The 288,358-nt window shown below is 43.6% G+C and overlaps 7 protein-coding genes, 1 long non-coding RNA gene and 2 pseudogenes across 17 annotated transcripts in view; 6 read left to right on the plus strand and 4 right to left on the minus strand.

Annotated features, from left to right (window-relative positions):
* Positions 1 to 1,755: 1,755 nt before the first annotated feature.
* Positions 1,756 to 7,173, plus strand: LOC311139068 (uncharacterized protein). Of its 3 annotated transcripts, none has more exons than XM_084173928.1 (7): positions 1,756 to 1,961; positions 2,721 to 2,796; positions 3,017 to 3,097; positions 3,602 to 3,724; positions 4,107 to 4,158; positions 5,495 to 5,583; positions 5,834 to 7,173. In XM_084173928.1, the coding sequence occupies exons 1-7, from the start codon at positions 1,905 to 1,907 to the stop codon at positions 5,863 to 5,865; spliced, it is 510 nt and encodes a 169-aa protein (XP_084030054.1). In that variant the 5' UTR covers positions 1,756 to 1,904; the 3' UTR covers positions 5,866 to 7,173. The 3 variants fall into 3 exon arrangements, with proteins under 3 accessions (XP_084030054.1, XP_084030055.1, XP_084030053.1); XM_084173929.1 differs by having other exon boundaries at positions 1,819 to 1,961; positions 3,033 to 3,097; positions 3,602 to 3,739; XM_084173927.1 differs by having other exon boundaries at positions 1,824 to 1,961; positions 3,602 to 3,739.
* A 2,860-nt stretch (positions 7,174 to 10,033) lies between these two features.
* LOC311138984 (LIM domain and actin-binding protein 1-like) lies at positions 10,034 to 40,113 on the plus strand. Of its 6 annotated transcripts, none has more exons than XM_084173798.1 (11): positions 10,034 to 10,295; positions 18,625 to 18,783; positions 19,896 to 19,941; positions 29,032 to 29,490; positions 35,115 to 35,169; positions 35,654 to 35,751; positions 36,499 to 36,564; positions 37,003 to 37,054; positions 37,377 to 37,459; positions 37,609 to 37,742; positions 38,077 to 40,113. In XM_084173798.1, exons 2-11 carry the CDS (start codon positions 18,659 to 18,661, stop codon positions 39,161 to 39,163), a joined length of 2,205 nt encoding a protein of 734 aa, XP_084029924.1. In that variant the 5' UTR covers positions 10,034 to 10,295; positions 18,625 to 18,658; the 3' UTR covers positions 39,164 to 40,113. The 6 variants fall into 6 exon arrangements, with proteins under 6 accessions (XP_084029924.1, XP_084029926.1, XP_084029928.1 ...); XM_084173800.1 differs by having other exon boundaries at positions 10,196 to 10,277; XM_084173799.1 differs by lacking the exon at positions 10,034 to 10,295 and adding an exon at positions 12,659 to 12,814.
* A 474-nt stretch (positions 40,114 to 40,587) lies between these two features.
* On the minus strand, positions 40,588 to 98,465 carry LOC311138986 (SPRY domain-containing protein 3-like). Its single transcript, XM_084173805.1, has 11 exons — positions 98,171 to 98,465; positions 97,532 to 97,666; positions 90,733 to 90,808; positions 88,530 to 88,654; positions 85,600 to 85,735; positions 85,107 to 85,295; positions 54,341 to 54,490; positions 44,264 to 44,321; positions 42,248 to 42,358; positions 41,939 to 42,060; positions 40,588 to 41,680 (listed from the first exon to the last, which is right to left on the minus strand). Exons 2-11 carry the CDS (start codon positions 97,657 to 97,659, stop codon positions 41,546 to 41,548), a joined length of 1,230 nt encoding a protein of 409 aa, XP_084029931.1. The 5' UTR covers positions 97,660 to 97,666; positions 98,171 to 98,465; the 3' UTR covers positions 40,588 to 41,545.
* Positions 98,466 to 103,266: 4,801 nt separating this feature from the next.
* LOC311138216 (insulin-like growth factor-binding protein 6) lies at positions 103,267 to 106,180 on the plus strand. Its single transcript, XM_084172890.1, has 4 exons — positions 103,267 to 103,821; positions 104,541 to 104,575; positions 104,751 to 104,873; positions 105,113 to 106,180. Exons 1-4 carry the CDS (start codon positions 103,479 to 103,481, stop codon positions 105,224 to 105,226), a joined length of 615 nt encoding a protein of 204 aa, XP_084029016.1. The 5' UTR covers positions 103,267 to 103,478; the 3' UTR covers positions 105,227 to 106,180.
* Positions 106,181 to 111,125: 4,945 nt separating this feature from the next.
* On the plus strand, positions 111,126 to 126,768 carry LOC311138815 (phosphatidylinositol 5-phosphate 4-kinase type-2 gamma-like; the record flags this gene model as incomplete). The annotated part of the gene is made up of 10 exons (XM_084173627.1): positions 111,126 to 111,275; positions 111,355 to 111,452; positions 113,747 to 113,843; positions 114,387 to 114,536; positions 115,053 to 115,199; positions 122,100 to 122,138; positions 122,289 to 122,402; positions 122,626 to 122,902; positions 126,373 to 126,476; positions 126,688 to 126,768. The coding sequence occupies 10 exons, from the start codon at positions 111,126 to 111,128 to the stop codon at positions 126,766 to 126,768; spliced, it is 1,257 nt and encodes a 418-aa protein (XP_084029753.1).
* A 14,138-nt stretch (positions 126,769 to 140,906) lies between these two features.
* Positions 140,907 to 142,004, plus strand: LOC311138816 (G-protein coupled receptor 182-like; the record flags this gene model as incomplete). The annotated part of the gene is made up of 1 exon (XM_084173628.1): positions 140,907 to 142,004. The coding sequence occupies one exon, from the start codon at positions 140,907 to 140,909 to the stop codon at positions 142,002 to 142,004; it is 1,098 nt and encodes a 365-aa protein (XP_084029754.1).
* A 5,148-nt stretch (positions 142,005 to 147,152) lies between these two features.
* On the minus strand, positions 147,153 to 149,279 carry LOC311138818 (uncharacterized protein; the record flags this gene model as incomplete). The annotated part of the gene is made up of 5 exons (XM_084173630.1): positions 149,203 to 149,279; positions 149,013 to 149,106; positions 148,797 to 148,896; positions 147,815 to 148,037; positions 147,153 to 147,165 (listed from the first exon to the last, which is right to left on the minus strand). The coding sequence occupies exons 1-5, from the start codon at positions 149,241 to 149,243 to the stop codon at positions 147,153 to 147,155; spliced, it is 471 nt and encodes a 156-aa protein (XP_084029756.1). The 5' UTR covers positions 149,244 to 149,279.
* A 9-nt stretch (positions 149,280 to 149,288) lies between these two features.
* Positions 149,289 to 151,128, minus strand: LOC311138106. Its single transcript, XR_014614014.1, has 4 exons — positions 150,515 to 151,128; positions 150,029 to 150,169; positions 149,758 to 149,891; positions 149,289 to 149,339 (listed from the first exon to the last, which is right to left on the minus strand). It is a non-coding gene; the product is annotated as an uncharacterized lncRNA (long non-coding RNA).
* Positions 151,129 to 155,963: 4,835 nt separating this feature from the next.
* Positions 155,964 to 224,685, minus strand: LOC311138384 (arf-GAP with GTPase, ANK repeat and PH domain-containing protein 1-like; annotated as a pseudogene). The gene is made up of 19 exons: positions 223,506 to 224,685; positions 190,549 to 190,607; positions 190,035 to 190,122; positions 186,641 to 186,726; positions 186,290 to 186,431; positions 180,752 to 180,886; positions 180,431 to 180,552; positions 180,014 to 180,178; positions 179,652 to 179,738; positions 179,305 to 179,409; positions 177,873 to 178,038; positions 166,754 to 166,873; positions 166,412 to 166,549; positions 165,960 to 166,019; positions 164,244 to 164,395; positions 163,982 to 164,072; positions 159,133 to 159,355; positions 158,481 to 158,832; positions 155,964 to 156,198 (listed from the first exon to the last, which is right to left on the minus strand). The product of its transcript is annotated as an arf-GAP with GTPase, ANK repeat and PH domain-containing protein 1-like (transcript).
* Positions 224,686 to 284,592: 59,907 nt separating this feature from the next.
* LOC311138819 (tetraspanin-31-A-like) overlaps positions 284,593 to 288,358 on the plus strand; it is a 5,939-nt pseudogene continuing 2,173 nt past the window's right edge. Inside the window, exons 1-5 of the transcript in view lie at positions 284,593 to 284,603; positions 284,844 to 284,988; positions 285,258 to 285,338; positions 287,419 to 287,585; positions 288,095 to 288,181. The product of the transcript in view is annotated as a tetraspanin-31-A-like (transcript). The remainder of the gene's footprint in view (positions 284,604 to 284,843; positions 284,989 to 285,257; positions 285,339 to 287,418; positions 287,586 to 288,094; positions 288,182 to 288,358) is intronic.

The following is a 288,358-nucleotide window of genomic DNA, read 5'->3' on the forward strand; positions in this document are numbered from 1 at the left end:
GCTTTATTAAGGGGTTTTGGATCTATACATAATCTGATATTTTCTGTCTTGGCAACTACGACCATGTATAGCTTACCCAGGGCATCGGCTCAGTCACTGGGGTGATATGTCCATCACCTTAATATTTCTCCAGTTGTGCTTTCACTCATGCCTTCAAGGCTACAGGCACATTCCGTGGTGCACATTGTGCAGGGGTGCAACTGTGTCCAGTACGAAGTGGACATCTCCAGGCACAGACTCCACTGGATCGTTGAAAATGTCATAATATGCGCTCAGCAGCTGTTCTTTGGTTAAAGGTCCTTTGAGGCACTGCTCCACCTTGTTTAGCTCCGCTGGTATTGTGACCAGTCATGAGTCCTAAGCGCTCACATGTAGAAACAGAGAGTAGTGGATTTTGGTCCGTCTCAACAACTTCAAAGACTAGTTTGTGCTTAACCCCCTTAATGACACAGTCTGTGTGATATCGCCCAATTGATCTCATTAACTCTCCCGAGTACAGCTTCAGTAGTGTGTTGCTCGCCTCCTCATGCATTTCTCAGTAACCTACTAGAACTCCCCTAAAATAACCCCTGTGTAGCCTACAATATGTATTCAATTTTATTCACACTTAATAGACAACCAACAAATTTGAACGTGTTTGGTGACAACAATATTACAGACAAGACAAATTGTAGGCTATAACATGGGACACAACATTACAGTAACATAGATAAATACATTAGCTATATTGTCTCAAGTAGTATATTTCTTTTATTTATGTTAAATATTGGGTTCACATGTAGGCAGGCCTATGTGATTACATCGTAAGGATGAAGATGTATTTAATAAGCTCCAAATAGTCATCCACCTAAAACAGTAAACATGCAATGATAATAACCAAAGATAGGTGGCAACATCAACCATTTAAAAAAAAACAGAAGAAAGGTTTTCTCCCACAATGCTTTGGTTCCGACTTCAAGTTGCATTTGATGAGGAGCAACTGCAGACATTTCCAGTCGTCTGCAGTTGAAAGTTCATGATCTTCGAAGACATGGTTGTTGTAAAAGTCATGCAGTCAACATGTAGTCAAGCATGTCAGACAATTTTTATACCCATAATGCAACACACTTTGAAAGAACGTGTCCAATGTCTTACTTGATACATTCCAGTAGTAGGCGTAGGCGTAGGCGTAGGCGTATGGTTCTGGGTGTAACCATAGGGTGTAACCAGGTGGTCATAGGTCACCCTGATTATAAGGGCTGTGGTTGCCATGGACACAACAATTTTCCCCCGATGTTGTGTAGATCTGCAGTTCAATACAGTTTGTTTACATGGCTCTCTCCAAACTGTGAAACAAAACTATTTTATTGTTTCAAACTGTGAGATATTTTTTATTGGGCAGAATTAGTAGTATTGCAATAGTTGAAGTTCAAAAAATGAATTCCAAACATTCCAAACTGTCCTAAAACAGGTAGAGCCTAATGTGTCAACAAGTATAAGTTGTGAAAAAGTATTCATAAGAAATAAAAGATGGTTAGAATTTTATGTTTATGTATTCAGCCTTGCAGAAGTCTCGACTAAGAACAATTAGGTTACTTTCTACAAGCATAATTGAATCGCACTTTATTTATTGTTGCACTGTGTAGTAATAATAAGCAATAGTGTAACAATAAGCATAGTGCAATGCAATTATAAATACACGCACATGTTATGTTCGTGAACAAAACCATTTGTTTAGTTTCTCCCTCAAATTGTCCAATGAGGTACAAGCTGGGTGGGTGGAGCTATTTCAGCAAGTCTGAGCTCCTATAACTTCTGTGCTTCAAGACTGAGCATATCGGACTTCTTAGCTTTGGCTACAGACAGAGATAAAGTTATTTGGACATTACAGGTTGTCTGCAACATTGCACCCCTGACCATTTCAGATGCAAATAGTTTGGATCGCCTTTAATGAAAACGGAATAATGCCAGACTTCAGAAATGTAAGTGCATCGAAAACCTACATAATTGATTATCGAATTGATTATAGCCTATATGCTGCTCAGAACAAACCAAACCATATTATAGCCTGCATTCTGCTGCTCATAACAAACCAAAATAAAGCCACAGTCCTGCTGTTTAATGGTCATACATAGATTCTTGCTCATTTTTGCCTTATTGGCTTAGTATACAGTTAAGTGTCTTATCCTATCATAACCCAAGATCTAGTGCTGTATTTGGTCATATTGTTTATGTTTTTGTTGTCAAGACTGTGTAACAATGTAGGCTATAGTTAAAAAAATATGTCAACCTTACATCTATAGCTCTGTCTATGAAATGAAGTTCAGTTACATTTCCCCAGCCCTATCCTTCAGTTTATTTTAATAATTGTTGTATTGAATTTGTTCCTCCCATGTTTTGTTACATTAAATTCATTGACAAATCAAAAAGCATGTAATTACAGGTCTATAAACTATAGTGTAGGAATGAGTAGAACAGTAGGCTGGATTAGTATTACCAGTTTTATACTATAAGGTTAATAGTGCACATGCAGTAGTTGCAGTAGGTTATCAGCCGATTGTGAGCCCTATGCCTAGGTCTTAGTCCCAAAGATGTTAATTGCGTAGAGATGCCCCTCTATATTTTAGAATGCTGCATGTTGCTGGTAGTGAACAGTAAAATAGCTACCTGTAGCCAGGCACACACCTCATCTGCTGCCTGTTAATGAAGCCACTGTGTTAACCCTGTCTTCCCCCTTCTAGATTATCTTGCTCTCTCTGCTGGCCATCGCATATGTACAGCTATGCATTGGACAGCACTGTCCATCCTGTCCTCTAGGTACATTTAATCTAACTTTTCATAGTTAAACAAATTGAGTTATTGTGCTAATTAAATGATTAAATTGCATATTTCTTTGCAAAAAATAATCAGTGCTAAGTGCTAAGCTTTATTTTCCTACAAATTATGGTTTTATGTTTCAATCATCATCTCAATCTATTTTGTTCTTCACAGTCCCTCTCCGTGTTTATGGTTATTCATGATATGTCCTCTCATTTAGGACGATTTGCCGTCAGAAACTGCAGCCAGCTGGATGTGGTGTGGAAAGGACGTAGCTGTAGTCCTTGCAGTGACTGTTTAGGTAAAAAAAAAAAAAAATCTGTGAAATATTGTAATAAGATTATTATTTTGCCAAATTTATAAATTGATGGAGAAAATTCACTGGTATTCTTACTGGCATGCCCAACAGATGTGACTTGAAAAAAAATCTAAAATGTACTTATATATCTGACACAGTAATGAAGAGCTGGGTAATACAGATTACTTGACTATTCTTTATTCCATTCACTTTTTGGTCCTCTGTAGCTCAATTGGTAGAGCATAGCGCTTGTAACGCCAGGGTAGTGGGTTCGATCCCCGGGACCACCCATACGTAAAAATGTATGCACACATGACTGTAAGTCCCTTTGGATAAAAGCGTCTGCTAAATGGCATATTATTATTATTATTATTATTATTATTATTACTTTTTGTTTGCTACAACCCAGACTTAGGAGCTGATTCATGCTTGTAGCTCACTTTCTTATGTGCTTGCAGATTGGTCAATCTGTTAAGTGTATCTATATGTCGGTTTGACCCATGGCAGGTGAAGGCAAGATTATTTTTAGTTCCTGCTCAACCTTCTCAGACACAGTGTGTCGCTGCAAGGATGGATACGACATGGCCTCAACGGGTGATTGCCAGAAACATGTGCCAGTTGAATCATTGGGTAATTATGCATTGGGTAATTATGCTGTTGTAAATGTCTTTCCTGTCTACAGCCACAAGGACATGGACATGTAATTTACAGTTTAATATTGTACCAGACTGTGCAGTTCTATTGTTTGTTTTCACTTGCCTAAAATTGCCATGGTTACTGAGTAAACAAGACCGGTTGTCAACATGTGTAATCTGAGATTGTACAGTACATATTCCATTCTTGTCCCGAGTCCTGACTCCTTCTGTATTATGCAACATTTGGTTTGGGTTCCCACAAATTGCATTCATTGCCCACATGTACTACTGAGAGACTTCACGTGATATCTGAAAGCTGCCCCATTGTATGTTTATTGGTCATGTTTTCATCCACACTATGTCTTTTTTTTCTTCAGGTTCAACTCAGCCTTCATTGGAGTCTGTTGAGTGCATGAGATCTATAGTAATGTAAGACTGCATGCCTCTTATCAATTAGTTGCTAATTGTTTACATTAAATTGTGATTTGAAATGTGGCTGTATTGCATATATGTGGGGAGGTGTGCCCCTTTCTTTCCAATGAGGTCATTTCTGGAGAAAACTAATTGCAAGTAAAAATGTGGTCACACTTTAGAATAGGGAACACATTTTAAGGTACTACGCCCTTATGAGTCCCACACTGAGACAGCTTACTAAGAGTATGTTTCTTATGTAACTTGCTCTTTATTAACTATTAATACATTTTTATTATGGCTAACAATACGGTTATTAAGGATGGTCCAGTAATACATAACTTAGTTATAATGTTTGAATAACAAATCACTGGATTAAGTCCTAATATATGGCTAATAAGACATTATAAAGGCCTTATTAGCTACTTATATACACACTTATAAACTAAAAATTTGTGATTATATACAGTACCAGTCAAAGGTTTGGACACACCTACTCATTCCAGGGTTGTTCTTTATTTTTTTTTAAACTATTTTCTACATTGTAGAATAATAGTGAAGACATCAAAACTATGAAATAACACATATGGAATCCTGTAGTAACCAAAAAAGTGTTAAACAATTAAAAATATATTTTATATTTGAGATTCTTCAAAGGAGCATTTCAATTAACAGGTGTGCCTTGTTAAAAGTGAACTTATGGAATTTATTTCCTTCTTAATGCATTTGAGCCAATCAGTTGTGTTGTGACAAGTTAGGGGAGGTATACAGAAGATAGCCCTATTTGGTAAAAGACCAAGTCCATATTATGGCAAGAACAGCTCAAATAAGCAAAGAGAAATGACAGTCCATCATTACTTTAAGACATGAAGGTCAGTCAATATGGAACATTTCAAGAACTTTGAAAGTTTCTTCAAGTGCAGTCACAAAAACCATCAAGCGCTATGATGAAACTGGCTCTCATGAGGACCGCCACACTTCAGCATATGTGGGAACTCCTTCAAGACTGTTGGAAAAGCATTCCAGGTGAAGCTGGTTGAGAGAATGCCAAGAGTGTGCAATGCTGTCATTAAGGCAAAGGGTGGCTATTTGAAGAATCTCAAATATAAAATATATTTTGATTTGTTTAACACTTTCTTGGTTACTACATGATTCCATATGTGTTATTTCATAGTTTTGATGTCTTCACTATTATTCTACAATGTATAAAATAGTTTTAAAAAATAAAGAAAACCCCTGGAATGAGTAGGTGTGTCCAAACTTAAGACTGGTGCTGTGTATTTGCCTTAAAATAAAGCGATTCCAAAAATACTTAGCTAACTCGCTGTCTTTCTGTCTGCCTGTCTTTCTGTAGTGTCATCTTGCCCCTTGTGGTCCTTGTTTTCATTATCTCAATCCTGTCCATGGCCTTGATTTGCTTGCGCCAAAAGATTTACAAAAAAGGTAAAGAGCTCATTCAACCACATTTAAAGTATAATGTATTTAGTTGGACTATTTTATCTTATCAGGCAAGTACTGCAGCATTCATAGGTGTTCAGGTGAGGCACCCCCCTGTCCGGACCTCAACAGGCAACAATCTATACATTGAAGTTGAATCAGTGCACAGAATGCCACAATTGTGTTGTTTTAGTTGGCACATTATCTCACTCAAAATAAATTCCTTAAATGCAATACTGCATGTTTCCTCTCTCAGGAGCACATCAAAAGCTGCCACAGAGTGTGTGATGTCACATGAATGAGGCTGGAAGTTGGAGCCAGGATTCCGAGCAAACACCCTTGGGATAACAAAGATAATCCGAATGAGAAATACAGAGGATACTTTTGTAACCTGAGGTCTCTCTCTTCCAGCCTGTACTTTGGTGCTTCACACCTTTAGGTCTTTTTTTATTTTACAAAAGCAAAATGATAGAACTCCTCATAAAACACCCTCATACAAGAAGCACGGTAAACACACCACCAGCATATCACCTTTTATTTTAGATTTTATACCTGGCAGTGTAGAGATGTCCACATGATTTACTTCCTATTCTATTATCTTAAGACATCAAGGGCCAATTGCATGTTTTTTTGCATGTTTTTTTTTTACATTAGTTTTACATACATGTTTTTCTCCAATCTGTGTTTATCAAGCGTGTATGGGTGTGTGAAAGTATTTTAGTCCTGCTTCCTAAGACAAGCGGGAGTATGACCTTTTTTATGTAATTGATATAAACTGTTTTTTTTTGTTATGCCTTGCAATGGCATATGCCTTCCGAACAAGTGCTTGACCACTTTTAAGATATTTGGTATGGAAAAGGGGGTATTGATGCATTCCCCTTCCATTCTTCAGTTATTCTGTCTAGTACAATTAAGGAATGGTGTGGAAAATAGTGTTGAGTGCAATTCACAAGTAGCCTCTCAGAGAATCTGTAACTCAACTTTACTGTAGTGAGCTGAAGCACTCAGAAATGTGAATTAAGTTGTAAAGTATTAGAATGAAAATACTTAACAGTATTAAATGTTTTAAATTAAAACTAGGTAGGCGAGAGGTAGGTTACATATTTTTTTGAAAAAATATATTGCTACATATTCTTGTAGCTTAAGCATCAGATGTTTTACTGAATGTGGGTATTTATCTATGTCTATGACATATTGTATTGCAGCTGTTATATTGTTCAAAGTATAGGCCTATTTTAAAAGTAGTCATTGTTATACTACATTGGCCTAATAGGGATAGCCTACTCCCACAGTAGCTTAAGCATTAGTTTTTACTAAAACCGTGTATTTGTCTATATGACACTTTGTTTTTGCAAGGGTTAGAGTTGAAATTATAGGCCTATATGAATTGTAGTCATTGTTTCACTATAGCCTACTGACATAGCCTACTGCATCATCAAAGATGGGATACAGATTTGGTTTGTCTTTCAATTTTTTTATTTTTTTATTCTAATCTTATAATGTATTGTTCATTTTACTCTTTGGAAGCATGTTTGTTTAATTCTTTGTTTGTCTGAAAACTGCAGAAATAAATATATCTGTCAAGCTTTATAACTGCCAAGCCTTATTGTCTTTATTAAAGGGATAGTTCACCCAAATGACAAATGACATATTGGTTTCCTTACATGTAAGCAGTCTATGGGCAAGGTATGACAGCAATTCATGCTTTGGTTTAGTTCCCCTGGTACTGTTTCCAAATGCTAAAGTTTTAGCAAATGTGGCACAAATCCCATTCAAGTCATGGGAATGATATTATCATTTTTCACGCATCATGTTCAAATCATCTATAAGTGACCTTGTTGAGCTTTACAATACATTTGAGATACTTTTGGATGTTTTGGACATGACACGCAAAAAATGCTAATATCAGTCCCATGACTTGAATGGGATTTGTGCCACAAATGCTAAAACGTTAGCATGTGGAAACAGTGCCAGGGAAACTGAACCAAAGCATGAATTGCTGCCATACCTTGTCCATAGACTGCTTAAAGGGTAAGGAAATCAATGTGTCATTTTGTCATTTGGGGTGAACTATCCCTTTGGGTTCTAACCACTAGGTGGTACTAAGAACCTTTCCATTATCCTTTTCACCTGATAGCTTGTGATTGAGGGGGTTCGATTAATCTCGCCCGGGCGCCTGTGTAGGTGTGTTTTGCACTGGCTGAAAGTTGATTGCATTCGATTTGGAAGCAGGCTGCCTCCGAGGCGTGAGCCAGATTACCCTCTCAGTCCGACGGTGAAATCGCCTCAAAACAAAAGTGACGTAATTAAGCATGTGTAGTAATTAGTAGGATTCTGTGTTTTCCCATGAAAAAGTGATTGCTTTTGCTAAAAAATGCTTTATCTGCCTTCCCAACGAAAACTAGTTTGAAAATTCAAACATTTAGTTTATGGAAAAGAGATGTATGTTTCTGGACGATGCACCATTCTGGCTTGTTGACAACATAACAGAGTGGCTCAGATTTCCATCTATATATTTTTTTACATCAAGAGAGTTTTCATCTATATTTTTCATAGCTGTCTATTTACCACCACAAACCGATGCTGGCACTAAGACCACACTCAAAGAGCTGTATAGGGCTAGTGATTTTAATGCAGGGAAACTGAAATCCGTTTTACCTAATTTCTACCTGCATGTCACCTGTGTCCACACACAGAAACGCATACAACGATCTCCCTTGGCCTCCATTTGGCAAATCTGACCATAACTCTATCCTCCTGATTCCTGCTTACAAGCAAAAACTCAAACAGGAAGTGCCAGTGACGCGCCCAATATGGAAGTGGTCCGATGGAACACCTATGTGAGAATGCTGTTAATTGAGATACAGCTCAGCGTTCAACACCACAGTGCCCTCCAAGCTCATCACTAAGCTAAAGACCCTGGGACTGAACACCTCCCTCTGCAACTGGATCCTGGACTTCCTGGTGGGCTGCCCCCAGGTGGTGAAGGTAGGCAACAACACATCCACCACGCTGACCCTCAACACGGGGGCTCCTCAGGGGTGCGTGCTTAGTCCCCTCCTGTACTCCCTGTTCACCCACGACTGTGTGGCCGCTCACGACTCCAACACCATCATAAAGTTTGCTGATGACACGACAGTGGTAGGCCTGATCACCGACGACGATGAGACAGCCTATAGAGAGGAGGTCATAGACCTGGCAGTGTTGTGCCAGGACAACAACTTCTCCCTCAACGTCAGCAAGACAAAGGAGCTGATCGTGGACTACAGGAAACGGAGGTCTGAGCACGCCCCCATTCACATCGACAAGGCTGTAGTGGAGCGGGTGTCCACATCACTAAGGATCTATCATGGTCCACACACACCAACACAGTTGTGAAGCTGGAAAGATTCATCATGGGCCCTCAGATCCTCAAAATATTCTACAGCTGCACCATTGAGAACATCTTGACTGGCTGCATCACCGCTTGGTATGGCAACTGCTTGGCATCCGACCGCAAGGCACTATAGAGGGTAGTGTGGACAGCCCAGTATATCGCTGGGGCCGAGCTCCCCGCCATCCAGGACCTATACCAGGAGGTGTCAGAGGAAGGCCCTATAAATTGTCAAAGACTCCAGCCACCCAAGTCATAGACTTCTCTGCTAACGCACGGAAAGCGGTATCGATGCACCAAGTCTGCAACCAACAGGACCCTGAACAGCTTCTACTCCTAAGCCATAAGACTGCTAAATAGTTAAGTAGTTAACCAAATAGCTACCCGGACTATCTGCATTGACCCTTTTTCACTAACCTTTTTTGACTCATCACATATGCTGCTGCTACTGTTTATTATCTATCCTGTTGCCTAGTCACTTTATTGCTAGTTATATGTACATATCGACCTCAATTACCTCGTACCCCTGCACATCGACTTGGTACTGGTTCCCCGTGTACATAGCCAAGTTATCGTTACTCATTGTGCATTTATTATTACTTTTATATTATTTATGAATTTTCTTTCTCTCTGCATTGTTGGGAAGGGCCTGTCGCTGTTTGTCTACACCTGTTGTTTACGAAGCATGTGACAAATGAAATTTGATTTGATTTGAGATTACTGTTCGATTTGAGAAGGGCGTTCTTGCCTCCCGGCTTTCGCTCGATGACATGACGGCCATTGCCCGGTTCAACAAGGGCCAGCGTAAAATAACACCCTCATTGCAAGGCCTGTGGGATGCAGATGGAAAAATATTTTCTACATCTGTAGTGTAGACATATACTGAGTGTACAAAACTCTAATAGGAAGGGAAGGTCACGAAGGTGTCTTTAATGTTTTGTACACTCAGTGTTTGTCTGTGATGTTGAGCGAAAACATTTTTTGGAAGAAGAATAACATTATTTAATGGTTATTCCCTGCGAACTGCAACTTTAAGAGATGGAAAAGAACTCTTGACTTGGTGACAGATTTGTCCCGCCCCGTGGGATACACATACTTTGAGGAGCGCACGAAGACCAAAAACTAATTGCTGTGAGGGTGATTAACCAAAGCCATTTACATTAGCTATATAAAACGTATCTGGTTTAGCAGCAAGAGATTAAAACAAGTCAAGTTAAATATGTTCGTTTAACAATGTAATTAAAATCTCAGACACTAGCAGACGAATCGAATCAAAACAACGTCTCTCTTTCTATTGTGCACCTGTGGGACTGTCGGGGGAACTTCGGTAGGCAACATCAGAAACGTAAGGCCAAAGCAAAGTTACAGGAGTTCTGTTATAAACTTGTGTTGATATATCCAGTTATTATAATGCTATGTTAATTTCTAGCCTTAATGTGTGCGTTTTGGTATGCTAGTTTAGGCTGAGGTGTGCGTGTGCACATGGTGAATTTGCTGTAGCCAAGGCTAAGTCAAATACTTGCTGATTAATGTTGCCAATTTGACAACCCATTTCAGAGTACAGAGGACTGGAGGGAGACACAATGCATTAACTTTGATAATACAGTAGGCTTATAGGCTACTTGTTTATTGTGATAATAATCCTTCTACTAAGGAAGACTTCTTCCTGCTCATGACACTTTTTGTAAGTAAGCCTATATGACCAGATGTTACAAAATGATTCCAAAGTTTGTAAAGTTTTCAAAACTCAAAAGGGGTGCATTGTCAAAATAAGTGTACTACCCACACCCCATCTGTTGTGTAGATCCAGCTATCACAAACCCAAATGAAGGGGAAAGATAGACACCATCTAATTTAATCATTTTAGATGGCGCTTAGGCTTTCTTTCCTATGGGGTTGAGGAATATAGTTAGATCTGCACAACAGATGGCATGCGAGACATGGACTCCTCTTGACATTAGACCACTTTTGAGTTTTGAAAACATATGAACAAATGTGGATTTTGGAGTGAACTATTACTTTAAAACTCAGCTGATACCTTCACAGCCATTTTGGTGACTCAGGCTTCTCGAAGTAGGTTACCCGTTGTTGGCCTGATAGCCAGGCTATATTCTATTCAAACCCCTGCTGAGTATTACGAGCAGGGTATTCAGTGGCTGTCCCTGGATAAATGAGTAGTCTACTTTGGTATTCACCTCAGTGCCAGCAGTCAGCACACAATGCCGACTGTCCATCTTTGTACCTTAACCGCACCGTGTGGCCATTTCAACAGGCCATTTGAATGCAGCTCTATGCTTATTTAACGGCGCTATTTATGCAGTTCTCTGTCTTCTTGGAAGTGGCACAGCTGAGACTTAGAAAACTCTGCCAACCATGTCGCCTTTTCATTCTCCTCTCTCTGCGAATAGAAAAGGGTAGCCTACAGAGGAGGCAGGTGGTGATGTCCCAGTGAAGATGACTCCGTGTAATGCATTGATGATGCTACCCATCATATCAGATAATTTGGGTCAAGTCAGCCATTTTCACAATGTTGACAGATCACCATTGACCAACTAGGGGACTATTTTTTTTAAATAGAAAATATGCTACACAGATCTCACTGGTTCAGATGCTGGGTGCAAAGAAAACGTATGACAGAAATGAGTAATGTTCTCAATTCTGACATGCTCCTAATGTTGATTTATTAATGAGACACAGACAGAAATTGACAACGTTTTGATTCAGTTGTCAATTTCTGTGCCACACCAATGAATTGCTACAGTAATTGATATAGGTAAACTGCTCTAGTGAAACGTGTACTATTTTAGGGTTTTTGAAGTCTTGGTGCAGACAAAGCTGTGTGTGCGTGACTGCCTGTGCGTGCACGCCTCCAGGTGTGAGGCAAGGATCGGTACTGGTTAGACAGGGCCCGTTAGGCTGCAATGTGTGGAGTGTATTGAGAGCCAGGGTTTTCTCACCCTGCCGCAGCACCACGCAGGCCCCTGGGGACATCTGTGTCACCAGGTCCCCTTTCAAACAGGGCAGAGAAACCTGAGCTTCTCGCTCTGTTAGTTTCTTGTCTCCTCTCCCCTCTGTCCCTCCTCTTCTCCTCTCTCTTCCAGCTATCCTTCTGTCCTTTGTCATGAAGGGGATCAAGTTGTGCCATAGAATCACACAATTTAGATACGTTTTGAGTTTTTCACCAGGTTGTTAAACAGTTAACTGTAGAGCAGGGAGTTGTAAAGGCTATTTCCTAGAAATTCTGCTGTAGACACACACACACACACACACGTTTACATTTACGTCATTTAGCAGACGCTCTTATCCAGAGCGACTTACAGTTAGTGAGTGCATACATTATTATTATTATTTTAATTTATTTTTTCATACTGGCCCCCAGTGGGAATCGAACCCACAACCCTGGCGTTGCAAACGCCATGCTCTACCAACTGAGCTACATCCCTGCCGGCCATTCCCTCCCCTACCCTGGACGACGCTGGGCCAATTGTGCACCGCCCCATGGGTCTCCTGGTCGCGGCCGGCTATGACAGAGCCTGGATTCGAACCAGGATCTCTAGTGGCACAGCTAGCACTACGATGGTGTGTACCTGGCAGGTGGAATGCAATCCCTAAGGTCATTGGTGCAGGAAATCATATGTCTACTCTCATGACACCTTTCTCCTCACTCCGCCCCTTACACTCTTACACACTAGAGTCATGCACATACGCACAGTGTAAGATTTCGCAAGGTTTCACCAGTGGAGTGTGACACACCGGAATTGCCTAAAGTAAAAGCTGGACCGAAACTGGAGTGCTATAAAATAATATAGATAAGACAATAACTTTAAATCGAGAAGAAACCAGAAAAATAATATATTCAAAAAGGTACGTTTAATGTCCGCAGGTGTGTCACAGTTAACTTGAACTCTTTGGGGAGAAATTAAGTTAGCACTCCCCTTGTGCCATTGTTTTTGTAACTGTGTGTGTGTCGGTGTGTATAGCATTTCAAAAATCATTATCTCTGTTCTCACTGAGAGTATTGACCATAACTCCCAGTGTTACTGTAGTAAGGCTAGTCCAACAGTATCCATGTCATGGATGTGACTTTTCCCTACCTATTGTCTGAACACACTGGGTTAAACCAAGGACGGTGGTTTGTGACACCTGATCAGTCCCTTGAGCTGAGGGGTGCCAAGTCCGCTATGAAGGAGAGACCTGTGTTTCAGTTTCTGACTCAATCTGCTAGTCTAGCTTGAATGATTTTGTGTTTAATGATTCTTTGTTCAGAGCCAGGCAGAATGTCTATTGATTTTTATTTTATTTTTTCAAAGTCTGTTTTAGTGGCAGACATTAACTAGCTTTTACACCGCATGGTACTCGTTTAGCCTTGCTTCAGTTTAATTACATAGTGTCATTATCTGCAAATCCGTTTGCACTAGAGTAACAAGCAAAACAAGTTTATTGTCACAAGTGTTACCAGTCTCATATGGTTGGTAATGGTATGACGTAAAGAGCACAGTTTAGATTAGGCTACAGTGCCGATAGAAAGTCAACACCCCCTGAACTTTTTTCCCATTTTGCTGCCTTCAAATTACATCTAAAAAGGGATTCAATTAGATTTTTGACAAGTAAACCCATAACATGATGCTGTCAACACAATACTTGAAAATAGAGAGGGTTTTACTCTGTGTTGTGTTGGATTTGACCCAACCCTGTAGTTTTTAATTTAGTCCAAAATGTGTATTTATTTGCCGTGTTGTCTTGCAGTATTACTTAACAGCCTTGTTGCAAACAGAATGTATGATTTGGAGTGGAATTATTTACACTGGGTTCTTTGTTTTCACTTTGTCATACAGGCCAGTACTATGGGAGTGAATGTAATGTTGTTGATCCCTTTTGTATTTTCAAGTATTGTGGTGGCAGCATCATGTTATGGGTATGCTTGTCACCGGCAGGGACTGAGGAGTTTAAGATCAAAATAAATATGAAAGGAGCAAAGCCCAGGTAAAAAGTTAGAGGAAAACCCACCCCAGTCTTCTGAAAACCTAACCCTGGGATAGGGTTTTATTTTTATGTGGGACAATTACACACATTGTTTTGCAAAAGACACACCAGAAGGGCTTTCCAAGAGCTGTTGAGTGTTCCTGAGTGGCCTAGTCTCAGTCCTGACTTAAATCTGTTTAAAGAAATCAGAAAAAAGGTTTAAATCTCGCTGTCCATCAATGATTCCCAACCACATGTACTGAGCCTGAGCAATTTGAACAAAAACGATGGATATATGTTGCCCTAGGAGTTGTGTAAAGTTGGTGAAAATGATTCATAGCTGTAATGGCTGCCAAAGGCTCTTCAACCTTTATTAACTCAGGGGTGGAGACTTATCGAATTATGATTATATAAATATTTTTAAAAATCTTAATTTGGTAAATGTTCTATAACTTTCTTTCACTTTGAAAATGTGGAGTAGGTTGTGTAGATCTGTAGGAAAAAAATCTAATTTAATCCCTTTTTAGATTAAAAAGGGATTATATCCTCCTACCCTAGATCTGTCATTTGGTGCGGTCAATGTGATCCTGACATTGTGTTATTTCAATATGTCTGTTATTGACGTCCCTGGCATTTACTTAGCTGCAAAGGTATTTTCAGTTGTGTATTTATTTATCTGCATGTCTTTTTTGGGGGGAGGTGGGGGATAGCAAATTATAAATCCCTTCCTACATTGAGCTGTTCAGGACTGATTGTACCTCCATGTCACTCAAGGCACTGATGATGATAACATGTCTATATTGCGCAATACAGACTGATCCTTTGTTGTTTTCCATATCTGTGTTTGTTGTGGATACGCCGTTGCAATGAGATGAAAGTGAAGGTTCAAAGGCCATTCCGCTTTGTGCTTTAGTGAACTTGACACAGAGGCCTCGTTGACTGAAACACGATAATGATTGCCTCAGGAAAGGCACGTCCACAGGATCTGTCAATGTCACTTATGGGTTCAAAAGTTCTTCCGAACATCCTGTCCCCCATACCATGTCCAGTTTACAGTCACAATCAAGTATGTTGAAGTAAAGATTTCATATCAATAAAGTTGCTCACCATACAGGTAGGGCTGGGAATTGCCAGGGAACTCACAATATGATATTATCACGATACTTATGTATTGCGATTCCATGTTCCAAACATATTGCTCACCATATGTCTGCTGCAGAGGGACAAGAGAGCCATGAGAAAACAAGATTTGATCAGTCATGGAAATAAGCGCTGAAAACAAATTGGCTCCCTATTAAAAAAGAAGATGCTATGAAGGAAAAATACTGGAGATTTGGTGCAGGCACAGCGAACTAGCACCAAAAATAAAATTGCGATATTGTCAATACAATACATAATCAAAAAGAATATCCCCCATCACAACATACAAGTGCTATTCAGATATGGTGAGAGGGTAGATTAGACTGCTGTTTGGGCCAGATCAACTAAACTTGTTCTGTTGCAGTTTGCTTCCATGAAGTCGAATGCCAAATGAAAAGGAAGCCTTGTCTCTGTTTGGTTAGGCTACCTGTTCCTCTACATATCACAACCACTTACTACTGCTGCTGCTACAGCTATGCTGCTACCTCTACTGCTGCTGCTACAGCTATGCTGCTACCTCTACGGCTGCTGCTACAGCTATGCTGCTACCTCTACTGCTGCTGCTACAGCTATGCTGCTACCTCTACTGCCGCTGCTAAAGTTAGCTTAGAAGAAGATTATTACTTTATTGTCCAATGTGCACAAATGTCCAATGGCAATTTGTCTTCTGTTTTATCCCAAACCCTCAAAAGGACATACAAACATGCACTGGTTGGGGCAGAGGGCAGCCACAGTGCAGCGCCCCTGGAGAAGTTATAGGGGTTAAGCAACTTGCTCAAAGGTGCAACTGCAGGAGATGGCTTAGCTGTAGAGCCACTCTTAGAGTACAATGGACGTTGAATAGAAAAGCACCCCATATAAAGAAAGTGTTTTATATTCAACTTCCATTCTCCTCTAAGAGTGGCTGATTTATTTCCTGCTCATCCAGTTTGTTCTTCAATCCCTGCATCTTGGTTTCTACTGTGAGGTAGTTTTTCCTCTGCTTAGCTTGGAGAGGCAGCTTGGAGGAAAGGCTGAGGACGATTTCTGAGGAATTACACTGGAATGTCCCCTGCCTGTCTTTGTCTTCCTGAGCTGGCCTGCTGTGCTGATGCACATGAATATGATGCGTTGCCTCTGATACACACATAGACACACACACACAGACACGCATTACACTTGATCCCTTTTTGTCTGAACACATACCTCAGGGTTGCACAGGCTTTCAACCAATATACACTTCGTAAGCTAAGGTTTAAGCTTTGCCCTATTTTCTCAAGGTTTTCTCATGAAATATGACAGAGATGTGGTCCTCTGTAGCTCAGCTGGTAGAGCACGGCGCTTGTAACGCCAAGGTAGTGGGTTCGATCCCCGGGACCACCCATACACAAAAAATGTATGCACGCATGACTGTAAGTCGCTTTGGATAAAAGCGTCTGCTAAATGGCATATTATTATTAAATGCAAGGCCAAGTTTGAAACCATCCCTGTGGCCATGCTAAATACTGTCTTTATAAGAAGTTAATGTGATGTCTCCTTTTCAGTGGATTAGATTATTATTTTCCTGGATCCCATGGTTTGTGAACAGGAAATGTTGGAGATTCTTTTGGAATTGGTCATTTGTTATGGTCGTCGTCATGGTCACTCTGTCTCATGGTGCTGGTTTGCTTGTGTAGCCTATGGGCAATTCCACAGTAATAGAATTACGCTGACACTCAGATTTATCACTTTAAAATGTATGCCAAACAAAATCATTGATTTCAAATTTTAACAAACCATACAATTATATTCACAATGGCTACTTTGAACAATTTAAACAGTAAAACAAAAAATTACTGGAAAAACTGTGCAGATGCTAAGTTTGGTAATAGAATTACGGTAAAATCTCCCTCAATTTCATTCTGTTACCGAACTTTGTATCTGCACAGTTCTTCCTGTAAATGTATTTTTGTAAAATTGTCAGTGGAAATTGTTAAAAGTAGTACGTGTGCATAGAGTTCTGATGTTTTTTGTTTGGTATACATTTTAAAGTGAAAAATCTGAGTCTCAATGTAATTCCATTATCATGGAATTGCCCCTATACTATGTTTATGCGTGTGCTTGGTCATGTCTGAGTCAACACAAAACCAGCTGCTCTGATAATGATATATTCAATTCACAGTCTCTTTGTCGGGTAATGATGTAGTACCTGCAAAGCACACCTTAATGAAAATGGCCAGATGAAAGGGCATGGTCCATACACCCTTCCGGCTGCCCAAGACAGCCTATTGATATTAATTTATCTGCAAATGACTACAAATACACATCATGCAGTGTACCAAAGGTGGGCCCATGTATAACCTGATAAATACTTTTGTTGATTCTCATAAGTCCCTCCCTTCAAGACAAATGACTATTTTACTGGCTTATCAGCTGTGTTATGAGAGAGTTTTTTTGTTAGTGTACGTGTCTGTCGGAAGGCACAGTAACTATAGTAACTAACTGCCTGTGTGCGTTTAGGCATGTGGGTGTACGTTATACTCTGGCCTTCTATAATTATTGCTTATGAAGTTCAGGCTGAGATGAGTGGCAATCGGAGTGCTGATCTCCTCCGAACAGAACAGGCCTCCTGACTGTCTCAGACAGATGATGATGATGATAATATGCTCTGATTCACACAATGACAGCATTGCTGGTGATGTCAGTTGTGTACCCGTCCCATAGTCAAGTGGCACAGGCGGAGTGTCTGAACCAGCTCGGTCATGATGGCAGAATTTGTGTCTGCTTGCTCCTGTAACCATGCAACGTTTGAGTGTGTGAGCTCATACCAGCAGGGGGAAGGGTATGTGCTGTAGGTGATATCTCGGGGATGGACTGACTCCTAGACAGAGAGCAGAGCAGGTGATTGACACACAGATAAATGACCTCACCATTGGGGGAGCTGAGTGACAGACAGGACCTCTTTGTACAGAGACTGTGATGGCATTGATCCCTCCTGTCTGTCAACACTCTGCTATTATTCTGGGTGATCTGGGTGAAATAGATTAAAGAGAACACTTTACTGGCATAAAACGTTAGTATATATAGGGCAATAAAAGCATACAAAACGCCTACATTGGTAATAAACTCGGCCCTGGGCTGTAGGCTACCGGGTTGGGCAATATTTTCATGAAAAACTCCTGTGCCGTTACACCCTAAACAAAAATACAAATGTGTTTGTTTCAATTTACATGAGTTGTCATTGTTATTAACATGTTTTTCATTACCCTTCAATTAAGGTTTCACCCTGTATTGTCTGTGATGGGGTTTCACTGATTCATGATGAATGAGCAGTTAGGTAGTGCACTGTGCACACCATGGACAAACAGCTGGATGATGTCACAGTAGAATATTTGCTCTGGCCAATGTTGTCATTCAACAGCGTCAGTGTTGGTTGTTGAACCCAGGCTCTCCAAGCTGTGTATATTATACACTGTATTAGGTTGTTTCTATAAGATGGGTGTTGGAGAATTTTGGAACTTATATTTAATGTAAAACGGGTAATGTAGTTTTGTAAAAAAATACAAAAATAAAAAGTTCATATTTTGATTCTATCATTAACTTGTGTGTTGCAGCATTTGGCCCTGAGCGTGCAGCTAGGAGGCAAAGATGGAAGGCGAAAGTTCGTTCAGCAGAAAGTCATGGGCGTCACAGTCTTTACGGGTCACCGCCAGGGAGCTCTCATTGGTCAGCACGCGAGGCAAGACCAACGCCATCGCAGAGCGCTTCTCCAAGTGAGTGACGCACACAGCTCTCTACTAGACACTTCTAGTATGACTGTACTACCATAGACACTTCTCTTCCAAATTCATCTTACCAAACACGCATCTATCTGTAGGGAATCCTCCATATCTCTCAGCTCTACGTACCTACTGTATCAATCACACTTATCTCTTTTGGTGCTCAGCTCCAGAATGTACAGTCAGTCAACCCAAACACTTCAGGCTTAAAGGCTTTATACAAGTGCTCCCATCCCAAATGCACATACTTAAGGGAGGGAGAGAGGTTGAGAGGGACGTAACAAAGATGTTAGCTGTGTATTAATCTTGTTCTGCAGGTCATTGGGTTTCCCTCGTGTCTGCCAACAGAGTTTGCAGCAGAAATGGAAAGAGATCATTCTGACTGTTAATAGTTACCACTCTTTAAGAGGCTCTGTGGGCGGAAAATTCCGGTTCAAAAGTCACCTCTTCATCACATTGTCGTAACTGTAATCGTAGGCAATATCAACCACTTACACTTGACTATCAACCGTGACCTATTTCCTCATATACCTTGCATGTACAGGTCAATTTCTTCTGTTGCTATGTAAAGTAGCTGTTACCTTACCACAATCTTGATATCCAGTTCCAGTCATCATTTATCATATTGGCAAAATACAGAAAATACAATTGTATGGGTTGAGAAGAGGAGAGAAACTTCATGAAGGGTCATAGGGTGATAAGCATAGCTAGGTCCGGAAACAACCCCTAGTGGCGCATTTCCATACAGGATTTACCCCAGTGTTTTACCCCAGTGTTTTACCCAAAATGCTCAGACTTTTCTGTTTCCTTCTACATGAACCATGGCTCCGGCGGACCTGCCATGCCACTCATACATTTCAGCTGACATTTTAATAGCTATGGCTAACTGTGAACTTAAACACCTCTCACAAAGCAACTATTTTGATTATGCAGAGGTTGTTGATTCTGCTCTTCACAAGTCCTCAGTGTTGACCCTAGCTATGGAATCACAATTTCCCTAGCATAACATAAGGGTGTATAAACTAGTGTATGTTACAGTCTACTTTACTGCGTGCACCTCTCTTCTTGATCAGCAGAGGTCAGTGTTGCTCCTCTCTGTCCCATAGGTACCAGAGAGCTGCTGAGGAGTCCAATGCCGAGAAGAAGAAAGCAGTGAGTATCTCTGTTCAGCTCCCCAACAGGAGACCCACTCATGGAATTACAGGATGTGACATCATCACCTCAGACACACAGTCACTAGCTCAATGATATGCCTTCTTGGTCAAGACCCTGACTCTTTGACTCTGTCACCAGTGAACTATATACTGAAGTGTGTATGCCTAAGTGGTTTTGTGCTCTCTTCTCTGCTCAGGCTACTTATGTTTGACAGTTAGTAAATGGGATAAAGCACTTTGTCATTCACATTGTAAAATGTCAGCCTTTCTTTTAGACAGCCTTTCGAAAACTTCCACCTCCCACACACTCACTATAATCCTCATCTCGTCTGAGGAACACACCCAACGATTCCATGCCTAGTTCTGCCTGGCCACTTATTGTGATGGCAGGCGGTCAGCCCCATAATCCTGACTCAGCCGACTAATCCCAAAGTAATTCCCTCTGGGATAGTTGTCTTTGTCTGTTGGGGTAGTTGTCTTTGTCTGTTGGGGTAGTTGTCTTTGTCTGTTTGGAAGTGCTGGAGAAGTGGACAAGGGAATAGGGAATAAGTGATCGGCCTATGTCATGCAGGAGTACAAGGTAACTACCTATAATTTCCAATGGCTCATCAATGGGGAATGTATTCTGATCATTGGGTACCTAGCTGCCAGTGAATCTGGACCTAGATTGTAGCACAGGAGTTGCCCTGCGTGACGTGACATTGTGGAATTCTGGAGAGGCTCAAGTAGTTGTAGACGAACATTGTTTACACACAAGGTCCTTTCTTAAGGTCATTCAGAGCGAGGACAAGACACACACACACACTGGTCTTATTGTGTGTGGTGCATGCTGTTCCTCCAGTCTTCCTGTTTGTGCTGAATTAAACAGGCAGGCAGCACTGGGTCATAGAAGGAGGAAGCGAGGTCTCAGCTTTCTGAGATGCAGTCCTCTGTGTTGCGGTATGTGCATCGGGGTCAGGAGTTTTAACTAGAGTTTTTTTCAGATATAGCTCGGTCCCTGAGTTTTTCCTGGTCAGGTTAACCAGCAGCAGGGTCATAATGAAGGATTACATGGGAGTAACTCAGTGATTACATGGTGGTCCACAAATAAGGTGTAAGGAGTCTCCTGCAGTCTTCTTTCTGTGTGTGTTTTTTTTTAGGGGGTAGATCAGCTTTACTATTGCAGATAGATTGTAACTTCCATCAATGTAATTGTCTGCATCACTTCCAATCCCCCATATGTTATTTTTTCTCGCAAATAAATAAATATATATATATATATATATATACATATCCTTTTAAAAAATATATTTCCCTTTATTACTTTCCAACCCCACCACCCCTTCCCTTATTGGAGTAAACTAGTGAACAACAATACTTAGGCCTCTACTTCCAGCTTATACATACTATATACATTTTATGGACACAGTACATTTTAAAATAATTCTATTTTGTTTGTTTTTACTCCTGATCTTACTCTACCCTCAACCTCTCCATGTCCATCCGGTTTGCTTCTATATGCCATATCTTTCTAACTGTGCTCTTTCACAAAAGCTCTCAACCTATAACCTATATACTTATTATGGACACAGTATGCTTTACATTAGTTATCTTGTTGTTATTAGTTGTTAGTTGTTATTAGTCCCATCCTTCAACTCCATTCAACACCACCCATCTATCTCTTAACACCATCCATATTGGATTTCTATTTGCCATATATTTTTCAACTGTACTGTGATGTTTTACAAAAGTTCTGAACCCTTCTATTCTCATTGTTTCTACAGATTGTAAATTGAAAATAAACATTTTTGCTAAAAGTATTATTATACAGTGCCTTGCAAAATTATTCATCCCCCTTGGCGTTTTTCCTATTTTGTTGCATTACAACCTGTAATTTAAATTGATTTTTATTTGGATATCATGTAATGGACATACACAAAATAGTCCAAATTGATGAAGTGGAATGAAAAAAATAACTTGTTTCAAAGAATTCTAAAAAATAAATAATGGAAAAGTGGTGCGTGCATATGTTTTCACCCCCTTTGCTATGAAGCCCCTAAATAAGATCTGGTGCAACCAATTACCTTCAGATGTCACATAATTAGTGAGATTGCACACAGGTGGACTTTATTTAAGTGTCACATGATCTGTCACATGATCTCAGTGTATATATACACCTGTTCTGAAAGGCCCCAGAGTCTGCAACACCACTAAGCAAGGGGCACCACCAAGCAAGCGGCACCATGAAGACCAAGGAGCTCTCCAAACAGGTCAGGGACAAAGTTATGGAGAAGCACAGATCAGATCAAACTTTGAACATCCCACAGAGCACCATTAAATCCATTATTTAAAAAATTGAAAGAATATGGCACCACAACAAACCTGCCAAGAGAGGGCCGCCCACCAAAACTCACAGACCAGGCAAGGAGGGCATTAATCAGAGAGGCAACAAAGACACCAAAGATAACCCTGAAGGAGCTGCAAAGCTCCACAGCAGAGATTGGAGTATCTGTCCATAGGACCACTTTAAGCTATACACTCCACAGAGCTGGGCTTTACGGAAGAGTGGCCAGAAAAAAGCCATTGCTTAAAGAAAAAAAAAAGAAAACACGTTTGGTGTTCGCCAAAATGCATGTGGGAGACTCCCCAAACATATGGAAGAAGGTACTCTGGTCAGATGAGACTAAAATTGAGCTTTTTGGCCATCAAGGAAAACACTATGTCTGGCGCAAACCCAACACCTCTCATCACCCTGAGAACACCATCCCCACAGTGAAGCATGGTGGTGGCAGCATCATGCTGTGGGGATGTTTTTCATCGGCAGGGACTGGGAAACTGGTCAGAATTGAAGGAATGATGGATGGTGCTAAATACAGGGAAATTCTTGAGGGAAACCTGTTCAGTCTTCCAGTGATTTGAGACTGGGACGGAGGTTCACCTTCCAGCAGGACAATGACCCTAAGCATACTGCTAAAGCAACACTCGAGTGGTTTAAGGGGAAACGTTTAAATGTCTTGGAATGGCCTAGTCAAAGCCCAGACCTCAATCCAATTGAGAATCTGTGGTATGACTTAAAGATTGCTGTACACCAGCGGAACCCATCCAACTTGAAGGAGCTGGAGCAGTTTTGCCTTGAAGAATGTGCAAAAATCCCAGTGGCTAGATGTGCCAAGCTTATAGAGACATACATACCCCAAGAGCCTTGCAGCTGTAATTGCTGCAAAAGGTGGCACTACAAAGTATTGACTTTGGGGGGGGGGGGGGGGGGGGGAATAGTTATGCACGCTGAAGTTTTCTGTTTTATTGTCTTATTTGTTGTTTGTTTGAAAAAAATAATATTTGCATCTTCAAAGTGGTGGGCATGTTGTGTAAATCAAATGATACAAACCCCCCAAAAAAATCCATTTTAATTCCAGGTTGTAAGGCAACAAAATAGGAAAAATGCCAAGGGGGGTGAATATTTTCGCAAGCTGCTGTATTATTGATCGATTTGACTATGACTGTTCAGATCACCCAGTAGTGCTATCTGCAGGGTTAGCTCCAGGTAAATATTGCAATCCTTTAGCCATTCCTGGACCTGTGTCCAAAAACGGCTACAAATGGACAGTACCAAAACAAATGATCTAATGATTCTGTGTCTTTGCAGCTAAATCTGCAGAGCTGGGAAGATTGTATCCCCCAAATAAATAACATTATATTAGTAGCAAGAATTTTGTATAATAATTTAAATTGAAAAATTATACGTTTTGAATCCGGTGTCGTTTTGCGTATCAGTTCATAAACACTATGCCATGGAATCGGTACGTCAAAAATCTCTTTCCAACTATTTTGCAATCTATATGGGACGGCTGTCAATCCTTTGGTTCTTAAATGAAACTGGTATACTTTTTTATTTATCACAATTTTCTTTAACCAATTATGTTCTTTAATGCAGGGCCGACAGACAAGTTCCTTACTTTTTCCCCCTTCTACTTTCCTCTTACATTTTTGCGGTAATGCTGCAATTATTTGGTTGTAATTTTGGGTAGAGCAGACATTTCCATATGTTTTTGTTAGCTGCATGTGCAACATAACTCCACCAGTCCTACCTAGGTATAATCTTCGTAAATTATATCATTTAAAAAAAATTGTCCAACAATAATGGTTTTTTATCAATTAGTATATTTGAGTTTAACCATAATATTTGTTGCATAATTTGTTCTGTCATTTCTGGAGGATTAAATTGAAATTGCAACCAACTTTCTATGGCTTGTTTTAGAAATAGTGATATTTGGGAGATGATTTCCTTTTCAAATAACTGAAAGTGAGAGGTTGTAATCTGAATAAAGGGAAAAAGGCCATTCTTGAACAATGGGTGAGACAATCTTAGTAATTTGCTAGAGAACCAGTTCGGATTTAAGTATAACTTTTGTATGACTGAAGCTTTTAGTGATAGGTCTAATGCTTTAATATTTAATCATTTCTGTCCTCCGAATTCATATTCATTATATAAATAGGCCCATTTGATTTTGTCTGGCTTGCCGTTCCAAATAAAATTGAATATTTTTTTCTCATATAATTTAAAAACTGTTCGCTAGGCGTAGGCAAGACCATAAGCAAATAGGTAAACTGGGATAATACCTTTTCCATGGTAGCAAGATCTTATCTATTTTTGCTAACTTTCTATTAAAATGTATTGGAGTGAGATCATTTATTTCATTTGGGATATGTATTCAGAGTATATCCACATCACCATCAGACCATTTTATTGGTAAACTACATGGTAATGCAGAAGTTATATTTTTTAGTGATCCAATACGTAATATAGTACATTTATCAAAATTCGGTTGTAATCCAGAGAGGTTAGAAAATGTATCTAGATCCTCTATGAGGCTGTGGAGGGATTCAAGTTGTGGATTAAAAAGAAACATGAATCATCAGCGTACAATGACACCTTTGTTTTTAAGCCCTGGATTTCTAATCCCTTGATATTATTGTTGGATTTTAATAGCTAACATTTCGATGGCCATAATAAATAGATATGCCGATAGTGGACAACCTTGTTTCACTCCTCTTGACAGTTTAACATTTTCAGAGAAATAGCCATTATTTACTATTTTACACCTAGGGTTACTATACATGATGTTAACCCATTTTATAAGAGATTCTCCAAAATTGAAATGCTCCAGGCATTTATATATAAACCCCAGTCGTACTTTATCAAATTACTTTTCAGTCTGCTATAAATAGCAGGCCTGGTTTCCCAGATTTTTCATAGTGTTCTATTGTTTCCAGTACTTGCCTTATATTATCGTCCATGTAAAAAACCTGTCTGATCAGAATGAATAATGTCCGACCTTTTTAATTCTATGCGCTGCAGTCTTCTTAATATTATATTGATTGTGTGGAATCTACTCTGAACAAAAATATAAACGCAACATGTAAAGTGTTGGTCCCATGTTTCATGAGCTGAAATAAAAGATCCCAGAAATGTTCCATATGCACAAAAAGCTTATTTTTCTCAAATGTTGTGCACAAATTTGTTTACATCCCTGTTAGTGAGCATTTCTTCTTTGCCAAGATAATCCATCCACCTGACAGGTGTGGCATATCAAGAAGCTGATTAAACAGTATGATCATTACACAGGTGCACCTTGTACTGGGGACAATAAAAGGCCACTCTAAAATGTGCAGTTTTGTCACACAACACAATGCCACAGATGTCTCAAGTTTTGAGGGAGCGTGCAATTGGCATGCTGACTGCAGGAATGACCATCAGAGCTGTTGCCAGAGAATGTAATTTTCATTTATATATCATCTGCCTCCAACGTCATTTTAGAGAATTTGGCAGTACTTCCAACCGGCCTCACAACTGCAGACCACGTGTATGGCGTTGTGTAGGCAAGCGGTTTTGCTGATGTCAACGTTGTGAACAGAGTGACCCATAGTGACGGTGGGGTTATGGTATGGGTGGCATAAGCTACGGACAACTAACAGAATTGCATTTTATAGACGGCAATTTGAATGCACAGAGATACCGTGACGAGATCCTGAGGCTCATTGTCGTGCCATTCATTCACCACCATCACCTCATGTTTCAGCATGATAATACACAGCCCCATGTCGCAAGGATCTGTACACAATTCCTGGAAGCTGAAAATGTCCCTGTTCTTCCATGGCCTGCATACTCACCAGACATGTCACCCATTGAGCATGTTTGGGATGCTCTGGATCGATTTGTAAGGCAGCGTGTTCCAGTTCCTGCCAATATCCAGGAGATATGTCGCGCTGTATGAGGCAAATTGTGGTCACACCAGATACTGACCGGTGTTCTGATCCACGGCCCTACATTTTTTTTTTTTTTTTTATGTATCTGTGACAAACAGATGCATAGCTGTATTCCCAGTCATGTGAAATCCATAGATTAGGGCCTAATTAATTCATTTCAATTGACTGATTTCCTTATATGAACTGTATCTCAGTAGAATCTTTGAAATTGGTGCATGTTGAATTCATATTTTTGTTCAGTATAATTCCCCCTTCAACTGTGACCATTATCAGTCATGGTTCTGTATGTAATTACAGGTATCATTATTCCTAATTAATCACATCTATTATGTTCTCTAACCGCAAAAGACACGCAGAAGTTAATTATCGTTTTATAGGGGAATGAATGTGCCACTCCTTAACTCTCAACATGTGGTCCTCCCTTCTACTGCTGCTGAGTCAGGCAGATTGAGTCACAGTTAGGGTTCTGACCAGGAAGTAAGTGTGTGTGTGTGTGTGTGTGTGTGTGTGTGTGTGTGTTCTCGTTCAATAGTGGTGATGGCTGAGATGTCTCAATAGGTTAAACGGGACATCATGTGTTGTAGGTTACGCAGTGTCTTGAGGACAAAGGGTAAAATGTGAGGAGCAGTGACATTGATGATTTGACTTCTTACTTCTAATGATCCAGTTTTCAAGGAAAATATATAACCTAAAAGGAGAAGAGTTTGGTTTTGTACAACAACACTGTCTGGAATTTGAATGTCATGATGTGATTGGAGATCACAGATCTCAACACTGACAGCATGAGGTTCTGTAACATGACACATGTTAAATGTTAGGGGATGACATGACTTCAGTGCATGGGTATGGGTCTGACATTGGCTCACACAACAACAGAATACCTGAAACTTCAGCCATATGTCTATGCTGGATTCACACACACAAATAAACACATATTTACAATATTTATTTGGGGATAAACTTTGAGAAGTGAAAAGTAAAGAACCCCAGACTCAGTCAGCGAAGAGTTAAACATTTCCCAAATGTATCATTTCCTGCTTTCTGGTTTCCTGGGATATTTTTTCCCCCTCTGCCTCCATCTCTCTCTCTCTTTTTCCTGGTCTTGATGGGGGGTGGGCTGGTTCTTACTTGCAGAGTTTTTCTAACTGCTAACATCTGGGAGAGCTTGATCACCCTTACTCAGCACAGAGACCAGAGGGAAGGACGGCAGACTGATTCCAGCTACAGGACTCTGTCCCTGCCTGCAACCTAGCCTCCCCGTTACGCCTCGACTCGTTCTCACAGGTTTCACCACTTCTTTAAAAAAAAACTGGGAACAAACTTTTCATTGTCTGTTACTCCTTTTTCCTTGTACTTCTTGTACTCCAGCTGCTCTCACACAGAGAGCGATTGTGTGTCCTACTGTCTTTGTGTGTGTTTGTCAGATTTGGGTTTCTCTCCCTTCTTTCTCTTTATTCATATCTCCCATATTTTGCTCTCCTCCTTTTCCATGTGTGTTTCCATCTCGTTTCTGTCACATGTTTTGTTGGTGAAACATGGCTTGATGTGCAGGCTAGGTTTGTCTGAGTTGCTGCTTGGTTGTGGTGTGATCAATGTGATGACAGTAGGAATTCTTGTCAGCTTTTTATAGCTCTGTCAAGTTTGCATGGATGTCCACTACTATATGGTTGACCACCTCATTATCACGTTGAAGGGAAAAGTCAGGTTTGTTCTTTGTTAGGGCATTGTGAATGTTGATGGTTACCTACTGCTTGGAGCTTGTCTTATGGATGTCATTTTTACCATTTAGATCACATATTGTTACTCTTCTTCATGGGTGTGATTAGATAGTTTGTACTGAGTTGAGCTCTGATTAGCATAGCCCAGTGCGGTTCCTTGAAAGGAACATTGAGTTCCCCATGTAAACTAAGTTTATTAGTTGACTCTGTTCTGCTTTCAAAGGGCCATATTGTTTCATATACCTTTCAGAACTTCCCCATATTAAATAAACCGTTTACAAGCGGGCGTTCATTTCCATATCTTCTAATGAAGATCAGTCATTGACATCATATAATGGAGTATTGTTGTCCCATGGTAGTTCAGCTTGCTGCTCGGCGTAAGTTAGGAGTTAGGAGCTTAATGGATGGTTGAGCCTAGCCTAGCAGGGCAGAGAACACTTCCTGTACTTTCAGGTAAAGGTGAGGTACGTTGCCACATAATGGAATACGGTTGAGAAAGAGGTCTCCATGTTCAGTCCTGCTCTGTCTCCATCTCTAGCCAAGACTGTCTGCCTTTGTGGAGTGGAGTGTGCAGCAGCTGATAGTTGCCTGCTCTGACTTCAGCTACCAGCCAGCTACTCTGACAACAGCTCCTCTCTCGTGGCTGGTCGAACAGCTGCTCATTTAATCTCTCTTTCCTTCCAACTACCGCTGGCCGCAGTCTTTTCCCACTGTGGCCTCGTGAAGAATGAGGTTATGAGCTTGAGTTTTTTTGCTGTTTAATTTGGTTGCAGTCTGGTTGCTTGAAGTTGGATTATATAATACTGGACATGATTGACTGGTAGATGTAGAATGTTGGAAGCAACTGGTGATTACTATTTTGTTGGTAATGGTTTCGTTCCACAGTTCAAAAATGAGACGGTGACTATTTGTATTATTGCTAACTGTTAGAAATTGGTACTGTATTTTGGTATTTTTACAGTTTCTCATACAATACTACTCTTACACACAATTACCTCGGTACAGTTTACATGGTGGTTCACTTTTCGGTCGATATTACCTTTTTCAGGACATTGCTTCAGTCAGTAACTTCAAGACATTCTTCCAGTTGACCATTCTCTAATCTTCTCTTGTCTTCCTGTCAGTCGGTGGAGAGCCTGCCTCCCACTCTGCGTTCAGGGAACCTGAGTGTTCTGAAGAAGCGCTGGGAGCAGCCGGGACCTCGCCAAGACAAACCCGCCCCGCTACCCGCCGGCCCACCCCGCGCCCGCCTTATCCCCCCAGCCGTAACCAAACCAGTGCCCCCGACCGAGCACCGCCCCCCAGCCAAATCCCTGCGATCTCTGGGCACTCAGGGTGGTCAAGACACAGCCTACAGCCACTTCCAGTATCCCCCAGCAGCAGCAGCTATAGCCGAGGAAGGACCGGAGAGAGGGATGGAGAGAAAAGAGCAGCGGCCAAGCGAGGGAGAGGAGGAGGAAGGGCTGATGCAGGTGGAAGACAAGGTGGTACCACCCAGCCCCTGCAGCCCCATCGAGAAACCCAGCGTGCCTCTCAACAGCCTGAAGATGATGTTTGAGAAGGGAGAGGGCACCAATAGAAGGGTAAGACTCATACAGACTCACACACACATTTTACTCTAAAACTTTCTCATTCAGGCAGACACACACAAACACACTGTGGGTATGTATCCCTCTACAAAAGTGGTTCCCAAACTGTGGGGCGTGTCCCCTAGGGGGGGTGCGGAGTAATAGTAGAATGCACAAGGTGCAACTTCGAAATTGGGTAGTGATTCGGAAGTGTTCCTCAATGATGGAATGGAGGGCCCGAGTGAAATAGTTTGGGAACCACTGCTCTACACAGTATCTCCCCCTCTCTGCTCTAAGGATACTTCTCTCTCACTCCATCTCTTGGCATCTTCCTCAACATGTAGCTGCTCATTATGGTTGTGGGGTCAGGTCAGCCATCTGAATGTGTGTGATTGGTTAGCCCCCCATATCCAGCTGGGATGCAGCTGAACTCCTGGTCTGTTGCACAGCCAGACAGTTTCATGGTGCCTTCCTTTTGGAGTGTAGTCATGCTAGCAGTCACATGCCTTGGTACCTGAGGCATTCGTGCCTTTCAAAAAGCCCTGTCTGACTTCATAAGGCACCCCAAGGACCACTGTATGTCTCAGTGCACATCACTAAGTACAGACAGAACACCCATTCACTCAGACACACACACACACACACACACACACACACACGTAGAGGAAACTTGCTAAAACTATCTTACCTACTCATACTAGAGGTCTAGAAACTCAAACATGCATACATACACTGACTTGACGAAGACACCCCCAGTTGAGAAGTGAAATACTTTGCGCCAGACACTCAGAGGGAGGGTCTCCTATGGCTCCTCAGATATTAGCAGAGAGAAGTCAGTCATTAGTGGCCATATTAATGACCCGGCCCTCTGTCCCATTACTGCCTAACTAACTCAACCCTTCAGTCACACTCTTTCTGTCCCCTCGAAAAGTTTATATAACTCAATTCTCCACACTGCCCATCTGTCCTATCCCTTATCCGCTCTTAAACAACCCCCTCTTTAGTGTACACACACACACACACGCCATAATAGCCCAGGGTCAAGAATGTACCCGCATTCCTCCTAGTCTCTGGTCCATGTGTCTTTCTCTTCAAAGACCCACGATAGGAATTTTCCCTCCCTCTCTGTGTCCTGTCATTCTCCTTCAGTTAGGTATTCACCCGTCATGGCCCCCACCCCACCTCTTCTCTCAGCATCACACAAGATTGCACTCCTCTGTGCACTTTTGCTTCTCCTCTTTTTCATTTTCCTCAGGTTTCTCGTCTAATAAAAGTTGAGTAAAACTTTGTGACTCTGAGACCATAGTACTTTGTATATTCCTGGTGGTCTGGTGTAGGCTACCCTAGCTTAGCCAGCCCAGTGTTGATGCATGGTCCAGGTGGGAGAGCAAGGCTGTGGAGTCCGACTCAGACTGGAGTGAGTTTGCCACCACGCCTTGGTGTTCATCTCTTTTGTTAAGTGTGTTCATGATGACCACTAGCAATACTTAGTTCTACCTGTTGGAAATTCCCCCAGTGTCTCCTCAGGGAGACTGGTCTGAGAACAGTGGTAGTGTTGTAGTCTTTGTCCTCTCAGCCAGTCAGTCAGACGAAGCTTCCACAATGACAATGCTTCTGGACTTCTGCTGAATTTACTGCCAGGGGTTTTAAGAGGGGAGTGACAGTAGGAGGTCAACCTCGATTCGTCTTGGTCTGAGTGCTGTGCTCACTACTCGGTGTGTTTCCTCTACACATACGCACAAAAGCTACGCCAGTGCATCGCTATGCCAGTGCATGGGGGGAGGAGATGCGTCTCCAGGTGTACACACACAAACTCATGCTATATCTGTCTCTCTCACACACACACACACATGAGTGCCCCCCCCACCCTGCCCTGCCCCAGCTTTAGCTCAGTGCCTGCTCTGTGCTGATACTGTCTTACAGCAGTGATGATGTCATGGGAGTGGTATGCACACGCTCCTTACCCCCCCCCCCCCCCACACACAAACCCTGCTCCTACAGAACACAAACTCCTTTCTCTCTCTCTCTCCAATCAAAAACTTGCAGTATGTTCTCTCGCTCTCTCCTTCCCTCTCTCCTTAGTTCTACGCCTCTTTGTGTCTTTCTCTTTATAACCTCTCCCTCACCTCTCACACACTCCTTGTTCCTAGTTCTCTTTTACTCTCTGTGTTCCACCCTTTCTCTTTGTCTCTAATGTTTTTGATCAGCCCTCGGTTGTAACTGTATGAGCTGTAATGGGTCCTGAGCATAAAAGGTTAAGATGGCGCAGATAAGGCTCTGTTTCACTACCTGGCTGTCACCCAGATAAACGACACCCTGTACTGCCTGCCACTGGCATTAGCCTTATCTCTACTACCCCAATATTCAAAACATAGCGTGGTGTTTTTTTGCATAGTTTATGTATGATTCTAGTTACCATAGTTACCTAGTTAGACCCAGACCATTTGGATATGCAAAGAACAGTTTGAGACTACGTCACGTTGTATAGACTACATATTCAATTCACGCTTGCTTGAAAAGGGTACGAGCTTTAGCCTGTTTGATAAATTGTGTAGATTACATGCTTGTCCTCTCTTTAAAATGAGTCATGCCTCTTTGCTTGGTTGTTGTTTTGGTCTATTTTGGCCAACATTTAGCTCTTGGCACATAGTTTGATTTGCAGTGGAATCAGTTGGTCCTGTCTCAACCTGTCCTCCTCAGTGAACTATAGGACTTATCACTCTTCTCTTCTCTGCTCTAACATAACATCACACTCCACTCTGTGCTCTTGTAAAACATTTGTATGAGCAATTCTTTGAGTGAACTAGGAAATTACTTTTCAATACATAACATTATGGACACCTTGTAGCTGCAATCCACAAGTACAATGTAAAAAGTTATTGACTTGGCTATGGCTGACTCCCGAAGGCCCAGTCTGTTTTAATTGGCCAGATACCTCCTCCACTCATTTGTATCCAGGATTACTGCTTAAGCCTGACCATCTGGTTTACACATCAGTGTGCTGTAATAAACACCTACACACACACACATGCTCGTGTTTGTTAATTCTGTAGAGTCTAAGATGTTGGGGGGGGTTCTAAGCTGACATATGGAATTGCTTTAAGATGGTCATACTATGGATCTTTTAGATATTTGATTTTGAATTGTAGGACCCCTTTAGGTATAAAATATATATATATATATATATATATATATATATATATATATATATATATATAAATAATAGTAATACTAAAGCCCATAGAAACGCATTGAATAACACATTCATAAATGGCAAAAAGGACAGTCAAAAAATAAATCATAAGAAAAAAGGTTTTGAAGTTTCTGTCCTAAATCTAAGAGATAATTTTAAAAAACGCAATAAATATGTTTTTTTTTTTTTACACTTTTAACCCCTTTTTGGGGTAGGCGTGAGAATTCTCCTTTCTACAGTGGGTCCCATTAGTTTGTAACCCAAACGATTCGGACGCTGCCAAACAGACGTTGGCACATCGACGTACCGACTTCAGACGAGTCACCATAGTGTTCACGAGAGTCTCCCCTCTCCATATAGTAGTAGTTTGTATGTTACACCATTCGGACGCTACAGACATTTTCGATAGAAGACCGATTTCGGGATGTGTCATGGTCTGACAAACACTGCTCTATCTCTGCCACCTTTCACCGCAGATGCGGAAGTGCGACATAGGCGGATGCGGTGGATTGACACGCAGCCAATGCAAAAAAGATGTCTCTAGTTTAAACAGATTTTTTTGTTATCAATTGACTCTAAGGGGTTGAAGGGATACTTCGGGATTTTGGCAATGAGGCCCTTTATTTACTTGCCCAGAGTGGGATGAACTCGTGGATACCATTTTTATGTATCTTTGTCCAGTATGAATGAAGTTAGAGGTAGTTTCGCAAGCCAATGCTAACTAGTGTTAGCACAATGACTAGAAGTCTATGAGTATCTGCTAATAGAAATTGTATCCACAAGTTCATCTGATTCTGGGGAAGTAGATAAAGGGCGTCATTGCCAAAATCCCAAACTATCCCTTTAACCTTGATACCCTCACTGGGCCAGCTGTCTGTGTTTGAACAGTGTCCCTTCTCCCTAGCCCCCCTGTTGTGACTTGCCCTCTCTCCTAGCCTGTACATTGTTATGGCATTGTAACAGGGCATCTTCAGTGTTTTGTAGGTTAAGGTGAGAGGTGGGTGTATAGCCTACTTGTTATGTGCTTTCAGTTGTAGTCTACGTGTGTGTGTGTGTGTGCGTGTGCGTGCGTGCGTATTGGTGAGTAAAGTGGCTGTGTCATGGTGGAGTTGGTGGGGGGACAGATGGTCCTGTCTGACAATGGCTCTGCCTCTTGAGCTTATTAGGGGATTAACACTGTGTAGATGTGTCCGCACGCTTATGTGTACATACTGTAGTGTAGGGTTCCCCAACTGGCAGGCAGCGGTCTGAATTTGGCCCGCAGGTGATTTTATTTGGCCCTCCCAAGTTTTCTGAGTAACTGTTTATTTTATTTTTGTTGATGGATGTAAGACTATAAAAACACCAGCATACCAGCTTCAAGTGATTTTAATTTTGGAAATCTGTTCCAAAGTATTCCCACGCATAATAGAGAGATGTGATCCTATACAAATGTAAGCAAGGTTTGAAATTATTATGTTTTAGTCAAATATATCTGTTTGGGCTTCTTGCAGTCAATTTGCAGTCTACAAATTAATTGTAATTATGTTCCGGCCCCCTGACCATCCACTAAAGAGAGAATTGGCCCGCGGCTGAATCTAGTTGATGATCCCTGCTGTAGTGTATGTGTGGTTAGTGGTGGTGTAGAGGTGCCTGTCTCCCATTCCCATCTGGTAAGTCATTATGTGGTTCATTACATGGTTAACAGATCCGTTGTGTGGTGCTAGAAGTAATTTAGCTGGAATATGTCTGATGTTGTTTGTCTTGTCATATTTGTTTATTTTCCATGATAAGAAAGCATTAAGCATAATATGTAGTTTAAAACAGACTGGCTAGAATTTAGCTGTACAATTTCATTGCATCTGCTGTCCAAAATTAGCAGAATGCCGTAAATTCACCATCTTGTTCAAGTTAGAAACATTTCAGCAACTTGAGACAATTGAGCTTCTTCTGAAACCTGAACACCATAGGTATTTGGTGATTGTTTTGGTGTTTAACTGTAAAGTGTTCCTTACTGCTATCAGTCTCTCCGGGCAAATTACATTAATCACTGATGAGAAGGCTTGTTATTTGATTAGGTCTAGAGCAAGGTGTGGGGGGAAATGGCACATGCCCCAATGGGTGTGTGTGTTTGTGCCAGTGTGAATAGGGGTTTGTTTAAGCAACCATCAATGGCTAATTTTAATGTAAAGGAAATGCAGGATCTGGTTTTGATGTCGATGGGCCAAACCATTGTGAGATAGGGGGAAGTTGTGATGAGTTGTGGGGCTGGTCAAAAGTGACCAATGATGGGGTTGTCTGAGAGTGTCCCAGCAGAGGCTGACTAACTACTAAGGCATAGAGAGCGATGTAGAGAAAGCAGAAGGAGACTGTGGTTGTTGGGGTGACGGTGAGGACATCGGACAGTCCTGTCGGAGGTTGTGTAATAAACTGAACCCTGAACCTTGACCCCTGTGTTATCATCCAGGTGAGGATGGGACTACACAGCAGCTCCTCTGAGGACATGGACCAGAGACTAGGAGGTAATGCATGGGCATGGACACACACATTTGCACTAGACCCATACAGTACAATCGTACAGTATCTGATATCACTACTAGGCACCAACTGACAAAAGGATCCCATGAATAGAGGTGCCCACTGCAGTTATAATAGCCATGAACGTTACAGATGGGAACACAATGTGTGCATTCACGGGTGCATGATAACGGCTGTGCTTGAACTGAGACAGAAGTGTGTAAATTCATAGTTAATACACTGCTTCATCTAAAAAGACCAGCTTTATTTACTCAAGTCATAAACTTTTGGCAGCTTTTATATACAGTTTCCCCTGTTTGTTTTTTTCATAGTAGATAATGTAGGCCAGTGTTTTTCATATTTTTTTTAGGCATGGCATAAAGTCCTCAAAAGTCACATCCAGGACTTCTGACAACATTGCAGCAGAGCTAGGTGGGGGATCAGGAGCAAGAAACCTTATAGATGCTAACCTGTGATTTTTTTTCACAGTGTTATCCCCTGACAGAGTTCTGGAGACCACCTCCCTGAAGGAAAGAATGGCCAAGTACCAATCAGCCGTTACTAAAAAGGGCCCACTAGCACGCACTGTGAGTTTGCGTGTGTTTGTGTTAATTATACCAATTTCGTACAGAAGATGTGGTATATTACCTGTAAAAAATATAAGGCAATGACCCCCTTTCAAACAGCCTTATTTACCACATTTCCCTTTTAAACATATCAGTGGGTAACTGGCAAATTGGAAGGGGTGGGGGCTGTTTGGATTTCAAATTAGGGAGGTGTTAAACAATGGAAGTGTTAATGAATTTACCTGCAGAAAAGCAGAGAACCATTCACACAGACCCAATACCTGTACTTGGGTTACAGGGTCTGTGAAAATGCAGGAATCACGACTAGGTCTTTAGGTGGGTTTTAATTGACCATGTTTTTTTACCCCCTACCCCTTTCAGATATATATGAGAAAGCTGGTATAAAAAAGCAGGCATGGTAAAATAGTGGGATTTTGGTCTGTTGTTTTTAAACACTCCCCTCTCCTCACATTGTTTAGTCTCCTTTGTTTAGGAGAAGCTAGAGACACTGTGGACTCAGTCACCAGACCTAAACATCTTTATTTTTATTTTTTTTGAAAGAAGTGATCCTCTACTCTTGTTTAATAGTCCAGAAGCTTTGGTCTCACCACATCCAAGGCTAATGGAAGGATAGGATAAATGGAAAAGTTGCATGTCAAAGAAAGACAGATCTTACTTCACATATTTAGTAAAAACAGCCTTAGTTTGACATTTCATGTCTCTCTTGTCGCTGTTCTTTTACTGATCAACCACTCTGTTCATATGCAGGCCAGTCAGTCAGAGGGAGAGGACGGCAGCCTCAAGGAGACTGTGCCCCCTAGTGGTGTGGCTGTGGTCAGTACCTACGGGTGTGTCCGTGTGTGTGGCCATGTGTGTGTCCGTGTGTGTGTCCATGCGTGTCCGTCTGTGTGCGTGCATGTGGTGCGTCTGAGAAATGTGGTTTTGAGGTGTGAGCGAGAGCTTGACTGAGGAAACATACAGTGTGAGTCTGTGAGATAAATGATACACTGTGTGTGAAGATTAGTGAATTGGATAGGGGAGCAGCATTTAAACGGATACAAACTGTAAACCAATGAAAGCTGATGTGCTGTAAGTAAATCAACTCCTACAAGACTGAAGTCTCCTAAAAAACCTGCTTTAAAACATGAATACACATACATAGTGACAGTAAACTCTTTCATGGATTTTTATGTACAATTGTATATGAGTGAACAAGCTATATACTGTAGATTTGATTGCTAACAAGGTTTTCTCTCTCCTTTTCTCTCTCAGAGCCAGGCTTTAGAGTCCTACAGCAGAAAAGTTGCTGTAGCAGAGACCAATGGTGAGTCAGCTTTCATTTCCCTATCTCCCATGATGTCATCCCCACAGCTCTCGGCTGGGGGTGCTGGGGACAGAACCGCACCCAGCTGCTCTCGCCTCTGATTGGTCTTCTGTATTCTAGGTTAAAGGGCAGAGAGGGGTGGCGCGCCGACTGGTTCGTTACCCTGAGTTACTGCTCTGTGTTTAGGGGTCTCACTCATCTCAAGAATTTCTAGTGAAAAGCCTGGCTCCCTTTTTTATTGTTATACTGCTCTGACTTCCTCTGGAGCCAAGATGGAGTCCCTGTAGTCTCACTGGTATGTTGTGTGTTTGGTCTGTTTCAGGTGATGGCATGGACACACCTACCTCTAAGGATAGTACCTCTTCTCCATCCTCAGCCCACAGTGACCCGCCCAAGGCAGCCAGGGTGAGTCCCCTCCATAACCTCCATCACAATGACATGTACATCATGTATTAAATCGATAGGACCGCTATCAAATCTCTGACGATAAGACTTGTTACTGACAACCACAATGTAGTGTATGAAAGGTCAATTCTTAAAGTGTCTGTGTGTAGAAGTTCTGCCTGCCCGTGAGGGAGACGTGCATTGCATGCCTGAAGACGGTATACCCGTTGGAGAGGCTGGTGGCCAACACCCAGATCTTCCACACCTCCTGCTTCCGCTGTCTCCACTGCAACACCAAGCTCAGGTACTAGGGACACTCACTCGCCACGGGACACTTCAAATAACATTATATAATAACATTATACAAATTTCACATTCCAAAACATTTAGAAACCATAGGAGAAAGAACAAAGAACATGCAAAAACAGTATTGTGTATCGTGCATCATAATACAGTACCTTTACAAAATGCCTTTTGAATTTATCACAAGCCGAATCAATTGGAGGAACATTAGCTTTTGAATGTACATTTGTATGATATATCACGTAAATCCAGGACCACTTTTAGTAACCGGTGTCTTGTGTCTGCATCTATCTAAAATATGTTTTTGTGGTTCTTTGCTGCCCCCTGCTGTTCAGTCTGGGAAACTACGCCTCTCTGCACGGCAATGTCTACTGCAAGCCCCACTTCAGCCAGCTGTTCAAGGCCAAAGGCAACTACGACGAAGGCTTCGGCCACCGGCCCCACAAGGAGCTGTGGACGCCCCGCGCCGAGGGAGAGGAGGAGGAAGAGGGAGTAGACCGGGAGGTGGAGAAGAGGCCAAAGGAGCAGACAGAAAGAGAGGCGGCGGTGTCCCGTCCAGCCTCCTCAGCCAAGCAGCCCAGCCCCACGGTGGAGGAGTCTCCCCTGGCCAAGGTGACGGACCTGACTGCCTCTCTGGAGACACGCAGCCACACCACCTCCACCGAGAAACTCTCCAGCGCCGAGAAAATACCAGAGGCCCGCAAGCTGAGGGTTGCCTGGCCCCCTCCTGCTGACAGCGATGCTGGGACCTCTCCAATTTTGGAGGCTGGTGGTGGTGTGGGCCGGCCCTGGAGGGCCAAGTGGCCCCCGGAGGGCGAGGTGTCATCGTCCACCCTGAGCCACGACAGGTCCGAGCTGAAGAGCCTGAGGAGGAGCTCGTCTCTGAAGGAGCGAAGTCGGCCCTTCTCGGTGGCACCCAGCCTCACCACCACCAATGCCCTCGGGCCACGGGAGCCCCGCCGGCCCCTCAAATCCCTGCTGGAGAGGAGGGGGTCACTGGAGGACAGCCGCTCCATGCCTAGGGAACCAGAACTCCAACCCCAGAGGGGGAGAGAGGAGGAAGAAAAGGAGCGCAAGCCGGCCCCACCCAGCAGCAGTGTGGTGAATAGAGAGACCAGCTCCGAGGAGGAGGTGGAGAGTCTGCCGGCGGCGCAGGAGGAGAAGAGAGAAGAGCCGATGGAGAGAGGAAAAGAAGTAAAAGAGGAAGAGGCTTCTCTGAAATGCCAAAGCGCCTCTCTGGATATCCCAGCGTCTCCCTCTCCGCCCCCGCAGCCCAAACACAACCGCAGCTCCCAGGACGTGGGCTTCTGGGAGGGCGAGGAGGAGGGGGGCGATGGGGAGGGGGAGCAGCTCACCGTAGAGGAGATGATCAAGAGGAACCGCTACTATGAGGAAGAGGAGGAGGAGGAAGATAATGTCTGAACAGACACTCCACTCTGAATCAGGCTGGATTTAGTCTCGATACACACGCCAACACATTCTGTCCCTAGTACTCCCGTCCATTATATATAACCCAGGGAGTTTTTAAAAGTGCAGGGATAAAAGCATGGGGACCCACTTTCTAAAATAAATTCTGCTTGGGTGCAATCTGTGATCATTTTGATTGTTTGTTTCATTCACACTAGAAAAGTTAGCAATAAATCAGTCTTACTACACTACATAAAACCAAATAGCCTGATTCTTTTGTTTTCTGAGGGTGCCTGAAAGAAGGGAGTGGTAGATTGTAGCCGATTAGATTGAAAGCATTTAGTACTGTTTTCCATGTTTTTTTTACGCTGGAAAGACTGGTCTGTGTCTTTTTAAAACTGGAAGTGAATACAGTTACGATATTTATGATACAGCTTTTATATAATATAGTAAAGATTACATTGTATTACATCAGCTATATCATTCTCTAAACTGGAAATTATCTTTGGTCAACATTTAGTTTTTTGTTGATGAAGAAAGACTAAGTGGGCTAGTCCATACAACTGCCAGATGGATAATAGGAGAAGAGCCGTTTTAAAATTATCACAAGCAGTCGCTTCATCTCTTTGAGAATACTTGAGAATCAAAAAAGGCTTGTGATAGAATGTGGTAAATTGATCCTGGCCGACTAAACCTACAGTGTATTTTCTGTGATTAGTTTTTGGGTCCTTTACCTTACTGGATTTATGTTTTTAGTTGTCGTTTGACACAGTGCCTGTTTTGAATTGTTTTAAAAGCATCCTATTTTATAATGAATTTTGAAAAGTGGATAAATGCACAGATTATTAAACTTACCCTCATGTTTTATACTTTACTTTAAGGAGGACCAAACATTTTTCATATCTTGGAATTTTAAGTCTCAAAGTATGTTTGAAATAAATAATAAATGGTCTATATCATTGATACATCTGTTGTCTTGTTTCAGTACATGAACTATGGCTGGGATTCAATCAGATCGCCCTTGTAGACACTGCAGCTTTTAAAGGCCCAGTGCAGTCAAAAACTAGATTTTCCTGTGCTTTATATATATTTCCACACTGAGTTTGGAATAATATTGTGAAAATTATAATGCTCTTTCAGTGTAAGACCACTTGAAATTTCAGCCTGTTTTGGTGGGATGGAGTTTTGGCATGTCACCAGGCAGTAAATTAGTTAATAGACCAATAAGGGAGTTCCAAACCTATCTACCAATAACAGCTAGTTTTCAATTTTCCCCTCCCCACTAATACAGTCCTAGCGAAATTCTTGCTTGAGAAATTGCTCTTTGCTAAGAAGCTACATATGTTTATTTTTGACAATTTTAATTGAAAACAAACACAGTCCGGATTGAATCCCAGGAGTGTCATGGAGAGAAAATAAAAACGACACAAAGCGGGCCGTTGTATAGAAATAGATTCTCATCTTTATTTAGGTATTTAAACATTGCATACAATTGCACATTTTATAGGTGACGCATTCATATCTATGATCTGTAAGATTAAATTAACCTAATTGGTGATTTATATGAAATAAAATGGTACTCTGTAAGGAACAGTTGTGAGTACAGTGCATGGTCTTCCCTTTTGAAATCATAAAATGCAATCAATTAGCACATTGCTTGCTTGAGTACAGTTCTGTTATTACAGAAGATTAATCGAAAAACAAATACAAATGTTGTTGATCAAGTATTTCATTTAACCTGTCATTAACCAATAAAATAACCCAAAAGAGAAAACAGAGAAATGCTGAACAAAAAGCCTGTAGTAGTGCATCATAATCCAGTATATCTAGAATAAAGTGCTTGTGATAAAAGGATATGGCATCATGATAGTCTTAGAAAAAAGAAACATAACACAGCATCATAGTTGTTACAGTCATTTTGATTTTGGCATACCTGAGAGTTGCATTTCTTTGCTGCAGGTTTCATGTAACAGCATTTTGAATTATTCCTCTAATAATCTCAAAATAGAGTTAAACTAATAAAACTTGACTGATTGCTGCTTAAGGACCTGGGATTGGTCCAGTGATCTCCCTTTAAACCGTTTCTAGCATTTTCTATTGACATGATAACAGTAAGCACTTTCTTGAGGCACACATGCAGTATAATATTGATATATCAGCTTTGAATAATATTCATCTTCCTACCATATAGTTGCATGACTTTAATCTTATGTTAGGAGTCAACCAGAGTAAACTAAACCGAGTTGGAACTTCCCAGGCAACATGCTGGATCCAGGAGTGACGTGAAATGGAGGGATCCTGCACTGGAGTGAGAACTCCAAACAAACTCCCCTACAGCAGACTTGGGATTGGTCTAACATCATCATCATGTCGCTACCCTCTCCTCCTCTCCCTCTATCAGCCACTGAGTGGGTGCAGGTCCACCCTGATTTTCTCCCCGGTGCTCATCATGCCGATGGTAGGGTAGAACCCCCCTGCTGGCACTGCCACCTCCCTACGGCCCACCACCTTCCCATTCCGCGTGAAGAACACCTGGCACAACACAAGGGGGCGACAGTGAGTTAATATTCACACCAGGGTTGGGCTACATTTCAATCAATTGAGGATAGCAACACAAATTGCCAATTTCCACTTCAGTGCCTACTGTTTGACAACTCCCATATCAAACCAAGTATCACATTAAAACCCCATAACTAATTTGTCATACCTCCTCTCCCCTGCTTCCCACTGAGCTAATGCTCTGGCCCCGTTTGAAGGTTTGCTGATGTAGACAAAAGATAAGTCTCTCACCATGACTTTACTCCCCTCCTGTTCTTCCCCATCCTCCTCCTCGTCTTCATCATTCATGTAGAGGTCGTTCTGGACACGCTGCTGCTTGGGCCGGACCTCCAAGTCCCCGTCGTCACTGTCATCTGAGGGAGCCACACCGATATGGTCAGACAGACACAGACAGATTGATAGACAGGGAGATGAGGAGACATAACGTATTAGACAGACAACCATGAAACAAACAATGTTATTGGAGAATAAAAGAAAGCAGGAAATGTGAGTGGGGATTTTGTATGGTATAAGATGGCAGCAGCCTATTGTTCAACTCACCTCCCGTGTAGTCCCGTGGGAACATGATGCCACAGCCCATGACGTCCCCCTCAAAACAGCGAGGGCCAAAGGCGTCCCCCACCCCACTACCCTGGAATAGCTTCCCATCATCTGAGAGAGAGGAAGGAATGAGAGATCTATGAGCGAAGAGTGAGCGTGTGTATGTGAATGAGAGAGCATGTGTGTGAGTTTGAGCTGTCATTCTGCCTTTCCATGCAAATTCAGTCAGTTCAGGGCAAACAGAAAGTTCCTATTTCTATTAATCTCCTGCATTGCCAATTGACAAGGAAATGAGTCCAACCCAGAACTTCAGAATGAGTGAGACTCCGACTCCTGAGTGCTTAAGGCCGGGTACCACAGGCTGAAATTACATTTATAAATTGAGATTTTGTGATATTTTTGTCCATAAATATGAGCACTTTAAAAAAGTACAGATAAAAATGTCACCAACTTCATGTAAATGTATATTTTCTTTAATTTATCATACTACTGTAATCAATATTTCACATTAGGAACACCTTTTGCCCTCAGAACATTAGAGAATGTTACAAACTGGACTATATTTAGTAACTTACTTTGAAAAGATGGTGATTGGGTCAAAATAGGCCTTTGATGATTGGTAGGCTAAATTCAGTGTACTTGTCTTTAATTGCCATTTCCCGAAAGTCAGACTCTTCCCACATGCCAACTACATTTTCTCAGCTTCAGAAGCATCTACACATTGACCAAAGTGTGTGTGTTATCCTTCGATATATTCTCCATAATTATTCAAAGGAAATTGTTGATATGTTGTCCTAAAAAAATTATAGAACAATTGTTCGCGGAAAATTTGCCCAAAAAGCATTTTACGTATATATGTCTTTAGTATTTTACAGATAGAAATATTTTAAAAGTATTTATCCATAATCTGGTCTGAGTAAGTCCAGTCCTGGAGTTTCTTAACAAAATGAAACCCAAATATTTAGTGTCGAGAAAAATGTATTTGCGGTATATGCAAATACAGTATGTGCATAATTAATGAAATATCATCTTATTTGCATATGTTATGCAATATTTCAGAACAATTGTTATTTAAAAAAGTATTATATTTGTCTGTACATTCAACTGGTAAAAGTTGATTGTGATATGATTAAGAGAAAAATCTTATTAGGGTGGGGTGCCTGGCCTCAAAACATGTACTTAAACTCCACTTGTTCTCATCGCAACCTCCCTGGCCAGTGGAATGGATGACTATCAACCAGAGGTCAGGGGGAATGTGTCTAATCCTTAGGGTGTATTATTGGAAGAGAGAAAGGGCGTATCCCCATGGAAACAATGACATGGAACACATGAAACATGAAGAGATCACTAGGTGGGGTTTCACCTAATCACGACTTTGACAGATAAGCAGTGATAAACACACAGGCTTATCATAAGAGAAACACACTGATCAGGGTATCCCACCATACATGCTGACTTGAACAACTCCTCTCAGCTGGCTAAGCCCCAAATGGCACCTTATTCCCTTCATAGGGCTCTGGTCAAAAGTAGTGCACTATGTACTTGAGTTGGACCACTTTTCTTTCCGTCTCCCTCTATAGGTTAGCCAAGGGCTACACCACACAGGCCTTTCATACAGTCAGGGAAGGATGCATTCTGTTCTATACAGTATGAGGTTGACTGCTTCCTCCCTATGAACTGAAGGCTTTCATACTACTATGACACTGTGGGCCGAATTCTAACTTAAGATAAACCAGGATAAGATAGCTTTACAGAAACCATATATTGACATCAATGGGAGATTTGTGTAACAGTTTGGGTTATGGGATATTTGTGTGACAGTTTGACTTATGTGCACATGTCTCAAGGCAGGAGTCTGTCTGACCAATAATTAGAATCATGCTAAACTACAGTAGTCACATGTTTAGTGTATGGCAAGCAGGTACAGAGACAGACACATTCAAACAACCAACCAAACCATCATGCAGGAACACTTGCAGAAGGACAGACAGACGTTACATGACTCAGGATACTCACCTGCATGATAGGCTATGGAACCCCTGCTCCAGCCAGGGTGTCTGTTTTTGGGGTAATCCTGTGTCAATACAAAGTCAAGGAGGTCTCATTTTACTCATGAATGGTCATTTCAGCAAGCCATGACACCCATCTGTTTCTAACTACAGAAACAATTTCAGAATAATCTGAGATGGTAAGACTGGCATATCTGAAACATTATTTTGTTTAAATTTCATTTAATCTCTGGGAAATTAAGCTCATTGATTGCACCCAAATTGGGCATTTTAATTGATAGGATTCAGATAACATTAAATAAATATTGTACCCAAAATCCGATTTGGACCAAACTCTTTCCTACCAATGACTAAAACAAGATTAACCCCCCGAAAAATGGTTAAAATCCACCCATGTACCCCCCACACACCATGCCAAGCCCACTCCAACAACCAGTATACCAGTGGAGGCTCCTCAGAGAAGGAAGAGGAGGATCATCCCCCTCAGTGAATTTCATAAAAATAGTGAAACATTAAAAAAGCTATAATTTTGGGATACAACTATACTAAATATATTCACGTCACCAAATAATTGATTAAAACACACTGTTTTGCAATGAAGGTCTACAGTAGCCTCAACAGCACTCTGTATGGTAACACCATGGTGTAGCCGGAGGACAGCTTGTTTCCGTCCTCCTTTGGGTACATTGACCTCAATACAAAACCTAGGAGGCTCATGGTTCTTACCCTCTTCCATAGACTTACAAAGTAACTATGACAACTTCCGGAGGACGTCCTCCAACCTTTCAGAGCTCATGCAGCATGAACTGACATTTTGTCCACCCAATCAAAGGATCAGAGAATTAATATAGTACTGAAAGCATAAGCTACAGCTAGCTAGCACTGTAGTGCATACAATGTGGTGAGTAGTTGACTCAAAGAGATAAAGACAATAGTTGAACAGTTTTGAACAAATACATTTCTTTAAAAATGAAGGAGAATCGAGAGAGAGAGAGAGAGAGAGAGAGAGAGAGAGAGAGAGAGAGAGAGAGAGAGAGAGAGAGAGAGAGAGAGAGAGAGAGAGAGAGAGAGAGAGAGAGAGAGAGAGAGAGAGAGAGAGAGAGAGAGAGAGAGAGAGAGAGAGAGAGAGAGAGAGAGAGAGAGAGAGAGAGAGAGAGAGAGAGAGAGAGAGAGAGAGAGAGAGATAGCTATATTTTGTAGTATTTTTTCCACTTTCACTTAATTAGCTAGCTAGCTAGTTTAGCCTACTCAAACACCCGGCTCAAACAGAAAGGGCTGCTATGTTAGCTAGCTGACTATCCAACACTGGAACTCTTCAAAGTCAAGGTAAGCTTTTGCTTTTATTAATTTATTGCCACCGGGTCCTGCAGGTATAACTGCTAAAGTGCTTGCTGACTGTACTGATAATATGGTGAAAACGATGTAGGCTGTGTGTAGCGGTTAGCGGTTATGATATGAAGGTTTGGCTTGGAAAGGTTTTTTCGCCTGGTCACAGACTGTTGATGTGTTCTGCACTGAAGTCCATAAGTGAAGGGAAAAGGTGAGAGAGGAGGAGAGTGCGTAGATACGAGTAGGAATTCCAACAAGCAAAGTGATGATGCTGTTTGTATGTGCCTGCTATGAAAGTGAACTGTGTTTGCATGTGATCAGGGGTGTATTCTGTTGAAAAACATTTCTTAAACAGAAGCAAATGGAACGAAACAGGGATAAACATACCTGAATTTGTCCAATAGAAACTCTCGTTTGCAACTGTTGGACTAATGATTACACCCTAGATCAGCTAGAGGCAGGCAAGAGTGTGCAAGGTGGTATTGAATGTGTCACTGTGTCACCTTGATTATAAAAAATGATCTCGGCCTGTGCACCTACGTTGTAAACTTTCCTTCATAGGCTAGGTTGTAGCAACCTCATGATGGGTATAGGGAAATTCAGATGATCATGTAGTAGCCTAAATATATTGATGTTACATTGAGCTGGGTGAATGGGATATTAATGAGAGTCATCTAATATGCTGTAATAGAAATAAGGCCATGCTCATATTTTTTTTTATTGTCCTCCCTTATCTTAAACGGCACCGACCGCCACTGCACTATACAGTATCAGTTCTCTATGTTTGACAAGTAGTATGAAGCTGCGGCTTGGAGTATTGCTCCTCCATACTATGTTATGTATTCCCTGTGAATCTGGTGATGTTTTTTTCCCCTGTTCAGAGAAATTAGTAATTGAAGTCGCTTGCATTATTTACCATAAAGTAGTGTGAATGTACCAGGTTTTGATCACTAGATGCCGCTGTTCCTGCTATAACGCCACATTTATCCATTTTGCTGATCTCTTGTGTTTATTAAATAGATCACAACATTTTCTTTGCAACTTTGGGTAGAAAACCAATAGATTTGTCTCATGATGAAAATGCATTTGTGGTCATCCTCACAATTCATGCTAGTCCTCCATTCAAGCAAATCAGTTTGTCCTTCTTTTACGCTTAATCTGTGTCCAGGAAATGGCCCCTTGGGTGTGTGTAGTTTATTCCCTTAAAAAAAGGTCTGGATTACTTATTGTTAGACCATTCCTGGTGAACAAAGCAAACCATTAGGCTACAGCAGCTCTAATGGTTTCAATGTTATGGTCTCTAATGGTCTTCAATGGTAAAAGTCCCAAATTGTATAGTGTTTTGCAATTGTGATGGTATTGGGTTGCGTTGGGTTTAATGGTAAATGTCACTAAACACAATACATATAGAGCTGTTTCCTCATAATTGTATTAAAAGACAGACTGCCAGGCAATTAATTATTTTATTAGGGTTGTCACAACATTTTAGTCCCTAGCCCATTTCTCCATTCAAGTTTTGGGCTTGTACAGTCGTGGTCAAAAGTTTTGAGAATTACACAAATATTAATTTTCACAAAGTCTACTGCCTCAGTTTTTATGATGGCAATTTGCATATACTCCAGAATGTTATGAAGAGTGATCAGATGAATTGCAATTAATTGCAAAGTTTGCCATGAAAATGAACTTAATCCCAAAAAAACATTTCCCCTGCATTTCAGCCCTGCCACAAAAGGACCAGCTGACATCATGTCAGTGATTCTCTTGTTAACACAGGTGAGAGTGTTGACGAGGACAAGGCTGGAGATCACTCTGTCATGCTGATTGAGTTAGAATAACAGACTGGAAGCTTTAAAAGGAGGGTGGTGCTTGAAATCATTGTTCTTCCTCTGTTAACCATGGTTACCTGCAAGGAAACATGTGCCATCATCATTGCTTTGCACAAAAAGGGCTTCACAGGCAAGGATATTGCTGCTAGTAAGATTGCACCTAAATCAACCATTTATCGGAGAGAGAGGTTCAATTGTTGTGAAGAAGGCTTCAGGACGCCCAAGAAAGTCCAGCAAGCGCCAGGACCGTCTCATAAAGTTGATTCAGCTGCAGGATCGGGGAACCACCAGTGCAGAGCTTGCTCAGGAATGGCAGCAGGCAGGTGTGAGTGCATCTGCACGCACAGTGAGGCGAATACTTTTGGAGGATGGCCTGGTGTCAAGAAGGGCAGCGAGGAAGCCACTTCTCTCCAGGAAAAACATCAGGGACAGACTGATATTCTGCAAAAGGTACAGGGATTGGACTGCTGAGGACTGGGGTAAAGTCATTTTCTCTGATGAATCCCCTTTCCAATTGTTTGGGGCATCCGGGAAAAAGCTTGTCCGGAGAAGACAAGGTGAGCGCTACCATCAGTCCTGTGTCATGCCAACAGTAAAGCATCCTGAGACCATTCATGTGTGGGGTTGCTTCTCAGCCAAGGGAGTGGGCTCACTCACAATTTTGCCAAAGAACACAGCCATGAATAAAGAACGGTACCAACACATCCTCCGAGAGCAACTTCTCCCAACCATCCAAGAACAGTTTGGTGACGAACAATGCCTTTTCCAGCATGATGGAGCACCTTGCCTTGAGGCAAAAGTGATAACTAAGTGGCTCGGGGAACAAAATATCGACATTTTGGGTCCATGGCCAGGAAACTCCCCAGACCTTAATCCCATTGAGAACTTGTGGTCAATCCTCAAGAGGCGGGTGGACAAACAAAATCCCACAAATTCTGACAAACTCCAAGCATTGATTATGCAAGAATGGGCTGCCATCAGTTAGGATGTGGCCCAGAAGTTAATTGACAGCATGCCAGGGCGGATTTCAGAGGTCTTGAAAAAGAAGGGTCAACACTGCAAATATTCACTCTTTGCATAAACTTAATGTAATTGTCAATAAAAGACTTTGACACTTATGGAATGCTTGTAATTATACTTCAGTATACCATAGTAACATCTGACAAAAATATCTAAAAACACAGAAGAAGCAAACTTTGTGAAGACAAATACTTGTGTCATTCTCAAAACCTTTGACCACAACTGTAGGAAAAGTCTTCAAATGAGAATTGCATGGCGATAGCTGTATCAGAGAGCGGCCACTTGTTGGACTATTCAAGGAGAGTTGGGTTGAAGCATTAGGTTGCTATTAGGAGAAACTGAATTGCTTTCATTGGGGACTGGCTTGAATTGTGAGGATGACCACAATTATTTTCCATAATTAGACAAATCTATTGGTTTTATACCCAAGTTGCAAATAAAATGTTGTGAGTGTGGCGGTATAGTAAGATCAGTGGCATCTAGTGGTCAAAACCTGGTACTTTCACACTACTTTATGGTAAATAATGCAAGTGACTTCAATTACTAATGTCTCTGAACTGGGGGGAAAAAAACATCACCAGATTCATAGGGGATACATGACATAGTATGGAGAAGCAATACTCCAAGCCACAGCTTAATTGTACTTGTCAAACATAGAGAACTGATACTATATACTGGTTGTTGGGGCGTCCCATGTAGCTCAGTTGGTAGAGCATGGCGCTTGCAATGCCAGGGTCGTGGTTTCGTTTCCCACGGGGGGCCAGTATGAAAATGTATGCACTCACTAAGTCGCTCTGGATAAGAGTGTCTGCTAAATGACTAAAATCTAAATGTAAAATGTGGGGGTTCTGTGGGTGGTTTTTGAATTTTGGGGGGGGGGGATTCCTTATGTCTTACTCATTGGTAGGAAGAACATTATCTGAATCCAATAAATTAAAATGACAAATTTGGGTGCCATCGATTAGCTTAATTTCTCAGAAATAAAATAAAATGTCAACAAAAGAATGTTTCAGGAATGCTAATCATATCTGTTACTAACTACATAAACGATTTCTGAACAATCTGAGATGGTGGGTGTCGAAATCCTCTTTCTTGTGCTTTTTGAGGTGGAACGACCCTCATACGAGGTGTGTGTTCTGTATGTCTAATGACACTTTCCTGTTACTGATTAGTGTGTGTGTGTGTGTGTGTGTGTGCGCATGCTTGCGTGTGTGTGATTCATTGATTCAGTTTCCAGCAAATGCACCATTGAGCCCCCAGGTGATTTAACAGAAACCCCAACAGAGGCCAAGTGTTGTTGCTGATTAGATCTGAGGATGAGTCACACTTAATAGGGAACAGTCTTCCCCAGTCCCAGCGTGCACCTTGTCCGTAAGCCCATACAAAGGACGTCCTCATGCAGGACCGATAAGAGCATTTAGATTAGGTTGAAACACATCACTCTTTAAAGTTCTTCCCCCATCCCACTCTACTCCACCTCTATCTCTGCAATATATTTTCACACAGATAAGTCATTAAAAGGGTCTGGATTTGCAGCCATAAAACCCTTTGATGAGTCACTGCTACTCTGAAGACACTATTTGTTATAGGCTTTAACCACAGAAACCACTATCCATTGATAAAACAGCTTTCTCAAAACACTCAGATGCTAATCTTTAACACACAGTGGGTAACATCACCTGGGGATGGCAACACCGGAGCTAACAGCCCTCGCCTCTATGCTGGTATTGTTCACTGTAACACACACTAACAAAGACATGTACTGTGGAGCCACTAGGTAATGACTAATGCTAACTCTTATTGAGAAGAATGAGAAGAGAGCTGCTTTTGTGCCAAGGGCTTTATTGGTAGAGATGGAGAGATAGAGACACAGAGGGGAGAGGACAGTTGATAAAGAGAGGGTAAGATAGTGGAGAGGTATGGAGATGGACAGGTGAGGCAATGGAGGGTTGAGGGAGGGGGAGAAAGATAGATAAATGGAGAGATGGAAGGGTGAGAAGATCGAGTGAGATTATGATCAAGGGATTAAAAAGTGATTTTTTTGTATTTTTTTGTTATTTAGCTAGCAGACGGACCTTATCAACAGACCTTTCACCGAGAATCAGAGAAGAAAAAGAAGGAGAGGTAAGGGACAGAGAGATAGAGTGACATGTAAGTGGTTTCTGAACGGGGATGACGTCCGCCTCTGTTGTTTTTTCCTGCGAAAGATAATGGTTCACATCAACACAGTGATGAGAGGATGGCTCATTGGGCCTGATAGGATGTGGAGGGGTAGAAGTCTGAAACCTCAGGAATGGCAGACTGATACATTTAAGATGCCCCACCAGAACCGCAGACTGCTCCAGAAAACAATTCCTGGAAAACGAATCAGTGAAATCACAGAGCTCTATTCTTTCGTCCTCATCCAGATGAACAATGCTCTGTCACTTCTCAGGGTGTGGACTTGATCAAAGGTAGATGAGATGGCCAAACGTAACATCAGGATGGTTTCGCCGCAACACCCAATGGATGATTTACAGTCATTGTCACTGTCTGGGTACAACACATCCTTACAACACACATGGAACAAACTTCCAAAAGACAAATTCATGATAAACAGGAGTTGGAGCACTCAAAAAACAGGCTGGGATTTACTTCTTACGCTCAGGCTATGTTCCATATTCCGATAAAACACAGATATCCTGACGTTTCTCCTCTGAGTAAGTCATTTTGTGTTTTTTCCTGGGTAAGCCCTAGGGAATTCCTGCCATTTGTTGTTGAGCAGCCAAACTCTCCTTCGTTTGCTGAAACGGGGAGGCCTACTTGAACTGTGACCTACTTGAAACTCTTCGTGATGTTGCAAGAGTGGGAGCTCCAGATGCAGTCAAAAAAGTTCCATAAGGATCCAACAGTTCCTAGGGGCTCTTATTTCCAGGTTCTCTTATCTGATCAAATAACTGACATATCTGAAGTAGGAGGTCTTTCATTTACATTAAACAGGATGTGCAGATTCCATGTTGATTAAATCTCTGATGTCATAACAAGTTCAGGTGTCTCTGTGTTGAGCAGACAGTCATTAGAAAAGCCCTCTTTTGACGAATGATATTTGCACAATATGGAGATAAACGCTGTCATAAATTATAAAGAGAGACACCGTTGGAAAGGGGCCAAATTAATTAATTTAGGATATCAGCTTTATAATTTTCTATGATATTATCAACTTGATCTTTCTAACCCAGAGGACGCAAACACTTGCTGCATACTTTGCTTTTTATGGTGCTACTCAGTGGTAAGCACCTCAATAGACAAAAATGCCCAGCTACCTAGCGGCCTAATAGCCATGCTTAGAAAACCGTCACACCGTGAAAGTTGTCATTCAGTTGGAAATAGTGAAATAAACAATGCTTGCCGTGAGTAACAGAAGAAGAAAAAACAGAGATATATGGATAATTAGAGAGAAGAGAGAAAAAGAGAAAGAAAAAGAAAAAAGAAAAAGAGAGAGAAGGGTAGATAAGTGTCTGTAATCTTGTGAGGTGGAGACCTGGTCCGATACAGCACATTTCCCACACTCCACTTCAATCAGTGTTGCTATCATGTTAGCACGGCGGGTTAGCATGTAAATGGTACAGCCTGTGTTTTCTACAGAAAACCAAATGAGGGGTTCAAATGAGACAATATTTATTCTGTTGTTCACTTTTCCCCTTTCCATCATCCATCACTCGGAATGGGGTGGAAGTAGGTAGAGAAACAGTCAAAAGAGGATAGGATCGTCATGGCTGGGCTAACGAGATAAGCAACATGACAGCAACATTTGACCAAAGACACTGACTGGTTAAACAACTAGTCTACCTCAGTTTCCCCTTCCTTTGACCTCCTTTTCACCCCAATATTAAGGTTTGATTGGCATCTAGCCTAATTCCACCTTTTCAGATGGTACCCATTCCTTTGGAATTGAGGCCTGCAAATGTCTTCAAATGCACATCAGGAATTTGTACAACAGATGGGAGGGTGCCTCACACAGTGCCTTAAGAAAGTATTCACACCCCTTGACTTTCTCCACATTTCGTTGTGTTACAGCCTGAGTTTTGTGTCATTGGCCTAAACACAATACCCCATAATGTCAAAGTGGAATAATGTTTTAGACATTTTTACAAATTAATTAATAATGAAAGCTGAAATGTATTGAGTCAATAAGTACTCAACCCCTTTGTTATGCAAGCCTAAATAAGTTCATTTACATTTTAGTCATTTAGCAGACGCTCTTATCCAGAGCGACTTACAGTTAGTGAGTGCATACATTATTTTTCTTTTTTCATATTGGCCCCCCGTGGGAAACGAACCCACAACCCTGGCATTGCAAACGCCATGCTCTACCAACTGAGCTACATCCCTGCCGGCCATTCCCTCCCCTACCCTGGACGACGCTGGGCCAATTGTGCGCCGCCCCATGGGTCTCCCGGTCACGGTCAGCTACAACAGAGCCTGGATACGAACCAGGATCTCTAGTGGCACAGCTAGCACGGCGATGCAGTGCCTTAGACCACTGCGCCACTCGGGAGGAGGAGTTCAGGAGTAAAAATGTGCTTAACAAGTCACATAATAAATTGCATGGACTGTGTGCAATTATAGTGTTTAACATGATGTTTTGAATGACTATCTCATCTCTGTACCCCACACATACAAAAAATATTCAAAAGCATCCTGTCTGCAACAAGGCACTAAAGTAATACTGCAAAAAATGTGGCAAAGCAATTCAAATTTTTTCCTGTATACAAAGTGTTATGTTTGGGCCAAATCCAATACAACACATTACTGAGTACCACTCTCCATATTTTCAAGCATAGTGGTGGCTGCATAATTTTATGGTTATGCTTGTAATCATTAAGAACTGGGGAGTTTTTCAGGAGAAACATTTTACTGAATGGAACTAAGCACAGGCAAAATCCTAGAGGAAAACCTGGTTCAGTCTACTTTCCACCAGACACAGAGATTAATTTACCTTTCAGCAGGACAATAACCTCAAACACAAGACCAAATATACACTGGAATTGCTTACTAAGAAAACATTTAATGTTCCTGAGTGGCCTAGATACAGTTTTTACTTAAATCGACTTGAAAATCTATGGCAAGACTTGAAAATGACTGATCAACAACTAACTTGACAGAGCTTGAAAATGTTAAAAAATAATAATCTGCAAATATTGTACAATCCTGGTGTGCAAAGCTCTTAGACTTACCCAGAAAGCTGTAATCGCTGCCAAATGTGATTCTAACATGTATTGACTCAGGGGTGTGAATACTTATGTCAATTAGATATTTCTGTATTTCATGTTCAATAAATTAGCAAATTATGGGGAATTGTGTGTAGGTGGGTGAAGGCTTTAACACAACTAAATGTGGAATAAGTCAAGGGGAATTAATACTTTCTGAAGGCTCCTAATTTTTTGGGGGGGCTTAAAGTGCTCCTATGGACAGATACTCCAATCTCAGCTGTGGAGCTTTGCAGCTCCTTCAGGGTTGGACTTTATTTAACTTAATTATGTGACTTCTGAAGGTAATTGGTTGCACCAGATCTTATTTAGGGGCATCATAGCAAAGGGGGTGAATATATATGCACGCACCACTTTTCCGTTATTTATTTTTTCTAATTTTTTGAAACAAGTTTCTTTTCTTCATTTCACTTCACCAATTTGGACTATTTTGTGTATGTCCATTACATGAAATACAAATAAAAACCAATTTAAATTACAGGTTGTAATGCAAGGCACTGTACGCCAGTGCTCTGGAATGGTTTTGAATCTGGCCGATGTACGCTGTTCTAGCACACCATTTCACTTCCTTACTTCCCTTTTGCTCTTTACTGCCTCTCTCCCCCACCCCAAAAATCCTTCAACAAAATACATAAATAAAACAATGATAACGATACGTACCCTGCGTGCCAGTCCCAGGGCGATGTAGCACTTCTCTCCTGAGTCGGTGATCTCCAGCTCGTAGTAGTGGCAGCGTGTGTTGAGGGGTAGACGGGATTGAGCCAAACCCACATCCACAATGCTCTTCCCTTTACCCACGTACTCCAGCAACTGATGGGGAGAAGGATAGCATCACACATCACAATAAAGCAAATACTGTATCTACAAATAAATAAACTCATTGAAAAAAACATTGCACAAACCCACTAGCTCAACGAAGTACATTCAGTACCATTTAACAGAATTAATGATACAGGGCCCTGGATGTAGAGAAGAAGCACGTTCTTCTCAGAATGTTCAGCACACAAAACCTCAGGACAAGAACAATAGACAATTTATGATATGATTATATCATCTATTAAAGATAAAAACATACTTGGCTCAGTATCAAAACTACATACTTGTAAATATTGGCCTGCAATCTATGTGTTTATTCTCATTTAATCTGAGGAAGAAAGAAAAACACCCAGGGCATAGAACTGCATTAATTACCTTCAACTACGCTTCGTTATAATGAAGGCAATACCTCAAAACAGTTTTCAGGGTGAATGTAACATTTGTACCTTGCCAAATTTAGGATTTAGGTAACAATATATCTACTCTCTGTGCTGCTTATGAAACCACAGAATCAGACAGGCATGTACAGACACACACTCACATATACAATGGGGAGAACAAGTATTTGATACACTGCCGATTTTGCAGGTTTTCCTACTTACAAAGCATGTAGAGGTCTGTAATTTTTATCATAGGTACACTTCAACTGTGAGAGACGGAATGTAGAACAAAAATCCAGAAAATCACATTGTATGATTTTTAAGTAATTCATTTGCATTTTATTGCATGACATAAGTATTTGATCACCTACCAACCAGTAAGAATTCCGGCTCTCACAGACCTGTTCGTTTTTCTTTAAGAAGCCCTCCTGTTCTCCACTCATAACCTGTATTAACTGCACCTGTTTGAACTCGTTACCTGTATAAAAGACACCTGTCCACACACTCAATCAAACAGACTCCAACCTCTCCACAATGGCCAAGACCAGAGAGCTGTGTAAGGACATCAGGGATAAAATTGTAGACTTGCACAAGGCTGGGATGGGCTACAGGACAATAGGCAAGCAGCTTGGTGAGAAGGCAACAACTGTTGGCGCAATTATTGGAAAATGGAAGAAGTTCAAGATGACGGTCAATCAACCTCGGTCTGGGGCTCCATGCAAGATCTCACCCCGTGGGGCATCAATGATCATGAGGAAGGTGAGGGATCAGCCCAGAACTACACGGCAGGACCTGGTCAATGACCTGAAGAGAGCTGGGACCACAGTCTCAAAGAAAACCATTAGTAACACACTACGCCGTCATGGATTAAAATCCTGCAGCGCACGCAAGGTCCCCCTGCTCAAGCCAGTGCATGTCCAGGCCCGTCTGAAGTTTGCCAATGACCATCTGGATGATCAAGAGGAGGAATGGGAGAAGGTAATGTGGTCTGATGAGACCAAAATATAGCTTTTTGGTCTAAACTCCACTCGCCGTGTTTGGAGGAAGAAGAAGGATGAGTACAACCCCAAGAACACCATCCCAACCGTGAAGCATGGAGGTGGAAACATCATTCTTTGGGGATGCTTTTCTGCAAAGGGGACAGGATGACTGCACCGTATTGAGGGGAGGATGGATGGGGCCATGTATCTCCTCCTCCTTGGCCAACAACCTCAGTAAGAGCATTGAAGATGGGTCGTGGCTGGGTCTTCCAGCATGACAACGACCCGAAACACACAGCCAGGGCAACTAAGGAGTGGCTCCGTAAGAAGCATCTCAAGGTCCTGGAGTGGCCTAGCCAGTCTCCAGACCTGAACCCAATAGAAAATCTTTGGAGGGAGCTGAAAGTCCGTATTGCCCAGCGACAGCCCCGAAACCTGAAGGATCTAGAGAAGGTCTGTATGGAGGAGTGGGCCAAAATCCCTGCTGCAGTGTGTGCAAACCTGGTCAAGACCTACAGGAAACGTATGATCTCTGTAATTGCAAACAAAGGTTTCTGTACAAAATATTATGTTCTGCTTTTCTGATGCATCAAATACTTATGTCATGCAATAAAATGCAAATTAATTACTTAAAAATCATACAATGTGATTTTCTGGATTTTTGTTTTAGATTCCGTCTCTCACAGTTGAAGTGTACCTATGATAAAAATTACAGACCTCTACATGCTTTGTAAGTAGGAAAACCTGCAAGATCGGCAGTGTATCAAATACTTGTTCTCCCCACTGTATACCCTCACATAGGAATATTACAGCAGGAGAGGTAGATGGGGCCATGGGCTCTTGAAGGCTTATAGGGGCCAGGTCATGAGAGACATGATAATCGATTAAGACTGTCTATGAAATTTAACAGTTCCGCTTGACTCATCCTAAAGTGCTTTTTATAAGCATTTATCATAGAGCCAATCCAACTGGAACAGGCATAAGGCTACTGTGGCCCGCCAGGTAAAACCCTCTCTAACTTAAGAAAGACTCTCTGATTGCAACCAGACTGGTGGGCCAGGAGCCCTCTGGCGTGACTTGATAATAATCTGTAAGGCTGACAGGAACACATCAGCGTAGAGAGTAGAGTACTGTAATTGTCCATTGAGGAAAGTGTTCGCAGGTTAAAGCTAATGTGACGAATGAAATGGTCGACTAGCGAACATGTGGTGGCCAATTGGGATGTCCATAAAGAAAACAACCGGTTACCAGTCCAGATGACAAAACAGAGGAGCTAAGAGGTCAAAGGTGACAGAGGTACTTATCTCATTGATAGAGTACAAAACAAGCATAAACAAATGTTTATCTGAGGTCACACTGAGGTCCCGGTCATATCAACACAATTCAATGAGGTAGCCTATCTGACTCATGACCTCATATCTTGTCATAGCTTAGTTTCCTTGTCGTTTGCTAACTACATTCAGCATTAATAACTGATAATTACTCCAACGTGACCTGGATCAGTCATGGGTAGACCCGACTCTCTAGACATGCTTTATGTCTGCCAGAGAACCATGGTTCCCACCTCAAACAAATACTTCACATCAAGAGGGAGGAAAAATAACAATTTGACAAAAACAGCCGTGACATTTGTGCTTGTGAGGTGTAAAATGATTAACGTACATGGTGTGGGTGTGTGTGTGATTTGTGCCAGGATACACTGTGTGTGACCCTTTCCCTCTGCCCTGACTAGCAAAGAAGAGTAGACAAGTACTGTAAATAAAACGCAGGGGGAAAATAATTATCATTATTATTACTTTACGACAATCTGTCAACACCACCCTTTTCTCTTTCCTCTCTGTAGAGCAATTACCGGCTTACCAGATAACTCTCTTTCGGCCTTTCTCTTTTCTCTTCCTATTCCTCCCACTTTCACCTTGACCTCCTGAACTTTGAATAAAAAAGAAAAATACAATATTGATGGTTGTGAACTTGATGGTTGTGATATTTGTTATATTTTTACATTTATTCTTTCTCCATATCTCCATCTATCATGCCTGCGTCTTTGAAGACCAAATAGGGCTCCTAGGTACAGTCTAATGACACCTTCCTGATGCTGAGTAATAGAGTGTGTGTGGTCATTGATTTACCGTAGCTGGCCCTCCCTGTGGCAGTCAGCAGGATCCGGTGGGTGTGATGACAGATCCCTAAATCTCTCTCTCTCTGATCCTCATAATGTGTGTGTGTGTGTGTGTGTGTGTGTAAAGGGATGTCGGTAAGGCAAGGTAAAGGGCTTATTTTGTTGACCCGCTCGCACCCCCAGCAACAGGTGCAGTGAGAAGGCCATTTATTTATCTATCTGTGTCATTTTGTCTGCAGTGGCAGGGCTGACCTCGTGAACTTTAATCATGACTCACTGCAAATAGCTTGTCTAACATTTTAGTGTCATTTCAATAGTTATTCCAATGCACATTTAAATTGAACCAACCACACATGTATAAAAGGAAGAAGAAAGCACTATGAACCTGATGCACTGCGGGGTAGTGGGCACATGCCTGTGTCTGGCTTTCTTTTGGTAGACAGCTTTTAGATTACATTTTTTGAGGGAAAACAACATTCCTGTTTAAACAATGAGCAAAGATTAGAGCAGTTTACAATCCTTTAGATCCCCCTGAGGCCATAAGCATCATGTCAGGTAGAATAATCTCTAGCGTTAGAGAATGACCAAGAGATGCTGCAAGTTTACCTATGGCTCTGCAGAGTGGAATCTGATTTTGCTTGTCCTCCGTGCTATCTCTCGCTCTCTCTCTCTCTCTCGCTCTCTCTCTTTCTCCGAGTGTAGGTACATGTCGTGCAGGTAACACCTGCCCTGTCCAGGTTTCTAAGGAGTTCCCATAAATATGTCTTTTAGCACGTCAGCTTGACTGATCACTCCGGTCCGTAGTGAACACCCAGTCATTACCAGAGCAAATAAGCTCATCCTGAGGACAGGTGTGGGGTTGGAGGCACTGAAGAGATGGAGATGGCAGGAAGGACATTATGCTTGTCCGCTTGCCCGGGGCAAATAAAGAAAATTGTCGGACAAGCAGATTATAGATTTAAGTTGTCCAAATGGACAAGTAAAAACAATCACGTAAAAATCACAAAATTAGGCTCAGAATTGGTTCAAAGTGTCCTCTGGATGCGATGTGTTACGCACTGTCCTCGCAATCTCTGCAGAGTGCATCGGAGTATAATTATTGTAGGCCTGCATTGACAGGCACAAACGTTCTTCAATCATGCAGTCGTGAGATGCGTTTTTTTAGATCAATGCAAGCTGCATGTGCACATTTGTTGATATTCATTGCAAATTGTTGAGTTATTTGCCCAGTTACAGCCAGTGTGAGTGGGCAGTTGCCAGAGGAGAGAGAGACGTAAAATAATGTTATAGCCTACAACAGACTAGATTGCCAATTCAAAACATATTGTGTAGTTTGGCAAGTTCTCTCGCTAGTTAACTATTTACCTATTAGCATGTATTAATGCATTGTCATGTCCGATGTTCTAAAATACCTTTCCACCAGCACTCGTGTATAACTGCAAATAACCAACACGCAGTTGATATGGGTGCGCAGTTGATGAAACCAATGCTGCATACTCTGGTTGTAAAACCGTATTTCAACCACTCAAAATTGGGTATTGAGAAATAATTCTAACATCGTTGGAAAGCTAGGATTCTCCTCTATTCAATACTAATTGTTTTACATTTGACATTTGAGTCATTTAGCCTACGCTCTTATCCAGAGCGACTTACAGGAGCAATTAGGGTTAAGTGCCTTGCTCAAGGGCACAGATTATTCACCTAGTTGTCTCGGAGTTTCTAACCAGCGACCTTTCAGTTACTGGCCCAACGCCCTTAACCGCTAGGTTACCTGCCGTAAAGTGATTCCTTGCATCATACAACACAATTTTCAGTCACCTTTTTGGCCCATGATGTTACAGACCTTTTTATCAGACAAGTAAAACATCTGTCCAACTTGTCCAAAGGACAAGTGGCTAAAAAAGTTAATGTCAAGCCACCATCTAGCCTACCTTTGCAGGCTGCCACAGCAGCAATGTTATGTGGGAGACGGTTTCATCATCTGAACCATGCAACCCTGTGTCGACACCTCCTTCATTCCTCGGGTATGTCACCACCTCTTAATACAATAATTGTTTTAAAACGCTCCAGGCAGGTTTTAGCCTTAACCCCAGTACCATGCTACGCTGGAGCCAACACGTACACACATACACAATACACATTACACATAGGCTTGATGCACAATAGGCAGCCATCCAGCCAAAGACCCACAGGCACACAGGCAAGTACTGCAGACAGTCACCCTAGCATGAATATGGCAAGAATATCCTGCTTTAAGATCAGATACCAGAATCCATTTTTAGAGCGATTCCATGCCAGGATAGCCTTCAAAAATAGTTTGGGTATCTGTCAATTATCACATAGAAACTTAATTAGAAGGAAGGATGTTTGACATGCTTTTTACATTTGTATCACAACTAAAATCATTATAAAAATTGCAATTTTAACGTATTTTTCAACCAATACAGTGGGGTCCAAAATGATTGACACCCTTGATAAAGATGAGCAAAAATGACTGTATGAAATAAATAATTCAAATAGTGAGTTACTAGGGACGTAACGGTTCAATGCTTGAGATATAAGTGCATCGGTCCACGGGACCCGATCCAAATGTAGCATGCATCGTTTAGGAAATCGATTAAAACGTTACGAATCGCCGGTTAAATGTTTTGTTGTTGCTCAAATTACTTCCTTTCTACCTTCCGTAAATACCTCTCATCTTTTGTGACAACTCCGTCCTCTCCTTCAGTGTCGAACTAAGCATGTAACTGTGTTGACAGTCATTGATCTACAAGAAATTGTGCATGCCGAACAGTGGCATGTATTTATGGATGCCAAGGGAAGCCAGGCTTCCCTAAATTGTTATACATAAAAAAATAAAAAATGAATAAAAACGCATAAAATAATGTATCTTTCGTCTCTCTGTTTCATAATTTTCCTTCAATTCGCAAGTGGCTGAATGTACAGTGCCTTGCAAAAGTATTCACCCCCTTGGTGTTTTTCCTATTTTGTTGCATTACAACCTGTAATTTAAATGGATTTTTATTTGGATTTCATGTAATGGACATACACAAAATAGTCCAAATTGGTGAAGTGAAATGACTATATATTACTTTTCTTTAGAAAATGATAAAAAATAAATAACGGAAAAGTGGTGCGTGCATATGTATTCACCCCCTTTGCTATGAAGACCCTAAATAAGATCTGGTGCAACCAATTACCTTCAGAAGTCACATAATTAGTTAAATAAAGTCCACCTGTTTGCAATCCAGGTGTCACATGATCTCAGTATATATACACACCTGTTCTGAAAGGCCCCAGAGTCTGCAACACCACTAAGCAAGGGGCACCACCAAGCAAGCAGCACCATGAAAACCAAGGAGCTCTCCAAACAGGTCAGGGACAAAGTTGTGGAGAAGTACAGATCAGGGTTGGGTTATAAAAAAATATTAGAAACATTGAACATCCCACGGAGCGCCATTAAATCCATTATAAAAAATATGAACGAATATGGCACCACAACAAACCTGCCAAGAGAGGGCCGCCCATCAAAACTCACGGACCAGGCAAGGAGGGCATTAATCAGAGAGGCAACAAAGACACCAAAGATAACCCTGAAGGAGCTGCAAAGCTCCACAGCGGAGATTGGAGTATCTGTCCATAGGACCACTTTAAGCCGTACACTCCATAGAGCTGGGCTTTACGGAAGAGTGGCTAGAAAAAAGCCATTGCTTAAAGAAAAAAATAAGCAAATACGTTTGGTGTTCGCCAAAAGGCATGTGGTAGACTCCCCAAACATATGGAAGAAGGTACTCTGGTCAGATGAGACTAAAATTTAGCTTTTTGGCCATCAAGGAAAACGCTATGTCTGGCGCAAACCCAACACCTCTCATCCCCTCGAGAACACCATCCCCACAGCATGATGCTGCCACCACCATGCTTCACTGTGGGGATGTTTTTCATCGGCAGGGACTGGGAAACTGGTCAGAATTGAAGGAATGATGGATGGCGCTAAATACAGGGAAATTCTTGAGGGAAACCTGTTTCTGTCACGTCTCCTCCCGTTGCTCCCCTCCGGCGCTCTGATTCGCCGGTCTACTGAGCGCACCACCTCGGCAACACCGGAATAGAAACCCAACGCACCCTAATCACCTCCAGCACACCTGCACCTCATCATCTCACCACCACCCCTATATAGCCCTGGACTGTTCAGTGTTGTGTTGTGTGTGATTGTTAGTGTCTTGTCATGTACTCGCTCTTTGTTTTTCTCTTGCTCAGTGTTAAGTAAACCTTTACATTGTTGATTCCTGCGTCTGCGTCCTGCCTCTTCGTATCCTCAGTACTCGTCACAGTTTCAGTCTTCCAGAGATTTGAGACTGGGATGGAGGTTCACCTTCCAGCAGGACAATGAACCTAAGCATACTGCTAAAGCAACACTTGAGTGTTTTAAGTGGAAACATTTAAATATCTTGGAATGGCCTAGTCTAAGCCCAGACCTCAATCCAATTGAGAATCTGTGGTATGACTTAAAGATTGCTATACACCAGCGGAACCCATCCAACTTGAAGGAGCTGGAGCAGTTTTGCCTTGAAGAATGGGCAAAAATCCCAGTGGCTAGATGTGCCAAGCTTATAGAGACATACCCCAAGAGACTTGCAGCTGTAATTGCTGCAAAAGGTGGCTCTACAAATAATTGACTTTGGGGGGGTGAATAGTTATGCACGCTGAAGTTTTCTGTTTTATTGTCTTATTTCTTGTTTGTTTCACCCCAAAAAATATTTTGCATCTTCAAAGTGGTAGGCATGTTGTGTAAATCAAATGATACAAACCCCCTAAAAATCCATTTTAATTCCAGGTTGTAAGGCAACAAAATAGGAAAAATGCCATGGGGGGTGAATACTTTCGCAAGCCACTGTACACAGAAATCAGTACCATGGACAGCCACATTATATTTCGCTCATGTTGATTAGACTAAATTGTTTTTGGTATCTTTAAGTTGTCACTGTATTAGACTAAGCATAGGTGATTTGATGAGGTGAAATGTTGAAGTTGAAATGATGCTGGAATAGTGGAGGCAGCTCCTGTTATCTTTGCAACTTGCAGTAACGCTCCGTGGTTCTAAATCAATAGTTGTTTAGCAGTCTGAAAATGTCAGAAACATTAACTTGCTTGACCATGCAGTAGGTCATGTCACTGTTTGCTACATGCAATATTTGCTTTGTGGACTTCACCTGGACAGATGCTGCTCTCCGGTTTTGTATCACGGTGGCACATGAACTAACGGGTTATAGAGAAAACAACTAAATTATCACAACACCAGTTGTAATATGGCTTTTTTCCTGGCTTGGCTTCCCCATTGATTTTACCCACACACCGCTACTGATGCCAAACAACCCCAGGCAATATCAGTAGCCTAGTCAAACTGCACATTTGTGCGCAGCTTTGCGCACTGACCAACGAGAGGTAGGCTTATTCATGATCTGGGACATCTGTATATCAACTTCAGCATTAAAAATGGTGTAAAATGGCTAGTACCATATTAGGCTTTATTAGTTCATTGACAACTAGCCTCATCGAGAACCAGGCTAAACGGGAAGCCCATGGCACAAAGTCAGCTAAAAAAGGGTGGGAACCCGGTGTATATCAGTGACGCCACACAACAAGTCAAACCAATCAAATGCCTTGCTTGGGCGGAGGTGCTCACTAGATTATTGTCGTAGGTGCAACAGTGCGTGAGAATGGCTGTGAAATCGCAGATTAAAACCCCATCAAAATATGTTGATGTATGTCGTGTTTGTGGTGAACCATATGACTGTAACAGGAACAAACATAACCTTTGCAAGGTAAATCTTCTTTTAGCGATCGGACTCCACACTGACTTTAGAAGAGATAACAGGACCTGTCGAGTTTAGTGATGGGTTTTCAAAAGCTGTCGCAACCTTCTACTCAAATACAGTGCCTTCAGAAAGTATACACACCCCTTTACTTTTTTCACATTTTGCTGTGTCTTTTTTTTTTGTCAATGATCTACACAAAATACTTTGGAAGAAGTGGAAGAAAAATTCTAACATTTGTAAAATAACCATGAAAAATAAAACTACTGATTAGATAAGTATTCAACCCCGAGTCAATACATGTTAGAATCACCTTTGGCAGCAATTACATCTCTGAGTCTTTCTGGGTAAGTCTCTAAGCTTTCCACAACTGGATTGTGCAACATTTTCTCATTATTCCTTTCAAAATTCTTCAAGCTCCGTGAAATTGGTTGCTGATCATTGCTAGACAACCATTTTCAGGTCTTGCCATAGATTTACAAGCAGATTTAAGTCAAAACTGTAACTCGGCCACTCAGGAACATTCACTGTCTTCTTGGTGTTTTAGGTTATTGTCCAGCTGAAAGGTTAATTAATCTCACAGTGTCTGGTGGAAAGCAGACTGAACCAGGTTTTCCTTTAGAATTTTGCCTGTGCTTAGCTCCAATCCGTTTCTTTTTTATCCTGAAACACTCCCCAGTCCTTAACGATTACATACCCATAACATGATGCAGCCTCCACTATGCTTGCTCCACTAATATGGAGAGTGGTACTGAGTAACGTGTTGTATTGGATTTACCCCAAACATAACACTTTGTATTCAAGACCAAAAGTTAATTGACTGCTTTCCTTTTTTTATCCATCTACCAATAGGTGAAAACCTCCCTGGGTCTTTGAGGTTGAATCTGTGTTTGAAATTCATTGCTCGACTGAGGGACCTTACAGATCATTGTACAGTGGGGAAAAAAAGTATTTAGTCAGCCACCAATTGTGCAAGTTCTCCCACTTAAAAAGATGAGATAGGCCTGTAATTTTCATCATAGGTACACGTCAACTATAACAGACAAAATGAGAAAAAAAAATCCAGAAAATCACATTGTAGGATTTTTAATGAATTTATTTGCAAATTATGGTGGAAAATAAGTATTTGGTCAATAACAAAAGTTTCTCAATACTTTGTTATATACCCTTTGTTGGCAATGACACAGGTCAAACGTTTTCTGTAAGTCTTCACAAGGTTTTCACACACTGTTGCTGGTATTTTGGCCCATTCCTCCATGCAGATCTCCTCTAGAGCAGTGATGTTTTGGGGCTGTCGCTGGGCAACACGGACTTTCAACTCCCTCCAAAGATGTTCTATGTGGTTGAGATCTGGAGACTGGCTAGGCCATTCCAGGACCTTGAAATGCTTCTTACGAAGCCACTCCTTCGTTGCCCGGGCGGTGTGTTTGGGATCATTGTCATGCTGAAAGACCCAGCCACGTTTAATCTTCAATGCCCTTGCTGATGGAAGAAGGTTTTCACTCAAAATCTCACGATACATGGCCCCATTCATTCTTTCCTTTACACGGATCAGTCGTTCTGGTCCCTTTGCAGAAAAACAGCCCCAAAGCATGATGTTTCCACCCCCATGCTTCACAGTAGGTATGGTGTTCTTTGGATGCAACTCAGCATTCTTTGTCCTCCAAACACGACGAGTTGAGTTTTTACCAAAAAGTTCTATTTTGGTTTCATCTGACCATATGACATTCTCCCAATCCTCTTCTGGATCATCCAAATGCACTCTAGCAAACTTCAGATGGGCCTGGACATGTACTGGCTTAAGCAGGGGGACACGTCTGGCACTGCAGGATTTGAGTCCCTGGCGGCGTAGTGTGTTACTGATGGTAGGCTTTGTTACTTTGGTCCCAGCTCTCTGCAGGTCATTCACTAGGTCCCCCCGTGTGGTTCTGGGATTTTTGTTCACCGTTCTTGTGATCATTTTGACCCCACAGGGTGAGATCTTGCGTGGAGCCCCAGATCGAGGGAGATTATCAGTGGTCTTGTATGTCTTCCATTTCCTAATAATTGCTCCCACAGTTGATTTCTTCAAACCAAGCTGCTTACCTATTGCAGATTCAGTCTTCCCAGCCTGGTGCAGGTCTACAATTTTGTTTCTGGTGTCCTTTGACAGCTCTTTGGTCTTGGCCATAGTGGAGTTTGGAGTGTGACTGTTTGAGGTTGTGGACAGGTGTCTTTTATACTGATAACAAGTTCAAACAGGTGCCATTAATACAGGTAACAAGTGGAGGACAGAGGAGCCTCTTAAAGAAGAAGTTACAGGTCTGTGAGAGCCAGAAATCTTGCTTGTTTGTAGGTGACCAAATACTTATTTTCCACCATAATTTGCAAATAAATTCATAAAAAATCCTACAATGTGATTTTCTGGAATTTTTTCCCTCAATTTGTCTGTCATAGTTGACGTGTACCTATGATGAAAATTACAGGCCTCTCTCATCTTTTTAAGTGGGAGAACTTGCACAATTGGTGGCTGACTAAATACTTTTTCCCCCACTGTATGTGTGGGGTACAGAGATGAGGTAGTCCTTCAAAAATCATGTTAAACACTATCATCGCACACAGAGTGAGTCCATGCAACTTATTATGTGACTTGTTAAGCACATTTTTACTCCTGAACTTATTTAGGTTTGCCAGAAGAAAGGGGTTGAATACTTATTGACTCAAGACATTTCAGCCAAGAAGAGACGAAGAGAAGACTCAGGACGAAGAAAACGCCGTCGATTTTCCAGATCATCGACGTCGTCCTACAATGAGCACACCAAGCTTATCCATAGGGTAAGTATTTAACAAAAGCTCTTTTCAGAGCTCAATGTCGCTGTTCCCCTTGGCGGCTGTCACCCCCCCCCGACATATGTTTTGTGGGTCGAGGGACACAGCACGCCAGGGACGGCCTCATTAATCCCCCACTATGCGCTAGCTGCGCCCTCCTTTTTTGAAGGAGTGGAAGCAGCGTTGGGCATTTTTAGGGAGGATATTCCTCTTGAGGATGTGCTATCAGTGTTAGTCTCAGCTTCTGAGGCATCATCTGAAGGCGCTGACTCAGGAGATGACAGGGCTATTGGGGAAGAAATGAATATTCTATTGGAACAATTCATTACACTGACCCAGATGTTTAACACCCCTTTTCCTTCAGGAAATTGTGAGGTCATTACATCCCTGGATGATGACGCCACAGCCTCTCTGTGCTCTGAATTCTCAGGTCTCATTGAGTGGGCTGCTAAACAGCGGGAGATTAAGCTGCCCCCCATTCCCTCCAACCCGGAAGTGGATATGAGGAAGGGCGGCCGTTACTCTCGCTACAGCTTGGCGTCAGACGGCGGCCTCCAGCAGCAAGGGAGCGGGCCTCGCCATCCCCTGCAGCGCCAGAGGTGCCGGCGAGAGAGGTCATTAAAGCGTCATCCTGGCATCACCCGAAGGGCGGCCAGAAGAGACGCCGTTTATGACAGGCGAGGGGGAGAGAACGGAAGACGGCGCAGCGCCTGCTGTGACCGAGCCCACTGTCCCCCCCCACCCTACCGTTGAGTGTATGGAGGAGAATGTTTTTTGTTGATGTGTGTAATAAAGAGTTGGCTCTACTTGACACTGTCAAAAAAGAGCCCCTTTTCCATAATACATCCGAGAGCGTTCGACCTTCCTCACTCTCGCTCTCTCTCTTACCACTATGAGTGCAGCTCAGCCCACCATGGTGCGTTGCTGAACGCACACATAAGGCAGGTATATAAAAGGTATTAAGTGTACCTTATAAAGACCTCACTTTACAGACTCCTAGGAGTGCTGTAGTGAGTGTCTCACATAGCAGGCTGCAGTCTCAGCCAGATAATGGCATGATGACGCGACCGCTATTCGGGACGGCGCTCTGTCTCAGGCTAACGCCTCAGTCAGTGCAGTTCAGACCCGTGCTGCGATCACGGAGGGCCTGATTACTACGGTTACGGGCGTAACCAACGTATCGGCGCCCCCGTTTCTCTCAGAACGCGCTGATAATAACCACATTGGGGATGGCGCACTATCACGGACTAAGGTCTCTGTTAGTACGACCCAGACCCATGCTGCGTTCACGTAGGGCCCGATTACCACGGTGACGAAGGTTCCCAGTGTATCGGCGCCCCCACTTCTTTCTGAACGCGCTAATACTCACCACACTGAGCGTAGTTCAGCCCACCAGAGGTGCAGAGCTGAACGCACACAGGAGGTGAAGGGAGGAAAGATACCAAGACACCGTCTTGGCTTATCTCAAAGAGACCTCACATTACAGACCCCAAGGAGTACTGTAGTGAGTGTCTCTCATAGCAGGCTGCAGTCTCAGTCAGGATACATGATGACGCAGCCGCTATTTGGGGATGGCGCACTATCGCAGACTAAGGTCTCGGTTAGTGCGATTCAGACCCATGCTGCGTTCACGGAGGGCCCGATTACCACGGTCACGAAGGTGCCCAGTGTATCGGCGCCCCCACTTTCCTTTGAACGCGCTAATACTCACCACACTGAGCGTGACTCAACCCACCAGAGGTGCAGAGTTGAACACACACAGAAGGTGAAGGGTAAAACGGTATCAAGGCGCCGCCTTGTGTTACCTCATAGAGACCTCATATTACAGACTTCGAGGAGTATTGTAGTGAGTGGCTCTAATAACGGTTTGCAGTCACCTACGATGACGCAATCGCTTGGTGGGGATGGTGCCCTGTCGCAGGCTGTGGCCTCGGTCAGTGCAATTCAGACCCACGTTGCGTTCACGGAGGACAGGAATACGACGGTTACAGGTTTAACTGACGTTTCTGCCCCCCCTTTTGGTTCAGAACGCACTAATGTTTCCTCTCCCTTTCTTGGGAGGCCCGCCTTGGGCTGTTCCACCACCTCAGTGTTGGAGAACAGCGGCGGCAAGGGCCATAGAGGAATACAGGTCCTTCCTACTGGATGCACCACAGCTTCGTGCTCAGCCGCTTTCTCTGCATTGCTGGCAGTGGCGAAGAAGCTGCACCCTCTCACGCTGGCTAGAACAGACGTTGCAGAAGGGTTATGCTCTCCAATTCCACCGGACCCCACCCCCCCCCGTTCAGGGGAGTGGTGGAGACGGTGATGAAAACGCCAGACAAAGTGGCCGCTCTGATGACAGAGATTACGGAACTTTTGGCGAAGGAGGCGGTGACAGTAGTTCCCCGGGAGCAAATGAACAAAGGGCTATATTCGCCTTATTTCCTAGTGCCCAAAAAGACGGGGGGAGTGAGGCCGATTTTGGACTTACGCATTCTCAACGAGAGCATAACCAAACGGCCCTTCCGAATGCTAACGACAAAACGTCTGCTGGAATGTGTCCAGAGAGGGGACTTTTGTACGAGCATAGACCTAAAGGACGCGTACTTTCATGTGCCGGTTCAGCCGCGTCACAGGAAGTTTCTGCGGTTCGCCTTTCAAGGGGTGGCGTACGAATACACGAGGATGCCATTTGGGTACGCCCTGGCACCTCGCACATTTTCCAAGTGTGTGGAGGCGGCATTGGAACCGTTGCGTCGTCAGGGAATACGGCTACTAGCCTACCTGGACGATCTACTGGTTCTCGCCCCGTCAGCAGAGCTGGCGATCACTCACACAACACAGACAGTGATGCATCTCACAAGTCTGGGGTTTGCTGTGAATTGGAAAAAGAGCGCGCCCTGGCCCACCCATCAGATTGTCTACCTGGGGATACAGCTAGACACTGTGAGGATGAGGGCTCGAATTTCGGACCCCCGAAGGGTAGCCTTGTTGCTAGCCCTGATGAAGTGTCGTCCGAATCACACTGTGACGGCGCTGTCGATCATGTCACTTTTGGGTCTCATGTCGTCAGCCCACTCTGTGGTTCCGCTGGGACTCCTGCATATGCGCAGGATGCAGCGATGGTTCGCCCAACCAAGACTAGACCCATTGCGTCAACGTCATCGGTTGGTGGTGGTTCCCCTCTCGCTCAGTGCAGATCTGAACTATTGGAGAAACCCGCGCGTTCTCACGCACGGAGTCCCGATAGGAAAGGTGTCCTCTCACATCCCAGTATTCACGGATGCGTCCCTGACGGGATGGGGAGGGACATGTCAGACCCAAGCGATAGGAGGTGTGTGGCCTCAATCAGGTCGTCATATCAACCTCTTGGAGTTGGAAACGGTTTGACTGGTTCTGACCCACTTCGCGTCTACCCTTCGGGGTCGCGATGTGCTGGTCTGGTCAGACAACTGGACCACAGTAGCTCACATAAATCGCCAGGGAGGAGTCAGGTCTCCTGCTCTCCATCGGGCGGCAGAGGAATTGTGGCTGTGGGTTCACGAGCACCTTCGCTCATTGAGAGCAGCACACATTCCGGGCTACTTGAACGTAGGAGCAGACCTCATGTCAAGAGGGGGTCCTCGAGACGACGAGTGGTGTCTGCATCCGGACATTGTTCTCCAGATTTGGGAACAATTCGGGAGAGCCGAGGTGGACCTATTCGCGTCACGCGTGAACGCGCAATGTCCTCTGTGGTTCTCTCTGAGGGAACAGGACGAACCGCCACTGGGAAGGGACGCCTTTGCGCACCAACCGTGGCCGAGAGTTCTCCTGTATGCATTCCCTCCGCTGTCCTGCATTCTCCCACTGCTAGCCAGGGTGAGGTCAGGGGGGCTGTCAGTGATACTGATAGCGCCCGATCGCCCGGGGGCTCCTTGGTTTGCGGAGATGAGTCAGATGTTGATTGCGCCACCTTGGCCAATTCCACATCGACGGGACGCGTTGTCTCAGGCGGGAGGCACGATAGGGAAATTGCCCATAATCGGCCAACCACTGAAGGCCTGGCTGCTGAGAGGGACAGGCTAGAGCGCCGTGGGTTATCTGATGCAGTGATCAGGACCATACAGGGTTCACGTGCCAGTTCCACTTCTAAGATGTATGCCAGTAGATGGAACGTGTTTTCACGATGGTGTGTCACACAAGGTGTAGACCCCATGAGCTGTCAGGTGGAGAGTATTCTCTCTTTTCTACAGCTCATGTTTGATAAGCAAAAATCGCCTGCCACTATTAGGGTGTTTGCAGCAGCGATTTTAGCTTGTCATGAGGGGTTTGGCAGAGACAATGTCTTTAGCCACCCTCTAGTGAAACGCTTCCTATTAGGAACGCGGCGACTTAGGTCAACACCTAGAGTCACGCTTCCTCAGTGGGATTTGGCTTTGGTACTCGAAGCGCTATGTAAGTCGCCGTTCGAGCCATTGAATCAAATACCCCTCAAGATGCTGTCTATTAAGACAGCACTGTTGCTCGCTTTGACTACAGCTAAGCGGGTCAGTGATTTGTGTGCTCTTTCAACGAGACCTGACTGACTGGCCATCAATGGTGACCTGAGCAGAGCAGTGTTACGTCCTAACCCGGCATTTGTGCCGAAGGTTATTAAGAGTTCATATAGGTCACAGACCGTGGAGCTGTGGGCTTTTTCTCCTCCTCCTCATAGAGAGAGGAGTGAGGAAAAGCTCCATCGCCTGTGCCCGGTACGCGTTTGGGCGTGTTACGTCGAGCGCACAGCAGCGATTAGGTCATCGCCTCAGTTGTTTGTGTGTCACGGTGCGGCTGCACTAGGTAGACCACTTTCAAAACAGCGGTTGTCTCACTGGCTTTGTGAAGGCATTGAGACAGCTTATGAGGCAGCGGGGCGGCAATTGCCTCAGGGTATCAGAGCTCACTCCACTCGTGGAGTAGCGGCTTCTACTGCCCTTTTCAGAGGAACAGGGGTGGAGGATATCTGTAGAGCAGCATCATGGTCGACGCCGTCTCCATTTATCCGTTTCTATCTCTTAGATATGTCTTCTAACTCTCTGGCTCGATCTGTACTCAGCGTGGCTGAAGGGAGATCTTGAGCAAGAAAGAGAAGAGAAGCAGGACTGTGGACACAGGTTTCCATCAGGTCCGCTTTTGTTAGGAAGACGTGTTTTTGACAGATGTGTTTTCTAACTCTTTGGCTCGGTCTGTACTCAGCATAGCTGAAGGGAGATCTTGAGCTAGGAAGAGAGAAAAAAGCAGGACTATGGACAAGGTTTCCATCAGGTCCGCTTTGGATAAGAAAACATATTTTGTGGCATGACTCCTGACTGACAGGTTCAGTACAGTAGAGGCATGCGTTGATTGACAGAATGTGAGGTCATCTATCTGCTTGTTCAGTTTAGTATGACCCATGTTTTGTTCCTGCCCACTAATCTTTGGGATTCCATTGAGTGAGTGAGGCGGTCTACCGCGTTCACAATGTAGAGTGACACTTTGTGTCATTCCATTAGTGGTCGGTAGTGTTTTCACGGGATATTGAGGCACATCTATCTGCTAGTACAGAGTAGTATGGCTTCTATTCTGGTGATCTGCCCACTAGTCATTGGCATTGCCATTGGACTAGGTGGGGCGGGTCTTTAACCGATGACGCGGTATATTGTGACGCCCGTATGGGTTTTTAGTTGCAGTACTGCGGGACTTGGTCGCAGCCATTGCTAGGCCTGACCTTTTCGTTTCGATGGGAAGTGTTGGGCTCGGCAGGGAGTACATTTTGGAGCGCTACGCTCCGCCTTAAACCAATAGGAGCAGAGCTCCCCTATGGGGTGGAGCTCCACGATATAGAACAATTAGTTACCGGAGTGTAACTCCAGTTCTATGAGTGGAGCGGAGCCCCATAGGACTTAAGGCCCTGCCGACCCTCTCTAGTCTCGCTGAAGATAAATATCTCGGGAGGCAGATTGAGGGGAGGCATCCCCTCTTATAGGGACACCTGTACTCCTATTGGCTGCAGGTGTGTGCATAATTTTGTCTCAGGCTGATGCTGCCTTAGGGCAGAGGGTAAACCAATAGGAGCAGAGCTCCCCTATGGGGCTCCGCTCCACTCATAGAACTGGAGTTACACTCCGGTAACTAATCGTTTTTTTTAACATTTCAATTTATTTGAGAAGAAATAGGGAATTATTTAAGAAAAGTGCAAGTGTGCCAATATATTTGGCCGGCACTTTATGATACATTTTATGAGCACCACCAACACAGTGAATGGGAAAATGGATTCAAAGGGAACTCCCTCTGCTGGGGCCTCATTTATCAACCGTGTGTAGATTTCTCACAACATTCTGCCGTAAATTGAGATTCCCTCCAACAGAGTTCCAGACACATGTAGAATATATGCATTGATGCTGTTCTGGCTCGTGGTGACCCAACACCCTATTAAGACACTTTATGTTGGTGTTTCCTTTATTTTGGCAGTTACCTGTATGTGTACTAGTGAATGATAGTTACAACCCCGCCTGAAAACCCCAACTCCATTCACCTTTTATGGTAACAAAAATGGCATAATTTGCTGTGTGATTTGGAAATACAGTGGGGGAAAAAAGTATTTAGTCAGCCACCAATTGTGCAAGTTCTCCCACTTAAAAAGATGAGAGAGGCCTGTAATTTTCATCATAGGTACACGTCAACTATGACAGACAAATTGAGGAAAAAAAATCCAGAAAATCACATTGTAGGATTTTTAATGAATTTATTTGCAAATTTTGGTGGAAAATAAGTATTTGGTCACCTACAAACAAGCATGATTTCTGGCTCTCACAGACCTGTAACTTCTTCTTTAAGAGGCCCCTCTGTCCTCCACTCGTTACCTGTATTAATGGCACCTGTTTGAACTTGTTATCAGTATAAAAGACACCTGTCCACAACCTCAAACAGTCACACTCCAAACTCCACTATGGCCAAGACCAAAGAGCTGTCAAAGGACACCAGAAACAAAATTGTAGACCTGCACCAGGCTGGGAAGACTGAATCTGAAATAGGTAAGCAGCTTGGTTTGAAGAAATCAACTGTGGGAGCAATTATTAGGAAATGGAAGACATACAAGACCACTGATAATCTCCCTCGATCTGGGGCTCCACGCAAGATCTCACCCCGTGGGGTCAAAATTATCACAAGAACGGTGAACAAAAATCCCAGAACCACACGGGGGGACCTAGTGAATGACCTGCAGAGAGCTGGGACCAAAGTAACAAAGCCTACCATCAGTAACACACTACGCCGCCAGGGACTCAAATCCTGCAGTGCCAGACGTGTCCCCCTGCTTAAGCCAGTACATGTCCAGGCCCGTCTGAAGTTTGCTAGAGTGCATTTGGATGATCCAGAAGAGGATTGGGAGAATGTCATATGGTCAGATGAAACCAAAATATAACTTTTTGGTAAAAACTCAACTCGTCGTGTTTGGAGGACAAAGAATGCTGAGTTGCATCCAAAGAACACCATACCTACTGTGAAGCATGGGGGTGGAAACATCATGCTTTGGGGCTGTTTTTCTGCAAATGGACCAGGACGACTGATCCATGTAAAGGAAAGAATGAATCGTGAGATTTTGAGTGAAAACCTCCTTCCATCAGCAAGGGCATTGAAGATGAAACGTGGCTGGATCTTTCAGCATGACAATGATCCCAAACACACCGCCCGGGCAATGAAGGAGTGGCTTCGTAAGAAGCATTTCAAGGTCCTGGAGTGGCCTAGCCAGTCTCCAGATCTCAACCCCATAGAAAATCTTTGGAGGGAGTTGAAAGTCCGTGTTGCCCAGCGACAGCCCCAAAACATCACTGCTCTAGAGGAGATCTGCATGGAGGAATGGGCCAAAATACCAGCAACAGTGTGTGAAAACCTTGTGAAGACTTACAGAAAACGTTTGACCTGTGTCATTGCCAACAAAGGGTATATAACAAAGTATTGAGAAACTTTTCTTATTGACCAAATACTTATTTTCCACCATAATTTGCAAATAAATTCATTAAAAATCCTACAATGTGATTTTCTGGATTTTCTTTTCTCATTTTGTCTGTCATAGTTGGCGTGTACCTATGATGAAAATTACAGGCCTCTCTCATCTTTTTAAGTGGGAGAACTTGCACAATTGGTGGCTGACTAAATACTTTTTTCCCCCACTGTATTGGAACTGGGCAATGACGATTTCTATTAGGAAAAAGCAACGGCAAATATTATTACACTTCTATAGAGGTGTGGGCAGAATGCTTTAATATTTTGTAGTGACTTTTTTAAACTAAACATGCATGCCGGAGCCTATATGTGTCAAACACTGGCTGTGCATTCTTCAAGATGAATTGTCTATTTGAGCAGTTTAAAAGTAAATGCTACAGTACACACTTAAGTTCTATGCAATAGACAAACTATTGTTCAATATTATGTTTATCGATAGATGATTGTGTTTCTATATCCCTCCTTGTTATAGGCTCTGAGATTGTAGACTATGATAGGCTAGGCTATAGAACAATGGTTTGTTGTATAGCCTAGTAGCAGGCCAAACCAATAATGTCAGAAAAGGAGAGACATCTTGCAATATGATGATTTATATTATAGGCTAATGAAAAACATATTAGGACTACATGCCCAGTTATGCGATCTCCTCACCAACTGCAAACGCATATTTTTCATTACCATTGTTATGAATCAATCCCGTCAACAAACACCTCCATTTCCACAAAATAACAATATTTTGATGTAATACCATTCTTCCACCACTACAAAGTGTGCGTACGCATGGTCTAAGAGACGTACGTGGAGATACTCACACTTTCCCGTCAAGTTCAAATTTGTTAAATACCAACCTTTGTGGGAAAACTGGCACACGCAAGGTTTAGATAGTTTTTTTGAAGTTTTTAAAGAGTATATTGTTCCAAACAATATGTCTGAAAACAAGCCAAATCAAAAAGGGTACTTTTGAGATATTAATATTAATATTGTTAATGTTGAATAAATGTATGTGAAAAATTGTATTTCAGAATCTAGACATATTCCATATTTTAGAGCACACAATAAGGAGTATAATGACACCAAGATGTTGTTTATATCATGTACTGTTCACGGATCATAGGGTCTGTATTAAAAAAGGGCCTAAAATGGCCACTTTCATTATGATCTTCTCACAAATTGTTTGTGATCCAAATGTCAAAAGTATGTTAAACATCCTTCCTTCCAATGAATTTTCTATGTGAGAGTTGCCAGAACAATCTGAGTTACCAAAAATATTTCAAGCTATACTGGCATGGAATCGGCCTTTTCCTTTCCTGGCTTTGGATTTAGCCTACCAAAAAAGGTATTGGCTGCTGTCTCCACATTTTGGAAGTGTGTAAGTGGTGTGGCTGGGATTGCCCCTTGCCCGGGTCAATATGGAGTGGATAAGGGGTTTGGGACAGCGGCTGGATGCACGGACGGGTTGTGGTTTTGGGGTGTTGCTGTGACACGTAGTGCTGAGTCAATACCAGTATTGCGATACTCGTTAGTATTGCGGCAAGGAAACAAAACACAAAGCGGATTTCACTTCTTTAGCAAAACAGCCCTAATGTTGGAAACAAACATTATTATGTTGTCATCCAGAGTCACATTTATTTATTTTGCAAGCTATAGCACACAATATTTTACATACAGCAGGTTTTTAAAAGACCAAAGAGTTTGATCTGCTTCGTGTTTTAATTTTTGCCATGGAAAAAATATTGCAATACTGGTATTGTCACAGCCCTAGTGACGCGGTATTGGGGCGTATTTGGGGAAGTGGGTAGTAATTAAAAGTGAAAGCGGTATGCAGGTTTGTCTTGCCTGCCCCAGGGCCATTCAGCTGCACGCCCTAACCCTGCCCAACCCCCCCTACCCATGCTGAAGCAGGTATGGTGTGTTTCCCACTGAGTCAGACACCAACCCTACAGCCTGCCTCACGATGGATAACGCCAGACAGACAACCCCCCATAATAAATCTCCATCAGAACGAGAGACAAAGAGACCTAAAGAGGGTGAGAGACCAAGACAGGAAAGGGAGAGCTGGAGAGAAACAGACAGAAAGACAGAGCGGGAGACAGACAGACAAGACAGACAGAAAAGGGGGAGACACAGGGCTGCCGAGAGAGGTAGTCTAACAAGTCCTGTTGAGTGTGTATGAGACATAAAAAATGACCCCCACCGAAGCCAATATCACGCCCCCATGGCATCCCTTCCTTCTTATACCAACAGCATCCAAACACAAAATGTGGAGCCTTGGTTTCACAAATGACTGCCTCGCCTGGTTCACCAACTACTTCTCAGATAGAGTTCAATGTGTCAAATCGGAGGGCCTGTTGTCTGGACCTATGGCAGTCTCTATGGAGGTGCCACAGGGTTCAATTCTCGGGCCGACTCTATTCTCTGTGTATATCAATGATGTCGCTCTTGCTGCTGGTATCTCTCAGATCCACCTCTACGCAGACGATACCATTTTGTATACATCTGGCCCTTCATTGGACACTGTGTTAACAAACCTCCAAACGAGCTTCAATGCCATACAACACTCCTTCCGTAGCCTCCAACTGCTCTTAAACGCTAGTAAAACTAAATGCATGCTCTTCAATCGAACGCTGCTTACACCCGCCAGCCCAGCTAGAATCACTACTCTCGGCGGGTCTGACTTAGAATATGTGGACAACTACATATACCTAGGTGTCTGGTTAGACCGTAAACTCTCCTTGCAGACTCACATTAAGCATCTCCAATCCAAAGTTAAATCTAGAATCGGCTTCCTATTTCGCAACAAAGCCTCCTTCACTCATGCTGCCAAACATGCCCTTGTAAAACTGACTATCCTACCGATCCTTGACTTCGGCGATGTCATTTACAAAATAGCCTCCAACACTCTACTCAGCAAATTGGATGTAGTCTATCACAGCGCCATCCGTTTTGTCACCAAAGCCCCATATACTACCCACCATTGTGACCTGTACGCTCTCGTTGGCTGGCCCTTACTACATATTCGTCGCCAAACCCACTCGCTCCAGGTCATCTATAAATCACTGCTAGGCAAATCCCCACCTTATCTTAGCTCATTGGTCACCATAGCAACACCCATCCGTAGTATGCGCTCTAGCAGGTATATCTCACTGGTCATCCCCAAAGCCAATACCTCCTTTGGCCGCCATTCCTTCCAGTTCTCTGCTGCCAATGACTGGAACGAACTGCAAAAATCTCTGAAGCTGGAGACTCTTATCTCCCTCACTAACTTTAAGCATCAGTTGTCAGAGCAGCTTACCGATCACTGCACCTGTACACAGCCCATCTGTAATTAGCCCAACCAACTACCTCATCCCCATGTTATTTATTTTGCTCATTTGCACCCCAGTATCTCTATTTGCACATCATCTTCTGCACATCTATCACTCCAGTGATAATACTAAATTGTAATTATTTTGCACCATGGCCTATTTATTGCCCTATCTCCATAACTTACTACATTTGTACACACTTTATATAGATTTTCTATTGTGTTTTTGACTGTACGTTTTGCTTATCCCATATGTAACTCTGTGTTGTTGTTGTTTTTATCGCACTGCTTTGCTTTATCTTGGCCAGGTCGCAGTTGTAAATGAGAACTTGTTCTCAACTGGCTTACCTGGTTAAATAAAGGTGAAATAAATTAAACATTAAAAAAACAGAAATTCACGCCATTAAACGTTAGTAGTTTTACAGTATTTCTGACACAGTCATACCCTCCTACTCAAGTACTGTACAGTTAATGTACAGTAGGTTGGCTACATAATCTAGAGTTCCTCTGTGGAGATGGGAGAACCTTCCAGAAGGACAACCATCTCTGCAGCACTCCACCAATCAGGCCTTTATGGTAGAGTGGCCAGACGGAAGCCACTCCTCAGTAAAAGGCACATGACAGCCTGCTTGGAGTTTGCCAAAAGGCACCTAAAGGACTCTCAGTCCATCAGAAAAGATATTCATTGATTTGATGAAACCAAGATTGAACTCTTTGGCCTGAATGCCAAGCTTCACATCTAGAGGAAACCTGGCACCATCCCTACGGTGAAGCATGGTGGTGGCAGCATCATGCTGTGGGGATGTTTTTTAGCAGCAGGGACTGGGAGACTAGTCAGGATCGAGGGAAAGATGAATGGAGCAAAGTACAGTGAGATCCTTGATGAAAACCTGCTCCAGAGCGCTCAGGACCTCAGACTGGGGTGAAGGTTCACCTTCCAACAGGACAACGACCCTAAGCACACAGCCAAGACAATGCAGGAGTGGCTTCAGGACAAGTCTCTGAATGTCCTTGAGTGGTCCTGACAGAGTCCGGACTTGAACCCGATCAAACATCTCTGGAGAGACCTGAAAATAGCTGTGCAGCGACGCTCCCCATCCAAACTGACAAAGCTTGAGAGGATCTGCAGAGATGAATGGGAGAAACTCCCCAAATACAGGTGTGCCAAGCTTGTAGCGTCATACCCAAGAAGACTTGAGGCTGTAATCGCTGCCAAAGGTGCTTCAACAAAGTTGAGTAAAGCTGAGTAAAGGGTCTGACTACTTATGTAAAGGTGATATTTGTTTATTTCTTTTTTTATAAATGTGCACTTGTTTTTTTTATTTTTTACTGTTTTTGCTTTGTCATTATGGGGTATTGTGTGTAGATTGCTGAGAAAAAAATAACAATTGTATCAATTTTAGAATAAGGCTGTAACGTAACAAAATGAGGAAAAAGTCAAGGAGTCTGAACACTTTCCGAATGCACTGTATATATACACTACCAGTCAAAAGTTTGGACACACCTACTCATTCAAGGGTTTTTCTTTATTTTGACTATTTTCTACATTGTAGAATAATAGTGAAGACATCAAACCTATGAAATAACACATATGGAATCATGTAGTAACCAAAAAAGTGTTAAACAAATCAAAATATATTTTATATTTGAGATTCTTCAAATAGCCACCCTTTGCCTTGATGACAGCTTTGCACACTGTTGACATTCTCTCAACCAGCTTCACCTGGAATGCTTTTCCAACAGTCTTGAAGGAGTTCCCACATATGCTTAGCACTTGTTGGCTGCTTTTCCTTCACTCTGCTGTCCAACTCATCCGAAACCATCTCAATTGGGTTGAGGTCGGGCGATTGTGGAGGCCAGGTCATCTGATGCAGCACTCCATCACTCTCCTTCTTGGTAAAATAGCCCTTACACAGCCTGGAGGTGTGTTGGGTCATTGTCCTGTTGAAAAACAAATGATAGTCCCACTAAGCCCAAACCAGATGGGATGGCGTATCGCTGCAGAATGCTGTGGTAGCCATGCTGGTTAAGTGTGCCTTGAATTCTAAATAAATCACAGACAGTGTCACCAGCAAAGCACTCCCACACCATAAAACCACCTCCTCCATGCTTTACGGTGGGAAATACACATGCAGAGATCATCCGTTCACCCACACCGCGTCTCACAAAGACACGGCGGTTGGAACCAAAAATCTCCAATTTGGACTCATCAGACCAAAGGACAAATGTCCACCGGTCTAACGTCCATTGCTCGTGTTTCTTGGCCCAAGCAGGTCTCTTCTTATTATTGGTATCCTTTAGTAGTGGTTTATTTGCAGCAATTCAACCATGAAGGCCTGATTCACAGTCTCCTCTGAACAGTCATGTTCCGTATTAACTGACCTTCATGTCTTAAAGTAATGATGGACTGTCGTTTCTCTTTGGTTATTTGAGCTGTTTTGCCATAATATGGACTTGGTCTTTTATTGAATAGGGCTATCTTCTGTATACCCCCCCTACCTTGTCACAACACAACTGATTGGCTCAAACGCATTAAGAAGGAAAGAAATTCCACAAACAAGGCACACCTTTTAATTGAAATGCATTCCAGGTGACTACCTCATTAAGCTATGGGCAGGCACAAAAAGCAAAATAACCATCCCAATGATATGAGGAAGTCATCCTTATGATATGAGGAAATGTTGTGATTTTCCAGTGAAATCTCTAACCGTCTGTCAACCTAACCACAAATATTCCAGCCCTGCTGTTACCAGGCAACCAAAGTGAACGGGAAACAACCACACTAAACACCATTAATCACTTATTAGTGTCAACGATAAGTAAACAATGATGAAACAATGTGTACGATTAGGTCACACCTTGACAACACATGACGTTTCTCTTGGTTCTGAATGACATGGTAAAGGGTTCAGTCAACAGAGGAAGACTCCAATGCTCTCATATCAAAGTTCCCTCTGAGGCAGCGAGCATTCCAGGCCTCCCACCTCAGGTGTCCTATTTAAACAGACTGTGGTAATCTACAGGTGTGTTAACATAATCCCAGGTGTAGCTACAGTATGAAGGCTGCTTTCACAGAACCAGAGGGGCCAGACAGACGAGACGCTGCAGCCTCCAGCAAGCATGCCATTACCAACACCACCAGGCAGGTCTCCACTCAGCAGTAACCAACACACACATAAACACTCAAACACAGAGAGACACACAGACTGAAACAGAGACAGATACAAACACATAAGGAAAATCGTTCCGATATCGACACCGGCATACTACAAGCAATGTATTGGGCATGCTTTCTAAGTAGTGTTGCAAGGTATACCGAAACTTCGGTACTTTTTAGATTCTGAGAAAGAATCTTTGTTACTTTTGGTACTTCTATCATATGTGTCTCAGATCGTCTACTGATTGAGAGAATCAAGTCTGTCTGTCAGCGCAGCTGATGTCCCCTTATAGTGTGAGCGCATCGAGCATGCTCCACTTACTCATTGCTAGCTCTAGCCTAGAGGTCTTCCGAAATGGACCTGAGGCTTTCCCACCCGGACCTGATATGCATAAATACAATTTTAAAACCCGTTCCGAACGGACCAGAGGACAACTAGACCCATTCTGTATAGACCAGGTCCGATCATCTTCTTTTCGTCCCCAAACCACTGTAGTGTAAGAATTGTAAAGGATTTGGCCATGTTTCAAGTGTGTGCAGACAAACAGAGTATACTGAAGAACGGTGTGTAGAAGGACGACGGTGTTGCAATTGTGGTGGGGATCATGATCCTGAGTTCCACAGTTGCCACAGTTATAAACTGTACAGCACAAGTCTCAAAGAAAAGTTGAAGAAACTGGATATTATTGTAGCTGCGGCAGAAAGGATTTTGGGACTCAAGGATTTTACATTTGAAGACTTGCAAGGGATACTTCCTCTTGAGCCTGTGTAGGGATCAGATCTTTTTTATTTATTTTTAACAGAAAAGTTGTTTGATTTATTTTATTTTATTTATTTTTTGGTTGTTTTCCTTCCCATTACCGTATATACCACATACTGAGGTATTTGGAAAAAGCCACAAAATGGTTTTTCAACACCGACAAAACTATTTCTTTGAGGTTTTTCAATACATTTGAATATTTGTAGCGAATTTTTTTGTTATTACCTGCAGTCAACTTGTGTAATACCTTAGCAGATTGCGTTCTTCATTTCACCCTTCACATTATTTTAAATTATGAAGCTTACCGTAGTTCCCCAGAACAGTTTGTTTGTAAATAGCACAAAGGCAGAAAGCGAGCTGGTGAGTCCATAGCGTTGTATATCTATCGGTGAGTCTCTGTTGTGCTGCGCACATGAGGTGATGAAGTTACACTTGTATACAATTCACTATGAAATGTTTGCCGTCAGATATCTTTCTGCCAGAAGTCAAAGAGCTCTGAATTAGTTATTTTTTCCCTGTGCTTTCTACTAGTGTTTTTTTCTCCTCTGTTCGTCTCCCATCTACTCCATGTACACATGCTGCTCTTCCTTCAGAAAAGCATGCATGACAACTTTGTTCACTTGCACAATTTCTCTTGTTCACTTTCGCTTGTAAATGTCCACACTCACAGAAAATGACATTCGGTAGCTACTAGCTATGCTTGTATAACTTTATGAGCTGGATTGGCCTGTTTTTGCAATTAATTTATGTTCATTTTCGCTCATTAGCATTTAGCTAACAGCGTCTATGTGATTCGCTATTAGTTTGTGCACATTTTATAAGCATTCTAGTAATAGAGGCCCAATGGACTTTTCTTGTGTTTTTAGCGCCCCCTTGTGTGATATGCCGGTAATACCGTAAATCCCAGTATGAGAGGACAGTATGACAATATGAAAATCTGGATACCGCCCAAGCCTAATACCCATAACGTGCAGCCATCACTATGCTTGAAAATATGAAGAGTGGTACTCAGTAATATGTTGTATTGGATTTGCCCGAAACATAAAACTTTGTATTCAGGACAAAAAGTAAATTGCTTTGCCAAATGTTGTGCAATATTACTTTAGTGCCTTGTTGCAAACAGGATGCATGTTTTGGAATATGTATATTCTGTACAGCCTTCCTTCTTTTCACTCTGTCAATTAGGTTGGTATTGTGGAGTAACTACAATGTTGTTGATGCTTCCTCAGTTTTCTCCTATCACAGCCATTGAACTCTGCAACTGTTTTAAAGTCACCATTGGCCTCATGGTGAAATCCCTGAGCGGTGTCCTTCCTCTCGGCAACTGAGTTAGGAAGGACGCCTGTATCTTTGTAGTGACTGGGTGTATTTATACACCATCCAAGGTTTAATTAATAACTTTACCATGCTCAAAGGGATATTCAATGTCTGCTTTTTTACAAATCCATCTACTAATAGGTGCCCTTCTTTGCGAGGCATTGGAAAACCTCCCTGGTCTTTGTGGTTGAATCTGTGTTTGAAATTCACTGCTCGACTGAGGGGCCTTACAGATAATTGTATGTGTGGGGTACAGAGATAAGGTAGTCATTAAAGAATCATGTTAAACACTATAATAACTTAAGTGACTTGTTAAGCACATTTTTACTCCTGAACTTAGGCTTGCCATAACAAAGGGGTTGAATACTTATTGACTCAATAATTTTCAGCTTTTCATTTTTAATCAATTTTCAAACATTTGGAGAAAACACAATTCCACATTGACATTATGGGGTATTGTGTGAAGAACAGTGATAGGCTGTAACACACCAAAATGTGACTTGTTTCAGGAAACTAGGTGTATGTCGCACGTCATTACTTCACAGGAGAGGCATTTGAATGTAAACATTCATTTTTTTATCAAAATGAGTTTTTGGGCAGAGATGCCTTCTGGAACACGTGAACTTAGTGACACACTTGTATGCCATCTGTACATATGAATACAATTGTTAAATTAGTTGGTTTTGCCATGGAAAAGACAGGAACCTTCCCGCTAGCATGATTGGCTGAGATAATGGATGGGCTGGACATGCCGAGAGATGTGTTCGGATTGGTCTGCCATGTAGCATGCTTCTGTCTATAACATGACCTGCTCAGCATGTGTAGGTAATCCTTTCTACCACAACTTTTTTGAAAGATATCATGAAGAACTGCAAAAGTGTTGCTAATGCTCTCCACTTTCTGGAGGACGATCGTGCCATGCTGAATCTCTGACTCTGAAAATGAATCAGACGATGAGGAAATCCCTGATTTAGGTCAAATCATTTTAATTGAACCAGACATTGTAGAGTCTTCGGAAACGCCGATCAACAGTGTTGTTGTCACGGAAGAAGTTGACCATGTTTTGAAATCAGTGGAATGCCCGGTGGAAGCAGAGTATGACAGTTAAGGAGGGATACAATTCTGGCGTTTGATTGCAAATATGCATAAGGAGTCGAAAAGACCTGTGTCCGGATTACATCTTCAAACTAAGGGCAACCATGGCATCCGTGACAGAGAGGGAGAAGCGACAATCCATTTATACAGGTAAGAGAGTCTAGCTAGCTACATTTTCAGATATTATACGTTTCTAATTCTGTCAGAAAGTCGTTCTCATTGTAAGTTAAAGCGTACTGTTAGCCAGCTAGCTAACGTTAGCTGGCTGGCTCGCTAGCTAACGTTACGTGTATGATCTGTGTAGTAATATTATTCGTATCTTAGAAATCATTGCTAGTTATAGCCTAATGTTAGCTAGCTAACATTGAACCTAGTTGGTTAGCTTTAGCTTAGTTTGAGTTGCTAGTAGTATGGGTTGAGATTATTGCCACATTCAAAACAACTGGGAACTGACTTCCAACTGGGAAAAATCGTTTTGAACGGTCATCCAAGTTTGAATTCCAACTCGGGAACTTGGGCTCTAGACTTTCCGAACTGAAGACCACTGACTTCATGATTTGACCTTGTATTTTTCCAAGTTCCCAGTTGTCTTGAATGCACCATTAGGTTCATTGTTTAGCTAGCTTGCTAGCTAGCTACAGGTCTAAACAAAAGACTCCACTTCGCCAGATGATTACATGACCCACTAAGTTAGCCAGGTGTGTCTGGGGGTGATTACGGTCATCTATTGTATTTCATGAACATGTGTACATAGTGATCCATCCACAATAGTGACCCATCCACTTAGCTAGATGTGGCTGAGAGGTGGTTCTAGCATTTCTTTCACATGACCCATCAATTTAATTCTGTATGAAGTAGCCTAAAAGACAACAGGCAAGGCCAGGTCCCTACCGTCCCGGTGACCCTGACGTCATGGAGACGCCCCCACTCGTCCTCGTGGCTGTCAACCATCATCAGTCCGTCCTCTTCCTCCATCCCCCACTCCGCCTGCAGATCCAGCTGCACCTCCTCCCCCAGGGAGTGCATCCCCACGGCCGGGTAGAGTGCCTCCGGAGACCCTGGGACCACGACTGTGCCCACCTGGACGCAAACACAACGTTACTATGTCCGATGGGTGACAGAGAGATTGAGTCTGGACCAGTCCAGGACCATTGAGTACTAGACCCAGACTAAGACCAAAGCCTTGATCCTGACTGCACATGTGGTCTCAAGAGTAAGACTACGAAATTGAGACTCAATCTTGGATATGTGCCCCAATCTGCATTCATGGCATATTACATATGTTACATATCATAGAAAATATAATATTTATCAAATTACAGCAAGATCTTGATTGTATGTTGTAGGCCTACGTGTGTGAAAGAGAATAAGACTAAGAGCTTACTTCTTTTCCATTCTTGGTGAAGAGGACCGTTGTTTGTCCATCCTCCAAAGACTCTAGGTAGATCCCACAGCCGATACGATCGCCACGGTTACATTTGGGCCCAAACTGCTGTCCAACAGTGTTCCCATTGTACAGCCTGTGGAATGGCAGAGCAGTGAGACGTGAGGGTGCTGGCTGAGCCACAGCTGGCAGACTATCTGTCAGCCATATACAGGTAACTGCCAAAATAAAGGAAACACCAACATAAAGTGTTCAATTGGGTTGAGATCTGGTGACTGAGACACACACACACACACACACACACACACACACACACACACTTTAAACCCTCTATGCTCCTTTGAACCTCTCTTTCAATGTCACTGAGATCTCTTTTTCTAGCCATGGTAGCCAAAATAATTGGCAACTGGGCATTTTTATACATGACCCTAAGCATGATTGGATGTTTTAATTTCTTAATTAACTCAGGAACCACACCTGTGTGGAAGCACCTGCTTTCAATATACTTTGTATCCATCATTTACTCAAGTGTTTCCTTTATTTTGGCAGTTACCCATAGGTCTCGCATACTTCAAGATTCACAACAGAAGACCAAGTAGTAGAACTAAGACAATATTGTCATTACCATAAGTAGCCTATACTAGAGAAATGAAATAAGTTAGCTAATATGGGTGATTGTTAATGGGCCAATTGATGACTATAACCATCAAACTAGTATTAGTAGTTTAAAGGATATAAACAAAAATAATGTGGTGTACATTAATGTTATAAACGTATTGTTCTATTTATCGTTATTGCGTAAATTCAGGCAATTTATCGCGATATGGATTTTTGTCTATATAGCCCAGCTCTACCAAGTAGTGTTTCTCAACTTAGGTAGAATGTAGAAAGTGGTGCTGTGGAGCGTTCAAAATAAATCTGTTGATGAACATTAGGCCTATTTCTCTATTCCCTTCTAGAACATACCATTAGAACTATCTCTATGCATTCTAGAGCAAACTGATACTAGAATGTTGAGGTAGGCCTACATTCAAAACTTTGAAAAATAGGATATTTTAGAGTATGTGCGGGATACACATGGTATACACCGTCCAACGAAATGCTTACTTGCAGGTTCCTTCTCGACAATGCAACAACAATAAGAAACAAGGCAACAGTAAACATTTCGTCCCCCACGAATGATGCAGAACCCCCACTTGGGCCATTTGAGATATCGCGTGTAACTAACACATTTCAGTTAATTACTATAGCTCCCGGCTTGGGCCAATGAGTAAAATGTTGTATCGCTATGACAAGACGCATCATTCACCCACGTTTCATCAAACTCAGCTCATCAAACGCGGCCCACTGCTGTCTGAAATATCGCGTGTGACTAACGTACAAATGAACGGAAGGACAAAGACATATCCACAGTCCCTTCCCCGATTTCATCATGGGGAACAATAATAAAAGCTAGGAATCTGAACACAAAGTAAATGGCTCAGTAGAATACAATAAACATTTTAATATAATACAAGAAGGTACAATTTATAGTCCAATATTTACACGTGTTTTTGGGAAAGGGGGATTGACGAGCAAGTGTTTAAATTGTGCAGTATTTAGCCTTCATAATAAGAGCCTGGTAGCAGCAGTTGTGATGTGTGTGTAGCATGAATGTGTGTGTGTATGTGTGTGTGTGTGTGTGTGTGTGTGTGTGTGTGTGTGTGTGTGTGTGTGTGTGTGTGCGTGTGTGCGTGTGTGAGTACGTGAGTGCATGTTTGCTAAGGTGCAGAGAAGCAGAGCAGGTGGTCAGTCTAGTTTTAGTGTTCAGCAGTCTGATGGCTTGTAGATAGAAACTGTCTCTGCGCCTGTTGGTATCAGACCTCATGCTCTGATACCAACTGCCCGACGGTAAGGGAGAGAACAGCTTGTGGCTGGGGTGTGTGGGGTCCTTGATGATGCTGCGGGCCTTCCTCAGGCACCGTTTTGAGTAGATGTCCTGGATGGGTGGGAGCACAGTCCCAGTGATGTACTGGGCCGTCTCCACCACCCGTAAGAGGGTCTTGCAGTCGTGGATGGAGCAATTCCCATACCAGGCCATGATGCAACCGGTCAGGACGCTCTCGATGGTGCAGCGTTAGTATTTGGAGAGGACCCGGGGTGACATTCCAAATTTCTTCAGCCGCCTTAGGAAGTAGAGACGCTGTTGCACCCTCTTGACAAGACTGGTGGTGTTGTTGGTCCATGACAAGTCCTTGGTGATGTGGACGCTGAGGAACTTAACTGTTGACTCTCTCTACTGCAGTCCCGTTGATGTGGATTGGAGCATGTTCCCTTTGTTTTGCTGCCGTTGAGGGAGAGGTTGTTGTCCTGGCACCACAATGCCAGTTCACTTACCTCCTCCCTATAGGCCGACTCGTCATTGTTGGTTATCAGGCCTACAACCATAGTGTCGTCAGCAAACTTGATGGAGTTGGTGTCGTGCAAAGCCACGCAGTCGTGGGTGAACTGGTATAGCAGAGGGCTGAGGACACACCCCTGGGGGGCCCCTCTGTTAAGAGTCAGTGTGGAGAAGGTGTTGTTGCCATTCCTCAAAGCCTTTGGTTTGCCCGTGAGGAAGTCCAGGATCCAATTGCAGAGGGTGGTGTCCAGCACACACTCTGAGGACGCAGCCAGGGATGCCATCTGGACTGGCAGCTTTGTGAGTATTCACTCTTTTGGGAGTTTTCCTCACGTCAGCCTCTGAGAGCGAAAGCACCTGGTCATCCGGAGCAGCGAGAGTCTTCCGAATTCGAGGATAGAATGTGTTAAGCTCGTCTGGTAGGGAGACCTCGGTGGGCACCACACAGTTGGATTTGCATTTGTAGTCCGTGATAGTCTCTTTTCCTTGCCACATGCGTCGCGAGTCTGAGTTGTTGAACATCAATTAAAGTTCAATTCAATTAACTTACTTGCCATCGTCAGCGTGGTAGGCCACTGAGTGCGGGAGCCAGCCAGGCTGATGGTCCAGCTTGTAGTATTGAGGCACCAGGCCAACAGCAATCATCCCCCTCACGCCTGTGTCAACGATGGTCACCTGAAAACATCACAGACCACTTCACTTAAAAACCATAGCATGAGCAAGAGGTCCTAACATGCTCAAAAGTCCTCATTCATATTTCCCTGTGGGGGTGGCAGTCAGACAGCTGTTCACGAGCACCTGCGACTACACACTTTCCTACCGACAGCGATTAATTATGACATCATATCTGAGGGCCGCTTGAGTAGACGGAGTGCAATCAGAACACTGACAGATCCAGAGCACTAAAAAGGGGAAACCATTAACTCCTTCCCCATGACCTCACTAGCACAGTCCCTGGAGTGTGGGAGAGAATATGCAGCAGTCTGTTTCTCTGTTGTGTCATTGTATCATGTTCTGAATCCCTTTCAGAGCTCCCTAATCCTCAGTCAGACTGGTGTGGGTTGTGTCACAAATGGCACCTATCGGTCCTAGTCAAAAGTAGTGCACTCTAAAAGGAATAGGGTGCCATTTGGGACATAAACACACTTCAACTGAGATGGACACGTGTGCTGAAGATAAACTGAGGCGACAACTGACTGATAGGTGGTTGGAAAGCACCCCTTGCCCACTGCTAAATGATCTAAGTCTCAAAAACCAAACATTTTCATATAAGAACCACGGATTATGTTAAACTTGCAGTTACATGATTGATTAATAAAATCTGAGTTTTGGCAATGATCGTCCTTAAAACATGGGAATATTTCAGTTAATGTGTCAAAAAGTAGATAAGACTATGAGAAAAATAATGACATGGCTTCAGTCTTCTGTTTTTATAAACAAGGCTGTGTTTTCCTTCCATGAAAGTTAAAGCACGCGCGGGCGTTCAGTCAGACACTCATTATGTCTGCCCAATCAATCCTCCAACGCCATAGTGTGCATCCCAAATGGCCTGCTATTCCCCTATATAGCGCACTACTATGGGCCCTGGTCAAAAGTAGTGCATTATAAAGGGAATAGAGTGCCATTTGGGACTCATCTATAGACACCAGCAGGACTCCTTCAAGAATCACTCTACTTACCCACTAACTGTCCTGGCATAGCATACAGTAGGCTCAGGAAGCCAACACTACACACCAGAACCAGACCTCTCCCTATCCCAGAATGTACAGCCAAGTCCTCCTTTCCTGAGCTTTCCCAAAACCCAGGATGCTTTTTTACAAGTCTGCTGTCTTTATGATTTAGTCTGGAGGGACTCCTATTAAAAAAGGTACTGGTGAATAACTGGGGAGTTATGTTACACACTGCATTCTTTTACACTGGAAAAACGACCATTTTCGATCCATTTGTCAGATCATTTGTTTAAAAAAAAAGAAGGGTCCAAAAATAACACATTTTGGGTTGGTCTGCAAACTATTTTTACTCAAGTGTCAGCTAAATTTAGCAGCTGTGCAGTTCTCTGAGTGCAGACAGCAGTTAATCTACAGGGTGTGACTGGCGATGGGCTCAGAATTACGATGCTCTTGACTTGAACGAGACTCTTGAACTGTCAAAAGACTAGCCTATACTACAGTAGGCAACAGTGTGGGAACAACAGGGTACAACAGTGTGGGAACAACAGGGTACAACAGTATGGGAACAACAGGGTACAACAGTGTGGAAACAACAGGGTACAACAGTGTGGGAACAACAGGGTACAACAGTGTGGGAACAACAGGGTACAACAGTGTGGAAACACAATAGAGGCAAGAGACATCTTGACTTGACAACTTGTGTAATATGTCTGTCAAATTTGATTAATAGCATGGTAAAGTAAAATGCATTTGTTTAAATAAAATAAAATAAAATTGTATTTGTCACATACACGTGTTTAGCAGATGTTATTGCGGGTGTAGCGAAATGCTTGTGTTTCTAGCTCCGACAGTGCAGTATATCTAACAAGTAATATCTAACAATTTCACAACATATACCCAATACACACAAATCTAAGTAAAGCAACAGAATTAAGAATATATAAATAAATATATGGAGAATATATAAATAAATATATGGAAATGCTTCAAAATGATTAATGTTACATAAATTGACCAAAATGAACTACAAGACCACCAATGCCTGAGTCAGGGATACCTAATTAAATCTGTATTGGAGCCTACCTCAAAGTAGCAGTTTCCTTTGGATAACGGCCTTGGAGCCACGTAGCAGCCAACCTCATCCGAGTTCCCTTGGTAACTGTCACAGAATTTCAGAAATTACTTTATATTCATCGTATTGTATTTGCAAACGTATTTGAAAGTATGCAACGAACATACAAGCATATGCTACACAGCATACAGTTGTTCTTTAACTTGTGGATGGTACTGGTCATCCAAGACAGTGACAGGAGAGGAGGACAGTGTGAAAGAAAGTATTAGTCTAAAAGCAATCAATCTAGGGGCCGTATCCACAAAGCAAGTAGAAAATTAGTCGTAAGTGCTGAGAATATACATTTTAGTCCTACTCTTATGGGTAAAAATTAAAAGCTATGCATGAAGCCTCTTTAGTCCCACCTAGTCGAAATATATTTAGGAGACCTCATGAGCTGTCCTAACCCTTTAAGAGTTAACAGCAGGTGTCTTGATAATAGAAAAATGCAGCGAGTCAGTGGTTCCTGCACCACATGCAATTGCATTGGAGTTGTTAAAGTTGCACTATGCAGAAATCGCTCCACCATTTCCTGGTTACTAATACTCTAATAGTTCGCCTAATTTCAGTTTATGTGACAAAGTAAGCTAGTATAGTGTAGAGAATATATATATATATATATATATATATTTTACCTTTATTTAACTAGGCAAGTCAGTTAAGAACAAATTCTTATTTACAATGACGGCCTACACCGGCCAAACCCGGACGACGCTGAGCCAATTGTGCGCCGCCCTATGGGACTCCCAATCACGGCCGGTTGTGATACAGCCTGGAATCGAACCAGGTGGTCTGTAGTGACGCCTCAAGCACTGAGATGCAGTGCCTTAGACCGCTGCACCACTTGGGAGCCCATTATACCAGCTAAACTGCTGTGAAATATATTTTCTATAACTAAAAATATTGTTGTTTCAGCTGTTTGAAGCCGGTGTACAAAACTGAAAGTAAAAGACGCAAAAACTAAAATTAAGAACAGGAAGCATAGAAATAGCGCACATTGAACAGATCTAAGGCATCTAGGGCTTTAGCCAGCCGATCCGACACCTTATGCTGGCTTACAGTTACACAGGCTCCGACAGGACGACACCTTATGCTGGCTTACAGCTACACAGGCTCCGACAGGACGACACCTTATGCTGGCTTACAGCTACACAGGCTCCGACAGGACGACACCTTATGCTGGCTTACAGCTACACAGGCTCCGACAGGACGACACCTTATGCTGGCTTACAGCTACACAGGCTCCGACATGACGACACCTTATGCTGGCTTACAGTTACACAGGCTCCGACAGGACGACACCTTATGCTGGCTTACAGTTACACAGGCTCCGACAGGACGACACCTTATGCTGGCTTACAGCTACACAGGCTCCGACAGGACGACACCTTATGCTGGCTTACAGTTACACAGGCTCCGACAGGACGACACCTTATGCTGGCTTACAGCTACACAGGCTCCGACAGGACGACACCTTATGCTGGCTTACAGTTACACAGGCTCCGACAGGACGACACCTTATGCTGGCTTACAGTTACACAGGCTCCGACAGGACGACACCTTATGCTGGCTTACAGCTACACAGGCTCCGACAGGACGACACCTTATGCTGGCTTACAGTTACACAGGCTCCGACAGGACGACACCTTATGCTGGCTTACAGTTACACAGGCTCCGACAGGATGACACCTTATGCTGGCTTACAGTTACACAGGCTCCGACAGGACGACACCTTATGCTGGCTTACAGTTACACAGGCTCCGACAGGACGACACCTTATGCTGGCTTACAGCTACACAGGCTCCGACAGGACGACACCTTATGCTGGCTTACAGTTACACAGGCTCCGACAGGACGACACCTTATGCTGGCTTACAGCTACACAGGCTCCGACAGGACGACACCTTATGCTGGCTTACAGCTACACAGGCTCCGACAGGACGACACCTTATGCTGGCTTACAGCTACACAGGCTCCGACAGGACGACACCTTATGCTGGCTTACAGCTACACAGGCTCCGACAGGACGACACCTTATGCTGGCTTACAGCTACACAGGCTCCGACAGGACGACACCTTATGCTGGCTTACAGCTACACAGGCTCCGACAGGACGACACCTTATGCTGGCTTACAGCTACACAGGCTCCGACAGGACGACACCTTATGCTGGCTTACAGCTACACAGGCTCCGACAGGACGACACCTTATGCTGGCTTACAGCTACACAGGCTCCGACAGGACGACACCTTATGCTGGCTTACAGCTACACAGGCTCCGACAGGACGACACCTTATGCTGGCTTACAGCTACACAGGCTCCGACAGGACGACACCTTATGCTGGCTTACAGCTACACAGGCTCCGACAGGACGACACCTTATGCTGGCTTACAGCTACACAGGCTCCGACAGGACGACACCTTATGCTGGCTTACAGCTACACAGGCTCCGACAGGACGGCACCTTATGCTGGCTTACAGCTACACAGGCTCCGACAGGACGGCACCTTATGCTGGTTTACAGCTACACAGGCTCCGACAGGACGACACCTTATGCTGGCTTACAGCTACACAGGCTCCGACAGGACGTTTGCTTACATTAAGAAACTGCTGAGCCGGCGCGAGATATGGCTCGGAAAACGTACATCAATCCAGGGATGAGAAATGTGTAGGGATGAGAAATGTGTAGGGATGAGAAATGTGTAGGGATGAGAAATGTGTTGTGCAGCTGTAAGCAAGTGTAAGGTGTCAAATCTGCTGGCGACTAGGGCTTATGTTAACTTTGATTGTGTTCGATGAAAATGATAGACCTTTAAAACGTATACAACGTTGTATGCAACATTATTGGCAAGTGACTCGATTCCTGCTTTGTCAAAGCAATTTACAGTTGTTAAACGGGATTGCAAATGTGTTGATATAACAATAATATTGCTAAAATTCCACTTTTAACAACCATCAGAATTGGTTAAAAAATATATATACACTACCGTTCAAAAGTTTAGGGTCACATAGAAATGTCCTTGTTTTCGAAAGAAAAGCAATTTTTTTGTCCATTAAAATAACATCAAATTGATCAGAAATACAGTGTAGACATCGTTAATGTTGTAAATGGCTATTGTAGCTGGAAACGGCAGATTTTTAATGGAATACCTACATAGGCGTACAGAGGCCCATTATCAGCAACCATCAGTCCTGTGTTCCAATGGCATGTTGTGTTTGCTAATCCAAGTTTATAATTTTAAAAGGCTAATTGATCATTAGAAAACCATTTTGCAATTATGTTAGCACAGCTGAAAACTGTTGTGCTGATTAAAGAAGCAACACAACTGGCCTTATAATAATAATAATAATATGCCATTTAGCAGACGCTTTTATCCAAAGCGACTTACAGTCATGCGTGCATAAATTTTTGTGTATGGCCTTCTTGAGACTAGTTGAGTATCTGGAGCATCAGCAATTGTGGGTTCGATTACAGGCTCAAAATGGCCAGAAACAAAGAACTTTCTTCTGAAACTCGTCAGTCTATTCTTGTTCTGATAAATGAAGGCTATTCCATGCGAGAAATTGCCAAGAAACTGAAGATCTCGTACAACGCTGTGTACTACTCCCTTCACAGAACAGCGCAAACTGGCTCTAACCAGAATAGAAAGAGGAGTGGGAGGCCCCGGTGCACAACTGAGCAAGAGGACAAATACATTTAGTGTCTAGTTTGAGAAACAGATGCATCACAGGTCCTCAACTGGCAGCTTCATTAAATAGTACCCGCAAAATGCCAGTCTCAACGTCAACAGTGAAGAGGCGACTCCGGGATGCTGACCTTCTAGGCAGAGTTGCAAAGAAAAAGCCATATCTCAGACTGGCCAATAAAAAGAAAAGATTAAGATGGACAAAAGAACACAGACACTGGACAGAGGAAGATGTTAAAAAGTGTTATGGACAGACGAATCGAAGTTTGAAGTGTTCAGATCACAAAGAAGAACATTTATGAGACGCAGACCAAATGAAAAGATGCTGGAGGAGTGCTTGATGCCATCTGTCAAGCATGGTGGAGGCAATGTGATGGTCTGGGGGTGCTTTGGTGGTGGTAAAGTGGGAGATTTGTACAGGGTAAAAGGGATCTTGAAGAAGGAAGGCTATCACTCCATTTTGCAACGCCATGCCATACCCTGTGGACGGCACTTGATTAGAGCCAATTTCCTCCTACAACAGGACAATGACCCAAAGCACAGCTCCAAACTATGCAATAACTATTTAGGGAAGAAGCAGTCAGCTGGTATTCTGTCTATAATGGAGTGGCCAGCACAGTCACCGGATCTCAACCCTATTGAGCTGTTGTGGGAGCAGCTTGACTGTATGGTACGTAAGAAGTGCCCATCAAGCCAATCCAACTTGTGGGAGGTGCTTCAGGAAGCATGGGGTGAAATGTCTTCAGATTACCGCAACAAATTGACAACTAGAATGCCAAAGGTCTGCAAGGCTGTAATTGCTGCAAATGGAGGATTCTTTGACGAAAGCAAAGTTTGAAGGACACAATTATTATTTCAATTAAAAAGCATTATTTCTAACCTTGTCAATGACTACATTTCCTATTCATTTTGCTATATTTCCTATTCAAACTAATTTCATGTATGTTTTCATGGAAAACAAGGAAATTTCTAAGTGACCCCAAACTTTTGAACGGTAATGTATATATATGAATGCCAACATATTAGGCAATAATTAAGAGTAGGCCTAGGCAAAGTGATGATAGCAAACATTTTTACCATTACAACATTTGATGTACAGTCACATTCACTGTGGTTTTCTGAAGTGTGCTATAGAGTTCACAGCTGGCGATGCCTCATCGCAAATGGTTATTCCCCATAATTTGCAACAATGTCAATAAGTGTCATCACTATCTTTCCTTTGCGGTACCTCAAACTGTCGTGATTGTGATTACCAGCTGAGATCAACTTTTATGAGTGATTTTGCTCCTGGCTAAGAGTTTGTCTGGGCAGTGTCTTAACATCATCCTACAACCTACTCTGAGCTGGGAGTTTTTTAAGTCTTAAAACAGGTTTTAACAGGATTCCTAGGACGTTTTCTGAGATGCTTTGTGGATACGGGCCTAGGTCCCAGTACAAACTAACACACCTGAGTCAGCTCATCAAGGGCTTGAATCAGGTGTTACTACTTGGCTGCAACAAAATACTTCACTCACAGCGGGCTTGTTTGGCTTTGACTGCAATGCAGTCGCCGACTACCTGATCTATAAATCACCTTGAATAATAACTACTTATTATTATTTGTAGATCAGCCGTCAGTCACAATTTACCCACATTGCATCACGGATTTGATGTTCTCGAACAAGGCCATCATGCCTGTGGGTCTCCAGAACCAAGGATAGAGTTATTATGATGCATCTGAATGTTCCTTCTCTTTACATTCCTTGGTTCTGTGGACAGGGCCACAGGGTGGCCGTGTTCGAAAACATTAGGTCCGTGATGCATTTTGGGTAAACTGTGTCTGACTGACTGATCTGGGCCTGGTTTCCAAAAAGCATCTTAAGGCTAAGTTCATCATTAGAACCTTCGTAGGAGCATCGTTAAATCTCCGAGCTGTTTCCCAAAACCATCGTTATTAACGTTGCACTTGAAAATGCTCTTAATCTATCGCCTGCCTCAGACCACTCGTAGAACAGCTAAGTGCGTTGTAGATGCTTTTTTGCCTTCCCGCGGCACTTTATACAGAAGATCTCCTCCGCTAAACATAAAATCACATGGTTTATCAATCTCTCTTTGACCGCTGATACCTTCAGAACAAAGTTGACAATAAATTAAAAGTTGACAATGTCTTTGCAATTGATACAAAAAAGCGACGTATAAAAAGATGCTTCAAATGAACCAAGATGACTGCATTAAAATAAACAGTAGGCTATAGGCCTATTTCAATCATATTGAAATACGTTTCATGTTCAATCAATTTAGTTCTATTTTGCTACTTGTAGGCTACTGTCTGTAATTTTCTCAATATATTTAATGATGTGTAGCCTAACACAAAGGTTCCCAACCTTTTTCGGTTGCTGTACTACCAACTGAATTTTGCTCTGCCCAGAGTACCCCCTCGTGTGCATTTTACCAGTAAGCCTATGGTCTCATGAGTCTTCTCATGTACCCCCTGTGGATAGGCCAAGTACCCCCAGGGGTCCTAGTACCTCTGGTTGGGAACCACTGGCCTAACATGTGTGCAATGATGTGCCAAATTGGTGACTTAGTGCATTTTTATTGGGTAAGCATTAGAATAAGACACCTCAATATTTGCAGCCGTAGGTAGTAATACGAGCTGATCCGTTTTCAGTATTGTGAATGTTAAGGTAAGATTTGAATGGAAAAAGCTGATCCGAGAGCAGCGCTCCCTTTATTTTGATACTATCAGTATCAATACATGCTCCAACAACGCACTTAGCGACCGTTCTCGCTGCGTGGTGTTTTTGTAAACGCTCTCTGCCTGGTGTTTTTGGAAACGCATTTTACATCTTCGGCCATTGTTGGGAAACCAAGCCCTGACTGTTCCTTCTCTTTACATTCCTTGCCCTGAACCAGGATAGAGGAACACTGTTTTGGCTAGTGTCATTATATATTATTATGTATGAATGTTTCTGTTTATGTTAAGGCCTACTATACAGTTTGTATCTTGATCTTATCCGACTTACCACAACTGATATTCCTTCTGGGGGGAAAAAATAATTCAATTCCTCATTCATCATCCTACACTTGACAGTTTTCATCCCCACCTTAGCAGGTCTCCGTCTCTCAGCATCCTCTTGAACCGCTCACGGTACCGCACAGCCCGCACCTCACGAATCTCCCGGATCCTCCGTCTCCAGTTAAGAAAGCGGTAATGGAGGTTGATGTCGTCCATCGCTTACCTGAGGACACAAACAGAAACATTGAGGTGTTGATCCTCTACCCTACCCTCATATAATTTTTTTAAGTGGCAGCTGCATATGTATAGCAGGCTCGACTGAATATTTATGGACTAGGATGTCGGTGTTGCATTTGTTTGGTTTAGTTGGATCGAAATCAAACTGAAAAACAAATGGCAAAGTAGCTTGTACGAGGGTGTCTAATAATAGCAAATGTAATTTACGGGTTATTACCTAGTTAATACACAATATACCTAGTTAGCTAGCAATTTATGACACATAGCAAATGTTACTAGTCTAGAGTGAACTAGCCAGCTATCTAGCTCCAGCTGCCAACACCTGCAAGGAAATAAATAGCTACTGTCGGTTAGCTAGCTATCCACATCAAGCACTTCTCAACCTCACACACAGTGAGGAAGAGTTCTGTCCGTAAGCAGCACATTCTCTCACACGTCCGGTAACATTTTTTAAAATGTATTAACCACACACGGACTAAAAGTTGCACACCTTATCGTTAAACGACTGTCTTTCATCTGTGGCCAAATTCCTTGTTGTTTACAAATTTCCAGTACGTGTTGTCCAGCTCCATCAAAACAAATTCCGCTGAGTGCAAATGGCGCGTTCTAATGACATCATGATACATAGAACATTTGTTTCCGGCAATCTATAAAATACTCTACTGTAGCTGTTTATTTTAGGCTATAGGATACTTTTCAAAGAGCATTATTATCTCAATTGACTTGGCTAAACTTGACAGTGAAATGTTTTATTATATATATATATAAATGAAACGTGTGTGTGTGTGAGTGAGAAAGAGAGAATTTGAGATGACTGTAAAATAATAAAGGACCCTAATTATGGGGCGGAGCCGTGTCTTTTTTTAGAAGGAGGAATCCTGGGTTTTGGGGTGGGTTACTAATTGTTAGGTGTGGAAACAAATCTTGATTGTGAAACATGTGAACCGAGCAGCGTTCGGATCGTTAACTGGGAACACAGGACTGACAGCAAATGTTTCTTGCCTTTACATATTCGTTGCCATATTGGCTTCAGCATTAAACAGACGTGTTTTTTTCCTTCATTTTTCTGAAATAAGTCATTTTTAAAGAGGTGGTCCTCCCACCAAATTCTTCACTAGTCCATTATCATGACACACACACACACAGAGGAATGCATTTCCTGTGATGGAAGAATGAATCATGTTTGGCTTAGTCAGCCAAAGTCCCCTACATTAAGTGGCACTCCTGCACCCTCTCCGTCAATGTCTCTCTGATCAAAGTCTGTACGTGCACTTTTACGTCATCAAGTACTCTTTTGTGTTCAATATTTGTTATTTTAAGCTAAGCCATGGCAACTGCAAATGCAAACACTCCATTTAATGGGGTCATTAAACTTTGGATGTGAGTGACTAATGCCTTGATTAGAATTCCTTTGGTGTTTGACTGTACATTCCAAAATTCCAAAGACGGTAGGCCATATTTCAAACAGCTCAGGTGTTCAGTCATAAAGTACAGTAGAGGAATATGATTTAGACCAGTGCCTGATGCAACTATTTAACAAGATTGCTGTTGGAACCTGTCCAAATTCATTATCAGGCTTCTTCATCAATAACCATCAAAGTACAGGTTAACCTCTTAAGGATCAGACCCTTTTTGTTCAATTTTCGCCTAAAATGACATTACAAATCTGACTGCCTGTAGCTCAGGACCTGAAGCAAGGATATGCATTTTCTTGATACCATTTGAAAGGAAACACTTTGAAGTTTGTGGAAATGTGAAATTAATGTAGGAGAATATAACACATTAGATCTGGTAAAATATAATACAAACAAAAAAACATGCGTTTTCAAAATTATTTTTCCTTCCATCATCTTTGAAATGCAAGAGAAAGGCCACAATATAGTATTGCAGTTTAGGCGCCATTTAGATTTTGGCCACTAAATGGCAGCAGTGTGTGTGCAAAGTTTCAGATTGATCCAGTGAAGCATTACAATACTGGACTATTTTGTATCAAGTCTGCCCAAATGTGCCGAATTGGTCAATTGATACATTTGCAAGTACATAACTATAGAGAACATACAAAAATGATATGGTAATACAAAACGTAAGTTTACACACTCCCAGGAATGTCATACATGATGGATCATTAGCTTATACACTAACTTTCACACATCAAGATGGCCTCTACTCTAGTACCACATATCTATACAGTGAGGGAAAAAAGTATTTGATCCCCTGCTGATTTTGTACGTTTGCCCACTGACAAAGACATGATCAGTCTATAATTTTAATGGTAGGTTTATTTGAACAATGAGAGACAGAATCACAACAAAAAAATCCAGAAAAGCGCATGTCAAAAATGTTATAAATTGATTTGCATTTTAATGAGGGAAATAAGTATTTGACCCCTCTGCAAAACATGACTTAGTATTTGGTGGCAAAACCCTTGTTGGCAATCACAGAGGTCAGACATTTCTTGTAGTTGGCCACCAGGTTTGCACACATCTCAGGAGGGATTTCGTCCCACTCTTCTCCAAGTCATTAAGGTTTCGAGGCTGACGTTTGGCAACTCGAACCTTCAGCTCCCTACACAGATTTTCTATGGGATTAAGGTCTGGAAACTGGCTAGGCCACTCCAGGACCTTAATGTGCTTCTTCTTGAGCCACTCCTTTGTTGCCTTGGCCGTGTGTTTTGGGTCATTGTCATGCTGGAATACCCATCCACGACCCATTTTCAATGCACTGGCTGAGGGAAGGAGGTTCTCAACCAAGATTTGACGGTACATGGCCCGTCCATCGTCCCTTTGATGCGGTGAAGTTGTCCTGTCCCCTTAGCAGAAAAACACCCCCAAAGCATAATGTTTCCACCTCCATGTTTGACGGTGGGGATGGTGTTCTTGGGGTCATATGCTGCATTCCTCCTCCTCCAAACGCGGCGAGTTGAGTTGATGCCAAAGAGCTCGATTTTGGTCTTATCTGACCACAACACTTTCACCCAGTTCTCCTCTGAATCATTCAGATGTTCATTGGCAAACTTCAGACGGGCCTGTATATGTGCTTTCTTGAGCAGGGGGACCTTGCGGGCGCTGCAGGATTTCAGTCCTTCACGGCGTAGTGTGTTACCAATTGTTTTCTTGGTGACTATGGTCCCAGCTGCCTTGATCCTCCCGTGTAGTTCTGGGCTGATTCCTCACCGTTCTCATGATCATTGCAACTCCACGAGGTGAGATCTTGCATGGAGCCCCAGGCCAAGGGAGATTGAGAGTTATTTTGTGTTTCTTCCATTTGCGAATAATCGCACCAACTGTTGTCACCTTCTCACCAAGCTGCTTGGCGATGGTCTTGTAGTCCATTCCAGCCTTGTGTAGGTCTACAATCTTGTCCCTGACATCCTTGGAGAGCTCTTTGGTCTTGGCCATGGTGGAGAGTTTGGAATCTGATTGTTTGATTGCTTCTGTGGACAGGTGTCTTTTATACAGGTAACAAACTGAGATTTGGAGCACTCCCTTTAAGAGTGTGCTCCTAATCTCAGCTCGTTACCTGTATAAAAAGACACCTGGGAGCCAGAAATCTTTCTGATTGAGAGGGGGTCCCTCATTAAAATGCAAATCGATTTATAATATTTTTGACATGCGTTTTTCTGAATGTTTTTGTTGTTATTCTGTCTCTTACTGTTCAAATAAACCTAACATTAAAATTATAGACTGATCATTTCTTTGTCAGTGGGCAAACATACAAAATCAGCAGGGGATCAAATACTTTTTTCCCTCACTGTAACACAAAATCCATTTGTACATGTGTGTATAGTGTGTATGTTATCGTGTGTTTCTATGCATGTGTCTATGTTTGTGTTGCTTCACAGTCCCTGTGTCACGATCGTCGACTGAAGACACGGACCAAGGCGCAGCGTGATAAGCGTACATTTTATTTGTAGTACACCACACGAACAAAACAACAAACCAAACGATACGTGAAGTCCTAGGTTAATACAAAACAAACCTTACGGAACAAGATCCCACAAATACTAGTGCAACACAGGCTGCCTAAGTATGGTCCCCAATCAGAGACAACGAGCTACAGCTGCCCCTGATTGGGAACCACCCTGGCCAACATAGATCTAAACGATCTAGAAAACATAGAAAAAACTAAACAAAGCAAATCCACACCCTGGCTCAACATTTAAGAGTCCCCAGAACCAGGGCGTGACACCCTGCTGTTCCATAAGCTGTATTTTTATCAGTTTTTTAAATCTAATTTTACTGCTGGCATGAGTTACTTGATGTGGTTTAGAGTTCAATGTAGTCATGGCTCTATGTAGTACAGTGCACCTCCCATAGTCTGTTCTTGACTTGGGGACTGTGAAGAGACCTCTGGTGGCATGTCTTTTGGGGTATGCATGGGTGTCCGAGCTGTGCGCCAGTAGTTCAAACAGACAGCTCGGTGCATTCAATATGTCAATACCTGTCACAAATACAAGTAGTGATGAAGTCAATCTCTCCTCCACTTTGAGCCAGGAGAGATTGACATGCATATTTTTAATGTTAGCTCTCTGTGTACATCCAAGGGCCAGCCGTGCTGCCCTGTTCTGAGCCAATTGCAATTTTCCTCTTTGTGGCACATGACCACACGACTGAACAGTAGTCCAGGTGCGACAAAACTAGGGCCTGTAGGACCTGCCTTGTTGATAGTGCTGTTAAGAATGCAGAGCAGCGCTTTATTAATGACAGACTTCTCCCCATCCTAGCTACTGTTGTATCAATATGTTTTGACCATGATAGTTTACAATCCAGGGTTACTCCAAGCAATTTAGTCTCCTCAACTTGCTCAATTTCCACATTATTCATTACAATATTTAGTTGAGGTTTAGGGTTTAGTAAATGATTTGTCCCAAATACAATGCTTTTAGTTTTTGAAATATTTAGGACTAACTTATTCCTTGCCACCCATTCTGAAACTAACTGCAGCTCTTTGTTAAGTGTTGCTGTCATTTCAGTCGCTGTGGTAGCTGACGTGTATAGTGTGGCTTTACTCAAAGCCAGTGGCATGTCGTTAGTAAAGATTGAAAAAAGTAAGGGGCCTAGACAGCTGCCCTGGGGAATTCCTGATTCTACCTGGATTTTGTTGGATAGGCTTCCATTAAAGAACACCCTCTGTGTTCTGTTAGACAGGTAACACTTTATCCACAATATAGCAGGGGGTGTAAAGCCATAACACAGCAGTTTTTCCAGCAACAGACTATGATCACTTAATCCCACAAATATGTTTTCTAAAAACAAATGTTCTCATCGCCAGCCTTGTCATTTTAAATGTGTCAGTAATGCTTACTTGTAAAACACATCAATCAAATGTATTCCTGGTGGGAAAACAATAATGCTGAATATGAAACAGCAATAATAACACGTCATGATTGGGTTACGGCTAACCCTATTTCACCAGCAGGCACTGGTAAAAGAAAGGTGTGTGTGTCAGAGACAAGGGGAAGTGGGGGTGTGCTCAGCAATCTGGAAATGAGAGGGGAGACTAATATTTCTCTCTTCCTCTTTCCTTCCCCCTCCCTCTCCCTCCACCTTTTGGCTCTTTAAAAGCCGCTGTCTGTGGTGTCTGTCTGCTTCATTATCGCTCTGTTGTAGCTGGAGGGGATTCCTATCCACTCTGCCTCGCGTCTCCCAACCGACTACTGGAACTGAGCTGAATAAGAACAAACCTCAGACAACAGCCTACCTGGCATTGAAACACACTATCTGGCATTGAAACAAATAGGAACCTCCTGGACTATTACTTAACTTTTGTTGGTGGACAACGTGTATCTTGAGGGAAACATGCTTCTGTACCCTGACCTTCTGGCTCTGCTCTTCCTCCAGCTTGCCCTCTCCAGCCCGTGGACGCTAGCCTCCCGGCTGCCCCCTCGCAGAGGAGGGAGTCCCTCCAGTAAGGACTTACAGGGGGCTAGGGCCCCCAACCAGAGGCAGCAGTCTGGGGAGCTCAGCACCCCCGTCCTGTTCCTGGGGGAGCCCTGTGGGGTCTACACCCTGAGCTGTGCCCGTGGACTCCGCTGTGCCCCACCACTGGGAGACCCCAGCCCCATCCAGGCCCTTCTGCAGGGCAGGGGAGTCTGCAGCAACGCCAGTGGGCCCAGCCCTTCTGAGAGTCCCCAGCCCACAGGTAAGACACCTACTACAGCACAGAGGGAGACGCCACTCAGTTACATCTGGTGGGGTGGAGGAGGGGGTACTGTAAATTGTAACTAAAATCAATGCTAGATTTAGCTTTTGCGGATAGTTCACATGACCATGTTATGGGCTGTATAACAAGGGCCCAGAGTTTATCCTTGTTAGGATATGGACATGACACCAGCGCTGTATATCTTAGACAAATACATAAATGTTGCTCTAATGACTGTTGTGACAAGAAAGGTCCCGATTGTGAGATTGTATTGGCCTGTGGAAGTGGAAAATGTGTAGCTTCATCAGAAGTAAGCTTCAGAAAAAATACAGCTAGGTCGTAATGGAGCACACAATTGGCACTTACAGTAGTTTACATTGGAGACAGAGTCAAGATCAATATGCAGTGCTCCAAACTCAGCCACAAGACTTAGGATTTCTTTCAAATAAATCTATGCTCAGACTCCACCAGGAATTAATTTGTTTTGTGTGTGGGAAATGTTCTCCTCTTAAATAATCCCAATTACGTCATGATAACCTCAAATCACCAGCAGCTGGTAATTTTACTATACAACCTGTTTGTGCCAATCTGTGAACATGATATGTGACTCTACCTACTGGTTTGTCTCTGCCACTGCATTTATCAGATATCTCAGTAATCAGTTACTGTGGTAATGTAATCCATTACTATGCTAAAGCTGTTGTCATGTATTTTTCCAGCCACACACTCGACACCCACTGAAGACCTGGAGAAGGTAAAATTCCTTACTTAAGACATTTCATAATGAGGACAAGTTGTACATACAAATGTGAGGAGGATTGTGTTGAGCGATAAAATTGAAAGACAATAAAACATGCACCTGAGGTAGTGGCGGGGTTTTAATAATGAGAACCAGCTCTCTCTCCGTCTCTCTCTCCTTCTCTCTCTAGGCTCCGTGTCGTAGGCTGCTGAACACTGTACTTAAAGGTCTTGAGCCCCTGGTCTTCCAGTCAGACCGTGGTGATATCTATATGCCTAACTGTGACAAGCGTGGTTTCTTTAGAAAGAAACAGGTAGGTCTAGAAGCAGACTGATTTATGCATGTATAGCAGAGGTGGTTCGCCAAACTATGCTTGCATGATGAGTAACCTTGCCTAAGCAGGAGCTCAGTGGGCCAACTCAATCTTGAGTTGCAGGCTGGACTCGATAGTTGATGCCTGGTCAGTAATGTTTGTGTGTAAGTGTTTGAGTGTCGTTGTTGTGTCCTCTACAAAACTGCACATCTCTAATAGGCTTTATCTCTGTGTGGCAGTGTCGGTCGTCTCGGGGCATGCGCCGCGGTCACTGCTGGTGTGTGAATGAGAGTGGCATGCCAACATCATCACACACAAGCCCAGAGGGCACCCTGATCTGTGACAATGCATGAGAGGGCACTGCCCAGTCCAACACACCCTGAAGTCTGGAATATTGACCAATGGGTGAGGATCGAGAGGAAGAGCAAGATGAGGAGAAAAGAGAGGGATAGAGGAAGAACAGGAGAGCTGCCCAATGTGCTGGACACTAAATGGCCAATACAAGCAAAATTCACACTTACTGCATCCCAAATAGCACCCTTTGTAGGGAATAGGGTGCCATTTGAGATGCATTCCCTACTACACTACTACCTACAAGCACATTTTTCCAATTGCATTTCTCGTGGAGGTCATTCTCTTTATCCATCCCTGTTTGTTTGGTCTCATAGCGCCCTCTAGTGATGAGTTGTGATACAGTACGAACCAGAGAGATTATTTACCTAGTAGGCCTAACCTGAGTTTAGACTGGATGGGTATGGAATTGTTGCACTTTTTAGTTTCAATATCTGTACTCTGTGTTATAAATACGCAGAGTTGTGAGTTAATTTTATAATCTAACTCAAAGTGGGTAGACCTGTAGTAGACTACATCCCCAATCATATTTACCCACTGTGTCCCATGACAGTCTATGGCCTCGTGATGAGGATTGTCTCTGATGATGTTACCACTGTCGACACACTCTTATGTTCAAACTCCAGGACCAAGAACTACTGGAGCACCTCCAACCTTTTTACTGACATTATAGCTGAGCAGACATGTTTTTATACTATAAGATATAGTCTTTTTATATACATATATAAATTAAAACCTGATGTATTATTTAATTCGCAGTATGTATTTTTTATAATGAATTTTACATTTTATTTAAGTGTTTTGTTTTCTATTGGGCATGAAAAAACATTGTATTTTGTACTGTACCTGCTGAACATTGTTTTATTGATTTAATTATTTATGTTGACAATTTTTTATACTTAAGTAAATGTGACATTTTATCAATAAAAGCCTCTGAGTGGAAACACCCTGGAAGCAAATGTATGTTGATGGCTATCTTTCCCAGATGTCTGATGAAGATACTTACCTGCTGTATAATATACATTTTAGAGGTTTCATGTGAGCCTCATAACAGCATGTGGTCTACAGTTAAACAAAAACTGAAAATAACCTTGCTATGGCTGTAATGGCTGGCCAGTGTGCCCTTAATCCAGAAATTGTTCTCATATGACCAGGAAGATTTAGAACAGGACTGGCTCTCAGAGTTACCATAACAATATCTAAAGCCAAAGAGGTTTGGAGTTGGTATGCTCTTAGCTTCCAGTGGGTGTGTTTTCTATGTTCTTTACCTTCCAAAAGCACAATCTGAGACTTATAAAAAGGTACACAATACACAACAGCAGGAGACAGGAATGATACGTGAATTAGTTGGCATTTGCGACTTTACATACAGATGGAACACACACACATACACACACACACTCACACACTCACATACTCACACACACACACACACACAAAGACTGTTTTGTTTCATTCGTTCAAATGTTATTAGGAAATTGCAAAAAGTACGACCTGAACTCATGCAACTCTACTCCATTCCGGAATAAGGGGGAAATTACAATTAAATGTCACAAAACAAATGTTTATATTTTTAGGGGTGTGGGAATCTATATAAGTCTCATTGGAGTAATTACATTTTAACTATATTCTAGCCTTTTATGATAATCTAAATATACAGTGCCTTCGGAAAGTATTCAGACCCCTTGACTTTTTCCACATTTTGTTACGTTACAGCCTTATTCTAAAATGGACTAAATAAATACAAATCCTCAGCAATCTACACATAATATCACATAATGACGAAGCGAAAACAGGTTTTTACAATTTTTTGCTAATTTATTAAAAATATAAAACAGAAATACCCTATTTACATAAGTATTCAGACCCTTTGCTATGAGACTCAAAATTGCGCTCAGGTGCATCCTGTTTCCATTGATCATCCTTGAGATGTTTCTACAACTTGATTGGAGTCCACCTGTGTTAAATTCAATTGACTGGACATGATTTGAAAAGGCACACACCTGTCTATATAAGGTCCCACAGATGACAGTGCATGTCAGAGCAAAAACCAAGCCATGAGGTCGAAGGAATTGTCCGTAGAGCTCAGAGGAGAGACAGGATTGTGTCGAGGCACAGATCTGGGGAAGGGTACCAAAAAATTTCTGCACCATTGAAGGTCCCCAAGAACACAGTGGCCTCCATCATTCTTAAATGGAAAAAGTTTGGACCACCAAGATTCTTCCTAGAACTGAGCAATCGGGGGAGAAGGGCCTTGGTCAGGGAGGTGACCAACAACCTGATGGTCACTCTGACAGAGCTCTAGAGTTCCTCTGTGGATATGGGAGAACCTTCCAGAAGGACAACCATCTCTCCAGCACTAAGCCCTAAGCACACAGCCAAGACAACACAGGAGTGGCTTCGGGACAAGTTTCTGACTGTCCTTGAGTGGACCAACCAGAGCCCGGACTTGAATCCGATTGATCTCTGAAGAGACCTGAAAATAGCTGTGCAGCAACACTCCCCATCCAACCTGACAGAGCTTGAGTGGATCTGCAGAGAAGAATGGGAGAAACTCCCCAAATACAGGTGTGCCAAGCTTGTAGCGTCATACCCAAGAAGACTCGAGGCTGTAATCGCTGCCAAAGGTGCTTCAACAAAGTACTGAGAAAAGGGTCTGAATACTTATGTAAATGTGATATTTCCATTTTTTATTTGTAATAAATTATCAAACATTTCTAGAAACCTGTTTTTGCTTTATTATTATAGGGTAAGCTCAAGGGGGTGGTGTGTGTCTCTTTGTTAACAACAGCTGGTTCGCAATCTCTAATATTAGGGAAGTCTTGATTGTTCTGCTCGCTTGAGTTAGAATACCTCATGATAATCTGTAGACCATATTATTTACCAAGAGAGTTTTCATCTATATTTTTCGTAGCCGTGTATTTACCACCACAAACCAATGCTGGCACTAAGACCGCACTCAACAAGCTGTATAGGGCCATAAGCAAACAAGAAAACGATCACCCAGAGGCGGTGCTCCTAGTGGCCGGTGATTTTAATGCAGGAAAACAAAAATCTGTTTTATCTCATTTCTGCCAGCATGTCACCTCTGCAACTAGAGGCAAAAAAACTAGATCACCTTTACTCGACACACAGAGACGCATACAAAGCTCTCCCTCGCCATCCATTTGGCAAATCTGACCATAACTCTATCCTCCTGATTCCTGCTTACAAGCAAAAACTCAAACAGGAAGTACCAGTGGCACGCTCAATACGGAAGTGGTCCGATGAAGCGGATGCTAAGCTACAGGACTGTTTCGCTAGCACAGACTGTAATATATTACAGGACACATCTGATGGCATTGAGGAATGTACCACATCAGTCATCGGCTTCATTAATAAGTGCATCGTCGACGACGTCCCAACAGTGACCATACGTATATATCCCAACCAGAAGCCATGGATTACAGGCAACATCCACACTGAGCTAAAGGCTAGAGCCTCCACTTTCAAGGAGCGGGACACCAGTGGAGGCTGCTGAGGGGAGGACAGCTCATAATAATGGCTGGAATGGAGTGAATGGAATGGCATGTAACACACGGAAACCATGTGTTTGCTGTATTTGGTACCATTCCACTATTCTGCTCCAGCTATTACCACGAGCCCGTCCTAACCAAATAAGGTGCCACCAACCTCCTGTGCAGGACACCCTTCGCCCTCTGACGAACATTCAAACAGGCAAAGCTTCAATACAGGACTGAGATCGAATCTTACTACACCGGCTCATTCTCAAGGCCACAGGGCCAGACGGATTACCAGGACGCGTACTCAGAGCACGCGCTGACCAGCTGGAAAGTGTCTTTACTGACATTTTCATCCTCTCCCTTACCCAGTCTGTTTCAAGCAGACCACCAGTCCCTGTGCCCAAGAACGCAAAGGTAACCTGTGAATGACTATCGCCCCGTAGCACTCACATCTGTAGCCATGAAATGCTTTTAATGGCTGTTCATGGCTCACATCATCACCATCATCCCAGACACCCTGGACCCACTCCAATTTGCATACCACCCCAACAGATCCACAGATGACGCAATATCTATTGCACTCCACACTGCCCTTTCCCACTTGGACAAAAGGAACACCTATGTGAGAATGCTGTTCATTGACTACAGCGCAGCGTTAAACACCATCTTGCCCTCCAAGCTCATCACTAAGCTAAGGACCTTGGGACTGAACACCTCCCTCTGCAACTGGATCCTGGACTCCCTGACAGGATGCTACCAGGTGGTGAGGGTAGGCAACAACACATCTGCCACACTGACCTTCAACAAGGGGGCCCCTCAGGGGTGCCTGCTTGGTTCCCTCCTGTACTCCCTGTTCACGGTTGACGGTTGACTATGAGAAAGCATATAGGGAGGAGGGCAGTGTGGTGCCAGGACAACAACCTCTCCCTCAACGTCAGCAAGACAAAGGAGCTGATTGTGGACTACAGGAAACGGAGGGCCGAGCACGCCTCAATTCACATCGACGGGATTGTAGTGGAGCGGGTCGAGATCTTCAAGTTCCTCGGTGTCCACATCACTAAGGATCTATAATGGTCCAAACACACCAGCACAGTCGTGAAGAGGGCACAACAATGCCTCTTCCCCCTCAGGAGGCTCAAAAGATTTGGCATGGGCCATCAGATCCTCAAAATGTTCTACAGCTGCACCATGACTGGCTGCATCACCGCTTGGTATGGCAACTGCTTGGCATCACTGGGACCGAGCTCCCTGCCATCCAGGACCTCTATACCAGGTGGTGTCAGAGGAAGGCCCTAAATAAAAATTTTCAAAAACTCCAGCCACCCAAGTCAAAGACTGTTCTCTCTGCTACCGCACGGCAAGCGGTACCGCTGCACCAAGTCTGGAACCAACAGGACCCTGAACAGCTTCAACCCCCAAGCCATAAGACTGCTAAATAGTTAAATAGTTAACCAAATAGCTACCAGGACTATCTGCAGTGAGCCTTTTTGCAATAACTTTTTTCGACTCATCACCTATGCTGCTGCTACTGTTTACTATCTGTCACTTTATTCCTAGTTATATGTTATACAGTATATACCTCAATTACCTCGTACCCCATATCCTTGCACATCAACTCGGTACAGGTACCTCTTGTATCCAAGTTATTGTTACTCATGGTGGATCTATTATTGCATTTATTATTACTTGTTTTACTTTCTCTATTTTCTTTCTCTCCACATTGTTGAGAAGTTCCAGTAAATCCTAAACTTTTCACTGTTAGTCCACACCTGTTGTTTACGAAGCATGTGACGAATAAAATTAGATTTAACCCTCCCGTTGTCCTAGGGTCAAAATGACCCGCCACTGTGTTGAACCAACTTTATTTAATTCTTATATTTTTGGGATCATTTGTGAGAAGGAGGCAGTGAGACTTTAAAGAACGTATCACTGCCTCCTTCTCACAAATGATCCAAAAAATATAAAAATTAAATAAAGTTGGTTCAACACAGTGGCGGGTCATTTTGACCCTAGGACAACGGGAGGGTTAATGTTGCTGCATTTGTTGGGCGGAGCGCGCGAGGGCACAACTCCTCGCACACCTGTCGGCTGGACACCGGACACTGGGGAGTTTATGCCAGATGATGGCGAGTGTCTTTAATGTAATCTGAGGTTGTTTTTCGGCGACTATTAGGTCAACAGAGTCACTTAAGAAGGCAAAGTGAAATTATTATACCAGGGATTCATTTAAGGAGTTTGTTATAGCAGCGTCATAAACTTGGGACCGAATAACAACACCAAACTTTACAGCGGCAAACCCGTGCACCAAGGTGAATTCATGTAAACAAAATATAGAACTATTTTTCCCCTCTGCATTGCAACCAACTCAGATTATTGTTTACTGTACTTTAACGGCGCAATGGCTTCTCCGGGTGCCACCTCGAGCCCTTTGAGTATCCTGGCTCCCAAAACGAAGACAAAGAAGAAACATTTTGTACAGCAGAAAGTGGAGGTGTTCCGAGCCAGTGACCCTGTCCTAAGCGTCCTTATGTGGGGAGTCAATCACTCGGTACGTCGATTAAATCAATGTTTTTGTTGATGTTATTATTATTGTGTGTGTGTTCTAACAGTGTATCCACTGTCTGCAGATTAATGACCTGGTCCAGGTGCCTGTCCCCGTCATGCTGCTTCCTGATGACTTCAAAGCCAATACCAAGATCAAAGTCAACAACCATCTCTTCAACAAGTAGGCTACTATACTAGACTACGTACAGCACAATCTCTGTTTGTTAAACCAGCTCCGTAAAAAAATAGATATATTGATCCTTGCTCAAGTGGAGAGTTAACCATGTCATCTGATTATAAATCCCCTTGTTGACTCAATTGTTCCAAATTTGGCACACAATCTCTGCCAGGGCCGGCTCTAGCCTTTTGGTGGCTCTAAACACCCATTCTGCCATGGTGTGGAGATACATTTTTGCAGTTTCAAAGCTAATTTCCTGCAATTCTACACATTTTGTAAGGACTTGTGCCATGTTAATATGATATCTGAGTGAGAATGACTAACAAAATCAATGGAACTCAGGGCCTCTGGGCACATGCGCTGCGTGCCCGGTCGGTATTCCATCATAATTACTACAAGTTTTGATAGCTAGTTAGACTAACTACCAGTCTAAAAATGGTTTGCTGACATGGCTAATTGAGTGACTGTCAGTGACTGACATAACAAGAGAAAAACTGTTGATGCACAACATTTATTATTCTACTACCCCGACTGAGTTCCTAAAAAAAACAATATATATCCGAGGACCCCCGGACTGCTTATGTTGCTTATGCCTGGAACCGGCCCTGAGCTCTGCCACAAACCAATTTTCTGTTCATGCAATAATTGCATATTAGAAGATAGGTTTGTCTATGTTTATCTGAATTTCAAAGGTGAACACTACCTATGAAGCTGCATTCTGTGCAGAGATGTGAGAGGGAGTGTTTGTGGGAAACACTGACCTTAAGCATTGTTGAGAGCTTTGCAGCCTTGCAGGTTTTGTAAGAAGGAGGATTTACAGTAAAGTGCTCCTACTATTCTAAAAGAGAAAGAAATGTCCTGTGTGTGGACCATAGCAGGGATTGTTTAACCTCTGGGTGCAGCTCAGCTCACACAAACACTATGATGCTCAATGGCTAAGTAGACAGCGCAATTAGACTCACGATGACATGTCCACTGAAAGGAATGTGAAAGGCATCGGACACAGAGAGAACGTGTGTGTGTGTGTGTGTGTGTGTGTGTGTGTGTGTGTGTGTGTGTGTGTGTGTGTGTGTGTGTGTGTGTGTGTGAGACACACACACACACACACACACACACAGATAAGTGACAGGGATAAATCTTTTTTTTTTTAATCTGTATTTCTTCTTGTATTTCTCGAAGGCCAGAGATTGTGTTGTTATTGTACAGTGGGGTCCTGCATGTTTCCTAGCAGAGACCGTAAACTATATAAACCTCAATGAGATTTAGTAGTTTTTCCAATCCTTTAATCTGGTCAGGAATTCAGGCCATGGTGAAGGATTGCTCCCACGTTACTTTGTTTGGATTCTTTTTAATTTGCACAAGAATAAGAAAGCCCTTTGAAATAATTTTGGAATGATAGGCATAGTGGTTCAGATATCATAATATCAATCAGATGTCCTCAGAAATGCCTTCCACTATTATTAATCCAATTAATATTGCAATGCTATTTTTACAGTAGCCCTTGGACTGCAAAACCTACTCAACCAAAATGGTTATTGCACAATATAATTTATTTGAGCTTGTCCTCAGATTATTCTTCAATACATTATTCACAATATTAATCAGTTATTGCGCTCAGTTGTACAAGTTGCTCATTCTGATCCCTGTATTTAGTCTGTTCTCTGCTTTCCTCCCTAAGTGGTAGTACACAGCTGAAAGCACCTGGGAGAGTGATTAGAAGCATGGTGTTCCATTTCTGAACAATGAAGTGTGAAATTCCTGCCTCAAGTAGGGAGAGGAGAGGGAAAGAGAGAGGGAGATTAGATTTGAGATTTTAGTCATTTAGCAGACGCTCTTATCCAGAGCGATTTACACGAGCAATTAGGGTCAAGGGCACATCGACAGATTTTTCACCTAGTCGGCTCGGGGATTAGAACCAGCAACCTTTCGGTTACTGGCACAACGCTCTTAACCACTAAGCTACCTGCCGCCCCAAAACAACACACAGAAAAGAGGCCAAATGATATCCATGTCCTCAGGGTTAATACCAGTAGTGTGTCAGGTCATTAAGTTGAAGTCTGGTTCTGGTGTTTCTCATGTTTGTCGAGAAGATGTAGAAATATAGTCCTAATGTTTGTGAATGTTGAATTCATATAGGCCTAACCTTATAAAACCCATAGAATTAGAATGAGTAGAAGAGGCATCCCCATTCATTCTATTTGTTAGATCAGTAATCCCAAACATTAAAAAAAGATTATAAAGCTGTAATAAACATGATCAATAGTTACACTTTTGATCTCTTATTTGTTCCTCTACAGAGAGAATCTTCCAGGACATTTCAAGTTCAAAGAGTATTGTCCACAGGTGTTCCGCAATCTCCGAGAGCGCTTTGGAATCGAGGATCTGGATTATCAGGTATGAATACCCACACACACACACCAACATGGTGAGTCTTTATAAACTCTGTGGCTTTGATGGCCTACTAGAAAGGGAGTAGGTTTGAATGCGGCAGTTTTAAATTTGCATGAGGTTGGCATAATATTTGCATGGATCAGTTGGTAGGTAAGGTCTGTGTTCACTGCATGTTCTCACATAATGGTGTCTGTTCACTTTCATTGTCACAGGTTATGTGGCATGTAATAGGGGCTCGTGTGATTTGGGGGAGAGTTGCCATTTAAAGGTGATGGAATTTTAACGGGCCGATGCCCGTTTAATCAGTCATATCCCCATTTTCTTCTAAGAGATGCATCTACCATCTGTTTTGATGGTGTGTTAGAAAAACATTAACTCCACATTAATTTACGTTTCAGTCATGAAAACATCTGTCAAAGTTAGATTTTGTGGTTAATCATCCCTTTATGTACAGAGATGTAAATGTTTTCCATAACAAAAACAAAGGAAAAGTTTGTAGGTATTATTGGTGGCTGTTGCACTTCTCTTATCCTCTATGATTCACAGGTTTCTCTGGCCCGCAGCCCTCCAGTGAAGGACGGGGATGGCCAAGGAGTGGGGCTGCTGCTGACATCATACGACCGCACCCTGAAACTCAAACAGATCTCCAGTGAGGAAGTGGAGGACATGCACAACATCCTGTCTGAATATCACCAGGTAACAACACTGGAACCCTATTCCCATCTGGCACCCTATTCCCTTTAGTGCACAACTGTGCAACAGTGAGAGTGCAAAGCTGGTCCTGGAGACTCTGGAGATGGATGTTTAAGCTTTTGTTCGAACTCAGCATTAAAGGGATACTTCGGGATTTTGACAATGAGGCCCTTTATCTACTTCCCCAGAGTCAGATAAACTCGTGGATACCATTTTTATGTCTCTGTGTCCAGTATGAAGAAAGTTGGATGTAGTTTTGCGAGCCAATGCTAACTAGCATTAGCGCAATGACTGGAGTTCTATGGGTATCTGCTAGCATGCTATACAGCTGATTCAATTAGTGATTATTTCAATCATGTGTTTTAGTGCTGGGCTGGAACAATAGCCTGCACATCCTGTACAGTAATCTCCTATAAAGATGCAGCATCACACTTAAATTAAATAACGGCCCAGCAAAATAACGGCAATAAGCTCTTGAACACCTCACCCACATCATCCCTGGTTCTCCCTCTCCACCAGTACATAGTGACGTGTCACGGCAGCACGCTGCTGCCTCAGTTTCTGGCCATGTACCGGGTGACCGTGGAGAGTGAGGACACCTACCTCATCGTTATGAGGAACATGTTCAGCCACAGGCTCAACGTTCACAGGAAGTACGACCTCAAGGTATCGATCAATAACATTATTTTATAAAGACCTTTTTGCATCAGCAGTAGACACAAAGAAAGTCCTATACACTTTTTCAGTATATCTTTTTTAGGTTATTTTGAGTGCAACCACATTTAGTTTTTCAACTATATTACGTAACAACATTTAGCCCATATATTCAGATCACTCATCACTGTTCTAGGATGTTCCATGTTGTGGATATGAGGTATGTTAGTGGTTTGGGCTCAGGATAAAGTTTGTCTACTTACAATGATGTGGTTATATTGTGATTATGCTCTCACACAGACAGACCACTAGAGGGAACACTGGTGCCATTACCCATTCTGTTCACAGTAGTTTTGCTCAGTTCCACCATAGATGTAATTACTGGCAGTGAAGGAAAGCAACCTGGCTCTCTGCCCCGTTAGAGGAGAATAAGGCAGCCTCACAAAGTTACACACAAACACAGGGAAACTTCATTTACACACACTGGAACATAGGTACATGGGGATGGTTCTGAAAGGTACATAGAAAGGAATAATGAATATAAACATATAGGCTACAATGACTATAGCAGAGTAACAAATGGGTATGAATGAGCTTCAACAGTGTAATGGCATAGAACTGAAATACCACAATATGAAGGATGGTATATGATAATACACTGCAATGATGAGCAATAGCAACTAGAGCTAAGAACTGTATATGATAATAGATATAGTAGGCTATTACACAGTAATGCACAACAACAATGACTAATCGACCAGTAGATGGTGAATGCTATTACATTTACACTTATGTCATTTAGCAGACGCTCTTATCCAGAGCGACTTACAGGAGCAATTAGGGTTAAGTGCCTTGCTAAAGGGCACATCGACAGATTTTTCACCTAGTATTACACAGTAATACAATGTAACCAAAGGACTTTTACAAGTATCAAATAGATAGTAAATAGGAAACAGTAAATAGCCACTACTAATTGCAGATAATACCAACAACAACAAAAATAACAAGGAGGAACACAGCTACTTCAGCACAAACTGCAACGATAACAACGATAAGAACAACTTACCTTGTTTAGGCATCCCATACAGAGCCTTCAGAATGTAATCACACCCCTTGACTTTTTCCACATTTGGTTGTGTTACAGCCTGAATAGAAAATGTATTACATAGCGATTTTTTTTGGTCACTGGCCTACACACAATAGCCCATAATGTCAGTGGAATTATGTTTGTAGAAATTTTTACAAATTAATTAAAAATGAAAAGCTGAAATGTCTTGAGTCAATAAGTATTCAACCCCTTTGTTATGGCAAGCCTAAATAAGTTCAGGGGTAAAAATGTGCATAACAAGTCACATAATATTGTCACAAATGGCACACTATTCCCTTTTATAGTGCACTAATTTTGACAGAGCTCTGAACAGGATTATGGCTCTAGGCAGAAGCTTTGCTTTGGCGTTTCTGATTTATTCTACAATTCAAACATTCCACCTACACCGAAAGACGTGGATGGAATTCTTCACTTTTATAGTGTGAACTTCGGCCATGAACAAATTTACCGGCACCTGATATCACCTTTCCTACGGGAACAGCTGAGCCGCTCTGCGAATGTACACAGGAAACGCCGCAGCGCAGCTGAGACCGGTGTCAACCCCAACAAGCTGCTTGTTATTTTCAGTCTGCTACTCTGTGGCGATGTACACCCCTGTCCTGAAACAAACACCACAAAGCAAGCTAAAAAGCTATGCCCAAACTGCGGTAAGACCATAAGGAAGAATTAAAAAGCGGTGGCTTGCGACATTTGTGATTTGTTTGTTCACATAAAGTGTGGAGCTATCCAACGCTTGTCATATGATGAAGCTGTAAAGTTTCAAAATAACATTTCGCTTGTTTGCAATGTATGCTGTTTAAATATGGTGCCGAACATTGGGATGCTGGACACAAGCAGGGATGATGAGTGCAATCTAGATGAGATAGTCGATGTATCAGCAGTGGGCACAGAAAATAACATGTTTGACTGTTTCAAGCGGAGAGGACTTAACTTCATCCATGTGAACGCACGGAGCCTGCTGCCGAAATTAGAGGAATTAAAACTCCTTGCTTCTAACACACGGGCTGCAGTAGTTGCTGCGACTGAGACATGGCTCGATGGGTCAATTGAGGACAACGAGGTTGAGCTACCGGGTTATAGCATTCATAGAATTGACCGAAACGGTGGTGGCGTGTGTGTTTTTACTAGGAATTATGTGCATTTTAACCCTAGTTTGGATCTGAAAATGGATGGTCTTGAAGCTGCATGGGTAGATATACTTCTTCCTAAATGTCATCCTATACTTGTTGGTGTGTGCTATCGGCCTCCTAAGCAGAATAATATATATGCTTTACTTGAATCGAATTGCTGTGATCACAATGTATTTGCTGATAGGGAATGTATTCTGCTTGGCGATTTTAATACAAATGTGCAGTTATCACCCAGTAAATGCCATGTATAACTTTAATCAGTTATTTGGACTAAAACAACTGATTGTTGAGCCAACCCGGGTGTGTATTGACAGTAAATCAACTTTGGATTTGATTATTGTATCAGACCAAGAGAACGTCTGTCAGTCAGGAGTCTTAAATATTGGTTTTAGTGATCATATGGTAACCTACTGTACCCGTAAGAAATCAAAAATGCTACTTGAGCCAGGTAATGACTACATGAACGTACGGTCTATGAAATAATACTCAAAGGAACATTTTGTAGAAGTACTTGGAATTTTGGATTGGTCTCATGTACTAAACTGTGATGATGTTGATCAAGCTTGGTATATTTTTAAAGATCTGTTTCTGTCTGCACTCGACTCTCTGGCTCCAATTTAAACAAAATCGAATCAAACAGCGGTCAGGGAAATGGAACAGGGATTGCTACCAGGCCAAATTCAGAACGACAAATCTACAACAAAATGATGATGGTTATATTAACTGTAGAAATCAGGCAAGAAACAAAATGGATAAGGCCAAATCCCAACATTACATAGACGCTGTTAATGACAACTTACATCAGCCTCGTAAACTGTGGAACATTTTAAAGGACATTGGCTCAAAAACTCCCCATAAGGTAATATTCCTGTAGTATTGGCCTGGATATTGAGGATGTGTTATGATATGACCAGGCAAAGGTTGCAAATTATTTGAACACATTTTTTACCACTATAGCCTCATCTCTGGTTAAGAAGTTACCGACCTGCTCTGGACACTATGGCCAGTCTTTCATTACGAACATTTACCATAGCAAAGGTATCACAAATTATTTGTTTGAGCTGTGCATGGTGACAGAGGATAAAGTTTACAATCTACTATGCTTAATGACCACAAACAAAGCAACTGGGCCGGATAACCTTCCTGCAAGATTCATAAAGAATAGTGCTTGTGTCACTGCTAAAATGATAATGCATATTGTAAACCTTAGTAGTGGTACATTTCCCAATGATCTCAAAACAGCCCGGGTGGTTCCGCTCCACAAGAAGAGCAGTAAAACAAATGTGGGAAACTACAGGCCTGTGTTGATCCTCAGCACCTTATCCAAAGTTGTTGAGAGATTCGTTTTTAATCAGCTTGAGGGATACCTTCTCCAGCACAAACTTCTTTATGAACTCCAATCTGGCTTTAGAACAGCTCATTCCACTGATACTTGCCATATCCACCTTTTTTGACCACATCAAGAAGGAAAGTGAGAAGGGGAACTATACAGGTATGGTCATGTTAGACTTGCAGACAGCTTTTGACACTGTGGACCATGATATTCTCCTGATGAAACTGAAATGCATGGGTCTAAATGATTTAGCAGTGAATTGGTTTAGGTCTTATCTGACCAACAGAACACAAGTATGTAATGTTGGTGATGTTCTGTCAGAGGCCAAATAAATATCCTGTGGAGTACCGCATGGATAAATTTTAGGGCCTCTATTTCTTATATATGTTAATGATATGCCAGATACAGTAAAGTGCAAGCTCCTGCTTTATGCTGATGACTCAGCCATACTGGTATCAGGGAAGGATACAGTTTACATAGAGGAGACCCTGAGTAAGGAATTGCATTTTGTTAGAGATTGGTTGACTGACAACAAATTGTTGCTACATTTGGGAAAAACTGAATCGATTTTGTTTGGAACAAAACGTAGATTGCTTAGGGCTGACAAGATAAAGGTAAACTGTGCAGGCAAGGAGATTGAATCTAAAACAAGTGTAACTTATCTTAGTGTGTCCCTAGATCAATCCCTTAATGGAGACTTGATTGCTGCTAAAATTATTTCTAAAATGGCGAACAAATTGAAATGTTTATATCATAACACTAGATATTTTAACATCAAAGTTAAGAAACTGCTTGTCTCAACCTTGATTCAGTGTCATTTTGATTATGCCTGCTCTGCTTGGTAAAGTGGGCTATCAAAAAAGCTGAAAAAGAGAATGCAGGTCATGCAAAATAATGTTATCAGGTATATGCTGAATGTCCCCCTAGGACCCACATAGGGGTACAGGAGTTCCGGGAGGTGGGCTTGTTGCCTTTGGAGTCCAGAATGGACCAACTTAAACTTAATCATATGTTTGACATCTTAAATGATCGTGCCCCAGGTTATATGAAAAACCACATTGATATGGTCTTTAACCAACACAGTTACAATACTAGAGCTAGTGTTATGTCTTGTAAAATCCCAAGAGTAAACAGTATTGCAAGGAGCACATTTTTCTATACCGGCATTTGTCTATGGAATAGCCTCCCCTTGGAGATCAAGCAAAGAAAAAGTAGAAATAGCTTTAAAAAGCAGGTAAAGGTTTTCATTTGGACAAGGTTGTCTAAGTAAGAGAAACCACTCCACTGCCCCCTACTGCTGGTCAGGTGTATTTATTTGAATGATAGGGATGATGTGCAATGAATAGATTGTTTTAATGTGAAATTAATATGGCTGATTTTTAAGGTTAGGGAAAAGTGCAGTGAATATTGCCCTTTTTTAGGATGTCAATATAAATGAATGTATTTATGGTTGTTTGTAATTTTGTCTTGCCTTTTAATCATGATGTGTTATTGTTTTTACCATCGAGGACCATTTTGGAAACAAGCGTTTTAATTAATACTTTCAAGTGATATCCTCTGGGTCCACATTGTACATTTTGTTGTATATGTCTGTTACCCTAAATAAATTCAATTCAATGGACTCACTCTGTGTGCAATAATAGTGTTTAACATGATTTTTTAATGACTACCTCATCTCTTTCCCCCACACATACAATTATCTTTAAGGTCCCTCAGTGGAGCAGTGAATTTCAAACACAGATTCAACCACAAAGACCAGGGAAGTTTTCCAGTGCCTCACAAAGAAGTGCACCCATTGGTAGATGGGTAAAAAAGCAGACATTGAATATCCTTTTCGGCATGGTGAAGTTATTAGTCAAACTTTGGATGGTGTATCAATACACCCAGTCACTACAAAGGCGTCCTTCCTAACTGAGTTGCCGGACAGGAAGGAAACCACTCAGGGATTTCACCATGAGGCCAAAGGTGACTTTAAAACATTTTGAGTTTAATGGCTGTGATAGGAGAAAACTGACGATGGATCAACAACATTGTAGTTACTCCACAATACTAACGTAATTGACAGAGTGAAAAGAAGGAAGCTTGTACAGAATACAAATATTCCAAAACATGCATCCTGTTTGCAACAAGGCACTAAAGTAATACTGCAAAAACTGTGGCAAAGAAATTAACTTTTTGTCCTGAATACAAATTGTTATATTTGGGGCAAATCCACTCTCCATATTTTCAAGCATAGTGGTGGCTGCATGTTATGGGTATGCTTGTAATTGTTAAGGACTGGGGAGTTTTTCAGCATAGAAAAGGAACAGAATGGAGCACAGGCAAAATCCTAGAGGAAAACCTGGTTCAGTCTGCCTTCCACCAGACATTGGGAGATTAATTCACCTTTCAGCAGGACAATAAGCTAAAACACAAGGCCAAATTCTACAGTGGAGTTGCTTATCAAGAAAACAGTGAATGTTCCTGAGTAGCCAAGTTACAGTTTTGACTTAAATCTGCTTGAACATTAAAAAAATTAAATAATGGGCAAACATTTTACATTTTAGTCATTTAGCAGACGCTCTTATCCAGAGCGACTTACAGTTAGTGAGTGCATACATTTTTCATACTTGCCCCCCGTGGGAATCAAACCCACAACCCTGGTGTTGCAAGTGCCATGTTCTACCAACTGAGCTACAGGAGGCCAAACGTCAACAATCCAGGTGTGGAAAGCTCTTAGAGACTTACAGCTGTAATGGCTGCCAAAGGTGATTTTAACATGTATTGATTGATTTCAGGGGGTTAAGTACTTATCTAACTATTGTATTAGTGTTTTATTTTTCATAAATGTTTTACAAATGTTAGAATTTTTATTCCACTTTGACATTACAGATTATTTTGTGTAAATCGTTAACAACAAATGACAATTAAAAACATTTTTGTCCCACTTTGAACACAATAAAATGTGGAAAAAGTTGAGGGGTGTGACTTTCTGAAGGCACTGTAACTCCCTCACTATCTCACACTGGAATAACACTGGCCGGGCCCAGGACGTATTTATACCCTTACCAGAGCGTGCAACGGAACTGTCTGACCAGTACAGGGCTAGCAAGGAGCATCTGACCAATCAGAGAATGTGAGATAAGTGTATGGACAGAGTGTGACACGCATGGGGAGAGTCTGATTTGCTAGAGCCACGAGCTGGAGGTGATTCTAAATCTCTCACTTGAGAGGGAGAGCCAGTCTTTGCGGCGCCAGCCAGATGTAAATAAGTAACACACGCTGGACAATAGTCCTACAATGCCCTCGGCAGTAACATTCGTAACAGGCAGGTTTTTAAACAGAATTTGTTATTTTATCAGGGGTCCCTGGTGTCCCGTGAAGCAAGTTTAAAGGAAAAGGTAAGATCATAGCAAAATCTCTAAATTATTTCTTTTCAAGAGTGATTTGTGGGATATTTTGACTTTATCAACAAAAAGCTGGCACCATGTAGATCTAAATTGGTTCTCTTATTGACTTTCTCCCTCCCCTCTTTCTCATTGTGTTTTCAGGAGAAAGAGTTGCCCACGTACAAAGATGTGGACTTCAGGAATAACATGCAGAAGGTTTATGTGAGTGAGGAGGAGAAGGAGAGGATCATGGACAAGCTCAACAGAGACGTGGAGGTGAGTGTCAGAGACATGGCACAGCATCAGTTGCACAGTAATACAATATGCATCAGTACAGAGTGGCTGGCTGGGAGGGATGCCCCAGTGTGTGTTGAGAGGGAGGAAAGATGTACAGACAAATGTGACTGATCTTTTGTAAGTGGCTAACTGTACTGTTTGTCTTTTCTTCTGTGTGTGTGTGTCTGTCTCCCTCTGTCTCTCTCTCTCTTTCTCTCTCCAGTTTCTGGTGCGTCTGAGGATCATGGACTACAGCCTGCTGCTGGGGATCCACGATGTGGGCCGGGCGGAGGAGGAGGAGATGGAGGAGGAGTCGTATGATGATTATGATGCGGAGGACGAGGAGGAGGAGAACAGCCTGACTCCTGCCGCTGTTCCTGCTGTGGGCTCCTATGGCACCTCCCCTGAGGGCATCGCTGGCTACATGAACTCCTTTAAACCCCTGGGGCCCGGGGAGTTTGACCCTTATGTAGACGTCTACGCCATTCAGAGTGCTGTGGGTGAGTCCCCATAGAGATCCTACAATTCACTTCTAGAATTAAAGTTTTCCCGACCAAGATGACAGATATATAGGCATATTTCTAGGATGACAATTTCCTTTCTAGTGTTCTATTTAGTTTCTGTGTTCTATTTAATTCTGAGTCCCAACAAGTGAATATTGTAGCTGAACAGAACAATGATTCAAAGAGGATGGTTTCTTTTTTGATGTCTTGGAGGTTTTGTATGGTCATTGATGATCTAACTTTTGGATACATTGACTTATACCATGGCATTGTTGAATACTCATTTCTGATTGGCTTGAAGGGCATTCTAGAGCGTGAATTATTTCCTTTCCTACAATGGATGGATCTAATCCTGAATGCTGATTGGTTAACCTCATTCTAGCCGGTGTCTATTCCACGAGTTACACCGGCTAAATCTATGACCTTAAAATGCCAGTTTACTCTGTTTCATCTGACTGCACAATCCACTGTCTCATCAGCCCAGCCAGACAATTTATAAACTTGATAATCATTATAAAAAGCATCTAGACATTATCTCAGATTTCTTTTAGACTAACATTTAGTTTTCAACAACAGACATTTGTATAAACCTTGCTGTCTGTCTCTCCGACATTTGCAACATTGTTTCAATATTCAAGTTCGATCTCCAGCCATCCCATAGTAATGAATGTGTCGGGAGTCGGGACAAGACAGACAGACAGGCAGGCACCGTTTCTCAGCCAGCCGAAATCATGGATCAGCTGGCATTATTTTTATGGATATATACAAAGAAAGGTCAGTTGAAAAAAGGTAAAACGAAACGAAGTGCAGCTAGTTTGCAGTCTTTCCAGCTTCAGTTTGAAGTGATTGTGTTAGCTGTGTTGTTGGCTAGCTCCTCTGAATAACAGTGTCCTGACGAGAGAGCACATTTTCTATGCCAGGTGAAGTCGCACCTCATTAGCTCATTCTTATGGCTGTATCTAAATAAATGTCACTAGAAAACAGCAATGCAAATGCGCCTACTGTTGTTATTCTGGCTGCACTGTTTGACGTGACTGTAAGTTAGCCGTAGTTGGCTAGCTAGCAAGCAAGGGATAAGAACGTTGGCAGCCAGTATGGCAATGGAACATTTACAACGTATGACTGGGTCACGTCCATAGATAGAGAACAAAAAGACTGAACGACTGGGTCGCGTCTCTGCCAACCGAACCGATAGAACGAACGACCAGCCGGCTTGGGTAGCAACCCTAGATTTGTGTCGGGACTATATCTTGTGGAAGGATGAAATAGTATGAATAAATATGTCAATCATTATTTGAATATGTTGGTAACCCGTTGTATAAAAGTGATAATGCACTCGAAGCCGGTGTTTGGAGGATATATTGGCACGGTTTGCCGACTTCGTCTCGGGCTTATAAAACCTATGCCAATATATCCTCCAAACACCGGCTTCTCAGGCATTATCACTTATATAACACACGGTATATTAGTTCGGTAGAATTCAATGTTCTATGTTTGAGCTGCTTTTGAAAGCAAAAGTCGAATTGAAAACATTATTGGCCTTGTTGAATTAGATTTTCATAATAGCAAACTAGGAGTGATGGTTCGGTTAGCTAAACTAGCAAGTCTGTTTGTTTGGTTACTAAGGCAACTACTGTCGCTATCTAGTGAACTTGCTAGCTACTTCAGTAGATGTTGAACACATTTCTAGCGGCAGGGTCATTCCTAATATGCAGTTACTTTTCTGTCCCCAGGAAATATCAGTTCTTATTTAGTGTAAAATGTGGATTCCAAAAGGCTTTAAATATAAGGTCAGGTGTCCTTTACCTTAAAAACTCCAAAATACGGATCCTGAAAGGGAATTTTATGTATTTTAAACACTTTTTGTCAGTGGATGTAGGCGTTTTTGCCATGTCTCCAGGTGTTATTTATCAATTTCCACAAGAAATATAAGCCATAAAATCATAAAATGTTAAAAATCTTTCATTATTTTATAGTCCTAGTTAGTCTCTTTCATCAATAGTTTTTTTGCATGAATATTGTATTTATTATTATTTTATTTAAGATTTTCTGTGTGTCCCTGATATCACTTTCCACCCTGTTAGTTTGTTGTAATTCTCCATTTAAGTAAACATCCCCTTCCTACAATGACACCACATTCAGGAAGTGTCATAATTTCTTTGGTGGGAAAGCTATGGTGCAAAACTACAAACACTCAGTTGTATCTATTTTTCCATGTTTCATGTTGTCTATGTCCCTAACGACTGGAACGAACTGCAAAAAAACACTAAAACTGGACAGTTTTATCTCCGTCTCTTCATTCAAAGACTCAATCATGGACACTCTTACTGACAGTTGTGGCTGCTTCGCGTGATGGATTGTTGTCTCTACCTTCTTGCCTTTGTGTTGTTGTCTGTGCCCAATAATGTTTGTACCATGTTTTGTACTGCTACCATGTTGTGCTGTTGCCATGTTGTGTTGCTACCATGCTGTGTTGTCATGTGTTGCTGCCATGCTATGTTGCTGTCTTAGGTCTCTCTTTATGTAGTGTTGTGATGTGTCTCTTGTCGTGATGTGTGTTTTGTCCTATACAGTATATATATTTTTTGTCCCCGTCCACGCAGGAGGCCTTTTGCCTTTTGGTAGGCCGTCATTGTAAATAAGAATTTGTTCTTAACTGAATTAAATAAATACAAATAAATATCCACCCTGTTAGGCTAAATTATAGAGAACATTAAAAAAATAATCGAAATGTTAAAATATGTTGATAGAAATGTTAAGATCCTGTTCAAGTGTTCACCATTATGCTAGCTCAAACTTGCTCACTCACAGAGCTATGGCTAATTTAGGCTCAACGTTACTGTGGGTTCCACCCTGTCAGGATAATGTGCCTAACAAATTTGAAAATGCACCCAAAAATGTAAGTGCCTGAGCTTGACCAATATGTTTTTCTGAAAGTCAAATATCATTTTTCTGATAGAATACAAAACAAAAAGGTAAAATAAAATTTAAAAAATCCTAAAGTTTTGAGGTCCAAATGGCACCGCATTGTAGGAATGACCCGGCAAATGAACACATTTCTAGCGGCAAATGTGTTAAATTATAGCCATGGTATAAAAGGGATAATCAACTCTGGAAAAGAATGCAGCTCCTTCCACGTCATTCATTATTTTCCATAGAACGCATAGCCTCTTGTTGATTATCCCTTAGACACAGTGATGATGAATAGTGAACTTGTGGGCACAATGGGTACAATCCTAACCTGAGATACCCATGACTTACTTACTTGATACTGCATCAATGTGTCAATGAGAGATTTGTGTGAAAATGTATCATGTGCTTCCAAATCCAGTTAGGATTTGTCTCGTACTGTATTAAGCCGTATACAGTACAGTAGCTACATGTATACCTCACAGTCAGTAGGGGAGTGATGATCATCCATCCACTGTGTGATAGCCTATTACTCACTGTCTGTCTTGCTGCTGTAGGTGCACCCCAGAGGGAAGTGTACTTCATGGGTCTGATTGACGTCCTGACCCACTATGACACCAAGAAGAAAGCCGCTCGTGCTGCCAAGACCGTCAAACACGGGGTGAGTGACACACTGATGTGTGCATGCGTGCAAAAGAGTTGTGAGTATACATTCTGAACTGTACTTTAGAACCTTTTAGGGGTTAGGAAATACCCACATTTATCTATTTGTTTTCAAGATGTCTTCACTATCTGAAAAGTTAAAGTTCTTATTGTTGTTGGTTTATCAATATCTGTATTTGTTTGATATGTTGTGTTTTTGTGATTCCTAGTCTGGAGCAGAAATCTCCACCGTTCACCCTGAGCAGTATGCCAAGAGGTTCCGTGAGTTCATTGCTAAGATCTTTGTCTAGCACACAGCTACAGCTACAGAACCATGGCCGACTCAATACGAAAACACTCACCATTTACTACCTTGTTGTTACAATTCATTATCCGACAGATACTGTATGTATATTTGATTCTAATATTTAACTATATCTGCCTTTTGATTTCATGAATCAATTCAAGTAGATGTTTTTGTAAATAGATAACTACAGAGCAAATATACAGTATATTAACTAAGAAAAGTTTTTAAAAGAGCTATTTATTTAATTGAAGTTAAAAAAGACTCTTGGTACTAGCTTTGTTACCTGTGGCACACGAGAGAAACATCATCGTCACATGCCTCGAGTTCTGGTTTTCTGGAATTTTGGAGACCTGGCAGAGTTCTATTCTCTGTGGAAGTCTGACAACCGAGTGCGTTTTAATGGCTTCCGTGACAATGGGAAGAGAGAGCATTGTCTTTGTGGCATGCTTTTCCAGCTGATTTTCCGACTGGATGGAGGAACAAAAGGACAGAGTGACCGTGGCAATGGCTGTTAATTTGTGGACACACATACTGGACTGATATTTTAGAAAGACTGATCGATGTCCTTCTTTGCCTAGATTTCCTTAAGTCAAAACAAGGTGAAGAAATGCCTTGATTTCTTTTCAAATCACTGATGTATCTTAATATATTGGGAGTGGCTCCTAATCCGTGTGCAGATCTTTTATTTCTGAGGCTCCATATCCATGAGTGCGCAAATTCTCGCAGTATCTCTCATTCATTTTCTCATGCCTAAACCAGATTAGATACATAGCTAGTTAAATCAGAGTTAAATGCCAAAAAGATTATATTCGCAATGTCACTAAGCAAAAAATAAAACCACTACAATGTCAAAAAGTTTTTGTCATGAGTTCAGTACCATTTGCTTGATTTTGTGGACCCATGACTATGGTTTATCTTCATTAGCTAGCTAGCTAAAGTTAGCATGCTAGTGATGCTAACGTTAGCTAGCTAGCCAGCGTTAGCTACCTAGCTAACGAGCTCTAGGCTAGTCCAATGGAAACCGAGTCCACTAGCTTGCTGCACTGGTGTAAAATGTCACTATTGCATATGATTAGTTTATTGACATCTAGGACATTTTGGAGAAGACTTATGGATCTGTTAGACACATACAGTGGGGAAAAAAAGTATTTAGTCAGCCACCAATTGTGCAAGTTCTCCCACTTAAAAAGATGAGAGAGGCCTGTAATCTTCATCATAGGTACACGTCAACTATGACAGACAAAATGAGAAAAACAAATCCAGAAAATCACATTGTAGGATTTTTAATGAATTTATTTGCAAATTATGGTGGAAAATAAGTCTTTGGTCCATAACAAAAGTTTCTCAATACTTTGTTATATACCCTTTGTTGGCAATGACACAGGTCAAACGTTTTCTGTAAGTCTTCACAAGGTTTTCACACACTATTGCTGGTATTATGGCCCATTCCTCCATGCAGATTTCCTCTAGAGCAGTGATGTTTTGGGCCTGTCGCTGGGCAACACAGACTTTCAACTCCCTCCAAAGATTTTCTATGGGGTTGAGATCTGGAGACTGGCTAGGCCACTCCAGGACCTTGAAATGCTTCTTCCTTCGTTACCCGGGCAGTGTGTTTGGGATCATTGTCATGCTGAAAAACAGCCCCAAAGCATGATGTTTCCACCCCCATGCTTCACAGTAGGTATGGTGTTCTTTGGATGCAACTCAGCATTCTTTGTCCTCCAAACACGACGAGTTGAGTTTTTACCAAAAGGTTCTATTTTGGTTTCATCTGACCATATGACATTCTCCCAATCCTCTTCTGGATCATCCAAATGCACTCTAGCAAACTTCAGACGGGCCTGGACATGTACTGGCTTAAGCAGGGGGACACGTCTGGCACTGCAGGATTTGAGTCCCTGGCGGCGTAGTGTGTTACTGATGGTAGGCTTTGTTACTTTGGTTCCAGCTCTCTGCAGGTCATTCACTAGGTCCCCCCGTGTGGTTCTGGGATTTTTGCTCACCGTTCTTGTGATCATTTTGACCCCACGGGGTGAGATCTTGCGTGGAGCCCCAGATCGAGGGAGATTATCAGTGGTCTTGTATGTCTTCCATTTCCTAATAATTGCTCCCACAGTTGATTTCTTCAAACCAAGCTGCTTACCTATTGCAGATTCAGTCTTCCCAGCCTAGTGCAGGTCTACAATTTTGTTTCTGGTGTCCTTTGACAGCTCTTTGGTCTTGGCCATAGTGGAGTTTGGAGTGTAACTGTTTGAGGTTGTGGACAGGTGTCTTTTATACTGATAACAAGTTCAAACAGGTGCCATTAATACAGGTAACGAGTGGAGGACAGAGGAGCCTCTTAAAGAAGAAGTTACAGGTCTGTGAGAGCCAGAAATCTTGCTTGTTTGTAGGTGACCAAATACTTATTTTCCACCATAATTTGCAAATAAATTCATAAAAAATCCTACAATGTGATTTTCTGGATTTTCTTTTCTCATTTTGTCTGTCATAGTTGACGTGTACCTATGATGAAAATTACAGGCCTCTCTCATCTTTTTAAGTGGGAGAACTTGCACAATTGGTGGCTGACTAAATACTTTTTCCCCCCACTGTACACTACCAGTCAAAAGTTTGGACACCTACTCATTCTTATTTTTACATTGTAAAATAATAGTGAAGACATCAAATCAATTAAATAAAACATATGGAATCATGTAGTAAACAAAAAAGTGTTAAACAAATCAAAATATATTTTATATTTGAGATTCTTCAAATAGCCACCCTTTGCCTTGATGACAGCTTTGCACACTCTTGGCATTCTCTCAACCAGCTTCACCTTGAATGCTTTTCCAACAGTCTTGAAGGAGTTCCCACATATGCTGAGCACTTGTTGGCTGCTTTTCCTTCACTCTGCGGTCCGACTCATCCCAAACCATCTCAATTGGATTGAGGTCGGGGAATTGTGGAGGGCAGGTCATCTGATGCAGCACTCCATCACTCTCCTTCTTGGTAAAATAGCCCTTACACAGCCTGTAGGTTTGTTGGGTCATTGTCCTGTTGAAAAACAAATGATAGTCCCACTAAGCGCAAACCAATTTGGACTACAGACCAAAGGACAACATTTCCAAGCAGGTCTCTTCTTAATATTGGTGTCCTTTAGTAGTGTTTTCTTTGAAGCAATTCAACCATGAAGGCCTGATTCACACAGTCCTGTCTGAACAGTTGATGTTGAGATGTGTCTGTTACTTGAACTCTGTGAAGCGTTTATTTGGGCTACAATTTCTGAGACTGGTAACTCTAATGAACTTATCCTCTGCAGCAGAGGTAACTCTGGGTCTTCCATTCCTGTGGTGGTCCTCATGAGAGCCAGTTTCATCATAGCGCTTGATGGTTTTTGCAACTGCACTTGAAGACATTTTCAAAGTTCTTGAAATTTTCCGGATTGACTGACCTTCATGTCCTAAAGTAATGATGGACTGTCGTTTCCCTTTGCTTATTTGAGCTGTTCTTGCCATAATATGGACTTGGTCTTTTACCAAATAGGGCTATCTTCTGTATACCCCCCTACCTTGTCACAACACAACTGATTGGCTCAAACGCATTAAGAAGGAAAAAAATTCCACAAATTAACTTTTAAGAAGGCACACCTGTTAATTGAAATGCATTCCAGGTGACTACCTCATGAAGCTGGTTGAGAGAATGCCAAGCGTGTGCAAAGCTGTCATCAAGGCAAAGGGTGGCTATTTGAAGAATCTCAAATATAAAATATATTTTGATTTGTTTAACACTTTTTTGGTTACTACATGATTCCAAATGTGTTATTTCATAGTTTTGACGTCTTCACTATTATTCTACAATATAGGAAATAGTAAAAATAAAGAAAAACCCTGGAATGAGTAGGTGTGTCCAAGCTTTTGACTGGTACTGTACATACATCGATGTATTTTCTCTGTAAACTGATTTGTATTTCTGGGGTGAGGTAGGGCTAACTAAATGAGAAATGACAATGCAGGAGAAATGGAAATACAGCATACTTTGTGATATCAAATGCCTTCTTACATTTTAAGATGGGGGATGCAACCAAGCTCACATGAAACCATTCATGAAGACAAATCATTTGAAGTACGCCCCTACCTGCTGAGTATAAAAAATAAAGATTATTATAGATGCCCCAAAATAGATTGAATGGGCTTGTAATTCACAAGGTACTGATTTTAAAAATCAAGTGCATTTGATGTAAATATAGGTATACAAGGACATTTAGTGGTCACTGAGTTTTTCATCCTCAGTCACTAGCTATCATAATTGTGTATCCCTCCTTCAGCTTGATGTTTCCTATGCAAAAAGAACACATCTAGAGATTTTATGCACTAGCATGCAATGACGCAGGTATTTACTTTGCAACATGTATTGTCATTGACTAAAACTAAATATAATTGTATGAGCAACCGTAAAACTTCAATTAATAGCCCGGGGCGTTTATTTGCTTAAATCACTGAACACAACTGCCGCTTATTAGAGACAGGCTTCTATTTGAGCCAGGCGTCTATTTCCTTAATGAACACACCTTTTGCTCATTTGCATAGTTAATTGTTTAATTCCAGTATTCACTTCCAGCATATTAATCCATTTCTTCATTTCCTGCACTGTGTTATCATTTACACACTGTGTCACGTTTATTTTGTCTTAGTATGCCTCTAGAAAAAAAATAAAACTTTTCCTTGACAGAATAATTATTCTCCACTTTGACATGCATTTTCGCCAGTTCTTACTTTTGCCACTAGAGGGCGACTGGGTCTGTGGCTACCAAGTAGCTACCAATAGCTAGCAGTTTCTTACTGGTGATAAAAACAGATGATTGCCATCATTTCTTCGAGTCATTACTGGATTATTTCATGTAACAAATCAAACATTAAACCTCAAACAATTCATGGTAATTCATTGTAGCCTCAAATAATTCACAGGCAGTGGTGGAAAAAGTACCCAATTGTTAAACTTGGGTAAAAGTAAAGATACCTTAATAGAAAATGACTCAAGTGAAAGTCACCCAGTAAAATACTACTTGAGTAAAAGTATTTGGTTTTAAATATACTTAAGTATCAAAAGTACAACTATAAATCATTTCAAATTCCTTATGTTAAGCAAACCAGACAGCACGATTTATTTATTTTTTATTTATTTACAGATAGCCATGGGGCACACTCCAACCCTCAAACATAATTTACAAAAGAAGCATTTGTTTAGTGAGTCTGCCAAATCAGAGGCAGTAGGGATGACCAGGGATGTTCTCTTGATAAGTGCATGAATTGGACCATTTTCCTGTCCTAAGCATTCAAAATGTAACGAGTACTTTTGAGTGTCAGGGTAAAAAGTAAATTATTTTCTTTAGGAATGTAGTGGAGTAATGTAAAAGTTGTCCAAAATGTAAATAGTTAAGTACAAATACCCCCCAAAACTACTTAAGTACTTTACACCAATGGAAACAGGCATTTATTTGCTGAAATGTGTGCCGTTGCCCTGTTATTAAAAGGGACAGGCAGCTACAGTGGGGAAAAAAAGTATTTAGTCAGCCACCAATTGTGCAAGTTCTCCCACTTAAAAAGATGAGAGAGGCCTGTAATTTTCATCATAGGTACACGTCAACTAATGTTTAACTGAAAAATCAACACTAGGTAACACTGACTGCTACAATTTGCTGTGTAGAAGAAAATAGGAGTCTTGAACATCTGATAGGGATGTCATTAACATGTTAATGCCTTCCAGTAAACCACCAAATCCCACACGGCAGGCAATCAAAGCGCAATCTGATTAACAGTGTAACAGACTGATTTACTACAGGGAAAATAAGGATGGACAGACATTTCCTACCCAATGCACTAACCACCCACGCATACAGTCTTGAATGGGGAGGCCCCACTAAATGGATGGAATACACACATTGGCTCTCTGTCCAAGGAAGCTTTTATTGCTCAAACTGACTCACCATGTCCTTTCCCCAGATACCCCTCCCCTCTCCAGCTTCCTATAACAATTTCATCACGTATTTGTGTGTGCATGTAACCAGCATCACTGTGCTTGCTTAGCAGCTTCGCTTCCTCCCTCAACTTGCCTCTTGACTGGGCTTGAACTAAGGTCGTCTGTCTCACAAACACTATCCATTACATGTACATTGTTTTTGTCTGTTCTTTGTGTGCTTTGACAGACATCACACAAACGTCTTCAAGGTTTTTAGTCCTTCAGTGTAACATCCTTTAGAGGGGGGTATTTCCTTTAACATTCTTCTCAGAACACAGCAGCCTGCAGTCAGAGGCCACAGGTTTTTTTTTGTTCTCGCCTTGTCTATCATAAATCTGCCGACATGTTTTCCTGTTACTCTAGGGAAGATAAACAAAATAAGTAGGTATGGGGAACAATGGGAATCGCTGAGTGGACACAGAGATGTACATGGGGGTTGGAAAAGGTTAGGTGATCTTTTCTAAGAAAGAGCTTGAAACAAATCCAAGATAAATATTCTCTGGGTCTGTGTGACCTGAGAGAGATATGGGACGGGACGAGAACTAACTTTGCTACTTTCTAACAAGCACTGTTTATTTTATTTTATTTTTTATTCGCACCGAAGGAAACAAGTGAAAGACAAAACAGTACAGATTTAAAAAATGGTAAAAATGGTGTGCAGGTGAGGTTGGAATGGGTTTCTACCAGGCTTATATGAAAACCACACCACAAAAACCAATATACAAATATAAGTACAAAAAAACCTTGTTCAATCAGTTAAACAGAGCAAACTAATTATATATGTACATGATATAATCAGTATACTGTACAATAAACAAGCACTGGTGTCTATCATTGTGCAAGTTTATTGTAATTACAAAAATTAAGTTGCAGCAGAAACTTGTGCTTGAAAAAAATCTGTCTGCTCTTTACGGTTGCTGTTGAGGATTAAACTCTTAAAATAAAATGCAGATTTGAAACTACAGAATGCACTCTGTAAAACTGACACAATTTAGTAGTTAGATGTTTAGGTGGCAACATTATTTCAGGGGTTATAGAAGACAACAATAGAGGGCAGAAGTATTTGAACTGGGTATGGCAGGATTTGAAATAGCCTAACGTAGCTGTAGAATAATGGTAAGATGAGCAGTCTTAGAGTATCTTGTGGTGTTGGGCGAGACATAGCTGCAATGTACTGGATACATTGGTTTGGTTTGTGAAAGTAAAACTTCCATAGCACAATGTCCTTCCTGATGCAGACACCAGTAATGATTCTGTAGCAGTCTTGGTTAGGGTGACAGTCTTTGACAATGCTAAGTATCTCCTCAACCCCTGATTCTGCCCTCACAGCACAGTTCTCTTCTGAAAGCACTGTTAAAGGTAAACTTCCCCTTAGAACCAACTTCTGTTTTTAAACGGCCTTTGTGGCATCTATGAGTCAAACACACATTCTAGTGTAAAAATTGACTACAAAGTGTAAATAGGATGATTTTGGTCATAAAGTCCGTCTCGTCCAAAACGGAGCTTTGTAAGTGTGTTTGTCACTACTTACTGGAGGGTTGGGTATGGATTACAATCAGTGGTGTAAAGTACTTAAGTAAAAATACTTAAGTACTACTTAAGTAGTTTTTTGGGGTATCTGTACTTTACTTTACTATTTATATTTTTGACAATTTTACTTATACTTCAATACATTCCTAAAGAAAATAATGTACTTTTTACTACATACATTTTCCCTGACACCCAAAAGTACTCGTTACATTTTGAATGCTTAGCAGGACAGGAAAATGGTCCAATTCACGCAATTATCCCTGGTCATCCTGGCTGCCTCTGATCTGGCGGACTCACTAAACACATGCTTTGTTTGTAAATTATGTCTGAGTGTTGGAGTAAGCCACTGGCTATCCGTAAATTAAAATACAAGAAAATGGTGCCGTCTGGTTTGCTTAATATTACATTTCATACTTAAGCATATTTTCGCAATTACATTTACTTTTGATACTTAAGTATATTTAAAACCAAATACTTTTAGACTTTTACTCAAGTAGTATTTTACTGGGTGACTTTCACTTTTACTTGAGTCATTTTCTATGAAGGTATCTATACTTTTACTCAAGTATTACAATTGGGTACTTTTTCCACCACTGATTACGATCATGCCCACTTGCCCAGTGCCTACTAACACGAGAGAAGCCGCTGTGCTGATTGTGCTCTATTCGATCATAGCAGTCAGAACCTCCAGACAGTGAGACAGACCTGCCTATTACACAGCGCCTCAGACATGTTTACATAAGACAACACGTCACCAATGTTATGTGGAAATAACCCTGGGCCCTAAGCCCTTTATGGAATGGCCACTTGCTGATGTGTTTGATAGCATCAAACACTCGAGTCTGCCACTTTTTGGGGCAAAATGAGAATTGAGACGATCAGAGCAACTTGTCAGAATTGAGATGTATCCCAAATTGTCAACATTTCAAAACCCATTCATGAGCATCTTGTGTCCCTGATTGAGAGGTGAGATTGACCTTCAGTGACCTCTGACTCTCACCTTTCAATTATGGATTTTGGCTCTTGCTCACAACTCTCCTGGTAGTCTCAAGTCTTAATGTTTTCATTTTAGCCCCTTTAGTTACTTTAGTTTTGTGAAATTCTTGTCTTTTTTCTTTTTGGAGGCTTCTGTCATCTGTCTCGTTTTTATCTCCCCCTCTATTTTGGTCTGCTCATCCTCTTGCCAGAATGTCCCCCAAACCCTCTCCTCTCCTCCATCCCCTCTCCTCCTGCTCCAGCGAGGTTATCCTGTCCTCTCCTTTAGCTGGGTGATGTTGACTCAGGGCTGGGGAAGTGGGTGTGGGGAAGGACTTTAACTGTGAGGCTCGTGTCTGTACCAGCACAGTGGTCATTGAGGAACACACATAGCCAGTGAACACAGCCTGACAGTGCTCAGTAAGCCAGGACTTTGATCTCTCTCAGCCGCAGTGTATCCTTCAGGTGCACCACTCTGCTCTCTCGCTCCTGATCTTAGCATCTCATCACTGCTCTCTGCTGCTCAAGGTAAGCCTCCTGATGTGAAGTCCTCTCTTACTTTCATCTCTCAGGCTGCTTCCTAAATGGCACCCTATTCCCTACATAGAGCACTACTTTTGACTAGAGAATAGGCTATGGTCAAAAGTAGTGAACTACAGTTGACGTCGGAAGTTTACATACACTTAGGTTGGAGTCATTAAAACTTGTTTTTCAACCACTCCACAAATTTCTTGTTAACAAACTAGTTTTGGCAAGTCGGTTAGGACATCTACTTTGTGCATGACACAAGTAATTTTTCCTACAATTGTTTACAGACAGATTATTTCACTTACAATTCACTGTATCACAATTCCAGTGGGTCAGAAGTCTACATACACTAAGTTGACTGCATTTAAACAGCTTGGAAAAATCCAGAAAATGATGTCATGGCTTTAGAAGCTTCTGATAGGCTAATTGACATAATTTGAGTCAATTGGAGGTGTACCTGTGAATGTATTTCAAGGCCCACCTTCAATCTCAGTGCCTCTTTGCTTGACATCATGGGAAAATCAAAAGAAATCAGCCAAGACTTAATAAAAATAATAAAAATATTGTTGACCTCCACAAGTCTGGTTCATCCTTGGGAACAATTTCCGAACACCTGACGGTACCATGTTCATCTGTACAAACAATAGTACACAAGTATAAACACCATGGGACCACGCAGCCGCCATACCGCTCAGGAAGGAGATGCGTTCTGTCTCCTAAAGATGAACGTACTTTGGTGAGAAAAGTGCAAATTAATCCCAGAACAACAGCAAAGGACCTTGTGTAGATGCTGGAGTAAACAGGTACAAAAGTATCTATATCCACAGTAAAACGAGTCCTATATCGACATAACCTGAAAGCCGCTCAGCAAGGAAGAAGCCACTGCTCCAAAACCGCCATAAAAAAGACAGACTACGGTTTGCAATTGCACATGGGGACAAAGATCGTACTTTTTGGAGAAATGTCCTCTGGTCTGATGAAACAAAAATAGAACTGTTTGGCCATAATGACCATCGTTATGTTTGGAGGAAAAAGGGGGCTGCTTGCAAGCCGAAGAACACCATCCCAACCGTGAAGCACGGGGTGGTAGCATCATGCTGTGGGGGTGCTTTTCTGCATGAGGGACTGGTGCACTTCACAAAATAGATGGCATCATGAAGAAGGAAAATTATGTGGATATATTGAAGCAACATCTCAAGACATCAGTCAGGAAGTTAAAGCTTGGTCGCAAATGGGTCTTCCAAATGGACAATGACCCCAAGCATACTTCCAAAGTTGTGGCAAAATGGCTTAAGGACAACAAAGTCAAGGTATTGGAGTGGCCATCACAAAGCCCTGACCTCAATCCTATAGAAAATGTGTCACGATCGTCGGAGGAAGTGGACCAATGCGCAGCGTGATAAGTGAACATACTTTATTTTCACCACACGAAACAAAACAACAAACGATACAAAACGTGAAGTCCTTGGTTACAATACAAACCATACGGAACAAGATCCCACAACACACTGTGGAAAACAGGCTGCCTAAGTATGGTTCCCAATCAGAGACAACAAGCAACAGCTGATACACGTTGCCTCTGATTGAGAACCACACCGGCCAACATAGAAACAAATGAACTAGATAATCACCCTAGCACACAAAACACATAGAAACCACACACCCTGGCTCAACATAACAAAGTCCCAGAGCCAGGGCGTGACAGTACCCCCCCCCCCCCCCCCCCAAAGGCGCGGACTGTGACCGCGCCAAACATAAACCGAACAGGGGAGGGCCGGGTGGGCATTCCTCCTCGGAGGCGGTTCCGGCTCCGGGCTTGACCCCCACCCTCCAACAAACCCCCCAAAGCGCCCCTGGTCCGGTCTGGCCCTGCTGGCCGGAGCTGGACTGAACACTGGTGGAGCGGATTGCTCTAGCTCCGGAGTGGAGCAGCTGACCGGTGCCGGACCAGGCACCGGTGGAACAGGCATGGGCTGTGCCGGACTGACGACACGCACCACAGGCTTGTTGCGGGGAGCAGGGACGGGCCGAACCGGGCTGATGAAGCGCACCACTGGCTTGGTGCGGGGAGCAGGAACAGGCCGGACCGGGCTGACGACGCGCACCATTAGCTTGGTGCGGGGAGCAGGGACAGGCCGAACCGGGCTGACGAAGCGCACCACTGGCTTGGTGCGGGGAGCAGGAACAGGCCGGACCGGGCTGACGACGCGCACCATTGGCTTGGTGCGGGGAGCAGGGACGGGCCGAACCGGGCTGACGAAGCGCACCACTGGCTTGGTGCGGGGAACAGGCCGGACCGGGCTGACGACGTGCACCACAGGCTTGGTGCGAGGGGCAGGAACATGCCGGACCGGGCTGGCGACGCGCACCACAGGCTTGGTGCGAGGGGCAGGAACATGCCGGACCGGGCTGGCGACGCGCACCACATGCTCGGTGCGAGGGACAGGAACAAGCCGGACCGTACTGGGGACACACACCACTGGCCCTACGCGGGGATCAGGAACGGGCCGGACCGGACTGGCAACACACCCCAGTACCTCTTGCCGTGCCTCTACATTCTCCTTCCCTCTGGTGACCAGTGACTCCCGTAACCTGGCGGCCTCCTTTGCCAACCCGCTGAACCACTATCCCGGCCTCCTGCTGCCCCGTCGTCCACGGCGTGAGCACCCCCCTAAAAAATTTCTGGCCGTCTCTCCTCCCCGTGGGCCAGGCCTCCATGGCTCTCGCCAGACTCTCGCTCTTCTGCTCCAAAGTCCAACCTCTCTCCTCCTCCCGCGGCTTGACCCAGTCGAGGTTGATATCCTTTAGAGCCCTCTCTGGCGTTGGCTCCTGGACACGCTGCTTGGTCCAGTTATGGTGGGATCTTCTGTCACGATCGTCGGAGGAAGTGGACCAATGCGCAGCGTGATAAGTGAACATACTTTATTTTCACCACATGAAACAAAACAACAAACAATACGAAACGTGAAGTCCTTGGTTACAATACAAACCATACGGAACAAGATCCCACAACACACTGTGGAAAACAGGCTGCCTAAGTATGGTTCCCAATCAGAGACAACAAGCAACAGCTGATACACGTTGCCTCTGATTGAGAACCACACCGGCCAACATAGAAACAAATGAACTAGATAATCACCCTAGCACACAAAACACATAGAAACCACACACCCTGGCTCAACATAACAGAGTCCCAGAGCCAGGGCGTGACAAAATGTGTTGGCAGAACTGAAAAAGCGTGTGCGAGCAAGGAGGCCTACAAACCTGACTCAGTTTTTTTTAGTTTTTTTATTTCACCTTTATTTAACCAGGTAAGCCAGTTGGGAACAAGTTCTCATTTACAACTGCGACCTGGCCAAGATAAAGCAAAGCAGTGCGATTAAAAACAACACCACAGAGTTACATATGGGGTAAAACAAAACATAAAGTCAAAAAAATACAACAGAAAATATATATACAGTGTGTGCAAATGTAGCAAGTTATGGAGGTAAGGCAATAAATAGGCTATAGTGCAAAATAATTACAATTAGTATTAACACTGGAATGATAGATGTGCAAGAGATTATGTGCAAATAGAGATACTGGGGTGCAAATGAGCAAAATAAATAACAATATGGGGATGAGGTAGTTCGGTGGGCTAATTTCAGATGGGCTGTGTACAGGTGCAGTGATCGGTAAGGTAAGGTGCTCTGACAACTGATGCTTAAAGTTAGTGAGGGAGATAAGAGTTACACCAGCTCTGTCAGGAGGAATGGGCCAAAATTCACCCAACTTATTGTGGGAAGCTTGTGGAAGGCTACCCGAAACATTTAACCCAAGTTAAACAATTTAAAGGCAATGCTACCAAATACTAATTGAGTGTATGTAAACGTCTGCCCACTGGGAATGTGATGAAAGAAATAAAAGCTTAAATAAATCATTCCCTCTACTATTATTCTGACATTTCACATTCTTAAAATAAAGTGGTGATCCTAACTGACCTAAGACAGGGAATGTTTACTAGGATTAAATGTCAGGAATTGTGGAAAACTGAGTTTAAATGTATTTGGCTAAGGTGTATGTAAACTTCCGACTTCAACTGTATGTAGTGAATAGGGTGCCATTTAAGATGAAATCCTAGCTTTCGTCCTTCAGTCAGTAGTAGTAAGAAATAGCTTCTTATGACATTTATGACTTATTTCTCATGAAGGCTCTTTCCATATGGTCTGGCAATTCTCCAGCCATTGTTACTTAACCGTTAAACTTACATTTGTAACTATGATATCCACAGAAATATCTGATTAGAAGTATGTACCACAGGTTTGCAGTATTGTAACAGTAAAGTCTCTGGTCTGACTTATTCTGGATCTAATGTTCTTTATAGGATTGTTTTATATGTGTAACAGTCAAGACCTCTTGTGGTCCTTTAATATTCTTATACACTTCCTCTGATCCTCTCCCTGGGGAACAAATGCATTCAGTCCATTCTGTAACTGCCTCATACCCAAAGTTCCGGGATGAGATAAAGGAAAACATGTTTTCAAATCAAATTGTATTTGTCACATGCGCCGAATACAACAGGTGTAGACTTTACCGTGAAATGCTTACTTACGAGCACTTTCCCAACAATGCAGAGTTAAAAAGTAAGACGTGCTAAAAAAAAAAGTTAATAGTAACACAATAAAATAACAATAATTACATTTTAGTCATTTAGCAGACGCTCTTATCCAGAGCAACTTACAGTTAGTGAGTGCATACTTTTTCATACTGGCCCCCCGTGGGAAACGAACCCACAACCCTGGCGTTGCAAGCGCCATGCTCTACCAACTGAGCTATATATATACACAAGGAGTACTGGTACCGAGTAATTGAGGTAATATGTACATGTAGGTAGGGGTAAAAGTGACTAGGAAATCAGGATAGATAATGGGTATTTGGAAGGGAATGTAATTTGGGATGAGTCCTTTGTAATGATGTCCTCAGTGAGGTTTTGAACTTGGCTACACACACACACACAAAAAGTAATGTAACATCCTGAAGGTGTGGTCACCCCTGATGTTTGTCATAGAAATCCTTATGATACTGTATTTATGTTTTTTTATCTGTAATGGTACCGTTGTCCACCTACAGGTCATGGATGAGCACCACGACTCCTCCTCATACGACGACAACTACACAGACTCTGCCTGGTTCACCCATGAGTGCCATGTGGACCTGGACAACGCCTGGAGGCGCATGGTGCTCTTCCTGCTCTACCTGCTGCTCTTCGTGGCTGGCCTGACGCTCAACGCCCTGGTGGTGTGGGTCAACTGGCACCGGCGCAGTAGCCGCAACGGCGTGCTCTTCTGCATACTCAACGTGGGCGTTTCGGACCTACTGATGATGATGGTGGTGCCCTTCTTTATGCTGGAGGTGATGATGGACAACGTGTGGGTGTGGGGATACCTCCTGTGCCGCTTCACCAACCTTGTCTACAACATCAACTTCTACAGCAGCTCCTTCTTCCTGGCCTACATGACGGTGGAGCGCTACCTGGCCGTGGTGCGCACCGGGCCCCGACCCTGGGGCCCCAAGCAGGCCAGGCTCAGGGGCCTTCTCTGTGTGTTCCTATGGGTCCTGTCCGTGGTTCTGGGCCTGCTGGAGAACGCCCACGTGACACTGTTGGAGTGGGAAGAGCCAGGCTGCTACATCTACCCAGAGCAGAACTTTATGGCCTGGTACACCGCCAACACCTTCCTCTACCTTATCTTCCAGTTCCTGGGCCCGGCGGCCATCATCGTGACCTTTAACCTGCTGACCCTGCGGGCGGTGCGGGCCAGCCCAGAGGGGGCGGTGCGGGGGAAGGAGCTGTGGCTGGTTCATCTGTATTCCCTGGTGTTTGTGCTGTGCTGGCTGCCCTTCCACATCGTCTTAATGCTGCTGCTGGTGGATGAGCTGAACCCAAGGGTGCTGAGTTGCCAGACGGTGGAGAAGATCTACTTCTCCTATGCCGTGGTCCAGGTCCTGTCACTGTTCCACTGTGTTGCCAACCCCATCCTCTACAACTTCCTCAGTAGAAGTTTCCGCAGAAACCTCATCGCCGACCTGGCTCGCCACCTGCCCAGAGACTCTGTCGCCAGGGGAAGGGACGAGAATCACGGCAACAGTGGGGATAATGGAAGGGCGGCGGCCAATGAGAAGGAAAAGGATTTGAGCAACGCCAGCACCATCCAATCGGATGTGGAGTCTTAAAGAGAGTGACCATTGTTAAGGGGGAACAAAAACATGGTGGAATATCCTTTTGCCATGCTTGATGTCTCCCGCAATAATGGATGTTTTATTGTCACATTGTCTGGAGTGGCCTAGCCAGTCTCCAGATCTCAACCCCATAGAAAATCTTTGGAGGGAGTTGAAAGTCCGTGTTGCCCAGCGACAGCCCCAAAACATCACTGCTCTAGAGGAGATCTGCATGGAGGAATGGGCCAAAATACCAGCAACAGTGTGTGAAAACCTTGTGAAGACTTGCCAACAAGTCATTGCCAACAAAGGGTATATAACAAAGTATTGAGAAACTTTTGTTATTGACCAAATACTTATTTTCCACCATAATTTGCTAATAAATTCATTAAAAATCCTACAATGTGATTTTCTGGAGAGAAAAAAATCTAATTTTGTCTGTCATAGTTGACGTGTACCTATGATGAAAATTACAGGCCTCTCTCATCTTTTTAAGTGGGAGAACTTGCACAATTGGTGGCTGACTAAATACTTTTTTTCCCCCACTGTATGCCATTTAGCAGACGCTTTTCTTCAGTCATGCACACATACATTTTACGTATGGGTGGTCCTGGGAATAGAACCCAATACCCTTGCATTACAAGTGCCATGCTCTATCAACAGAGCTACAAAGGACCACAGTGAAATGTGTTGTTTTACAGGGTCAGCCATAGAGGAACGACGCCCCTGGAGCAAATTAGGGTTAAGTGCCTTGCTCATGGGAGGGGTTGAGTGGAGCTGAAGGACAAAAGATAACTATTGTAAAATATACTGTGTCTGTAAAATGTATATAGTATGTAAATGTATAAGATGGAAGTAGAAGGCTAAGTGTTGTTGTCCATTAGTTTACGCCAATTAGGGAAGGGGTGGTAGGGTTAGGGGAAAATTATAAAGGACAATATTTTTTAAAGGATATTTTATGTATTTACAAAACAAATATGGGGTATTGGAAATTATGCAGACAATTACATTGATGGAAGCCACAATCTATCTGCAATATTAAAGCTGACCTACCCCCCCCCCCCCCAAAAGGAACAAAAGGTGCCTTGCTCAAGGGCACATCAGCAGAATTTTAACCTTGTCGGCGCTGGTATTTAAATCAGCAACCTTTCTGTTACTGGCCCAACACTCTAACCGCTAGGCTACCTGCTGCCCTAGCTAGCGGTTGCTTCCTTTTCCTCTGCCACACACTAACTGTTTTTCTTTATTTTCGGTTTCTCATTGCCTTAATGAAGGGTCCCCCAGTGGCATGACATTTCCAGGAAGGGAATATCTTCCATGTCCTATGTCCATAAACACTGATGTAGAGGAATGCAGAGACGGGTTTAAGCACAGATCAAGAGAGTGGTGACTAATTCAAAATGTGTCAAGTTTGGTTAGATTGTCGAAATAAGCTCTAAATTATTATGTCTTTCACACAGTAAATTTTGAAGTGTTAAAGTAACACTTAAAGAGTTAAATGTAACACTATTTCTGAGTGTATATGGTCCCACCCTGAAATAGTGTTAATTTGACTCTTTTCATAGTGTTAACATTTTAGAGTTAAATTAACTCTAAATAGAGTAAAAATTTAACACTCGCTTACACTGAATAGTGTTATTTTAATTTTACACTAAAGGTTAAATAACACTGGAGAGTGTAAATATTACCCTTGGAAGAGTTAATCATTTACTCTTCTAAAATAACAAATCAACTCTGATTGAGTTTGATTCCAGTCCAGTTTAACACTGCATGGAGTTGACACTCAAGGTTAAAATAACTCTGATAAGTGTTGATGTTACACACTATTGTGTTGATAATTGACTATCTTGCAGTGAAAAACAAGCTCAAATAGAGTCAAATTCTAACACCGTATAGTGTCACGGAAATAAATCTCAGCAGTATTCATTTTACACTTTTTTAGTGTCAAATTACACCAAATACTCCATTAAGTGAGTAAAAATCACAACTTACCACAAAATAATGCATTTCAAATTTTTATTAACAGCTCAACTATGTCAGGCTAAAATATATTAAGAATACAAATCCCTTTTTAAAACATTGACCTTAGGTTTCCATAAAATGGCAATAGGGAACAACATACAAGGAGGAATCTGTCGTTCCATACTTCATTTGAACATCAAAAGGTTTAAAGTAACACAGTTCAGTAATGTTGATCACCTTTTGAACCCTGTCTGGATGCATCCTGACCTTAAAGGCATAGTAATGGTAATCAAAACACACTGTTTCCATCAGTTTTCCACAGAGCAATACACAGTCATCTTTCACAGCAATAATTTTGATTTTACAAAATACAGGCATCTCAAATGCTACCTCAGTACAGATAATGAAGTCACGGCGGTACTCTGTACCATGATGTTTGATCCACTTGGCAGAAAACACACTGGTAGACAATACAGACCCAAATTTTAAAGCAATCTCGGGACCTTCTTTGAGCTCACTAAGTGTTACCATCTTCCCCGAACCTAAAGTTAATCTTTCCTTGCTAAAGGACTCTCGATACATTGCCATACAACTTTGGTGCTTTTTGGCTAATGTTTTTGTTACATTTTTAAAGCTTTTTAATTGCTTCTTAAAAAAATTATGTTTAGCTTCATAACGCATGCACCACATGTGCAGAACTGGGCCGATGTTTTTTATATTACGAGGGTAATGAATCATGAAGTGATGCTTTGGTAAGAGATTGATTGCAGGAAACAACTGCTTGAAGAGCTGATGATGATCAATGATTAAATGTTTGAGGTAAATGGTCATGCCTTCTGTAAGGACTGGGGAAAATACAATGTTAACAATGTGTAGAAGCAAAAGTAGAAGATGCCAGTGCTGGTCATCTGACTGTATTAAATCACCAAATAGCAAAGGCATATTACGTAATAAGCACCAAGACTGTATAGCATTCAACCCCAAATCATTACTTCCATCAAACAACTTTACTCTAGGTGGACGGTTTCGCTGCTGATTGTATCCATAGTCAAAAGCATGTATTCTACCAGCCAGTTGTTCAGCATTTAGGAAGTTTTCCTTAATGTACTGCAGGACAAGTTTGACTTCAAACTGAGCAACTCCTTCTAAAATATCGTGCATTATATCTACAGAAAAATTGTTGGCTGTATTAAAATACTGTAGTGAATTCAGCAGACAAATGCGTTTGACACCATAGATATGAGGTAGTGTAGGATCTGTTTGTAAAGTTTGACAGTGCAGTTTGTGCATCTCGATAGTTCGTAGTACAACTTTTGGATCATCTTCACAGAACACAGTTTGAAAACAATCTTTCTCAAGGAGACAGAAACGACAACAATACCTTGCCCCAAATGACTCCACAAAGCCAAATAAACCATGCAACCCAAGATTATCACCAGTGACCTGAACTATGGTACCGTGAATCACATCTTTCAATCTGGGAACTTTAAGTCCCTCTGTCTCGAGTACTTTAAGATCACTGACAAGTGGCTCAAGTATCAAATTAAAACCATAACGCTTGATGTCCTGCGCATGGAAAAGAGCACCCAAATGAATATTTATCAATGATGAATTAAAGATTGGGGGAAAATTCCTTAATGTAAAGTATATAGCACCTAATTTGTGTATACCCTTTTTAGACCCCAAGGGGTTTGCTGTTTCAAAGTCGTCATAAAATAGCTGGATCTGTATGGCATCTTTTTCTATAGAGAATAAGGGACTTTTTTTAAAATAGGCGGCATCTCTCAAGTCTGCATACACACCTTCCTTGGGCATGTGCCTGGGCTTGAACATGTCTGCAAGTTCTGGGTTTTGAAAAATGGCCTTTAGTGTTTCTAAAATAGGAATATATGCAAACTTGTCAGTTACAACGACCTGATCGTATGTCCCAGTTGTTTTGTTTCTTCTGCTGTCAAATCTTGTGCCAAGCACCTTTTCAACAGGTTCTACGATTCCCCATTTCTCTTTGAAGTGTTTATTTCGTTTAGCTTCTGAATTTAAGGGTGTGAAAGGGTTTTCCAACTTTTGCAAAGATTGTTCTATTCTGTTCTTATTTTCAGTTTCCTGTGGAGATAAGCACTGCAAAGCTGCATCTGTAGCTTGACTTTGAATCTCAAAAAACACTTCTTCCATGGAGGAAACAAAACTATTTACAGTAGATTGACTTAATCCAGCTGCTTTTAGTTGTGCAACAGCAGAGGCACACATATCTAGAGTGCTCCTGTTGGACTTTTTCAACAGAGTAGATGTGGCTACCTCGTGTTCATTAACTGTCCGTGACGTTGTAGCTGTCTCCTCTACATTAGTGGTCACTGCCTCTCCAATGCTGCTTAAATAAACATCAGGGTCAACCTGTTGGTCAATATACTCAGTGTGTTTTGTGTTTAAATGTTTCCTAAAACCAGAAAACGTACCAAACGCACAGCCACATCCAGTCTGAGCACATTTAAGCCGGAGATTTTTTCCAGGCAAGTAACCGTGAACTAATCGTAAATGCCTAACAAGCATATTTGAACTCGATAACTCAGCCTGACAAACAAAACACTTCATGTTCGAGGAGAAACTTCAAGCACTAATGAAGTAACCTCGCCCTGATTTCAGCAACACGAGGGCTCTCTTTGACCTTGCCAGCATCGATGCTGTACACTGTAGTTTGGATGAAAGTGTACATGTTGTGGAGCATGGTGTTGTAGGATGTGCCAAACACAAAATGTGCCTTAAATAGTTCGTCAAAAGCAACAAGAGAAGAGGTTGACCTGCAAGGTATGGCATTCTTGTCGATAATGATGAAGAACTGGTGGATTGCATTCTTCTTAACTCCAACAGCTAGGAGATAGGGCTGAGCGCTAGTAGTGATGGCATCGAGATGCTCTTGAATGTTTGTTCCGGTCTGCGAAGACAAATGAGGGAAAACTGTAGTTAATGGCCAAGTAGTTGTAGAATATGCAGAAAGAGCCAATACACTACTCTTATTGAATATGAATATTGAATGAATACTTGTAGCCTAATATTAGGTGTTCATACCACAAATTAGAAAAAATACAAACCTTCTTGAATACCACAAGATGTTTCTCTGCTTGGGATGCGGAAACCTTTCCTGGTCTCTTCCGACCCTGAGCGGAGGGTGGAATCAGGTGTATAAGCAGTAAAACCGATGACAGATCACTGTCCCAACCTGTAACAACACAAGTTCAATGTTAACACACTTCAGTTACGTTGTTTTCTTTACAAAAGACCCCCCAGACAGACAGCAGTTCTACATCACAAGAAGTTCTCTAACTAAAACATCCACAGGGCTGAGTCAAATCTCAAAAGTTTTGTTCAATATACTGCTACAGAACGTACTCGTAAATCTTTCACAGATCCAGCTTCTTAGTATTATGTTGATATTTAAATGTTTACACATAATGTTGATATTGCAATACAACACAAAAGGTAGGCTTACAAGCATCTTACCAAAGTCAACATCCAATTCAGTGCCATCCTCAGGAGGATCAGCTGCCAGCAAGAGTTCTTCAAGCTCACTTGTGGATGGAAGCTTTCTGCATTGTTTGATGATCTTTTTCTTGAACGTGACCGGCCACCTTTCCAGAAGCTTGCTTGAGGTATCCTCTCCGAACATTAGAACAAAATCCTGTTCAACCTGGAGTGGGGTGGTGTTGGTGACAATTTCAGTTATTTGACAGCCAATCAAATTGTATTGCGTGCTAGTTTAGCTAGCTAGTATCACTACAATGTCTTACAAAACAATTCACTTGTCATAGTATTTTCAAAATAACATAATTACCAAGCTTTTGACGTCTTTAAAACGTGGAAACTCAGACAGTATGTTGCTTGACTGCTGGGGGTCGAGGATCATTTTGCGGCGATACACAAACGTCAGTTCCATTTTCTTCTTGATTGTGTCTGCATCAGCAGAATGTTTCATCAGTGAGATTGCTTTGTTGCACTCATCATCAGTCAGGGCAGTCTCTGGAACAAACTGGGATTCTCGTCTGACAGTCGGTCCTCCAGACATGTCTTCACCAGTTGATCCTTTGGCTGATTCTACACAACACGGGAAAATTTCAATCATGTCAAAAGTTTTAGTAGCCTGGCTAACTTTTAAAGGAAGTACTCCACTGTAAAATATACTTTTTGAGCTGTAAACTAAATGATATGAATGATATGTTTGATGCTAGGGAGTGTGGCAAGCTGGTTTAGCCAAGGCCAAATGGGAAGAAGGCCAAATTACAGGTGTTGGCCATCTGAGGGGCAGAGGACAGCAAAGGGGGGGGGTGGTTACATGATATATATGAATGTATATGGAGCGTGATAAAAAGGTGACCTTGAAATTGTGGCGTTAATGGCGACGCAAGGAAAAAATTTGGGTGCACCTACATTTTGTGCTGGTGCACCTAAATAAAAAAGTTAGGCGCACAAGTGCAACCAAGACAAAAAGTTAGTGTGGAGCCCTGCATCAATGCTGGTGTTAATATTGACATTATTTCTTCACAATTTATGAAATCTGCAGTTTGTGGGTTGAAAAATGTATGAAAATGCCATCTACTGGTTTAAATCACCCTAAAGTTTGCAAGGCCAGTTTGCCAGGGGTTGCCTCGACCAGTCAGTGTCGAGGCAACCCCCCCTTATGTCACAGTCCTTTGTAGGTCTCTGATGCATATTTTCTTTAAATTTGCTAAGAGGGAGGGAGCTAGCAGAATTGAAGGATGTAGTTACACATTATACTATATGTCTGAGAAATAGTGCAACAAATGCAATTATTGATCTAGCAACTGTTTTGTTCCATACATTTTCCAGTATTACCTCCGAATGATGATCGCCTGTCTTTGGCGGTGCCTCTCTGAATAGTTTTAATCCTCCAGGCCAAGTACCCAGTTCCACTCTCGCCATCATAATAATGCTCCTTGAAGGATGAAAGGATAACAAAAATGGATACTTCATTGAAAACAACATGGTCTGGTAGGATTCAAAAACTTCCAATAGCATTTAACATTACAACTATTACTGTGTGCAACTCACATAGCCATTCTTAGAGAATGGGTCACTGAGGTACGGGAATAAGGTCACTATTCCTTTGGCATACATTTCTTTCACCTGTCTGGGTGGAGATGTACTGCAAAATTGAAGAAGAAAGGATTGTGCAGTCATATTCACTTAGATTCAGATTTAGATTTACAGATTGAGAACACAAGGACTATTAACAAATTACCCATTCTTTTCTGTCATGTCAGCTGCCAGCATGTTCACCATTTTGCGTCTTGTTTCATCCGTCAAGGACTTGGTTCGGTTGTAATCATTTATTATACGTTCCCCACCGGTTTTGTTGGTAAGAGCTGATTCCACCAACTTAAAACAAAATGCATAACAATTCTGCATGTTATGTCCACTGCAAATAAACTGGAAATAAACTAATATGATGTCAGAGGATGTCCCGATCCAATCTCAAAGATTGCAAGTGCTACAAAAATCCAATGAAAAAGCCAATAATGGTAAGAAACTCCCTCCAGACAGCGACAATAACTTGAATGTACTCGAAGTGTGCACTGTATTATCAATAAATAAATAAAAGTATCTGATCAGGACTCAATATCAGCAGATACTTTTTTTAATCGGATAGGGCGCTTAAAAAAACTTGATCGGGACATCCCTAATCAGGACTTCAAAAATGTTTTGAAACCATGTAATTTACAATGTATATTAATGTAATTTTAATTCTCTGAGAACAGATTCAAGAACAGAATTTAAAATGTCAGAATTGTCTTACTTGCTTGGCTTCTGTATCCAGCCTCTGGCGTTTTCTGGAGGGGCTATCTGAAATAATGACTGTATCCTCAGAGTCCAAGGTATCAAGGGATGATGGTTGGGATTGCTCAGAAGAGGCCACCATGGAGACAGATTCTAACCATGATTTTTAGAAGAAAAAGAATTATATATAGTTCCCTCATAATCTAAGACACTTATTTAATAGACACCATGAACTTCATAAAACAAAGAAATAACGTATTCATTAATTAGTCTAATTAACTGAAACAAACCTGAGTCATATTTGATGGTTAGCACCCCAGTTGAGGGATCCTTTATAATATCCTCAAAAACATCATCATCCAATTCAGTCCCTGAACTGTCAACAATTTTCACACCTTCTGTTACAGCTGGGACACCAAACTTTGCAAATGCTAGAAAAAACAGGGATAAAAGCTTGTGTAAACAAAAGTAAATCATTATTTATATAATAATTTCACTGTGTACACCTACCTTACCCTATAAAATAGGTTTTAAACAAACACTATTAAGTGATTAAAATGTTTTTTTTTGTAGCATCATAACTATACCTTAAGCAATGCATCCACAATTAAAGTGTAGTTACCAAGGGCAAAACAGAAGAAATTTAGACGTACAAAAATGGACCAGTTCCAAAAACCTGAGAACTTAACATGTCCCATCATTTTAGGAATATTCCAGTATATCAATTTTAAACAGCTAAATTCAGACAGTTATTACTAACATTGTCAAATTCTTACCTGCAATCAAAAAGTCTTTCAGATTTGGCTCAGTTATTCTGACAAATTTTTGGACATCTCCAAGTTTAGCTTTAAGCAGCATGCTCCCTGCAAATAGTATCAGTACAATTTCTCACAGTTAAAAAGTTGATGGTCTTATTTTAGCAGTATTTCCTCAAATATAAGAAAAAATATTGTTTCAAGCCACCAAAGTGCTGAGAAATGATCAGCACTTTTGCAGAAATGGCCAGTTAAATTGAAGTTACTGTCAAACACATTAAAAAGGATAACGTCTGATTTTCATCCTTGTAACATTAATGTTACCGCCTTGCCCGCACAATTACTGCAATTGTTGGGTCTTGGTATATTATAGAGTGTGGTCTAGACCTACTCTGTCTGTAAAGTGTCTTGAGATAACTCTTGTTATGATTTGACAATATAAATAACATTGAATTGAATAATGTTAGCTAAACGTTACACCATAAGTGTGTGCTAAGATAGTGCTTAAGTATTTTAACAGTACTGCTGCTGCTTTGAAACCCGAAAGTCATTTTGTATAATATCCAGGAAAAAAATAAAGGCACACCGCTTAAGCAGTGTCCAAGGTTAATGTCTACCCGCCGTTAACATAATAAATCCATGCCACCCGCACATAGTTAGCCAGTCAAGCTAACGTAGCTAACTGTAGCTAGTTTAGCCAACTCCCCTTAGTCTTTGCTATGTTCCTGTAATATCTGAACGTTAACAAGAAGTACACAATCCCCCCTCCACGTTGTATTAACATAACTTACAATAAATCGGGCTGACATTGTCTAGTTTGAACGTTATGTTCGTCAGTTAATGTTAATTAACGTTAGCTTAATACTGCTGGCACATGGACTGGACAGAAGTCAGTCACAACATGTTAACGTTAGCCTTTTTAAAATTCGACATTTTAAGACCTAAAACCAACTAGAGTGCACTGTTAGCAACGATATAAAGTAATTCTTAAATGCTGCTTCTGTTAAAATGACAAATAATGTGTGTATAGTCGCTTAGGAGAAACTTACCGCAATCATTCCACATGAAGAAAATGGCGCCGTGAAAATGTGTGGTCCGTTTGAGACGAGTCGTAGGTGGGCGGAGCTTTCCAGAGTACGTCTGACACTGCGTCTTTTAACAACGTACTTTTTCACCAACACTGGGCGGTATCTTACTCCAACTGTTGTAGTAATAACTCTGTAAGAGTCAATGTACTTTGACACTGCATATTTAACACTATGGAATTTACTGTGCACTTAATGCTTTTTTCATACAACAATATTTTTTTCTTTACATGTTTCGTTGTAAAATCTTGAAACCTACTGCTATAATCTGTTCAATAACACTATAATGTGTGTTGAACAAGCTATTGAACATATGTGATAAACCAGCTTCACGATGTGGATATAAAATACCAATTACTGTCTTCTTTACTGTGAAATGTCTTGTTGGTTAACGATCACAGCCTCCTTGTCTTCGTCACATATGAACAAACAAGAATATATTGATAAGTCACCTTGTCCTGGAGAGATTTACTCGGTTATCAAAACGTCATGCCAGGGTAAGCCTACACGAAACAGAGCCCTTATTTGAAGTGTTTCTAAAATCCCCTATGGGAAAAATGAATGATGGAAAAACGATTGGAACCATTTCCTTGTTTGACCGGTAGGTTTTATGGGTATTATGACTAACACTGTGGTACTCTACAGGCCCTGGTCAAAAGTAGTGCACTACATTGGGAAAAGGGTGCCATTTGTGACGCAACCAGGATTAATTAGCAGGTTTCTGTGGCTTGGCCTGAGCCGACATTACAGAACTCTCTTGCCTCACAATCTACATGCTGCCTCCCCATGGCCGACACTGGAAATGAGTGTTTCAGGTTCATTTGTTCATTTACCACACACCGACACACACACACACACACACACACACACACACAACCTTGCATAGCAAAAAAACAATACATGTACAGAGACAGATCAATGCCGCAGCTTTATATATCCCTTCATGTCAATTCATTCAAATGACAAAATACCCAGAAAACAACATTTTTATTCTGTTGCTTTGTATGCTGTTTTCCCTTTTCTTACTTTTTTAAGCAGATAAAAGTTGCACATTAAAATATGAAATACTCCCAAATATATAAATAAAACCACAGGTTGGACAGTAATTGTATTGACAGCTAACTTGAATGAGCGATGAATCATATACATGAGTAGAAAAACACTGCAAAACAAAAGAGAAGCATACACAATTTACAGACAGTCATTGGAGATGTTCATTTTCAGTTAAAAAAAGGTATGATCATACTACAGTAGATTTGTAAGTCCCAATATTCAAGCAACATGGTACTTGTGGTGTTATGATAATGGTCTCTAATGTGTCCACTGGCTAACTTTTCATTCTCAATACAAGGCCATTCATTTCCCTTACTAATAATCCTTTTGTACAGTTGGAATAATAATCGAGAACGACGCCTGAGTTTTGGTTTTGAACCCCTTTTTCTTTTGTGGGTGTGGCAGTGCACCAAAACATTCCCAATATTTGCAATACATTCAATCAAACTGAAGGCATTTAATTTGTTTCACATTACAATGGTGTTTGGCAGTAACACTGTTCAGCTAAAAAGGACATAGAGCAACTGCCCTAGTGGGTGGGTCTCTCTCTCTCTCATTTCTGCAACACGCATTATGCACATACATTACAAGTCTCCATCTTGTATCTGAAAGTGATGAAGTCTCCATCTTGAATCTCAAATAGATAGCTAGATAGCTGACTGCCAAATAAAATAAATCACAAAATCTGTAACTCCTGTGTGTATTACAAACAAGAACCTACCATACAAACTTCAGAACATACAATAACATTCTTGAACATGAAGTACTTCTCAATATTGATAACTATCACAATTATAGTAATAATATCAATTTCATGTCTTTCTATACAATTATTATTTGTACCTAAATTCTTAAAATACAAATCCTATATCTGTTGGACAGTATTTCTTTAGAATTTGACCTCAGCTGAGCATTGTTCAGTAACTGACCATTTTGTTTGACCGTGGTACAGCGATACGGTTTAAAAGTGGTAATTATCGTTCCAACACTGGCCATTGCTGTTGGTCTTGACTCCACTGTTAAGTTTCTGTATGAGTAAGTACAATGTCATTCAGAGGATTCAATGAGCCCCCACATACTCCTTTTATCATCATATTGAAGCATCTTTATAGATTTATCTGCATTTTAAGTTAAGCTGCTCCACTTCACGTCAACCTAACCATCAAAGCACAGGATAAATGTTCATAATGAATTTTAAACTGACATTCTCCGCTGTAGAGAGCGGAAACCATCTTCCCGTCTTCATATTATAGTCTTATCATGGGATTCCAAGCACCCAGAGGTACAGAAGGGCGAGAAAGACAAACCCATTGTCTCACACTGGTAATTCAATTATTGCAGTTCTGTACCTCTGGTTCGTTTTCTTCTCCCAACCATGTGGTTTGAGAGATGTGATTAGGCATGAACCCAAGTCAGCATACAGGACAGGCCATCAATTTGGCCCAAGTGCTTGGCATTACATTATCCCACTGTCTGTCTTTCTGTCTGTCTGTCTGTGTGTTAGTGAGGCTCAGGGTACGGGGTGGTGGTGAAGCAGTAGCACACCTTTTGGCAGGTGAAAGTTCCAACAGAGCAGTGGTGAGGTGAGCCTGGAAGAGTATATATCATCAGCTCATAGTGGGGACGAGATACCCCAGTCCCTCTCTCTCAAACGCACATGCACACACACAGAGCCAAGTTAGAGGGAGTTCTGCCTCCTGGCTTTACTATGGTTAGTGATGCGTGGGTTGACTCATAACCCGCAGTCCCTGCGGTTTAGGGCAATTAAATATTGTGTGGATGGTTGGCGGGCGGGTTGAATAAAAAGAGAACAATGCATTAAAAATCCATAAATGTATAATTCTTGTGCAATTCATATCTGTAGGTTACATTTAGTTTTTAGTTATTTTTTTTTTTATATGGCGCTAGTGTGTAGCCTAAGCTTTAGGGCCTAACTGTACTCTCTCTGAATACATGCCAATTGCCCAATGCTTTTGCAAACCTCTAAGGCAGTGCTAGCTGTGCCACTAGAGATCCTGGTTTGAATCCAGGCTCTGTCGTAGCCGGCCGCGACCGGGAGACCCACGGGGCGGCGCACAATTCGTCCAGGGTAGGGGAGGAAATGACCAGCAGGGATGTAGCTCAGTTGGTAGAGCATGGCGTTTGCAACGCCAGGGTTGTGGGTTCGATTCCCACGGGGGGTATGAAAAAAAAAATAGACTAAAATGTAAATGTATAATGCCCTTTTAGTGTAAGAGCTGTTTGAAAAGACAGCTTGAAATTTCAGCCTGTTTTGGTGGGAGGGAGTTTTGGCCTTCAATGGTGACATAACCATGTGGTTAATTAGTTCATAGACCAATAAGAGAGTTCCAAACCTCTCTGCCAATAACAGCAAATGTTCTGTTTTCACCTCCCCACTCAAAACACTCACTCCCCACTCAAAACAAAAATTGTTCTTTGCTAAATTTTGTTTCTTTTTGACCATTTTAATTTAAAACAATCACAGTAAGGTACTTAATTGTTACCCAGAAATGATTTGAAATACAGATAAAAATGTCTGCACATAAAATATGCATCCAAGCTGAACTGAAATCTTATCAGAAACATGTTGGGTAGTTTTCACAGCTTTTAATTTCCTTAAAACCATTTTTTCCCCTGTACCCAAACGTCTTTACTGCGCGATTGCGCGAGAGATGCAGAGATGAAAGAGAGAACTTTACCGATGTCAACTAGATTGAAGCGTCCAGCCTATCGATTTATGACATTATTCTGGTGAGAAAGGGTTTATTTAGTATTCTAGGGTAACAAGTAATGACAGAAAATAAGCTGAATGTATCTAATTATAGATGAGTTGACTAACAAATAACCTACCAAAATGTCAGAAATTATAAGCATAAGCATATGCCTATATAGCACATTTTCTATATTTGCGGGTTAGGCTCGGGCCTCAGATTTTCACTTTATCACAGATAGTCGGGTGGTTGCGGATGGGTTATTTACCAATTGTGGTCGGGTGTGGGTGAACAAACAGCTGACCTGTGCACCACTAAGGGTGGTGACAGTGTTAGCTGCTTGTCCATTCAGTCCTTCTGGTCTGTGACTACGTCCTGGTGTGACTTTATGGGTTCCTTTTAGAGGACACTGTGATGACACAGCCTCCCCCTTCAACTAGAGCTAACCTGGCATGCATATGGTTACAAACACACATGCACCACCCACACAACCTCAAACACACACACACACACACATCATTATTCTAACAAACACACACTCACATCCACCCAACCACACATACCCACCCTCTTACACGTACACACACATGCACACTTACACTTTCACACAGAGTTCTCACATTAAGACACTGCTCTTCTGGAGCTGATGCTGCGGCTGAGGCTGGCGGCGCTGCTCTTGCGGGAAAGGCTGGGTGTCGTGGCGACAGAGGCTGGGCGTCGTGGCAACCGAGGGGGCCGGCTCGTTGGGGCAGCCGTACTGCAGGAGGATGTCGGCACACTCCTGACTGCCAGCGTAACGCGCCAACGTGAGGGCTGTCTGCCCCTGGGCGTCCCGACACCTCACATCACTGCCATACTGCGACCAGGGAGAGAGAGGGGGAGAATGAAAGAGGGCAATAAGATTCAGTTGAAATTCTTTGTGGATAAAAAAACACATGTGCAGCTATTTTTTGTAAAGTGTCACTTCTGTACGATTCAAACCACACTACTGCACCCAAGTTATAGACTGTTCGCTCTGCTATCGCACAGCAAGCGGTACCGATGCACCAAGTCTGGAACCAACTGGATCCTGAACAGCTTCTACCCCCAAGCCATAAGACTGCTAAATAGTTCGTCCGGGTAGCTATTGGTTAACTATTTAACTATCTGCATTGACTCTTTTTGCACTAACTCTTTTGACTCATCAAATACGCTGCTGTTACTGTTTTATCTATCCTGTTGCCTAGTCACGTTATCCTTACATACAGTGCATTCGGAAATGATTCAAACCCCTTCAATTTTTCCACATTTTGTTACATTATTCTAAAATGGATTAAATAAAACATTTTCTTCATCAATCTATACACAATACCCCATAATGACAAAGCGAAAACAGGTTTGTATAAATTTGTGCAAAATTACATAAGTATTCAGACCCTTTAATATGAGACTCGAAATTGAGCACAGGTGCATCCTGTTTCCATTGATCATCCTTGAGATGTTTCTAAAACTTAATTGGAGTCCACCTGTGTTAAATTCAATTGATGTGACATGGTTTGGAAAGGCACACACATGTCTATATTAGGTCCCACAGTTGACAGTGCATGTCAGAGCAAAAACCAAGCCATGAGGTAAAAGTAATTGTCTGTAGAGCTCCGAGACAGGATTGTGTGGAGGCACAGATCTGGGGAAGGGTCCCAAAAAATGTCTGCAGCATTCAAGGTCCCCAAGAATACAGTGGCCTCCATCATTCTTAAATGCAAGAAGTTTGGAACCACCAAGACTCTTTCTAGAGCTGGCCGCCGGGCCAAACTGAGCAATCGGGGGAGAAGGGCCTTGGTCAGGGAGGTGACTCTGACAGAGCTCCAGAGTTCCTCTGTGGAGTTGGGAGAACCTTCCAGAAGGACAACCATCTCTGCAGCACTCCACCAAAGGCCTTTATGGTAGAGTGGTCAGACGGAAGCCACTCCTCAGTAAAAGGCACATGACAGCCCACTTGGAGGTTGCCTAAAAGGCACCTAAAGGACTCTCAGATCATGAGAAACAAGATTCTCTGGTCTGATGAATCCAAGATTGAACTCTTTGGCCTGAATGCCAAGCGTCACGTCTGGAGGAAACCTGGCACCATCCCTACGGTGAAGCATGGTGTTGGCAGCATCATGCTGTGGGGATGTTTTTCAGCGGCAGGGACTGGGAGACTAGTCAGGATAGAGGGAAAGATGAACAGAGCAAAGTACAGAGAGATCCTTGATGAAAACCTGCTCCAGAGTGCTCAGGACCTCAGACTGGGGCAAAGGTTCACCTTCCAACAGGACAACGACCCTAAGCACACAGCCAAGACAACACAGAAGTGGCTTCGGGACAAGTCTCTGAATGTCGTTGAGTGGCCCATCCAGAGCCCGGACTTGAACCCGATCGAACATCTCTGGAGAGACCTGACAATAGCTGTGCAGCGACGCTCCCCATCCAACCTGACAGAGCTTGAGTGGATCAGCAGAGAAGAATGGGAAAAACTCCCCAAATACAGGTGTGCCAAGCTTGTAGCGTCATACCCAAGAAGATTAGAGGCTGTAATCGCTGCCAAAGGTGCTTCAACAAAGTACTAAGTAAACGGTCTGAATACTTATGTAAATGTTATATTTCAGTTGAATTGTTTTCATACATTTGCTAACATTTCTAAAAGACTGTTTTTGCTTTGTCATTATGGGGTATTGTGTGTAGATTGATGAGGCTGTAATGTAACAAAATGTGGAAAAAGTCAAGGGGTCTGAATACTTTCCGAATACATTGTATATGAACATATATACCTCAACTACCTTGTACCCCTGCACATAGACTCGGTACTGGTACCTCGTGTATATAGCCAAGTTATCATTATTCATTGTGTATTTATTCTTTGTGTTATTATTTTTCTATGATTTCCCTATTGTATTTATTATAATAAATTGGTTTCTATTTTTTTTTTTTTTTAATCTCTGCATTCTTGGGAGGGGCTTGTAAGTAAGCATTTCACTGCTACACCTGTTGTTTACAAAGCAAGTAACAAATACAATTTCATTTGATATTTCTGCCATTCTTTGGCTGTAGTGTCATGAGTGGATGAAAGACAAAAAAATGGAAAAGCAGGATGAAGAGACTAGAGGAGGGACGTTCTCTCACCCAGACCAGCAGCTGGGTCATGATCACGTCGGCGAGCTGGCAGGCGGCGTGGAGCGCTGAGTGGGGCGGCAGTGGGGATCCCCCCATGGGAGAGCTGGGGGACGCAGCAGGGGGGTGAGGAGAGAGGTGACCCCCTGGGCGGAGGGGGGCGTTAATGTCGTCCTTGGTGCTGTGGGCTAGGAGGAGGAGCAGGCGGGGGAGGTCCCTCTCCATCACGGCCACCAGCAGACGGGCCGACAGCGTGTTGACTTCTGACCCCTGGCTGTGGGACATGGAGGGGGAGGGCGGGACCAGCGGAGCCACAAACAGCCTCTGCTCATACTTGGCCCGGATCCACGACTCCCGCTCCTCTCTGGGACCAGTCAGACACAGTTACAGACACACACACACTATTACCAAGGGAACAAAGTGTGTGAACAGGCAGGTGTATGTAGTCAGACACCTTCACATCTCCTATTTCTACTACTACTAGCTCTAACATTTTTATCAATGCAACTGCCTTCTCTTCTACAACAACAACAACTAATACTGCAACTGCAGTCCAGCAAGCTTGCCACTTATTCACACTTTATTAAGTGTCCCTTTCCCCTGTCCTCTCTGCTCTGTTTCCCAGTGTCTCTCCCATGTCATCCAGTATCCCTAGTCCTCCTACCGGGTGGCGTCGGGTGTGGGTTTCCGGCGGCCCAGCGTGCGTCCCTCCCAGATGCTGTTGGCCAGGTGGTTGCCAATGGCACCCAGCACCAGGGTGAGTTCTCTGGGCAGGTCGTCCAGGTCCAGAGAGCGGACACGGGACAGGTGGGTGCCCAGGTTCCTGTGGATCCCTGAACACTCAATGCAGATCAGAGCCCCCAGGTTCAGACTGGCCCACGTTGGGTCTGAGAGAGGAGACACAGCAGGTCTGGGATCAGACTAAATAATAGACTAAAACGTGTACAGTTTTAGTCCGGCCTGAAATTGCATGCATAGGAAAAACAGAAAGGAAATACAGAGATGGGGTTAGAGTACCGGTATTCCAATAGATTTATATTCTGGGTTGCAACTACATGAGTAGGACTTACATGGGCGAAAGAGTGGAAGGATATGGTGAACAGGATTGGGGTCAATTCCATTTAAATTCCAGTCAATTCAAAAAGTGAACCAAACAGTAATTAAAATTTCAATTGTTCCTAATTGAAAAGCATTGATGAGAATTGTAATGGATTGACTGGAATTGAAACGGAATTGACCCCAACCCTGATGAAGAACGGAGGTTCCACCCACACTGAAAACCAAGATCAATGAGATCACCCAGCTAGCACATTTGATTCCTTGGAAGTTGTGGGAATGTATGTTTTTGGTTTCACATTGGTTGTGGGAACAAAGCCATACGTTTCCTGACCAGTAAAACTGAAAGATTTTTAAACGTTCTGAGAACAGAAGTGAGAATTACGCCTGTTTTGGGAACATTTACTTTCAGGTTGCAGGGATGTTCTGAGAACGTTTTACTCTGGTTCCTTGAAAGTTTTCCTGGAAGGATTTATTAACCCCCTGAGAACTGAAATTATAGGTTATTTTGAGGTTTTTGAATAACTTCCTTAAAAATTAAACTGAATGTTTCAATAAGACTTTTAATAACACTGCTAGCTTATTTTGGGTTAACTTTTTTGAACTCCAAGCACAGATAGGACACATGGAAATTCATTTCCTTAGACATTAATAATGCAAACACATTTCTTTTTTATTGTGACACGGCATAATCTTCTGTTCTCTATCCACTGAATTAGTCCACAGCGTCACCAGGGTGGAGCTAGCATGCCATGTTGTTTTATGCATACAAAGCTGTGAATTTTTGTCTATTCAAACAGACCCCATTTAAAAAGAAACAAGCACCCATTAAGATCAAGTGTGGCCTATTAGTGGGCGCTTCCAACACACCTGAACACACTTAACAAGATAGAGGATAGAGTTTTGTTGATGCTAAGGATGGAATGTATATGCTTTTAAATAACATTCTTAGAAGGTTCTCTGAATGTTACTAAAGTTTTCTTGTGGTTTTTATGGAAAGTTTGCTTAACGTTCTTTGAACAATTTGAGAACATGACTAAATAGAACCAAGAGGAAACCTGTAGGAAACGTTATGCTGAAGTACTGAAATTCCCACAGAAGAATGTTGTTTCTAAACGTTCTTGGAACAATTTGAGAACATGACTAAATAAAACCAAGAGGAAACCTGTAGGAAATGTTATGCTGAAGTACTGAAATTTGAGAAAATTCCCAATGCCAAACCAGTTGGAGAACGTTCCTAGAACATTACCAAAATGTAAATTAAATGTAACCATGTGTCACACCCTGACTCAGGGGACACTTATATGTTGAGTCAGGGTGTGTATATTCCTTGTTGTGCTTGTTCTATGTTATAGGATCTAGTAGTTCTAGATCTATGTTGGCCGGTGTGGTTCCCAATCAGAGGCAGCTGTCGCTCGTTGTCTCTGATTGGGGACCATACATAGGCAGCCTATTGGGAACTCAATCGTACTCCTGAGTGGCGCAGTGGTCTAAGGCACTGCATCGCAGTGCTAACTGTGCCACTAGAGATCCTGGTTCGAATCCAGGCTCTGTCGCCGCCGGCCGCGACCGGGAGACTCATGGGCGGCGCACAATTGGCCCAGCGTCGTCCAGGGTAGGGGAGGGAATGGCCGGCAGGGATGTAGCTCAGTTGATAGAGCATGGCGTTTGCAACGCCAGGGTTGTGGGTTCGATTCCCACGGGGGGCCAGTATAAAAAATATATGTATTCACTAACTGTAAGTCGCTCTGGATAAGAGCGTCTGCTAAATGACTAAAATGTAATGTAAATGTATTGGCACTAGTTAAGGTGTGGGATCTTGTTCCGTATAAGGTATGTTGTTTGTGTCTACCGTGGACTTCACGTTTCGTTTTGTCGAGTGTTTATTAAGTTTAAGTAAACATGTATGCATATCACGCTGCGCCTGGGTCCGTCCCGTCTATGAACGAACGACGACAGAAGATCCCACCAAACAAGGACCAAGCAGCGTGCCCATAAGGAGCAAACGCCGGGGATTCAACGGGAGGTAACTTTAGTAGACGTCCTCCTCGGTTGGGGGAGAATTACTGAGGAGGAGGCCGTCCGTTATTGGGAGGCGATGAAGGTTGATGCCCAGGTAGGAGAGGAGAAACGGCGCCAACCGTGCCGACGACGGAGACCCGAGAGCCAACCCCAATAAAAAAAATTGGGGGGGCACACGGGGTGGATGACGAGGCAGCAGGAGGCCGTGGAAGGGCGAATCTGCAGGTTAGGAGAGGAGGCCACCATGTTACGGGGGCTATTGGTTCAGAAGGAGCAGGAGTTATTCGGTCAGAGGGAGGCGCTACAGGAGGCTAAAAGGGAGAAGGAAAGTGTAGAGGCACGGCGAGAGGAGCTGGTTAGGCAGCAGAAGGAGCGGGGTTTAATAAAGGAACCCAGTCCCGCTCCTCGCACCAAGCAAGTGGTGCGTGTCGCCAGTCCGGTCCGGCCCGTTCCTGCTCCCCGCACTAAGCCAGTGGTGCGTGTTCCCAGTACGGCCTGACCCGTTCCTGCTCCTCACACCAAGCCAGTGGTGCGCGTCGCCAGCCCGGTCCGGCCTGTTCCTGCTCCTCGCACCCAGCCAGTGGTGCGCGTCGCCAGTCCGGCCCGGCCTGTTCCTGCACCTCGCACCAAGCCAGTGGTGCGCGTCGCCAGCCCGGCCCGGCCTGTTCCTGCTCCTCGCACCAAGCCAGTGGTGCGCGTCGCCAGCCCGGCCCGGCCTGTTCCTGCTCCTCGCACCAAGCCAGTGGTGCGCGTCGCCAGCCCGGCCCGGCCTGTTCCTGCTCCTCGCACCAAGCCAGTGGTGCGCGTCGCCAGCCCGGCCCGGCCTGTTCCTGCTCCTCGCACCAAGCCAGTGGTGCGCGTCGCCAGCCCGGCCCGGCCTGTTCCTGCTCCTCGCACCAAGCCAGTGGTGCGCGTCGCCAGCCCGGCCCGGCCTGTTCCTGCTCCTCGCACCAAGCCAGTTGTGTGCGTCGCCAGCCCGGCCCGGCCTGTTCCTGCTCCTCGCACCAAGCCAGTGGTGCGCGTCGCCAGCCCGGCCCGGCCTGTTCCTGCTCCTCGCACCAAGCCAGTGGTGCGGGTCGCCAGCCCGGCCCGGCCTGTTCCTGCTCCTCGCACCAAACCAGTGATGCGCGTCGCCAGTCCGGTCCGGCCCGTACCTGCTCCTCGCACCAGACCAGTGGTGCGTTTGTCCAGTCCGGCACGGCCCGTGCCCGTTCCACCGGTGCCTGGTCCGGCACCGGTCAGCTGCTCCACTCCGGAGCCAGAGCAGTCCGCTCCACCGGTGCCTGATCCAGTTCCGGTCAGCTGTTCCACTCCGGAGCCAGAGCAGTCCGCTCCGCCGGTGCCTGATCCAGCTCCGGTCAGCTGCTCCACTCCGGAGCCAGAGCAGTCCGCTCCACCGGTGCCTGATCCAGCTCCGGTCAGCGGCTCCACTCCGGAGCCAGAGCAGTCCGCTCCACCGGTGTCTAGTCCAGCTCCGGTCAGCGGCTCCAGTCCAGACCATGGCGTCAGCCCCTCTCCAGGTTCGGGGTCTCCCACACCAGGGTCCAGACTGGGCCTGGCGTATCGTGGGAGGAAGGAGAGGGGAAGCAACGCGCCGAGGTCTAGACCAGACCAGGGGCGCAACAGGGAGGCGAAGAGTGAGAGGTCGTCACGCCCTGAGCCGGATCCGCCTCCGAGGCGGAATGCCCACCCGGCCCCTACCCTGTTATGTTGTGCGGTCGGAGTCCGCACCTTTGGGGGGGGGGGGGGGGGGTACTGTCACGCCCTGACTCAGGGGACGCTAATATGTTGAGTCAGGGTGTGTATATTCCTTGTTGTGCTTGTTCTATGTTATAGGATCTAGTAGTTCTAGATCTATGTTGGCCGGTGTGGTTCCCAATCAGAGGCAGCTGTCGCTCGTTGTCTCTGATTGGGGACCATACTTAGGCAGCCTATTGGCACTAGTTAAGGTGTGGGATCTTGTTCCGTTTAAGGTATGTTGTTTGTGTCTACCGTGGACTTCACGTTTTGTTTATTGTTTTGTCGAGTGTTTATTAAGTTTAAATAAACATGTATGCATATCACGCTGCGCCTTGGTCCGTCCCGTCTATGAACGAACGTGACACCATGTTTGAACTTTTAGGAAAAGTAATGAAAATAATGTTTTTTTTGTCAAGTTCCTTAAATGCGCTGAGACCGTTCCAAAGCCAAGCAACTATCCTGCACCATTCCCAGAAAATTGTGGGAAGGTTTTATGCAAAATAACCATTGGACAACCACCCTCTCGCCAAGCTCTAAGAAACATATGGTTTTCAGAACGTTATGTGCTAGCTGGGCAGTAAGATGGATGAGAAAGCAGAAAAAGCAGTAGAGCACGAAAGGAAAGAGAAATTGAATAAAGATAAAGAGAGCAGCAAAGAGAGATAAAACCAACAGTAATGAATGAGTTGACTAACTAGGTGCTTCACAGTCCACACAGAGGCTGTTGCCCTTGGCATTACGGATAGCCTGCAGCGCCACAGCTTCACTCTGGCTGTTCTTACGAGCCTGTGGAACACACAAACACACAATTAGTCTCTCCTTAGTAATAGCTGGTTTCCAAGACAAACACTTTGCCAGATGCAGATATTTTCTTGTAATGTGTGTGTGGGTATGTGTGCATGTGTGTGTGTGTCTGTGTGTACGTGTGTGTGTGTGTGTGTACGTCTGCATCCTTGCCTTATTCTTGCTGCTCTCACACAGCTGCAGGCTGGCCAGGATCTGGCTCTCGATGGCAGTCACCCAGGCGTCCCTTTCCTCCACACTCTGGGCCTCGAAGTGCCACGTCTGGCCCGTGCTCGACACGATAAGGAAGTCAAAGTTATCCTCGTCTGATAACAGAACACATTCAATATATAGGCTTGTATTAGAGACAGGCAAAACATGATAAATAGGGCCCTGAGTTGACTATATGACCTAGTCCAATTAGGCCTGAGGTCACATGGCCAGGTTAAACTCATGGCCCTAATGACAAAGTACCATACAGTGGGTTCAGAGGGTTTCTTCCTCCATCACAATGATGATTGGTGGTGGATCGCCAAACAGCACTTATCTGTTAAGTAGACATCGGCATGCATTATTGCATTGCTGTGATGGTGGACAAATTAAGATGTATGAAGTATATGGAGAGAAGACTAGTACTGAATGCTTTATCTTAGAGACACTCAAGAGCAGTGTTAATTTCGTCAACAACTATGATGAAAAATACTAATCAACAGCCTATTTTTCCTGACTAAACTATGACGATAACGAGATGAGATGCCCTGTGAAAAAAAGGATAACTATTACAAATTACTTTTGTAAAGACGAGAATTCCACCTGAGACAATTTAATTTGACATGAATCTCCTTTTCATCTGGTTTGTCCAATGCTACGCATGCATAATATTTAATGCAATCCTCTCATTGGCAGAATTGTCATCTTTCAGTTGTGCGGTCTGATTGAGCTAATCTGTCTGGCACTCCCACACAGCTCCCAGGCAGTCACTTCAATCACTCGGCAATCTTTTGAATTAATGCGAAGCCAGGACACTTGACTTGTAACTGACCTCCACTAGAAACAATGTTTACCCTCTCTCTTACATTCATGTAGGCTCTATTTTCCCATGTGCGCTGTTATTCATTCATCTGTGTTGCCGTTCTCGCGCCGCGGTCCGCAAATGCGAATGCTATTTGTTGAATATTAGGAATCCAGTAATACTTCTGACATTTTTGTAAAGCACAAATTATTTTATTTTCAAGGAAACCACTGTTATTTACCCCCTTGACGGTTATGATGGGGAGAAAATCAGAGCTGTAGATTGTTTAACCTGTAGCCAAGGCTATATAGCCTGTATGGTTAATCATAGCTGTCATGGGTTACAATCTGCCACAATATCAGTGTTGCCAGGTATACGAGGGGATAGTAGGCCTAGTTGGACAAGGCTATCTGAATGGGCACATGATGGAAGTTAGAGGTAGCCTAAATATTGAGTATTTATTAGGAAAAAAATGAACTGACTATTATGTGACTAAAATGGCTGTGACTAAAACCAAACTAAAATTGTCCAGAGTTTTAGTCGACTGATAATAACTAAAACTAACGAATGATGAAATTACTAAAATGTGACTAAGACTAAAAGCTATTTTAAGACTAAAACTAAGACAAACTAAATCTAAAATAGCTGCCAAAATTAACACTGCTCAAAAGAGAACTCAATATGGTGGTAGTAGTATAGCATAAGATGCAGTAGCACTTAAAAGCAGAAACAGTGACAGACAAATTGACAAACAGAAAAGCGGACAGGCAGCAGGACAGACATACAAGATGGATGGACAGACAGACGGAAGGACAGACAGACAGGCAGACAGGATGAAAAGCAGGGCTGACAGACAGACAGAAACATACCCTCATTACCTGTCTTGTTTATGTTTCTTAAACTACCAAAGCTTTTTAGTTTCCACATTTTGCGCTTTGCTACAGGGTAAGAGATTAGCAGATCAGACGTCCCAGGAAAGCAGAGAAGAGAGAGAATAAAGGAGCACAGGAGAAAAGGAGAAGGAGAGAGGAGAGAAAAGTGATAACGGCAGATATTTTGGAGAAAATAAGTAGATGAGACAAAGGTTTTTCTTTAGATGTCTGTTCAGTATTGACCTATTCCTGATTCACTCTCAAATTTAGTTTCAAGTTTATCCTCAAACAAAGTCTACACAAAGTCTAAAACTCCTCAATGTTCAGATAGAAATGTAATGTGTAGACAGATATGATTCATCTCACATACATTCTATTGAATCTCATACAGTTCTATCTGCAATGTTCTGAATGTTTCACCTAACTAAACCCTGAATACACTGCTGTTGGAAGCTTACGATCTGATTGGCCAATTGTTGTGTCTCCTTTCTGGTTCATGCTCTTCTTCCTGCGATGCTTCTTCCTGTCAACCATCGGGGAGGCGGGGCCTGTGTCTTTAGAGGAAGAGGGGCTGGACACACCCTCGATGGCAGTGTCTGCCACAGTCACACAAGCACAGGAAATAAGTTTGTGTCATATGGTATAGCAGTACAAAAAACTCTCACGGGACATGTGAATCTAGTGGAGAATCATATCCACAACAACTCAAATAAGAGTACACAAGAGGAGCAAGCAAATTCAAAAGTGACAAAATAAATAAACATTATCAAGTCCACAGAGGACCAGGGGGGTATACGTACCCACACTTTGGGCCTTGTAGGAGACAGTAGAGGGGCAGCGCTGCACCCCTCTGCACCCCTCTGACAACCCTCCTCCTGCCCCCTCCTCTACCGGCAGGAGGTTACTGCCACTACCAGGGACTATGGGGGAGAGAGAAATACATTTCAAAGAGATAATGTCTTTTACATAAAGACACTCATGACAATTCAGTGATTAAAGCAAAGAATGTAGATCACTCAATCACTATGGTATTTTTATTAGTAAATGTACAAACATATATTATGATAAATAGATTTGAAACTTGTATCTCATTATGGTAAGTGGTGAAATAAGTATAGCCAGTTATAATTGTAATGTAATGGAAATATACTTCTCCCATGGGCAAAGAAACTCAAAAGGGGTGACGATATTAATTAACAGTAATTTCGATCCGAATGTGCAAATTGTCCAAACAGATCCGCAAGGTAGATGGATGATTTTAAATATGTTATTGGACCATAAACAGATATGGCTCATTAAACTTTACGGACCAAATAATGATGATCCACACTTCTTTGACAATATATATAATACATTATCAACCCTGCAAGCAATACAAGACTCTATTATTATGGTGGGAGATTATAATACTGTTTTAAATAGCTCAATGGACCATAAAGGAAATCACACTACAAACTATCACCCTCATGCTCTTAAGGAAATCATGAATGCCATGGATACATTAGAACTAGTAGATATATGGAGGCTTAAATATTCTGACCTAGTGAGATATTCATGGCGGAGACTCAATCAAGCTAGTCGTCTTGACTTCTTTCTTATGTCATTCTCGTTGGCACCAAATGTTTAAAAAGTGTTGATAGGGGACAGAATGCGGTCGAACCATCATATAATTGGCATATACATTACTCTTACTGAATTTCCACGTGGGCGAGGATATTGGAAATTTAATCAAAGCCTATTGGATGATAACTTGTTTTTAACTAGGACAGAGGAATTTATAACTGATCTTTTCCCGACATAACATAGGTACAGCAAATCCTCTTATTGTATGGGACACTTTTAAATGTGCCTTTAGAGGCCATGCAACTCAGTACTCATCTCGAAATCAAAAGCAATTTAGGTCAAAAGAGTCCATACTAACAAAGGAAATAGAAGGTCTAACAGAACAGATAGATAGCAATAAAAACTGTAACATAGAGGCTCAGAATAAATTAGAGGAAAAACAAAAAGAAATGGAGAAACTTATTCAAGAAATATCAAGTGTAATATATTATAAAAAAATAAAGCAAACTGGATGTAATATGGGGAAAAATGCACCAAATTATTTTTAAATCTTCAACATAGAAATGCTACCAAAAACGATTTACTGAAACTGGTTACAAATGACAGAGTCACCCATGATTCACCAAATTATATTTTGAAGGAGGAAGCAAAGTACTTTAAGCATATGTTTTTGTTTCAGTCGCCTCTAACTGAAGCTAATTGCAGGGATTTGTTTTCTATTGATAATGTAAAATTAACAGCCATACAGAAAGACTCATGTGAAGGTGAAATTACAGAGGAGGAACTTCTGGATGCAATTAAAGACTTTAAGTCCGGGAAAACTCTAGGGTTGGATGGCATATCAGTCGAGGTATACCAAACCTTTTTTGATATACTCAGAGGACCGTTATTAGCATGTTTTAAATGATAGATTATCAGACACTCAAGAAGAAGGTCTGATTTAATTATTACTGAAACAGGATACAAGTGGAAATATAAAGATCCAGTCCATTAAAAAAATTGGAGGCCCCTTACACTTCAGTGTTGTGATGCAAAAATTCTAGCAAAATGTATAGCGCATAGAATTAAAAAGGTATTGTCGGACATTATTCATTCTATCAGACAGGTTTTTTACATGGACGATACATTGGAGATAATATAAGACAAGTACTGGAAACAATAGAACACTATGAAAAATCTGGAAAACCAGGCCTGCTATTCATAGCATACTTTGAAAAGGCATCTGATAAAGTACGACTGGAGTTTATATATAAATGCCTGGAGCATTTCAATTTTGGAGAATCTCTAATAAAATGGGTTACAATCATGTATAGTAACCCTAGGTGTAAAATAGTAAATAATGGCTATTTCTCCGAAAGTTTTAAACTGTCAAGAGGAGTAAAACAAGGTTGTTAACTATCGGCATATCTATTTATTATGGCTATCGAAATGTTAGCTATTAAAATCAGATGCAACAATAATATCAAGGGATTAGAAATCCAGGGCTTAAAAACAAAGGTGTCATTGTACGCTGATGATTAATGTTTTCTTTTAAATCCGCAACTTAAATCCCTCCACAGCCTCATAGAGGATCTAGATACATTTTCTAACCTCTCTGGATTACAACCAAATTATGATAAATGTACTATATTACGTATTGGATCACTAAAAAATACAATTTTTACATTACCATGTAGTTTACCAATAAAATGGTCTGATGGTGATGTGGATATACTCAGAATACATATCCCAAATGAAATAAATGATCTCACTCCAATACATTTTAATAGAAAGTTAGCAAAAATAGATAAGATCTTGCTACCATGGAAAGGTAAATACCTGTCTATTTGTGGAAAAATCACCCTGATTAACTCTTTAGTATTATCCCAGTTTACCTATTTGCTTATGGTCTTGTCTACGCCTAGAGAACAGTTTTTAAAATTATGAGAAAAAAATATTCAATTTTATTTGGAACGGCAAGCTAGACAAAATTAAACGGGCCTATTTATATAATGTATATGAATTCGGAGGACAGGAATTATTAAATATTAAAGCATTAGACCTATCACTAAAAGCTTCAGTCATACAAAAGTTATACTTAAACCCGAACTGGTTCTCTAGCAAATTAGTAAGATTGTCTCATCCCATGTTCAAGAATGGCCCTTTATTCAGATTACAACCTCTCACTTTCAGTTATTTGAAAAGGAAATAATCTCCCAAATGTCACTATTTCTAAAACAAGCCATAGAAAGTTGGTTGCAAGTTTCAATTTAATCCTCCACAAACGACAGAACAAATAATGCAACAAATATTGTGGTTAAACTCAAATATGCTAATTGATAATAGAAAACATTATTTTTTGAAAAAATATTTTTAAAGGTATAATCTTCGTAAATGATAACATAGATAGGACTGGTGGAGTTATGTCGCACATGCAGCTAACAAAAACATATGGAAATGTCTGCTCTACCCAAAATTACAACCAAATAATTGCAGCATTACCGCAAATATAGAAGAGGAAAGTGTACCAGTTTCATTTAAGGATCAAAGGATTGACAGCCGTCCCATATAGATTGTAAAATAGTTGGGAAGAAACTTTTGACGTACCGATTCCATGACATAGTGTTTATGAACTGATAAGCAAAACGACAGCGGATTAAAAACCTAGAATTGTTCAATTAAAATTATTATAAAAAATTCTTACTACCAATAGAATGTTATTTATATGGGGGATACAATCTTCCCAGCTCTGCAGAATTTGCTGCGAAGAGACAAAATCATTAGATCATTTGTTTTGGTACTGTCGATGGCTGAAGGATTGCAATATTTACCTGGAGCTAACCCTGCAGATAGAACTACTGGGTGATCTGAAAAGTCATAGTCAAATCGATCAATAATATAATAATACTTTTAGCAAAAATGTTTATTTTCAATTTACAATCTGTAGAAACAATGAGAATAGAAGGGTTCAGAACTTTTTTGAAACATCACAGTGCAGTTGAAAAATATATGGCAAATAGAAATCCAATATGGATGGTGTTAAGAGATAGATGGGAGGTGTTGAATGGAGCTGAAGGATGGGACTAATGACAACTAACAACAACTAATAACAACAAGAAAGCTAATGTAAAACATACTGTGTCCATAATAAGTATATAGGTTATAGGTTGAGAGCTTTTGTGAAAGAGCACAGTTGGAAAGATATGGCATATAGAAGCAAACCGGATGGACATGGAGAGGTTGAGTGTAGAGTAAGTTCAGGAGTAAAAACAAACAAAATAGAATTATTGTAAAATTGACTATGTCCATAAAATGTATATAGTATGTATAAGCTGGAAGTAGGGGCCTAAGCGTTGTTGTTTACTAGTTTACTCCAATTAGGGAAGGGGTGGTGGGGTTGGAAAGTAATAAAGGGAAATATTTTTTTTTTAAGGATATGTATATACAGTGGGGAGAACAAGTATTTGATACACTGCCGATTTTGCAGGTTTTCCTACTTACAAAGCATGTAGAGGTCTGTAATTTTTATCATAGGTACACTTCAACCGTGAGAGACGGAATATAAAACAAAAATCCAGAAAATCACATTGTATGATTTTAAGTAATTAATTTGCATTTTATTGCATGACATAAGTATTTGATACATCAGAAAAGCAGAACTTAATATTTGGTACAGAAACCTTTGTTTGCAATTACAGAGATCATACGTTTCCTGTAGGTCTTGACCAGGTTTGCACACACTGCAGCAGGGATTTTGGCCCACTCCTCCATACAGACCTTCTCTAGATCCTTCAGGTTTCGGGGCTGTCGCTGGGCAATACGGACTTTCAGCTCCCTCCAAAGATGTTCTATTGGGTTCAGGTCTGGAGACTGGCTAGGCCACTCCAGGACCTTGAGATGCTTCTTACGGAGCCACTCCTTAGTTGCCCTGGCTGTGTGTTTCGGGTCGTTGTCATGCTGGAAGACCCAGCCACGACCCATCTTCAATGCTCTTACTGAAGGAAGGCGGTTGTTGGCTAAGATCTCGCAATACATGGCCCCATCCATCCTCCCCTCAATACGGTGCAGTCGTCCTGTCCCCTTTGCAGAAAAGCATCCCCAAAGAATGATGTTTCCACCTCCATGCTTCACGGTTGGGATGGTGTTCTTGGGGTTGTACTCATCCTTCTTCTTCCTCCAAACACGGCGAGTGGTTTTTAGACCAAAAAGCTCTATTTTTGTCTCATCAGACCACATGACCTTCTCCCATTGCTCCTCTGGATCATCCAGATGGTCATTGGCAAACTTCAGACGGGCCTGGACATGCGCTGGCTTGAGCAGGGGGACCTTGCGTGCGCTGCAGGATTTTAATCCATGACGGCGTAGTGTGTTACTAATGGTTTTCTTTGAGACTGTGGTCCCAGCTCTCTTCAGGTCATTGACCAGGTCCTGCCGTGTAGTTCTGGGCTGATCCCTCACCTTCCTCATGATCATTGATGCCCCACGAGGTAAGATATTGCATGAAGCCCCAGACAGAGGGTGATTGACCGTCATCTTGATCTTCTTCCATTTTATAATAATTGCGCCAACAGTTGTTGCCTTCTCACCAAGCTGCTTGCCTATTGTCCTGTAGCCCATCCCAGCCTTGTGCAGGTCTACAATTGTATCCCTGATGTCCTTACACAGCTCTCTGGTCTTGGCCATGATTGATTCCGTCTCTCACAGTTGAAGTGTACCTATGATAAAAATTACAGACCTCTACATGCTTTGTAAGTAGGAAAACCTGCAAAATCGGCAGTGTATCAAATACTTGTTCTCCCCACTGTATATGTATGTATATGTATTTATATGTATGAATTTGTATATGTATGTGTATGTTTGTATATGTATATATGTATATATACAGTTGAAGTCAGAAGTTTACATACACCTTAGCCAAATACATGTAAACTCAGTTTTTCACAATTCCTGACATTTAATCCTAATAAAAATTCGCTGTTTTAGGTCAGTTAGGATCACCACTTTATTTTAAGAATGTGAAATGTCAGAATAATAGTAGAGAGAATTATTTATTTCAGCTTTTATTTCTTTCATCACATTCCCAGTGGGACAGAAGTTTACATACACTCAAATAGTATTTGGTAGCATTGCCTTTAAATTGTTTAACTTGGGTTAAATGTTTCGGGTAGCCTTCCACAAGCTTCCCACAATAAGTTGGGTGAATTTTGGCCCATTCCTCCTGACAGAGCTGGTGTAACTGAGTCAGGTTTGTAGGCCTCCTTGCTCGCACACGCTTTTTCAGTTCTGCCCACAAATTTTCTATAGGATTGAGGTCAGGGCTTTGTGATGGCCACTCCAATACCTTGACTTTTTTGTTCGTAAGCCATTTTGCCACAACTTTGGAAGTATACTTGGGGTCATTGTCCATTTGGAAGACCCATTTGCGACTAAGGTTTAATTTCCTGACTGATGTCTTGAGATGTTGCTTCAATATATCCACATAAAAAGTGAAATAATCTGTCTGTAAACAATTGTTGGAAAAATTACTTGTGTCATGCACAAAGTAGATGTCCTAACCGACTTGCCAAAACTATAGTTTGTTAACAAGAAATTTGTGGAGTGGTTGAAAAACGAGATTAAACTTCTGACTTCCACTGTATATATACAGTGGGGAGAACAAGTATTTGATACACTGCCGATTTTGCAGGTTTTCCTACTTACAAAGCATGTAGAGGTCTGTAATTTTTATCATAGGTACACTTCAACTGTGAGAGACGGAATCTAAAACAAAAATCCAGAAAATCACACGTATGATTTTTAAGTAATTAACTTGCATTTTATTGCATGACATAAGTATTTGATCACCTACCAACCAGTAAGAATTCTGGCTCTCACAGACCTGTTAGTTTTTCTTTAAGAAGCCCTCCTGTTCTCCATTCATTACCTGTATTAACTGCACCTGTTTGAACTCGTTACCTGTATAAAAGACACCTGTCCACACACTCAATCAAACAGACTCCAACCTCTCCACAATGGCCAAGACCAGAGAGCTGTGTAAGGACATCAGGGATAAAATTGTAGACCTGCACAAGGCTGGGATGGGCTACAGGACAATAGGCAAGCTCAAGATGTCGGTCAATCACCCTCGGTCTGGGGCTCCATGCAAGATCTCACCTCGTGGGGCATCAATGATCATGAGGAAGGTGAGGGATCAGCCCAGAACTACACGGCAGGACCTGGTCAATGACCTGAAGAGAGCTGGGACCACAGTCTCAAAGAAAACCATTAGTAACACACTACGCCGTCATGGATTAAAATCCTGCAGCGCACGCAAGGTCCCCCTGCTCAAGCCAGCGCATGTCCAGGCCCATCTGAAGTTTGCCAATGACCATCTGGATGATCCAGAGGAGGAATGGGAGAAGATCATGTGGTCTGATGAGACAAAAATAGAGCTTTTTGGTCTAAACTCCACTCGCCGTGTTTGGAGGAAGAAGAAGGATGAATACAACCCCAAGAACACCATACCAACGTGAAGCTTGGAGGTGGAAACATCATTCTTTGGGGATGCTTTTCTGCAAAGGGGACAGGACGACTGCACCGTATTGAGGGGAGGATGGATGGGGCCATGTATTGCGAGATCTTAGCCAACAACCTCCTTCCCTCAGTAAGAGCATTGAAGATGGATCGTGGCTGGGTCTTCCAGCAAGACAACGACCCGAAACACACAGCCAGGGCAACTAAGGAGTGGCTCCGTAAGAAGCATCTCAAGGTCCTGGAGTGGCCTAGCCAGTCTCCAGAACTGAACCCAATAGAAAATCTTTGGAGGGAGCTGAAAGTCTGTATTGCCCAGCGACAGCCCCGAAACCTGAAGGATCTGGAGAAGGTCTGTATGGAGGAGTGGGCCAAAATCCCTGCTGCAGTGTGTGCAGGAAACGTATGATCTCTGTAATTGCAAACAAAGGTTTCTGTACCAAATATTAAGTTCTGCTTTTCTGATGTATCAAATACTTATGTCATGCAATAAAATGCAAATTAATTACTTAAAAACCATACAATGTGATTTTCTGGATTTTTGTTTTAGATTCCGTCTCTCACAGTTGAAGTGTACCTATGATAAAAATTACAGACCTCTACATGCTTTGTAAGTATGAAAACCTGCAAAATTGGCAGTGTATCAAATACTTGTTCTCCCCACTGTATATATATATATATATATATATATATATATATATATATATATATATATGCGAGAAAAGAAAACATATGGGGGATTGGAAGTGATGCAGTCAATTAAATTGATGGAAGTTACAATCTATCTGCAATATTAAAGCTGATCTACCCCTTTAAAAAAAAGAAGGAAAAAAGTTGTCAAGTGCTTATTTCTGTTCTATTACATAAGTGCAATGTTTTTTTACATCCCAAATTTGGTGAGAGAGATGGATGAAAGAAAGGTCTGAAGAAGAGTAAGTTACAGGGAGCAGGGGCGGTGTGTTCAATAGGGCGATATGGGCGACGCACTGCCAAACGGGAAAAGGAAGGGATTTTTTTTCTAATCAATTATATCACGGCAACAGTAGTTATCAGTGTTGTAATCTAGACGTCTGATCTGCCACAGTGCCACACTGCCACTAAATGTCCAATCAGGCTAAAGTCGTGCTTCAAATGGCTCCCCCCCCCTTTTGGGGCGATTTCAGTCAGGTTGAAAATCGCCCAGAAGTCTGTCATAGACTCCCATGTAAAATCTATTTTTTTCAAATTTCAGAGCTTTCAATACAATCTCTATGGGTGTCTGAGGGCTTGCACTTACGCGCTTTCGTCATACGTAACGTAACCATGAACGTAACTAAGAAAAGAGCGGGTAGCCTCATCAATCAATTCACGTACTACTATCAAGATGGCTATAGCGTTCAGTGCAACTCGATTGTGTCTTTGAAAGAAGTTCCTTTTTGTCGGCGAACAAATGAAGATAAATTGGCAACGAAACAATTAGGACCTCCCAGACCAAATTTAATAATTCAACAGGTTTCTACTAAAGGCGGAAAGTCCTACACCCGAGGATTTTCCAAAAATTGGTACGAACGAAAAAAGACATTGCCACTCAACTGGATGAGGGATACAGGCTAGCTGTCCGCCGCCACAACGATGAGGTTAGTGTTGATAATCACAAGTTTACTGGAGAACTGAGACCAAGTAGAGACTTTGGACAGGGTGGATATGGTATAATAAAGGCAGTTTATTCAGAGGTAAAGATATCTGGAATCGCGTGCACGGACCCGTTCGTCAAACTCTTAGGGAGCTATACATTAAGCCCCATTACTTACCATATCAGATAAGAGAAATTGCTGCAGCTACATATATTTTACATCCTGGCCCTACATAGTTCACTATTTGCATCACTTACCAAAATATTACATGTGGTCATATATGCTTGGAAAGTGGAGATGCCATAGAACGTCAAAAAAGTAAACATTGCTGGAGACACATTGCCGTTTTGGAGAAGACATCGCGTTTGCTAGCGAAGAGATTTGTTGTGGCAAATGAACTTGGGCTGGGAATTGCCAGGAACCTCACGATAAGATATATGCATTGCGAGTCTCATGATTCTATACGTATTGCGATTCGATACTGTGATTTTATTGCGCACCATATGTCTGTTGCAGAGGGATCAGAAAGCCATGAGAACGAGTTTTGATCAGTCATGGAAATAAAAGTGCTGAAAACAAATTGGCTCCCAATGTGAAAAGATTGAGAACAAGCTATGAAGGAACAATAATGGTGTTTTGGTGCAGGTACAGCCAACTAGCGCTAAAATATTGCGATATTGTCAATACAGTATATCGTAAAGTATCACTATGTAACTCGATTTCTTTCACCCCAATCCCTCAAATTAACGGTAAATAACTGAATTGTTTGCCCCACATTTAGCTAAGATGATTAGCTAGCCAGCTAAAATGTTTTATTTAGTTAGCAGTCGCATCTACAATATTTTACTGTCAATAACATGTCTCCAAAAATGACGTGGTGTCTCCAATTGTGTTGACATTTTACAATTGCGATGCGCATCCATGAGTATCCACTTTCTGTAGCTCAGCTGGTAGAGCACTGCGCTTGTAACGCCAAGGTAGTGGGTTCGATCCCCGGGACCACCCATACACAAAAATGTATGCACGCATGACTGTAAGTCGCTTTGGATAAAAGCGTCTGCTAAATGGCATATTATTATTATTATTATTATTATTATTATTATTATTATTATTATTATTATCTGAAGAGAGCCCCGAAACATTGTGTGCAGACATTTTATGCAATAAATGAAGTAGGTTGAATCTAGTAGTTCTGATCTTCTGATTGGTCCTGATGAGTTGGGCGAGGTCCCCTCCAGGCTAGTGTCACTGTTGCATTGGCTCTGAGTCGGGTTCTCTGTCTTCAAATGTTCAGCCTAAGAGAGGGGATTTTTGTGTGTGTGTGTGTGTGTGTGTTTAACAGTGATGATGTGTGTGTGTGTGTGTGTGTGTGTGTGTGTGTGTTTAACAGTGATGATGTGTGTGTGTGTGTGTTTGTGTGTGTGTGTGTGTGTGTGTGTCCTCAGAGCAAGAACTCGTGAGTTGGAAGAACTGAGAGGCCTATGGCGTGGGTGTTGTCCTTGGCCACCTGCTGACAAGGCTGACAAGATAGGACCCTTTTGTCCATTGTTATTGGATAGGAACATAACTTATAACCAGCTCCTGACCTAAATAGATCTTAGCACAACATTTTACTCAACATATCATATTCCATATTCACTATAACAAATATATTTACTACGACATTAGCAAGAACCGCCACATCCTCAGCCGGCTAATCCAGTGTGTGAAGTTTTGCGGAGTGTTTGAGTTAGCTTTGCGAGGCAAAGATGAAACTGAGGGCTCCACCAACCCTGGTAAGCCAACACTTTTGAGATCAGTCAATAAATGCTTCTGGTATTGACTTATATGCTGCCCCTGTCTTCATGTTGTTGCTGGACATATCTTTTTTAAAATGTGTGTAGGTCACCTAAATCATCAGAAAAATTGCCCCCCCCTGAGAATTTTTTCAGGAGCCGCCACTGACAGGGAGAATGATGGCAAAACAGTGAGACACATTTACATTTTAGTCATTTAGCAGACGCTCTTATCCAGAGCGACTTACAGTTAGTGAGCGCATACATTATTATTATTATTATTTTTTTTTTTCATACTGGCCCCCCGTGGGAATCGAACCCACCACCCTGGCGTTGCAAACACCAAGATGGATAGAGAGAATATGCTCTAGATTAGGTTCAGAGAGAATATGCTCTAGATTAGGTTCAGCGAGAGGGAGAATGAAAGGGGAGAGAGAGTGATAGAGAGTGAGTGGCTGTCCTTTTGGGGCCCCTTTTACCTGCACTGGCCCCCTCAGGCCCCTGGACATCTTTGACCAGGCCGTTGAGGCCGGGCGGAGGGCCACAGGAAGGGACGGCACCAGCACGGGGCGGGCGTTTCCCTGGCACCTTCACCGTCACCCGCAGCATGTCCATTTCCTTCCCATGGGCATTCTGCATGTAGTCCTGTCAGGTCAGTGGGAAAGGTCGACCATTACAGAAGATATATAGGGGTATTGTAGCATGGTCCAATCCGTTCTGAGATTCAATAGTGTTCAGCAGGTTATACAAGGGTCGTTCCACCAATTGGCTGCCTTCTGAGCAGTGTAATTTGGTGGGGGGAAAAAAAAACATTTTCTTTCACCTAATTTTAATATTCTGTCATAAAGAGCACATGTTCAACTTAATAAAAATATATAAAAACATCTCAAGATGTTACATTTAAAAAATGAACTATATTAAGTGCCTATTAAGTGCAAAGTAAAGTTACAGGGTTGACCGTAACACGTTTGACGATTTCATCTTAAATCAGCCATAAATCCCCTTGTGACAAGGGGAATGAAAGCTTGCTGTGTGCAACAGGGACGGGCAATTGAATGCAAGCTTTTAAAAAATAAATTGTTAAAACATTTCTAGCCTGTCTATCTATGGGTAACAGGGTTGACGTGTTAAGCTCGACCCGCTCAGTTTTCCTCCACAAAACACCAGAAAATTGCCAAAAAGAGCAGAACCAGCTCACCTGTTTTTACACTAGGGTTTGACTATAAGTTGTTCAATGTTTATTTTGAAAAATACTATAATAAAGGAATAGTTTGACCATATTAAAACGAGAGTTCAGTTCACCTAACAGGGTTGACCTTAAAATGAGGGGGGGGGGGGGGGGTTTACCTTAAAAATGAATCACTAATCACATTAAATAAATAATAATCGCCAGAAATGACTATGAAAGCAACATAATAACTAGGGCTTTACAATGATGGTAAAAACTTGGGGACATTTTGGGGTTAAGTGGGTTAACATCTTCCTAGAAGTCACAGAGGGTGCACATAGAGACATGTAAAAATGCTGTCTTTATTCATATAAAAAATCTGATTTATTGAATTTGACATGTGGTCTATATTAAATGGCAATTAATTTAATATAAAAGGCTTTTTAAATGAAATATTTGTACTTAAAATATCAATGGCACTCATTTAGTGGAACGACCCACAAACTATACCACTGTAGCCAACTGTGGGATTCAATATCCAACCATACTCCAAAGTCCCTGTCATAGAGCCCAGAGTTTTTCCTGTCAGGTCATGTGGTCAAATAGACAAACTCAATTTCTCAGTCTAGGAAGCTCTATCATAAATGCGTGTCCCTAATCAGCTATATGTGAGGTTATTAGGGATATGTCCATACAAACAGCTAGACTATAGTGTAGCACTGTGTGTCAGTGCATTGACTCACATTGACGCTTGAGTGATAGGAGAGCATGCCGTTGTTGGACAGCGTGACATATTTCTTCTTCCATTCCTTGTTGAGGGAGTTGCCACTGCGCTTCAGTAGGATACTCTGGTGGAGGGAGAGAGGGATGGAGAAGAGGAGACAAGGATAAGACACACATTCTTTATCTGTTCTTTGTTATCTTTCATCACCCTTATGCCAAAAGAGCCTAGCAGGAGCCTAGAAATTCTCAAAGGTAAGTTGAATCCCTCTCCTAGCTCCATGACGTGAGTTCATTGTCTGTGGTGAGCTCCTAAAGACTGCTGTGATTTCCTCTCTACACAGCTCCTACAGGATATACTGTCACCCACCTGTTTAATGGGGATGGAGCGTCCACTGCCCAGGTCTCCTATCTTACTGTCTGTACTCCTCCTCTCTGAGTCACTGCCCCTTCGGCCCTGCAGACAGGGCACAGGACAAACGACAACAATAAACAGGAGAAAACAGAGGGAGAGAGAGAGAGAGAGAGAAAAATACAGACAGAGAGTGAAGGAAAAGGCACAGGAGAGGGACTATAATCCATGAACAAAGCTAAAAAGAGTACATTTCAAAGAAAGCACAGGGCCCCTGAGAGGGTTATGGATGGGTCGATGAGGAAACTAAAGTCAGTAAATGTGAAAGTGTGTGTGTGGGTGGGCGCCTGCGTGTGTATACATGTTGGAGAGTATGTTACCGTGAAGCGGGAGCCGGTGCGTCGCCGGGGGGCGCTGCGGACAGACCCTGGGGTGGCACTGCCCAGCCTCTCCCCCCCTGCTGCCCCACCGATCTCCTTATGACTGATCACTGGGGTGGAGGGCAGGGAGGACGAGTAGTCACTGCTCTGACCACCGTTACTGGCCTGAGAGAGAGAGAGAGAGACAGAGAGAGAGACAGAAAGAGTGACAGACAGTAAACATTTGAAAAGAGAGAGAGAGAGATAACAGAGAATGATGTCTGAATATCTGAAAAAATATGGAAACAAAATCTTTATACAGTATCTGATTGGGCACTGATCTGGACAATACCAGTCCAACATTATTAACATCCTATTGATTTGGGCCAGTGCCTCATCTCCAGTATGGAGGACTAGAGGCCAGAGTTGCTGCTGTACCTGTCCAGGAAAGACTCCTGACACTGGGGTAGAGCCTCCAGAGTGACTGGGAGAGTTGGGCAGGGATTTACAGGAGGCCAGTAGAGCTGCCTGCTTCTTCACTGCCATGATCTTGTGGGCAGCTATGATAGGTAGAGAGAGAGGACAAATACAAACATTACTCTTGTCAGACAGTCATCTTTCTAGATGCTGCTTATATATGAATTTGAAATTAATTGAATTGGTTGATTCATTCAAATTCCCAGCTAAGCAGCAACATTGTACTGAAATAACTGAAAAGGAGCAGTGTGTGTGTGTGTGTGTGTGCGCGCGTGTCCTCACCCTCGGTGAAGACGCGGTTAACGTTGAGGCCGTAGGTAGCGCAGGTCTCGTAGTAGGTACAGCGCCTCACGTCTGAACACAGCTGTCTGGCCCTGGCGTCCTCTATCACCCGAGGGTTGGTGCTATTGATTTTATCTGGAGGAAGGAGGAACTACCTCAACACTACATTCCAACTTACATCAACACTACACCCCATTGGGAAACTACATCAACACTACATCTGTCACGGTTTCGGCCGAGACTGCTCCTCCTCCTGGTTCGGGCAGGCTTCGGCGAGCGCCGTCCCCGGAGTACTAGCTGCCACCGCTCTATGTTTCGTCAGTCGATTGCTTTTGTCTGTCTGTATCACCTGTGGCCATTTGTGTGTTGATTGCGTGCCCTATAAGTTCCTTGTTTTGTGTTAGTATTATTGTGTGTTGTTATTTTTACTGCCACAGTGTCGGAGCTACGTCTTTGCTCCCTGTTTGTTTTGTGTTTAGTGTTTACGCGTGTGCGTAATTCTCCCTCGCCTCTTTGTGTTTTTGAGGTCAGAGGTTTTCCAGTTTCTTTGGACTATTAAATATACTGTTGGACTTTACCTCAGTGTCCTGCGCCTGACTCCTCCACCACATCCACATCGGTAACGTGACAGAACAACACACCATCATGGAGTCAGCAGGAACAGCGGCGGTACCCGAATCCCTGGAGGACCGGATCAACTACCAGGACAACATGATCCGGCAACTCGGGACCGCCATGGACGAGGTGTCCCACACTCTGCGCCGATTGGTGAATCGAGAGGTGCCCACGCACTCTTACAACATCCCATCACCAACGGCCAGTCCTCCTCTCTCAGCACCGGAACCCAGTGGCATTCGGCTCTCGCTCCCGAGGGCATATGACGGTTCTGCAGCCGGGTGTCAGGGATTCCTCCTGCAGGTGGAACTTTACCTTGCCACCATACACCCGGCGCCCTCGGGATACGAGAGCGTCTCCGCCCTCATCTCCTGTCTATCCGGCAAGGCGTTGGAGTGGGCCAACGCCGAATGGAGGGGAATAGACGCCACAACCATCACCTACGCGGAGTTCTCCCGCCGCTTCAGGGCTGTCTTCGATCATCCACCTGAGGGGAAAGCGGCGGGAGAGCGTCTATTCCACCTTCGACAGGGGAAGAGGAGCGCACAGGAGTTCGCACTGGAGTTCCGGACACTAGCGGCTGATGCGGGGTGGAAAGAGAGGGCCCTCATCGACCACTACCGGTGTAGCCTACGAGAGGACGTTCGACGTGAGCTGGCCTGCAGGGACACCAACCTGTCGTTCGACCAGTTGGTGGACATTTCCATCCGTCTAGACACCCTGCTGGCTACCCGCGGACGTCCCGAGTGGGGGTCGTCCATTCCACCCTCCAGCACCTCCGAGCCGATTCCCATGGAGCTCGGGGGTGCTGGCGCTAGAGAGAGGAGGAGAGGGAACCCGAGGGGGGCCATCCCCTGCACCACCTGTGGTCGTGGAGGACACACCGCGGCCAGGTGCTGGGGAGGGTCTCCTGGGAGAGGTGACAACAGGCCACGCACTGGGGAGTCATTTCAGGTGAGTAGGCGCCCCACTTACCCAGAGCTTTCTGTTGGTCACATGAGTATTCCTGTGAGATTTCCACAGGTGGCACCTCATTCCCAGCATAAGGCGCTAGTAGATTCAGGCGCAGCTGGGAACTTTATTGATCGGGCATTTTGTGGTAGGTTAGGAATTCCCCTTCGGCCGGTAGAAGCTCCATTTCCTGTCCACGCATTAGACAGCCGGCCGTTGGGGTCGGGTCTGATCAGGGAGGTCACAACACCACTGACGATGACGACGCAGAGGGGTCATGAGGAGACCATTCAGTTTTATCTGATTGACTCTCCTGCGTACCCCGTGGTGTTGGGCCTTCCCTGGTTAAGCACCCATGATCCTACTATAGCGTGGCAACAGAGGGCTCTTATGGAGTGGTATGCCCAGTGTGTAGGGAGATGTCTAGGTGTTTCCGTAGGGGCGACCTCGGTAGAGAGTCCGAACCAAGTGCCCGCACTGCGCATTCCCCCTGAGTATGAGGATTTAGCACTCGTGTTTAGCAAATCGAGGGCAACACGGCTACCTCCTCACAGACAGGGGGACTGTGCGATAAATCTCCAGACAGGAGCAGCCCTTCCCCGGAGTCATGTGTATCCCCTGTCTCAAGAGGAAACAGCGGCTATGGAGACTTACACAGCCGAGTCCTTGGCACAGGGATACATACGGTCCTCTACTTCCCCGGTCTCCTCGAGTTTCTTCTTTGTGAAGAAGAAGGACGGGGGATTGCGCCCGTGTATTGATTACCGTAGTCTCAATCAGATCACAGTTAAATACAGTTACCCACTTCCACTGATTGCGACGATGACGGAGTCATTACGCGGAGCGCGGTTCTTCACAAAGTTGGATCTCAGGAGCGCGTACAATCTGGTGCGCATTAGGGAGGGGGATGAATGGAAAACAGCATTTAGCACCACCTCGGGTCATTACGAGTATCTCGTCATGCCATACGGGTTAATGAATGCTCCTTCAGTCTTCCAATCCTTTGTTGACGAGATTTTCCGGGACATGCATGGGCAGGGTGTAGTAGTTTACATCGACGACATCCTAGTGTATTCTTCTACACGAGCCGAGCATGTAGCCCAGGTGCGCCGAGTGTTGAGAAGACTGTTGGAGCATGACCTGTATGTCAAGGCAGAGAAATGCCTGTTCTTCCAGGAGTCCGTCTCCTTTTTGGGTTATCGGTTGTCCGCGTCTGGCGTGGAGATAGAGGTAGACCGGGTATCGGCCGTGCGTAATTGGCAAACTCCAACCACTGTAAAAGAGGTGCAGCAGTTCTTGGGTTTTGCTAATTACTACCGGAGGTTTATTCGGGGTTTTGGACAGGTTGCAGCTCCCATTACGTCCCTGTTAAAGGGGGGTCCGGTTCGTTTGCAGTGGTCGGCTGAGGCGGACAGGGCATTTGTCAAACTAAAGAACCTGTTCACCTCGGCCCCTGTGCTGGCGCATCCGGATCCCTCTTTACCCTTCCAAGTAGAGGTAGACGCGTCCGAGACCGGTATTGGGGCAGTTCTGTCACAACGGTCCGGCACGCCACCTAAACTCCGCCCCTGTGCGTTCTACTCCAAGAAGCTCAGCTCGGCGGAGCGTAATTATGATGTTGGGGACAGGGAGCTGTTAGCCGTAGTCCAGGCCCTAAAGGTGTGGAGGCATTGGCTTGAGGGGGCTCAACACCCTTTCCTCATTCTGACTGATCACCGTAACCTGGAGTACATCCGGGCAGCTAGGAGATTGAACCCTCGTCAGGCTAGGTGGAACATGTTCCTAACCCGGTTCGTTTTTAAGATCACATACATCCCTGGGTCCCAGAATGGTAAGGCAGACGCCCTGTCCCGGCGGTATGACACAGAGGAGAGGTCCAACGAGCCTACTTCCATATTGCCGGAGTCTTGTTTGGTGGCTCCGGTGGTATGGGAGGTCGATGCGGAAATCGAGCGGGCACTGCGTACCGACCCTACTCCCCCCGAGTGTCCTGTGGGGCGGACGTACGTTCCGCTCGAGATTCGTGATCGACTGATTTATTGGGCTCATACATCACCCTCCTCTGGACATCCAGGTATTGGCCGGACCGTGCACTGTCTTAGCATGAAATACTGGTGGCCAACGTTAGCTAGGGATGTGAGGGTTTATGTCTCCTCCTGCTCGGTGTGTGCCCAGTGTAAGGCGCCTAGACATTTGCCCAGGGGTAAGCTACACCCCCTGCCCGTTCCACAACGACCATGGTCCCACCTATCGGTGGATTTCGTAACCGATCTTCCCCCCTCCCAGGGGAATACCACCATTTTGGTCGTTGTGGATCGGTTTTCCAAGGCCTGTCGTCTCCTTCCCATGCCGGGTCTCCCTACTGCCCTACAAACCGCTGAGGCCCTATTTACCCATGTTTTCCGGCACTATGGGGTCCCCGAGGATATAGTGTCTGACCGAGGTCCCCAGTTCACCTCCAGAGTTTGGGGGGCGTTCATGGAACGGTTGGGGGTCTCGGTAAGCCTTACCTCGGGGTACCACCCAGAGAGCAATGGGCAGGTGGAACGTGTCAACCAGGATGTGGGTAGGTTTTTGAGGTCCTATTGCCGGGACCGGCCGGAGGAGTGGTCTAGGTTCATCCCCTGGGCAGAGATGGCCCAGAACTCTCTCCGCCACTCCTCCACCAATTTAACACCTTTCCAGTGTGTTTTAGGCTATCAGCCGGTCCTGGCACCATGGCACGAGAGCCAGATCGAGGCTCCTGCGGTGGACGAGTGGATTTGGCGCTCGGAGGAGACGTGGGACGCTGCCCATGTCCATCTGCAGCGTGCCATCCGTCAACAAAAGGCGAGCGCCGACCGCCACCGCAGTGAGGGACCGGTGTACGCACCGGGAGATCGAGTCTGGCTCTCGACTCGAAACCTGCCCCTCCGCCTGCCCTGCCGGAAGCTGGGTCGGCGGTTTGTGGGGCCCTTCAAAGTCCTGAGAAGATTGAACGAGGTGTGTTACAGGTTACAACTGCCTATAGAGTATAAAAATATTAACCCCTCGTTCCATGTGTCTCTTCTCAGGCCGGTGGTAGCTGGCCCACTCCAAGAAGATGAGATAGGAGAGACCCCTCCGCCCCCTTTGGACATCGAGGGGGCCCCGGCGTACCGGGTCCGGACCATCTTGGACTCGAGGCGCCGGATGAGTGGTCTCCAGTATCTCGTGGAGTGGGAGGGGTACGGTCCGGAGGAACGGTGCTGGGTGCCCAGGAGGGACATACTCGATCCATCCCTCCTGACTGAGTTTCACCATGGGCATCCCACGCGCCCGGGTCCGCGTCCTCCTGGCCGTCCCCGAGGCCGGGGTCGGCGCACGGCTGGAGCCGCGCGTCAAGGGGGGGGTACTGTCACGGTTTCGGCCGAGACTGCTCCTCCTCCTGGTTCGGGCAGGCTTCGGCGAGCGCCGTCCCCGGAGTACTAGCTGCCACCGCTCTATGTTTCGTCAGTCGATTGCTTTTGTCTGTCTGTATCACCTGTGGCCATTTGTGTGTTGATTGCGTGCCCTATAAGTTCCTTGTTTTGTGTTAGTATTATTGTGTGTTGTTATTTTTACTGCCACAGTGTCGGAGCTACGTCTTTGCTCCCTGTTTGTTTTGTGTTTAGTGTTTACGCGTGTGCGTAATTCTCCCTCGCCTCTTTGTGTTTTTGAGGTCAGAGGTTTTCCAGTTTCTTTGGACTATTAAATATACTGTTGGACTTTACCTCAGTGTCCTGCGCCTGACTCCTCCACCACATCCACATCGGTAACGTGACAACATCTCATTGGGAAACTCCAGCAACACTACATCTCATTGGGAAACTACATCAACACTACATCTCATTGGGAAACTACATAAACACTATCTCATTGGAAACCTTCATAAACCTTTATAAACCCATATAGACTCCACATGATGTTATCTTTAGAATAACATGGGTTGTTTGGGTATGGGTGGGGTCTTACCTTGGGTGCCCACGACTATGAAGGGGATCTCAGCGATGTTGCGGTGAGTGCCCAGCTCGCTGTAGTTCCTGTACACTTCCTGGAAACTGGCCTCGTTCTCCAGACTGAAGACCAGGATGACCCCGTCCACCCAGCTAGCCATCTGGAGGGGAGGGGGTGAGACGGCAGGGGAGGATAGGAGAGGGGAAAAGAGGTAAACAAATGGGGAGAGAAGGTGTGAGAGAACGTAAAGATAACAGGTGAGAAGAGTAAAACAGTCCAACGTATTGGTTCATATCACTCTGTCAACTCCATGTGTTTTAAAGGAGACTCACTACTCATCAGTCTGTAGTCAGTAAAGCCTCCACCTACCTGTGCATCTGGGGGTCCTGTCTCCTCCCTGATCAGCAACATGTGACTGTTACCATCAACCAGCACCTCCTTCTTATACCTGCCCTCTGAGAGAGAGCGCGCGCAAGAGAGAGAGAGAGAGAGAGAGAGAGAGAGAGAGAGAGAGAGAGATGTTTCAAAATCACAGTCTACTTGAACAGAGCAATACTCAATCATGAGGCATCAAAGCCAAAGGAACTGAATAATATTAAGAAATGCTATAGATGGAAGGATAGTAGTTTCGAAACCTACCAAAAAACTATTAGGCAACAACAAATTCAATCCATTCTAGACAACTTCCTGGACAAAACGTTCCACTGTAATAGTGAAGGTGTAAACTTGGCATTAGAAAACCTAAACAGTATATTTGACCTCTCAGCTTCCCTATCAAATCTAAAAATCTCTAACAGAAAACTGAAGAAAAGTAACAACAGTGATAAATGGTTTGATAAAGAATGCAAAAACCTAAGAAAGAAATTGAGAAACCTATCCAACCAAAAACATAGAGACCCAGAAAACCTGAGCCTACGCCTTCACTATGGTGAATCACTAAAACAATACAGAAATACACTACGGAAAAAGAAGGAACAGCATGTCAGAAATCAGCTCAATGTAATTGAAGAATCCATAGACTAACCACTTCTGGGAAAATTGGAAAACACTAAACAAACAACAACACGAAGAGCTATCTATCCAAAACGGAGATGTATGGGTAAACCACTTCTCCAATCTTTTTGGCCCTATAACAGAGAACAAACAGCAAAAAAATATACATGATCAAATGCAAATCTTAGAATCAACTATTAAAGACTACCAGAACCCACTGGATTCTCCAATTACATTGAATGAACTACAGGACAAAATACAAACCCTCCAACCCAAAAAGGCCTGTGGTGTTGATGGTATCCTCAATTAAATGATAAAATATACAGACCACAAATTCCAATTAGCTATACTTAAACTCGTTAACATCATCCTTAGCTCTGGCATCTTCCCCAATATTTGGAACCAAGGACTTATCACCCCAATCCACAAAAGTGGAGACAAATTTAACCCCAATAACTACCGTGGGATATGTGTCAACAGCAACCTTGGGAAAATCCTCTGCATTATCATTAACAGCAGACTAGTTCATTTCCTCAGTGAATACAATGTACTGAGCAAATGTCAAATTGGCTTTTTACCAAATTACCGTACAACAGACCACGTATTCACCCTGCACACCCTAATTGACAAACAAACAAACCAAAACAAAGGCAAAGTCTTCTCATGCTTTGTTGATTTCAAAAAAGCTTTTGACTCAATTTGGCATGAGGGTCTGCTATAGAAGTTGATGGAAAGTGGGGTTGGGGGAAAAACATACAACATTATAAAATCCATGTAGACAAACAACAAGTGTGCGGTTAAAATTGGCAAAAAACAAACACATTTCTTTCCACAGGGCCGTGGAGTGAGACAGGGAGGCAGTTTAAGCCCCACCCTCTTCAACATATATATCAACGAATTGGCGAGGGCACTAGAACAGTCTGCAGCACCCGGCCTCACCCTACTAGAATCTGAAGTCAAATGTCTACGGTTTGCTGATGATCTGGTGCTTCTGTCACCAACCAAGGAGGGCCTACAGCAGCACCTAGATCTTCTGCACAGATTCTGTCAGACATGGGCCCTGACAATAAATCTCAGTAAGACAAAAATAATGGTGTTCCAAAAAAGGTCCAGTTGCCAGGACCACAAATACAAATTCCATCTAGACACCGTTGCCCTAGAGCACACAAAAAACTATACATACCTCGGCCTAAACGTCAGCGCCACAGGTAACTTCCACAAAGCTGTGAACGATCTGAGAGACATGGTAAGAAGGGCCTTCTATGCCATCAAAAGGAACATAAAATTTGACATACCAATTAGGATCTGGCTAAAAATACTTGAATCAGTTATAGAACCCATTGCCCTTTATGGTTGTGAGGTCTGGAGTCCGCTCACCAACCAAGAATTCACAAAATGGGACAAACACCAAAAATATCCTCAGTGTACAACGAAAAACACCAAATAATACATGCAGAGCAGAATTAGGCCAATACCCGCTAATTATTAAAATCCAGAAAAGAGACGTTAAATTCTATAACCACTTAAAAGGAAGCGATTCACAAACCTTCCATAACAAAGCCATCACCTACAGAGAGATGAACTTGGAGAAAAGTCCCCTAAGTAAGCTGGTCCTGGGGCTCTGTTCACAAACACAAACAGACCCCACAGAGCCCCAGGACAACAACAACAACAACAACAACACAATTAGACCCAACCAAATCATGAGAAAACAAAAAGAGAATTACTTGACACATTGGAAAGAACAAACAAAAAAACAGAGCAAACTAGAATGCTATTTGGCTCTAAACAGAGAATACACAGTGGCAGAATACCTGACCACTGTGACTGACTCAAACTTAAGGAAAGCTTTGACTATGTACAGACTCAGTGAGCATAGCCTTGTTATTGAGAAAGGCCGCCGTAGGCAGACCTGGCTCTCAAGAGAAGACAGGCTATGTGCACACTGCCCACAAAATGAGGTGGAAACTGAGCTGCACTTCCTAACCTCCTGCCAAATGTATGACCATATTAGAGACACATATTTCCCTCAGATTACAGAGATCCACAAAGAATTAGAAAACAAACCCAATTTTGATAAACTCCCTTATCTACTGGGTGAAATACCACAGTGTGCCATCACAGCTGCAAGATTTGTGACCTGTTGCCACAAGAAAAGGGCAACCAGTGAAGAACAAACACCATTGTAAATACAACCCATATTTATGTTTACTGTATTTATTTTCCCATTTGTACTTTAACTATTTGCACATTGTTACAACACTGTATATATACACATAATATGACATTTGAAATGTCTTTATTCTTTTGGAACTTCTGAGTGTAATGTTTACTGTTAATATTTATTGTTTATTTCACTTTTGTTTACTATCTACTTCACTTGCTTTGGCAATGTTAACATATGTTTCCCATGCCAATAAAGCCCTTAAATTGAATTGAATTGAATTGAGAGAGAGCGAGCGAGAGAGAGAGCGAGAGAGCGAGAGAGCGAGAGAGCGAGAGAGAGGGAGAGACGGAGAGAGAGTGAGAGTGAGAGCGAGAGCGAGAGGGCAAGATCATTACAAGAAGCCCTTTGTGTTAGTAGTATTGTCTATACAGGAATCCATAGCTCTGTCTATGAATTTGAGAGTGGTTAAAGTTTTCCAAACCCATCCCTCAGCTATTTACCAAAACACTGGTGGGGTGACCGATTTGTTGTTGTTTGAACTGCCGATTGCCCCCTTTAAGTACACAGCACAGTATGTCTGTGTGGAGATGATGTCAAACTCACCATCTGGGTTCTCCAGGGGGAGGTAGCTCCCAGTCATGTGTCTGTGGACCAAGGCTGACTTTCCACTGCAGAGACCTCCCAACACCCCCTGTGTACACACACACACACACACACATAAATACACAGAAGGATATGTTTACCCCACTCTCTCTATTAGAGTGACATGTTTACCCTACTCTTCTACAACTACTACAATTTACTACTATTATCATCAACATAGTATACAGTACATTATAATACACTGTTACTGTCGCTGTCTCTGTTGAAGCCAAGACTACACTTATTACTTATTCTACTGCAGGGTTCTTCAATTCCGGTCCTGGAGGGCCGAAACACCTCTGTTTTTCATCCTCTCCTTCTAATCAGGGGCTAATTCAGACCTGGGACACCAGGTGAGTGCAATTAACTACCAGGTAGAAATAAAAAACAGAAGTGTTTCGGCCCTCCAGGACCGGAATTGAAGAACCCTGTTCTACTGGAATGACTACAATAATGATAACAACACCGCTCTCACCAAACGGAGCTCTTGGACGGTTGGACTGAAGGTCCATTCTTGACTGTTAGTGCACGCCGCTGTATACAGAAAAAGAGAGAGAGAGAGAGAGAGAGAGAGAGAGAGAGAGAGAGAGAGAGAGAGAGAGAGAGAGAGAGAGAGAGAGAGAGAGAGACTGATTAATACATCATACGGTCAATGTCGTGATCACGTGTTCCCTCTCCCTGTTTGCCTCCTGCCTAAAGCCTGCATAGAGGAGGGGAAACTTTCAAAGTCACCGGCCGTCGCACATCACAGCACTCTGAAGCTGTGAGGCGTGCCACGCCGTTCCGAGTGGCCACTGCCGCCACTGCAGTGTGTGTGCCCCCATATGTGCCCTGTCGCAGGTCCAGATGGCACAGAATATAGAGTTAGGGGAGGAATGGAAGACGAAAAGAGGGAGCGAGAGAATGAGCTAGAGCTGCGAAGGAGGAGTGCAAATTAATTGCACAAGCTCAGTGGGGCTGCAGTGGTGAGGCTCAAGTTCATTAGCAGCTATTGTGGATGGAACCCAGAGCTAGCGTGCCTGTGTGTGTGTGTGTGTGTGTGTGTGGTGTGGTGTGGTGTGGTGTGTGTGTATGTGTGTGCCTGAGCGTGTATGCGAGATGATTAACAAACAACCTCCTTGTATTTTATTCATCCAAAATTCCAATTCAAGCCTCAGTTTTCACCTTAATTTTGATGCTGCGCAGAAAGCCAAAAAAATTGGGTGTACTGTAAAATGAAAACAAGGATCTCCCCCAAGCATCCTAATTACTGGGTATCTGTTATTTCACTGCATCACCCAGAGGTGTACAATAATAAATGAGAAGCACAGACAGGGGTCTTCACAACAGGTGACTGCCAATGAGTAGATGATGGTAGTCAGTTATCTTTTCCTTTATAGACTTTTATCAAAGTCACATAATCTTCTATTTGTACACTACTGCAAAAGCCCTCGCACAGAAAAGAGTGAGATGGAGATCCATGGTGGACACCCTTTGTTACCAAAGGGTCCAAGAGGATTAAGTCAAGTCACACTACTGCATAGCAGAGAGGAAGAGGACTAGTAGGTACTGTCACATCCTTAAAGTAGCTGCCAATTTCATTCCTCATAGTGACATAGTCAATCAATAAGAGTGCATTTGTTCAGATGTGGACTTGAAGACTAATGGACATGCAGTAGAGTAGACATGTAGAATTAATGTGACAATCTTTTACATGGATTTGTGTGCATCTCAAATGGCACCCCTATTCCCTATGTAGTACACACATTTTAAAGCAGGACCCATAGGGTATAGGGAGCCAGTTGGGACGCAGACAAGGTTTTGAGATGGGTTGAGTGTCGTACATGTACCAGCGTACTCCAGGACGAGACTAGCTGCCTTTGTGCACTAGACACCCCAAGGCCAGACTGTCTACCAGAGTCCCAGGCTGCTTCCCAAATGGCACCCTGTTCAAAAGTAGTGCACTATACAGGGAATAGGGTGCCATTTGGGACGCAGTCCCACACAACACAGGCACTTAAACCAATGTATATATACAAAAGACTGGAGTGATGGATGGGAAATAAAAACATTAACAAGCATATTCTGCAGTGCACACACACACCATATATAACAGTCCCTCTATCCAGAAGACAGATTCCTGATTTGGGCAACAGGCAGCATCACACACACACACACATCTACATATGGCCACACAAATGATGACACCGACTCAATCAAAAGGGTCTTTGGAGGTCTGAGTAAAGCAGTGTTGAAGCCAACCCAGTCAGACAGTGTAATCCCTCACACACAGAATCCTTTCTCTCTGGACACACCACCATTGAGGGAGTCTCCACAGGCACACATTATATACTGCCTGTGCTTTGCTGTGCGCACCGCCACACCTCAGTGACAATATGGTAACACAGCCACCACCACTTCCTTCCACTCTTGCTCTCAGGGGAGATGAAAATCCCTTACCCTCTCCCTGTCAGTCTGTCTATAGGTCTCTCCCTCTCTCCATCCCCCCCCCCCCCCCCTTCTCTCTCCAGCGTCACACCACCGACCAAACAGCATCTCCTCGCTTGCTGTTGCCATGGAAACCCTTCTTCCAGAAATTGCCTGGCTCTTCGCACAATAAATGCTATCATACATACAGCGGTGTGTGTGAATACATACAAACATAGGCTACACATACTAGAGCCCACATACAACACTGTGGTCCTCTGTAGCTCAATTGGTAGAGCATGGCGCTTGTAACGCCTGGGTAGTGGGTTCAATCCCCGGGACCACCCATAAGTAAAAATGTATGCACACATGACTGTGTCGCTTTGGATAAAAGCGTCTGCTAAATGGCATTTAAAAAATGCTGAAAAATAAATATTTGACACTAACCAGGTTTCCATCCAAACTTTTTATGTGAGTAAAGTACATGTTGGATAAAAAAATGTAATGACAAGCCTGATGTCTCGGTAAACTTTCCAAATGTCGACAAAATAAAATACGCTAGAGAAGGTGTAATCGTTTTGTGTCATTAAAATGAATTATGTGAGAAATGTCGGTGGAAACACTTATGCGCAAATATTGATTTAATAACCATCATATTGAAGTAGACTTGGAGTCACGCGATGACATGTGTGGTCCTCCCACTACGACTCGTCGGGAAAGTATGCAGTTTATTAGACTACAGATGAAGTAAGTTATGAAGAACTTCACAGGGCGGTGAAAGTGCAAGGTGATGAACTTGATGCTCCTTTCTAATAAATATCGAGGGTCCTATTCTGGTGGCATGATCATCGCTGCTTCGCTGCCGTTTGACAAATACAAATAATCTCGCTCTTTTGTCCATAATAATCTCATCATGTAGGCTATACCCACACTGTATCTGCGAGCTGTTGGCTAGAGCGCACCTGCCAATACCAGAGTGGGCACACTCGCTATAAGGCAATTATACATTTTTCGGAGAAAAAAAACATCAGTAGAGTTAAAAATGCGATGGAAACTCATTCCACTTGTCATCTCGCACAGCCTTTTATCTGCAATAATTCAACCAGATGGAAACACATCTCTGGTGGGAAAATGCGCATATTGTTTTTACTGCAGATGTTAGATGGAAACCAAGCTAATGTTGAGGGCTGAAATACTTGAACGTCAACAACATTTTTGTATTGATGATATGGATATAAGATAGAGTTCATATTTACTGAGTTAACAAAATATAATTTCAAAGTTGAAAATTGCCCCAAATTTTGATTTTTCTGTTCATGAACGGAATTCATTTACCTCAACTATAATAATTGACACCATCTAAAATAAAATATGTTTGCAATCAAAGTGAAATGCCCCCCAAAAATTTAATGGAGGGGTAGAAGGATTATTTTATCCTATCGCAGGTATTCCTTAAAGAGGTGGGGTTTCAAGTGTCTCCGGAAGGTGGTGAGTGACTCCGCTGTCCTGGCGTCGTGAGGGAGCTTGTTCTACCATTGGGGTGCCAGAGCAGCGAACAGTTTTGACAGGGCTGAGCGGGAACTGTGCTTCTGCAGAGGTAGGGGGGCCAGCAGGCCAGATGTGGATGAACGCAATGCCCTTGTTTGGGTGTAGGGACTGATCAGAGCCTGAAGGTACGGAGGTGCCGTTCCCCTCACAGCTCCGTAGGCAAGCACCATGGTCTTGTAGCAGATGCGAGCTTCAACTGGAAGCCAGTGGAGTGTGCGGAGGAGCGGGGTGACGTGAGAGAACTTGGGAAGGTTGAACACCAGACGGGCTGCGGCATTCTGGATGAGTTGTAGGGGTTTAATGGCACAGGCAGGGAGCCCAGCCAACAGCGAGTTGCAGTAATCCAGACGGGAGATGACAAGTGCCTGGATTAGGACCTGTGCCGCTTCCTGTGTAAGGCAGGGTCATACTCTCCGAATGTTGTAGAGCATGAACCTACAGGATCGGGTCACCGCCTTGATGTTAGCGGAGAACGACAGGGTGTTGTCCAGGGTCGCGCCAAGGCTCTTCGCACTCTGGGAGGAGGACACAACGGAGTTGTCAACCGTGATGGCGAGATCATGGAACGGGCAGTCCTTCCCCGGGAGGAAAAGCAGCTCCGTCTTGCCGAGGTTCAGCTTGAGGTGGTGATCCGTCATCCACACTGATATGTCTGCCAGACATGCAGAGATGTGATTCACCACCTGGTTATCAGAAGGGGAAAGGAGAAGATTAGTTGTGTGTCGTCTGCGTAGCAATGATAGGAGAGGCCATGTGAGGATATGACAGAGCCAATTGACTTGGTGTATAGCGAGCATAGGAGAGGGCCTAGAACTGAGCCCTGGGGGACACCAGTGGTGAGACCACGTGGTGCGGAGACAGATTCTCGCCACGCCACTTGGTAGGAGCGACCGGTCAGGTAGGACGCAATCCAAGAGTGAGCCGCGCCGGAGATGCCCAACTCGGAGAGGGTGGAGAGGAGGATCTGATGGTTCACAGTATCAAAGGCAGCAGACAGGTCTAGAAGGACAAGAGCAGAGGCGAGAGAGTTAGCTTTAGCAGTGCGGAGAGCCTCCGTGACACAGAGAAGAGCAGACTCAGTTGAATGACCAGTCTTGAAACCTGACTGGTTTGGATCAAGAAGGTCATTCTGAGAGAGATAGCAAGAGAGTTGGCTAAAGACGGCACGCTCAAGAGTTTGAGAGAAAAGAAAGAAGGGATACTGGTCTGTAGTTGTTGACATCAGAGGGATCGAGTGTTGGTTTTTTGAGAAGGGGTGCAACTCTCGCTCTCTTGAAGATGGAAGGGACATAGCCAGCGGTCAAGGATGAGTTGATGAGCGAGGTAAGGGAGAAGGTCACCGGAGATGGTTTGGAGAAGAGAGGAGGGGATAGGGTCAAGCGGGCAGGTTGTTGGGCGGCCGGCCGTCACAAGTCGCAAGATTTCATCTGGAGAGAGAGGGGAGAAATAAGTCAAAGCATAGGGTAGGGCAGTGTGAGCAGGACCAGCATTGTCATTTGACTTAACAAACGAGGATCGGATGTCGTCAACCTTCTTTTCAAAATGGTTGACGAAGTCATCCACAGAGAGGGAGGAGGATTCAGGATTCAGCAGGGAGGAGAAGGTGGCAAAGAGCTTCCTAGGGTTAGAGGCAGATGCTTGGAATTTAGAGTGGTAGAAAGTGGCTTTAGCAGCAGAAACAGATGAAGAAAATGTAGAGAGGAGGGAGTGAAAAGATGCCAGGTCCTTAGGGAGTCTAGTTTTCCTCCATTTCCGCTCGGCTGCCCTGAGCCCTGTTCTGTGAGCTCGCAATGAGTCCTCAAGCCACGGAGCAGGAGGGGAGGACCGGGCTGGCCGGGAGGATAGGGGACATAGAGAGTCAAAGGATGCAGAAAGGGAGGAGAGGAGGTTTGAGGAGGCAGAATCAGGAGATTGGAGGGAGAAGGATTGAGCAGAGGGAAGAGATGATAGGATGGAAGAGGAGAGAGTAGCGGGAGAGAGAGAGCGAAGGTTGCGACGGCGCATTACCATCTGAGTAGGGGCAGAGTGAGTAGTGTTGGAGGAGAGCGAGAGAGAAAAGGATACAACGTAGTGGTCGGAGACATGGAGCGGAGTTGCAGTAAGATTAGTAGAAGAACAGCATCTAGTAAAGATGAGGTCAAGCGTATTGCCTGCCTTGTGAGTAGGGGGGGACGGTGAGAGGGTGAGGTCAAAAGAGGAGAGGAGTGGAAAGAAGGAGGCAGAGAGAAATGAGTCAAATGTAGACGTAGGGAGGTTGAATTCACCCAGAACTGTGAGGGGTGAGCCATCCTCGCGAAAGGAACTTATCAAGGCGTCAAGCTCATTGATGAACTCTCCAAGCGAACCTGGAGGGCGATAAATGACAAGGATGTTAAGCTTGAATGGCCTAGTGACTGTGACAGCATGGAATTCAAATGAGGGGATAGACAGATGGGTCAGGGGAAAAAGATAGAATGTCCACTTGGGAGAGATGAGGATTCCTGTGCCACCACCCCGCTGACCAGATGCTCTCGGGGTTTGCGAGAACACATGGTCAGACGAGGAGAGAGCAGTAGGAGTAGCAGTGTTTTCAGTGGTAATCCATGTTTCCGTCAGCGCCAAGAAGTCGAGGGACTGGAGGGTAGCATAGGCTGAGATTAACTCTGCCTTGTTGGCCGCAGAACGGCAGTTCCAGAGGCTGCCGGAGACCTGGAACTCCACGTGTTGTTGTGCGTGCAGGGACCACCAGGTTAGAGAGGCAGCAGCCACGCGGTGTGAGGCGTTTGTATAGCCTGTGCGGAGAGGAGAGAACAGGGATAGACAGAGGCATAATTGACAGGCTACAGAAAATGGCTACAATAATGCAAAGGAGATCGGAATGAAATGAACTAAACATCTGGGAAAGCGAGAGAGCGGGGCCTCCCTCACTTACGTTTCACTGAAACACCCAAATATAACTCTCCCAACTTCCACCTCAGAAACTATAATTGTTGTAAACTACAGCGGTTCAATGTTTTCTAGGAATAGACTAACTTAGTTTATTCAGCTAGCTAACCTGGTACAGTATTCTTCCGTGAAAACCGTCCAGGGCACCTAGTCATATGACGCCACAGCCAACTAGCATGCCGGACTCCAACAGCACGGTTTAGCACCAATACTCGGCCACAACAAACCACCAGTGTGTCAACACGCCAAGCAGATCATTCGTGTCCGTGTCGAACGTTGTGGGTTAGTCCCGACAGCTTGAGCGAGTCCGTCGTCAACTTATTCAGCCAGTTAGTTAGCTAGAATAGTTAGCATACTAGCTAGCCACTGCTTTCTGCCAACGAAGAAACCCCTCCTCCCACGGCACGAACACACAGAGAGAGCCAAGCTAACGTTAACTATATACAGTCTATGGACATAGTACATTTTACAATAATTATATTTTGTTTACTTACACCAATCTTACATACTCCTTAATCACACGTCTACAATAGCACATTCACAAAATATAGTGAAATCAGAATATGATATTACGTTGGGCTTTCTCACATTTTCTTGTGACTGCTTGGAGTTAGACAGAAATTTAGACCAAGTAGGTTTTCATTGGCAGAATCATCACTCTTGGGAGTAGGTGAAGCATATGCAGGTTGTCCTCTCCCTTATTCAACCTCTTTCATGCCTAACACCCAACAGGGCCTATGATTGGATGTGCTCATCATTCAAGTGATATCTTCTGTATTTTATACACTGAGTGTACAAAACATTAGGGACACCTGCTCTTTTCCATGTCATAGACTGACCAGGTGAATCCAGTTGAAAGCCATGATCCCTTATTGATGTCACTTATTACATCCACTTCAATCAGTGTAGATGAAGGGGAGGAGACAGGTTAAAGAAGGATTTTTAAGCTTTGAGACATTTGAGACATGGATGTTGTGTGTGTGCGCCATTCAGAGGGTGAATGGGCAAGACAAAATATTTAAGTGTCTTTGAACGGGGTATGGTAGTAGGTTTGAGTGTGTTAAGAACTGCAACACTTCTGGGTTTTTCACGCTCAACAGTTTCCAGTGTGTATCAAGAGTGGTCCACCACCCAGCCAACAAGACACAACTGTGGGAAGCATAGGAGACAACATAGACCAGCATCCCTTTGGAACGCTTTCTACACCTTTTAGAGTCCATGCTAGAGGTCTTCACGGGTCCAAAAAGTTGTACCAGTTCCGAAATGGACCTGGGGCTTTCCCACCCGTACCCGATATGCATAAATTATTTTTGTAAATATAGAGACCCATTCCGAACGGACCCGAGGACAACTAGACCCGTTCTGTATTGACCTGGTCGGATCCAGACCCGGTCCGATCAAGTAAGGGAAGCAGCAGAAAAGTAATTTTTAAGCTACTTTATTAACTGGAGCTGATAAAGCGCAGGAGGAGTGAGCGATAGCTGCCGCTCTAGCAGGCGGCGGAAGGGCCATACTGTGAGACAGTGACAATGGGAGAAGGGAGGGAGAGACGAGACAGCAACCAACCAACCAAGCCAACTCGCACTATAGTAGACTAATCGCTGCCATAGCTAGGTTATTTATCATCAAATATGATTACATAGTACCTGGCTTGACTGCATCAAACCAGGAGAAGTCAGTTAAGCTACGTAGCTAACGTTGTTAGCTAGCTAGGCTAATATTCGGGTACAGGTGGATCCGTGAAGACCTCTAGTCCATGCCCCGACGAATTGAGCCTGTTTTAAGGGCAAAAGGGGGTGCAACTCAATATTAGGAAGGTGTTCCTAATGTTTCGTACACTCAGTGTATATATTTATTATAGGCTACGAACATAAATTTCCAATGGCACACTGACTCGCACACTGACTCACCTAATGATGAAGATGAAGCCATAGGAGATCACGGTGATGGCCGATGCGCTCGTTGTGGCAATAGCCTATCTCAAGATGAGACAGTGCTTCTATTCCCTAAAACTTGTGAGTAGTTGCGGAAAAAAATGTATATTGGTTCTACAGACAGATTCTTCTTCTTTTTTCAGCAGTAGGCATTTGCTTTCTAATTTGTACCCCAGCCAACCCAACTAGGGTTTTATATGGGCTTCATGGGTTTCAACTGGGCAGTGGCTCTAAATGGTTATCTTATATACACTACCGTTCAAAAGTTTGGGGTCACCTAGAAATGTCCTTGTTTTCAAAAGAAAAGCAAATTTTTTGTCCATTAAAATAACATCAAATTGATCAGAAATACAGTGTAGACATTGTTAATGTTGTAAATGGCTATTGTAGCTGGAAACTGCTGATTTTTAATGGAATATCTACATAGGCGTACAGAGGCCCATTATCAGCAACCATCAGTCCTGTGTTCCAATGGCACGTTGTGTTTGCTAATCCAAGTTTATCATTTTAAAAGGCTAATTGATCATTAGAAAACCCTTTTGCAATTATGTTAGCACAGCTGAAAACTGTTGTGCTGATTAAAGAAGCAATAAAACCGGCCTAGTTGAGTTTCTGGAGCATCAGCAATTGTGGGTTCGATTACAGGCTCAAAATGGCCAAAAACAAAGCTCTTTCTTCTGAAACTCGTCAGTCTATTCTTGTTCTGAGAAATGAAGGCTATTCTATGCGAGAAATTGGCAAGAAACTGAAGATCTCGTACAACGCTGTGTACTTCTCCCTTCACAGAACAGCGCAAACTGGCTCTAACCAGAATAGAAAGAGGAGTGGGAGGCCCCGGTGCACAACTGAGCAAGAGGACAAATACATTAGAGTGTCTAGTTTGAGAAACAGGCGCCTCACAGGTCCTCAACTGGCAGCTTCATTAAATAGTACCCACAAAACACCAGTCTCAACATCAACAGTGAAGAGGCGACTCTGGGATGCTGACCTTCTAGGCAGAGTTGCAAAGAAAAAGCCATATCTCAGACTGCCCATCTTAATCTTTTATTTTTATTGGCCAGTCTGAGATATGGCATTCTCTTTGCAACTCTGCCTAGAAGGTGAGCATCCCGGAGTCGCCTCTTCACTGTTGACGTTGAGACTGGTGTTTTGTGGGTACTATTTAATGAAGCTGCCAGTTGAGGACCTGTGAGGCGCCTGTATATATATTAGGGGGTAGATCAGCTTTAATATTGCAGATAGATAGTGGCTTCCATCAATGTAACTGTCTGCATCATTTCCAGTCCCCATATTTTTTTGGTAAATATATCAATTATGTATATATTTCTTCATTTATTATTTTCCCCTAACCCTACCATCCCTCCCCTAATTGGAGTAAACTAATGGACAACAACACTTAGGCTTCTACTTCCAGCTTATACATACTATATACATTTTACAGACACAGTATATTTTGCAATAGTTATATTTTGTTTGTTTTTAGTCCCATCCTTCAGCTCCACTCAACTCCTCCCATCTATCTCTGAAAATCAATCAAATGTATTTATAAAGCCCTTTTTACATCAGCAGACGTCACAAAGTGCTATACAGAAACCCAGCCTACAACCCCAAACAGCAAGCAATGCAGATGTAGAAGCTAGTAGCTAATATTAATATATTATTGATCGATTGAATATTACTTTTTAAATCACCCAGCAGTGCTATTTGCTAGCTCTAGGTAAATGTTGCAATTCTTCAGGCATTCCTGAACCTGCAACCAAAAACAAGCTACATATGGACAGTACCAAAACAAATGATCTAATGATTGTCTCTTCACAGCAAAATCTGCAGAGCTGGGATGGTTGTACAGTGCATTCGGAAAGTATTCAGACCCCTTCCCTTTTTCCACATTCTGTTACGTTACAGCCTTATTCGAAAATTGATTAAATAAAACAATTTCCTCATCTACACACAATACCCCATAATGACAAAGCGAAAACCGGATTTTAGAAATGTTTGCTAATTTATTAAAAATAAAATACAGAAATACCTTTTTTAAATAAGTATTCAGACCCTTTGCTATGAGACTAGAAATTGAGCTCAGGTGAATCCTGTTTCCATTGATCATCCCTGAGATGGAAGGGTACAAAAAAATCTCTGCAGCATTGAAGGTCCCCATGAACACAGTGGCCTCCATCATTCTTAAATGGAAGAAGTTTGGAACCACCAAGACTCTTGTCTGGCCACCCGGCCAAACTGAGGAATCGGGGGAAAGGGCCATGGTCAGGGAGGTGACCAAGAACCCGATGGTCACTCTGACAGAGCTCTAGAGTTCCTCTGTGGAGATGAGAGAACCTTCCAGAAGGACAACCATCTCTGCAGCACTCCACCAATCAGGCCTTTATGGTAGAGTGGCCAGACGGACACCACTCCTCAGTAAAAGGCACATGACAGCCCACTTGGAGTTTGCCAAAAGGCATCTAAAGGACTCTCAGACCATGAGAAACAAGATTCTCTGGTCTGATGAAACCAAGATTAAACTCTTTGGCCTGAATGCCAAGCGTCACGTCTGGAGGAAACCTGGCACCATCCCTACGGTGAAGCATGGTGGTGGCGGCATCATGCTGTGGGGATGTTTTTCAGCGGCAGGGACTGGGAGACTAATCAGGATCGAGGGAAAGATGAACGGAGCAAAGTACAGAGAGATCCTTGATGGAAACCTGCTCCAGAGCGCTCAGGACCTCAGACTGGGGCGAAGGTTCACCTTCCAACAGGACAACGACCCTAAGCACACAGCCAATACAATGCAGGAGTGGCTTTGGGACAAGTTTCTGAATGTCCTTGAGTGGCCCAGCCAGAGCCCGGACTTGAACCCGATCGAACATCTCTGGAGAGACCTGAAAATAGCTGTGCAGCGACGCTCCCCATCCAACCTGACAGAGCTTGAGAAGATCTGCAGAGAAGAATGGGAGAAACTCCCCAAAAACAGGTGTGCCAAGTTTGTAGCGTCATACCTAAGACTTGAGGCTGTAATCTCTGCCAAAGGTGCTTCAACAAAGTACTGAGTAAAGGGTCTGAATACTTATGTAAAATCCGTTTTTTATTTTTAATAAATGAGCAAAAATGTTTAAAAACCTGTTTTTGCTTTGTAATTATGGGGTATTGTGTGTAGATTGATGAGGGGGGGAAACGATTTAATCAATTTTATAATTAGGCTGTAACGTAACAAAATGTGGAAAAAGTCAAGGGGTTTGAATACTTTCCGAATGCACTGTATATATATATATATAACATTCTATTGGTTGCAAGAATTTTGTATAATCAAATTAAATGTATTTATAAAGCCCCTTTTACATCAGCAGATGCTATACAGAAACCCAGCCTAAAACCCCAAACAGCAAGCAATGCAGATGTAGATAGAAATTAAAAAACTTGAAGTTTTGAGTCCAGCGTTGTTTTGTGTACCAGTTCATACAGTAGCTCAGTTGGTAGAGCATGGTGCTTGCAATGCCAGGGTTGTGGGTTCGATTCCCACGGGGGACCAGTATGAAAAATGTATGCACTCACTAACTGTAAATCGCTCTGGATAAGAGCGACTGCAAAATGACTAAAAATGTAAAAAATAATTCATGTGCCATTTGGCACAGTTGTCAATTTTTTGGTCCTCAAATGAAACTGGTATACTTTTTTATTCATCACAATTTTCTTTAGCCAACTTTGGTCTTTAATGCAGTGCCGACAGACACGTTCCTTACTTTCTCCCCTTTCCACTTGCCCCTTCCATTTTTGTGGTAATACTGCAATTAGTTGGTTGTAATTTTGAGTAGAGCAGACATTTCCATATATGTTTGTTAGCTGCATGTGTGACATAACTCCACCAGTCCTATTTATGATATAATTTACAAAGATTATCCCTTTTATAAATATTTCTTCCAAAGATAGTTTTTAAAAAATCAATTAGTATATTTGAGTTTAACCATAATATGTGTTGTAATATTTGTTCTGTCTTTTCCGGTGGTTAAACTGAAATTGCAACCAACTTTCTATGGCTTGTTTTAAAAATAGCGATATTCTGGAGATTATTTCATTTTCAAATAACCGAAAGTGAGAGGTTGTAATCTGAATAAAGGGGGAAAAGGCCATTATTGAACATGGGGTGAGACATTCTTACTAATTTTCTAGAGAACCAGTTCGGATTTAAGTACAACTTTTATGAAGCCTTTAGTGAGAGGTCTAATGCTTTAATATTTAATCATTTCTTCCCTCCGAATTCATATTCATTATATAAATAGGCCCGTTTAATTTTGTCTGGCTTGCCGTTCCAAATAAAATTGAATATTTTTTGCTCATATAATTTTTTTAAACAAGTCGCTAGATGTAGGCAAGGCCATAAGCAAATAGGTAAACTGGGATATGACAAAAGAGCTAATCAGGGTGATTTTTCCACAAATAGACAGGTATTTTCCTTTACACAGTAGCAAGATCTTATCTATTTCTGCCAACTTTCTATTAAAATGTATTGTAGTGAGATAATGTCCACTTCACCATCATACCACTTTATTGGTAAACTACACAGTAATGTAAAAGTTATTTTTTTGTGATCCAATATGTAATATAATACAATTATCATAATTTGGTTGTAATCCAGAGAGGTTAGAAAAAGTATCTAGATCATATTTGAGGCTGTGGAGGGATCCAAATTGTGGATTTAAAAGAAAACATGAATCCTCAGCGTACAGTCGTGGTCAAAAGTTTTGAGAATGACACAAGTATTGGTCTTCACAAAGTTTGCTGATTCTGTGGTTTTAGATATTTTTGTCAGATATTACTATGGTATACTGAAGTATAATTACAAGCATTCCATAAGTGTCAAAGGACTTTATTGACAATTACATTATGTTTATGCAAAGAGTCAATATTTTCAGTGTTGACCCTTCTTTTTCAAGACCTCTGCAATCCGCCCTGGCATGCTATCAATTAACTTCTGGGCCACATCCTGACTGATGGCAGCCCATTCTTGCATAATCAATGCTTGGAGTTTGTCAGAATTTGTGGGTTTTGTTTGTCCACCCGCCTCTTGAGGATTGACCACAAGTTCTCAATGGGATTAAGGTCTGGGGAGTTTCCTGGCCATGGACCCAAAATGTCGATGTTTTGTTCCCCGAGCCACTTAGTTATCACTTTTGCCTTATGGCAAGGTGCTCCATCATGCTGGCAAAGGCATTGTTCGTCACCAAACAGTTCCTGGATGGTTGGGAGAAGTTACTCTCGGAGGACGTGTTGGTACCAATCTTTATTCATGGCTGTGTTTTTAGGCAAATTTGTGAGTGAGCCCAATCCCTTGGCTGAGAAGCAACCCCACACATGAATGGTTTCAGGATGCTTTACTGTTGGCATGACAGTGGACTGATGGTAGCGCTCACCTTGTCTTCTCCGGACAAGCTTTTATCCGGATGCCCCAAACAATCGGAAAGGGGATTCATCAGAGAAAATGACTTTACCCCAGTACTCAGCAGTCCAATCCCTGTACCTTTTGCAGAATATCAGTCTGTCCCTGATGTTTTTCCTGGAGAGAAGTGGCTTCCTCACTGCCCTTCTTGACACCAGGCCATCCTCCAAAGGTCTTCGCCTCACTGTGCGTGCAGATGCACTCACACCTGCCTGCTGCCATTCCTGAGCAAGCTCTGCACTGGTGGTGCCCCGATCCCGCAGCTGAATCAACTTTAGGAGACGGTCCTGGCACTTGCTGGACTTTCTTGGGCGCCCTGAAGCCTTCTTCACAACAATTGAACCTCTCTATTTGAAGCTCTTGATGATCCGATAAATGGTTGATTTAGGTACAATCTTACTAGCAGCAATATCCTTGCATGTGAAGCCCTTTTTGTGCAAAGCAATGATGACGGCACGTGTTTCCTTGCAGGTAACCATGGTTAACAGAGGAAGAACAATGATTTCAAGCACTACCCTCCTTTTAAAGCTTCCATTTATTCTAACTCAATCAGTATGACAGAGTGATCTCCAGCCTTGTCCTCATCAACACTCTCACCTGTGTTAACGAGAGAATCACTGACATGATGGCAGCTGGTCCTTTTGTGGCAGGGCTGAAATGCAGTGGATTTTTTTTTTGGGGGGGGGGATTAAGTTCATTTTCATGGCAAAGAGGGACTTTGCAATTAATCTGATCACTCTTTATAACATTCTGGAGTATATGCAAATTGCCATCATAAAAACTGAGGCAGCAGACTTTGTGAAAATAAATATTTGTGTCATTCTCAAAACGTTTGACCACGACTGTACAATGACACCTTTGTTTTAAAGCCCTGGATTTCCAGGCCCTTGATATTATTGTTGGATCTGATTTTAATAGCTAACAAAGGCCATAATAAATAGATATGCCGATAGTGGACAAGCTTGTTTTACTCCTCTTGACAGGTTGATACTTTCTGAGAAGTAGCCATTATTTACTATTTTACACCTAGCGTTACTATACATAACTTTAACCCATTGTATAAGAGATTCTCCAAAATTGAAATATTCCAGGCATTTATATATAAATTCCAGTCGTACTTTATCAAAAGCCTTTTCAAATTCAGCTATGAATACCAGGCCAGGTTTCCCAGATTTTTCAGTGTTCTATTGTTTCCAGTATTTGTCTTATATTATCTCCAATGTATCGTCCATATAAAAAACTGTCTGATTAGGATGAATAATATCCGACAATACCTTTTTAATTCTATGCGCTGTGCACTTTGCTAGAATTTTTGCATCACAACACTGAAGAATGTAACGTAACAAAATGTGGAAGAAGTCAAGGGGTCAATACTTTCCGAATGCACTGTATGTCTATGACCACAATGCAACAAGCTGTATATTTGGAATGCATGCTGCCCAAATTGCAGCCTTCCCGACTGTAGGCAACCGGTAACTGCCAAAATAAAGGAAATACTTAAGTGAACAAGGGATACAAAGTATATGTTGTTATGGTGTGGGGTACATTTTCCTGGCATGGTTTAGGTCCACTTGTAGTATCTATGCCAAGGCGCATTGAAGCTGTTCTGGCAGCTCGTAGTGGCTCAACAGCCTTTAAAGACACTTTATGTTGGTGTTTCCTTTATTTGGCTTACCATGCAAAAAAATTACTGCATAGACCAGCATAATTTTAAAACTGGTCCATGCTGGTCTATGCTGGTAAGTGCTTGTCGGATTCTGATTCTGCTGACCGACCAGCATGGTCTAGCTGGTTATGCTGGCAGACCAGCCTTCGTTGTGTTTTTGTTGGCAGACCAGTCTTGTTGTGTTTTTGCTGGCAGACTAGCCTTTGTTGTGTTTTCACTGGTGACCAGCCTTCATTGTGTTTTCACTGGTGACCAGCCTTCATTGTGTTTTTTGCTGGTGACCAGCCTTTGCTGTGTTTTGGACACCGGTGACCGGCATAAACTAAAGCAAAACCAGCATCAAGTCACATTATGCTGCTTTGCAAAGTGATGCTTAATTCCAGACAGGGTGGATTCCCTCAATCTGCATTCAGAATGACTGCCAGAGTTAGAAAATATAAATGAGACTACCTAAACCATCTAAACTGGAACAACCATTTCAGTAACAGGTGCAATAAATCCAACTAACAGATTGGATTAGTTTAGAAAAATGTATGTAATTTATCTTTGTGTAGCATAAGATAAATGAATTGATTAATTAATCAATCTACGTACATGCAAAAACACAGATATTGAAAAAAACTATTTTTAAAAATTGAACTGCAATAGAGCATGCTGGGAAATATGATAATGATGGGCGTGGTTTTTCAGACCAGCAAAATTTGGATTATTTGTGTCACGATCGTTATAAGAGACGGACCAAGGCGCAGCGTGATATGCGTACATCTTTTAATGAGTACTTTATAACAATGACAAAACAACAAAACGATACGTGAAGTCTTAAGTTTAACAAAACACAAACCTCTCCGGAACAAGATCCCACAAATGACAAGTGCATAACAGGCTGCCTAAGTATTGATCCCAATCAGAGACAACGAGCCACAGCTGTCTCTAATTGGGAACCACCCTGGCCAACATAGAAATAAACGATCTAGAAAGAAACACATAGAAAACAAAACATAGACACTACACACACTGGCTCAACATTTAAGAGTCCCCAGAGCCAGGGCGTGACAGTACCCCCCCCCAAAGGCGCGGACTGCGACCGCGCCACACAAACTCAAGAGGGTAGGGGCTGGGTGGGCATTCCGCCTCGGAGGCGGATCCGGCTCCGGGCGTGACCACCACTCTCTAGCTACCCCCCCGTAGCGCCCCTGGTCTGGTCCCGCTGGCTGGAGCTGGACTGGACATCGGTGGAGCGGATTGCTTAGGCTCCGGTGTGGAGCAGCTGACCGGTACCTGACCAGGCACCGGTGGAACAGGCACGGGCTGTGCCGGACTGACGACGCGCACCACTGGCTTGGTGCGGGGAGCAGGAACAGGCCGGGCCGGGCTGGCGACGCGCACCACAGGCTTGGTGCGGGGAGCAGGAACCGGCCGGACCGGGCTGGCGACGCGCACCACTGGCTTGGTGCGGGGAGCAGGAACGGGCCGGACCGGGCTGATGACGCGCACCACAGGCTTAGTGCGAGGGGCAGGAACAGGCCGGGCCGGGCTGGTGACGCGCACCACTGGCTTGGTGCGAGGGGCAGGAACAGGCCGGGCCGGGCTGGCGACGCGCACCACAGGCTTGGTGCGAGGGGCAGGAACAGGCCGGGCCGGGCTGGCGACGCGCACCAAAGGCTTGGTGCGAGGGGCAGGAACAGCCCGGGCCGGGCTGGCGATGCGCACCACAGGCTTGGTGCGAGGGGCAGGAACAGGCCGGGTCGGGCTGGCGACGCGCACCACAGGCTTGGTGCGAGGGGCAGGAACAGGCCGGGCCGGCGACGCGCACCACTGGCTTGGTGCGAGGGGCAGGAACAGGCCGGGCTGGGCTGGCGACGCGCACCACTGGCTTGGTGCGAGGGGCAGGAACGGGTCGGGCCGGACTGGGAACACGCACCACTAACTTAGTGCGAGGGGCAGGAACGGGTCGGGCTGAATTGGGAACACGCACCACTAACTTAGTGCGGGGAGCAGGAACGGGTTGGGCTGTACTGGGAACACGCACCACTAACTTAGTGCGGGGAGCAGGCACGGGTCGGGCCGGACTGGGAACACGCACCACTAACTTAGTGCGGGGAGCAGGAACGGGTCGGGCCGGACTGGGAACACGCACCACTAACTTAGTGCGGGGAGCAGGAACGGGTTGGGCCGTACTGGGAACACGCACCACTAACTTAGTGCGGGGAGCAGGAACGGGCCTGACCGTACTGGGAACACACACCACTGGCCTTGTGCGGGAATCAGGAACGGGCCGGACCGGACTGGTGACACACACCACTTGCTTGGTGCGAGGAGCGGGACTGGGTTTCCTCATAAACCTCCGCTCCCTCTGCTGCCTACTCAGTTCCTCTCTCATCGCCCTCCGGTAGCGGACGGCCTCCTCCTCGGTGATATTCCCCCAACCGAGGAGGACATCCACTTGCGTTACCTCCGGCGTTTGCTCCTGGACACGCTGCTTGGTCCTTATTTGGTGGGATCTTCTGTCACGATCGTTATAAGAGACGGACCAAGGCACAGCATGATATGCGTACATCTTTTAATGAGTACTTTATAACAATGACAAAACAACAAAACGATACGTGAAGTCCCAAGGTTAACAAAACACAAACCTCTCCGGAACAAGATCCCACAAATGACAAGTGCAAAACTGGCTGCCTAAGTATGGTTCCCAATCAGAGACAACGAGCCACAGCTGTCTCTAATTGGGAACCACCCTGGCCAACATAGAAATAAACAATCTAGAAAGAAACACATAGAAAACAAAACATAGACACTACACACCCTGGCTCAACATTTAAGAGTCCCCAGAGCCAGGCCGTGACAATTTGGGAGTCAACCTCACTTGGGATTTGAACTCACAACCTCTTGGTTCCCAGCAACCTGAATTTCCTGCTACACCACTAGATCTGTGGGTTTGATAAAGATTGTTAAAACATTAGAACCAATAGACATTCTCATTTGTCCCTATGGGTAAACCCTTTTGGGTGCCACAAATAACCATTTGATTTGTCCCTGTAGGTAGGGAAACCCTTTTGAATCCCATTTAGAACCCTCACATGAAGAACCCTCTGGTTCCAGGTAGAACCAATGACAGGTTCTACAGTTATACTTATAGGAGACTTCAGATGTGCTTATGGCACACACTGTAAAAAATTACCTGTAATTTGACAGTAAGTTCTCGGCTACTGAGTTGCAGTAAAAATACAGAATTTTTCCAGTTGAATTAAGGTGTTATTGTTGTAAAATGACTTGTTGTTTTTTACCTTACACTTCAAAACATTTCAGGTAAAATTTAGTTTCTGTAACCGTTACTGAAAATGTTGTTGTAGTTAAGGATATCTTATGATATATCTCTGACTATCTCAGGAAGTGGTCAGATGTCACAGATGCTAAACTACAGGACTGTTTTGCTAGCACAGAATGGAATATGTTCCGGGATTCGTCTGATGGCATTGAGGAGTACACCACATCAGTCACTGGCTTCATCAATAAGTGCATCGATGACGTCGTCCCCGGAGTGACCGTACGTACATTCCCCAAACAGAAGCCATGGATTACAGGCAACATCCGCACTGAGCTAAAGGGTAGAGCTGCCGCTTTTAAGGAGCGGGACTCGGACGCTTATAAGAAATTCCGCTATGCCCTCCGGCGAACCCTCAAACAGGCAAAGCTTCAATACAGGACTAAAACCGGCTCCGACGCTCGTCGGATGTGGCAGGGCTTGCAAACTATTACAGACTACAAAGGGAAGCACAGCTGCGAGCTACCCAGTGACACAAGCCTACCAGACAAGCTAAATCACTTCTATGCTCGCTTCGAGGCAAGCAACACTGAACCATGCCTGAGAGCATCAGCTGTTCCGGACGACTGTGTAATCACGCTCTCCGTAGCCGATGTGAGTAAGACCTTTAAACAGGTCAACATTCACAAGGCCGCAGGGCCAGACGGATTACCAGAACGTGTACTCCGAGCATGCGCTGACCAACTGGCAAGTGTCTTCACTGACATTTTCAAATGTCCCTGACTGAGTCTGTAATACCAACATGTTTCAAGCAGACCACCATAGTCCCTGTGCCCAAGAACACTAAGGTAACATGACTAAATGACTACAGACCCGTAGCACTCACGTCTGTAGCCATGAAGTGCTTTGAAAGGCTGGTCATGGCTCACATCAACACCATTATCCCAGAAACCCTAGACCCACTCCAATTTGCATACCGCCCCAACAGATCCACAGATGATGCAATCTCTATTCCACTCCACACAGCCCTTTTTCACCTGGACAAAAGGAACAGTATGTGAGAATGCTATTCATTGACTACAGCTCAGCGTTCAACACCATAGTGTCCCCAAAGCTCATCACTAAGCTAAGGACCCTGGGACTAAACACCTCCCTCTGCAACCGGATCCTGGACTTCCTGACGGGCCGCCCCCAGGTGGTAAGGGTAGGTAACAACACATCTGCTCAACACGGGGGCCCCTCAGGGGTGCGTGCACAGTCCCCTCCTGTACTCCCTGTTCACCCATGACTGCATGGCCAGGCACGACTCCAACACCATCATTAGGTTTGCCGTTGACACAACAGTGGTAGGCCTGATCACCGACAACAATGAGACAGCCTATAGGTACCGCATGGCAAGCGGTACTGGAGCGCCAAGTCTAGGTCCAAAAGGCTTCTTAACAGCTTCTACCCCCAAGCCATAAGACTCCTGAACAGCTAATCAAATGGCTACCCAGACTATTTGCATTGTCCCCTCCCCCCACCCCCCCTTTTACACTGCTGCTACTCTCTGTTTATTATCTATGCATAGTCCCTTTAACTATACCTACATGTACATATTACCTCGACTAACCGGTGCCCCCGCACATTGACTCTGTACCGGTACCTCCTGTATACAGCCTCGCTACTGTTATTTTTACTGTTATTTTACTGCAATTATTTTTTACTTATCTATTGTTTACTTAACACTTATTTTTCTTAAAACTGCATTGTTGGTTAAGGGCTTGTAAGTAAGCATTTCACTGTAAGGTCTACACCTGTTGTATTCGGCGCACGTGACAAATACAACTTGATTTGATTTGATTAGTGCCAATACAATTTGTATTTTATTTTACCTTTATTTAACTAGGCAAGTCAGTTAAGAACAAATTCTTATTTACAATGACGGCCTACACCGGCCAAACCCGGACTCAGCTGGGTCAATTGTACACCGCCCTATGTGACTCTCAATCACGGCCGGTTGTGATACAGCCTGGAATCGAACCAGGGGGTCTGTAGTGATGCCTCAAGCACTGAGATGCAGTGCCTTAGACCACTGCACCACTCGGGAGCCTCGTTTTCCAATACTAAGTTATTCACGGTAACTTGGCCAGAGCAATGAAACACAGTACAATACAATAAAAGTAAGAAAATTATTTATACAGTATTTTACTGTACTTACAAGGGATTACAGCAAGCAAGTTGGTTGTATATATTTGCATATTAAGGAATATTAGGTGTTTTATATCACTTGCACTTCTAGAGGCCTAAACAAAGTCTTCCAAACTGGATGTGATTACAGGGCAAAACAGATCAAATGGACATGGGTAAATATTCAGCCAGCTGTTCCCTATATACATTTAATTATTAGGGAACTACTATCACATATCACTTAAATTGGTACAGTACTCTCTCTAATGGATGCAACAAATATAGCCACTTATAAGGTAAGCCTTAAAATATGTTAATGAGCCACTGATTCTCTCCTCCCGCAATATTTCTCAACAATGCACCATCATTTACAGTGTGCTGCAGTAAATATATAGCAAAATAGCCATTTATTATTTAATTGTTTTGAAAATAAAATCAGCAATTACTAATAATATTTAATTATATATTACACTTCACCACATCACTTAAATTGGTACAGCACTCTCACTAACGGGTGCAACAAATATAGCCTCTTAAAAGTGTTACGTTCCCCAGAAAGAAAACCAAAAATGTTTCTCAAACAGAAGCGGGAACTAACAAAGAGTCACTGACAATAACCAAAACGAAACAGGTGGGGGTTTTAGGAGGGGTTCTGAAAGACACTCATGGGGGTGTCCACTGAAAGTTGACTAACAACAACTACTGGAACCTAAAAGACGCCCACCATGAGTGCCCACTAAATTTGCCCAAGTAGAGGCAAATCAAAAGAAAAACCAACACTAAACTTAAATACAGGAACCAAACCAAAAAGGTGGCACAAAACAAAATCAAATAAAGGATTGTTTGTCTAAAAAAAGGGAGCACCAACTAAAGGTGTTAACCCTCCGCATCTATCAAGACAACTGGAGCACTGAGCCAGTCACTCTTAAATAGTACCTGGGCCAGCACAGGTGAAACACCTTCCCACTAATGAGATGGCAACCAGCACAGGTGTAACACATACTGACTAATGAGGTGACGCCAATCGGTGTGCCCAAAGTGCTATATGTGCTACCAACCTCAAAACATAAATGGAAAAACCAAAGTCTGTAACACCTTTCCCCTTAAGACAACAAATATATCCTATATTTTTGTTGGACAAGTTTGCTCACAACCAACAGAAAATAACTTACATTTCACACAACATGATCAACTTACAGTAAATGTGTCGCTACTTATAATGCATCGCCTCCAATATAAACATGGCAGCTACTGGCTTTCAACAATTAAAGATAAGACACAACACAAAAAATAATATACAGTTGAAGTCGGAAGTTTACATATACTTACGTTGGAGTCATTAAAACTCGTTTTTCAACCACTCCACACATTTCTTGTTAATAAACTATGTGGTACCCTTCCTGCAGGCTCATCCTGACATGACCCTCCAGCATGACAATGCCACCAGCCATACTGCTCGATCTGTGCGTGATTTCCTGCAAGACAGGAATGTCAGTGTTCTGCCATGGCCAGTGAAGAGCCCGGATCTCAACCCCATTGAGCACTTCTGGGACCTGTTGGATCGGAGGGTGAGGGCTAGGGCCATTCCCCCCAGAAATGTCAGGGAACTTGCAGGCGCCTTGGTGGAAGAGTGGGGTAACATCTCACAGCAAGAACTGGCAAATCTGGTGCAGTCCATGAGGAGGAGATGCACTGCAGTACTTAATGCAGCTGGTGGCCACACCAGATACTGACTATTACACATTATTCAATTTCTGTTAGTCACATGTCTGTGTAACTTGTTCATTTTATGTCTCAGTTGTTGAATCTTGTTATGTTCATACAAATATTTACACGTTAAGTTTGCTGAAAATAAATGCAGTTGACAGTGAGAGGACGTTTCTTTTTTTGCTGAGTTTATATATATATATATATATATATATATATATATATTTTTTTTTTTTTTTAACATAGCTGCAGAAAACTCAGAAGTTTTGAAAAATTGGGTAAAATAAGGTATGTTTATATAACCTCCTCCCCTTGGAACGAGCGCAAACAAAACAATACTCATCTCTAAAACGGCAAAACGTGCAGTCAAAATAAATTGTGAGCCAGGGCAAAACACAAAACGTATTGCCTGCCCACCCTTGAAAGACAATCAGCAACCAAGTTGTCCTTACCACTGGTTTCAAGGGGAAACTCCTGCAATATCCGTAGTAACTTTCCTCTCGTGATTTTCCTCAGTAGAATTTGCTTGATTGGGGGAGAGTCCCCAATGTCAATGTCATGCTCTAGTACTTTTGTCTGGGCTGGCACATCTGAGAATAAACCCTGATATTCTAAAAACAGTGTAACAATGTCGCCTTTTTCCTCCGGAGACAAGTGTGCCAAAAATACAAATATCTCGCAGCCATTTTAGGGATGTGGCAATCTGCTCAAACAGAGTAAAATATACATCCACCTTCTTTTCGTTAAAAGGCGGTTGTTCTAGTCGGTTGTTCTAACCAAGATCAAACTCTGTTGAGGGTGCAGGATGGCCTAACTGGATTCGGAGTACTTCCAGATCTATCTCCCTTTGACGTGCTTCCAGCTCCATCTCTTTTAATCGAATGACATGCGCACGTTCTTCTTGTTCTTGTTCTAGTCTGGCTGCACGTTCTCATTGTTGTTGTTTGGCTGCACGCTCATCTTTCCCTCTGCTCTAACTCTAATTTCTGTTGTTCAATCTCACATTTTTTGTTTTAACTCCCTTAGTTGCACATCTACCGGATGTACTCTAACACCCGTAGGACCCATTTCATCAACCTCCCTCTGCGGAAGGATTCCAAAACAGTACTGATCAACCCTTTGACTATTGCTTTTGGATCGCCAGATGCCACCTTGATGTCATAATGCTTTGCAATGACGAGCAGATTCACCTTTGTACATTTATCTAGCATCTCCCATGTAGGGTTTTCTACAAATGCTTGCATTTGTGCCAACCGTTATTGGAAGTATTGTACCAGTTTAAGTGTTTTTATCATTCATTTTAAGGTTGACCTCATTTGTCCATTCCCTGTTCTACAATCTTTGTAGGAGATTGTGACAATCAATAGCTGCACTATTAAGAGGTTCCTGTGTATTTTCCAGTAACTTAATGACAGTTGGGCACCGGGAACTTACTGTCAGCTTTCTGTAAGTAGTTATAGTAAAAGTCACAGTAACTTACTGTGGCTTATCTCCGTCACGCTCACTGACCTGATGGTGTTGGAGGAAGGTCAGTTTGTTCCCAACCTTGAGGTTGAGACTAGGTGAGGCTGGTTCCCAAGTGTTCTCACCACAAAGAATGCTTAATAGCTTACTGACAGGTAGGTTGCCAGTTAAGCTGCCAATATGTTACTGGCAGTTACTGGCTATTAAGTTACTGTGAATTTTACAATAACTTACTGACAGCTGGTTGCCATTGCCAACTATGTACATATTGCCAATATTGCCTGGCCGGTGCCCCCGCACATTGACACTGTGCTGGTGCCCCCTGTATATAGCCTCACTATTGTTATTTTACTATTGTCATTTTACTGCTGCTCTTTAATTATTTGTTACTTCTATTTATTATTTTTGTTAGGGTATTCTTTCTTAAAACTGCATTGTTGGTTAAGGGCTTGTAAGTAAGCATTTCACTGTAAGGTCTATCCTGTTGTATTCAGCGCATGTGACAAATACAATTTGATTTGATATGTAATGGGGAATTGATATACCCTAACAATCAAAAGCAAACTATTCACACAATGAAGTTATGAAACAATGAATGTGCACAAATTGGCGAGAGAGAGCGCATTCTGGAGAGAGAAGTGCATTGTGCATCTGGGCGCATGGTCAATCCGAAGTCTGCATTGGCCATGCAGCATTTACGGTGATATGGCCTCAGCAGAAGTCAGGGCATTCATACTTATTGCGCTTTGCGGAGGAGTGCAGAGCTGTTGTCAAGGAAGTACGTTTGTGTTTATACAGGATGTACCGCCTCCACCTACCGTCAACCAATCATGTCAATGCGAAGCTATAAAAACCCCTCTGCATGCGGTACGGAGCTCGATTTGGCATCTGCATGCCTCTGGAGGACCCGCAATTGCGTCACACCCTCCATATGTAGCCTCCGACCACAATTTCAGATCAAGCATAAATTGGCTTTTAGTCTAAACCTCCACAATGGATTAGTTCACTGAGATTGGTGCAAATATATATATTTGTTACTGCTCGACTAAAACAAATCTCGGTCGACCAACAATCGACCATACAACTAATTGGGGTCAGCCCAAATTAGACCATGTCCCCAAATATGCTAAAGAGCCCCACCGGTACATTGCCTTACCCCCACCCACATTTCAAAGCGCTGTGATGATTGTACCTTATATTCAAAATCTTCTTTAGAAACATTTGCAATTATCCTAGATTATCCACACATGTGCCCTAAAAGGAACCGACCAGTACCATGTGAGTTCCTATGTATATCACTGAAGGTACATTGTGTACATTTGACACTTTTGTACCCCAGGAAACAACACTGTACCCTAACCATACCGTAATTTTGAGTGTATGGATATACAGTGCATTCGGAAAGTATTCAAACTCTTGACTTTTTCCACATTTTGTTACGTTACAGCCTTATTCTAAAATGGATTACATAGTTTTCCCCCTCTAATCAATCTACCAACAATACCCCATAAAGACAAAGCAAAAACCGTTGTATTTTTTACATTTCTAAAAAATAAAAAACGGAAATAATACATTTATATAACTATTCAGACCCTTTACTCAGTACTTTGTTGAAGCACCTTTGGCAGCGATTACAACGAGTCTTCTTGGATATGACGCTACAAGCTTGGCACACCTGTATTTGGAGAGTTTCTCCCATTCTTCTCTGCAGATCCTCTCAAGCTCTGTCAGGTTGGATGGGGAGCGTCGCTGCACAGCTATTTTCAGGTCTCTCCAGAGATGTTCAATCGGGTTCAAGTCTGGGCTCTGGATGGGCCACTCAAGGACATTCAGAGACTTGTCCTGAAGCCACTCCTGTGTTGTCTTGGCTGTGTACTTAGGGTCGTTGCCCTGTTGGAAGGTGAACCTTCACCCCAGTCTGAGGTCCTGAGCGCTCTGGAGCAGGTTTTCATCAAGTATCTCGCTGTACTTTGCTCTGTTCATCATTCCATCGATCCTGACTAGTCTCCCACTCCCTGCCGCTGAAAAACATCTGCACAGCATGATGCTGCCACCACCATGCTTCACCGTTGGGATGGTGCAAGGTTTCCTCCAGATGTGACGCTTGGCATTCAGGCCAAACAGTTAAATATTGGTTTCATCAGACCAGAGAATCTTGTTTCTCATGGTCTGAGAGTCCTTTAGGTGCCTTTAGGCAAACTCCAAGCGGGCTGTCATGTGCCTTTTACTGAGGAGCGGCTTCTGTCTGACCACTCTACCATAAAGCCCTGATTGGTGGAGTGCTGCAGAGATGGTTGTCCTTCTGGAAGGGTTGCATCTACACAGAGGAACTCTAGAGCTCTGTCAGAGTGACCATTGGGTTCTTGGTCACCTCCCTGACCATGGCCCTTCTTACCCGATTGCTCAGTTTGGCCGGGCGGCCAGCTCTAGGAAGAGTCTTGGTGGTTCCAAACTTCTTCCATTTAAGAATGATGGACAAAATAGTCCAAATTGGTTTAAAAAAATTCTAAAAAATAAATTACGGAAAAGTGGTGCGTGCATATGTATTCACCCCCTTTGGCAGCGATTACAACGAGTCTTCTTGGATATGATGCTACAAGCTTGGCACACCTGTATTTGGAGAGTTTCTCCCATTCTTCTCTGCAGATCCTCTCAAGCTCTGTCAGGTTGGATGGGGAGCGTCGCTGCACAGCTATTTTCAGGTCTCTCCAGAGATGTTCAATCGGGTTCAAGTCTGGGCTCTGGATGGGCCACTCAAGGACATTCAGAGACTTGTCCTAAAGCCACTCCTGTGTTGTCTTGGCTGTGTACTTAGGGTCGTTGCCCTGTTGGAAGGTGAACCTTCACCCCAGTCTGAGGTCCTGAGCGCTCTGGAGCAGGTTTTCATCAAGTATCTCGCTGTACTTTGCTCTGTTCATCATTCCATCGATCCTGACTAGTCTCCCACTCCCTGCCGCTGAAAAACATCTGCACAGCATGATGCTGCCACCACCATGCTTCACCGTTGGGATGGTGCAAGGTTTCCTCCAGATGTGACGCTTGGCATTCAGGCCAAACAGTTAAATCTTGGTTTCATCAGACCAGAGAATCTTGTTTCTCATGGTCTGAGAGTCCTTTAGGTGCCTTTAGGCAAACTCCAAGCGGGCTGTCATGTGCCTTTTACTGAGGAGCGGCTTCCGTCTGACCACTCTACCATAAAGCCCTGATTGGTGGAGTGCTGCAGAGATGGTTGTCCTTCTGGAAGGGTTGCATCTACACAGAGGAACTCTAGAGCTCTGTCAGAGTGACCATTGGGTTCTTGGTCACCTCCCTGACCATGGCCCTTCTTACCCGATTGCTCAGTTTGGCCGGGCGTCCAGCTCTAGGAAGAGTCTTGGTGGTTCCAAACTTCTTCCATTTAAGAATGATGGACAAAATAGTCCAAATTGGTTTTAAAAAATTCTAAAAAATAAATTAGTGGTGCGTGCATATGTATTCACCCCCTTTGCTTTGAAGCCCCTAAATAAGATCTGGTGCAACCAATTACTTTCAGAAGTCACATAATTAGTTAAATAAAGTCCACCTGATCTCAGTATATACACCTGTTCTGAAAGGCCCCAGAGTCTGCAACACCACTAAGCAAGGGGCACCACCAAGCAAGTGGCACCATAAAGACCAAGGAGGTCTCCAAACAGGTCAGGGACAAAGTTGTGGAGATGTACAGATGAGGGTTGGGTTATAAAAAAATATCAGAAACTTTGAACATCCCACGGTGCACCATTAAATCCATTATTCAAAAGTGGAAAGAATATGGCACCACAACAAACCTGCCAAGAGAGGGCCGCCCACCAAACCTCGCGGACCAGGCAAGGAGGGCATTAATCAGAGAGGCAACAAAGAGACCAAAGATAACCCTGAAGGGGCTGCAAAGCTCCACAGCGGAGATTGGAGTATCTGTCCATCGGACCACTTTAAGCCGTACACTCCTCAGAGCTGGGTTTTACAGAAGAGTGGCCAGAAAAAATCCATTGCTTAAAGAAAAAAATAAGCAAACACGTTTGGTGTTCGCCAAAAGGCATGTGGGAGACTCCCCAAACATATGGAAGAAGGTACTCTGGTCAGATGAGACTAAAATTGAGCTTTTTGGCCATCAAGGAAAACGCAATGTCTGGCGCAAACCCAACACCTCTCCTCACTCCGAGAACACCATCCCCACAGTGAAGCATGGTGGTGGCACCATCATGCTGTGGGGATTTTTCATCGGCAGGGACTGGGAAACTGGTCAGAATTGAAAGAATGATGGATGGCGCTAAATACAGGGAAATTCTTGAGGGAAACCTGTTTCAGTCTTCCAGAGATTTGAGACTGGGATGGAGGTTCACCTTCCAGCAGGACAATGACCCTAAGCATACTGCTAAAGCAACACTTGAGTGGTCGAAGGGGAAACATTTAAATGTCTTGGAATGGCCTAGTCAAAGCCCAGACCTCAATCCAATTGAGAATCTGTGGTATGACTTAATGATTGCTGTACACCAGCGGAACCCATCCAACTTGAAGGAGCTGGAGCAGTTTTGCCTTGAAGAAATCCCAGTGGCTAGATGTGCCACGCTTATAGAGACATACCCCAAGAGACTTGCAGCTGTAATTGCTGCAAAAGGTGGCTCTACAAAGTATTGACTTTGGGGGGGTGAATAGTTCTGTTTTTTTGTCTTATTTCTTGTTTGTTTCACACGAAAAAATATTTTGCATCTTCAAAGTGGTAGGCATGTTGTGTAAATCAAATGATACAAACCCCCCAAAAAATCAATTTTAATTCCAGGTTGTAAGGCAACAAAATAGGAAAAATGCCAAGGGGGGTGAATACTTTCGCAAGCCACTGTATCCTTGGACGCCGTCATCGCGATGGCCATCCGTCTGGATAACCTGCTTCGGGAGCGTCGGTACCCCCATCGCCTCTCTCCCTCCTCCGTTGATCGTTCTGAGTCAGAGCCTGAACCCATGGAGGTGGGGGCCACACGCCTCTCCGCGGCTGAGCAACGCTGTCGTAGACAGCTGGGGCTCTGTCCTTATTGCGGACAGAAGGGGCACCTGCTTCAACTGTGTTCGGTACGTTCGAACCAGGGATCCACAAGAGCAGAGGGACAGCCATGTGATCATCTGTCTCCTGGGTTAGGCGTGAATATTTCATCATCATCACTTTCCGGCAAACCTTTCCTAGTATCGATTTCACTGGCTGTCCTTCATGTTTTGTTTCTACAGCTCTAGTGGACTCCGGAGCCGCGAGGAATTTTATTGACCAGGCCCTCGCCTTCTCTCTTAACATGACCTCATACCCGCTCTCCTCTCCTTGTCCAGTTCAAGAGCTGGATAGTCAACCACTAGGATCCGGGACAATCACACACATCACAGCACCACTCACCCTCACCGTGGAATCCATACATCAAGAAAGCCTTCCCTTCCTCATCATCAGTGCACCCGTACACAAGATCATCCTCGGCCTTCCATTGCTTCAACGTCATAACCCCACCATCTCATTGCCGAGGTTGAAAATCACAGACTGGGCACCCAAACGCCGGAAGACCTGCTTTTCCTTTCCCTGTGGTTCCACGTCGGTTGAGAGTCCTTTGGTTGCCCTTTAGCCCAACATCCCGGAGGTATACCAGGATCTTTGGAGTTTTTTTCCAAGACCCGCGCCACCTGTCTCCCTCCTCATCGCCCCTGGGACTGTGCCATCGAACTGCTTGCAGGCTCTGCACGGCCGCATCTACCCTCTGTCGGTGGCTGAAACCAAGGCTACTGAGGAGTACATCCAGGAGGCGCTCCAGCAGAGTTTCATTCGCACGTTCACCTCCCCTGCGTCAGCAGGCTTCTTCTTCATGGCCAAGAAAGACGGAGGGTTGTGCCCGTGCATCGATGACAGAAATCTGAATTCCATCACCACTAAGTACCGCTACCCTCTCCTGTTGGTGCCGGCCGCAATCGAACAACTTCGCAGGGTCTGTTTTCTTTACCAAGTTGGGCCTGCGAAGTGCCTACAATTTGATCCACATCCGGGAGGGAGAGGAATGGAAGACAGCCTTCAGCGCGATGTCTGGTCACTACGAGTACTTGGTGATGCCTTTAGGATTAGCCAATGCCCCGGAAGTTGAGGTGGAAACATCCAGATCCTACGCTGCCCTTCGTGGTGGAGATGGACGCTTCAGAAATAGGTGTGGGGCCTGTCCTGTCCCAACGTCAAGGTAATCCACAGAAATTGTATCCATGTGCATATTACTCTAAGAAGCTGTCTCGATTGGGAGTTCCTGACGGTGAATTTGGCATTAGAGGAGTGGAGAAACTGTCTGGAAGGCGCCCAAGACCCATTTCTCATCCTCACCGACCATTGGAACCTGGAGTACATACGGACAGCGAGGCGACTGAACCCGCGCCAAGCCAGGTGGGCCCTTTTCTTCACCAGATTCGATTTCATGTTGATATATCGCCCAGATAAAAAAATAAACATCAAAGCCGATGCCCTGTCCCGTCACTACGATTCGGGAGAGGTTCCTGTCTTGAGTGCACCCATTATTCCGACCTCTCGAGTCATAGCCCACCGTGCTCTGGGACGAAGATGTGGACATTCGTCAGGCCCTGGAGAGGGAACCCGCACCTGCTACCTGTCCTCCTAAGCGCACCTACGTTCCCACGGGGATAACGGATCGGCTGTTGACCTGGGCACACACAGCTGTCGTTGCTGGACATCCAGGTATCACCCACACCATTCAGTCCATCTCTGGAAAGTACTGGTGGCCCACCTTGGCGCAGGACGTCAATCGTTATGTCAATTCCTGTTCCGTATGTGCCCAATCCAAATCCCCCCGGAACGCTACAGCAGGGAAACTCCTTCCCCTTCCCGTGCCTCAGCGTCCCTGGTCTCATCTGTCCATTTTGGACAGATGATTTTGTCACTGATGGTTTTACCACCATTTTTGTGATAGTGGACAGATGATCTAAATCATGCCATTTCATCCCTCTCTCTGGTCACCCTACCGCTATCCAGGTCGCTTAGGCACTGTTCCAGCAGATCTTCCGGCACTATGGCCTTCCGGAGGATATCTTCTCCGATCGTGGCCCCCAATTCACATCACGTGTATGGAAGGCCTTCATGGAGAAGCTAAGGTTCACAATCAGCCTCACTTCCAGGTACCCGCCTCAGTCTAACGGGCAGGTAGCGCGGATGAACCAGGAGCTGGGGAGGTTCCTGAGGAGCCACTACCAGGACCGATAGGGGGAGTGGGCCCCGATTCCTTCCCTGGACTGAATACGCCCAGAATTCATTGGGACACTCCTCCACCAGGCTGACTCCCTTCCAGTGTGTTCTGGGTTATCTGCCAGCCCTCGCTCCGTGGACTCCGAGCCAGACCAAAGCTCCTGCGGTGGACAAGTGGTTCAGGGGCGCAGAAGAGGTATGGAACGATGCCCACGTGAGACTCCAGCACGCCGTCCGCCGTCAGAAAGAGCAGGCAGATCAACACTGCAGTGAGACTCCTGTGTTCCACCCTGGTGATCGCATCTGGCTCTCCACCAGGAACCTTCCGCTCCGTCTGCCCTGTAAGAAGCTGAGTTTGTGGGGCCATTCAAGGTCAACTAGGTAATTTACAGATTACAACTCCCCACTAACTACCGGATCTCACCTTCTTTTCATGTTTCCCTCCTCAGGCCGGTGGTTCCTGGTCCCATGGCTGATGCCGTCCCCCATGACACCCCTCCGCCTCCCTTAGACATCGAGGGGAGCTACGCCTATGCCGTCAGATCCCTCCTGGACTCCCGACGTCGTGGGGGTCGGCTCCAGTACCTGGTGGACTGGGAGGGGTACGGTAGACAACATTCTAGATCCCAACATCATCCGAGATTTCCACCTTCGTCGTCCGGACCGGCCCGTGTCGTCCTGTGGCTGGAGCTGCACATCGGGGTGGGGGGTACTGGTCTACTAACCACCGGTCCTGGCAACCATCATTACATACACATGCGCCCTATCATCAGTCACACCTGGAGTTCATTACTACCTTCATTATTTACCATTTATGTAGCACTCGGTTTTGTCAGTCATCAGGTAGTATTGTTTGTGTTTCCATGTCAGACGCTTCTCTTGTTTTGTATCGTTCCATGTTCGTTATCATTAAACTCACTAACTGCACCTGCTTCCTGAATCCCTGCGTCTACGTTACAGTAACAAAATGTGGAAAAAGTCAAGGGGTCTGAATACTTTCCGAATGTACTGTATGTTCTTGGTAATAAAGATGTACATGTTAGTTTTTCACAACCCAAAAAATTGTTACACATATCACTCTAACCCCTGACAAAGAACACCTCAAGAACCTTTGTTTTTTAGAGTGTATGCTCGTCCAGCATGGTCTAGTTGGTCAAGCTGGTCTGCAAAACCACGGCCATCATTATTATAATTCCCATCATGCTCTATTGCAGTTTGATTTTTTCAATTGTTTGTTTCAATGTCTATGTTTTTGCATTACATTGATTGATTAATTAATCAATTAATTTATATTTTTCTACACATTTCTAAAAACACAACAAAGGCTGGTCACCAACGAAAACACAACGAAGACTGGCCACCAGCGAAAACACAACCAAGGCTGGTCACCAGCGAAAACACAACAAAGGTTGGTCACCAGCCTATGCTGGACTATGTTTTTTTTTCAGCAGGGTAGCCCAAGCCTATATACTGTAGAATAGCATCAATGCAATCGACATCGCTCTAGTGGGGAGCAGGGTATGGGGTTTAAATCTTATATTAACCAATGTTACAGGCTAAAAATAGTGTAAACCATTGGAGTAAGATGGTAGCCTGCAGCATCCAGTTGTGAAAAGTCTGAAATGGAATGGGAAGGGCAGCTAGACCTGGTTGGGGTGAACTATGGGGAGGTGGGTGTGGGCGATATCTTACCTTCCTCCTCACTAGAACCCCTCTGTATGGGTGTATAGATAGCGGGCGTTGTGTTGGAGCTGGGAGGCGCAGGTGTACTCTTAGTGAAGATCCCACTGATGAACTTGAGCATCTTGCGGTCACGGGTGCGCTGGGTGGTTCCCCCCTGACCCTGGCACTTGCCATCCTTCCCCTTCTTCAGGTCCTCAGAGAGAGAGTGCAGGTCACTGTTGTCCAGGGTACGGCTCTTGCCCTTCCTTGCCGGCTTGGACACCTGAGTGGTGGGTTGGGCTGGCAGGGAGGTGGAGCCTGTCTTCAGCCTGTCCCCTCGGGGGCTTTCCCTGGTCACCACGCCTGTAAACCCTCCCCCCACGTTGACTCCCTGGTGACGGAGGGTGGTCCTGCCATCACTGTCTGCCCAGGACGCTCGGTAAGGCCCTAGGGCGGCCGCAGCACCTGTCATAGGCGACCGATCCCCTATACGGTTGTCTTTGCGGTCCAGACTCTTGGCGGATGGAGGCATACTTTGATTGGCTTCCCTCAACTCCCGCCGGCTTACAGCCCCACCCCCGGCATGTGACCTCATCAGGACCTCGGGTCGATGAGTGAGCCTGGGCGGGACAGTGATGGGCACGCTGCCCCGGCAGAGGGTGCTGCTTGGGTCGCCCATCCCCTCCTCGCCCATTGGAAACAGCATGGGGGGCTCCCTGTAGAGCTCTGTTTTAGGACGGGTTCCCTCTCTCCTCAGCCCTCCCTCTGAGGTGACACTTGACACCCCTGCAAGCCCCTTCACTTGGTCTTTCACGTTCTTCGGTAAGATGGGAGACTCCTTGTTCTTAATCACCAACGTGATATCTTTCGAGAAGCCTGGACCACGAATCTCTTTCTCCCTCATCTCAGGCTTCCCCCTCTCCTGAACAGCCCCCCCAAAGCTGACATCTTCCTGCTGCTCTTCCTCCATTTCTGTGTGCCCCTCTCCCTCCCCCACGGCACACGAGTGTCCTCCCTCATCCTCAGTGGTCCTACTCAGCTCCTCATCCTCCTCATACCCAGGGCCCCCCACACCTCCTCTCGCCAGGGCAAGGGCCAGCTGTGGCTGGGGCCTGATGACCCCTCCATCACCCCCTACCGCTTCGACCTTGACCAGGGTGAGGGAGATGAGGTAGGTGGTGCGTCTCGGTAGGGTGCCTGCGTGGCTCATGGGGGCGGCAGGCTGGCAGACAGGGAGGCAGACCGACCTCAGCGCAGCGGCAGAGCCCTCACTCTGACCCAGACAGACCCGCAGGGTACAGGCATTGCAACCCACAGCTGGAGGCTTCACCACAGAGACAACAGCCAGACCAGAAAACAGTCAGACGGTACTGTCAAACTAACTGGCGTAGGGATACGTCTGATATGGGTGAATGGTAACTTTGTCAAGAGGTGGTTGGAGTCTTGCTGGCTTGCTTCTTCAGGCTTCTGAACCCATGATGCGAAAACTCAAGTCAGCACAAGCGAGACAGAGAATCACTCTAAGGTACCTGGAATTAGTGGAGCATATTTAACAAGGCTGAGTTACTGAATTAAGTCTAGAGTGTACTTTTTATTTTAATACTTCCTGTAATCCTCTCTTCACCTTCTCTTTGCTGATCACTGGTCTCCTCCACGGGTTCATTCACAATCCTCTCTTTCTCTTCCCCTCTCTCTCTCTCTCAATATGCAAGATTCATTCTACAGCCCGAAGCCAGGGATCTGAGATTGCTTTCCTCGATCTTGATGTTTGAGACTGGGTAGTCTGGAATTATGCAAGAGTCAACAAATGTGCCTGGTCCATTTCTCCACCAAGATTGTACCACGTAGTTCCCCACTCCACAAAATCCCACAAGATGAAATGCCTCAAGCCAGTCTCTGTCTTCAGCCTGTAAGCTTCTCTTCAAGTAATTTCTTCATTTCCATTGAAGGATATCCATTGTATGCTTCAGAATCTTCATATTCTCCTATTCCCATTACATTTGATTGGTTGACAAATAATGTTTCTATTTTTATGTCGCACAGTCACAGACACCAAAGGGTATGTATCGTGGCAACTACAAACCAGACAACACAGCAAACAACAGCTTAAGCTTACCCAGCAGAGAAAAACCGGTTTGAATGTAAATACAAGAAACAAAATTGATATGGAAATCATTCACGTGATGTAAAGCATGTGGTGGCGAGAGTCTCCTTCCGACTGCATGCGAGGCAAAGACACACTAATGTCATGCATGAATCACGTATGCACGTTGTGTGGATCAATGAAAGGCAGGCTGCAAACATCTGTTGTAATTCCCCCAGCAAAGAGAAGCAGAGATGGTGGCCAGATAGGCTGAATGCAGTCACTGTTCCTCTGCCTGTAATCCTCCTCTGTACAGTAGGTTCCTTCCCTCCCTTCAGTCACTGCATCCTCTCCTCTGAGTGTCTTAGGCAATTAGCAAGTCAATAAAATGTGTCTGTGAGGCAGAGAGCGAGCCCACCGGCTCAGCTTAGCCCCTCCTCCTCCTCTCATCAGAGCCACTGTGCCTGCTAGCCTTTCTGTTAGCCTGTCGCTAGCCCAGCTCCAGCCCCAGCTCCAGGCAGGCGAGGGTGATGTGTCCAGTGAGAGATGCCGGTCCTCGGTCAAGCAAACACGTTCTGTGGCTCGTGTTGGATCAGACAGAACAAAGAGGAGAAAAACCTCTGCCTCCTCCTAACCATCACTTGCTCTCTCTCGCTCTGTTCTTCATAAGGCAATCTCCTGGCAGTTCCCGCTCTCTCTCTCCCTCCCTCTCCTGCTCCCTCTCTCTCTCTCCCGCTCTCTCTCCCCCTCGCTCTCTCCCTCTCTCTCCCTCTCTCTCCCGCTCCCTCTCTCTCTCTCCCCCGCTCCCTCTCCCTCTCTCTCTCTCCCGTTCTCTCCCTCTCTCCCCTCTCTCCCCTCTCTCTCCCTCTCTCCCTCACTCTCTCCCTCTCTCCCTCCCTCTCTCTCCCTCTCTCTCCCTCTCTCTCCCCCTCCCCTTCTGCCTCTCAGGAAAGAGGGAGCAAGCGATGATGCAATGGAGAAAAAAAGTGATGAAAAAATCCACAGACGTCACACTGATGAATGAAAGGAGAGAGCGAGGGAGGAAAGGGATAGTGAGAGGGAGAGAGAGAGGAGGAAATGAGAAAAATGAACAGGAGAGTGTGTGTGAGGGGGAGGGTATAACCGTCAAATTAAAGAAGGTGGTTTGAAAACAAACTGAATGGGTGATGATAAATCTTGGGGCACAGAAAAGGGAGGGGATGTGAGGAGGAGGGAGGGGATGTGAGGAGGAGAGAGGGGAACAGAAAGGAGGGTAGCTAAAGGTAGAAGAGAGGAGAGGAATGCAGGAGAGAAGGGATGGGAAAAAGGAGATGAAAAAGGTGGAAGAGACAAAGAAGGCTCTATCTATCCTCTCCCTTTTCTCTCTCCTTGGCAGTCACAATAGCTTCATCTCCCTCCAGAACGGCTCCACTCATCCACCTTTTAAATCAGTAAGGACTGGGGTAGCAACAGCTTATTCACCACCTTCCTCCTTCCTCCCTCATCTCTTCCGCTCTAAGCTGCTGATACCGTGTCTGTCCCTGAGTGTGCGTGTGTGTATTTTTGGTTTTACTATCCTTGTGGGGACCATAAGTCCTCACAAGGATAGTAAAACAAGGAAAATTCTGACAAGTGGGGACATTTCGCTAAATAAGGAAAAATACTATTTTAGGCTTATGGGTTAGGTTTAGGGTTAGAATTAGGGTTAGAATTAGGGTTAGGGAAAATTGGATTTTTAATGGAAATCAATTGTTTGGTCCCCACAATGATAGTAAAACAAACGTGTGTATGTGTGTGTCATGGACATTGAATTAAAGGAAAGGTGCCATGAGGAGAGAGAGGTTATGCTCACTCGATCTTCATCATTAGTTCATTATTGACTCACACAATAAAAATAAACCATGGGGTCCAATATTAGAAACTGTAACACATTATCATAATTGGCCCATAATTTAATTGCATGACTTAATGATACATGCCACGTGATTTTCAGCATGTGTGTGTAAATGTATGTGGCTGTATGTTGTGTGTGCTCACAATGGGGGGGGGGGCTTCAGTGTGTGTATATATATATATATATATACACAGTGAGGGAAAAAAGTATTTGATCCCCTGCTGATTTTGTACGTTTGCCCACTGACAAAGAAATGATCAGTCTATAATTTTAATGGTAGGTTTATTTGAACAGTGAGAGACAGAATTACAACAAAAAAATCCAGAAAAATGCATGTCAAAAATATTATGAATTGATTTGCATTTCAATGAGGGAAATAAGTATTTGACCCCTCTGCAAAACATGACTTAGTACTTGGTGGCAAAACCCTTGTTGGCAATCACAGAGGTCAGACGTTTCTTGTAGTTGGCCACCAGGTTTGCACACATCTCAGGAGGGATTTTGTTCCACTCCTCTTTGCAGATCTTCTCCAAGTCATTAAGGTTTCGAGGCTGACGTTTGGCAACTCGAACCTTCAGCTCCCTCCACAGATTTTCTATGGGATTAAGGTCTGCAAGGAGATTTAAGGAGACTGGCTAGGGCACTCCAGGACCTTATTGTGCCTCTTCTTGAGCCACTCCTTTGTTGCCTTGGCCGTGTGTTTTGGGTCATTGTCATGCTGGAATACCCATCCACTACCCATTTTCAATGCCATGGCTGAGGGAAGGAGGTTCTCACCCAAGATTTGACGGTACATGGCCCCGTCCATCGTCCCTTTGATGCGGTGAAGTTGTCCTGTCCCCTTAGCAGAAAAACACCCCCAAAGCATAATGTTTCCACCTCCATGTTTGACGGTGGGGATGGTGTTCTTGGGGTCATAGGCAGCATTCCTCCTCCTCCAAACACGGCGAGTTGATTTGATGCCAAAGACCTCGATTTAGTCTCATCTGACCACAACACTTTCACCCAGTTCTCCTCTGAATCATTCAGATGTTCATTGGTAAACTTCAGACGGGCATGTATATGTGCTTTCTTGAGCAGGGGGACCTTGCGGGCGCTGCAGGATTTCAGTCCTTCACGGCGTAGTGTGTTACCAATTGTTTTCTTGGTGACTATGGTCCCAGCTGCCTTGAGATCATTGACAAGATCCTCCTGTGTAGTTCTGGGCTGATTCCTCACCGTTCTCATCTCTCACGAGGTGAGATCTTGCATGGAGCCCCAGGCCGAGGGAGATTGACAGGTATTTTGTGTTTCTTCCATTTGCGAATAATCACAACAACTGTTATCACCTTCTCACCAAGCTGCTTGGCGATGGTCTTGTAGCCCATTCCAGCCTTGTGTAGGTCTACAATCTTGTCCTTGACATCCTTGGAGAGCTCTTTGGTCTTGGCCATGGTGGAAAGTTTGGAATCTGATTGATTGATTGCTTCTGTGGACAGGTGTTTTTTATACAGGTAACAAGCTGAGATTAGGAGCACTCCCTTTAAGAGTGTGCTCCTAATCTCAGCTCGTTACCTGTATAAAAGACACCTGGGAGCCAGAAATCTTTCTGATTGAGAAGGGGTCAAATACTTATTTCCCTCATTAAAATGCAAATCAATTTATAACATTTTTGACATGCGTTTTTCTGGATTTTGTTGTTGTTATTCTGTCTCTCACTGTTGAAATAAACCTACCATTAAAATGATAGACTGATAATTTATTTGTCAGTGGGCAAACATACAAAATCAGCAGGGGATCAAATACTATTTTCCCTCACTGTATTTGACCCCCTCTCAATCAGAAAGATTTCTGGCTCCCAGGTGTCTTTTATACAGGTAACGAGCTGAGATTAGGAGCACACTCTTAAAGGGAGTGCTCCTAATCTCAGCTTGTTACCTGTATAAAAGACACCTGTCCACAGAAGCAATCAATCAATCAGATTCCAAACTCTCCACCATGGCCAAGACCAAAGAGCTTTCCAAGTATGTCAGGGACAAGATTGTAGACCTACACAAGGCTGGAATGGGCTACAAGAACATCGCCAAGCAGCTTGGTGAGAAGGTGACAACAGTTGGTCCGATTATTCGCAAATGGAAGAAACACAAAAGAACTCTCAATCTCCCTCTGCCTGGGGCTCCATGCAAGATCTCACCTCGTGGGGTTGCAATGATCATGAGAACGGTGAGGAATCAGCCCAGAACTACACGGGAGGATCTTGTCAATGATCTCAAGGCAGCTGGGACCATAGTCCCCAAGAAAACAATTGGTAACACACTATGCCGTAAAGGACTGAAATCCTGCAGCCCCCGCAAGGTCCCCATGCTCAAGAAAGCACATATACAGGCCCATCTGAAGTTTGCCAATGAACATCTGAATGATTCAGAGGAGAACTGGGTGAAAGTGTTGTGGTCAGATGAGACCAAAATTGAGCTCTTTGGCGTCAACTCAACTCGCCGTGTTTGGAGGAGGAGGAATGCTTACTATGACCCCAAGAACACCATCCCCACCGTCAAACATGGAGGTGGAAACATTATGCTTTGGGGGTGTTTTTCTGCTAAGGGGACTGGACAACTTCACAGCATCAAAGGGACGATGGACAGGGCCATGTACCGTCAAATCTTTGGTGAGAACCTCCTTCCCTCAGCCAGGGCATTGAAAATGGGTCATGGATGGCTATTCCAGCATGACAATGACCCAAAACACACGGCCAAGGCAACAAAGGAGTGGCTCAAGAAGAAGAACATTAAGGTCCTGGAGTGGCCTAGCCAGTCTCCAGACCTTAATCCCATAGAAAATCTGTGGAGGGAGCTGAAGGTTCGAGTTGCCAAACGTCAGCCTCGAAACCTTAATGACTTGGAGAAGATCTGCAAAGAGGAGTGGGACAAAATCCCTCCTGAGATGTGTGCAAACCTGGTGGCCAACTACAAGAAACGTCTGACCTCTGTGATTGCCAACAAGGGTTTTGCCACTAAGTACTAAGTCATGTTTTGCAGAGGGGTCAAATACTTATTTCCCTCATTAAAATGCAAATCAATTTATAACATTTTTGACATGCATTTTTCTGGATTTTTTTGTTGTTATTCTGTCTCTCACTGTTCAAATAAACCTACCATTAAAATGATAGACTGATCATTTCTTTGTCAGTGGGCAAACGTACAAAATCAGCAGGGGATCAAATACTTTTTTCCCTCACTGTATATATATATATATATATATATATATATATATATATGTGGCTGTGTGTTACCCACCTGTGTCTCTTCTTTAATTGGCTGAAATCTGTGAAGGAAGGACACCCACAGAGTATGATGAATCATGTCCCCTCTAAACTGAAATTACAATGTGTCACTCACTGTGACACATACACAGACAGTTGCTGATAGATACATACACACAGATGCCCCCCCCCCCCCCCACACACACACACACACACACACAAACACACCTCAGATACTATCTGCACCTTAGAGATTATTTGCACTGACTACCCACACAACCAACCCTTACACACAAATTTACCCACAAACTCTCTCACACACACACAGTCAAAGTTGCTGTTCTATTATATACCATTTATTCCACTGCGTGACCAAGTAACTACCCACTTTATATTTGTAAATACAATGTAATACAGTCCATTATTGCGATGCATACTTATTACTTGTTATTTTTGACTTGACTCTTTTTCAGGGCTCTAAAGTGCCCACATGGTACAAAACATGTTGCTGTCCGACCAGTACATTTATTTTGGAAGCACTGCACAACAAAAAATAATCTAATAAAAAACATTTTGTCGCAAAACTCTTTTCTTCAGTGCTCAAACCACACAGGCTGATAAATAGTTTACAAATCATAACCAACTTTCCCTCAGAACTGTTCCCGACGCTTTCTGTCAGCTAAGTAATGGCATTAGCTAGCAAGAACAGCAACAATGAAATGCAGCAAAATGTAAGCTTTCTTTAACAAAAACACAAATGATAAAATGATCAACCACAACCAGAAGATGATAATGAGGACAATGTTGAAGATGCTGCTACCGATCCACTTCCTCAGAAAAATTAAAATATCTACATGTTTGGAGAGGGATTGCTTCGCAATTTCAAGTGGCTAAGGAGGGACTAGCCCTATATGTACCCTTAAGGAGCATAACGTTAATGTCACGTCTACTCCCGCTCCCCCTCTCCCTCTCCCTCTCCGGCACTCGACGTCGCCGGTCTATTAACCACCGGTCCTGGCAAAAAATCATTACGCACACCTGGCAACCTTCATTACGCACACCTGCACCTCATCATTAGGCACACCTGGACTTCATCACTTTCCTGATTACTCCCCCTTTATCTAGCACTCCATTGTTATCACCCATCAGGCAGTATTGTTTCTGTGGTCATGTTCAGACGCTACGGTTGTTCGTTTATTCACTCTATGTTTGTTCTCATTAAACTCACCGACTGCACCGGCTTCCTGACTCCCTGCGTCTTCGTTACAGAATACTGCCTCACAAAATGGAAGCAGCAGCCAACCAAGACATCTCCCAGATGGTCGGCGAACAGGGAGACCTACTATGCCAACACCATGACCAGCTGGCCCAACTGGGGATGGCTATGGATGAGGTCCTGCGCGGTCTTCAACGTCTAGATCAGGGGTGTCAAACGTACGGCCCGCGGGCCGGATCAGGCCCGCAAACGGGTTTAATCCGGCCCGCGAGATGATTTTGAAAAAAATAATAATAATAATAATAATTTTTAAGTATAAAAATGCGCTGCAATTTTTCAATAAAATAAACTGCTGTTCCAATTGCGTCCACTGGATGGCGCAATAGCAATTGTGTTAAGCAAACAAACTGTTTATACCGGGGCAGAGCAAGTAGGTCAAGCACGTGCAGCCAATGAGCTACTTTGTTTTGCCCGCGATATTTATTACGGCTTCTACTTTTAACATTATGTGCTTTGGCACCCTCATTGCCCCAATATGTCTCTGTCAAAAAAGAGAAAAGTGGACGCAGAGTGCAGAGTGTTCCAAGAAAAATGGTCATCCTATTTAATCACGGAATTGAATGGGAAAGCTGTATGTTTGGTGTGTTCAGAGCATGTTGCAGTGCTGAAAGAATGTAACCTTCGTCGCCACTATGTGAGTCTTCATGCCGACAAATATGACAACTTTCAAGGACAGCGGAGATGAGAGAAGGTGAATGAACTGTTGGCGGGTCTGAAGAAACAGCAGTCTGTGTTTACTCACAGCGGAGACATCAGTGACGCTGCAGTGAAAGCTAGCTACCTCATTGCTAATGAAATCGCAGTGGCTTCAAAACCATTTAGTGAGGGTGAATTTGTAAAAACATGCATGATGAAGGCAGCGGAGATTGTGTGCCCTGAAAAGCGGCAGGCTTTTGCAAATATCAGCCTTACAAGAAACACAGTTGCAGACAGGATTTCCGATCTTTCAGTGGATTTGGGCAGCCAGTTGAAGCAAAAAGTAAAGTCATTTATTGCGTTTTCGGTTGCAATTGATGAAAGCACGGACATTACAGATGTTGCACAACTGGCCATTTTTTCATCCGCGGAGTTGATGACACATTGACCGTCACCGAGGAGTTCGTGGAGTTGGTGCCGATGACAGATACAACGACAGCAGCTGATATTTTTACCGCACTCGTCGGCGCGCTGGACAGGGTCGGAGTGGACTGGTCCCGCGCTGTCAGCCTGGCTACAGATGGTGCGCCCTCAATGATCGGGAAAAAAGCAGGCGTTGTGACAAAGTTCAGAGAGAAAGTGCAATCTGCAAATGGAGGATGTGATTTTTTGACTTTTCACTGTATTTTGCACCAGGAGGCTTTGTGTTGCAAGTCATTAAAGATGGATAACGTCATGAAGGTGGTCATCCAAACTGTTAATTTCATCCGATCCAGAAGCCTGAATCACCGTCAGTTTGACAGCCTTCTCAGAGAGAAATACCACATCTATGGCCTGCCATACCACACTGAGGTAAGATGGTTAAGCCGAGGTGCTGTGCTGAGGCGTTTCTTTGATTTACGAGAAGAAATTGAACAGTTCATGGAAGAAAAGGGCAAACCAGTGTTAGAATTTCATTCCGCAGAATGGATGCCGGACCTTGCATTTATGGTGGATGTTACAGAGCACCTGAATAACTTGAACAAACAGCCGCAAGGGCGCAACAAAGTTGTCACGCAGTATTATGACAGCATACGTTCTTTCAAGTTGAAGCTGTCATTGTGGGAGACGCAACTTGCCGGTGGTGATGCAGCTCACTTCCCCTGTCTGAAAAATGTGTGCGCGACCCAACATGTGGCAGACATGAAGCGGTTCAAAGATAAAATAACTGGACTGTTACGGGAGTTTGAGCAACGCTTTCAGATTTATGTTTTTATGTTGATGTGCTATTGTTTTTAATTGATTTTATTTTATTTGTATATTTAACCTATTCTTGACTCTGTGGTTATTGCACTTGTTTGGGGAACAGGATTTCATTATTTTTATCTACATTTCTGCCTGAGAAATGACACCTTGATATAGTTCTGTGATCTGTGAAACAGTTCTGTTAATCACTGAGGCATTGTGTGTTTGTGTGTTCTTTTTCTTTAGAATTTTCAAATAAACTTGACGTGTTTTATGATTAATAGTGATGTTGTGCTTGTACTATTTTGGACACACTGTCCTCAGGCTCCAGCTTTATGTTGTATGTTGATCGTATTAAAACAAAGAAAACAATCTGAAGTTGTTGTTTTTAAGTTATATATACCATGATTTTTCCGGTCCGGCCCACTTGGGAATAGATTTTCCTCCATGTGGCCCCTGAGCTAAAATGAGTTTGACACCCCTGGTCTAGATCTTCCTTAAGGGGCATCCCCCAATGAGCGGAGGATCCTCTCCCATGAGTCGACCCAGCGATCCAGCACCCCAGCCCATTCAATAGTCTGCCTAGATATGGCCGTGTGGGAACACTAACCCTTACCCTATAAAGGTGTGTATCAGATTAACGTTTAAAATAAATAGTTTCTCGCTGATATGGACCGGGACCACCCATATGTAAAAATGTATGCACACATACAGCAGACGCTTTGGATAAAAGCGTCTACTAAATGGCATATTATTTTTTTATTATTTTATATGGAAGATAAGGTTCTTATGCATCCAAAACCGTACCGCAAGCGTTGTGTGTTAATGTTTAGACTGAGCATCGGGGCTCTTAACAAAGCTCCCCGGTATAGAAGATACCTTTGTCCAATGACTCTTACATGTGATGGCATGGAATTGAGAGTCATGATCAAGGGCTAAGGATGGACAAAACTAGCAGCACAATATTATGTAAGAACTGTCGAAAGTGTTGAGTAATAGCAGCACGGAAGAGTTATTTTGCTACTGGGTCCAGCAACCTAAAACACGAGTCGTTGCTAAAACATAACTTAAGCCAAAAGGTCAAGTGCATCGGGCTGGAGCAACATCACTATGTCTACTACCAGGTAGCCGTACTTGACAGGCAACAGGTGGCAGCCCAAGCCGGTCAACAGGCAGAACTAACTGAGCTAGAGATGAAATGTAACACCGCTTACTGCATTGCCAAAGAGGAGATGGCTTTTACCAAATTCGGACCCGTGTTACTCACCCAGAAAAATCAACCCAACATAAGGAAACGAGGCGTCCTGCGCAAACATTATTGGCACCATCTTGGATACTATCCGGGAAGAGGGTTAGTGCTATCTAGAATCCTTGGGACGTACCTATCCTTAACCCTAAAAGCAAGTTGATTTATTAGCTAGATTCTACATCAAATAAATGGATTAGTTATTATTATAACATTTTCATTATCCAAGTATCAGTTCATTGTCAGCATGTTGCCTTGATACAACATTAATATTATTAGCTACATAATTTTGTATTATCTGTTAGCTGAATGCAGTAATGAATAACAGTTTACACATTGCAGTTGCACTTTTAAATACAATAAAGGTTGTTTTAATCACCTACAGTGCCTTCAGAAAGTATTCATACCCCTTGACTTATTCCACATTTTGTTGCGTTACAGCCTGAATTCGAAATTGATAAAAAATTTACCTTGACATTTTAGTCATTTTAGCAGACGCTCTTATCTTATTTATTTTTTATTATTTTTTTCACACCACCACTGTCCTTTTGCTAATCTGACCATCTAAACACAATGCCCCATAATGACAAAGTGAACATATGTTTTTGCTAATTTATTGAAAATTAAATACAGAAATTGAATGTACATAAGAGTCAATACATGCTAGAATCACCTTTGGCAGCGATTACAGCTGTGAGTCTTTCTGGGTAAGTCTCTAAGAGCTTTGTACACCTGGATTGTATAACAATTATTCAAGCACTGTCAAGTTGGTTGTTTGTCATTGCTAGACAGCCATTTTCAAGTCTTGCCATAGATTTTCAAGCCGATTTACTGTAAGTCCAAACTGTAACTAGGCCACTCAGGAACATTCAATGTCGTCTTGGTAAGCAACTCCAGTATAGATTTGGCCTTGGGTTTTAGGTTAAGGTGAATTTGTCTCCCAGTGTCAGTTGGAAAGCAGACTGAACTAGATTTTCCTGTGCTTAGCTCTATTCCGTTTCTTTTTATCCTAAAAAACCTAGTCCTTGCTGATGACAAGCATACCCATAACATTTACATTTACGTCATTTAGCAGACGCTCTTATCACATGATGCATCCACCACCATGCTTGAAAATATGAAAAGTGGTACTCAGTGATGTGTTGTGTTGGATTTGCCCCAAACATAACTCTTTGTATTCAGGACAAAGTTAATTTCTTTGCCACATATTTTTTGCAGTTTTACTTTCGTGCATACTTGCAAACAGGATCCATGTTTTGGAATATTTGCATTCTGTACAGGCTTCCTTCTTTTCACGCTTTCATTTAGGTTAGTATTGTGGAGTAACTACAATGTTGTTGATCCTTCCTCAGTTTTCTCCTATCACAGCCATTAAACTCTGTAACTTTTTTTAAAGACACCATTGGCCTCATCGTGAAATCCCTAAACGGTTTCCTTCCTCTCCGGCAACTGAGTTAGGAAGGATGCCTGTATTTTTGTAGTGACATGGGGTATTGATAGACCAACCAAAGTGTAATTAATAACTTCACCATGCTCAAAGGGATATTCAACGTCTGCTTTTTACATTCTTACCCATCTATCAATAGGTGCCCTTCTTTGCGATGCATTGGAAAACCTCCCTGGTCTTTGCGGTTGAATCTGTGTTTGAAATGCACTGCTTGACTGAGGGACCTTACAGATAATTGTATGTTTGGGGTACAGAGATGAGGTAGTCATTCAAAAATAATGTTAAACACTATTACTGCACACAGAGTAAGTCTATTTTGTGACTTGTTAAGCAAATGTTTACTCCTGAATGTATTTTGGCTGTCATAACAAAGAGGTTGAATACTTATTGACTCAAGACATTTCAGCTTTTCATTTCTAATGAATTTGTAAAAAATTCTAAAAACATAATTCCACTTTGACATTATGGGGTGTAGGCCAGTGACACAAATTCAGGCTGTAACACAACAAAATGTAGAAAAAGTCAAGTATGTTATTTGTCCAAAACTATTCACCTATGTAAATATGTTTGCAGTTGCAGTTTTGAATACAATTATTAAAAGTTATTTTTATTCTAATGTCTTGCCCACTCCAGTGATGTGTTATACATAATCAAGGTAACAACAGTCATTTGCAGTAAAACAAAATCATAAATGTCGTCTGGTGATCCTTTCTTTTTGAAGTTAGGAGCACCAGTGCTACCAATTAAAAAAGTTTGTTATTATTGTTATTGACTGATGTACTGCATTGTTGCGGCAGCTAGCACATAAGCATTTCTCTGCACATTTTATACCTGCTGTAAACTGTGTATGTGACAATTTAATTTCATACACACACACAGTGGTTCTGTTGAGTGTAAGGCACTTGAATGGTAAAGCATGCAAAAAAAGAATTGTTAACTAAATAGATACAAAAATCCATTGAACACAACAATCAAGTGCCAACTGCACATCAAAGTTCAAAGATCGCACGAGACAAACAATCCAAACATTCCAGTGGAGGGGTGACAAAGCCATTTTTCAAGGCTACCATACTGTGTAAAGAAAGACTGCATTCCCTTTCCACGGGGGACCACAGCCCTGTGCGTTCCAACACACCATCTGCATTACTAAAACGCTGCTCTGGAGAGCCACACCACCACTGTCCTTTTGCTAATCTGACAGTTGACACACACTGTGCTTTCCGATGTAATCGCCGGCATCAGGGTACATTAAATTTGTCCTCCTGAGGTGTGACCTCTTTCTTAAAGGGATACATTTACATTTATCCAGTTCTGGGAGGGAGGCTAGGCCCTTTTGTGTGACAAGGGCATTATGTGATACTTCCATAGAGGAACATTTAGCTTCCCCGGCCACATCGTAATGCCGATTAACATCCTCCTGCCATGAAGGGTGTGTGCAGTGTGTGTATGCAATGTTAAGTAGGCGTGGGGTTGGGAAAGGATGAAATGGGGTGGGAAACGGGGGACTTAGGAGACCCCTACGCAGGCAATCAGAAATTGGGCACACACACAGAACTAATGACCCTTGACTCGTCCGCAATGCAAATGGAATGATGGAAAGCACACATAAATGAGTGTGTAGGAATTATGTGTGTACACGCCTTACACACAGACACTGCAGAATGAAACACACACACACACACACACAGAAGGTGAGTGGGTTCAGAAATCTAATCAGAGCTCTTGAGAAAAGATCTGGGGTGTTTCGAATTGGCCTAATTGCCGAGTAACTGCAAAATATGACATCCGCAATAACACAAAGAGAGCAACTAGACGAGTCTGACAAGTCTGCATCTGAGTGATTAGGACTGGAGATTAGGATATCAGAAAAATAATCGTCTAACTGCCACACCAGTGGAGAGAAGCCAGGTGGTGTGTTACAGTGAGCTGTGGTCTCTCCTGTCTCTTCCTCTGTGTCTCTCATAGAGATGGTATTGAAGGTGAATAGTGTCTGTGACATTTGGACAGGTATCATAACAAGGAGTGAAACCTGCTGTGAGGAAAGGCTAAATGACAACACAAGGTGGAGGGACAGAAAAGAGAGGAGATAGGATAGAGGTAAGACGGGGGGCGGGAGAGCATTCTTGGGGTGCTTGATTTAGGTTAAGTCCAGGGGGTGGTACTTACATTTACATTTTAGTCATTTAGCAGACGCTCTTATCCAGAGCGACTTACAGTTAGTGAGTGCATACATTATTTTTTTCATACTGGCCCCCCATGGGAATCGAACCCACAACCCTGGCATTGCAAACGCCATCCCTGCCGGCCAAACCCTCCCTTACCTTGGACGACGCTGGGCCAATTGTGTGCCGCCCCATGTCTACTTGAGGAGATACTGTAAAAGTGTGTAATTAAACAAACATTATGGGGGAGGGAAGGCACATTTTTTGATTTGTGAATTAAGTAGAGTACAGGGGAGGGAGGAAGCTGTACCAAGACATACTCTGCCTGTCTCCTTGAGGCAGGAAGTGGCTTTGCAGACAGACAGACAGAGGAACTAGGGCCAACGATGATGAGTCCCACTGCCATGAAAACGTCTTAAGGGGCATGCTATCGGTAACCACAATGTGCATAAATGCACAATAAACCTGAATGCTCATTTTATTTTGTCACGATTGTTAGTTCAGGGCATGGAAGTATGTTTGATGTTAGATTCAGATACAATGTTTGAATAGTAAATCCAACAACATCCTCTACCTCATTTACAGCTTTACTGTTAGTAGAATTAAAGCAAACATGCGACTGGTAAATGAGATCAGTATTTAATCTACAAGACTTTTACCACAAAGAGGAAGTGGCTTAATTTGCAATGCTGTACGGGTGTAAGGATAAGACAAGGCAATTTTTAAAAACCAAAACAGCACCAAAAAGATGATGCTTCATACAGATCATACACATTGGGAGCCACTGGGTTAAATAGGGAAGGCGTGATTACAATAATGGGCAACAGGTGTGTGACAATAGACAACAGGTGCAACATAGAACATAGATCGGCAGCAGCTAGTATTCCGGTGACGACGAACTCCGAAGCCTGCCCGAGCAAGGAGGAGGGGCAGCCTCAGCAGAATCCGTGCGTCGACACCGGCCTCGGGGACGTCCAGGAGGACGCGGCGCGGGGCGAGTCGGGTGATTACGGTGGAAATCCCTCAACATGGAGGGATCGAGGATGTCCCTCCTAGGGACCCAGCACCGCTCCTCCGGACCGTACCCCTCCCACTCCACGAGATACTGCAGGCCTCCCACCCGACGCCTCGAATCTAAGATGGAACGGACCGAGTACGCCGGTGCCCCCTCGATGTCCAGTGGGGGCGGAGGAACCTCCCTTATCTCAGACTCCTGGAGTGGACCAGCTACCACCGGCATGAGGAAAGACACATGGAACGAAGGGTTAATACGATACTCAGGAGGAAGCTGTAACCTATAACATACCTAGTTCAATCTCCTCAGGACTTTGAATGGCCCCACAAACCGCCGACCCAGTTTCCTGCAGGCCAGGCGAAGGGGCAGGTTTCGGGTCGAGAGCCAGACCCGGTCCCCCGGTGCATACACCGGAGCCTCACTGCGGTGGCGGTCGGTGCTCGCCTTCTGCCGCCCGATGTCCCGCTGCAGGCGCACATGGGCAGCGTTCCAGGGCTCCTGCGAGCGCCGAAACCATTCATCCACCGCAGGTGCTTCGATCTGGCTCTGATGCCAAGGTGCCAGAACCGTCTGATAACCTAATACACACTGAAATGGAGAAAGGTTAGTGGAGGAGTGGCGGAGGGAGTTTTGGGCCATCTCTGCCCAGGGGAGGAAAACCGACCACTCCCCCCGCCGGTCCTGGAAATACGACCTCAGAAACCTACCCACCTCCTGGTTGACTCTCTCCACATGCCCTCGGAAGCGAGAGCCGAATCCCACTGGGTCCAGGCAGCGAAGGGGTGGACTGTGGTATTGGTGGTAGAGTGGTTGGAGGAGGTGTGGGAAGGCCACCTCTCTCCCAACGGTCCATAGTATTCATCACCCTCTCCATTGCAGTGCCGAGAGCCTGGATGATACTCTCCTGTCGTTGAAATCGTTCCTCCATCGATTCGGACTGACTGGCTGTACCTGCTGACTCCATAATGGTGCGTGGTTCTGTCACAAGTGTCAGTGTAATGCGGTGGGTCGAAGTCAGGCGCAGGACACAGAACTCGAAGAAACGTACTTTACTGAGAAATGAGTAAAGAATACAATACAGAAATCTCTCCACACAGGGAGGAACTAACCTGCTCACAAACGACACACGAAACGAAAACAACCACGCACAAAACACATTGGGAGCCACTGGGTTAAATAGGGAAGGCGTGATTACAATAATGGGCAACAGGTGTGTGACAATAGACAACAGGTGCAACATAGAACATAGATCATAGATCGGCAGCAGCTAGTATTCCGGTGACGACGAACGCCGAAGCCTGCCCGAGCAAGGAGGAGGGGCAGCCTCGGCAGAACCTGTGACAACACTGCTCAAACAAGACAGGCTGCCTCACGTGGCTGCTTGCTTCCAGTTCCGGGGCCACACACACCAAGCAGCGTCACTCAAGCAGGCAGCACACAGTTCCTCCACGCTGTTTATTCTCTTAGCATGCTGTCAATTCATGCACTCAACAAGAAACAAGAACAATACTGTTTTCCACGTTGCTTCTAAATATGAATCCACGTTTTCTCTATTATACTATTAGTTTGTGTATCTTGCTCTCTGCAAAGCAAGTTAGTTAGTTTAAGGAAGTTGGCATTCCTAAAATAATGCTAATCGCTAACTAGCTAGCTGGCTAGCTAAATGCCATCACGCTAAATGCACTAGCTAGGGCAAAGCAAACATTCGCTCTAATACAGGTTGGTACCAGTGGTGATATAGATCAGAATGTTGCTTGTACATCGACATGTTCTGAATCAGATAGCCTATAGGGCTCCGACGGGCCACGCCCCTCTTTCCGTGGTTAAGGTTAAGGAACTGACACACCCACTAATTTTTTGCATACAAATTTCAACAACATGCTGGTCGCGTGGTTCCAAACATTGAATACGTACAAAAATCTCTGGAGTTAAACCATTAATTCAAAAGATAAGAAATTGCGTTTTTTTAAAACTGATATTTGAAAGAAAATGTAAGGGTACAAGACTGTACATACCAGGGTTAGTTGGCAAACAAACTACTCAAATCAACATTTATTTTTCACATGCTTCGTAAACAGGTGTAGACTAACAGTGAAATGCTTACTTACGGGCCCTTCCAAACAATGCAGATATTGCTTTTTTATATATAAAAAACAGACCCGGGTTCAATCCCGGGATGTATCACAACCGGCCGTGACCGGGAGTTCGATAGGGCGGCGCACAATTGGCACAGCGTTGTCCGGGTTACGGGGAGGGTTTGGCCGGGGGTGCTTTACTTGGCTCATCACGCTCTAGCGACTCCTTGTAGCGGGCCGGGTGCCTTGAGGCTGACCTTGGTCATCAGTTGAACGGTGTTTCCTCCGACACATTTGTGCGACTGGCTTCCGGGTTAAGCGGGCGGTGTTAAGAAGCGCGGTTTGGCTGGTTGTGTTTCGGAGGACGCATGACTCGACCTTTGCCTCCCGAGCCCCTTGACTTTTTCCACATTTTGTAACGTTACAGCCTTATTCTAAAATACATACAATACCACATAATAACAAAGCAAAAACAGGTTTTTAGAAATGTTTGCAAATGTATTAACAATAAAAACAGATACCTTACTTACATACAGTGAGGGAAAAAAGTAATTGATCCCCTGCTGATTTTGTACGTTTGCCCACTGACAAAGACATGATCAGTCAATAATTTTAATGGTAGGTTTATTTGAACAGTGAGAGACAGAATAACAACAACAAAATCCAGAAAAACGCATGTCAAAAATGTTATGAATTGATTTGCATTTTAATGAGGGAAATAAGTATTTGACCCCTCTGCAAAAAACGTAGTACTTGGTGGCAAAACCCTTGTTGGCAATCACAGAGGTCAGACGTTTCTTGTAGTTGGCCCCCAGGTTTGCACACATCTCAGGAGGGATTTTGTCCCACTCCTCTTTGCAGATCTTCTCCAAGTCATTAAGGTTTCGAGGCTGACGTTTGGCAACTCGAACCTTCAGCTCCCTCCACAGATTTTCTATGGGGGGACCTTGCGGGCGCTGCAGGATTTCAGTCCTTCACGGCGTAGTGTGTTACCAATTGTTTTCTTGGTGACTATGGTCCCAGATGCCTTGAGATCATTGACAAGATCCTCCCGTGTAGTTCTGGGTTGATTCCTCACCGTTCTCATGATCATTGCAACTCCACGAGGTGAGATCTTGCATGGAGCCCCAGGCCAAGGGAGATTGACAGTTATTTTGTGTTTCTTCCATTTGCGAATAATCGCACCAACTGTTGTCACCTTCTCACCAAGCTGCTTGGCGATGGTCTTGTAGCCCATTCCAGCCTTGTCTAGGTCTACAATCTTGTCCCTGACATCCTTGGAGAGCTCGTTGGTCTTGGCCATGGTGGAGAGTTTGGAATATGATTGATTGATTGCTTCTGTGGACAGGTGTCTTTTATACAGGTAACAAGCTGAGATTAGGAGCACTCCCTTTAAGAGTGTGCTCCTAATATAAGTTCGTTACCTGTATAAAAGACACCTGGGGTCAAATACTTATTTCCCTCATTAAAATGCTAATCAATTTATAACATTTTTGACATGCGTTTTTCTGGATTTTTTTGTTTTTATTCTGTCTCTCACTGTTCAAATAAACCTACCATTAAAATTATAGACTGATCATTTCTTTGTCAGTGGGCAAATGTACAAAATCAGCAGGGGATCAAATACTTTTTTCCCTCACTGTAGGTATTCAGACCCTTTGCTATGAGACTCGAAATTGAGCTCAGGGGCATTCTGTTTCCATTGATCAGCCTTGAGATGCTTCTACAACTTGATTGGAGTCCACCTGTGGTAAATTCAATTGATTGGACATGATTTGGAAAGGCACACACCTATCTACAGTTGAAGTCGGAAGTTTACATACACTTTAGCCAAATACATTTAAACTCAGTTTTTCACAATTCCTGACATTTAATCCTAGTTAGAATTCCCTGTCTTAGGTCAGTTAGGATCACCACTTTATTTTAAGTAAGTGAAATGTCAGAATAATAGTAGAGAGCATGATTTATTTCAGCTTTTATTTCTTTCATCACATTCCCAGTGGGTCAGAAGTTTACATACACTCAATTAGTATTTGGTAGCATTGCCTTTAAATTGTTTAACTTGGGTCAAACGTTTCGGATAGCCTTCCACAAGCTTCCCACAGTAAGTTGGGTGAATTTTGGCCCATTCCTCCTGACAGAGCTGGAGTAACTGAGTCAGGTTTGTAGGCCTCCTTGCTCGCACACGCTTTTTCAGTTATGCCCACACATTTTCTATAGGATTGAGGTCAGGGCTTTGTGATGGCCACTCCAATACCTTGACTTTGTTGTCCTTAAGCCATTTTGCCACAACTTTGGAAGTATGATTGGGGTCATTCTCCATTTGGAAGACCCATTTGTGACCAAGCTTTAACTTTCTAACTGATGTCTTGAGATGTTGCTTCAATATATCCATATAATTTTCCTTCCCTTCCTCGTGATGCCATCTATTTTGTGAAGTGCACCAGTCCCTCCTGCAGCAAAGCACCCCCACATCATGATGCTGCCACCCCCGTGCTTCACGGTAGGGATGGTGTTCTTCGGCTTGCAAGCTGCCCCCTTTTTCCTCCAAACATAACGATGGTCATTATGGCCAAACAGTTCTATTAATGTTTCATCAGACCAGAGGACATTTCTCCAAAAAGTACGATCTTTGTCCCCATGTGCAGTTGCAAACCGTAGTCTGGCTTTTTTATGGCGGTTTTGGAGCAGTGGCTTCTTCCTTGCTGAGCGGCCTTTCAGGTTATGTCGATATAGGACTCGTTTTACTGTGGATATAGATACCTTTCTACCTGTTTCCTCCAGCATCTTCACAAGGTCCTTTGCTGTTGTTCTGGGATTGATTTGCACTTTTCGCACCAAAGTACATTCATCTCTAGGAGACAGAACGCGTCTCCTTCCTGAGCGGTATGATGGCTGCGTGGTCCCATGCTGTTTATACTTGCGTACTATTGTTTGTACAGATGAACGTGGTACCTTCAGCTGTTTGGAAATTGCTCCCAAGGATGAACCAGATTTGTGGAGGTCTACAATTTATTTTCTGAGGTCCCCATAATGTAAAGCAAAGAGGCACTGAGTTTGAAGTTAGGCCTTGAAATAATCTGTCTGTAAACAATTGTTGGAAAATGTACTTCTGTCATTCACAAAGTAGATGTCCTAACCGACTTGCCAAAACTATAGTATGTTAACAAGAAATGTATGGAGTGGTTGAAAAACAGGTTTGAATGACTCCATGATAAGTGTATGTAAACTTCCGACTTCAACTGTATATTAGGTCCCACAGTTGACAGTGCATGTCAGAGCAAAAACCAAGCTATGAGGTCGAACAGATTGTCCATAGAGCTCCGAGACAGGATTGTGTCAAGGCACATATCTGGGGAAGGGTACCAAAACATTTCTGCAGCATTGAAGGTCCCCAAGAACATAGTGGCCTCCATCATTCTTAAATGGAAGAAGTTTGGAACCACCAAGACTCTTCCTAGGGCTGTCCACCCGGCCAAACTGAGCAATCGGCGGAGAAGGGCCTTGGTCAGGGAGGTGACCAAGAACCTGATGGTCACTCTGACAGAGCTCCAGAGTTCCTCTGTGGAGATGAGAGAACCTTCCAGAAGGACAACCATCTCTGCAGCCCTCCACCAATCAGGCCTTTATGGTAGAGTGGCCAGACGGAAGCCACTCCTCAGTAAAAGGCACATGACAGCCGCTTGGAGTTTGCCAAAAGGCACCTAAAAGACTCAGACCATGAGAAACAAGATTCTCTGGTCTGATGAAACCAAGATTGAACTCTTTGGCCTGAATGCCAAGCGTCATATCTGGAGGAAACCTGGCACCATCCCTACGGTGAAGCATGGTGGTGGCAGCATCATGCTGTGCAGATGTTTTTCAGCGGCAGGGACTGGGAGACTAGTCTGGATCAAGGGAAAGATGAATGGAGCAAAGTACAGAGAGATCCTTGATGAAAACCTGCTCCAGAGCGCTCATTACCTCAGACTGGGGTGAAGGTTCACCTTCCAAAAGGACAACGCCCTAAGCACACAGCCAAGACAATGCAGGAGTGGCTTCGGGACAAGTCACTGAATGTCCTTGAGTGGCCCAGCCAGAGCCTGGACTTGAACCCAATCAAACATCTCTGGAGAGACCATGAAGACTCGAGGCTGTAATCGCTGCCAAAGGTGCTTCAACAAAGTACTGAGTAAAGGGTCTGAATACTTATGTAAATGTGATATTTCAGTTGTAATTTTTTTATACATTTGCAAAAATTTATAAAAACCAGTTTTTGCTTTGTCATTATGCGGTATTGTGTGTAGATTGAAAAAACAATTGAATAATTTTTAGAATAAGGCTGTAATGTAACAAAATGTGGAAAAAGTCAAGGGGTCTGAATACTTTCAGAATGCAGTGTATATATAACAGAATTGGTCAGGAGCCCGTAAAACAGCGGCATCTTTCATCCCATACAGCATTGCGGTCTGTATTGTCCAATCACAGAGCAGATACAAATCACGTGGTCTGTTAGCGAACACATGATGGCAATCGATAGCTGCTGTATCGTCCAATCACAGAGCAGATACAGGTCACGTGACTTGTATCTGCTCTGTGATTGGATGATACAGAGCGCGAGGCTCATGGTTAGTGTAGGTTTTGGTGCTCGATTTCTCAACACAAAAGGTTGAAAAATTCATAACCGATGGGCACTACATCAACATAGAATTGTTTTGCAATCTCGGTCTACGTTGCACAGTAATATTGCAATCGCTAATATTTGAAATCACCACGGGTTTCGAGGATTGAGAATCCACGTCCAGAACCCCTGGTTGCAGTCCTATTCTAAATTCTTTGTCTGAATGTAACATATTCAAATGTGATTATGGTCCCCTGGGAAACACTGACCAACACTTTGGTTCTTATCCTGTCATAACTCCTACCTGACTTTTTAATGTGTTGAATTAGAATAATCATTATATTTCTATGATTCCAACAGTTCACCCAAGTGTTGATCTATATCGCAAGTCAAATCGCAATATTTGGTTGAAAAATTGTAATTCGATTTTTGGCCCATATCGTGCAGCCCTACTAACCTGGTAACTTTACCAGTATATGCTAACATTTGGTGGCATAGAAAGAAAGGAAAAGTTATATATTATTCAGGAGATGTGTTTCAAAAGTAAGTTGAATTCATATAGGCCCAATGTAGGCTACATCTCAATCAATTTAAAATCAATTTTTCAGTGCTACCAATGAAAAAAATGTTAATTTAGAGCCCTGCATACAGAAGTTAGCAATAGAAGTGGCAAAGACATGAATATCTGTCAACACAGCATGGTCACACTGATACATCAAAGTGTCTCTCTATTCCTACTGTCTGTTAGTAGTCATGTCTCACTTTCTAGCTGTAGCGTAGTAGGATGACTGACACGAGGCCTGACACACGCCTGGTTAGAAACTGAGTCTGCGTCCCATTGTCAAATGTAGTACACTATAAAGGGAATATGGTGTCATTTGGGATGTACAATGAGTCTAAAATGAGGGCTTTGGGGTGAAGTGTGGGTTCATTTGTCACTTTGACCTCTGCAAATAGCATTACATCTCTCTCTCTCAATCAGTTTGCTCTCAAGTTAGTCCGATAAAAGGAAGGCTAGTATGTTTTGCTCTAGGACTACTGGGTGTGCACAGGAGCAAAGGCAGTTACACAAACATTTTGGGTGAAGGTCAGCTAAGCAGTGAGCTGTGATACAGGAATTACACTCTCTCAGCTGAAGTGAGGATACAATGAGATAAAGAGAGAATCAGTGCTCAGACAAGCCTTGGGTCCTTCGATCTCTCAGTCAAAATAGCATCCCTCAAGGATGAACTATAAATAGACCGTATCATATTTAGTTGTTTCTCTGAAGCTGCGCTTCGGAGAAAACAGTCTAGACATCACTTCGAGTTCCTAACAGATATTGATAAAGTATAACACAGCAACAACACGTCTCAATGCTTCATATTTATGATATACAGTGCCTTCGGAAAGTATTCAGACCCCTTGACTTTTTCCACATTTTGTTACGTTACAGCCTTATTCTAAAATTGATTAAAATGATTTTTCCCCTCATCAATCTACACACAATACCCTATAATGACAAAGCAAAAACAGGTTTTTAGACATTTTTGCTAATATATATATATATATATTAATTAATTAAATATTACATTTACATATGTATTCAGACCCTTTACTCAGTACTTTGTTGAAGCACCTTTGACAGGGATTACAGCCTTGAGTCTGCTTGGGTATGACGCTACAAGCTTGGCACACCTGTATTTCGGGAGTTTCTCCCATTCTTCTCTGCAGATCCTCTCAAGCTCTGTCAGGTTGGAGGGGAACGTTGCTGCACAGCTATTTTCAGGTCTCTCCAAAGATGTTCGATCAGGTAGAATGCACAATTTTGAAATTGGGTAGTGCATCATCAGTTCCTCTTGTCATGTTAGTCATTACATACCTAGTCATTGCATAACATACTCTGTTTCACGGAATCATGGCTCTCTCCGGATATACTGTTCCCGTCCATACAGCCAGCTAGGTTCTCAGTATATTGCGCAGACAGGAATAAAGAACTCTCTGGGAAGAAGAAAGGCGGTGGTGTATGTTTCATGATTAACTACTCATGGTGTGATTGTGATAACGTACAGGAACTCAAGTCCTTTTGTTCACCCGGCCTAGAATACCTCACAAACCAATGCCGACCGTATAACCTCCCAAGAGAATTATCTTCGGTTACAGTCACAGACATGTATATTCCCCCTCAAGCCGATACCGCGACGGCCCTCAAGGAACTACACTGAACTTTACGCAAACTGGAAACCACATATCCTGAGGCCGCATTTATTGTAGCTGGGGTTTTTAACAAAGCAAATTTGAGGAAAACGATACCAAATTTCTATCAACACATTGCCTGTTGTACTCGCGCTTCAAAAACTCTTGACCATTATTACTCCCCCTTCCGGGATGGCTACAAGGCCTTCCCCCGCCCTCCCTTCGGCAAATCAGATCACGGCTCCATTCTACTCCTCCCTTCCTATAGGCAGAAACTCAAACAGGAAGTACCCGTACTAAGGTCTATTCAACGCTGGTCTGAGCAATCGGAATCCATGCTTCAAGATTGTTTTGATCACGCGTACTGGAATATGTCCCGGGTTGCCTCTGAGAATAACATTGATGTATACACGGACACGGTGACTGAGTTCATCAGGAAGTGTTTAGGGGATGTTGTTCCCATTGTGACTATGAAAACCTACCCAAACCAAAAAACCATGGACAGATGGTAGCATTCGCGCAAAACTGAAAACGCGAACCACCGCATTTAACCACGGCAAGGTGACTGGGAATATGGATGAATACAAACAGTGCAGTTATTCCCTCCATAAGGCAATCAAACAGGCAAAACGTCAGTACAGAGACAAAGTGGAGTCGCAATTCAACGGATCAGACACGACGTATGTGGCAGGGTCTACAGACAATCACAGATTACAAAGGGAAAACCAGCCACGTCGCGGACACTGACGTCTTGCTCCTGGGCAACCTAAAAACCTTGTTTGTGTGCTTTGAGGATGACACAGTGCCACCGACGTGACCCGCTCCCAAGGACTGTGGACTCTCGTTCTCCATGGCCGATGTGAGTAAGACATGTAAACGTGTTAACCCTCGCAAGGCTGCCAGCCCAGACGGCATCCTTAGCCACGTCCTCAGAACATGCGCAGACCAGCTGGCTGGAGTGTTTACGGACACATTCAATCTCTTCCTATCCCAGTCTGCTGTCCCCACTTGCTTTTCAGATGTCCACCATTGTTCTTGTACCCAATAAAGCAAAGATCACTGAACTAAACGACTATTGCCCAGGAGCACTCACATCTGTCATTATGAAGTGCTTTGAGAGGCTAGTTAAGGATCATATCACCTCCACCTTACCTGACACCCTAGACCCACTTCAATTTGCATACCGCCCCAATAGATCCACAGATGATGCAATTGCCATCGCACTGCACACTGCCCTAATCCATCTGGACAAGAAGAATACCTACGTAAGAATGCTGTTCATTGACTATAGCTCAGCCTTCAACACCATAGTACCCTCCAAGCTCACCATTAAGCTCGGGGCCCTGGCTCTGAACCCTGCCCTGTGCAACTGCGTCAAGCACTTCCTGACGGGCCACCCCCAGGTGGTGAAGGTAGGAAACAACACCTCCACTACGCTGATCCTCAACACAGGGGCCCCATAAGGGTGCGTGCTCAGCCCCCTCCTGTACTCCCTGTTCACCCACGACTGCGTGGCTACGCACGCCTCCAACTCAATTATCAAGTTTGCAGATGACACGACAGTAGTTGCACCCCTTCTCAAAAAACCAACACTCGATCCCTCTGATGTCAACAACTACAGACCAGTATCCCTTCTTTCTTTTCTCTCAAACTCTTGAGCGTGCCGTCTCTAGCCAACTCTCTTGCTATCTCTCTCAGAATGACCTTCTTGATCCAAACCAGTCAGGTTTCAAGACTGGTCATTCAACTGAGACTGCTCTTCTCTGTGTCACGGAGGCTCTCCGCACTGCTAAAGCTAACTCTCTCTCCTCTGCTCTTGTCCTTCTAGACCTGTCTGCTGCCTTTGATACTGTGAACCATCAGATCCTCCTCTCCACCCTCTCCGAGTTGGGCATCTCCGGCGCGGCTCACTCTTGGATTGCGTCCTACCTGACCGGTCGCTCCTACCAAGTGGCGTGGCGAGAATCTGTCTCCGCACCACGTATTCTCACCACTGGTGTCCCCCAGGGCTCAGTTCTAGGCCCTCTCCTATTCTCGCTATACACCAAGTCACTTGGCTCTGTCATATCCTCACATGGCCTCTCCTATCATTGCTACGCAGACGACACACAACTAATCTTCTCCTTTCCCCCTTCTGATAACCAGGTGGCGAATCGCATATCTGCATGTCTGGCAGACATATCAGTGTGGATGACGGATCACCACCTCAAGCTGAACCTCGGCAAGACGGAGCTGCTCTTCCTCCCGGGGAAGGACTGCCCGTTCCATGATCTCGCCATCACGGTTGACAACTCCGTTGTGTCCTCCTCCCAGAGTGCGAAGAGCCTTGGCGTGACCCTGGACAACACCCTGTCGTTCTCCGCTAACATCAAGGCGGTGATCCGATCCTGTAGGTTCATGCTCTACAACATTCGGAGAGTACGACCCTGCCTTACACAGCAAGCGGCACAGGTCCTAATCCAGGCACTTGTCATCTCCCGTCTGGATTACTGCAACTCACTGTTGGCTGGGCTCCCTGCCTGTGCCATTAAACCCCTACAACTCATCCAGAATGCCGCAGCCCGTCTGGTGTTCAACCTTCCCAAGTTCTCTCACGTCACCCCGCTCCTCCGCACACTCCACTGGCTTCCAGTTGAAGCTCGCATCTGCTACAAGACCATGGTGCTTGTCTACGGAGCTGTGAGGGGAACGGCACCTCTGTACCTTCAGGCTCTGATCAGTCCCTACACCCAAACGAGGGCATTGCGTTCATCCACATCTAGCCTGCTGGCCCCCCTACCTCTACGGAAGCACAGTTCCCACTCAGCCCAGTCTAAACTGTTCGCTGCTCTGGCACCCCAATGGTGGAACAAGCTCCCTCACGACGCTAGGACAGCGGAGTCACTCACCACCTTCCGGAGACACTTGAAACATTTACATTACATTTACGTTTACATTTACGTCATTTAGCAGACGCTCTTATCCAGAGCGACTTACAGGAGCAATTAGGGTAAAGTGCCGTGCTCAAGGGCACATCGACAGATTTTTCACCTAGTCGGCTTGGGGATTAGAACCAGCGACCTTTCGGTTACTGGCACAACGCTCTTAACCACTAAGCTACCTGCCGCCCCGCCTGAAACCCCACCTCTTTAAGGAATACCTGGGATAGGATAAAGTAATCTTTCTATCCCCCCTTACCCCACCCCCCAAAAAAAAAAAAAAAAAAAAAAAAAACATTGTAAAGTGGTTATCCCACTGGCTATAAGGTGAATGCACCAATTTGTAAGTCGCTCTGGATAAGAGCGTCTGCTAAATGACGTAAATGTAAATGTAAATGTAGTAGGCCCGATTACCAACAATGACAAGACAACCTACAGGGAGGAGGTGAGGGCCCTCGCGGAGTGGTGCCAAGAAAATAACCTCTCCCTCAACGTCAACAAAATGAAGGAGCTGATCATGGACTTCAGGAGACAGCAGAGGGAGCACGCCCCTATCCACATCGATGGGACCGCAGTGGAGATGGTGAAAAGCTTAAAGTTCCTCGGTGTAAACATCACTGACAATCTGAAATGGTTCACCCACACAGACAGTGTGGTGTAGAAGGCGCAACAGCGCCTCTTCAACCTCAGGAGGCTGAAGAAATGTGTCTTGGCCCCTAAGAACCTCACAAACTTTTACAGATGCACAATTGAGAGCATCCTGTCGGGCTGTATCACCGCCTGGTATGGCAACTGCACCGCCCGCAACCGCAGGGCTCTCCAGAGGGTGGTGTGGTCTGCCGAACGCATCACAGGGGCACACTGCCTGGCCTCCAGGACACCTACAGCACCCGATGTCACAGGAAGGCCAAAAAGATCATCAAGGACATTAACCACCTGAGCCTGTTCACCCCGCTATCATCCAGAAGGCAAGGTCAGTACAGGTGCATCAAAGCTGGGACAGAGAAACTGAAAAACAGCTTCTATCTAAAGGCCATCAGACTGTTAAATAGCCATCACTAGCCGGCTACCACCCGGTTACTCAACCCTGCACCTTAGAGGCTGCTGCCCTATGTACATAGACATGGACTCACTGGTCACTTTAATAATGTTTACATACTGCTTTACTGATTTAATATGTATATACTGTATTCTACTGTATTTCAGTCAATGCCACTCCGACATTATTCGTCCTAATGTTTATATATTTCTTAATTATATTATTTTACTTTTAGATTTGTGTGTATTGTTGTGAATTGTTAGATACTACTGCACTGTTGGAGCAAGGAACACAAGCATTTCGCTACACCCGCAATAACCTCAGCTAAATATGTGTATGTGACCAACAAAATTTGATTTGATACCTTAGAGAGCTATTTATAACTTGTCAGAAATGTCCAGATCAACTAGCCCATGTCAGCTAACAAAAAAAATTAAGCTATTTTAGCTCATAGATATTGTTGTAATTTTTAGTCACTCAAATATCTCATGAATACACATTAGACATGGCAAAATGTATAGAATTGCAAGAACATTTGCTTTTAAACTGCAAAATATTCTTTGCACCCCATGACAAAATGTGTAGAATTGCAGGAACTACCGTTGAAGTCGAAAGTTTACATAAACCTTAGCCAAATACATTTAAACTCAGTTTTTCACAATTCCTGACATTTAATCCTAGTTAGAATTCCTTGTCTTAGGTCAGTTAGGATCACCACTTTATTTTAAGAATGTGAAATGTCAGAATAATAGTAGAGAGAATGATTTATTTCAGCTTTTATTTCTTTCATCACATTCCCAGTGGGTCAGAAGTTTACATACCCTCATTTAGTATTTGGTAGCATTGCCTTTAAATTGTTTAACTTGGTCAAACGTTTCGGGTAGCCTTCAACAAGCTTCCCACAGTAAGTTGGGTGAATTTTGGCCCATTCCTCCTGACAGAGCTGGAGTAATTGAGTCAGGTTTGTAGGCCTCCTTGCCCGCACACGCTTTTTCAGTTTTGGCCATACATTTTCTATAGGATTGAGGTCAGGGCTTTGTGATGGCCACTCCAATACCTTGACTTTGTTGTCCTTAAGCCATTTTTCCACAACTTTGGAAGTATGCTTGGGGTCATTGTCCATTTGGAAGACCCATTTGCGACCAAGCTTTAACTTCCTGACTGATGTCTTGAGATGTTGCTTCAATATATCCACATAATTTATCAGAGACAGAGCAAGCCTTTGCTGACATTGAGATAGGAAGACAAGGCACAGAGCTAAACTTCAAACTAGACACTGGTGTACAAGTAAACATTATTCCTCTGAATAAGTACAGAAGCTTGACATCTGAGTGCGAGCTACAGCCCACCACGCGCAGACTGACTGGTTATGGTGGTGAACAGCTCCCAGTAAAAGGCACATGCACTTTCAAATGCAAATACAAGGAAAGGGACATGATGTTGGACTTTTACGTTGTTGACACTCGAGCACCTGCAGTGCTAGGTCTTAAAGCATGTTTAGACATGGACCTTATCAAGCTAGTTTTATCAGTGACAGCTCCAGTAGAGATAGAGAATGTCATGGAGGAGTTTGCTGATGTTTTTACAGGAATAGGACTATTCCCAGGAGAATGTACCATTCACCTTGACCCAGACGCAACCCCTGTGGTCTACCCACGAGAAAGATTCCACTTGCTCTCCGCGCCCGTCTGAAGAAAGAGTTGGAGAGCATGGAGCAATCTGACATCGTCACCAAGGTTACAGAACCGATGGATTGGGTCAACGCGTTAGTGGTGGTGGAGAAACCACGCACAGGCAAGCTCAGAGTATGTCTCGACCCAAGAGACTTGAACAAGGCTATCAAACGCCCCCATTACCCCTTACCGACGCTAGATGGCATCACACACAAGCTAGCGGGCGCACGCTACTTCAGTGTCATGGACGCCAGATCAGGCTACTGGGCTATCAAGCTCACAAGAGTCATCTAAGCTCACAACGTTCAACACACCGTTTGGACGCTACAGGTTCCGTCGCCTGCCTTTTGGGATTATCTCAGCCCAAGACGAGTTTCAGCGAAAGATCGAGGTGTACGAAGGCCTCGACGGAGTCGTGGCAATTGTGGACGACATCCTTGTCTATGGTCGAACCAAAGAGGAACACGACAGAAACCTCAGCGCGATGCTACAAAGGTCCCGCGAGAGAGGAGTCCGGCTCAACCCCGAGAAGAGCACAGTCGGCGCTACAGAGGTCAGCTACTTCGGACATCTTCTCACAGCGAATGGAATCAAGCCAGATCCGCAGAAGATCTCAGCCATAAAGGAAATGGAGCCACCAAAGAACCGCGCAGAGCTGGAAACAGTGCTTGGCATGGTCAACTACTTAGCCAAGTTCGCACCCAGCCTCTCCAATGCTAATGCACCCCTGCGTCAGCTGCTAAAGCAGTCCAGTGAGTTCCTCTGGGACAAGCAACACGACATCGCTTTCCAGAAAGTGAAAGACTTGATCACGAGAGAACCAGGACCAATCCTTGCCTACTACGACCCCAACAAAGAGCTCAGACTCCAGGTGGACGTGTCGAAGTATGGACTAGGGGCAGTGCTACTGCAAGGAGGAAAACCCATCGGCTACGCTTCCAAATCTCTCACAGACTGTGAAATGAATCACGCTCAAATCGAAAAGGAGCTGTACACCATTCTGTTCGGATGTAAGCGTTTCCATCAGTATGTCTATGGACGACAAGTCATTGTGGAATCAGACCACAAGCCCCTCGAGTCAATCATGAGGAAACCGTTAGCCGCAGCCCCTCCAAGGCTACAGAGAATGATCCTTCAACTACAAAAATACGACTTCACAATCACTCACCGTCCAGGCAAAGACATCCAGGCAAAGACATCTCTGATGCCGCCCTTTGATTAGCAGTGCCCACTTTGTCAAAGGCAGGGGCGCTAAATATTTTGCTTGTCCATTCCCAGCGCGCCTCTCCAGGGTGCTGTTGGAGAGACGCATCTCTGCAGCGCTCTACCAACGTTCTGTCCAAAAAAGTATCTAACATATGTAATGAGATGGACACTTTTTACATCATGCAGGTTTCTCCGATCAACATTTACATTTTAGTCATTTAGCAGACGCTCTTATTCAGAGCGACTTACAGTTTAGTGAATACATATTTTTATTTTATACTGGCCCCCCGTGGGAATCGAACCCACAACCCTGGCGTTGCAAACGCCATGCTCTATCAACTGAGCTACATCCCTGCCGGCCATTCCCTCCCCTACCCTGGACGACGCTGGGCCAATTGTGCGCCGCCCATGAGTCTCCCGGTCGCGGCCGGCTGCGACAGAGCCTGGATTCGAACCAGGATCTAGTGGCACAGTTAGCACTGCGATGCAGTGCCTTAGACCACTGCGCCACTCATATCAAATAGCCTAACCTAAATGGCGCTAAATCTAATAATAAATTAGCTGTCATGTTAACAGACAACATATCCTAAAAGCAGGCCAGAGGTCAAAGAAAAATTGACAATATTGAATGGACAATCACAACTGTTGTCCAGGAGTTTCACCCCATTGTCATGATCAGTTGTTTCAAGTTTGTATCCATCCATTTTTGACAAGCTGATCATAGCAAAAAAGAAAATACTTATGCATTTCCCGCTGTTTAAACACATTGCAAATAGGCTCACGATAACTCCTGATAAAGTTGGGTAGCTGATATTCAGAGCTTAAATAGCCAAATTGATTAGTCACAGGAATCAGGACTAATAAAGCCAATGCAATGGCCTGTTTTACAAACGGTGGGCCTACCACATGGATGGGCATTAATAAAATTCCATTGGAACCAACATGGTACGCTATACCCAAGTAAGCACGAGCCAACGTCTTTTTTTGGTCCTGTCCGGACGCCGTTTTTGTATGTTTTACAAACAGTAGGCTTACCACATAGATGGGCATTCATAAAATTCAATTTCAGACAACACTGTAGGCTACACCTCAGTAAGCAAGGACCGATGCCTATACCTTTTGGGCGTAATTATTTGGTGCAGTTCCGGACCGGCCTTGATTTCCACATCCACGGACATTGGTTTTTGTTCCGGTCTGGACCAAATCTGAACCAATCATAGACGTCTATGTTTGGTTCAGATTTTGACCGGTCTGGACCAGCCTAGATTTGGCCCAAACATAGACGTCTATAAATTACTTATTTTCAACTTTCATTCAGAACCAAAAATGAGCCTGATTTCAACATCAGGAAAATACATATTTTCCATGTCTGTAAAATACGTATTTTCAAAATCAGGAAAATAAGTATTTTCAACTTTCAATGTACCTGATTTCAAAGTCTGGAAAATAAGTACTTTTCAACTTCTGGAAAATATGCCTTTTCAAAGTATTTTAAACATACAGAAAATACCTTTTCACCTTTCATTTAGAACCTAAATTGAACCTAACTTAAACGTCTGGAAAATACATGTTTTAGAAGTCTTTTCAATGTAGTTTTGCTTTCTGGACTATTCTAGTTTTGCTGGGGGCAGCATTTTTTCCATAGAGCCTATGGCGGAAGAACCGGGCCTGTTGTGCCCATAGAAATATACGTGGCGCGTGCTCTTCTCCAATGCTGGAAGGGGGGCGGAGTAAAAAAGTTTGGGAACCCCTGGGCTAGGCTAAAGGAACAGATATAGCCTATCAAGTTGCCAGCACTTTGAAATTACGTTTTAAAGTGTTTTATTTTAATTACAGGTAAGCTATCATTTGATTTTAATAAAAATTTGCCCACTATTTTAGCAGGTTGTCAGGACAACTCATTGCATGATAAAGTGGGTTGGGAGCCAATGGCAAGCCATGGGGCTAGGCCTATTGAATTGCTTACCTTGGATGCTGTGAAGGTAAACGTTTAAATCAGCGCGAAGCTGTAGGTCGTCAACCCTCTCGATCTGCTTAAAAAGTTTGGCGAAGCGCTAACTTGTTGCTGCTGTTCATCTTGACACCTGTCTCTGGTGATTACATACGCGAGATTAACATTCGTTATCCATCTGCACGCGCTTCTCCAAACAGTTAAACCAAAGCTAATCGAACCTATACATTTAGTTTAAGAGCATTTGTCTACAAAGGAGCCTACATCATCAATCAAAATGTACTTTATTCATTTGAGCAAATGTTCTGTTGCATGTTGAAATATCTCAGTTTGTGCCTTACAACGTCTGCTTCCTTGTTTTAAAGCACTGCAAGAAGAATGCTGATGATTCTGATGAGTCCTCTGAAAAATATGACACCTGAAGGAGACAGTGTGTTCCACTGGGCACAGTCGTCAGTTCAATGTCTAGTTTTAATTTATATTTGGTTGGGTTGTGAATTAAACGTGAAATAAAACAATTCACCATGTCATTGGATTTAGGTTAAAAGCTGGGTGAAAAAAAGACGAAATGCCTTTATGTTGATGACTTTTTGCCAATCCAATCTGTTTTCCACGTTGATTCAACGTCATCACATAGAGTTTTTTGGTTGAAATTATGTGGAAACAACTTTTATTCAACCAGTTTTTGCCCAGTGGGTTGTGTGTGTATGTGGCTTTGTAGCAATACATGTGAAGTACGCCCTACATTTATTTGGACAGTGAAGCTAACACGTTTAATTTGGCTCAATACATTATTTGCCATTAATTCCTATTGGGCGCAACATAATCCGAAACACAACCAAAACAAACTGCAAATGCAGCCAGAAAGTTTGTAGAGTCACAAGCTTGATGTAGTCATTGCGTGTGTAACAGTTTTGCTTCCGTCCCTCTCCTCGCCCCTACCTGGGCTTGAACCAGGGACCCTCTGCACACATCGACAACAGTCACCCTCGAAGCACCGTTACCTGTCGCTCCACAAAAGCCGCGGCCCTTGCAGAGCAAGGGAAACAACTACTTCAAGGTCTCAGAGCGAGTGACGTCACCGATTGAAATGCTACTAGTGCACACCACTAACTAGCTAGCCATTTCACACCGGTTACACGTGCTAGGAATATGGGACCAAAAACGTTTAACCAAATTGAACACACGGTAAGTGAATTTGTCCAAATACTTATACCTTCAAATGTGGGGACTAGATACATAAAGTGCTTTTATTTCTAAACGGTAAAGCAGCAGTGGTGTAAAGTACTTAAGTAAAAATACTTGAAAGTACTCCTTAAGTCGTTTTTTTTTTGTATCTATACTTTACTCTACTATTTATATTTTTGACAACTTTTACTTTTACTTCACTACATTCCTAAAGAAAATGATGTACTTTTTACTCCATACATTTGGCCTGACACCCAAAAGTACTCGTTACATTTTGAATGCTTATCAAGAGAACATCCCTGGTCATCCCTACTGCCTCTGATCTGGCAGACTCACTAAACACATGCTTCGTTTGTAAATTATGTCTGAGTGTTGGAGCGTGCCCCTAGCTATCCGTAAATAAATAAAAAACAAGAAAATGGTGCCATCTGGTTTGCTTAATATAAGGAATTTGAAATGATTTATACTTTTACTTTTGATACTTAAGTATATTTTAGCAATAACATTTACTTTTGATACTTAAGTATATTTAAAACCAAATACTTTTAGACTTTTACTCAAGTAGGATTTTACTGGGTGACTTTCACTTTTACTTGAGTCATTTTCAATTAAGGCATCTTTACTTTTACTCAAGTACGACAATTGGGTACTTTTCCCACCACTGTAAAGCAGATATGAAAATACCCTCAAATAAAAGGTGACATTGTACTGTCGCCTCATATAAAACATTTGATCTCAAATCCAAAATTCTGGAGTATAGAGCCAAATTTAAAGGTTTAGCTTCACTGTCCAAATAAATACGTAGGGGAGTGTATATGGCATATCTAGGGCCCTTTTTCATTGTGCGGAAATGGAGGCACTGCGCTTTTACCATATTTCCAGCATTATCCACTAGTGTTGCTGCATGTAGAAAATCCTAGGATATGTTCTGTAATTGACACAAGCTGTCTCCATTTTAAATTACATTACATTTTAGTAATTTAGCAGACACTGGCTTTATTGGCAAAAGATCCGATCTGATTGAGCAAAAGACTAGAATTGGGCTGCCTGTGTAAACGTAGCCATACTTATCCAGAGCGACTTACAGTTGTTGTAGTGCAATCAATCAATGTCTGGTTGTGTGTGTGTGTGTGTGTTTGGTGGGGGGATCGCCTGAGCCAGGGGAGAGTCAATGAAATCAACCATGGAAGGATATTGTAGAGAATTTGGGGGGGTAGACCAGATAGGGTCTCGAACCCAGGTCCAGCGACTGTCAAACCAACATCTTAAGTCTTATAACAAAATCTGAAATCTTGGCGTAACGGTTAAGGTGTTGGCTTGACAGTTGCTGGACCTGGTTTCGAGCCCTGATCGGGTCCACCCCACGAAATCGCTATAATATACTTCCATGGTTGGTTTCATTGACTCTCACCTTAGTTGCTACATCAATTTTTTTACTTATACATTAATTATATATACCAATTGATTCTTGAAGAATATAACTTAGAAATGCTTCATGAGCTTCGTTCGATTGTCGTACCTAATCAGAACCCAAAATATAAGCTTGTTTTACTTTAATGTTTGTAAGCAATGTAAATGTAAACAAAACACTGTATAGCCTCAAAACATGGTTAAAACTAATTTTGATATCATGGATGGAATGGCCGGCAGGGATGTAGCTCAGTTGATAGAGCATGGCATTTGCAATGCCAGGGTTGTGGGTTCGATTCCCACGGGGGGCCAGTATAAAAAAAAATGTATTCACTAACTGTAAGTCGCTCTGGATAAGAGCGTCTGCTAAATGACTAAAATGTAAATGTAATGGATGGTCAGTCTTTGCATACATACAGTGCATTCGGAAAGTATTCAGACCCCTTGACTTTTTCCACATTGTGTTACGTTACAGCCTTATTCGAAAATTGATTACATTTTTATTTCCCTCATCAATCTACACCCAATAACCCATAATGACAAAGCAAAAACAGTTTAGAAAAATGTGCAAATTTATAAAAAACAGATACCTTATTTACATAATTATTCAGACTCTTTGCTATGAGACTCGAAATTGAGCTCAGGTGCATCCTGTTTCCATTGATCATCCTTGATGTTTCAACAACTTGATTGGAATCCACCTGTGGTAAATTCAATTGATTGGACATGATTTGGAAAGGCACACACCTGTCTATATAAAGTCCCACAGTTGACAGTGCATGTCAGAGCAACAACCAAGCCATGAGGTCGAAGGAATTGTCCGTAGAGCTCCGGTACCAAAACATTTCTGGAGCATTGAAGGTCCCCAAGAACACAGTGGTCTCCATCATTCTTAAATGGAAGAAGTTTGAAACCACCAAGACTCTACCTAGAGCTGGCCGCCCAGCCAAACTGAGCAATCAGGGGAGACGGGCCTTGGTCAGGGAGGTGACCAAGAACCCGATGGTCACTCTGACAGAGCTTCAGAGTTCCTCTGTGGAGATGGGAGAAACTTCCAGAAGGACAACCATCTCTGCAGCACTACACCAATCACGCCTTTATGGTAGAGTTGCCAGACGGAAGCCGCTCCTCAGTAAAAGGCAAATGACAGCCCGCTTGGAGTTTGCCAAAAGGCACCGAAAGGACTCAGACCATGAGAAACAAGATTCTCTGATCTGATGAAACCAAGATGGAACTCTTTGGCCTGAATGCCAAGCGTCACGTCTGGAGGAAACCTGGCACCATCTCTACAATGAAGCATGGTGGTGGCAGCATCATGCTGTGGGGATGTTTTTCAGTGGCAGGGACTGGGAGACTAGTCAGGATCGAGGGAAAGATGAACGGAGCAAAGTACAGAGAGATCCTTGATGAAAACCTGCTCCAGAGCACTCAGGACCTCAGACTGGGGCGACGGTTCACCTTCCAACAAGACAACGACCCTAAACACACAGCCAAGACAACGCAGGAGTGGCATCGGGACAAGTCTCTGAATATCCTTGAGTGGCCCAGCCAGAGCCCGGATTTGAACCCTATCGAACATCTCTGGACAGACCTGAAAATAGCTGTGCAGCGACGCTCCCCATCCAACCTGACAGAGCTTGAGAGGATCTGCAGAGAAGAATGGGAGAAACTCCCCAAATACAGGTGTGCCAAGCTTGTAGCATCATACCCAAGAAGACTCAAGGCTGTAATCGCTGCCAAAGGTGCTTCAACAAAGTACTGAATAAAGGGTCTGAACACTTACAATACCAGTCAAAAGTATGGACACATCTACTCCTTAAAGGGTTTTTCTTTATTTTTACTATTTTCTACATTGTATCAAAACTAGGAAATAACACATATGGAATCATGTAGTAACCAAGAAAGTGTAAAACAAATCAAAATATTTTATTTTTGAGATTCTTTAAAGTAGCCACCATTTGCCTTGATGACAGCTTTGCACACTCTTGGCATTCTCTCAACCAGCTTCACCTGGAAAGCTTTTCCAACAGTCTTGAAGGAGTTCCCACATATGCTGAGCACTTGTTGGCTGCTTTTCCTTCACTCTGCGGCCCAACTCATTCCAAAACATCCCAATTGGGTTGAGGTCGGGGGATTGTGGAGGCCAGGTCATCTGATGCAGCACTCTATCATTCTCCTTCTTGGTCAAATAGCCCTTACACAGCCTGGAGGTGTGTTGGGTCATTGTGCTGTTGAAAAACAAATGATAGTCCCACTAAGCGCAGACCAGATGGGATGGCGTATCACTGCAGAATGCTGTGGTAGCCATGCTGGTTAAGTGTGCCTTGAATTAAAAATAAATCACTGATGTCACCAGCAAAGCACCCCCACACCATCACACCTCCTCCTCCATGCTTCACGGTGGGAACCACACATGCAGAGATCATCCGTTCACCTACGCTGCGTCTGACAAATACACAGCAGTTGGAACCAAAAATCTCAAATTTGGACCAAAGGACAGATTTCCACCAGTCTAATTTCCATTGCTCGTGTTTCTTGGCCCAAGCAAGTCTCTTCTTATTATTGGTGTCCTTTTAGTAGTGGTTTCTTTGCAGCAATTCGACCATGAAGGCCTGATTCATGTAGTCTCCTCTGAACAGTTGATGTTGAGATGTGTCTGTTACTTGAAAAAGTATTTAGTCAGCCACCAATTGTGCAAGTTCTCCCACTTAAAAAGATGAGAGGCCTGTAATTTTCATCATAGGTACACGTCAACTATGACAGACAAATTGAGAGAGAAAAAATCCAGAAAATCACATTGTAGGATTTTTTATGAATTTATTTGCAAATTATGGTGGAAAATAAGTATTTGGTCACCTACAAACAAGCAAGATTTCTGGCTCTCACAGACCTGTAACTTCTTCTTTAAGAGGCTCCTCTGTCCTCCACTCGTTACCTGTATTAATGGCACCTGTTTGAACTTGTTATTAGTATAAAAGACACCTGTCCACAACCTCAAACAGTCACACTCCAAACTCCACTATGGCCAAGACCAAAGAGCTGCCAAAGGACACCAGAAACAAAATTGTAGACCAGCACCAGGCTGGGAAGACTGAATCTGCAATAGGTAAGCAGCTTGGTTTGAAGAAATCAACTGTGGGAGCAATTATTAGGAAATGGAAGACATACAAGACCACTGATAATCTCCCTCGATCTGGGGCTCCACGCAAGATCTCACCCGTGGGGTCAAAATTATCACAAGAACGGTGAGCAAAAATCCCAGAACCACACGGGGGGACCTAGTGAATGACCTGCAGAGAGCTGGGACCAAAGTAACAAAGCCTACCATCAGTAACACACTACGCCGCCAGGGACTCAAATCCTGCAGTGCCAGACGTGTCCCCCTGCTTAAGCCAGTACATGTCCAGGCCCGTCTGAAGTTTGCTAGAGTGCATTTGGATGATCCAGAAGAGGATTGGGAGAATGTCATATGGTCAGATGAAACCAAAATAGAACCTTTTGGTAAAAACTCAACTTGTCGTGTTTGGAGGACAAATAATGCTGAGTTGCATCCAAAGAACACCATACCTACTGTGAAGCATGGGGGTGGAAACATCATGCTTTGGGGCTGTTTTTCTGCAAAGGGACCAGGACGACTGATCCGTGTAAAGGAAAGAATGAATGGGGCCATGTATCGTGAGATTTTGAGTGAAAACCTCCTTCCATCAGCAAGGGCATTGAAGATGAAACGTGGCTGGGTCTTTCAGCATGACAATGATCCCAAACACACCGCCCGGGCAACGAAGGAGTGGCTTCGTAAGAAGCATTTCAAGGTCCTGGAGTGGCCTAGCCAGTCTCCAGATCTCAACCCCATAGAAAATCTTTGGAGGGAGTTGAAAGTCCGTGTTCCCCAGCGACAGCCCCAAAACATCACTGCTCTAGAGGAGATCTGCATGGAGGAATGGGCCAAAATACCAGCAACAGTGTATGAAAACCTTGTGAAGACTTACAGTAAACGTTTGACCTGTGTCATTGCCAACAAAGGGTATATAACAAAGTATTTAGAAACTTTTGTTATTGACCAAATACTTATTTTCCACCATAATTTGCAAATAAATTCATTAAAAATCCTACAATGTGATTTTCTGGATTTTTTTTCTCATTTTGTCTGTCATAGTTGACGTGTACCTATGATGAAAATTACAGGCCTCTCTCATCTTTTTAAGTGGGAGAACTTGCACAATTGGTGGCTGACTAAATACTTTTATTCCCCACTGTATGTGGGCTGCAATTTCTGAGGTTGGTAACTCTAATGAACTTATCCTCTGCAGCAGAGGTGACTCTGGGTCTTCCTTTCCTGTGGCGGTCCTCATGAGAGCCAGTTTCATCATAGTTCTTGATGGTTTTTGCGACTGCACTTGAAGAAACTTTCAAAGTTCTTGAAATGTTCCGTATTGACTGACCTTCATGTCTTAAAGGAATGATGGACTGTCGTTTCTCTTTGCTTATTTGAGCTGTTCTTGCCATAATATGGACTTGGTCTTTTACCAAATAGGGCTATCTTCTGTATACCAACCCTACCTTGTCACAACACAACTGATTGGCTCAAAGGAGGAAAGAAATTCCACAAATTAACTTTGAACAAGGCACACCTGTTAATTGAAATGCATTCCAGGTGACTACCTCATGAAGCTGGTTGAGAGAATGCCAAGAGTGTGTGGATTTTATTATCCATTTTAGAATAAGGCTGTAACGTAACAAAATGTGGAAAAGTCAAGGGATCTGAATACTTTCCGAATGCACTGTATCTATGAATTATTTCTCCAGGCCCATTTCTCAGCTTTTTACCAAAACAGAGGTGGGGGGATCCTTTTTTATTGTTCCAATTAAGTATTCTTGTCACGATCGTTTACTGATGAGACGGACCAAGGCGCAGCGTGATAAGCGTACATTTTATTACGTACTTAACACGACACAAAACAACAAACAAACGATACGTGAAGTCCTAGGTTACACAAAACAAACCTTTGCGGAACAAGATCCCACCCAGACTGGTGCCAAACGGCTGCCTAAGTATGGTCCCCAATCAGAGACAACGAGCTACAGCTGCCTCTGACTGGGAACCACCCTGGCCAACATAGATCTACACGATCTAGAAAACACAACATAGAAAATATGACATAGAAACTCCACACCCTGGCTCAACATTTAAGAGTCCCCAGAGCCAGGGCGTGACAGTACCCCCCCCCCCCCCAAAAAGGCGCGGACTGCGACCGCGCCACACAAACACAACAGGGTAGGGGCCGGGTGGGCATTCCGCCTCGGAGGTGGATCCGGCTCCGGGCGTGACCACCACTTTCTCTCCACCTCCCCGTTGCGCCCCTGGTCTGGTCTGGCACCGCTGACTGGAGCTGGACCCGACGACGGTGGATCGATCTGCACAGGCTCCGGACTGGAGCCGCTGGCCGGAGCTGGACTGGACACCGGTGGAGCGGATTGCTCTGGCTCCGGAGTGGATCCACTGACTGGAGTTGGACCGGACCCCGGTGGAGCGGATTACTCTGGCTCCGGAGTGGAGCAGCTGACCGGTGCCGGACCAGGCACCGGTGGAACAGGCACGGGCCGTGCCGGACTGGACACACGCACCACTGGCTTGGTGCGGGGAGCAGGAGCGGGCCGGACCGGGCTGACGACGCGCACCACTGGCTTGGTGCGGGGAGCAGGAGCGGGCCGGACCGGGCTGACGACGCGCACCACTGGCTTGGTGCGGGGAGCAGGAACGGGCCGCACCGGGCTGACGACGCGCACCACTGGCTTGGTGCGGGGAGTAGGAACGGGCCGGACTGGGCTGACGACGCGCACCACTGGCTTGGTGCGGGGAGCAGGAAGGGGCCGGACCGGGCTGACAACGCGCACCACTGGCTTGGTGCGGGGAGCAGGAACGGGCCGGACCGGGCTGACGACGCGCACCACTGGCTTGGTGCGGGGAGCAGGAACGGGCCGGACCGGCTGACGACGCGCACCACTGGCTAGGTGCGGGGAGCAGGAACGGGCCGGACCGGGCTGGCGACGCACACCACTGGCTTGGTGCGGGGAGCAGGAACGGGCCGGACCGGGCTGGCGACGCGCACCACTGGCTTGGCGCGAGGGACAGGAACAGGCCGGACCGGGCTGGCAACGCGCACCACTGGCTTGGTGCGAGGAGCAGGAACGGGCCGGACCGGGCTGGCGACGTGCACCACTGGCTTGGCGCGAGGGACAGGAACAGGCCGGACCGGGCTGGCAACGCGCACCACTGGCTTGGTGCGAGGGGCAGGAACAGACCGGGCTGGCGACGCGCACCACTGGCTTGGTGCGAGGGACAGGAACAGGCCGGGCTGGACTGGGAACACGCACCACTGGCTTGGTGCGGGGAGCAGGAACAGGCCGGGCTGGACTGGGAACACGCACCACTGGCTTGGTGCGGGGAGCCGGAACGGGCCGGGCCGGACTGTGGAGGCGGACTGGAGGTCTGGAGCGAAGAGCTGACACACCCCGTCCTGGCTGAATGCCCATCTTTGCACGACACGTGCGTGGTGCTAGCACAGGACGTACAGGACTGTGCCGGAACACTCGCGGCACAGTACGTGGCTCCGCATAACACGAAGCCTGCCCAGTCACACGCTTCCTAGCCTGAGTACGGGGAGTTGGCTCTGCTCTAACCCTAGGCTCCGCCAACCACCCTTTTAGCCTCCCCAAAATATTTTATTGGGGCTGTCTCTCGGGCTTCCTCCTCGGCCGGTACCCTCTGCGTTGCCGCTGCTCCTCTCTATAGCGCGCCTCCACAGTCTCCTCCCAAGGACGGCGATCCATTCCGGCCTGAATCTCCTCCCAAGTCCAGGATCCCTTCCCGTCCAGGATCTCCTCCCAGGTCCAGGCTGTCTGTTCCTGGACACGCTGCTTGGTCCTCTTTTGGTGGGATCTTCTGTCACGATCGTTTACTGATGAGACGGACCAAGGTGCAGCGTGATAAGCGTACATTTTATTACGTACTTAACACGACACAAAACAACAAACAAACGATACGTGAAGTCCTAGGTTACACAAAACAAACCTTTGCGGAACAAGATCCCACCCAGACTGGTGCCAAACGGCTGCCTAAGTATGGTCTCCAATCAGAGACAACGAGCTACAGCTGCCTCTGATTGGGAACCACCCTGGCCAACATAGATCTACACGATCTAGAAAACACAACATAGAAAATATGACATAGAAACTCCACACCCTGGCTCAACATTTAAGAGTCCCCAGAGCCAGGGCGTGACAATTCTAGCTTTAACTGCTGCTAATTTACATTTTTTGATGCTGTGTTCATAACATGGGATGGTGGTATTTACCACATACGACTGGGAAAAATCCAGTTGAATGGAACTACAACATAATTACTAGTGGACAACTCAGAAACTCAGAATCTTCGAGTAAAAATGTGCATACGTTTTTTACGTAAAGCTTCCTATTGGTTGATTCTGAGTGGGAAACTAGGCCCTCACCTTTCTACCACGAGTTTCCAAGTCTAACATTTCTGAGTTTCCGAGTTCCGTGTTGTTCTGAACACGACCTAAACACCAACTTTTCCCACATGCTGAACTCTGAGGAAAATACGTCGATAACAGCATTTTTGGCACTTAAATGCAACAACAAAACATTATTCATATCCATGTTTTTTTAAACACTATAATTTGTTTACAAGCTTGATAGCTGTACTTTAAGTTTATTGCAGCGTTCACGTGCTGAATTATCGGAAACTCCTAGTTCCCAGTGGTAAATTTCACTTGAAAGACCCTCCAAGTAGAAATTACAAGTGGGAAACTCAGAGAAAATGTTGTTACCTGACTTGCCGAGCTGTGACGTTTCACCACCGACCTTTTACCTTTTCAGCCAAAAGAACAACAAATCAGTTTGACTATTACAACTGTATGAATATCAAATCAAATTTTATTCCAATCAAATCAAATGTTATTCGTCACATGCTTCATAAACAACAGGTGTGGACTAACAGTGAAATGCTTACTTACGGGCCCTTCCCAACAATGCAGAGAGCAAGAAAATAGAGAAATAATAGAATAATAATAGATACAATGAGTAACGATAACTTGGCTATATAAAAGGAGTACCAGTACCTAGTTGATGTGCAGGGGTACGAGGTAAGAGGTAGATATGTACATATACTGTAACTAAGAATAAAGTGACAGATAGTAAACAGTAGCAGCAGCGTATGTGATGAGTAAAAACAGTTAGTGCAAAAGGGGGTCAATGCATATAGTCTGGGTAGCTATTTGGTTAACTATTTAATTAACTATTTAGCAGTCTTATGGCTTGGGGGTAGAAACTGTTCAGGGTCCTGTTGGTTCCAGATTTGGTGCATCAGTACCGCTTGCTGTGCGGTAGCAGAAATAACAGTCTATGACTTGGGTGGCTGGAGTCTTTGACCATTTTTAGGGCCTTCCTCTGACACCGCCTGGTATAGAGGTCCTGGATGGCAAGGAGCTCAGCCCCAGTGATGTACTGGGCCTTATGCATTACCCTCTGTAGCGCCTTGCAATCGGATGCCAAGCAGTTGCCATACCAAGCGGTGATGCAGCCAGTCAAGATGCTCTCAATGGTGCAGCTGTAATACTTCTTGACAATCTGAGGACCCATGCCAATTATTTTCAGCCTCCTGAGGGGGAACAGGCATTGGCATGCCCTCTTCACAACTGTGTTGGTGTGTTTGGACCATGATAGATCCTTAGTGATGTGGACACTGAGGAACTTGAAGCTCTCGACTCGCTCTACTACAGCCCCGTGGATGTGAATGGGGTCGTGCTTGGCCCTCCGTTTCTTGTAGTCCACGATCAGCTCATTTGTCTTGCTGATGTTGAGGGAGAGGTTGTTGTCTCTGTCCTCCTCCCTATAGGCAGTCTCATCGTCGTCTGTGATCAGGCCTACCACCGTCGTGTCGTCTGCAAACTTAATGATGGTGTTGGAGTCGTGCGCAGCCATGCAGTCGTGGGTGAACAGGGAGTACAGGAGGGAAATAAGCACGCACCCTTGAGGGGCCCCCATGTTGAGGGTCAGTGTGGCGGATTTGTTGTTGCCTACCCTCACCACCTGGGGGCGTCCCGTCAGGAAGTCCAGGATCCAGTTGCAGAGGGAGGTGTTCAGTCCCAGGGTCCTTAGCTTAGTGATGAGCTTGGAGGGCACTGTGGTGTTGAACGCTGAGCTATAGTCAATGAACACCATTCTCACATAGATGTTTATTTTGTCCAAGTGGGAAAGGGCAGTGTGGAGTGCAATAGAGATTGCGTCATCTGTGGATCTGTTGGGGCGGTATACGAATTGGAGTGGCTCCAGGCTGTCTGGGATGATGGTGTGGATGTGAGCCATGACCAGGCTTTCAAAGCATTTCAAGGCTATAGATGTGAGTGCTACGGGGCGATAGTCATTTAGACACGTTACATTGGCGTTCTTGGGCACAGGGACTATGGTGGTCTGCTTGAAGCATTAAGGTATTACAGACTGGTTCAGGGAGAGGTTGAAAATGTAAGTGAAGATACTTGCCAGCTGGTCAGCGCATGCTCCAAGTACGCGTACTGGTGATGCTTCTGGCCCTGCGGCCTTTTGAATGTTAACCTGTTTAAAGGTCTTACCCACATCGGCTACATAAAGAGTGATCACACAGTCATCTGGAACAGCTGATGCTCTCACGCATGGTTCAGTGTTGCTTGCCTCGAGGCGAGCATAGAAGGCATTTGGCTTGTGTGTTAGGCCCGCATCACTGGGCAGCTCGCGGTTTGGTTTCCCTTTGTATTCCGTGATAGTTTGTAAGCCCTGCCACATCCGATGACCGTCAGAGCTGGTGTAGTAGGATTCGATCTTAGTTCTGTATTGATGCTTTGAATGTTTGATGGTTCATCGATGCACTTATTAATGAAGCCAGTGACTGATGTGGTAAACTCCTCAATGCCATCAGATGAATCCCGGAACATATTCCTGTCTGTGCTAGCAAAACAGTCTTGTAGCTTAGCATCCGCTTCATCGGACCACTTCCATGTTAAATGTGTCACTGGTACTTCCTGTTTGAGTTTTTGCTTGTAAGCAGGAATCAGGAGGATAGTTATGGTCAGATTTTTCAAATGGAGGTTGAGGGAGAGCTTTGTATGTGTCTGTAGTAAAGGTGATCTAGAGTTTTTTTAAACTTAAAAATCATACAATGTGATTTTCTGGATTTTTGTTTTAGATTCCGTCTCTCACAGTTGAAGTGTACCTATGATAAAAATTACAGACCTCTACATGCTTTGTAAGTAGGAAAACCTGCAAAATCGGCAGTGTATCAAATACTTGTTCTCCCCACTGTATGTAACTATTTAAAAATATATCTATTCAAATATCTTGCATATCTTATTTTCCATCATTATCAATTAATATGCATAATAATGTCGGCAGTTCATGCGTAGGATTTTAACATATAACCCGGATTGCCATTGTATTACATTTAATTTATTGACAAGCAATTATTACCCTAGCAAACAATTACCGCGGTCCATCCCATACTCCCCCCAACATCCCCACCCCCCCACAACAGATGCGGGACAAACACACACGCACATACTCACATACTCCAACACACTCAACCCCTTTCCTCCACAATCAACCATAAAATCAGATGCTCAACGGTTGTTACATCCCAGAGCCCAACTCAAGAAAGGACCTGATTTACGAGTGCACATACAGTTACAGCTGATTGAGAAAGCATGCAAGATGGAGCAGAAATTGACAACAATGTGAGATTTGATTAATCTATTTAATCTATGTCAAGTCCTAGGTGATGGAGATCAGATCCACCCTCTTCACCTGAGACACAAACACTCTGGTCCCCCGTTGTAACCATTTTTCCCAAGCATCTCCGTGCAGTCAGACCTTTGATTATTTTGTGCCACAATGATAAACCCCCTCTCTTATTGTCCGAGTGTGACCCCCTCCCCATGGGTTACTGCAGCCAGTGTTGCCAGCACTGCCACTACCTGGTTGGGGGTACCCCACCGGAATCCCCACCGGCTAGGTACAAGGTCTTCAAGGTTCTCATTAGCAGCTTTGAGAATTTCCTTGTATATAATGCTCTACCATCAGGGAGCTCTGGCTTTGTAGGACCAACCCTGCCAGGCAGGCTCAGAATCTTGAGGGGGCGGTGCTGCTCAAGTAGGTCTCTGACCACATTTATTTCTCTGTTTAGGCTGCATAATCACTGATCTACAAATCATATTTCCTGCCAAATAATAGGTTTTGTGCAATTAAGATTTGCAGAGCTACGGCTCCCCTGGCTCAGGCAATCCCCCAGCCAAGCACACGCACAACCAGACATTTATTCATTGATTGGAGACAGCTTGTGTCAATTACAGAACATTTCTTAGGTTTTTCTACCTGCAGCAACACTAGGGGTAATGATGGAAAACGGTAAATGCACAGTGCCTCCATTTCCGCACCAAAAAGCAGGGCCTTATGATATGTGAGTCAGTTAAAAGGCCCAATGCAGCCATTTTTATCTCAATATCAAATCATTTCCAGATAACAATGAAGTACCTTACTGTGATTGTTTTAAAGCAGGGTTGCCCAACCCTGTTCCTGGAGTGCTACCCTCCAGTAGGTTTTCGCTCCAACCCCAGGTGTTACTAACCTGATTCATCTTATCAACCTGCTAATTATTAGCCACCCATACACAAAAAATGTATGCACGCATGACTGTAAGTCGCTTTGGATAAAAGCGTCTGCTAAATGGCATATTATTATTATTATTATTATTATTAGAATCAGGTGTGCTAGATTACGGTTGGAGCAAAAACCTACAGGACGGTAGCTCTCCAGGAACAGGGTTGGGCAGTCCTGTTTTAAAGAAACAAAAATACCTTCTTAGCAAAGAGCCATTTCTTAAGCAATAATTTTGCTAGGACTGTCTGGGAGTGGTTTGAGTGTGGATGGGAATACTAGCCGTTATAGAGTACCAGAGTAAGAGTCATAATACCCATCAAACCTAGCGGTCAAACAAGGAAATGGTTCCAATCGTTTTCAACCATTCATTTTTCCCATAGGGGATTTAAAATAAGGGCTGTGTTTCGTGTAGGCTTACCCTGGCGTGACGTTTTGATAACTTGTGTAAATCTCTCTAGGACAAGGTGACTTTTATCAATATATTCGCCTGTATTTACCACCTCAAAATAAAATGCTAATGTGGCTATCATAAAGAACTACAAATGCCATGATGTTCTGGACGAGACTGCCGAAACGAGGCAAAAGTAAGAATCTCTGGATTAACTATTAATTCATAAATTGTCAACATTTCTTTAAATTGACAATTCTGTGAACTGTCTTGTGCAAGTTTTAAATTGACACAATACCTGTTAGCAAAGGTGTCAGCTAGAGATGATGTGCAGGAGCTTGCAGGGATTTGTAGTCTTGCATGATGTCTACTTTGCATTTTTGAATCAGAGAGTAAATAGAGCCGAATATATTGATAAAAGTCACCTTGTCCAAGAGAGATTTACATGGTTATCAAAACGTCACGCGAGGGTAAGCCTACACTAAACACAGACCTTATTTTAAGTGTTTCTAAAATTTCCTATGGGAAGAAAACTATTGGAAACATTTCCCTGTTTGACCGCTAGGTTTTATGGGTATTATGACACCTCCACTGTGGGGCTCTATAGGCAGAGATGTTTGGAACTCTCTTTTGTATTGGTCTATTACCTAATTTATCACCTGGTGTTGTCACCGGGCAGGCCAAAAATCCTTCCCACCAAAACAGGCTAAAATTTCAGGCGGCCTTTTCAAACAGCGCTTACACTAAAAGGGCATTATAAGTTTCACAATATTATTCCAACATCATAGTGTGGAAGTATATACACTGAGTGTACAACATATTAAGAACACCTTCCTACTATTGAGTTCCACAGGGATGCTGGCCCATGTTGACTCCAATGCTTCCCACAGTTGTGTCAAGTTGGCTGGATGTCCTTTGGGTGGTGGACCATTCTTGATACACACGGGAAACTGTTGAGTGTGAAAAACCCAAAGAGCGTGAAAAACCCAGCAGCGTTGCAGTTCTTGACACAAACCTGGGCGACTGGCACCTACTACCATACCCCGTTCAAAGGCACTTAAATATTTTGTCTTGCCCATTTACCCTCTGAATGGTACACATACACAATCCATGTCTCAAGGCTTTAAAATCCTTATTTAACCTGTCTCCTCCCCTTCATCTACACTGATTGAAGTAGTTTTAACAAGTGACATCAATAAGGGATTATAGCTTTCACCTGGATTTACCCGGTCAGTCTACAGTGCATTCGGAAAGTATTCAGACCCCTTAACTTTTTCCACATTTGGTTACCTTACTGCCTTATTCTAAAATGGATTAAATTGTTTTTTCCCCCCCATCAATCTACACACAATACCCCATAATTACAAAGCAAAAATAGGTTTTTACAAATTTGTGCACATTTATTACAAATACAAAAACTGAAATATCACATTTACATAAGTATTCAGACCTTTTACACAGTACATTGTTGAAGCACCTTTGGCAGCGATTACAGCCTCAAGTCTTCTTGGCTATGACACTACAAGCTTGGCACACCTGTATTTGGGGAGTTTCTCCCATTCTTCTCTGCAGATCCTCTCAAGCTCTGTCAGGTTGGATGGGGAGCATCGCTGTAGAGCTATTTTCAGGTCTCTCCAGAGATGTTCGATCGGGTTCAAGTCCGGGCTCTGTCTGGGCCACTCAAGGACATTCAGAGACAAGGACATTCAGAGACTTGTCCCGAAGTCTCTCCTGCATTGTCTTGGCTGTGTGTTTAGGGTTGTTGTCCTGTTGGAAGGTGAACCTTCGCTCAGTCTGAGGTCCTGAGCTCTCTGGAGCAGGTTTTTTTTCATCAAGGATCTCTCTGTACTTTGCTCCGTTCATCTTTCCCTCGATCCTGATTAGTCTCCCAGTTCCTGCCGCTGAAAAACATCCCCACAGCATGATGCTGCCACCACCATGCTTCACCGTAGGGATGGTGCCAGGTTTCCTCCAGACGTGACGCTTGGCATTCAGGCCAAATAGTTCAATCTTGGTTTCATCAGACCAGAGAATCTTTTTTCTCACGGTCTGAGAGTCCTTTAGGTGCCTTTTGGCAAACTCCAAGCGGGCTGTCATGTGCCTTTTACTGAGGAGCGGCTTCCGTCTGGCCACTCTACCATAAAGGCCTGATTGGTGGAGCGCTGCAGAGATGGTTGTCCTTCTGGAAGTTTCTCCCGTCTCCACAGAGGAACTCTGAAGCTCTGTCAGAGTGACCATCGGGTTCTTGGTCACCTCCCTGACCAAGGCCCTTCTCCCCCGGTTGCTCAGTTTGGCTGGGCAGCCAGCTCTAGAAAGAGTCTTGGTGGTTTCAAACTTCTTCCATTTAAGAATGATGGAGACCAATGTGTTCTTGGGGATCTTCAATGCTGCAGACATTTCTTGGTACCCTTCCCCAGATCTGTGCCTCGACACAATCCTGTCTCTGAGCTCTACGGACAATTCCTTCGACCTCATGGGTTGGTTTTTGCCCTGACATGCACTGTCAACTGTGGGACCTTATATAGACAGGTGTGTGGGTTTCCAAATCATGTCCAATCAATTGAATTTACAACAGGTGGACTCCAATCAAGTTGTAGAAACATCTCAAGGATGATAATAATAATATGCCATTTAGCAGACGCTTTTATCCAAAGCGACTTACAGTCATGCGTGCATAATTTTTTTTGTGTATGGGTGGTCCCGGGGATCGAACCCACTACCTTGGCGTTACAAGCGCCGTGCTCTACCAGCTGAGCTACAGAGGACCACATCAATGGAAACAGGATGCACCTGAGCTCAATTTCGAGTCTCATAGCAAAGGGTCTGAATACTTACAGTGAGGGAAAAAAGTAATTGATCCCCTGCTGATTTTGTACGTTTGCCCACTGACAAAGAAATGATCAGTAATTTAAATGGTAGGTTTATTTGAACAGTGAGAGACAGAATTACAACAAAAAAATCCAGAAAAATGCATGTCAAAAATATTATGAATTGATTTGCATTTTATTGAGGGAAATAAGTATTTGACCCCTCTGCAAAACATGACTTAGTACTTGGTGGCAAAACCCTTGTTGGCAATCACAGAGGTCAGACGTTTCTTGTAGTTGGCCACCAGGTTTGCACACATCTCAGGAGGGATTTTGTCCCACTCCTCTTTGCAGATCTTCTCCAAGTCATTAAGGTTTCGAGGCTGACGTTTGGCAACTCGAACCTTCAGCTCCCTCCACAGATTTTGTATGGGATTAAGGTCTGGAGACTGGCTAGGCCACTCCAGGACCTTAATGTGCTTCTTCTTGAGCCACTCCTTTGTTGCCTTGGCCATGTGTTTTGGGTCATTGTCATGCTGGAATACCCATCCAAGACCCATTTTCAATGCCCTGGCTGAGGGAAGAAGGTTCTCACCCAAGATTTGACGGTACATGGCCCCGTCCATCGTCCCTTTGATGCGGTGAAGTTGTCCTGTCCCCTTAGCAGAAAAACACCCCCAAAGCATAATGTTTCCACCTCCATGTTTGACGGTGGGGATGGTGTTCTTGGGGTCATAGGCAGCATTCCTCCTCCTCCAAACACAGCGAGTTGAGTTGATGCCAAAGAGCTCCATTTTGGTCTCATCTGACCACAACACTTTCACCCAGTTCTCCTCTGAATCATTCAGATGTTCATTGGCAAACTTCAGACGGGCATGTATATGTGCTTTCTTGTGCAGGGGGACTGATATAGGAATGAAAATATATAGGTTAAAAGTAATGACTAAATGTTCCACCCTTAAATATAGTTGTGAAATGTTCTTGTTTTAAGTATGATTAGTACTTTCTTAGTAGTGACTAATTATTACACTCTGAAATTGTGTGAGATGTGTTAGAATCTACTACCTGGTAATGTGTGAGTGTAGGACCAGTAAAGATTATGACATTGTGCTACTATTTAGCAATGTGAGTAAGAGTTAGGCCAGACAACAAAGGACAAGGAGAACTGTCTACAGGCAACTGAGAAACCAAGATAACTGAGGAATTTAGGTAGGAGAGAGACTATGATAAGAAAATGTATGTGTGTAAATGTGTATATGTGTGTGCATATGTGTGTGTATGCATGTGTGTGTGTGTATGTACAGTGAGGGAAAAAAGTATTTGATCCCCTGCTGATTTTGTACGTTTGCCCACTGACAAAACATGATCAGTCTATAATTTGAATGGTAGGTTTATTTGAACAGTGAGAGACAGAATAACAACAAAAAAATCAAGAAAAACGCATGTCAAAAATGTTATAAATTGATTTGCGTTTTAATGAGGGAAATAAGTATTTGACCCCTCTGCAAAACATGACTTAGTACTTGGTGGCAAAACCCTTGTTGGCAATCACAGAGGTCAGACGTTTCTTGTAGTTGGCCACCAAGTTTGCACACATCTCAGGAGGGATTTTGTCCCACTCCTCTTTGCAGATCTTCTCCAAGTCATTAAGGTTTCAAGGCTGACGTTTGGCAACTCGAACCTTCAGCTCCCTCCACAGATTTTGTATGGGATTAAGGTCTGGAGACTGGCTAGGCCACTCCAGGACCTTCATGTGCCTCTTCTTGAGCCACTCCTTTGTTGCCTTGGCCGTGTGTTTTGGGTCATTGTCATGCTGGAATACCCATCCACGACCCATTTTCAATGCCCTGGCTGAGGGAAGGAGGTTCTCACCCAAGATTTGACGGTACATGGCCCCGTCCATCGTCCCTTTGATGTGGTGAAGTTGTCCTGTCCCCTTAGCAGAAAAACACCCCCAAAGCATAATGTTTCCACCTCCATGTTTGACGGTGGGGATGGTGTTCTTGGGGTCATAGGCAGCATTCCTCCTCCTCCAAACACGGCGAGTTGAGTTGATGCCAAAGAGCTCAATTTTGGTCTCATCTGACCACAACACTTTCACCCAGTTCTCCTCTGAATCATTCAGATGTTCATTGGCAAAGTTCAGACGGGCCTGTATATGTGCTTTCTTGAGCAGGGGGAACTTGTGGGCGCTGCAGGATTTCAGTCCTTCACGGCGTAGTGTGTTAACAATTGTTTTCTTGGTGACTATGGTCCCAGCTGCCTTGAGATCATTGACAAGATCCTCCCGTGTAGTTCTGGGCTGATTCCTCACCGTTCTCATGATCATTGCAACTCCACGAGGTGAGATCTTGCATGGAGCCCCAGGCCGAGGGAGATTGACAGTTATTTTGTGTTTCTTCCATTTGCGAATAATCGCGTCAACTGTTGTCACCTTCTCACCAAGCTGCTTGGCGATGGTCTTGTAGCCCATTCCAGTCTTGTGTAGGTCTACAATCTTGTCCCTGACATCCTTGGAGAGCTCTTTGGTCTTGGCCATGGTGGAGAGTTTGGAATCTGATTGATTGATTGCTTCTGTGGACAGGTGTCTTTTATACAGGTAACAAGCTGAGATTAGGAGCACTCCCTTTAAGAGTGTGCTCCTAATCTCAGCTCGTTACCTGTATAAAAGACACCTGGGAGCCAGAAATCTTTCTGATTGAGAGGGGGTCAAATACTTATTTCCCTCATTAAAATGCAAATATTTTTTTTTTTTGTTATTCTGTCTCTCACTGTTCAAATAAACCTACCATTACAATTATAGACTGATCATTTCTTTGTCAGTGGGCAAACTAAATAAGGTATCTGTTTTTATTTTTAATGAATTTGCCAACATTTCAACAAACCGGTTTTCACTTTGTGATTATGGGGTATTGTGTGTAGATTGATGAGGAAAAAAGTTGATTTAATTCATTTTAGAATAAGGCTGTAACGTATCAAAATGTGGAAAAAGTCAAGGGGTCTAAATACTTTCCGAATGCACTGTACACTATGAACACTATAAGCGGCATGTAGCCTAGTGGTTAAGAGCGTTGGGCCAGTAACCGAAAGGTCACTAGTTCGAATCAGAAGCCGACTGTGAAAATGTGTCTGTGCCCTTGAGCGAGGCACTTTTGTCTACTAAAATCTAAACAAATGAGCTAAATTATGCATATAAGAGATGTGCAGAGAGTGCAATGTGCAGTTCTGGGATGATAGTGCAGCATGCATAGTCTGTGGATGAATAGTGCAAAATCCATGGATCAGAGGACCAGGTGGAAGGTTGGTGAGGGCCATGCCACGGGGGAAGAAACGGTTCAGTTGGTGGGAGGTTTTGGTCGTGATTGACCTGAACCATTTGCCAGAGTCTTTGGAAGAGGGGGCTGAAGGGGTCGGCGATTATCTTTCCTGCATGCTTCCTTGCTCGGAAGTCATGCAGGACCTCGATGGAGGCCAGGTGGCAGCCAATTACCTTCTCAGCAGACACGACAATCCGTTGCAGTGAGGATGGACTTGATGATGGTCGTTTAGAACTGAATCAGTACACACAGCATTCAAAGGAAGACTGAGGACAATATAATATAATATATAATATAATTATAATATAATATAATTATATTATATTGGGATTGACAAATATATTATATTGGGATTGACAAAACAACACCATGCATTCACCAAACATTGCACTGAGGAAAACAGATTTGTTTTATAGTAATTGTCTGATTGGGAACAGCCGTCGTCTATCAATTACAGAATCCCAAATTATTTATATTTGGCATTTAAAGTTTTATTTAATAGTCAGTAATAGAGGAGTCAAATCACATAGGGAGTCTCATCAGATCAGATGTTATCAGCAAGCCATCTGTGGAAAGAGCACAAGTAGAACAAAGATATAAGTGCAAACAGAATACATGTATCATTCAACATAAGATTCCACCTAAAACAATGACATGAGCTCTATCCCAATTAATATCTGCTCCTCACTTCCGCTCTACTCGCATCCTCAAAACCCATTGGAGGAGGTCGGAGGCGAGGAACCTTGGGTCGTCTCCTCCAATGGAGTTTTAGAAGAAAGCACAATGGTCAGTCCTTGCATCCATAGCTGTCTATTAATTTGATAGTTGTTACATTTCTCCAGCCCCATCCCTCAGCTTTTTACGAAACGGGTGGGGAGAAAGCCTTATTGTTTCAACTGCTGATTGCCGCTTTAAGAAACACATAAATGAGCATACAAGTATATTTAAGCATACATGACTGTAGATGAAGTTGCGGCAGATGTCTTGACCACTCTCTGGCTTTTCTCTAGACAGCGGGAGCACTGGAAAGTGTCCCAGGCACTGTTTGTGGCCACGTCATCTCCCTCAGAACCAGTGAAGATCTCCAGGTTCTTACAGTGGGGCATCAACATAATCTATAGAGAGGGCAGGTGGAATTAGATTTAGTATGAAGTCCAAATCCCAATTTAATATCCTTGTACAACCCATAGACATTGGTAAAAAGGTCAACAAAAGTATGGCACTGGAGTTTGAGGAAGGTGGAACGATACATGTGCCGAGTTGTGTAAGGCATAAGATTAGTTGGTGGCTAACTGGTCCAAACTTGATGTCTCTGCCTTACTGGTGTAGTGGTCCAGGGCGATGAAGTACAAGCCTGACTCTACCTGGTCAAATGTGTTCTCTCTACACACACTGACCTGTCTCATGAGAACAACTGGATTGAGAGAGAGAGAGAGAGAGAGAGAGAGAGAGGAAAATAAGATGTCAGAAAATGTCACAGACAGAGTTCAATTGGAGTTTAAATGTTTTGACATCTTAATGTTGAATTCAAGGTAGCAGTCCATTTTAAGACTGCTGTGTCAAAAGAGGTCCTGGATGGCAGGAAACTTGGCCCCAGTGATGTACTGGGCCGTACGCACTAACCTCTGTAGTGCCTTGCGGTCGGAGGCCGAGCAGTTGCCATACCAGGCGGTGATGCAACCAGTCAGGATGCTCTCGATGGTGCAGCTGTATAACTTTTTGAGGATCTGAGGACCCATGCCAAATCTTTTCAGTCTCCTGAGGGGGAAAAGGTGTTGTCATGCCCTATTCACGACTGTCTTGGTGTGTTTGGACCATGATAGTTTGTTGGTGATGTGGACACAAAAGAACTTGAAGCTCTCAACCTGTTCCACTACAGCCCCGTCGATGAGAATGGGGGCGTGCTCAGTCCTCTTTTTTTCCCTGTAGTCCACAATCCTCTCCTTTGTCTTGATCACGTTGAGGGAGAGGTTGTTGTCCTGGCACCACACGGCCAGGTCTCTGACCTCCTCCCTATAGGCTGTCTCGTCATTGTCGGTGATCAGGCCTACCACTGTTGTGTCGTCGGCAAACTTAATGATGGTGTTGGAGTCGTGCCTGGCCATGCAGTCATGGGTGAACAGGGTGTACAGGAGGGGACTGAGCATGCACCCCTGAGGGGCCCCCATGTTGAGGATCAGTTTGGCAGATGTGTTGTTACCTACCCTTACCATCTGGAGGCGGGATCCAGTTGCAGAGGGAGGTGTTTAGTCCCAGGGTTCTTAGCTTAGTGATGAGCTTTGAGGGCACTATGGTGTTGAACATGGGGCTGTAGTCAATGAATAGCATTCTCACGTAGGTGTTCATCTTGTCCAGGTGGGAAAGGGCAGTGTGGAGTGCAATAGAGATTGCATCATCTGTGGATCTGTTGGGGCAGTATGCAAATTGGAGTGGGTCTAAGGTTTCTGGGATAATGGTGTTGATGTGAGCCATGACCAGCCTTTCAAAGCACTTCATGGCTACAGATGTGAGTGCTACGGGTCGGTGGTTATTTAGGCAGGTTATCTTAGTGTTCTTGGGCACAGGGACTATGATGGTCTGCTTGAAACCTGTTGGTATTACAGACTCAGTCAGGGACATGTGGAAAATGTCAGTGAAGACACTTGCCAGATGGTCAGCGCATGCTCGGAGTACACATCCTGGTAATCCGTCTGGCCCTGCGGCCTTGTGAATGTTGACCTGTTTAGAAGTCTTACTCACATCGGCTACGGAGAGCGTGATCACATAGTCATCCGGAACAGCTGATGCTCTCATGCATGCTTCAGTGTTGCTTGCCTTGAAGTGAGCATAGAAGTGATTTAGCCCGTCTGGTAGGTTTGTGTCACTGGGCAGCTCGTGACTGTGCTTCCCTTTGTAGTTTGTAATAGTTTTCAAGCCCTGCCATATCAGACGAGCATCAGAGCAGGTGTAGTACGATTCAATCTTAGTCCTGTATTGACTCTTTGCCTGTTTGATGGTTCGTCGGAGGGCATAGTGGGATTTCTTATAAGCGTCTGGGTTAGAGTCCCGCTCCTTGAAAGCGGCAGCTCTACCCTTTAGCTCAGTGCGGATGTTGCCGGTAATCCATGGCTTCTGGTTGGGGTATGTACGTATGGTCACTGTGGGGACGACGTCATCGATACACTTATTGATGAAGCCAGTGACTGATGTGGTGTACTCCTCAATGCTATTGGAAGAATCCCAGAACATATTCCAGTCTGTGCTAGCAAAACAGTCCTGTAGCTTAGCATCTGCATCATCTGACCACTTCCTTATTAACCAAGTCACTGGTGCTTCCTGCTTTAGTTTTTGCTTATAAGCAGGAATCAGGAGGATAGAATTATGGTCAGATTTGCCAAATGAAGGGCGAGGGAGAGCTTTGTGTGGAGCTTTGTGTGGAGTAAAGGTGGTCTAGAGTTTTTTTCTCTCTGGTTGCACATTTAACATGCTGGTAGAAATGAGGTAGAACGGATTTAAGTTTCCCTGCATTAAGTTTCCCTGCATTAAGTTTCCCCTGGCGTTACTCTTGACCCTGATCTCTCTTTTGACGAACATATCAAGACTGTTTCAAGGACAGCTTTTTTCCATCTACGTAACATTGCAAAAATCAGAAATTTTCTGTCCAAAAATGATGCAGAAAAATTAATCCATGCATTTGTTACTTCTAGATTAGACTACTGCAATGCTCTATTTTCCGGCTACCCGGATAAAGCACTAAATAAACTTCAGTTAGTGCTAAATACGGCTGCTAGAATCCTGACTAGAACCAAGAAATTTGATCATATTACTCCAGTGCTAGCTTCCCTACACTGGCTTCCTGTTAAGGCAAGGGCTGATTTCAAGGTTTTACTGTTAACCTATAAAGCGTTACATGGGCTTGCTCCTACCTATCTTTCCGAGTTGGTCCTGCCGTACATACCAATACGTACGCTACGGTCACAAGACGCAGGCCTCCTAATTGTCCCTAGAATTTCTAAGCAAACAGCGGGAGGCAGGGCTTTCTCCTATAGATCTCCATTTTTATGGAACAGTCTGCCTACCCATGTGAGAGACGCAGACTCGGTCTCAACCTTTAAGTCTTTACTGAAGACTTATCTCTTCAGTAGGTCATATGATTGAGTGTAGTCTGGCCCAGGAGTGTGAAGGTGAACGGAAAGGCTGGAGCAACGAACAGCCCTTGCTGTCTCTGCCAGGCCGGTTCCCCTCTCCACTGGGGTTCTCTGCCTCTAACCCTGTTGCAGGGGCTGAGTCACTGGCCTGCTGGTGCTCTTTCATGCCGTCCCTGGGAGGGGTGCGTCACTTGAGTGGGTTGAGTTACTGACGTGATCTTCCTGTCTGGGTTGGCGCCCCCCCCCCCCCCTTGGTTTGTGCTGTGGTGGAGACCTCTGTGGGCTATACTCGGCCTTGTCTCAGGATTGTAAGTTGGTGGTTGGGGATATCCCTCTAGTGGTGCGGGGGCTGTGCTTTGGCGGAGTGGGTGGGGTTATATCCTTCCTGTTTGGCCCTGTCCGGGGGTTTCTTCGGATGGGGCCACAGTGTCTCCGGACCGCTCCTGTCTCAGCCTCCAGTATTTATGCTGCAGTAGTTTATGTGTCGGGGGGCTGGGGTTAGTTGGTTATACCTGGAGTACTTCTCCTGTCTTATCCAGTGTCCTGTGTGAATTTAAGTATGCTCTCTCTAATTCTCTCGTTCTCTCTTTCTCTCTGAGAACCTGAGCCCTAGGACCATACGTCAGGACTACCGGGCATGATGACACCCTGCTGCCCCCAGTCCGCCTGGCCTTGCTGCTATTCCAGTTTCAACTGTTCTGCCTGCGGCTACGAAACCCCTACCTGTCCCATACCTGCTGTTTTCAACTCTAAATGATCGGCTATGAAAAGCCAACTGAGAGACCTGAGCCCTAGGACCATACGTCGGGACTACCGGCCGTGGTGACTCCTTGCTATCCCCAGTCCGCCTGGCCTTGCTGCTATTCCAGTTTAAACTGTTCTGCCTGCGGTTATGGAACCCCTACCTGTCCCAGACCTGCTGTTTTAAACTCTAATGATCGGCTATGAAAAGCCAACTGAGATTTATTCCTGATTATTATTTGACCATGCTTGTCACTTATGAACATTTTTGAACATCTTGGCATGGTTCTGTTATAATCTCCACCCGGCACAGCCAGAAGAGGACTGGCCACCCCTCATAGCCTGGTTCCTCTCTAGGTTTCTTCCTAGGTTTTGCCTTTCTAGGGAGTTTTTCCTAGCCACCGTGCTTCTACACCTGCATTACTAGCTGTTTGGGGTTTTAGGCTGGGTTTCTGTACAGCACTTCGAGATATTAGCTGATGTAAGAAGGGCTATATAAAATAAAATTGATTGAAATTGATTGATTAAAATCCCTGGCCACTAGGTGCGCTGCCTCTGGATGAGCATTTTCCTGTTTGCTTATGGCCTTATACAGCTCATTGAGTGCAATCTTAGTGCCAGCATCGGTTTGTGGTGGTAAATAGACAGCTACGAAAAATATAGAAAACTCTCTTGGTAAATAGTGTGGTCTACAGCTTATCATGAGATACTCTACCTCAGGCGAGCAAAACCTAAAGACTTCCTTAGTATTAGATTTCGTACACCAGCTGTTGTTTACAAATATACACAGACCGCCACCCCTTGTCTTACCGGAGTCAGCCGTTCTATCCTGCCGATGCAGCGTATATCCCGCCAGCTGTATGTTATCCATGTCGTTGTTCAGCCACGACTCGGTGAAACATAAGATATTACAGTTTTTAATGTCCCGTTGGTAGGATATCCTTGATCTTAGGTTGTCCATTTTGTTTTCCAATGATTGTACGTTGGCTAATAGTACTGATGGAAGAGGCAGATTACTTGCTCGCCGTCGGATCCTTACAAGGCACCCCGACCTATACCCATGATATCTCTGTCTCTTTCTCATGTGGCGCAGCGGTCTAAGGCACTGCATCTCAGTGCTTGAGGCGTCATTACAGACCCCCTGGTTCGATTCCAGGCTGTATCACAACCAGCCGTGATTGGGAGTCCCATAGGGCGGCACACAATTGGCCCAGCATCGTCCGGGTTGGCCGGTGTAGGCCGTCATTGTAAATAAGAATTTGTTCCTAACTGACTTGCCTAGTTAAATAAAGGTAAAATAAAAAATGATGGGGATTTGGGCCTTGTTGGGTGTCTGTAGAATGTCCGACTCTTTGAAGAAAAAATATTCGTCCAATACGAGGTGAGTAATTGCTGTCCTAATATCCAGAAGCTCTTTTTGGTCATATGAGACGGTGGCAGAAACATTATGTACAGAATAAATTACAAATAATGTGAAAAAACACACAATAGCACAATTGGTTAGGGGGCCATAAAACGGCAGCCATCTCTTCCGGCGCCATCTTCCTCTGATGATTGACTTGATGATTGACTTGAATTGTGTGAGTGTCAGGTATAAACATGGCAAAAGGGTAGCTAGCTACGTTACGCTAATGAACATTTGATTGTATTTTTACCTATTCACAAAGGGCATCAGATATGGCCTCGCTTTATACTTTCAGAGGACATAGCTGATTCTGTTGACAGGTAACTAGCTATGTCTCAGCCCTTGTGAATCAGTAAACATAGGCAACAGAATTGTCTCTGTAATGTCAACCACATACCTATAACAACTAGAAATAGACTGTGCGTGTGTCATTTGAGGTGTGAAGCTCTCCAGAGTGGGGGAAAGGCTACGGCATCGTGTTCAGCATCCACATCATCGGCGAGGCCATCGCTGTGGGCATCTTCCTACTGCTCAGTTCCATCGTGGGCCTCATCGGAGCCCTCAACCACCACCAAGTCATGCTCTACTTGGTATCCTTTTATTTAAAGTGCATTTAAAATCGCAACACACTTTACAATAAAACAATACAATAATGTAGTTAAAAAATATATTCACTGTCAGCCCTATTCATACCAGTATGGGCAGAGATGGTGTGTAATGTTCCAACAGGCTTTGGTATGGGTCACTGTGAGAGGTTCGTTTTACTTGACTGAATATGGGTCATTAGTAAAAATGCATTCTCTGTCTGTGTGTGCAGCCTTTGAGTGTTGGTCTGGTTCCTTGACTGCTCCTATCTCAGTACATGGTCATTCTATTCCTGGTGATCCTCTTTCAGTTTGGCGTGTCCTGCTCCTGCCTGGCCATTGACCAGGGACAGCAGGTCTGTGTGTGTTCTATCACTTTACCTCTGAGTCAATGTGCTTGTCATTTTGCTTTCTCCCAGCTCCTGTTTTCTATACTGAACAAAAATATAAACGCAATATGCAACAATTGCTAAGATTTTGCTGAGTTACAGTTCATATAAGGAAATCAGTCAATTGACATGCATTTAGTCCCTAATCTATGGATTTCAGATGACTGGGAATACAGATATGCATCTGTTGGTAACAGATACCTTAAAAAAAGGTAGGGGCATGGATCAGAAAACCAGTCAGTATCTGGTGTAACCACCATTTGCCTCATGCAGTGTGACATCTCCTTCACATAAAGTTGATCAGGCTGTTGATTGTGGCCTGTGTGATGTTGTCCCACTCCTCTTCAATGGCTGTGCGAAGTTGCTGGATATTGGCGGGAACTGGAACACTCTGTCGTACACGTCGATCCAGAGCATCCCAAACATGGCGGCGGATGAATGGCACGACAATGGGTCTTAGGGTCTTGTCAAGGTATCTCTGTGCATTCAATTTGCAATCAATAAAATGCATTTGTGTTCATTGTCTGTAGCTTATGCCTGCCCATACCATAACCCCACCACTACCATGGGGCACAACGTTAACATCAGCAAACCGCTCGCCCACACAACGGTTGTGAGGCCGGTTGGACATACTGCCAAATTCTCTAAAATGACGTTGGAGGTGGCTAATGGTAGAGAAATAAACATTCAATTCTCTGGCAACCGCTCTGGTGGACATTCCTGCAGTCAGCCTGCCAATTGCACGCTCCCTCAAAACTTGAGGCATCTGTGGTATTATGTTGTGAGACAGAATAGCACATTTTATAGTGGCCTTTCATTGTCCCCAGCACAAGGTGCACCTGTGTAATGATCATGCGGCTTAATCAGCTTCTTGATATGCCACACCTGTCAGGTGGATGGATTATCTTGGCAAAGGAGAAATGCTCACTAACAGGGATGTAAACAAATGTGTACACAACATTTGAGAGAAATACACTTTTTGTGCGTATGGAAGATCTCTGGGATCTTTTGCGTTTATATTTTTGTTCAGTGTATCTTATGGCCACTTTTTTTTTTAATCTTTGTCTTTTCTTATTGGACACTTCTCTCCATATATAGTTTATTAGGTACACCATTCTAGTACTGGGTCAGACCCCCCTTTTCCTCCAGAACAGCCTGAATTCTTTGGGGCATGGAATCATTGCTCAATTGGTATCAAGGGACCTAACGTGTGGCAGGAAAACATTCCCCACACCACCGCCACCAGCCTGTACCCTTGACACCAGGCAGGATGGGGCCGTGGACTCATGGGGCTGCTTATGACAAATTCTGATTCTGCCATCAGCCTGACGCAACAGGAACCGGGATTCGTCGGACCAGGCAATGTTTTTCCACTTCTCAATTGTCCAGTGTTGGTGATCGTGTGCCAACTGGAGCTGCTTCTTCTTGTTTTCAGCTGATTGAAATGGAACCCAGTGTGGTTGTTTGCTGCAATAGCCCATCCATGACAAGGACAGACGAGTTGTGCATTCCGAGATGTCGTTCTGCACACCACTGTGCCGTTATTTGCCTGTTTGTGGCCCGTCAGTTAGCGTGCCCGATTCTTGCCATTCTCCTTCGACCTCTCATCAACAAGCTGTTTTCACCCACAGGAGTGCTGTTGACTGGATATTTTTTGTTTGCCGTACCATTTTTGGTAAACCCTAGACACTGTCATCTGTGAAAAGCCAAGAGGCCGGCCGTTTCTGAGATAATGGAACCGGCTTGCCTGGCACCGACAATCATACCACGCTCAAAGTCTCTTACGTCACTTGTTTTGCCCATTCTAACGTTCAATCAAACAGTAATTGAATGCCACAATGCCTGTCTGCCTGCTTTATATAACAAGCCACGGCCACATGACTCACTGTCTGTAGGAGCGAACCATTTTTGTGAACGGGGTAGTGTACCTAATAAACTGAATGGCTGTGTGGTCTTCTCTTGCCTTGTGTTTTGCTGTCTCTGCCATTCTGCAGCATTCCTGTCCCTGTCCTCAACTGTGTATGTGTTTGTTTAGTCTACAACCCAGGTGAAGCTGTTGAACGCTACCTGGAGGTTGATGAGCAATGACCCGCGGCAGGAGGTGGACGAAGCTGAACTGCTGTGGGATGCTGAACACCACCCAGAGCCAGGAGCAGTTCCAACAAGGATGTGAAGCTCTGCCAAGCGGTGAGGGAGACACACAGATACCAGTGTGTGTCACTCACCTCGTGTTTAATGGTCTTGGTCCAGGGAACAGTTCCATCTCTTCTAGGCAGTGTGTACATACCAGCAGATTTCCTGTATTAAAAAATAAAATACTTTGTTCATTTGCAAAGTCCATTAAGAAAGCATGTGTGGTTTCTGACCCCAAAATGTCCCCTGCTCTCTCTGCTCTTAGCCTTTTTAAAGTCATTTTTCTCTGCATGTGGTTTTAGCCAATCTGGTTAGTCTCTGCCCTCAACAACTCTCCCCACCCATCTTAACCTTAACCATTATGGGTCAAAGAGCAAAACCAGCACTGGACTGCCTGCCATGGGTAGAAAGAAAGTAGATTTCAATATCTCTTTGTATGTAATGTAGACTGTAATCTTATGGTTGGCCTTTTGCTCATTATGCAATTGCAGTTGTATGCGTGGTCTTCCTGGCTTTATGTTATTATAGTCTTTATTGAAGGCTTTCTCTCCCTCTGTGAGTGTGTGTGTGGTCCTGTAAGTTGACCGGGTTTCACCTGTGGGGACATGATGCTACAACACGCTGCGGAGGCCCTGAAGATCCTGGGTGGAGTGGGACTCTTCTTCAGCTTCACAGAGGTCAGGAAATACCCAGACTCACTACAAGCAAATACACACAACACTCACTCATTCATCCATAAATGCACATATACACTACCGGTCAAAAGTTTTAGAACACCTACTCATTCAAGGGGTTTTCTTTATTTTGTGCTATTTTCTACATTGTAGAATAGTGAAGATGTCAAAACTATTAAA

This window comes from Coregonus lavaretus, assembly GCF_964263955.1.
Source record: "Coregonus lavaretus genome assembly, chromosome: 12".
NCBI classification, from domain to species: domain Eukaryota; kingdom Metazoa; phylum Chordata; class Actinopteri; order Salmoniformes; family Salmonidae; genus Coregonus; species Coregonus lavaretus.

Excerpts from the sequence above, each read along its gene's own strand:
- LOC311139068 (XM_084173927.1), top strand. The coding sequence starts at position 1,905 with ATGCAAATAGTTTGGATCGCCTTTAATGAAAACGGAATAATGCCAGAC. Across the intron at positions 1,962-2,720 it reads TAATGCCAGACTTCAGAAAT|ATTATCTTGCTCTCTCTGCT; the intron begins GTAAGTGCATCG and ends TCCCCCTTCTAG. Across the intron at positions 3,740-4,106 it reads ATTGGGTAATTATGCATTGG|GTTCAACTCAGCCTTCATTG; the intron begins GTAATTATGCTG and ends TTTTTTCTTCAG.
- LOC311138984 (XM_084173798.1), top strand. The coding sequence starts at position 18,659 with ATGGAAGGCGAAAGTTCGTTCAGCAGAAAGTCATGGGCGTCACAGTCT. Across the intron at positions 29,491-35,114 it reads GAGAGGGCACCAATAGAAGG|GTGAGGATGGGACTACACAG; the intron begins GTAAGACTCATA and ends GTTATCATCCAG. Across the intron at positions 37,460-37,608 it reads ACCCGCCCAAGGCAGCCAGG|AAGTTCTGCCTGCCCGTGAG; the intron begins GTGAGTCCCCTC and ends GTCTGTGTGTAG.
- LOC311138986 (XM_084173805.1), bottom strand. The coding sequence starts at position 97,659 with ATGGACGACATCAACCTCCATTACCGCTTTCTTAACTGGAGACGGAGG. Across the intron at positions 88,655-90,732 it reads AAGGAAACTGCTACTTTGAG|GTGACCATCGTTGACACAGG; the intron begins GTAGGCTCCAAT and ends TGATGTTTTCAG. Across the intron at positions 85,736-88,529 it reads TACCACGCTGACGATGGCAA|GCTGTACAATGGGAACACTG; the intron begins GTAAGTTAATTG and ends GCCATTCCACAG.
- LOC311138216 (XM_084172890.1), top strand. The coding sequence starts at position 103,479 with ATGCTTCTGTACCCTGACCTTCTGGCTCTGCTCTTCCTCCAGCTTGCC. Across the intron at positions 104,576-104,750 it reads CCACTGAAGACCTGGAGAAG|GCTCCGTGTCGTAGGCTGCT; the intron begins GTAAAATTCCTT and ends TTCTCTCTCTAG. Across the intron at positions 104,874-105,112 it reads GTTTCTTTAGAAAGAAACAG|TGTCGGTCGTCTCGGGGCAT; the intron begins GTAGGTCTAGAA and ends TCTGTGTGGCAG.